General features: G+C 46.2%; 3 protein-coding genes, 3 non-coding genes and 2 pseudogenes across 11 annotated transcripts; 4 read left to right on the plus strand and 4 right to left on the minus strand.

Annotated features, from left to right (window-relative positions):
- Positions 1-10,880: 10,880 nt before the first annotated feature.
- On the plus strand, positions 10,881-20,286 carry NCL (nucleolin). Its single transcript, XM_055300048.1, has 14 exons — positions 10,881-11,057; positions 12,207-12,323; positions 13,513-13,996; positions 14,376-14,579; positions 14,793-14,879; positions 15,074-15,215; positions 15,712-15,836; positions 16,351-16,474; positions 17,158-17,315; positions 17,790-17,913; positions 18,159-18,292; positions 18,878-19,004; positions 19,394-19,617; positions 19,808-20,286. Exons 1-14 carry the CDS (start codon positions 11,040-11,042, stop codon positions 19,882-19,884), a joined length of 2,145 nt encoding a protein of 714 aa, XP_055156023.1. The 5' UTR covers positions 10,881-11,039; the 3' UTR covers positions 19,885-20,286.
- LOC129494029 (small nucleolar RNA SNORD82) lies at positions 14,928-14,993 on the plus strand. Its single transcript, XR_008661285.1, has one exon. It is a non-coding gene; the product is annotated as a small nucleolar RNA SNORD82 (small nucleolar RNA).
- LOC129494030 (small nucleolar RNA SNORD20) lies at positions 18,423-18,501 on the plus strand. Its single transcript, XR_008661286.1, has one exon. It is a non-coding gene; the product is annotated as a small nucleolar RNA SNORD20 (small nucleolar RNA).
- LOC129494024 (small nucleolar RNA SNORA75) lies at positions 19,079-19,213 on the plus strand. Its single transcript, XR_008661281.1, has one exon. It is a non-coding gene; the product is annotated as a small nucleolar RNA SNORA75 (small nucleolar RNA).
- Positions 20,287-32,339: 12,053 nt separating the features above from the next.
- On the minus strand, positions 32,340-33,150 carry LOC129523185 (protein SET-like; annotated as a pseudogene).
- Positions 33,151-37,685: 4,535 nt separating this feature from the next.
- On the minus strand, positions 37,686-39,000 carry LOC129493868 (26S proteasome regulatory subunit 4-like; annotated as a pseudogene).
- A 17,017-nt stretch (positions 39,001-56,017) lies between these two features.
- B3GNT7 (UDP-GlcNAc:betaGal beta-1,3-N-acetylglucosaminyltransferase 7) lies at positions 56,018-60,800 on the minus strand. The gene is made up of 2 exons (XM_055300111.1): positions 60,710-60,800; positions 56,018-58,473 (listed from the first exon to the last, which is right to left on the minus strand). The coding sequence occupies exons 1-2, from the start codon at positions 60,718-60,720 to the stop codon at positions 57,279-57,281; spliced, it is 1,206 nt and encodes a 401-aa protein (XP_055156086.1). The 5' UTR covers positions 60,721-60,800; the 3' UTR covers positions 56,018-57,278.
- Positions 60,801-79,754: 18,954 nt separating this feature from the next.
- Positions 79,755-236,370, minus strand: ARMC9 (armadillo repeat containing 9). 6 transcript variants are annotated; one of them, XR_008661216.1, is made up of 25 exons: positions 236,305-236,370; positions 229,011-229,096; positions 227,441-227,566; positions 220,211-220,381; positions 218,474-218,629; positions 210,881-210,973; positions 209,117-209,141; positions 201,014-201,171; positions 196,969-197,067; positions 184,882-184,916; positions 180,629-180,740; positions 177,830-177,922; positions 173,267-173,357; positions 171,301-171,424; positions 168,082-168,221; positions 166,338-166,414; positions 163,604-163,678; positions 159,317-159,407; positions 154,659-154,714; positions 115,059-115,163; positions 104,113-104,222; positions 98,390-98,526; positions 93,301-93,412; positions 83,642-86,031; positions 79,755-83,025 (listed from the first exon to the last, which is right to left on the minus strand). XR_008661216.1 is itself a non-coding variant. In XM_055300400.1 (25 exons), the coding sequence occupies exons 2-25, from the start codon at positions 229,059-229,061 to the stop codon at positions 84,571-84,573; spliced, it is 2,433 nt and encodes an 810-aa protein (XP_055156375.1). In that variant the 5' UTR covers positions 229,062-229,096; positions 236,305-236,370; the 3' UTR covers positions 79,755-84,570. The 6 variants fall into 6 exon arrangements, 4 of the variants coding, with proteins under 4 accessions (XP_055156375.1, XP_055156373.1, XP_055156372.1 ...); XR_008661217.1 differs by having other exon boundaries at positions 83,626-86,031; XM_055300400.1 differs by having other exon boundaries at positions 79,755-84,593; positions 85,859-86,031.
- Between the last annotated feature and the right edge of the window lie 19,498 nt (positions 236,371-255,868).

Consider the following 255,868-nt stretch of genomic DNA (forward strand, 5'->3'; position numbering starts at 1 on the left):
GTTAAGCATCTGCTTTTGGGTCAGGTCGTGATCCCAGGGTCCTAGGATCAAGTCCCACATTGGGCTCCCCACAGGGAGCCTGCTTCTCCCTCTGTCTGTGTCTCTGCCTCTCTCTCTCTGTGTGTCTCTCATGAATAAATAAATAAAATATTTTAAAAAAGAAGCTCATTGCTGAGTAGGGAGACAGACATGTAAGCATACTCACCCATATGTGTTGTGGCAGCTGGTATTTTAGGGGCAAAGAGGAGTAATCAACCCAATCCAGGGATAACAGGAGGACTCCTAGAAGAGATGGTTGAGTCCTGAGGATTGACCAGGAGGCCAGGGATGGGGGAGGTCATCTCAGGCTGGGGGCCTACTGAGAAAAGGTCAGCAGTTCAATTGGCTGAATCCTGGAGGTCATAGCAGGGTACAGGACCATGACTAGGATGAGGGCAAATGAGGCAGTTCGGTGCAAAATTTAAGACTGAAACCATAGTAATCAACATGATATTTTAATGCAAGATTTAAAAATAAAAATTAATGCAAGAAAATACATGAACAAAATATTTTTATTTATTTTATTTTTTTTTAAAGATTTTATTTATTCATGATAGTTACACACACACAGAGAGAGAGAGAGAGAGAGAGAGAGAGAGAGAGAGAGAGGCAGAGACACAGGCAGAGGGAGAAGCAGGCTCCATGCACTGGGAGCCCGACGTGGGACTCGATCCCAGGTCTCCAGGATCGCGCCCCGGGCCAAAGGCAGGCGCCAAACCGCTGCGCCACCCAGGGATCCCCAAAATATTTTTATTTTTAAAAAATTTTAAAAGTAGGCTCCACGCCCACCATGGAGCCCAATGTGGGGCTTGAACTGACAACCCTCAAGACCTGAGCTGAGATCAAGAGTCAGATGCTTAACCAACTGAGCCACCCAGGAACCTCCAAAATATCAAATTTTAAATGAAGATGGGATCACTTACAGTGCTGTACCAACCATAGTGGAGCCTAGGGCAAAAGTAGTATCAGTATTACCCAACCTGTTTTCAGTGGTGGGGCTAAGGTACTGGATTTTATCCTGCCTACTCTGAGAAGTCATTGGAATCTTTTAATTAGAATGTATTTTTTATCTATTGATTAAAAGACCAACATGGCTACTGTGTAAGTAGATCAAGATACAGGGCAAGACTGGTGTCAGGGAGGTGTTCATCCAGGCAGAATGCGATGGGACTTGAAGAGAGGAGAGCTATGGGAAGAGTGTGGATTGATTCCAAAGCGACCTGAAGGCCAGGGAAGCATCAGCTGGAGCTGAGGGAGAGGGTCAGGCCGACAACCTGTCTGGCTCCTGGCTGGGAGTGTCTCATTTCCTGAGGTATGAAAGATGGCAGTTCAGCACAGAGGAGGAAGCCAAGTTCAGTTTGTGGTGATTTGCATTTGAAGATTTATAGGACACTGAAGGGAGATATCTAGCAGGCCAAAGGATTAACGAGTCTGGAGCCCAGGAGGAAGTTGCTCCTGGAGAGACCCCAGTTTGGACACCATCAGGTGGCAGTCATCCACTGGGAGGTGGAACCATGATGGCAGAGCTGCCGCTGCCACCAGAGAAGGTGCCCCAAGCAGAGGGGCCAGAGGATGGGCTAGACACAGAAGGAAGCTGGGGCCATGGTGGGGACATGGAGGTGATCCCAGGAGAGGATGGAAGGGAGGAGGAAGGAGGCAGGGGAGAAGGTGTGGTCAGGAAAAAGAACCTGTGGAGTGGTCCAGAAAGATAAGATCTAAAGTGTCCTTTGGGAGGTGCCTGGGTGGCTCAGCGGTTGAGCATCTGCCTTCAGCTCAGGGTGTGATCCTGGAGTCCCAGGATCGAGTTCCACATTATACTCCCTGCGGGGAGCCTGCTTCTCCCTCTGCCTGTGTCTCTGCCTTCCCTCTGTGTCTCTCATGACTAGATAAATAAATAAATCTTTAAATGAATGAATGAATGAATAAATAAATTGTCCTGTGGACCAGCTACCAAGAGGGTGTGTACCCCCAGTGCGTGGGGCTGCAGGGCCTGAGGGGGACTGATGCATCTTTTCTCCAGGATTCCAAAAGCTTGCTCCGGTGAAGGGTAATAGAAGAGAGGAGGTATTGAAATGGGAGGTGTAGCAGAGGGAGATCATTGCAGTGGGCCCCCAGGAGAGCCGGGAGGGCTCTGGTGAAAGGGTGTTATTTTAGAAAAGATTCCAGCTTCCCTGGAGCCTTGAAGGGGAACTTGGGACTTGGCTGGATGTAAATCAGGCTGGGGGAGGGCCCTGGGGAGGTCTGTTTTCCTCCGTGAAGTAGCGGGTAGGATGACAGTCCAGAGGGAGAGGAGGGGGAAGGGAGGAGTCCCTGGAGAGAAGAGGCTAGTCGGTGCTAGGGAGGTGGGAATGAGAACCCTGGGAGCTCGGAAGATTTTCTGGGAGCAGGATGATTGTCATACAGGATTTTTCTCCTGGGGAGCAGGCCTGGCTACTGGTGCTGTGGGGAGCTGAGGGCTGGCTCTGGACTATGAGAGAAGACAAAGGCTAGGTGGCTTCCCTGCTCTGGTCGCCTCACACATGGGAACACTGGCCTAAACACCAGGTGAAGCCTGGCGAGGGAGGAAGAGTTCTGGACAGCATCTGAAGGCCCATGGAAGAGAAAAAGAAGCAGGGAAGTTGGCTCTGCCCATCTTCACCGCCTCACAGCAGACACCCCAGGCCTCTGGGCTCAGGCAAGCTCGGTGCCCTGGAGTTGAGGCTGGGAATTCCTCTCAAGGCCAGTGGGGTGCCCATTGCTGCCTTGCATCTCTCCTTCCCCTGCCCCTGCCCAGAGTGCTGACCCTCTGCTTGGGGCAGCTGCCCTGGAAGCAATACTAGTCCCTCCACCGTGGCCTTACCTTCAGTGGAGCAGCCTTCCACGGGACCCTGGTCTGAGAGGGGCAGCAGCTTCCTGCTGGTGCCTTAGGCCCCATTTGGCTTCTCAGCAATTCTGTCCAGTTCTATCAACCAATTCCCTGCTTTAAACTCCGTTTTAAATACTCAGGCAATTTTTCTCTGCTGGTTGCAGCCTAACTGAGGTGTTGGGTTCCTAGAGGCCTGGGAATTGGAGCTTGCCCTTTTGAAGATGCACAGACTTCCTCCAGGGGGCCATGGGGACCGCCCCCCCCCAAAGCTGACGTGAGGCCCATTGTGGCTGACTGGGTCTCGGGGGTAGAGGTGCCCTCAGATGCCCAGAGTGGGCACCTCAGCACAGACAGGTGCAGTGGGTAGTGGGGGCTGGCAATGGGGCTGTGCCAGGCAGTGGGGAAGAAGAGGTAGGCAGTGGTCATTCAAAGAGGCTTGGGCTGGTGCCAGAAGCTGCTCAGACTCCCAGCATGAAAATTCAAGGAAAACTATTAGAGTGATACCCCTGTGGGTGTGGCAATGTCACACCTCTCCCCCATCCCATCCCTTCTCTGCCAAAATGTTCAGCGCTGTCTCAGTCCTGGAGCTCTGGGGGCAGCAGATAACCCCAGCCGGCCAGGGCAGGTGGGATCACCCTTGGCTGGATCTGCCACCAAAAACCCCAACCAAAGGCCACTCTTGGGAGAGCATCTGTTGAAATGTGAAGGACCATACCCTGTGACCCCACTGTTCTACATTTAAGTATTCTACAGATGTAACTGTATATGGACAAAATAAAGTATGTAAAAAGTGTATTTACTATGGCAGTTTGTAGTAGCAGCACATAGCAAACAAACCCAAATGTCCAGAAATAAGGACAAATAATTAAATAAAGGATCCTTCCACGTGAGGAACGCTTTGTAGCTATTAAAAAGAATGAGGCCGGGTGGCTCAGTTGGTTAAACATCTGCATCCGGCTCAGGTCGTGATCCCAGGGTTCCTGGGATTGAGCTCCCCATCGGGCTCCCTGCTCAGCAGAGTCTGCTTCTCCCTCTGCCTGCTACTCCCCCCTGCTCAGGTTATGTTTTCTGAAGTAAATAAAATCTTAAAAAAAAGAAAAAGAAAAAGAATGAGGCAGCTTTGCACGCAGTAATGTGGAGTTACAAAATAAACCTAGTTAATAAGAAAGAAGGGCGAGTTCAGGTGAGTGTATGTACATAGCATTTGTGTTCAATATAGTAAACATACACGTGGCTATTTGCAAATGCAGTGATTGAATCTGGAAGGATATGCAAGAGACTGCTGCTGGCATGGTCCTGGGACATGGTGGCCAGTGGACAGGGAGGGAGGAGGCCATTTACTGTGTCTTTTTGAACTTTTTACCATGTATGTGCTTTGCAGTACAACACATAAGTTTTCATGTTTAGAAAACTGATAAAAGGGGGCACCTGGGTGACTCAGTGGCTGAGCATCTGCCTTTGGTCCAGGTCGTGATCCTGGGGTCCTGGGATATCCTGCTGGGAGCCTGCTTCTCTCTCTGCCTATATCTCTGCCTCTCTCTCTCTCTGTGTGTGTCTCTCATGAATAAATAAAATCTTAAAAAAAAAAAAAAAGATGCAGGGAGTCCGATGTGGGACTCGATACTGAGACTCTAGGACCACGCCCTAGGCCGAAGACAGGCACTAAACTGCTGAGCCATCCAGGGATCCCCAATAAATAAAATCTTAAAAAAAACTGAAAAAAAACAAAAAGGTAGCATTTGCAAACAAAAGGCCTATCTTGCTGTCACTCTACTCTGTGTAGACCCTGTGGTCCTGGTTACAGGTTAAGGATAGAGAAGAGCACTGGAATCCTGGCAGCAGAGAATACCACGGAAGGTAGCCTTAGTTAAGTTTCTGGGCCTTTGGGGAGCCACCTATGGTTTCCCTTCCAGAATCTCAGATTTAGAACCTCTGAGGATGTAGAGCTGAGCAATCTTTGCTTTACTCTTACTACGTAGCCACATGCTTGGAAAAGGGAAAAATAATTCCTACCTTCATTGACTAGATGAAAAACAGAGGCTGAAGGTCACAGACTGAAGAGGCAATATTTCCTGTTTAGCGCCCATTATATGCCAGGGCAGGTTCACACGACAATTTCCCCTCATCCAAGGCCCAGTGCCTTTGGACCTTGCCAAGGAGGTCTACCCTGAAGGGCATCATCCTGTTTAAAGCAATAATCTGGTCTTCCCTGTTCTGACTGTAAGCAATTTTTTTCATCTGGTGTTTACTCACCTTTTATTTATTTTTAGATATTCTGTGTTTTTTAAATTTCAGCTTTGAGGTGTAATGGATATTTAAAATTGTAAGATAGGGCACCTGGGTGGCTCAGTTGGTTAAGCATCTGCCTTCGGCTGGGTCATGAGCCTGGGGTCTTGGGATGGGGTCGCTTCAGGTACTCTGCTCAGCGGGGAGCCTGCTTCTCTTTCCCCCTCCGCCTGCCACTCTGCCTACTTGTGCACTCACTCTCTCGGTGTCAAATAAAAAAATAAAATCTTTAAAAAAATAAAATTTTAAGATATTTAAAGTGCACGCATTGTGGTGATTTTATATACGTAGAAAATGAAAGGATTCCCTCGTTAGTTAATTGGCACATCCATCACCTCAGATATTTATCTTTTCTGTTTTGGTGAGAACACTGAAGTTCTACTCTTAGCAAATCTCAATTAGACAATACCGTATTATCAACTGTAGTCACTATGTTTTACATTAGCTCCTCAGTCCTTATTCATCTTATAGCTCAAAGTTTGCACCCTTTTACCAACCTCTCCCTATTTCCCCAATCCCCTAACCCCTGGTAACCACTTTTCTACTCTGTTTCTAGGAGTTTGATTTTCTTTTCTTAGAATTCTACATATAAGGGATAACCTGCAGTATTTGTTTTTGTCTTGTTTATGTTACTTAGCCTAATGGCCTCAGGTCCATTCACATTGTCCCAAATGGCAGGATATCTTTTTTTTTTTTTTCTTACAGCTGGGTAATATTCCAATTGTGTGTGTGTGTGTGTGTGTGTGTGTGTACCACATCTTTACCCATTCATCCATCAACAGACACTTAGGTTGTTTCTGTATCTTGGCTATTGTGAATAATGCTGCAATGAACATGGGGATGCAGATATCTTTTCGTAAGACCCTGTTTTCATTTCCTTTGGAAATATATACCCAGAAGTGGGATTCCTGGATCATATGGTAGTTCTATGTTTAAAATTTTTTTAGAAACCTTGATATCATTTTCTATAGTGGCTGCACCAATTTACATTCCCTTGCATACCTTTTTTTTTTTTTAAGATTTTATTTTTAAGCAATCTCTATACCCAACATGGAGCTCAAGCTCACAACCCTAAGATGTATGCTTCACTGAGTCAGCCAGGTGCCCCAACCTTTGTGTGCCTTTTAATTCCATCCTTGGGCATTCAAGAAAGTGTCCCCTCCTTTTCTCCTACCACTCTGTGCTCAGTAAACTCCCATCCAGACCCCTCCCTTTCCTTCCAGAAGACAACCTCCCTTCCTCTCAACAGACTGGAGCTGCCATGTTTCTGACACCCACACTCCATTCAATGAGAGGATGCTTACTGGGCAGCCAGGGTAGCAGTGGCTCAGTGGTTTAGCGCTGCCTTCAGCCCAGGGCATGATCCTTGAGACCTGGGATCGAGTCCCACATCGGGCTCCCTGCATGGAGCCTGCTTCTCCCTCTGCCTGTGTCTCTGCCTCTTTCCTCTCTGTCTCTCATGAGTAAATAAAAAATCTTAAAAAAAAAAAAAAAGAGGATGCAAAAAAGAGGATGCTTACTAAGCACCTTTCGTGCATCAGGCACTGTCTGGGCACTTGGAGGCACTTACTGAGCCAGACTGACAGGTAAGCCTTGTTGCTGCCGCCCTGTCCCTCCACCACCCGCCCCAACCACATTCTGGCATCCATTTGCTGGTAACTACACAGGTACCCTTACCTTTAGTCTCAAATTGGCCTGGATCAAGGGGTGACCCCTATATTCAAGAATCCTTCCTTCCTTAATCTTATCCCCCCATTTCCTTTCTGACCTTCCAACTCTATCTCCACTGACTCCTTCCCCATAGGCTAAACTGTTAATCTTCCCCCTTGAGTAGCATCAGTAGAAGGAACATTCCCTCTCCTAGGGATGCTTCCTACAAGGGCACCCTGCACTCAGTATTGCCAATTTTTCACCACAGCAGTGTGGTATCTACCCCAGCATGATGAAACAAGTCTTGACAAAATCTACTTCATTTTTCAATACTGGATCTAGCAGACCCTCTCAGACCTCACCTTGTGACGTTTTTGTGGCAGTGGACACTGTTCTTTCTTCCCTTTTTCTTGAAACCCTCTTTCCTTGGCTTCTAAAACTATCCTTTCAGTGGCTTAGTCAGTTAATCATCTGACTTTGGCTCAGGTCATGATCTCAGGGTTCTGGGATCCGGCCCTGTGTGTAGCCCCACCTTAGTGGCGAATTAGCTTCTCTCTTTCCCTCTGCCCCTCCCTCCCTGCTTGTGCTCTCTCTCTCAAAGTAATAAAATCTTTTACAAAAACAAAAAATAAAACTCCCTTCTCTGGCTCTGCTTCTGCCTCTGGGCCTTCTTCTACTCCCAGCTTTTTCCTCTCCTCATTCTGGCTGCTGTTCTGGGCAGGTTCCTCATACAGCCTGTGTCTGTGGCTCTGTGACCATCTCTTGCAGAACCAACTGCCTGAAGCAATGGATATCCCTCATGTACTCAATATGTCCAACACTGAACTCATTAGCTTCCCTGAAAACCTGCAGCCCTGCTTGTGTCACTCCACTTACATACACACTCAACAGATAATGGAAATAAATTGTCCTTTCTCCCTCTCTAGCCAAGTCACCAAGACTGTCAATAGTAACACTGGATAATATTGAGGGCTTAGGGCTTATTATGTGCCCTCAAAAAACACACCCAGCATCTCTCTTAATACAATTAGTGATCCAAGAGGCTGGAACTATTATGACCTTTATTTTACTTTTTTTAAGATTTTTTTTTTTTTATTCATGAGAGACACAGGGAGAGAGAGAGAGAAAGAGATAGGCAGAGACACAGGCAGAGGGAGAAGCAGGGTCCATGCAGGGAGCCTGACGTGGGACTCATCCTGGGTCTCCAGAATCATGCCCTGGGCTGAAGGCGGCCCTAAACCGCTGAGCCACCCGGGCTGCCCAGACCCCCATTTTATTTTTTTTTTTTAATATTTTTTTTTGAATTTTTATTTATTTACGATAGGCACACAGTGAGAGAGAGAGAGGCAGAGACACAGGCAGAGGGAGAAGCAGGCTCCACGCACCGGGAGCCCGACGTGGGACTCGATCCTGGGTCTCCAGGATCGCGCCCTGGGCCAAAGGCAGGCGCCAAACCGCTGCGCCACCCAGGGATCCCCAGACCCCCATTTTAATAAAGAATCTTGGATAAGGGCACTTAGGTGGGTCAGTCTGTTAAGTGTCTGCCTTCTGCTCAGGGTCCTGGGATGGAGTCCCAAGTGGGGCTGCCTTCTCAGCGGGGAGTCTGCTTCTCCCTTTGCCCCTCCCCCCATTTGTGTGCATTCTCTCTCAAATAAATAAAATCTTAAAAAAAAAAAAAAAGAAAGAAAAGAACCTAGAATGATAGAGTAGGGTCCTAGCTCCTCCACTTACTAGGTGTGTAACACCGGACAAATTGATTTACCTCTGTATGCCCTAGTTCTGTAAAACAAAGGTAACTTTCTTGTAGAAGTAAATGAATCAATATATAAAGAACTGGAATACTGCTTGGAACTTAGTAAAGCGTTCTATAAATATTAAGCATTACTATTTTTCTATCCCAGACTAACTCCAAAGCAAGGGACTTGAACACTGAACAGTACTGGATCTTCCCACTACCTCTTTTAACTAAATCATTCATTCATTAACAAATAATTTCCACCTCTGTGGGGTCTGCCAATGCTTTAGGTGCCAGGAATACTGCAGAAAACAAAATCCATGTTCTCACGACTGGGGAGGGAGTAAACAGACAATAAACAGCCAAGGAAAATGCCAGGTAGTAATAGGTACCTGCAGATGACTCAATTAGGGTGATGTGATGGGGAGTCCCTAGGTGGCTTTTCATTTGAGGATCAAGGAAAACCTCTTAAGAGGTGACACAAACAAATCTGAACAGGGAGCCAGCCATGCCAACATTTCTAGAATATTTTCAACTGATCATGCCTACTGCTCATCTCTCCAGCCTCTTCCTACAAGTGCTCTAATCGTGCTCTGTGCCAAATTGCTTGAAAACACCAGGATCGTCTTCTTCCACCATGCCTTGGGCCCAGGCTGTTCTTTCGGTCCCCTATAACCGAGGAAGTGTCCCCTTGGACCCCATCGGAGTTCAAAATATGAACTTCCTCAAGGGGGATCTCCATACGTCGGAAAGCAGGGTGCTGGCCCCAGACTCCTCCCAAGTCAGAGCCCCCTTGGGTGGCTGTAGATTTCCTACCTGTTCAGTCCCAGGTGTATGACAGTTAAGAATTGCAAAGTAGGGGATTCCAGGGTGGCTCAGTGGTTTAGCGCCTGCCTTTGGCCCAGGGCGTGATCCTGGAGCCCTGGGATGGGTCCCGCTTAGGCTCCCGGCGTGGAGCCTGCTTCTCCCTCTGCCTGTGTCTTTGCCTCTCTTTCTCTCTATGTGAGTGTGTGTGTGTCTATCATGAATAAATAAATTTAAAAAATCTTAAAAAAAAATTGCAAAGTAACAGGATGGTTCACAAGAATACCCGTGAGCCCCTGTTAAAACACAAAATCCCCGTCCCCAACCCAAACCTCTTTAATTAGAATCTCCACGGAGGAGCCTCTAAACATCAGTTCAATTGTGGAAATATCCTGATAGCTGAAGGGATCCTGGTTTTGGAGAAACATCGTAGGTACTGGATGCCCAGGTTATGTCGCAGGCGGGCTCTGTACTGAAGGAAGTGCTCTGGGATGTTCGGCACAAACAAGTTTGCCCACAATGACCCATCAAAATAACTGGCAAAAGCAAAAGGCAAAGGCCCTTCTGTGCCTCCGCCATTGAGGGCACCTTTCCTTTGGCTCTTGGGACCGTTAGGTGACACGGAACCCTCCTCAGTCAGCACACCTTAAGGTATGCTTTAGCCCCAAAAAACAAAAAGGGAACTTGCGCGGCCAGTGGGTCGGTGCTTGGCCTGACCAACTTCCTCCCCCCGCCGCCGTTGTAACACCCGGTGACCACCAGAAAGTTATTCCTCCGGGCCTGTTCCTCGTTGGGACAAAAACCTAGCGCAGGAGGTGGCTGGACGTTACATGTGGCGTTTGCGCAGCGCTCACAGACATCCGCGACCGTCTTTATTAACAGCCCTCAGGAGGCAGCTTCGGACACGTGGCCCGAAAGAGAACCACCTGCAGACGGCGCAAGGGGGGGGGGGGCGGAGGCGGGCCTCCAACCCGCGCGCTTTGAACCTCACGGTCCCCGAATTTCCGGAGGTCTCGGGCTCATCGGCGGAGGGAGAAGCGGGCGAACACTTTCTCCTCGGCCGCCGGGCGGCTCGGCGTGGAGAGCGGGCCGGAGCCGCGCGTAGGGCCGCCTGGCATCTGCGAGGCCTCCGGAGTCAGCAGGACCCTGGACACTTTCGGGAACCGGAGACCACCAGTACCCAGCCTCCCGGGGCTCGGGAACAAGCGGCGCCAAAAACGGCCGTCTTACCGCGCAGGCGTCGCGAGCGCGGGCCGCGGAGGGGCACTTCAGGAACCGCGCGCCCACTACCCAATCAGCGCCGGCCCTGCACAAAGCGAGTCCCGCCCCCAGGGCGCCGCCACCGAATACCCTCCCCCTCCCCTGCCCGCTTCGGCCCGCCCACTCCCGCCTGCGCCCCGCCCCGCGCCGTTCTTGGGTAGAGGCTCGCGATTGGCCCACGGGATGGGCGCAGCCTCTGATTGGTCGAGACGGAGTCACGAGGGCGCCGTCGTCGCCTTTCCAGAGGCGATTACTGGGCAGGCTCAGTCTTTCGCCTCAGTCTCGAGCTCTAGCTAGCAGCCAAGCGTACGCGCTCCGGGAACCTCTCGTACCCGCGGCCGCCATCGACGTCGCTTGGATTCTTCTGGGCTCGTCTGCGCCACTCGCCCGCCACACACTCCGCCGGCATAAGCCGCCATCATGGTGAAGCTCGCAAAGGTAAGAAGACGGCTTGCGCAAGCATGGACGTCGAGGCCTGCTTTCTGAGGAGCGCGCGCGCGGCGCCGCGAGAAGGAGGGCCTGCGCGCCGTCCCGGGCGCGTTCGAGGGCGCCATGCTGCGGGAAATCTCGCGCGATCGGCGGGGAGGTCTCGCGGCTTTTGGCTATTTGGTAGCGTGGTGAAGAGCTTCGGCAGGTTCCGCGGGTGGTTGGTGCGGCGCCGAAAGACTTAGGGACTGAGTGGGGAGGGGGCGCTGGGCCTCGGGGTGGAGGGATGATGCCGAACTCCTGCGACGGGCCCAAGCGGGGCCCCGCCTCCTGACGCACGTGCCTCAGCGCGCTGCCCGCCACGTGGGCCGCGCCGCGTGTGTCCCGGCGTCTGCGGAGGGGACTTGGAGGGGAGGCGGGGAGCTGCGGGATGGTTTTAGATGGAGGCCCCGTGGCCTGTGGGCCCCGGCCAGACCAGCGGGCGCGAGGTGGGCTTCAGGAGGAGGCCTTGCCTCGTGCTTTCTGCGCCGTGCTGCGCGCACATGGTGACCTACGGGGTATCCCCACGTGGCTCTGCCGGGTCTGGAAGGGGCGGGGTTTTTTTTTCCACGGGAAAGAACTTAATGGGCAGACCAAAGGTAGTAAGATTAAGGTCTGATTTTCTTTTATAAAAGTCTTGAAGATCCTGCCCCCAAATTTGGATTCAGGCGACTGTGTAAGATCTGGTGCTAGAATTTACCAAAAGCTTTTTTTTTCCCCCCCCAGGTGTGGTTCTCCGCCCCCGGTGAAAGGCTATGAATTGTTGGCCGTTAAAATTGGCCAGTTGTAGTCCATTAAAATCATGCGTGATGTAATGGTCGATTTTGGAAGTATGGTTTTAAAAACGGATGTGCTTAACGAAGGGAAAAGGAGGAGGGAGATAATATTGTGTAGTTGCATTTTTATCCTTGGGTTTTTGTAAAACCTGACAGGAGTAATGGGGTGGGGGTTGACAGTTGCTTTTTTGACGTTGGCTTCGATAGTGTCCATGTTAATTTTTATATCTAGCATTAGGAAATGTGGACTTTATGTAGGGAGACGGCTGCTTTTTACTCTTAAGAATGATGGCATAATATGAACGGTCAGATGTTGTAGGTGTAATGTGCGAAATGTCTGTTTTAGGCTGGTAAAAATCAAAGTGACCCCAAGAAAATGGCTCCTCCCCCAAAGGAGGTAGAAGAAGACAGTGAAGATGAGGAAATGTCAGAAGATGAAGATGATGACAGCAGCGGAGAAGAGGTAATTATATACAATTTTATGGAGACGTGTGTTAAACTGAAATGGAGAGCTGAAATAGCTGATACTGGATGTATGAAAATATTGGCAAAAATAAGATTATATTCATTGAGTATGGCCTGCTGAGATTGTTTTCCAAGCTCTTCATTAACATGTTGATATAGGTAAGTATTTGAATTTGAGAGAAAAAATTGGGAGTCCTCTTTTCATGTGCATTTTTTGTAGGGCTTGGCGTTATACTTGTGTTCAGCCGTGACATTTTTCTAGTTTGAGTATGTTAACCCACCCTACTAGATAAATAAACAGCCTGGACTATTAACTGTTAAGTAAATGGCATTGCTGTGCATTTATTCAGGTCTGAGGTTAGCTTTACCAGATTCCTTTCCTAGCCTCCAAGCAGGATTGATTTGTCTCATTGTATAAGAGCATTGTGATACTGGTTACTGAACATCTTGGTGTGGGTTGAGCGTTGCCACCTCACTTTGTGTTAACCTATTACTGTTCTTGGTTATTGTTTGCTTACTGTAAAGACAACTGTTGTATTTGTGTTCAGATTTCTTGTTTAGGATGTAATCAATATTTTACTGATGATATGGTACCCAGTAAAACTAGGAGTGAGCAAAAAAAAGTATAATTTTAATGTAGATGAAGGATGGTTTTTATCAGCTTTAAGGTGCTTACTCTTTACTAAACTTAAGAAGAGTTAACTATCCAGTGTATTTGATACTCCTTTACTGGTCTTAAGAACAAGCCTTCAATGAACTACTGCCCACTGTAGGACCTCTGAATGATTCAGTAGCATCTAACAAGTAGAGCTTTCTATGTGCAAGACTTTTAATTACATATATATGTCAACTCCTAATCTAACAATATGTAAGGTTGGTGCTGTTATCCCTTACAGAGGAGAAAAAAAGTCGAGGTTTAAAATTTTCTTAAAGCCTGCTTTAAAGTTGCGGTTATAGTGTGTGAGGTATTTTAGCTGTTAAAAACGGGCTCCATATGCTTGAGTATTTTACCTGAAGATGAAGGCTGTGATTTCTGGCACATGGTTCTGTAGTTTAGCATGCTAACATAACATCCAGTGCATGTGGGTCTGAAACCAGAACAGTGTTAGAATTTAGTCTCATTGATGGGACCAAGGCTGTCTTTGGGTTTGGAAGAAGACTTACATTTGGTTTTATTTGTTCTTTAGGTTGTTATTCCTCAGAAAAAAGGAAAAAAGGCTACCACAACTCCAGCAAAGAAGGTAATGGTTTCCCCAACAAAAAAAGTCGCAGTTGCCACACCGGCCAAGAAAGCAGTTGTCACCCCTGGCAAAAAGGCAGCAGCTACACCAGCCAAAAAGGCGGTTGCACCAGCCAAAGCAGTAGCAACACCTGGCAAGAAGGGAGCCACACCAGGCAAGGCATTGGTAGCAACCCCTGGTAAGAAAGGAGCAGCCACCCCAGCCAAGGGAGCAAAGAACGGTAAGAATGCTAAGAAGGAAGACAGTGATGAGGAAGATGATGATGACAGTGAAGAGGAGGATGAGGAAGATGAGGATGAAGATGAGGATGAATTCGAGCCAACAGTGATGAAAGCAGCTGCTGCCGCTCCTGCCTCAGATGAAGAGGAGGATGAGGAGGAGGACGATGATGAAGACGACGACGAGGAGGATGAGGATGAGGATGAAGATGGTGAGGAGTTCTTTGGCTAGTTTCTAGGCTACTGTTGTAAGATACCTCAGGGTAAGGTTTTGGCAGTAATTATACGTATACCATGACAATCTGGGAGTTAGATGAACATTTTTCCAGGGATTTTCCTGAGGTGTTCATGGTACACTAAACTCAGGTTATCTAAAATGTTTGCCTGCCCCTGAGAAAATACTTTTAGTGAGTGTTTTTCATAATGGCGGATTTTGCTTCCAGCTGATCTGTTTGTTAATCCCTTCCATAACTGCTAAGCACAGTGGCATTGATAGGAGTCTATTTCCTTTAGATTTTCCTGGAACTAATGTTGGTTTTTGGGAGGATTCTCTTGAGTTTTTGACTTTTCAAACTCAGACTTCATTTTCAGACTCTGAAGAAGAAGCTATGGAGACTACACCAGCCAAAGGGAAGAAAGCCCCTGTGAAAGCTGTTCCTGTGAAGGCCAAGAGCACAGCTGAAGATGAAGATGAAGAGGAGGAGGATGAGGATGAGGAAGATGACGACGACGAGGAGGACGAGGATGATGATGAGGAGGAAGATGAGGAGGAGGAGGAGGAAGAAGAAGAAGAAGGTAATCAAGTTTTCATCTGAAGTACGCTGTAAAAGTATTATTTAAAGGAGGCACTTGAAGGGGCATCTCTGGATCCGTTGGCAGAGCATGCGACTCGATCTTGGAGTAATTAGAGCTGCATGTTGGGCATAGTTGAGTTTAAAACAAAACAAAAAGGCACTTCAGTGTGTGTGGCTACTCACTGGTAACCAGATTGTTTGAAATCTTGTTCAGAGCCTGTTAAAGAAGCACCTGGAAAACGAAAGAAGGAAATGGCCAAACAGAAAGCAGCTCCTGAAGCCAAGAAACAGAAAGTAGAAGGTAACTTGGAGAATGAGGGATTGGGGAGACAATGTAATGACACCTCACTGCACAAGTGATGAACAACAAAGGGACTTAATACTGAGACATGATGTAATACGATGTCTGATGTGCTCTGTGTAGTAATGACGTATTGGAAGTTGAAGTTCATACCATACTTTACAAATAGACTAATTTGAGTTTGTTTTATGTAGCTACAGAACCAACTACGTCATTCAATCTTTTTGTTGGAAACCTGAACTTCAGCAAATCTGCTCCTGAATTAAAAACGGGCATCAGTGACCTTTTCGCTAAAAATGATCTTGCTGTTGTGGATGTCAGAATTGGTGTGTCTAGGTGAGTATGAGGGAGTTCTGCACATTACTGCTGGGTTTGGAAGTCTTCAAATATTAGACATTAATGTATTCAGTAATGAGATTTGGTGCTTATGTTCCTAGAAAGATCTAAAATTGTTGGAATTGAAGAGCTATAATAGTGAATGATTTTATTAGGTTTTTTTCTTGGTGCTTATAAACAGGTTCTTTTGTTGGTTAATATTGATGGTTACAAAAAAAATAAAAATTAAAAAAAATATCGATGATTACAAACAGTATGGCTAATAAGACCTCAAAGGTGAACTCAGCATCATTTCCCCGTACTTAGACCTTGCTCTGTAGCAACAGTTTACAGAGCCTTGACTTCTTTTAATACTATAGGTGCATTTTTATTTAATCCTTGTTTGCATCCTGACATTAGTGTAACTGCTCGCCCAGTATGTGTTCTCTAGCTTATATTTTTGTGGGTTTTTTCCCCCTAGTCATAATTTTGCCTTTTTCATCTTCTCACTCTATAGGAAGTTTGGCTATGTGGATTTTGAATCTGCTGAAGACCTGGAAAAAGCTTTGGAACTCACTGGTTTAAAAGTCTTCGGCAATGAAATTAAATTAGAAAAACCAAAGGGAAAAGACAGTAAGAAAGGTATGTAAGACTAGGGTAATTTTGATACTACTCTCTTACTTGTTAGTAGATATGTATCTAGTTGGGAGCTAGGTGGCTAGTGTAAATAAATAATTTAACTTTTTATCCTTGGTTTCCTTACAATTTGAGAATTGAATGAGTTCAACTGTTAAATCCACAGCTTGCTGGTGTTATAAATTCCTGAGTTAGGTAAGCAAGAATAGACCCTTTTAAAAAATAATTGGTTAATATAGAGGGAGCTTTTCCTTGCTGGAACTGGGTTAGATCCCAATTGCACTTTTTGTATCCTTTACCTTCTCTGTATTCACTTGCCATATTCAAAAATGTTCATATGTTTAATTGATTTCAGTTACAGTAACTTGTGTTTTTGCCGTTGTTACATGTCCATACTAGCAGAGTGCCTTGTATATTGTAGGATCTCCAATTATTTGTTGAACAAAACTTTTCCATTAGTTGATTTTTATGGGGAAGTGTCTTTTAAGCCATACATTTCCTATTTTGTCTGTTTATCTAGATCGAGATGCAAGAACACTTCTGGCAAAAAATCTGCCTTACAAAGTTACTCAGGATGAATTAAAAGAAGTATTTGAAGACGCTGTGGAGATCAGATTAGTCAGCAAGGATGGAAAGAGTAAAGGGTATGTTTTGTCTATGGATTGTTGAGTTTTATTAAAACCAATGCATTTCCTTGATTTTGTAAAAAATTTTGATCTCACTTTCCAAAGTGTGTGATTTTGGCCAAATTCATCTTCAACCAGTGCCTCAATTTCCTGTCTGCACAGTGGAGCTAGCATACTTAAATCCATAGGGTGATTTTAAAAGACAAGCTAACATGTATAAAGTGCTGTGAAATGTGCCTAGCTTTGTAAATAATAGCAGTTACGCAGTGAAGTGGGGTCACTAGAAACAGTTTTTCAAGGTGTACTTGGCAATCTTGGGTAGTACAGGAGCAAAGTTTTAATTGGAACACAGAACATAGCAGAAAACCAGAACATTTCAGTTTATTTGAAACAACTTTTTTATTGTACTCTTTGAAATAAGGTTCTGTTGCTGAGATTAAAACATTTGTTAAAAGACTATGGTTTTTAAAAATGAGTTCTCGGGACCCCTGGGTGGTTCAGCAGTTAAGCGTCTGCCTTCAGCTCAGGGCATGATCTGGAGACCCTGGATCGAGTCCCACGTTGGGTTCCCTGCGTGGAGCCTGCTTCTCCCTCTGCCTGTGTCTCTGCTTCTCTGTCTCTCATGAACAAATAAAATCTTTTTAAAAAATAAATAAATAAAAATAAAAATGGTTGTTGTGCCCCCCCCCCCTTTTTTGCAGGATTGCTTATATTGAATTTAAGACCGAAGCTGATGCAGAGAAAACCTTCGAAGAAAAGCAGGGAACAGAGATAGATGGGCGGTCTATTTCCCTGTACTATACTGGAGAGAAGGGGCAAAATCAAGATTACAGAGGTGGAAAGAATAGCACTTGGAGTGGTAAGAATTTATAGAATTCCAGGATTGACAGAGGGAAATCTTTGCATCTTTGAACTTTCCTAAGTTAACTAATAAATTAGATGTATGTAGGTATCAAACAAGTTATACCTCTGTAGTGATGATCATTCAGTTGAGTAAAAGCTATACAAAATCATTTTGTTTTAGAACACAGACAAATCTAGCTTTTGTGTGTTTTTTACTTTAGCTTAGATGGTGTGCATTTTTAAATTATAATCTAGATATTCTAGGAGCTTGTAGACCAATATTTTTTTACATCTCTAGGTAACGGAGGAAACCGTGCATGACAAATACTTAGTAACAAATACTTAGTAACAGGTGGAAGTCCACCTGCATCGACATTGTCATGTTAATAACTCTTTGCAAGTGTAGAAGTTCTTGAATAAGGTATTATAGCCGTGTCTAAACTTTAGGACCATTGTTTCAGTCTTCATTTGGCATTTTTTTTCTTTGTAGGTGAATCAAAAACACTGGTTTTAAGCAATCTGTCCTACAGTGCCACAGAAGAAACCCTTCAGGAAGTATTTGAGAAGGCAACTTTTATTAAAGTGCCCCAGAACCAAAATGGCAAATCAAAAGGGTAAAATAATTACATCTTTAGGTTATCAACTATGGCCTCTAAGAATGTTTTGCATAGATCTAAAGAAGGGGGGAAGGTAAATTTTTTCCTGGATGTTACTGGAAGCTGAATCCTATAAGCCTCCACAAGTTGGTTTAAAGAGTATCATTTAGGTATATTCTTGAGGTAAAAGGCTTGGTGGCATTAGATAATATAGGAGCCGTGTGCTTGGTAACTTGCTCTGAGTATTGATTATTCTTCCTCAGGTATGCATTTATAGAATTTGCTTCATTTGAAGATGCTAAAGAAGCTTTAAATTCCTGTAATAAAAGGGAAATTGAAGGCAGAGCAATCAGACTGGAGTTGCAAGGACCCAGAGGATCACCTAATGCAAGAAGCCGTAAGTTATATTTATTAGGGTGTGGTGGTGTGGGTCGGCACTCCTTAGTGTGCTATGCTGCATTGGTTGTTTTTTGTCCAATTTAGAGCTGGACATTTGTGTTTTCCTCTTGTTGCTGAGTGAAGGATACTGGATATGATGACTGATTATCTGAGAAAATAATTGATGAGATCAAGAAAATTCCTCTAGATAGTCAAGTTCTGATCCAGCTATGTCTTCTCTGAGCAGCACATCTGCCTCTGGTTACTGCCTTGTGCGGTGATCATAAAAGCTGTCTGCTTAGAGATTGCCGCTTATTTGCATTGCTGCTCCTGCTTTCCATAAAGGATCTGAGACCGGATCTCTGCTGTTTTGGTAATCATTGTAAGCTTAAGATAGTGGTGATCTATGACTTCTATTTTAATTAAGCACTAGTTTGCTAAGTTTCTTTTACCTGTTTTTGTTTCCAAACAGCTTTTGAGTGAAAAGCAAGCTTCTGCTAAGATGAGCATTCTTGGCCTGTAGTTCCATACTGGACATTGTTGAAAGCCAGCATCCAGTTAAGAATTGTGGCTTTAGGTAAAATGTACAATTTTTCTTCCGTAGAGCCGTCCAAAACTCTGTTTGTCAAAGGTCTGTCTGAGGATACCACAGAAGAGACATTAAAGGAATCATTTGACGGCTCTGTTCGGGCAAGGATAGTCACCGACCGGGAGACTGGGTCCTCCAAAGGGTAAGATGATCAGGGAATGAATGTTCAGTGTCTGCCTAAGTAGAGACTGCCCCCCCGCCCCCGCAATCTAGTGTATCTTCTCATTGAGCTCCTTTCTGTCAATTGGTGGCAGTTTATGGATTCGCACGAGAAGAAGAGACAATTCACAGTTAGCATTATTTTACCTTCTGTCTTCACAGAGGTATATGTTGCTGTTTTGTGAGACATCTCTGAGGTTCAAGCAGTCAATAAAACCAGTTTTGAGCTTCTGTGGGGAGCTACTATTATTACTTGTGTCTTAGTGTTGAGCAAGTTTACTTCCTATGGGATCACTGTTCAACATGTGAGGTTAATCTTGGCACTTGTTTTGGTATGTGTTGTATAACGGGCAATTTCATTTTGCATTTTAGGTTTGGCTTTGTAGACTTCAACAGTGAGGAAGATGCCAAAGCTGCCAAGGAGGCCATGGAAGATGGTGAAATAGATGGAAACAAAGTTACTTTGGACTGGGCCAAACCTAAGGGTGAAGGTGGCTTTGGAGGCCGTGGTGGAGGCCGGGGTGGCTTTGGAGGCCGAGGTGGTGGCAGAGGAGGCCGAGGTGGATTTGGTGGCAGAGGCCGGGGAGGCTTTGGAGGTAAGGAGGCTGCGGGAGGGACTTCCTTGTAATATGCATTGAACATTGTGTGGCATATGCACTTCAGAATGTGCTCAGAACTCCGGGTTCCCTGGATCAATCTCTCAAGTTCTCATATGATCACTCTGGGGAGGGGAGGACTCCTGGCAGCTTTGTACTCATTCTTTAATGATGTTTTGCTTTCCTATAGGGCGAGGAGGCTTCCGAGGAGGCAGAGGAGGAGGGGGAGACCACAAGCCACAAGGAAAGAAGACGAAGTTTGAATAGTTTCTTCCATCCCTCTGTCTATCCCTCTTCTGTTTGAAAGAAAAGGACTCTGGGGTTTTTACTCTGTTACCTGATCAATGACAGAGCCTTCTGAGGACATTCCAAGACAGTATGCAGTCCTGTGGTCTACTTGGAAATTCGTATAGATAACATTTCAAGGGAGATACCCTGTTGGTTTTGACTGGATATTCATATAAACTTTTTAAAGAGATGAGTGATAGAGCTAATCCTTATCTGTAAGTTTTGAATTTATATTGTTTCTTCCCATGTACAAAACCATTTTTTTCCTACAAATAGTTTTTGTTTTTTTTTTTTGCGTTGGGGGGTGTAAAGGAAAGCAGAATGTTTTATCATGATTTTTGCTTCAGCAACTTTGGGACAAATTAAAAGTCCTAAACTCTGGTGCCAGACTTGTACTTCCTCCTGGACTGTCCCTGAAGGTGGAGCATGGCAAAGCCAGCTCTGCCACTCCAGATCCAGCCCACCACCCATGCTGGAAATACTTAGTTGGTTTCAAGCATCCTGGCTACAAGTTTTGGTGAAATGCCTGGTAAGGTGACATGAAAGGCTTGTATTTTTTGTAAGTCCTCCAACAACTTCAGGTTAAACTAACGAGAAGGGTCTTAGGTATTACACTATGTTCAGTACTCTCTCATTTAAGTACTCCTTGTTCCCTCTGCCTCTACTAATAAAAGTTAAGGGCCACATGAAAAGTCTTTGCCAAGGGATTAACAGGATTACTAAACAGTGCCCCAGATGCTACAGAGCAGAGATTTTTTTTTTTTTTAAGATTTTTATTTATTCAGAGAGACCTAGGCAGAGAGAGTAGCAGGCTCCATGCAGGGAGCCCAATGTGGGACTCGATCTGGGGTCTCCAGGATCACACCCCAGGTCGCAGGTGGCACCAAACTGCTGCACCACCAGGGCTGCCCTCAGAGCAGAGATCTTAAACCTAAGCTATCCAAATCCAAAAGCCGGTGGATTATAGCCACCTGTTTTAGAATCCGACTATTCCGTGCCAAATCAAGTTGTAGAAGGGGCACCTGGCCAGTACAGCGTGCAACCCTTGGTTTCAGGGTTGTGAGCTTGAGCCCCACATTGGATATAGAGGTTACTTAAAAAAACTTGAAAACACACACTCTACACTAGGAGGGATTTGTTCAGCTTAGAAGGCAGTCTAAAGCAAATAAATGGACAGTTGATTTTTGTCCTGATTTTCACTATGGGGTGAGGAAATCTAAGCTCCGCATACCTGTGACTCAAACCAGTCCTGTTGGAAGTACTGTGGGGGTAGACAGATGGCCTGCTTGGAGGGTGAGAGTGCCAGTGGAACTTTGCTGCTGGGAAGAAAGGTCAAACTAGCAGGAGGGTATTCTCTGAGCAGTCAAACCTAGGAAAACCTTGGCATCGTGTTTCTCCAGATTCAGATGTTTGAATTGGAGCATATCAAGGATACTGTAAGTCTGTTAGCTCTTACATGATAGCAAAGCTGAATGGAATTCTGACTGCCATAATGACAAAATAATGTCCTACAGCTGAACTTATTGGAAGGCCTGTGAGGTTGGTGCTAGGATCTCACACCCAGGAAAGGATGACTGTAGGGCTTTCGTGACCCTATAGTCTTTTCTCACATGGGTACTTGCCCCGATAAGCTTGCAGGTTTAAGTAAACCTGAAAATAAGGTTATTTGGCCAATTAGGAACATGAATTAGGGTTGCCATTACTCCAGGCCCAGCACAGCCAGTGCTCAGGTCTCAAATGCTGTTTGCATAGAATTTGACCACCCAGAGGTGGGGTTTTTGTGGGTTCCTTGCTAGAGGGAAGGGAAATATACTCCATTCCATTAAACTTGCTCCCATACCTTTTTCCTTAATGCGAGAGCACGGAGAGGGAGCAGCAGAATGCCGTGTGGGGCTCAGTCTCAGGACCCTGAGATCATGACCAGAGTAGAAGAGAAATGGTTAACTGAGCCACCCAGGTTCCTCTGTGAATACTTAAAAAAAAAAAAAGATTTTGAGGAAAATGAGAGCATGAGCCAGGGGGAGAGGGAGAAACAGGCTCTTCTCTACTGAGTAGGAAGCCAGACATTGGTCTCCATCCCAGGATCCCGGGATCATGACCTGAGCCAAAGGTGCTTAACTGACAGCCGCCCAGGTGCCCCTGTATTTTAATATAAAAGAGCTAATGTGCCTGGGCTATGCCAGGCATTTACCTCATCCCCTCTGTAAACCTATGGACAAGACATTTAAGGTATATTTTCACTTTCACACTATGTGATTTATCACCATTAAAGAAGGGTGACAGTCAAGCCCTGTTCTTACAGGTTGTTCCAGAGGTGGTACCCTGACTTGTGTGGAATGGAGAGGAATTTGGAGGGTTGTTGGTAGCCCCAGAAGGCCAAAGGGGAACATTCAGGCTTTTATTTAGGGACTGGGATCCTGCAAATTTCTTAATCCTAGGCCTCCCTGATGGGTGGCTTGCTGTTGTGGATTTGGTGGGTTGGGTGAAGATGTTGCAGCCATTTTAGAAAAGTTCTCTACCAAATGGTTGTCCCCACTTCTGTCATTCTTCCAGCAGGTGGCAGCACATCCACAAGGATGTGGAAATCTGAGGCTTCGTTTTAGGCCAATGTGTCTAACTTCAAGCTTAGCCTCAGATTAAGTGCTGGGGTTTGGGAATCTGTAGAAGCCCACTCAGCACATTTTGGAGAGATTCTGTAGAATCCATGGAGAACTCCATTGTATTGAATGCTTGTCTTGTGCCCTTTCTCAGTTACCCCTTTTTCTGTGGTTAGTTCACTAATAATCTCTTGTATCTCAGTGTCTGTCCCCCTCAGCCTAAACAAGTGCCAAAGCTTTTCTCATTAAAAAAATTGTCCCCTGACCCGACCTCTCCTCTCAGCTGTTGCATTTCCCTTCATTTCCAAACTTTGAGAAGGATCACCATCTGCTTCACTGCAGCATCTAATAGATGATCCCTCCTTCCAGTCTGAAACTCCCTTTAGAAGATGGGCACCACAGATGGTGGCTTTGTGACACTGGGCTGAGGTGAAGAGGGAAAGAAGAGGACAGCTCTGGGATTAGATCTTTTCAACATGCTCATTCAGGTCAGGTAACACAAGTCACTTAGGGTAAAGGCCTGGAGAGTTCCTTTTGCTGGCCTTCCCATGGAAACGTGAACACACATGTCCCTGCCAAGCTCTTAAGTAGAGGGGCTTGGTTTTGTTCATTGTTCTGTCTTTGTGGACCCAAGACAATCAATGCCTGATGTATAGTACTTGGTTAAGCGATGAATGAAGAAACTGGGGAAACTCCTTCCCTTAAATGTAAGGAAAGCTGTGCTAGCAGGAGAGATCTGGGCGCAGAGTTCTTAACATTTGTGTGGAGGGGATTCTGGTAAAGCCTTTGGATCTCAGAATAATGTTCTCAAAATTATTTATTTAAAAGGATTACAGGGGTGCCTGGCTGAGCAGGTGACTCAATCTCAGGGTTGTGAGTTGAACCATGTTGGGTGTAGAGATTACTTAAAATCTTGTAAGGGAGACCAATTATATTAAAGTTAGTTTTTATTAAAAAATTTAAGCACAGTATTTGCAATAGAATTCTGTGTCCACTATGCAATAGATAAAATGTATTTGCATTTAAAATAGGGAGTTTGCGGCAGCCCCGGTGGCGCAGCGGTTTGGCGCTGCCCACAGCCTGGGGTGTGATCCTGGAGACTCAGGATCAAGTCCCACATCGGGCTCCCTGCATGGAGCCTGCTTCTCCCTCTGTCTGTGTCTCTGCCCCCACCCCCCCCCATGAATAAATAAATCTTTAAAAATAAAATAGGGAGGGGATCCCTGGGTGGCGCAGCAGTTTGGCGCCTGCCTTTGCCCCAGGGCGCGATCCTGGAGACCCGGGATCGAGTCCCATGTCGGGCTCCTGGTGCATGGAGCCTGCTTCTCCCTCTGCCTGGGTCTCTGCCTCTCTCTCTGTGTGTGTGTGACTATCATAAATAAATTTAAAAAAAAATTAAAAATAAAATAGGGAGTTTGGTTCCAGTAATGATGAATTGGCTTAAAACAGACTAACCCTCCTGTTGATCACAACTAAACTGTACAAAATATAAATCAACTTTAAAGGCGTTGGACAAATAGTACCAGTTAGAAAGTGGAACAGATGTCTGTCATCCTTCAAAGGAGTACTGTGTGAGATCCATCTTTAACCAGCTTTTCCTCTGGAGGTATTCCCCAGTTAGTATGAATCCTCAGAGTTTAAGCAGAAGGGGGTGGCGTGTGTCTTACCCCACTGAGGAGTCAGTTTGGAGTTTGAGTCTGGAAATTTTCCTAAAAATACAGGAGATACAGAGCCATAAAATCTGCACACTTAATTGCCTTAAAATTCTGGGCCAAGTCCTAAGTTATGTATAGGGCAAGTTTCTAATGAGCCCAGGGGAAAACAGTGGAAAGGTGAAAGCTGGCTACAGATGCCAGCAGTTGACTGGTGCTAGGGAGACATTTGGAATTCAACTTCTGTCCAGTTAGAGGGTTTTGTTGTTTTTTACTTAAGATTTTATTCATGAGAGACAGGCTCTCCATGGGGAGTCCAATGCAGGACTCCGACTCCATCCCTGGAATCCCAACCTGAGCCAAAGGCAGATGCTCCACCACTGAGCCACCCAGGTGCCCCAGTTAGAGTGTTTTGATACGCACTTCAAGCTTTTCTTTGAAACTTAGAAGGGTTATTCTGTAGAAAGAAAACCACGTTCCAGGCATTAGGACTAAGGGCGAAATCAAAATAAGCCCGCCCTAACAAAGCCTAAAGCTTGAAATTGAGCCCCGACATGGTCATGGTGATCTGTGGGGAATTTAGTTGCCTACCAGTACAAAATTGTTCAGAGGAGAATAGAATTCAAACTCTACAGGGCAATAAATGCCATGGCCAGGAAGCAAAAAATTACTAGGGGTGCCTGGCTGGCTTGGTCTGTAGAGCATGTGACTTTTCATCTTGGGGCCATGAGTATGAGCCCTATGTTGGCATATTTTTTTAAAATAACTAAGCATGCAATAAAGTATGAAAATGTAGTCCACAATCAAGACAAAAGGCCAATAAATGCATAACTCACATGTTGAAATTTGTAGGGAAGGACTTCGTTACAAGTAGTTAAAGATAGGGATGCCTGGGTGGCCCTGTGGGTGAAGCATCTGCCTTTGGCTCAGGTCAGGATCCCAGTGTCCTGGGATGGAGCCCCTAGTCATTGTGAGCCCTGCTCAGCGGGGAGTCTCCTCCTTCTGCCCCTGTCCCCCCGCTTGTGCTCTCTTTCTCTCAAATGAATAAAATCTTTTAAAAAACCAAACATTGTTAAATAATTTTCAGGAAGGGACACCTGAGTGGCTCAGCAGTTGAGAGCATCTGCCTTTGGCTCGGCGTGATCCTGGAGTGCCAGGATTGTATCCTGCATCGGGTTCCCCGCAGGGAGCCGGCTTCTCTGCCTATGTCTCTGCCTCTCTCATGAATAAATAAAATCTTTTAAAAAATAATTTTCAGGGAAAGATGAATACATTTAATAAAGAAATGGTGAATTTCTGGAGAGAGATGGAAACTCAACCAAATGGAAAGCCTAGAATTGAAAAAATATCTGAAAAAATTTCAAAAGGGCTTAACCACAGAAGAAGGGATCAGTTAACTAGAAGACAGATCAATAGAAAATATTGGCAGAGTTCAGGACATGCTACCTCAAAACATAGCATCTTGGCATATTGAATATTTCAAGCTGAAGGAATTTGAGAAGCAGATGTAGGACTCTGACCTTCCTGAAGCAGCTCATAGACCTTCAAGTGCGAGGTGCCCTCCCTATACCCAGAGGAAAGGAGCACCCTTATTTCTGAAGATGAACACTGAGGAATTTGAGGAACAAGCCTCGCTGTCCTCCTGTTTAATGAACTTAGCTCATACCTATGATCTGTTCCCACAATCCTCCACTCTTCTACAAACCTAACAAAGACCCTCAGGTGACACTTTTCCCCCTATGTTATCCAAACTGAAGCTCAAAAAAGATCGAAGAACAAATGAAAAAGCCTCAGTGACAATAGTGAATTGTCTTAATGTGTAATTGAGTCCATGAAGGAGAGGAGAGAATAAATGGGGCTGAAAAATAATCCTTGAAAATTTCTAAATTTGGGGATCCCTGGGTGGCTCAGCGATTTAGCACCTGCCTTTGGCCCAGGGCGCAATCCTGGAGTCCTGGGATCGAGTCCCACATCAGGCTTCCTGCATGGAGCCTGCTTCTCCCTCTGCCTGTGTTGTGTCTCTGCCTCCCTCTCTATGTCTATCATAAATAAATAAATCTTTAAAAAAAAAAAAGAAAATGTCTAAATTTGATGAGAATCCACAGAGCTAAAGAAGAAAGCCAGATTTCTGCACATATTTCATCATAATAGTTGAAAAAAAATACAGCCAAAAAAAAAAAAAAAAAAACCAACCCTGTTACATGCAAAGGAACATCTGTAAGAATGATGGCTAAATTGTTATCAGGAAAAACGTAAGACAATGAATGATTATATATATAATATATATATATATATCTTTAAAATTTATTTTAGCATGAGTGAGGGGATGGGCAACAGGAGAGAATCTAAGCAGATTCCCTGGTGAGCACGGAGCCTAGAGCCCGATGCCCGGCTCAATGCCATGACCCATAAGATCATGACCTGAATCAAAACCAAGAGTTGGAAGCTTAACTGAGCTACCCAGGCACCCAACAGTGGACAATACCTATAAAATGCTAAATGAAAAGCAATCCAGAATTCTATGTCTACAAAAGTATTCTTAAAAAGCAAAGGAGAAGTAAGTCACTTTCAAATAAGTGAAGATGAGAGAATTCATTAGCACACTTAAAATTCAAAAAAATACTAAAGAAAAATTTTAGCTGAAGGGAAATGAAGGGAAATGACTGAAGGGAAATGATGTCAGATGGAAAGCTAGATCTACAGGAAGAACTAAAGAGCACTAGAAGTGGTAAATAATACTCTCTTTGAAAGGCTACTGTCTAAAACAAAAGCAATACACATATTATGGGGTTTCGAATATATGTAAAAGTGAAATATATGACAATAGCACAAACTAAGTGAAATCATATGGTTTTGAGATTCTTGTATTACACTTAAACTAGTATAATGTTAATTCACAGTAAACTGTGATAAGTTAAAGATGCATATTGTAATCCTTAGAGCAGTCATTAAATAATACAAGGAAGAATAGCTGAAAAGCCAGTAGAGGACATGGAATACTAACTTCAGAAAGAGGAAATATTAAAAAAAAAAATCAAAATAAGGCAGGATAGAAGAACAAAGATTAGGTGAAATACTAGAAAACAATAAGATGATAGACTTAAACTCAACCATGTAAATAATTACAATAAGTGAAAATGGACTAAGCAATTGAAAGGCAGAGATAATCAAACTGGATGGAAACAACAAGAGCTACACTATAGGTTATTTACAAGAGATGCCTATTAAATAGAAAAAGGCAGAAGTAAAAGGATGGAAAAGCATATACCATGCAAACACTAGACATAAGAAATCTGTTGTGGCTATTTTTTATAAGATTTATTATTTATTTACTATTTATTATTTTCTCTATTATTTATTTATGAGAGACAGGGAGAGCATGAGCAGAGAGAGGGAGAATTAGGCTCCCTGCTCAGCAGGGATATGGGGCTCGATACCAGGACCCTGGGGTCATGACCTGAGGCGAAGGCAGACACTTAACCAACTGAGCCACCCAAGTGCGTGTGTGCATGTGTGCGTGCTTATGTATCTATCTATCTATCTATCTATCTATCTATCTATCATCTATCATCTATCTATCATCTCTACATCCAACAGGGGGCTTGAACTCATGACTCTGAGATCAAGAGTCACACATTCCTCTGAGCCAGCCAGGTGCCCCTGTTATGGCTATTTTTAATATCAGAGTGATTTCAAGATGAGGGGTATAACCAAAGATAAGGACATTTCATAAAGAAGAAAAAAAATCAGTTTCAGATAGACATAGCAATCCTAAGCATGTATCCTCCTAATAAAAAAGTTTTATAATATGCAAAACAAAAATTGACAGAACCAAAAATAGAAATAGATACATTGGGCAGCCCCGGTGGCACAGCGGTTTAGCGCTGCCTGCAGCTTGGGGTGTGATCCTGGAGTCCTGGGATCGAGTCTCATGTGAGGCTCCCTACGTGGAGCCTGCTTCTCCCTCTGCCTGTGTCTCTGCCTCTCTCTCTCTCTGAATAAATAAATCTTTTTTTTAAAAAAAAGAAATAGATACATTCACAGAGTTGGAGATTTTAACATCATTTAATAATAGATAAAGTAAGTACACAAATATCAGTAATGATAAAGAAGGACTGAATGTTGCTGGCCAATTAGACCTAACAGCTGAAAAATACACATCCAAGTGCACATGGAATATTCACCAAAATATTCTAGGCCACAAAACAAATCTCAAGAAATTTTAAAGATTGAAAAACATGCATAGTATATTCTCATGTTGAAATGAAAAAAATAAATTAGAAATCAATAACCATAAGATACCTAAAAAAAAAAATCCCTAACAGGGTGCCTGGGTGATTTGGTTAAGGTCCTGACTTTTGGTTTGGGCTTAGGCCATGGGATCCAGCCCATATCTGGCTCTGAGCTCAACTCAGCAGGGAGTCTGCTTAAGATTCTCTCTCTTCCTCCCCCCCTCCCCACTGTACTCTCTCTTTCCTTCTTTTTTTTTTTGTACCCTCTCTTTCAAATAAATAAATCTTTAAAAAAAACTCTAAATATTTGGATATTAAGTACACTTCTGAAAAAAACATTCTGACTGAGTTAAAGTAGAAACCCCAAGGGAAATTAGATAATATTGCAAAGGGAATGATAAAACATTTTGTGATGCAGCTAAAGCAGTGTGTAGATGGAAATTTATAAATTTCAATGCTTTATAAAGGAATGGAAAAAAGCTTTAAAATTAGCTAAGTTTTTAGCTTAAGAAGGTAAAAATGGAAGAGGAAATTATGCTCAAAATTTGCAGAAAAAGGAAATAATAAAAATAATGAAAATTGCTAATATAGGAAAATCAAGGTAAATGTTAATTCATTGGAAAGACTAAAAGGATGAGTATAATTGATAGCAAGACTGATGAGAAAAAAGAACTGAGGCGCTCCTGGGTGGCTCAGTTGGTTAAGCATCTGCCTTTGGCTTAGGTCATGATCCCAGAGGCCTGGGATTGAGACCCAGTCAGGCTCTCTGCTCAGCAAGGAGCCTACTTCTCCCTCTCCCTCTGTCTGCTGATCCACCTGCTTTTGTGCTATCTCTGTCGAAAAAAAAAAAGCATCCGTCTTCAGCTTAAGTCATGATCCTGGAGTCCCAGGATCCAGCCCCATGTTGGTCTCTCTGCTAGGTGGGGAGTCTGCTTCTCCCTCTCCCTCTGCCCCTCCCCCTGCTCCTTCTCTTTCTCTCAAATAGATAAATAAAATCTTAAAAAACAAAAAAAAAGGGAAAAGATCTGAAAACACAAATAGCCAATAATAGGAATGAAAGAGGAAATATCACCACAGATTTTACAAATATTAAATATAAGGAGGGATAGTATGGACAGCTCTATTCCAATATGTTTAACAGTTTAGCCAAAATGAGCAAATTCTTTGACAACAAAACTTTGCAAAACTGACACAAGAAGAAATGGAAAATCTGAATAGCTAGCCCTGCAACTATGAAGACATTGAACTTATCATTTAAAACACTCCCACAGGGATCCCTGGGTGGCGCAGCGGTTTGGCGCCTGCCTTTGGCCCAGGGCGCGATCCTGGAGACCCGGGATCGGATCCCACGTCGGACTCCCGGTGCATGGAGCCTGCTTCTCCCTCTGCCTGTGTCTCTGCCTCTCTCTCTCTCTGTATGACTATCGTAAATAAATAAAAAAAAAAAAATTTAAAAAAAAAAAAAATAAATAAAAAAAAAAAAAAAAAATAAAACACTCCCACAAAGAAAACTCCAGGTTCGGACAGCTTTTAAGTCAATTCTGTCAAATGTTTAAGGAAGAAATAACACCAATCTTACACAAACTACTTCAGAAAATAGAAAAGGGAATGCTTTCCAATCTGTTTTATGAGCACTGGTTTATGATATGACGAGGACTTTACAAGGAAAAAAAAAACAATATCCCTCATTAGCATAAACAAAAAATTCTTTAGAAATATTAGCAAACTAAATCTATCAATGCGTAAAAATGATAATACATCATGACTAAGTGGGGTTTATCCTCAATTCAAATTTGATTAATATTTAAAAATTGGTATAATTCACATTATAGAATGAAGGAAAAAACACAAATGTCCAAATGAAAGTAGAAAAAGCACCTGTCAACATTCAATGATCAATATTCATAATAAACAAAACTCAACAAACTGATGAACACCTATGAAAAACGCACAGCTTGTATCATACTTCACAGTGAAATGTTGAATGTTTTCCCCCTAAGAGAATGAACACAAAATGGATATCTGCTCTCACTATTTCTACTTAATACTGTATTGGAAGTCCAGTGCAATAATAAGCCAAGGAAAAGAAATTAAAAATCATAAAGATGAGAAGGAAGAGCTAAAACTTTTTATTCACACATGATATGCTCTGTCTACGTAGCAAAATCCTAAGGAATCTATCAAAATAAGTACTATCGCTAAGAAGCAGAATTATAATGGTTACAAGGATGTAAGATCAACATAAAAATCAGTTCTATTGGGATCCCTGGGTGGCGCAGCGGTTTGGCGCCTGCCTTTGGCCCGGGGCGCGATCCTGGAGACCCAGGATCGAATCCCACGTCGGGCTCCCGGTGCATGGAGCCTGCTTCTCCCTCTGCCTATGTCTCTGCGCCTCTCTCTCTCTCTCTCTCTCTCTCTCTCTGTGACTATCATAAATAAATAAAAATTTAAAAAAAAATCAGTTCTATTTATGTACAAAGCACCAAGCAATTGAAAAATACAAATTAGCATTTATAACTGCATTAAGAAAAAATACAAAAAAAAATCAAAAAAAAAAAAAAAAGAAAAAAGAAAAAATACAGACAGCCCTGATGGCCCAGTGGTTTAGCACCGCCTTCTGCCCAGGTATGATCCTGGAGACCCGGGATCAGGTCCCGCATCAGGCTCCCTGATAGAGCCTGTTTCTCCTTCTGCCTGTGTCTCTGCCTCTCTCTCTGTGTCTCTCATGAATAAATAAATAAATAAAATCTTTAAAAAGAAAAAGAAAAAATACTTAGCAATAAGCTTTTTTGTGTATATATGTACACACATTTAGTTTTATTCTAACAAAGAGACTTGTATAATTTTTTTATAAAGTGGGGCTTGAACTCAGATCCTGAGATCAAGACCTGAGCTAAGATGAAATGTTGGATGTTTAACTGATCAAGCCACCCAAGCCCCCTGCAACACTTGTACAACTTTAACTTGTAAAACTGAGCAGCCTCTTTCCAGAGCAACAAAAATTTTAAATAAATAGGAACAAAATTACGATTGAGAATGTCAATTCCAAATCCTACAGGTTCTTCTGTTTATTTTACCAAATGACAGTGCTCAAGTGATCATCTGGAGAAAATTTTGTTTTGAAAGTGTCATTTTAAACTGCAAAGACATCCATTAAACATCACCATTAAACGTGCCAAAGGAGAAGCCAAACGTCAAAATGCCCACTTAGCCCACCCAAACATCTCAAACCCATCCTTTGCTAAACTTTCATAGCCCCATTTTTTAAAGTTAAAATTTTTTTAAACTAAAGAAAGATACACGTTGGTAAGATGCCAACTGTCCATATTCACATGGAGATAGAGTGTAATCTCTCAACGCATATACAGACACAGGAGGGGAAAAAGCTAGAATTCTATGCACTGCTGCACAGGGACCCAGCACCTTCCAGCCTCCAGGGAGCTAAGGGAGCAGAAGGGCAGGTTTGTTTTGCATCCCCCCCTACAGACAACAATGGTGTTCTTTCTATAAAGTTTTTGTTGAGATAGGAAGGGATGGAAATGGATTTGGATCAGAAAGGAGCAGAGATTCCCCCCTCCCCCAATTATTCTGCTTAAGATTTTTTCCTCTCAAGGTAGTTGAGAACCTTTACTGGTGTTAAAGAGTAAAAAGAGGGTGCCTGGGTGGCTCAGTTAGTTAAGTGTCTGCCTTCAGCTTAGGTCACCATCCCAGAGTCCTGAGTTCGAGCCCCACATTGGGCTCCCTGCTCTGCAGAGAGTCTGCTTCTCCCTCTGCTGCTCCCCCTGCTTGTGCTTTCTCTCTCTGCCAAATAAATAAATCCTTAAAAAAAAAAGTGTGAAAAGACACCTCAAAAAACAGGGCGACAGAACACAAGAGGGGGGGGGGAAAGACTGCAACCTGCTCCCAGGAACTGGAGAAAATTTAGAAAGGAAGGCTGGAATCCATGTATTCCATTACGCAGCTTCTTCTTCATCCTCTTCTTCTTTCTCCTCCCCTACATCTTCTTCATCTTCATCCTCATCCCCGTCTTCATCAATATCTTCCAATTCTTCATCATCATCACCTTCTTCTCCTTCCTCTTCTTCACCACCCACGTGGGGAGCCGTGCCGTCATGGATTGGCCACAGACCATCTCGGACAACCTCTCCTCACTCACCTGCCCCTGCGTCTGAGTGGTCAGTAAACAAGGCAAAGATGCTCTCTGGCTCCCCACGCTGTGTCCTCCTGCTGGCTTTATTCTTTATTCTGACTTGAACTTTTTGTCAAATCCTTTCCAGATTTCCACTTGACTTCAGTGGACTTTGAGGATGGATCAACACTCAGATAAAATTCTTGGGAAGGCACTTTATTTTCAAAGTAAGAGTTTTCACCAAACTAAAAATCTATTCTGTAACCTGATTTAATATCTTCAAATTTCTGTCACTTCTACTCTTGGCAAACAATGCAGTGCCTCTTCATCATCCTCCCTAAGCAATGCAGACACTTGTGGATGGCCGTCAAATGTTGTTACCCCCAAAAGGTGGGATTTGGGCCATTGTTTTGAATCTCTTCAGAGAAAATGGTTGGTAGAGTTTGTAATATTTCTATTCTCCTTTCAAAGTCTCCTCACTGGCTTGTCCATTAAGTCTGTCTATCGCATTTTGTGCTTTATCGATATCGATATGTTCAGTTGTCTCTTGCTCTTCTTTTTCTGAGGCACACCCCAGGTTTGTGGATGTTAAGATGTCATCCTCTCCAAATTTATAGACTCAAACCAATCATCATATCGTCAGCGAACTTTTTAGTAGAATTGACAAGATGGTTTAAAAACTTATATGGAAATGCAAGCCGAATAGCCAAAACAATCTTGAAAAATAAATGATTTCAAGATTTATTACAAAGCTGCAGGAATCAAGGCTGTTTGCTCTTGTAAGGATAACTATATAGATCAATGAAACAGAGGAGGCATTCTGGGAGTAATTCCTTATATACATAGTTAATTGATTGGTTTATAATGGTAGTAAGGCATTCAATGGGGAAAAGACAATCTTCTCAACAAATAATGTTTAGAATCTAGGTATTCAATGTTTTTTTTAAAAAAATGAACCTTGGGGTGCCTGAGTGGCTCAGTAGGTTAAGAGACTGATTCTTGATTTCGGCTCAGGTCATGATCTCACAGTGGTGAGATCCAGCCACTTGGAGGGCTCCGTGCTGGGTGTGGAATCTGCTTAAGGTTCTCTCTCTCTCTCTTTCTCCATTTGCCACTCCCCACTCTCATGTGTGCATGCTATCTCTCTCGTTCTTAAAAAAAAAAAAACTTCAACTTTTACTTCACACTACATACAAAAATTAATTCAAGATGGATCACAGATCTAAATACAACATGTAAAACTTCTGGAAGAAGCTAGAAAAAGTTTCTAGTAAAAGCTTCCAGAAGAAGATGAAGGAGAATATCTGTATGACTTAAGGGTAGGGAAAGATTTCTTAGGATTCACAGGACATTAAGTATAAACGGAAGGGAAAAAAATGCTAAGTTGGACTTCATCAAAATTAAAATGTCTGCTCAGAAGACACTGTTAAGAAAATGAAAAGACAAGCCACAGGTTGGGAAAAAATATTCACAAAATGTATTTCCAATAAAGGATTTGCACTCATAAGATATAAAGGATAAATCCATAAGAAAAAAAACAACCCAATATAAAGTCTAGTGTTAAACAGACCCTTTATAAAAAAAAGAAGGTATCTAGATTCGGAGAAAAAGCACACACGAAAAAGTGCTCAACATTAGTCAGCAGAGGAATACAAATCAAAACCACAAGAAGATACTACATACCCACCAGGGTGGCTACAATGAAAACTACTGACAGTGCAAATGTCAAGGCTGTAGAACTAGACCTTTTATTTATTACTCGTAGAATTCAAAATGGTAGGCCATTTTGGAAAATGGCCATCTGTTATATAAAGTTCAATATACAGCTATACCAACAGTTTATAACACTGTAAAGTCAAACATATGCCTACCCTCTGACTCCAATTCCACTCCTAAGTATTTATTCAGGAGAAATTAAAACATAAAATGTCCACACACACAAAGATATATGAAATATATGAAATATGAAAATATGTCTAGCAGCTTTTTTTGTGGTGTAAATCCTGAAAATCTTGATCTGTGTAGATACATATCTCAACACCCAGGGCTTGCTTTACTAGATGAAGACATGGTTTTCTCAAAGAATACTAGAATTCTTCAAAGCTCCTTTAGTTAAATTCTACTTGTAAAAAGTAATTTTGTCCTAAGAACAATGAGCTCATCCTTAGCTGGGTCACAACTCAGAAATACATTATCTCAGAGAGGAAAGAATTGTGGATTTATGGTCCAATTTTGATGCCCTAAAGATTGAAATAACTTTTGATAGAGTTATGAAGTATTTCCAGTTGTTAGCAAATGGCTCTCTGCAAAGAAATTGCTAGAGCATTTTGTGTCTGCACTCTGTCTTGCTAAAACTCTTCCCCAGCTTTTGATCATTTGCAAGGATATTGCTGGCTCCATTATCTTCTGTATTGGCAGCGACCAAGAAAGCTTGTAAATTTTCTGGGAGCATCACAAATGGTCATTTCAGGACTTTGGATAGGAGGACATCTTCATAAGGTTAAAGATAGCTTCTGAGTAAACCAACCCAAGGATAAAATCTTTTCCTTCAAAGAGTTTCCAGAAGTGGGCTTGCTTTCTCTCATTCAGAAATAGTAAGACTTCTGCAGTTAGTTTGAAGAAATGGTCTAGGAATTGTCCTTTGAAAGCCAGTGAGAAGCGCTTCATATACTGCTTTCCCATTTCCAGGTAAACTCTTTCAAATGCAGTGATGGAGAGGCCTGCTTCTGATAAAGTTAGTGACTTTTATGAATGTTGACAAAACATCTTTTAGGAATGTGGGGCAAGTATTGTCTGCCTGCCTATGTAAAAAGCATTGAACGATGATGACAAAACGGAGAGCTTTCTCTGCCACTTAAGTTTGCAAAATCAGCTTTGCAGGAGGTCCATCCGGGCAGAGAATGAAGCGTTTCTTTCCAGGCAAAATTTATTTGCGCAAAGGCCTTTTTACCACTCCCAGAATACTGACAGGCTTTGTGGTTTGCAGGGGCGACTCACAAAGTAAGAAGTGTCAGCACGCCCATAGCGACCCCAAGCAACTCCCTTGAGAGGCGTCTGTGGTTTCATCCAGAATGCAAGTCTGCTGTTTCCTCAACGACCAGCTCCCAATGTTAAAAGAGATGGCAACTATTCTAGAACATAACACACCATTTGACAAAGGAACTGCATCCACTGTTTTCCTCTGATCGAATCCAGAAAGTAGCTCAATCATTTCTGTGTACAAGTCTTTGCCTTCTAAATGTCTAACAGTGTGGGAAATTCCTCTTTGGCTAAGCAATTTCAGAGTGCGCTTCAATAAAAGCTTGTTGTGAAATAGGCCAATCCAAGTGTTGGGACTGTTCCAGCTTGTTTGAATTGAGCTTTCCTTAAACAAAACCTCCTGCATCTTTAAATGCATTTGCAGGAGGGACAGACGTGCTACGCCCTTTCAGTTTTGCTGGTTTCATTGTTCCTTTCACTGGCAAGAATTTTCCAGCACAAAAACACTGGCTCTTGCGTTGTCCTGTTCATTATTAAAAGTGAAACTGGATAATACATAGTTTTTATCACACTTCTCTGTCTTCAATGTTACAACTGTGGCGTGATTTCGTCCAGTGACTTTTGATGTGTCCACCTGGCTAAGCTACAGACCTCTGTTTTTTTCAAATGCTACCCTAGGTGTTGCCCGGACGATGTTTTGTGGAATGATGCAAATTCACAGGCAATTGATTTTAAATAAAGGAGATTATCCTACATAATCCGAGCCGACCTAATTCAAAGAGTTGAAAGGCTTTAAAGAGCAGGGTGGAGGATTCTGTGAAGGATCCCCCAGAGAAAAATTCTGCCTGGGTACTTCAGCTCGGGTCTGTGGAGAGTTCCAGCTCGCCCCTCCTGACTGGCTGCCCTTGGGGATTCTGGGCTTACCAGCCCCACAATCGAGAAAGTCAGTTCTTGATGATACATCTCAATCTATACAGCGATCCTCATTATTGTTGGATTTCATATTTGCAAATTCAGGTATTTGCTAAACTTTAGTATATCCATACAATGAATAGGAAACGAAAAGGAGCTACAGAGTGTGCCAGGCTGGCTCAGTGGAGAGGGCATGTGACTCTTGCTATCCAGGTTGTGAGTTCAAGTTCCGCGTTCAGCCTAGAGCTTATTAAGGGGGGAAAAAGATGGAAAAGGAGCTATTGATGAAAGGAAGCAGATCAGTGGTTGCCTGAAGAGCAGGGAAGGAGGGGAGAGAGGCAAAGAACGAAGGAAGGGAGAGATTAGATGGGGGTATGAGTGATGGATAAGTCACTCTCCTGATTGTGGTCATGGTTTGACATGAGCGTGCATGTCACCTTTACGACATTATACACTTTCAACATGTGAAATTTATCATATGTTAATATATTTCAATAATGATGTAAAAGACCCTCCCCTCATCTTGGTTAGAATTGTATTAAGGGGCTCCTGGCTGGCCCAGTCGGTAAAGTGTGTGACTCGTGATCTCGGGGTAGTGGGTGTGAGTCCCATATTGGGTGTGGAGATCACTTAAAAAAAAAAAAAAGAGTTGCATTAAAACCTGTACATTAGCCTGGAAAGACCAACATGGTTACAATACTTAGTGTTCTACCCTGGAATGCATGTTTCACACCCACTTAGAGAAAGAAAGACATTTACGGGGGCTCCTGAGTGGCTCAGGGGTTGAGTGTCTGCCTTTGGCTCAGATCATGATCCCAGGGTCCTGGGATTGAGTTCCCCCATGGGGAGCCTGCTTCTCCCTTTGCCTGTGTCTCTGCCTCTCTCTGTGTGTCTCTCATGAATACATAAATAAAATCTTTAAAAAAAAAAAGAAAAACATTTACATTTTTCAAACATCTCTTGCATTTATTATTAAGGCTCCTTCTAGCAGTTTTTTGTTTTTTACCCCTTTTTTTCTTTAGTATTTTCCCTCAATTTTTATTTATTTATATATTTTTTTGGAGAGGGAGCACGCTTTATTGGGGACAGAGCACTGCACATGACCCACAGATGAAGGCAGGCCAGGGGGTGTCCTACACATCACAAGCAAAAAGGCACATGGGAGGTTTTGCTAAGAAAGATCGACTGGAACATGGTTTCCTCCGGGAGCTTCCCCCACCTCCTCCCTCGGAGGGGTGGGGATATGCCCAACCATCTCCTTGAAGGCAGCTCTGGTCAGCTAGAGATACAGTCCCTCGGGGGTGCCCTCTTGTTTTTTATAAAGAACATTTTCTTTAGATTTCTTGAAGTCTTCATTTGTTACTTTCATCTGATGCTCTCTCAAGGGCATCAGGCCAGCCTCTGTGCAGATGGCCTTGATGTCGGCACCAGAGAGGTCATCCTTAGCCATGATCAAGTCCAGGGTCACATCATCGGCAAACGTCATCCTGCTTGTGTGGATCTGAAAGATGCGCTTCTTAGTCTTTTCGTCGGGCAGGGGAGCTCAGTCTTCCTGTCAGTGCGGCCTGGTGTGATAGTAGCTGGATCCAAGGTTTCTATCCGGTTTGTGACCATGATGACCTTCACATCCCCCCCTTGAATCAAATCCATCCAGCTGGTTCAACAGTTCCAACATCGTTCGTTGAATTTCCCTCTCCCCACCGGAATTTGAGTCATATCTTTTTGTTCCAAAGGCATCAATTTCATCAATAAACACGATGGGTGGTGCTTGTTCTTCCGCAACTCGAAACAATTCCCGAATGAGTTTGGGCCCATCTGAATAAGTTCTTCTGAATAAGTTCAGAGCCAACCACTCTCAAGAAAGTGGCTGAGGTTCGGTTTGCTACTGCTTTGGCTAATAAGGTTTAACCTGTGCCAGGTGGACCAGAGAGAATGATCCCCTTTGGGGGCTCTATACCCATCTCTTCATAATATTCAGGATGAGTGAGAGGAAGCTCCATGGATTCCTTAATTTCCTGGATTTGGTTGTCCAACCCCCGGATATCAGCATAGGTTTCCTGGGGGGCCTTTCTACCTTCATTACTGTGACCAAGGATCTGTGTCATCCATGAGCACCACTATGACAACATGCACCTTGTGGTTGAGCAGGATGGAGCAGGCTGGTTCCAGGAGATCCTTGTCTACAAAGGAAAGAATGCTGACGTAGTGTTCTGAGCCCACAGATGTAGACACAATGACATGATTGCCATCAACGATCTCTTCCAAGGTTACTACTGACATTGGGGTCCCCCTCAGTTCATCCACCTTAGATCTTTTCTCCTCTTGCTTTTCTTCTAAAGGCTTCATTTGTTCCTGATTTCTAATGAATTCTTCCTCCATGAGAAGATAGTCTTTAATTCTAACTTCAATAATTTTAACGAGCATTGAGTGTGAGGTGTCACCAGTGGAAGCTTGCTCACAGCATCTGGTCCCTTTGCTTTCTTCTTCTTTTTCTCCACTCTAGTTGATACAGGAGGTTCGTATTTCTTTTTCTTGTCCTTGTCATCCTTGTTACCACCTCCAGGGCCATGACCACCACTCTGACTTTGACCCATCTTGCTTCGGCTGCTCGAACCACCCCCCCACAAATTTTTTTTTTTTTTAAAGGTGATTTTATTTTATTTTATTTTTTTAATTTATTTTTTTTTATTTATGAGAGAGAGAGAGAGAGAGAGAGAGAGAGAGAGAGGCAGAGACACAGGCAGAGGGAGAAGCAGGCTCCATGCACCGGGAGCCCGACGTGGGATTCGATCCCGGGTCTCCAGGATCGCACCCTGGGCCAAAGGCAGGCGCCAAACCGCTGCGCCACCCAGGGATCCCCCCCTACAAATTTTTATTTAAATTCTAGTTAGTTAGGGGCACCTGAGTGTCTCATCAGTTGAGCATCCAATTCTTTTTTTTTTAAGATTTTATTTTTTATTTATTCATAAGAGACACAGAGAGAAAGGCAGAGGGAGAAGTAGGGTCCTGTGGAGAGCCCGATGTGAGACTTAATCCCAGGATCCTGGGATCATGCCCTGAGCCAAAAGCAGACACTCAACCACTGAGCCACCCAGGTGCCCCAAGCATCCAATTCTTGGTTTTGGCTCAGGTCATGATCTCAGAGCTGTGGGATCAGGCCTCTGTCAGGCTCCAAACTCAGCAGGGGGTCTGTTGGAGATTCTCTCTCTCCCTCTGTCCCTCCTCCTCTCCCTCTCAAATAAATATATAAATCTTTTTTTAAAAAAGAATTTTTAAATGTATTTATGAGAGACAGAGAGAGAGAGAGAGAGAGAGAGAGAGAGAGAGATGCAGAGACACAGACAGAGGGAGAAGCAGGCTCCCTGTGGGGAGCCTGATGCAGGACTCGACCCTGGGACTGTAGAATCTCGCCCTGAGCCAAAGGCAGACACTCAACCGCTGAGCCACCCAGGCATCCCTAAATATATAAATCTTAAAAAAAATTTTAAATTCTAGCTAGCTAACATTTTTTTTTACTCCTAATAATTTTTTTCTGGTTATTTTAATAGGATCTTTCCCATCATTCTATAATTTAATTGATTATTAACATATAAGAAAGCATGTCTGTTCTTCCTAATGAGTGCGAGTCTTGCATTCAATCTCTTTGCTACACTGCCATAAATTTGAAATATTGCAGTTGGTTTGGGTTTTTTGGAGTAGTCAGCTCTATAATCTGCAAATCAAATAACATCCTCTTCACTAGTCATACTTCTCATGTCTGTTTACTGTTCTGTGTCTTTTTGTATCATGACCTTCCAGCCCTAGTTAGCACATGATTGTGGGTGTGCATGCATGTTTTGCCTTTGATCATGATAAGAACCACCCTAGTGTTTTATTATTACATAGGATACCTACTTTTAGGTTGAAATGGATATATTTTAAAAGTCTGGTATTAGGGACATTGTCATGTATATATTAAAGTAGAAAGATCAGAATAATGAACCTGCTAGCGTATGGCCCCCAGTTTTGTCCACCTTTGTTTCATTTGTCCCTCATCCTTCCCCCAACCCTTGGAAAATTTTGAAATATTCCAATTTTCTATTATCTCATCCATATTTCCAATATTCCCAATATTTTGCCCATATATTTCCACCATTATATTAATTTTTTTGAGATATTTCAATATGTATCTTTAAAGGGTAATGATTGTTGGGCACCTGGGTGGCTCAGTCAGTTAAGCATCTGCCTTCAGCTCAGGTCATGATCTCAGGGTCCTGGGATTGGGCCCTGCATCGTAGGGCTCCCTGCTCAGCGGGGAGTCTGCATCTCTCTCTCCCTCTGCCCCTCTCCCTGCCACTACTTGCTTGTGCTCTCTTCTCACTTTCAAATAAATAAGTAAATAAATAAATAAAGATTTTTTAAAAAATTTAATGATTATTTTTTTTTCCTAATTGAGTTTTCGTTAGTTGTTCTAAGAGTCAGTACAGACATTTTAATTTGTACACAATTCTTAAGGTGCATACTGAAAAATCTAAAAAATCAAGTAGTTGTGATTCTTTTCTAAATGTCATTCCCATGACCTTCCAGCTTAAAATTTGGGGGCAAATTTTCCTTAACAGTATATCAAGTACCAATATCTTCAAATGTTGGTATGCTGTTAACTTTGTCAAGTCTCATTAATTCATAGTTTAATGTAATATACACTACACACTAAAACTAGACCATTACCAAGATGTTATAGAGTGCACAAGAATTCTGACATGGAGAGCCAAGATCTAGGAGTGGTTTTTCTTTCCTTTCCTTTCCTTTCCTTTCCTTTCCTTTCCTTTCCTTTCCTTTCCTTTCCTTTCCTTTCCTTCCTTTCCTCTCCTCTCCTCTCCTCTCCTCTCCTCTCCTCTCCTCTCCTCTCCTCTCCTCTCCTCTCCTCTCCTCTCCTTTCCCTTTCTTTCTTTCTTTCTTTCTTTCTTTCTTTCTTTCTTTCTTTCTTTCTTTTTCTTTCTTTCTTTTCCTTTCTTTCTATATTTTATTTATTTATTTGACAGAGAGTGCGCACAAGCAGGGGGCATGGCAGGCAGAGAGAAAGGGAGAAGTAGACTCCCCACTGAGCAGGGAGCCCGATGTGGGGCTCCACCAGGACCCCAAGATCATGACCAGAGTGGAAGGCAGATGCTTAACTGACTGAGCCACCCAGGTACCCCCAGGAGTGGTTTTATTTAGGAAACAATTCTACCAAAACCAACATGGAGATAGAAGTAATTTAAAATGTTCAAGATATATTAAATACATGACTGACTCCAAATTGTCATTTAGTATGGTTTGTTATTACAGGATATAAAAATTACCCCATCTATGGAATGTTGAGCTGATGCCCAAGACAATCAAAGCCTCCCAAACTCAATATCCCACTATATTCTGGTTGTATCAAAAATAAACGACTGGCAAATGATTTCACCTCTTTATTTTTTTAGGATTTTATTTATTTATTCATGAGAGACACACACACACAGAGAGGCAGAGACACAGGCAGAGGGAGATTGATTCAGGACTCGATCCTGGGACTCCGGATCACGCCCTGGCTGGAAGGCAGGTGCTAAACCACTGAGCCACCCAGGGATCCCCTGATTTCACCTCTTAAAAAAAAGCATTTACACTTTAAAAAATGGGCTGAGGTAGGATTCCCTCCTTCTTAAAAATGTTTCTAGAGGGGCACCTGGGTGGCTCAGTTGGTTAAACGTCTGCCTTTGGCTTAGGTCATGATCCCAGGGTCCTGGGATGGAGCCCCTGCTCAGCGGGGAGCCAGCTTCTCCCTCTCCCACTCCCCCTGCTTGTGCTTGCGCTCTCTTCCTTTCTGTCAAATAAATAAATAAATAAATAAATAAATAAATAAATAAATAAATAAATAAAATTAAATTTTTAAAATGTTGCTAGAGCTACTAAAAACTTGCATTTACAAAATAGTTGATAAAAATATTCCTCTGGATTGTACAAGAAGGGAGACAGGGACTACTGTTAAGACAAGGTATATGATAATAATCAGACTTGGCTTCTTTCTCTCCTGCTTCATCCAGGGCTGGACTCTCCTTATTTTTAGTTTTCCATTTTCTGCAGGTAAGTTTTCTTCTATTTCTTGGTTAGCCACTTCAGGGTATTTTCCCTTGGCTTCCCCTTTTCCCCTTTGCACTTTTTGTCTGAAGATTTATCCTCTCCTGCTGCCTTTTTTGGGGTTCGTTTCCACTTTTGCAGGAGCAGGTGTAGCTGACAACCCCCACCCCGACCTCCTCTTGGGCTCCTTCACTGCCCCCTCGAGGGAGCTGACCTTCCCCTTGTGCATCGTGGTAGCGTGGTAGCGAGGTGGGGATGTGTCAGGTGCTTTCTGGGTGTGTGGGGGGAGCAGTGCACCAGAACTTTCCCGAAGCTGGGCTGCCTGGCTGCTGCTGTTCCATGTTAATGATTCTTTAGGGATCCCTGGGTGGCGCAGCGGTTTGACGCCTGCCTTTGGCCCAGGGCGCGATCCTGGAGACCCGGGATCGAATCCCACATCGGGCTCCCGGTGCGTGGAGCCTGCTTCTCCCTCTGCCTATGTCTCTGCCTCTCTCTCTTTCTCTGTGACTATCATAAATAAATAAAAAAAGTAATGCTGTTATCATATCTTACAAATTAAACATTAACCCCTTCATATCATCAAATATTCAGTGTTCAGCTTCTCTTGATTATGCCCTCTTTTTTTTTTTTCCTGACTTGGCTTATCAAATTTGCATTCAGAGGAGCCACACACGGCTTTGGAGTCTCTTTCAATCTGTGAATTTTCCTTCTCACTTTTCATTTTTCTTGCTGTTTGTTCCTAGAAGACTCAAGTAATTTGCCCTGCAGCATGAACATCTTGGTTTTGCTGATGACATCCCTGTGGTGGTGTTTACCGTGTTCCTCTGCCCCCTAGTATTTCTAGAGAACAGATCAGATTGAGGTTCAGGTTTTGGGGCAAGTATAGGTGGTGTCACAGGACAGGCAGCCAGGACCCAGCCTCTGGGAGGGAGATTTGCAGAAGGAGGTTTACTGGGCAGGGCTCTCAGGCTCAGAGCCTCTATGGAAGTAGGGGGACGTGGGAGGGGACAAAGGAGCATCTGGACAGGGATGAGCTGAGACAGAGGTCTCAGCACCCTTGGGAGCTCTGGAGCTGGGACAACCCCCACATTGTTCCCGATGGAGGCGATGAGTGAGGCTTTTGTACCCTCTCATTGGCCTGTCTCTGGGGGTGGGAGTACAACCTGTGGACACCCCCAGGGAGGGACCCAGGTATGACAGCTGGGGGAGTGCCTGCTGCAGTCCTAAAGGCAGAACCTGAGCAGGGCTTCGATGGATACTTCTAGGGCATCACATGGGGAAACACTCTGTCTGGTTGTCTCTCTTATGTTAAGATTGATCAGGGGGTGTCTGCTGCCAGCCAGCCTGTTCTACCCATTATAGGCTCCCCCATCAGCTTTTCCTTTTTTTTTTTTTTTCAGCTTTTCCATAGTAGTTGAAACAGTCACTGATGATGATCATATTCGGTCGTTTATTTTTCATGAGTTACAAAATAATGATATTCTGATTCTCCTATTCATTCCTCTTTAATCAGCTGGAAGTCTATAAAGAGTTTTTTCTCCTAAACTCTGGTTATCCTGAGGTACAGTTCATACAGAATGGTCAGAATAAGTGCTTGATTCTTTCCCTTGATTTTCCAATTAAAATGTATCTAGTGACGGTGAGACTGCTGATCTGTGGACCACACTTTGATGAGCAGGTCAGTATTGCTAGAGATTTTGTTAGAACTGCTGACTCTCTCGGACTCCTGGGTGGCTCAGTTGGTTAAGCATCTGCCTTCAGCTCAGCTCATGATCCCAGGGTCTTGGGATGGAGTCCCACATAGGGCTCTCTGCTCAGTGGGGAGTCTGTTTCTTCCACCCCTTCCTCTGCTTGTGCTTGCTCCCTCTCTCTCTGGTTCACTCTCTCTTTCTCTCTCAAATAAGTGAATAAAATTAAAACAAAATAAATCATGTGATTAAAAAAAGCAAAAAACAACTGCAGACTCTCAGGCCTATACCAGGGTCTCATTCCACAAAATCCCCCGTTATTTGTGTATTTCTATCAAAGGTGGAAAAAGACTGGAATATTTTGCCTTACATAAAGTAATAAATTACTTAACTCAGTACTGGGTATTAAATTTTGCCAAACGCTTTTTCATTACAAAATCCAGATGATCACTATTGTCTGCTCAGTGTTAAACTATATACACATTTAATTGTTCTGTGCCTTGGTAGCCTTTTTTTTTATCTCTGGGCACTATATCATGGCATGGATATTCCACACTTTATTTATCCATGGATCTGTTGATCGACACCTGTGTTGTTTCCAGTTTTTGACCACTGCAAGTAAAGCTCCATGAGCAAGTGTGTATAAGTTTTGGGTGGACACATGTTTTCATTTTTCTTGGGTAAGTACTGAGAAGTTGAATGAGTGTGTGTCATGGGTGTATTTTTTTATTTCTTTTTAAAAAAGATTTTATTTATTTATTCATAAGAGACACAGACGAGAGGCAGAGACATACGCAGAGGGAGAGGCAGGCTCCCCACAGGGAGCCCAATGCAGGACTCGATCCCAAGACCCTGGGATCACTACCTGAGCCAAGGCAGACACTCAACTGCTGAGCCACCAAGGCTATGTTTAATTTCAAAAGAAACTCTCAATATATTTTTTCAAATTGACCCTCAGAAAATATTGTTCACATATTCCACCAGCACTGTATAATGGCGCCCATTTCACTACACTATTGTCAACACTGAGAATGATTTCTTTTAAAAATTGACAATCTAGGGACACCTGAGTGGCTCAGTGGTTGAGCACCTGCCTTTTGTTCAGGGAGTGATCCTGGAGTCTCAGGCTCCCTGAATGGAGCCTGCTTCTCTCTCTGCCTGTGTCTCTGCCTCTCTCTCTGTCTCTCTCATGAATAAATAAAATCTTTAAAAAAATCGATAAGCTGTCTATCACCTATTTATCTCTCATCTATCTATTATTGTGGTAAAATATGCATTTCACCAAATGTATCATTTTTTCCTTTTTAAAATGTACAGTCTGGTGGCACTAAATGCATTTACAATATTGTGTGACCATCACCACCATCCATCGCCAGAACTTTTTCATCATTCCTGACATAAATTCTGTGCCCATTAAACACTCTCTCTGTCCTCTCCTCACCCCCATGGTAACCTCTGATCTACTCTGTCTCTATGAATTTGGCTACTCTCGGTACCTCATATAATTGGAATCATACAATATTTGTTCATGTCTGTTTTCTTTCACTTGGCATAATATTTTCAAGGTTCATCCATGTTGCAGTGTGTACCGTGTTATAACAATTCCATTCCTTTATTTGACTGTATGGATAGATCACACTTTATCAGTTCATGTACTGATGGACATTTGGGCTGCTTCCACCTTTTGGTTATTATGAATAATTCTTCATGAACACTCATGTATAAATATCTGTTTGAGTCCCTGCTCTCAGTTCTTTTGGGTATATATCTAGAATTAAAATTGTTGGATCAAATGGTTTCTGAGAAGGACGCCTGGGTGGCTCAGCGGTTGAACGTCTGCCTTTGACTCAGGGCGTGATCCCAGGGTCTGGGATCAAATCCCACATCGGGCTCCTGCGGAAAGCCTGCTTCTCCCTCTGCCTGTGTCTCTGGCTCTTTCTCTTTCTGTCTCTCATGAAGAAATAAATAAAATCTTTTAAAAAAACGGTTTCTGAGAAACCACCAGACTCTTTTCCATAGTAGCTACATCGTTTTACCTTCCCACCAATGGATGAGAGTTCCAATTGCTCCATATCCTTATCAACACTTATTATTTTCCTTTTTTAAAAAAGTAGGCCCCATGCCCAATGTGGGGCTTGAATTCACGACCCTGAGATCAAGAGTTGGACGTTCTACCAACTGAGCCAGCCAGGCACCCCTTACCCCTCTCTTTTTTCCCTTCCTTCCTTCTTTCCTTCCTTCCTTTCTTCCTTTCTCTTTAGAGAGAGAATCTTTTTTTAAAAAGATTTTATTTATTTATTTGACAGGGGTGGGGGAGAGCATGAGAAGGGGAGCTGCAGGCAGAGAGAGAGGGACAAGCAGACTCCCCACTGAACAGGGAGCCTGATGCAGAACCCTGGGATCATGACCTGAGCCAAAAAGGCAGACACCCAACTGACTGAGCCACCCAGGAACCCCCCCTTCTTTTTTTTTAATAGCCATCCTGATGGATAATAGCCATCTTAATGAGATACCTAAGTGATATCTCATTGTGGTTTTAATTTGCATTTCCATAATGACTAGTGATGTTAGACATTTTTTCATGTGCTTATTTTGTTTATCTTCTTTGGAGAAATATCTATTCAAACCCTTTGCCCGCTGAACTATATATATATTTTTAAAGATTTTATTTATTTATTCATGAGAGACACACACAGAGAAAGGCAGAGACACAGGCAGAGGGAGAAGCAGGCTCCATGCAGGGAGCCCGACATGGGACTCGACTCTGGGTCTCCAGGATCAGGCCCTGGGCGGAAGGCAGGCGCTAAACCGCTGAGCCACCCAGGGATCCCTGAACTATATTTTTAATGTGCTACTAAACTGTATTGCTGGGATGCCTCAGTGGCTCAGTGGCTGAGTGTCTGCCTTTGGCTCAGGGTGTGATCCCGGGGTCCTTGGATCGAGTCCTGCATCAGGCGGCTTCATGGAGCCTGCTTCTCCCTCTGCCGGTGTCTCTGCCTCTCTCTCTGTGTCTCCCATGAATCAATAAATAAAATCTTAAAAAAATAAACTGTATTACCTAATATTTCATTTAAGACTTTTGTGTCCAGTGGACCCAATAATCTACTCCCAAATTCCTGAGGTATTTTTTGTTGTTCTGGGTTGTTAAGGTTTGATATAATTCACTATGTAGCAATTGGTCACTGCACAGGTTCAGTTCTGGAAAGCAGGCCCCCTTCTTGTGCAAAGATAATGGAAATTCCTGCTTCCTTTTATCTGCCCTGGGTTCCTCTTTCCTTCACTCCAAATCTGGGGTCCAAGCCACAATTCCAGATTTGCACAGACCCAAAAGCCCCAGGGGAAGTTCTGGGAACTCTATTTAAATTGGGGATCAGCCACAAATAATCCCGATGGATTTTGGTGGGTAGAAAATGGAATCCAGACTGCTTGCAAGAAGGATCAGTAGTGCCCAAGGGAGGGATGCCTGGTTGGCTCAGGTGGTAGAGCACACAATTCTTGATCCCAGGGTCATGAGTTCAAGCCCCATGTTGGACACAGAGATTACTTTTTTTAAAATGCCTGAAAGAAGAACAATCTCATGAGGAAGGGGTTTGGTGGAGGGCCCAGGCTCATCTTGGGGCCAAGGATGGGAAGCATCAGACCCTGAGCAGAGTGTGAGGGTCAACTTTAATCTGTCCCAGCCTAGGGCTCTGTAGGCTGAGTCTATCATTTTTGTCTTCTCATAACCCCTTCCTTTGGGAGTCCATCCTTCCTTGATGGCCCCTTTCCATTGTAATCCTCTTTAGGCCATGGATCAAGTAGGAATAACCCTTCCCCCACCCCTTGTGATGTCCTGATGAGCGGACTCCATTCTCCTTGCCATAAACACTGCTTCGGGCTTAGACATATGATACATGCGAGCCTAATGGACTTTCTCCTTGAGTTTTTGCCAGAAATATCAGAAAGATACTCATTTTGTAACTGAACGGTGAACTCACTCTTCACTGAGGTACAGAGGGACGACACTAGGTGGAGCTGTCCCACAGAAAGGAACATCTATTTGCAGCAAATAAGGAGATGATGGGGGTAACTTCCTGGCCGAGACTCTCTGAGCAGGGGTGAGTGCATTTCTTTTATTTAGGGTTAGGATGAACATTTAGAAAGGGGAGCGCTGTCATCGTGTGTGGAGGCGGGCACAAGGGCGTGCATGCATCTTAAGGAAACGTGCCCATACACGATGTGTTATGTTAATGAGGTACGTGTACCTTCTTGGGGGGAACTTGTACATTATAAGGAGGCACAGTTGGATAAGAAGAAGGGGCTGTGGGCACGTTCCAAGATGCAATATCTGGAATAATCTGGATGGGGTCTCGGGGTCCTTAAAGATAAGGACCCCCAAGAGGGTAAGGAATGCAGGGCCTTGCCTACCTTTGAAACAGGACTGGGAGTTTTGCCTCTGATGTATTGTCTCTGGTATGGTTAGGCTATTGCTCAGCCTGGTAGAGACTGTTAGTTGTTTGCATTCCCTTTAAATCCTTAACTACTGAGGTTTTCGCTTTAAAAAAATTTTATTTATTTATTCATTTATTTATTTTAGGTTTTTCATTTCTTGCAATTCTGACACCTCCTAGGAAAATGGGTTTGGGCGAGGAGGGCATAAATCTCAGAAAATATCAGGGAATCTAAAATGACTTATCTTGTGTCATGAAAGCTGTATCTCCTCTTTCTTTTTTGGAGACCCCTACCTCTTTCTGCTGACTTTTTTCTTTTTTTCCCCCCCTTTTGGAAAAAGATCTCCTGAGTCTGTTGCTGCCTGCTAGAGAATCAAATCAACTCAGAGAAAAGAAAAGCTAACAGGTAAAAGACAATCATTGAAGCATCTGGACCCAGCCATGCCTCAAGGCCCAGAGATTTGTTACATCCAGTAAAAGTTCTTTTTCTCTTGATCTAGTTGGGAGTTGAGTTTCTGTCAGTTACCAGTGACTGCAACCAGAATAGGGGAAACCTTTGGGGCAAAACGGAATGAAACATATTCCCCCAGGGACTTGAGCGAGCTTACTGTGGGACCCACTCCCCTGGTAAGAGAACAAGATGTGAGAAGGGGAGATGTGTCTCAGTTAGGTGCAGATATGGAGGTGCTGGTGAAAAGCTGCGGAGTGGAGAGAGAGGTGGGGGGAGCAGCAACGTCTCCCTAAGGGGAAGGATGGACACTGTCTAGTCCAATCTCTCTAGCAGAGACCTAACAGAGGCAGCCCTAGCTTGCAAAAGGTCCTGAAGGGGGTCTTCCGGTCCACAGCTGAGCAGTAATGCCCATGGGTTGCTAGAGAGTCCGAGGCACTCAGGGGCAGTGTGGGCACGGGTGGGTGAATAGTTAAGCCGTGTCTAAGTCAGTAAGAGTGATGAGGAAGGCAGCAAACAAAACCCAGCCTTGGGGGCACTTGGGTGGCTCAGTCAGTTGGGTGGCTGCCTTCAGCTCAGGGGGAGATCCCAGAGTCCTGGGACAGAGCCCCTTGTGAGGCTCTCCGCTCAGCGAGGAGTCTGCTTCTCCCTCTCCCTTTGCTCATTGCTGCCCCCTTCTCTGCTCATGCTCCCTCTCTCTCAAATAAATAGAATCTTTTTTTTAATATTTCACTTATTTATTTGAGAGAGAGTGAGAAAAAAGAGAGCACACAAGCAAGAGGAGGGCTGAGAGAGAAGCAGACTCCCTGCTGCATAGGCAGCCCGATTTAAGACAGATCTCCATCCTGGGACTCTGGGATCATCGCAGATGCCTAACCAAATGAGCCACCCAGGTGCCCCTAAATAAAATCTTAAAAAAACACAACACAACACAACACAACAAAACCCCAGCTTTGGTGAGAATTACCCAGAACACAAGCTCCTTGTGGGTCCTGGAGATAGGGTGAAGGCTGGGTCTGCCCTGGACAAAGGGGACTATTGATCAGTGGGATTTAGGGACATATGGGCGAGCAAGTACCTGGTTGCTCAAGGCCTGGAGCTGGGAGGGGGTTCTGGCTGTGTGCAGCCTGCAGGAGTCCTGGGCCATGCGGCGTGCTCTCTCTGCCGGGTTGGGCACCCAGTTTATATTTATTTCATACAAGGAGCTGGAGAGTTTGTCTCTCTTGTTCACATCAGCAACAGCTTATATTGATTGCAGCGAGTTGTTTCTTTGGAGGTTGAAAGATCTTAACTGCCCAAAGGATCTCCAGAGACTATAGGAAGATGATTCTTTGATAATACTTTCAAATTCTGGGATCCCTGGGTGGCGCAGCGGTTTAGCGCCTGCCTTTGGCCCAGGGCGCGATCCTGGAGACCCGGGATCGAGTCCCACGTCGGGCTTCCTGCGTGGAGCCTGCTTCTCCCTCTGCCTGTGTCTCTGCCTCTCTCTCTCTTTCTCTCTAAGCCTCTCATGAATAAATAAAATAAATAGGATACAAATGTCGATACAGAGATAAACAAGCCAATAAACAGAAGAGAAAGCTTTTAAAAAAAAAAAAAAACCCAGCTCAGAGCCTCCCTCCCCTCCCGTGGTCACGATACCCCACGTGGTCAGTAGGGGGCGCTCCCCGCCCTCTCCCGCGATCGAGCAGGAGCTGGGGCCCCGCCGCTGCGGAGCCGGCCGCCGCCAGCAGGTGCGCCCCGCGGGAAACCGGGGTTCGCCGCGTTGCACCCCCATCACCGCCCTGCTCTCCGCGCCCTGCCTGCCCGACGGCGACCTGTGACCGTCCCCACTAGAGCCCGCGGCGGTTCCGGGATGGCCCGTGGGTGGCCGCCCTCGGAGCCCCGCGCCCTCCAGCACCTCCTTTCGGCCCCGCGATTACGAGCCCCCGGGGGGCAGCCGCCGAGCCTCGGGGGGCGGCGAGAATTCCGGGCATTCCTGTTAGATTGGGCCGCAGCGGATTAAAACATAGCCCGAGGAGGTTCCTAATAGGTCGCCTGCTGCGCTGCAGGGTCAGTAAATCCCGGCCGGGGCCCCAGGTCCCCGCCTTGGCGCCCGTCCCAGTCGCCGGGGCCGCGGTTTGAGACCCCAGGACTCGCGGCCGCTCCCGAGCTTCGCGAGGGACCCGCCTGGGTTGGGGCCCGGGCGCGAGCACCTGTCAACGCTCCCCGGGGGGCTTTGCACACCAGCTGCGGGGCTGAGCTCCGGGCCCCGGCTCACCTGGAAGGGGTGAAATGTGGTCCAAGATGCGAGTTTTGTATTAGAAGTACATGCAAAAGTTGCATTCCGCTCCATAATATGTGTTCCTTTTTTTTTTTAAGATTTTATTTATTTATTCATGAGAGACACACACAGAGAGAGAGAGAGAGAGAGAGAGAGAGAGAGAGAGGCAGAAGCAGGCTCCATGCAGGGAGCCCGACGTGGGACTCGACCCCGGGACTCCAGGATCACGCCCTGGGCCAAAGGCAGGCGCTAAACCGCTGAGCCCCCCGGGGATCCCCTGTGTTCGTTTTAATATAAAAGCAATTGTTAAAAGAATTCTCAGAAAGAGGAACGTTTATAATTCGTACAGATAGAAGAGTGACCTTGAGGTATAAAGATTTATTTTATTCGCCTGAGGGCAAGCAGATGCTACAGCCGGTTCCCAGGAGACGTTAAAAAGCACAAAATTATCTGGAGTGAAGGAATTGAATTGCAAACGGAGGCCAAACTGGTTTTTCCACACGGGGGGAGAGAGAGGAGTCAATGGAAGCTCCGGGGGACGCCTGCTTCCAGGAGCCATCAGTACCTGCAATTAAAAAAAAAAAGGTACAAAATAGCTCAAGGACCATGACCTGGGCTAGGAGCGCACAGCTTGGGGGTTGTGCTTTAAAGCTTAGTGTAGTTTTGAAACACGTTTTTCTTCACAATATTTGAAGTTAACTATCTGAAAAAAAAAATTTTTTTTCCCCTCACAGTGCTAATACTGCTGTGCTCCCCCCCTACCCCCCGACACCAAAAATATCCGATTTCAAATCACTCCTTGGATGTGACATTTTTCTACTCTTTGGGCTTTGGGGAAAAAAAAATCCACAAATATACCCGGAGGTGACTACTAAGGGAAAAAGGAGGGATTGAAGGTCTTGGGAGACAGTAGGTTGAGGAGTTAAGGAGCACAGACCAAAAAAGTTCCAGTCGCACCCTGTCACACAGTAGCTGTGAGAACCTTTCCCTGGGAACCTGTTTCTTCACATGACGCTGGTATAATGGGGTTCCAGAAGCTTCCCTGCCCACTCCTTCTCAGCCTAAGTGGACAGAGCAAGTCACTGGGGAACAGGCTTTCTTTGTTCAGGCTAGGGTTCTTTGAGTGGTCTCATAGTTATGGAAACGAGGCCCAGTGGGTGCCCATGGCTCCCCCTTCTCAAGCCTCCGGGGAAGGCAGAGCTGGCGGCCAGGGATGAGGGGAAGCGTGTTGTACTGGAAGCTCAGAGCCTTTGTAGGAGGAAAGGCTTTGAGACCCTTCTCTGCAGCCTGCTCCCCAGGATCAGGGGAGGACAAACACTTCTGTCAGGAGAGGCCTGGAAGTTTGCCTGCCCGGGACAGAGCCTGAGAGCAGACTGGGTACGTGACTGGGAGCCACAGGACTCAGCACCCAACTTGCTACCACTCTTTGGGGAAGGATGGCTGCGCTGGTGACGGGGGGTAAGGGTGTGCAGCCCGGGGTCCCCCCACAGCTCGCGCGGGGAAGGCAGCGTCTACGCGGGGGCCTGACCCTGCAGGCTCCCGTTCCACAGCGCCGCCGCGTTGAGGGACAGGCACCAGTGGCAGAGGCCGGCTCCAACTTTCCAGACTCGCTGGACATTTGGACTTTGGACTCAGGAGGTCCTTGAAGTTCTGGACAACCTGGGAGTGAGTGGGCTCCAAAAGAGGGAGAAAAAATAATTTTTCTGAGATGCCCCTGGGATAAAAGACAGAAAACAAACAGAAGTTTAGTGGCATGTGTACCTCCTGTGTGCATGGGAGATCCCCAGGACCACGGAGTCACACTCTACGAAATGACCAGAGCCATGGCCCTAAATACCATCTTCAGCGGAAGTTTAAAGAAAGAGGGCACCTGGGTGGCTCAGTGGTTGAGCGCCTGCCTTTGGCTCAGGGCCCCGGGATCGAGTCCCGCATTGGGCTCCCCGCAGGGAGCCTGCTTCTCCCTCTGCCTGTGTCCCTGCCTCTCTCTGTGTGTCTCATGAATAAATAAAATCTAAAAAAAAGAAAGAAAGATTAAAGGAGGATGTTGGAGCGAGTTGCCTGTGTGTGTGTGTGTGTGTGTGTGTGTGTGGGTGTGGGTGTGATGGGGGGGTGGTAGTGACTTATGGGAGGTCACCAGGAAAAGCACAGCAAACAAGTGTAAGGCCCTGCCTTCTGCACTGATGCTCCTTGTGACTTAGAGCTATCTTCCTCTTCTTGGTAGAGGGAGACCCCAAATGGAGATTTCTTTTACAGCTTTGAATGTCCCTTACAAAAGGGTAACCTCTAACTCAGGTTTCAGAGCTTCTCCTGTGTCTGCTGTTCCTTAAAAATAATCAGCTCAAGATAATTCTTATGCGAAAGAGGCATATTTTGGAATGTCATATTCCACTTCAGTCTTCTGCCAGTAAGGGGTACAGGAGGGACTCAGACTCCATCACCCAATGAGAAACATGAAAAAATATCTGTGCTTGTGCCGTGAGTGACATACATGTGAAACGTCAGGCAGACTGAATAGGCTCCATAAAGTGGTCATTGCCGTCACTGTTAGCGGGAAGCAAGATCGTCAGACTTAAAGGCCTTTGTGTCTGTTTCCCAAAATGGTCAGTAACAGACCTTGGAAGGGCCAAGGTCAACACTCCTTGGAGGCAGCCAGGTCACACTCCCAGGCGGATGGAGGAAACCAGGGCCGGCTGAGCAGAAGGGCCAGAGCCAGGCCAGGAGCTGGTGGAGGGCAGGTCAGCTGGGCCGTTCTTCTCGAAGCTGGCTGAGGGCGGGCAGGGTCTCAGCAATTTTCCCAGTCACCAGCCCCTTCTTTGGTGAAGTCCTGTTCCTGCTGAGGGGACAGGGGAGCCAGGGACAGGCCTTGGGGCCATGTTTCATGTTTCCAGCCTGATATTCTTGGAGTCTGGGACTGGCTGCCTCCCCATGTGCCCCACAAGGGGGACTGGGTCAAGGACATGTTGCTAGGGTTCCCATCTGATGTTGCTTGTTCCTGGCTCTGGAAGCCGTGCGCAGTCCTCAGTGCCGGCAGAAAGCGTCCTCACCCTTAGCCAGGCAAGTCTCTTTACCAGGACACCCCCGGTCCCTCCCAGCTCCAGCCCTGTCCGCACCAGGGACCTGGCCGCTCCCCCATGCCCCGCTGTTTGGCGCTTCTGGGCAGTTGCACATGCTCCCACCCGGGGCTGACCTTCCTTCCCCTTCTACCACAGGAATGCCACTCCTCCTTTAAGACACAAGTGGAGCGTCAGGCCCAGGGCTGGAGCCTGCTCCCCACCCTTTGGGGGGGGGTCTATTACACTGTTCCCCTTCAGCGGGCTCGCCGACCTTCCTCCTTTCCCGCTGCGGTGTGAATGCCGGCTCTGGCAGCCCAGGCCGGGGCCCCTGAGCTCTGAAATGGGATCGGGCCGTCCGTGGGGCCCACGGAGGAGGAAGTTCCCATGCCAGGAATGTGCAGTCTCCACTGAGAGCTCCCAGTGCGCGGGGCCCAGCTGGAGACACCAGTGAACCCAGAGGAAGGGCTGCACACCCAGGTCCCCTGCTCCTTGCCTCTTGGCTCTCTCAGGATCAAGCCTGAACACATTCCTGAAACCCAGAAGGCTGAACAGGCCTTGCCTGCCTCCCTCACGGGGAGGCAGTCCCTTCTCTCACCCGGCCCTCGCACCCTGTCTCCCGCCCCCCGCCAGGGAGGCCCTCTTTTCTGCTTCTGGTTAGACGGGAGGCCCCACTGCCCTACTCTGCTTTCTGGAGTCCCTGGCTTCCCAGCGTGAGAGGAACAAACAGGGCTGACAGCTTGGGTCTGGGACCTGTGCTCAGAGGACCGTGTGCTTGGCTGAATTCTCTGTGGGGACAGTCCTGAAATTCTTAACTTTCTAAACCCAGGGGCCCTGCGTTTTCATTTTGCACTGGGCCCTTCAAAGCCCGCAGCTGGTGCACAGAGAGGGAGACACGGGGCAATCCGTGCTGAGGGGGAAGAGCAGCAAGGTGCCTTTTTCTTCTGAGGGCTTGGACCCGGGCAGCCGGGGCCACGAGGGACACCCATGCAGTCTCGTGCCCCCTTGTGCCCTCTCAGATGTTGCATTATAGGAGGACCCAGCCATTCCTTTCACTTCCCTGGAGGAGAGGCCCAGGGTGGACATGTGGGGGCCTCTGACCTACTCCGTGATGCCTCGAGCTGGGCGCAGGGGGAGCCGCTGGCTTGCTCACTATATGGCCCCCGTGACCCTTCTGGGGCTCGACAGCTCAGTTCTCCCCACCCTGAGGTCAGCCACTTAGGCCGAGGTTCCCCGTGCACTACATCCCCCGGGCCCCCAAGGCTGCCCCCCCAAGCCACTGTTTCAGGGCTTCTTGTCAACCCTATCAGTGCTTCACAGATGACTGGAGGGACGTCAGGGAACATCCCCCAAAACCCTTCACACCGCCCGACCCTACCCACTGTAATGTCAGGCGGTCCCCACGGGAACACACCATTAGTGGGCACATTTCTCCCCCGTACCGCCTCTTCTGGGGGGCAGCTGTCTGGACTCTGGCCCTTGTGGCCTCTGCTTTGATCCTGGCACCCGCATCCCCTTGAAGTTGTGCACCCACCAGCCAAGAGCAAGGAACAAGCAGTGTCTTCAGAAATCTGGCAACCCTGGCCCCAGACTCTCTCTGATGGACATGGTGACAGGAAGTTCCACACCAGAAAAAAACAGCCCCCTTTTATTGAGAAAACAGAGTTGGTCCCTCCATCTTTTCCCGGGTGACTCCACCTGGATACGAGGTGGCATCCTTCTGCACCCATCCCCAAGGACGCCTGAGCCCGGGTGAGGTGGCACACAAGGTTCACTTCATCGCTTCACCGGGGCAAATGCTGGTCTGCTCAGGCCCTGGAGAAGCGGGCAGGCAGGTAGGGCAGGGTTCCAGAGGGGGCCATGACAGGCATGGGGGTGCCCCGGGAGGGGGGTGAGTGGCTGAGGGAGGTGGTCTCTTGCTGGAATGAGGGTAGGGAAAGGAGAACACCACCAATCTCCCGAGGCCTGGCACTCCCTCCCTCCATAAATAAAAACTTCACAGTAATAGAGGAATGTCCATCTCCAGGGCCAAACCGGCTGGTTTCCGGCCGGGGAGCCAGGCCTCGGTGGGGCTGCGTGAGGGCCCTCGGCGGGTCGGGCAGCACCATGACTGCGTGGGGCTGAGCACTGCTCTCTGGCCCTGTGTCGGGGGAGTGGGGTGGGGAGGGGGCGCAGCCCATCCAGAGGTTCTGAGGATTGCTGAGGTAGTCAGGGCGGCCAGCCGCGCTTCCAGACAGGGGTGGATGGAGCATCGTAGGGACACAGCCAGGAGGGAAGCCACCTGGTTGCAGAGACTGAGCAGCAACTCTAGGCAGGTATGGGGGTGAGGATGGTGCTGAGGGCCCTCTGAGGTTCCATCTCCTGGAGACCCAGGGGCAAGGGCTGCAGGGGGTGGGGCCTGTGAGCCCGCACAGGGTTGAGCTTCTCCTGAAAGGGCTGCCTGGGCCCGTGGGGGGAGACTGAGGCATTTCATGGGGGAAGGAGAATCTTGTCTGTGAAGACAAGAGGGCCGCCACGGACCCATCCAGGGCCAGGCCTAAGCCGGGTACCTGAGTACAGAGTTCCTTCAGAGATCACCAGGGCCTCCCCCCAGGTCACCGGGAGTCAAGCAGGGAACCCAGGTTAGGAGGGCTACCAGTGGCCAACGGCCCCGCTCCCAAGACGACCTTCAGCAGTCAGGGCAGTTGCAAACGTTCCTGGGCCTCAGCTCCACTTCCTGGGGGATGTGTACACCGGGAGGCCCCCTTCCGGCTAACTGCGCCCCATCACAGCCCAGGGCACGGAAAGCCCAAACCCCCTCCACCTCCCTGCGCGGGGGGACCACGGTCCATGTCCTGGCATTGCCGCTCCAGCCCCCTGACTCCCGGGGCTCAAGGACACGTGCCCTAGCCTCTCGGGCGGCCTGGCCGGGGTCAGAGCAGCTGCAGCTTGCGGGAGCAGGTGAGGTTGCCGTGCACCAGCCCCCACATGGCCAGCAGCTCGGCGGGCAGCAGCTTGTGCACGACGAGCATGGAGCGGAAGAAGCACGGCTCCTTGTTCATGCGGCTGTTGCGGTTGCGGGAGATGCCGAAAGTCTTGAAGCCCTCGTGGGCCGTGGGCTGCACGCCCAGCACCTCCAGGCACATGCCCAGGAAGACGTCGTCGATGGGGTACAGCTCCAGGGTGTCGCAGGCGTGGTGCAGGCGCCGGGCCAGGCCGCCGGCCATGAGGAAGCCGCCGCCGCCCGCGTACGGGGGGTAGCTGGCCTTGCTGTACAGGACCCCCGGGATGTAGTACTTGTTGTCCTTCTTGCGGATGGGCCGGGCGTGCTGCAGGACGTCGCCCACGAACAGGTCTTCCCGCGGCTGCCAGTCAGCCAGAAACTCGAGCAGGTTGGTGGGGTTGACAAAGACGTCGTCGTCGCCCTTGAAGATGAACTGCACGTGGGGGCAGTAGATGTCAAACCACTTGAGGAAGTGGATCTCCTTGAGGGTCAGGTTGAAGAAGCTGTCGAGAAAGTCCCACTGCAGGATGTCGCCGTAGAGACGGTCCTCGTAGGCCAGCAGCTGCTGGTAGTGGGTCCGCTCCTCCTGCTTGGAGGCCGTGCCCAGCAGGAAGAGGGTGCGGATGGCGCCGCGGCCGCCGCTCACCGACTCCTGCTCGCGGCCCCAGGTCTGGCGGATGGCCTCGCGGCGGTCGTGCTGCGTGATGATCGACTTGACCACCACCAGCAGGTAGACGTGGCCGCCGCACTTCTCGGGGTGGTTCAGCAGCATGGGGAAGTACCGGCAGTGACGGTAGGTCAGGAACTGCCGGAAGTGGGGCTCCAGGCCCTGGAACCAGGGCTGGTGGGTCAGGTTGACGTTGGCCGAGCAGTTAGTGGTGCTGACGTCCCAAGTCTGGGGCCCTTGCGGGGCCGCGGGCGTGGGGGCAACCACATCCTTCGGGTTCTTCCAGAAGCTGTTGGGGTTCACCAGGTGTCCACTTGATTTCTGGGCCTTTTGCGGCTCTGGAGTGGGTGGCGGGGGCTCTTGCAGGAACTGGTTGGGGGTCAGGCTACGCTGGAATACTGTTACGGCCACAAGCAGGGCCAGAGACAGGCACACGCTCTTGTAGACGGTTTTCTTCCTGGGGGTGAGGGGATGGAGGGTGGTAGAGAGCGGGGAGGAAAGGATGAGTCGTCCGTGATTCTCGAAGTCGCCTTATTCCGAGCCGCGGCCCCAGATGGGCGAGTGGGGCCTGGGCACGGACGCAAGTCCCGGGGTCCCCCCACCCCGAGTGGTTAGAGCTGGGTCCTGCTTCCTCTCCGACCCTGACCTCTCTCTTCCAGGACCAGGGGACCCACACGGCACAAAGTTCAAGGACAAGCACTGCAGAGTCAGGCTGCCGGGGGTTTAAATCTGGACTCTGCCACTTACAAGTGCAATGACTCTCTAAGTGGGTCCCCCTTAACGTCTCCAAACTGTGACTTCTTTTTCCCCCTCAATGAGGATAACGAGGTATCGGAGCGCCCACTATGCAGTCAGGGGGAATGCCAAGAGTCTATAAGGACGACCTCTGGTGGAGATTTCTGCTGGTTTCCCAACCCCCCAGCAAGCCACCCCATTTGCTTTCATTTCCCTGTGCAAACCTGGGGAACCACTGGGGTGAACTGTTGTGGGGGGCAGAGATAGCACTTGCTCTACAGCCTGGGGGCTCAATCGCCTGTGGGGGATATTGGGGAGAGGCTCTAACGTGGGACCTGAAGAAGTCTGTCCCTTCCCCTCCTACCTCATCCATCTGACCCAATGCAAAACTGCCCACATGGCTGGTGGAGGCCCGAGAATGGGGCAGGGATCTCCTAGCATGACCGCTGCCCTCCAGCCATTCCCAGGGACCCTCCTTGCCAGAGAGTCTCTAACACACCCATTTATGAAGCAGAAATTAAAGCCTTTTGCAGGAGGTGCTCGCAGGCCTGGGGCTGGGTGTGTACGTGTGTCTGTCCCAGGACCCTCTCTCCTTAGCTCCCCCTCTGGAGGTGGCCAGGCCTCCTGCCCTGGTCTCTCTTGAGGAGACACAGGGGCCGAGGGCTCTTGGGGGAACACGCAGCTAGAAGTGTGGCCTCATAGGGCCGGGCCAAGAGGGAGCCAGCCCGGACCTCAGGAGCAAGCTGCAGGGTCAGGAGGAATGGAAGAAACAGACTAAAGTGTACCCCACTGGGACCCTGGGGACCCTGGAGAAGCCCCGGGGTGGCCCTCAAGACTGGCTGGTTGAAGGTTCAGGCACCCAGGGCAAGTGGATGTTGAGCCCCCCGAAGCACATTTTTCCCATGGGGGTCCCAGGGTTTCCTGTGTTTAGGGTCGGAGGAAGACTGGGTCAGCCCAGGTGCTGGAGTGTATGTGTGTGGGGGGTGACTCCAGAGTTGACCCTCCCGAGGGAACAGCAGAATGTTCCAGATCAGGGTCTCCTGCCCTAGGGGATTCAACGAAGCACCCCTTCCCCTCCCAGCTCGGCAGGTGGGTCCTAGAGGAAGTTCTGCGGGGGTCACCCCAGGGGAGGGGGATGCGTTGGGGTGGGGTGGGGGCCCCAGGCGGGTCCACTTGCACCGACCCACTCCACTTGTAGGCCAAAAGTCCCACAGGGGAGGAAGGAGAGGGGTGAGAGGGAGAGGTGGGGGGCTCGAGCTCCCCTGGAGGGAGGAGAGCCCCTCGGGGGCGGGGGTGGAGGATGGGGGTTGCCCTGGACGCAAGAGGCCCTCGGAATGGGCGATGGGACCCAGCTGCCCGGAGAGCCCTGGAGTCCCCAGAGCCAGGGGTCCCGGGGTGGGGTCAGGGTGCCTGGCAGCCGGGGCCCAGGGCCCCCTGCGGTCCTGCCCCGACCGGGCTCGGGGCGCTGCACCCGCCGGGCATGCCGCCGCCGAGCCCGTCCGTCCCGGGAAACTGAGGCCAGCCCCCGGGCGCCCCAGCCCCCGGCACCCCAGCCCCCGGCACTCCAGCCCCGGGCACCCCAGCCCCTGGCACCCCAGCCCCCGGCACTCCAGCCCCGGGCACCCCAGCTCCCGGCACCCCAGCCCGGGCGCCCCAGCCCCCGGCACCCAGCCCCCGGCACTCCAGCCCCGGGCGCCCCAGCCCCCGGCACCCCAGCCCCCGGCACCCCAGCCCCTGCACCCCAGCCCCGGGCGCCCCAGCCCCCGGCACCCCAGCCCCCGGCACCCCAGCCCCTACACCCCAACCCCCCGGCACCCAGCCCCGGCACCCAGCCCGGGCGCCCAGCGCGGCATCCTGCTCGCATCCCGGGAGCCGCCCGCCCCCGCGCGCCCCGCGACCTCGGGGCACCGGCCGGGTCCCCGCGCGCCCGCCCCCCGGCCCGGCCGGACCCCACTCACCACAGAGACATGGCGGCCCGGGCCGGGCGGCGGCGGAGCGGGGCGCGCGGGTCGCAGCTCTGGGCGCCGCGGCTGGGGACGGCGGGCGGGGACGCGGACGGGGCGGGCGGGAGCGGAGGCCGGGCCGCGCCCCCGCCGCGACTTTCCTCTTCCCCGCCGCCGGAGGAGGGGCCGGGAGGGGCGGCGGCGGCCCAGGTGCGTTAACCCCTTCGGGCCCGCCCGCCGCCCGCCGCCCGCGCCGCCCGCCCATTTCGCGGAGGCGGACCCCGAGGCCGAGGACGCGCCCTGGCCCGGCCGCCGCAGCCCGCGAGGGTCGCTCCCGGTGCCCGCGGACTCGGCTTCCCCCGCGGGGCTTCCCTGGGGCCGTGGCCCCTCTGCGCGCGCCCCGGGCCGCCACCCGCCACCCACCGGGGCGCCCCCGGGTCCCCACCGTCTCCCGCTGGCCCCATTCGCGACTTTTCGAGGGTGGAGGCGGCAGATGAGCACAGGGCTTCGCTTGCCCCCTTTCCCACCTCCCGGGCAGGCCTCCCTGCTCCTCCCCTCTGGGCCAGCTACCTAGGGCCGGTCTGCAGAGAGGAGGGAGCCTCTGGGGGAGCAAGGGCCCTGGGATAAGCGCCCCCCCTCCCCCCCCCCCCCCCGCCCCAGGAGGCTGGGCTGCCTGTGTCCGGGGTCACAGCTCTGGAAGCCTCTGTGCCCCAGAGTGAGGCCCTCACTACTGAGGGAAGGCCTATTTGCAGGGCCGCCCACCTCCTCCTTTTCAGACATCGACAACTATTTCACTCCAGACCCTTTTTGTCCTCAATCTTTATTAATCTGTGTGTGTGCGCCAGACCCAGCGGTTCCTGGGGAGTGGGCTTGAGCAGACGGAGGACATTCCTGGCCCAGCGGGGGGCTGGGGTGGTAGATGACTTCCAGAACCCTCTACCTGGTAAAAAAAAAAAAAAAATCTCTGCCCGTCTGGCTGTTGTCCACGTGTCTGTTCCAGTCTGGTTCCATGTTGAGGTCCCATGGCCGAACTGACAGTAGGACCCCAAAATGCCCAGAGAATTGAAATGGAAGCATTTCACGGTCCAATAAATCCCAGCTAACATTCACCAAGAGGCTACAATATGCCAAGCAAGATTCCAGGCTCACACTTGAATCACTTAATCTTGGAGGCATGTGCCATTATTATTCCCACCTTACAAAGGAGGAAACAGAGGGGGAAGGCCCAGTGGGTGAGGACTCATAGTTGGTAAACAAAGCCAGAAGGCCTGCCTGGCTCCAGAAGGCAGGCCCTGAGCCCTTGGAGGACGGCAGTGACCCGAGTTATTTTCCTGCCAAGTGGTCCCTGGGGAGGCCAAGAGGTCCCTGAGGGCAGAGGCTGGTGGTAGGAAGTCTAATGAGGCTGCTCCTGCTGAGCTGGACCCCAGAACACTGAACCTGAGGTGAGGAGCTTCTTTCAACTCTTTCTCTAAGGCTCAGGGGCCCCTTGGGAAGGAGGAAGAACCCAAGGTATAATAAATAGAATTTGCTAGGATACTATAAGCTCTAATCAGGGAAAGTCAAAATTCTCCCAAGCAGAATTCCAGAGAAGAAGCCTCGAGTCAGGCTCTTTCTAATGGTCCTTCCCAAGCACCAGAGCAGGAGGAGGGTCTGACTGGCAGCTCAAAGTCCCCCCTCGGCTTGGCTGCCTGCCCCCAAGGGCCCCCTGCAGCCCCACTGGCCACCTGTCCCGCAAGGGACCCGGCACTTCACTCCACTGCCCAGGCTGCTAGGTTCTCCTACTTCCCCCTAAAAGTCTGGCCTGGAAAGAGGGCTGGGCTGTCTGGCTGAGGACATCCCACCAGGCCTCAGCTCTGACCCCTCTCCAGGAAGCTGTGGGGTTTCCTCAGGTGCCTGGGAGGGGCGCCTGGGAAGGGGGGAAGGAGCCCAGGTTGGAGACTATAGAGGGATGGGGGCTAGCTCAGGCCTCTGCCCTTCCGGGCTGTCAGTAGGGGCAGGTGGCTTATCCCCTTGAGACCTCAATTTCCTGCCAGTGCAGGGTTACGTGGGATGACGCATGCAAAGTGCGTAGACTAGTGTGTCCCACACGGTGGCATTATGACACGTTGGCTACTGTGGATATTATTATTGTTATTTGACCTAACCCAAAGGCCCCAGAACCTACCGGGGCTGGGGGAGGTGGCAATGGGGGAAGCTGCTAAAGCGCCAACTGAGTGTTTGCCAGTGGAATCTGGTCGATCAAGAGGAACAGTTTGTCATCATGGATTCATTTGATCTGTGCCTCGGTGGACAGGGGACAGAGGAAATGGATGAAAATTAAATACTCGGTCCCTGGCTGGGGGGTGGAGGTGGGGGATGTGGGAGCTAGGGCAGCCCCTGCTCAGTTCTCACGGTCACTCCGGTCACTCCGGTCACTTGGACAGGCTCCCCTGCAGGTGGCTTGGGCCAGGCCCTATCAGGAAGCACTCTGAGGCTCCTGGAGTCTGGCCCCTTCCACTTGTCCCAGCGCCTGAGGCCCGATTCCTGCTCCTTATCTCAACCACAGCCAGGGTGGTTGAGCAAGGCCCCGAGGAGGGGGAGGTTAGCCTGCAGATGGAATCTGCCCTCCACGGAGGCACCCCGGAGCTACAGGACCTCAGATCCCCGGGGGTGGGGGTGGGGGCAGGGTGGGGGTGTGGGTGGGGGCGGTCTGTCTCCTAGCCTGGAGGGAGGGCGGAAGATTGGGAAGCGCAGTTGGGTAGGTCACGGGTGTCCCAAGCAGTGGTGGTTTAGCAGTCCCTGTCACCAGGTAGCCCCTCTTCCCCTGAGGCGGATGTGCTGCCCTGGATGAGGGAGCCCAGGTGTGGGCTCAGGTGTGCCTTCTCCACACCTCCTTGGCACCTTTCCTCCTCCTTCCCATCCCTGCTCCCTCGTTCGTCTCCCCTTTCCCTCTCTCCATCCCTGTTCCCACTTTCTTTCCTATCTGCCCCACCAACCCTCTAGAACTGGTTGGAATCCAGAGGCTGCTGGGTTGCTGCAAGCGCGGTGTGGCCTTGCCCTGGGCCAGCCTCCCACCTGGGCCCCAGCGCACCTGAAGGCGGGTGTGAGGAGCCCCTGGTGCTGGGAGCGGGGCCACCGCCACCGGGTGGAGAGTCGCCCTGGCTGTAACGACCTCAGTGCAGCAGCGCAGTGTTTGAGAGCGTGGGATGGAATTCATGTTAAAGACCCTGAGGAGAAGCCTACACCCCGGGGCCGCTACACAACTCTGGCAGCTGTGGCCAGTGCTCCTGGTGTGGCCGTCTACACCTGCAGAGGACTTGTTAATTGGCCATGGGGTGTCAGAAGTCCCTCTTTAGTGAAAAGAGCATCCCTGCAGATAGGTGTGTGCCTGGCAAGAGATGCTGCACAGTCCCCTCTCCCCGCGTCTGGAAAGTCCAGCAACCCAACAGAGCAGTACCCTGTATCTAGAACTTTCTCTAATTGGTCCTGGATGCCCTACACAATGATCAGACTGGAGGGTTAGCCGGTCTTTGGCCACCCCATCCTTGAATCCACCCAGAGAGAAGCCTTCCTGCACAGGATGGAGAGTGGGGCTCCCCCAGGCTCTTGGGCAGTGGTGGGAGATCTGTTTTGTGCCTCTTGGAAGTAGTTGCTTTAAGTGGGGCAGCACTGATTGCACTGTAACGTACCACCTGGGGGGGAGGTGTGGGGTGAGGCCTGCCGTCTTCACCTACCTCTGGTCCTCGGCGGCCACCCACATCCACCGCAGTGAATGACCCGCCCTGCAGGGCACCCTGGGAAGAACTGCCCGGTCAGGAGGACATGGTGCAAAGAAAGAAGGAAAGAGACCAAGAAGCTAGCAGAGAGGTGCGGGGCTGCAGGAAGGGAGGAGGAGTTCAGCGGGGTAGGGAGGGCAAGGTTTGCAAAGCATGACTGGTCCAGTCTGGAGTCTGGAGGTCCCCTCACCCAAGGGAAGGTTGGGCCAAAGAGGAGCTCAGATCACTAGGGGGTTCAGATGAAGATGGAGGTAGGTCTTCAGAGAAGACCTTGCAAGGTCCCCATATAAGCAACACAACAAACATCCTGTTGAGGGGAACCCCGAGATGTCCTTCTGGGGCCAAATGCTGACTAAGCCAAGACTGTCCCAACAACTGAGAGGGCAATGTTGCCAAAACCAGGGAAGGTGTGTTAAAATGATGATTTTAGGGCCTGCCCGTAGAGGATCTGATGGAACCTGGGAAATTTTCTATTTCCAGTTTCCCAGACGATTCTGAGGTACGGGCAGGTTTGGGGTCCACTGGCGCCAAGCTCTCCAGTTCCAGCGATCTGGGTCAGCTGTGGGCAAGGGGGCAGAGGAGGGACACGGAAGGAAGACAGGATGGGGAGGCAGCTCTGGAGGAAAGTCAGGGCAGAGCGGGTGACAGCTGACGGATTCACTTTACCCAGCCAAGCAGGTGGCAGTTGAGGAAGCATAGGTGGGTTTATGAGTTTGACAAGAGTAGGAAAGGGTGGCCGCGGCCTGTGTGTGGAATCTGAGGGAGCCAGGGAGAGACTTCGAGGAGTGTTCAGTGCCAGGCGAGGGCGTTCCTGGGCACCCATGGCTGAGGCAATGATTATCTAGGGCTCTTCTGGGTGTGAGTGACAGAAGCCCAACTCACAGCAGCTCAAGCAAAGGGAATGTATTTGCTCCTATGACAGGAAACCCCTCTCTCTTGTTCTCTCCCCACAGCCCACTGCTCCTGGACGGTCGGCCTATCTCTTGGCTCTTCTACATCCGCAGGCTCCTTCCACGAAGAGTAGGAGAAAAGCAGGTGTGCAGATGGCCTCTGGCATTTATCACTCTATCTTGAGGATCCCAGAGGAAAGGGTTATTCCCCCCCCTCCCAACTTCCCAAATTCCAGGGAAAGGACTCTTATTGGTCTTGCCTCAGTCACATGGCCAAACCCGGGCCAGTGCTCAGGTCTGAGGGCCTGGGTACTATGACTGGCTAGGCCTGGGTGTCCCTTGTGGTGGTTGGGACAGGGCCCTGGGACTCGCAGCCCTACAGGAACACCCCAGAGGGGGGTGGATCTACTATTTTCAAAAAAGCACAGGAAGGGCTGCTGGATCCTCCCACTCGTGTTAAATCCCCTCGGTCCTCCAAATTGCCCTCCAAAACAAACCCCTAAGACTCAGAGCCCCAGAACGAAGAAGGAAGGGGTGGGTGGCCCTGTGGGAAATGTTCCCACATAGTTTCTCGACAAATCCTTCTCTCCTGGATAGGAGGAGCCCCCAGGCTGGCCAGTGGAGGTGGACACAGCTCCTTTGAGGCCTGGCCACTCTCTGGCTCCTTTTCTTCGCTTGGGCCCCTGCTGGCTGGTCCGGGGGCAGCTGTGGGGTGTGGGAGCCAGTCAGGTGAGGGTGGAGCCGGGCTGGAAAAAGCAGCCAGAGTTTAGAAATGCCCAGGAACAGGATCTGGGCAGGCTTGGGAGCAGTGGGGTGAAGAGGCCCTAGACCAGCTGGGCTGCACCCCAGGCTCCTGTCAGCAGGGTGTGGTGGGTACATGCACCTAGACACACGTTCTCTCTCTCTTTCTCTCTCTCACACACACAGACAAGTGAGACAAATGCTCCTAGCAGAGCAACACAGGCATACAGACGACACGCACCCAGGAACTCACATACACACATGGACGTGCATCTAGATACACACACACAGAGCACTGATACACACAGACCAGACGTACACACACACTCACCCAGAAGCATGCACGTTCAGACACACTCACACAGCGCTCACATCCGCAGACACACGAGATATATGTACACCCAGTAAAAAAGATACATAGACACACAGACACCTGGCCCTGCAGAGATACACATTTCTAGAGAGGTGCGTGTGTGCTCACACACCTAGACATACCCATAGACACACATACACAGGTACTCATCACACACAGAGACACACCTGGAGAGACACATACCTTCACACACATACACACACAGGCCCTGGGGTTTCTCCCAGGCGGGAGGGGCCTCCCCTAACCACCTCATCTGCTACCACTGAAACCCTACCTGGCAGGCCCCACAGGAACCGGCTCAGGACCAGGCAGGTCCCCTACTCCATCCATGACCGGCCTCTTTTGATCTGCCCCCAGGTCCTCGAGTCTGTGCCCATCCCTACCTCCAGGAGCCTCTGGGCACCGCCCACAGGCCCCAATATGATCCGCATCTACCCCCAACACCTATTCCAGCCATCCCGGCCTTCTCCCATGTACCACGATCCCAGCCCATTTTCTGCTCAAATGCATCTCCCACCCCCACTCCCTCGCCTCCTGAATCGAGTGAATTCCTGTTCATCTTTCAAAACCCAGCTCAAATATCCCCTCCCTTGGGCTGGATGCTCCCTCCCTTGGCTGGCATCACATCTGTCTGTCTCTCCTCCATCTGTCCCACCAAACTGGATACAACGAAGCGCAGGGCACGGGCCTGTTTTCCCGGCAGCACAGGGAGGGCCCTGGCGCCTCTCGGGTGAACAGCCCAGGGAACGAATGGCCAGCGTTGGCCACCTGGAGGAGACCCTGGCAGGGACGCCGTCTGGCCTTGGTCATATTCAGGGGATGAGAGGGTGTGCCCGCCCCGGGCAGGCTTGGGCATCCCGGACAGTTTTTGCAAGGCCTCAGCCCCGCCCCCAGCGCACACGTTAGAATTCACACTGACACGCATTCACACGCGGGTGGGCACTGCGCCCCCTTGTCCTGGGCAGCTGGGCTGCCGCTCCCCCCGGCCACCGATGACTCACGTCCCCACCCGCCAGGCGGTCGGCTTGGGCACACACAGCCTCCTTTCAGCCCCTCGGCCTCGAACACTAGCTCAGTCTTCCCTCCGGCGCCGCCCCTTCCCCAGAGCCCGCCTGCCCTCCCAGCCTGGCAGCTCGGCCCCACGGGGAGGCCACGCAGAGGCCTCCTTCCTCTCCGGAGCACAGGGCTCCCTGTCTCTCGTCACCCGGCTCCTGTCCAAGCCAGCCTTGAATGGCTGCCTTTTCATGGCCCAGAGCCTGGCCAGGTGCATTCTGGGCAGCTCTGCTCCCGCCAGTGTCTGCCAGGAAGCTGTAGGGCCTGCTGTGGCTACCACTGAGGCGCGAGAGCCAGAGGGGGCCGGTGAGGCTCCGCTTCGGAAATCTCTCCCAGGCTCCGGGCAACGGCCTCCTCACACCTACAAAGACTCTTCACACACCCTCCCATCTGCCTCTTCAGCTGCCCGGGACTAAGTAGTCCCGCCAGGCACAGCTTACTCTCATTCCCATTCTACTGAGGGAAGAGCTGAGGCCCAGAGAGAGAGGTCAGCCTGCTGGTGAATGGTGGGGCTGGAACCCCGTCTTGGTGAAGAGGGGAGACTAACACAATGTACCTCATGGGATTGCACTGGACATGATGAGGCAGCCGAGCCAGCACCCTGAGGGGTTCCTCCTATCAGCACCACATGAGGACGGTCACAGAAGTGGTTCTGGGTTTTATACCCAGCACACTTCCTTTCATTTGGTAACGGACATCCCCTCTTTAGTTTTGGGGTGGGTTCTCAACCAGGCTGGGCCAGTCCCAGTCCCCGATGCGTCCTATTGCGCCAAGAGTGGGCTCAGTCCAAGGGATAGGCCCATGACCTGCATTGGGTCAACTAGGGCTTTTCCCTGGGGAGTTTCAAAGTGGAACTAGGAGAGGGACACACTTTTCCCCTCTGACCATGGGGATTTTGAGGGTGCAACTCATCATATTGGGCATATGTGTCACATGTGCCCCATGCCCCTTCACTCTGCAGTGGGAGAGAATGAAACAACACACAGAGCAAAACAGAAACAGAGTCTGAATGGGGCCAGAGTCATCAGAAGCCTTGTGGTCAGCAAAATAGACCCCCCCCCAAAGATATCCATGCCCTAATCCCCAGAACTTGTGACTATGGTAGGTTACAGGAAAAAGGATACAGATGTAACTAAGGTTAGAGACCTTGAACTAGGATGGCTAGCCTGGATTACCCAGGTGGGCCCAATCTAATCACAAGAGCCCTTGAACACAGAGAACCTTCTTTAGCCGAAAGCAGAAGAGATAGAGCAGAAAGGAAAGTCGGGGAGATTCCAGGCTCAAGAGGGATTTGGCATGCCTTCACTGGCTCTGAAATCTAGGGAGCCATTTGTACCCCAGAGACCAGAGCAAGGTCTCCGGGAGCCAAGGGCAGCCTCCCGCGGACAGCCAGCAAGGATGTGAGGATCTCAGTCCCGCAAACACAAGGAACTACATTCTGCCCCCAGTCGGAATGAGCTTAGAAGCAGATTTTCCCCCAGAAGCACCCAGTAAGAGCCCAACTGGCCAGCACCTTGATTTTGACCTTGTAAGATTCTGAGCAGTGAAATTAGCTGAGCCAACCCAGGCTTCTGATCTCCAGAGAATAAATCTAAGTTGTTTCAAGCCACTAAGTTGGTGGTCATTTTGTTAGAGCATAGGGAAGGTAAGGTGGGACCTAAGAACTAGTGTGACACCACCTCCCCTGATTTGGTTACAGGTGCCAATAATTTTTTGTTGGTGTTTTTTGTCTCCAACTAACTAATGCCATTACTGTTAAACTACTCCTTCACTGTTTCTCCCAATAGCCTGTCCTCAAGGCGGGTAGGAGGCATCACCTAGGACTTGAGATCGCCGCCACAGCAAAGGCTTGAGGACAGCAAAGAGGGTGGGAGGGACAGGTCCTCTTGGACCTCACATACTGTACAGGCTTGAGGGAGTTCTTCTAGAAGGGTGGCCTGGCTCTGCCCCTTCCTCTTCCTTACCAAGCTGGATCCCTCCCTTCCCCACAGCAGAGCTGAGGTCAACGAAGAGAAAACCAATGCGTAGGAGCCAGGGAGAAATGACTTGTTTGAATACTTTCTACATGGCTTGGTCAAAGCTTGTAAAGGCTGTCAGGGTCAAAAGACACAGAGGTGGTTCTGGTCCAAGATGGCAACATAAGAGACTCCTGAACTCACCTTCTCCATGGATGAACTGACTCTCCAGCTACACACAAGCAATCTTCTCTGAAGGAAGTTGAGAAACTAGCTGAGCAATTACCTACACGTCAGGAGAATAACAAAATATCTACATTGGAAAGGTAAGAAGGTCTGAGACACACTCTCATCATATACCTGGCCCCCAACGCAATGACATGCAATTAAGAAGGAACTCACATCTCCAACTCCTCCCTGAGGAGCCAAGTGGTTTGACCCAATATCTAGCACCCAGCTTTTAAGACTTCTACTTGAAGGATGGAAATACCTAGTTCTGAAAGCCTATAGGACTTGTGTTCCTGAGACCCACCAGGCCATAGCAAACAAAGAAAGAGTTCTTTAGAGACACAGGCAGAGGGAGAAGCAGGCTCCATGCACCGGGAGCCCGATGTGGGATTCGATCCCGGGTCTCCAGGATTGTGCCCTGGGCCAAAGGCAGTTGCTAACCCGCTGCACCACCCAGGGACCCCAAAGAAAGAGTTCTTAACTGGCTATCCTCCCGGCCCCCACTCTAAGGGCTCTACTATCAAAATTCCAATGATGTTTTTCACAGAAATAGGAAAAATAACACCAAAATTTGTATGGAACTATAAAAGACCCTGAAATGCCAAAGCAATCTTGAGAAAGAAGGTCAAAGCTGAAGGCATCACCCTTCCTGATTTCAAACTACACCACAAAGTGATAGTAATCAAAAAAGCATGGTACTGGCATAAAAACAGACACCCAGCTCAATGGAACAAAACAGAGTCTGGAAATAAACCCACATACATATGGTCAATTACTTTATAATAAAAGAACCAAGAATATACAACGAGGAAAGGATAATCTCTTCAATAAATGGTGTTGGGGAAGACGAACATCCATATGCAAAAGAATGAAACTGGACCCTCATCTTACACTATATCCAAAGTCAACTCAAAATGGATTAAAAGGGCAGCCCACGGGGCTCAGTGGTTTAGCGCCACCTTCCGCCCAGGGCCTGATCCTGGAGACCCGGGATCGAGTCCAACGTTGGGCTCCCTGGGTAGAGCCTGCTTCTCCCTCTGCCTGTGTCTCTGCCTCTCTCTCTCTCTCTCTCTCTCTCTCTCTCTCTGTGTGTGTGTGTGTTTCTCATGAATAAATAAATAAAATCTTAAAGAAAAACCCACCCAAAATGGATTAAATACTTGAATGAATTATAACCTGCAATCATAAAACTTCCAGAAGAAAATGTAGGGGGTAACCTTCTCAACATTAGTCTGGGAAATTTTGGGGATTTTGGGGGGACTTAACTCCAAAGAAAAGGCAACAAAAGAAAATTAAACAAAAAAGGACTACATCTACTGAAGAGCTTCTACACAGCAAAGGAAACCATCAAACATTTAACAGGCAACCTACAGAATAGGGGAAAATATTTGCAAATTATATATCTGATAATAGGTTAATATCCAAAATATATAAAGAACTCATACAACTCAATAGCAAATAATCTGATTAAAAATTGGGCAAAGGAACTGAATAGACATTTCCCTAATGAAGACATCCAAATGTCCAACAGGTACATGAAAAGGTGGTCAACATCACTAGTCATCAGGGAAGGGAAAATCAAAACCACCTCATACCTGTTAGAATGGCTATCATCAAAAGCAAGAGATAACAAGTACTGGTGAGGATTTGAAGAAAAGGAAACCCTTGTGCAGTTGGGTAGGGATGTAAATTGGCATAGCTACTACGAAAATAATATGGGGGCTCCTGGCTGGCTCAGTAGGTGGAGCATGTGACTCTTGATCTTGGGATCATGAGTTTGAGCCCCATGTAGGGCACAGAGATTAATAAATAAATAAATAAATAAATAAATAAATAAATAAATAAATAAATAAATAAAATAGAAGGTTAAAAAAATTAAACATGGAACTATGATGTGATTCAGCAATCCCACTTCTGGTTATATATTCAAAGGAAATAAAAATAGGATATCAAAGAGAGAGATGCATGCCCATGTTCATTACAGCATTATGTACAATAGCTAAGATATGGAAACAACCTAAGTGTCCATCAGCTGATAAGCGGATAAAGAAGATGTTGTATATGTATACAATGGAATATTATTCAGCCATGTTGAAGTAGGACATCCTGCCATTTGTGACAACATGGGTGGAATTTGAGGGTATTGCACTAAGTGAAATAAGCCAGACAGAGAAAGACAAATACTGTATGGTGTCACTTAATAGGTGAATTCTTAAAAAAAAAAAAAAAAAAAAAAAAGTCAAACTCAGAAACAGAAAAGTTTCCAAGGCCTGGGGAGTGGAGGAAACAGGCAGAGGTTGGTAAAGGGGTACAAACTTTGAGCTATAAGATGAATAAGGTCTGAGGATCTAATGTATGACATGGTGATGATTGTAGGTAACACTGTAGTGTGTACTTGAAATTTGCTAAGATAGTAGAATCTAAACATTCTCACCAAAAGAAAGATAAATGTGTGAGCTGATGGATGTGTTAACTCACTAGATGGAGGGGAAGCCTTTCACAATGTCTATCTATATGAAATCACCATTATTTATTATTAATTAATTAGTTTATTGTAAGATTTTATTTATTCATGAGAGACACACACAGAGAGAGGCAGAGACACAGACAGAGGGAGAAGCAGGCTCCATGCAGGGAGCCCAAAGCGGGACTCGATCCCCAGACCCGGGATCACACCAGCTCAACCACTGAGCCAGTCTATTTATTTTTTATTTAGAGAGAGAGAATGTGAGCTGGGAGGAGGGGTGGGGGCAGAGGGAGAGAGAGACTCTTAAGCAGGCTCTACGCTCAGCATGGAGCCCAATGCGAGGCTTGATCTTATGATCCTGAGATCATGACTTGAGCTGAAACCAAGAGTTGGATTGCTTAACTGACTGAGCCACCCAGGCACCCCAATGATGTACATTTTAAATATCTTATAATTTTACCATGGTCAATTATATCTCAATAAAGCTGAGGGGGAAAACATAGGCAATCATGATTCAGAGGAAGATTTGTAGCAACAGGACAGAAAGGCTGGTGTTTTATTGCATGCAGAGATTACCCAGATAGAAAAAACAGGAAGGCCCAAGGAAAGAAATGAGGCAAAGGAAATATGCAAGGAGTTCTCAACGGTGATGTAAAGCTAACTCACAGACAGATGAGAAAGAAACAAAGAGGAGGCAGAAGGAAGTAGGAAGGAGGAAAGGGAAGGAGTGGAAGAAGGAAAGGAGGCAGGGAAGGAAGGAAGGAGTGAGGGTTTTCACTGAATGGTGGGGGGCATTGGCATCTGAGCCTCTAAGTTGCCAGCTTCTCTGCCCCAGGCTGCCCTCCTTTGGCGGCACGTTGCTCCCTCTCAGTTCCTTCTAGAAAAATCTCAAGGCACCATCAACATTTTTTGTTGTTCCCAGTGGGTCCTTAGCAGCTCTCTGGAACCACATTTTCTGGAATCTACCTCTAGGTAGAGGTTCCTCAGCCTGCCGTCCTTTCCCCTTCCTGGCTCTGCTTTTCACGAGCACTGATTGAGCAACAAGGGCATACGGGCTGGCTGCCAGGTGCTGGAATGGGAATGAACATTTCTTAGCTGCACCACCAAAAGCAGGGTCCATAAAAGGAAAAAATTGATAAGTTGACGTCATCAAACTTAACTTCTGCTCTTTGAAAGACATTTGGAAAAGAATTGAACAGACAAGCCATAGACTGGAAGCAACTTTTTGCAAAGCTGGTTTCTGACAAAGAGCTTGCATGTCGAGCACAGAGAGAGAACTCTGCAATGTGATTATTAGAAAACAGAGGACTCGGAATCAAAAATGAGCAAAAGATTGGAATGGACTTCTCGCCAGGGGAGGTCTACAGGTGGCAAGCGATCACATGAAAGAAGTTCAACACCATCAGTCATTCGGGAGCTATGAACGAGGGTCATGGAGAGACACATTGAATAGGTTGTCTGAATTAGCAAGACTGGCTGTATCGAGTGTTGCGGAGGACGTGAAGCAGCTAGAACTCCTGTACCACGGTGGTGGGAGTGTATGTGGGGGCGCCAACTTTGAACAACAGTTGGACAGTTTCTTTTCTCCCCCCCCCCTTTTTTTTAAATGGGCTCTGTGCCTAGCGTAGAGCCCAATGCAGAGCATGGAGCTCAGTGTGGATCTTGAATTCCTGATTGTGAGATCAAGACCTGAGCTGAGGGGATCCCTGGGTGGCACAGCGGTTTGGCGCCTGCCTTTGGCCCAGGGCGCGATCCTGGAGACCCGGGATCGAATTCCACGTCGGGCTCCCAGTGCATGGAGCCTGCTTCTCCCTCTGCCTGTGTCTCTGCCTCTCTTTCTCTCTCTCTGTGTGTGTGTGACTATCATAAATAAATAAAAATTAAAAAAAAAAAGACCTGAGTTGAGATCAGGAGTCAGATGCTTAATCGACTGAGCCAGCCAGCCCCCCGCCCCAGTTGGACAGTTGCTTAATAAGTTAAACATATACCTACACGTGACCCCGCTGTTCCATTCTCAAGTATTTCCCAAAGAGAGATACATCCGTGTGAACACTTACACGTGAAAGTTTACAGCATTTATTTGTAGGAGACACCAGGGGTGGCCTATCTATCCAATGCAATTCTACTCAGTAATAAAAAGGGCTAAGTTACTAGCTGTTACACAGAGATAATCTCAAACTAATCACACTGAGTGAAAGAAGCCAGACAAAAAGGGATACGTACTGTGGGATTATATTATATATATATAAAACTCTAGAAATGCAAACAGATCTGCAATGACAGAAACGTAAGTTGCCTGACGAGGCACAGGGGGGAGATTACAAGAGGGCACGGAGATTGTTGGAGGTGCTGGGTTGCTTACTCTGTTGCCTGTGTTGGTTTTATGGGTGCTCACATCTATCAAAGCTTATCGCCTTGTACCTTTTAGTGATACCTCAGTAAATAGTGCTATCTCAGGAAAGCTGCTGTTTTTTGATTGCTTTTTTTTTTTTAAGTAGGCTCCATGCCCAACCTGGAGCTTGGAGTCACAGCCCTGAGATGGAGAGTTGCACGCTATATCGACTGAGCCAGCCAGGCGCCCCGAGTGATACCTCAGGAAAGCTGTTGGAAGGAATGAGAAATCAGGTTTGCACAGGCTCCCCGAGGGAATCTGTGGCTTGCAGGAAGGCAGTGGACACCCAGCAGTGGCTGCAGCCAGGAGTTGGGGGCGGTGCTCAGGACAGAGGCCTGAATTGAGACCCAAAGCTCTGGTACCCAGGTGACGCCCACACTGGCCGGGACAGGACATTGTGGGGAGCAGCCCCGGCCCTCCCTACCCTCTTGGAGCTCACGGCCAAGGACCCCAGAGTGTGCCTGTGCTGTGACGGGATGCTGAAGGATCTTGGGAAGCAGGGACAGAGGGGGGACAGGAAAATTGTCCTGGGAGTTAATGTCTCAGCAGGGGTCCAAGGAGGAATGGGCGTGGGGGTGGGGAAGGGCAGGTAAGGGGGCCTAGGCAGGTAAGGGCCACCGCAGCAGGAGCTGCAGCCATGAGGAACCTGACTGTGTGTTTCCTGGGGGCCACCCTGACGCCCCAGGGGCCTGCAGAGCCTTCCCTGAAGATGTGGGGCCTCTCCGATCTCAGCCTGGGGTCCACTCGGTCCCCACATCCCCCATCCCCTCCATCGCCTGGCTGCTGGTCTTGCTTCCCTCTCCCCCCTCCCCAAGGCAGCATCTCAGAAACCAGAACTCTGCCCAGAAAGTGGTCACCCAGATGCAGGGGGATACAGGCCCCGCTGGGGACCCCAGGCTGCTCCGGTCACTGTGGAAGGCCATCCCCGGGCCAGGGATAAGGAACCATACGATCCTGTCTGGTGCTGAGAGGTGAGAAGTAGACAGAGTTCAAGGCACCAGGTGAGGCAGTTGAGGGAAGAAGAGTGGGCGAGACGGGCCCTGGGGTGCCTCTCCACCACTCCACCACTCCGGCATTGCCAAGGGAGCTGGGTGCAGACACAGGGGCACCTGCAACCGAAAAGGTGTCTGGGCTGTGGGCAGCTGTCCACCTGCGGAGCCTCCTGGCTGTCGTCAGGGTGCGAGCTTTGGATTTTGGAAGGGATGAGGCCAGGCCGTGTGCAGTCTCTGGACGGGGCAAACCAGGAGTGTGGCGCTGCCTTCCCTGCCCCCTCTGACGTGAGCCTGCTTGGGCAGGTGACATCCCCACATCCAGGCCTGCCTGACCAAGGAAGCTTTCAGTGGGACAGGGAGAGCTGGCCTTGGGCCCCCTTTCCACCCTATTCCGCATGGGCGGACATCTGTCTGAACAGCCTTGGGCTCCCTGTGGGTCCACTTCCAGAGGAGTCTCAGGGCCACGGGAGGCCACATCCTCATCCTCCTACCCCGTCCTGCTCTTCCCATCAAAATGGGGAAAGGATACCCCAATGGAATAATTTTTCCTTTGCCTGGAAGCTTCCCTCTGGGTTTATGTCAAGGCACTTTTGCCCCATCGTGGGCTAGCGTTCTGAAGCACAGTGGTCCCAGTCTGAGGCTGCCCTTACACAGGATGACGTCTCTCTTCCAAGATTTAATGGAGCCAGAGGCACCCAGAGAGGAGGAGAACACAGGCTAGGAGGCCCCCCTCCTCTCTACTTAGACCCTCTTGTCTATCTGTGCAGTCCCTGGGGCCCTCCCTTCAAGAACTGTCATCTGATTGGGGACTGGAGGGGAGCCCTGGGTAGATGGGAGCAGAGGGGCTAGAAGGAAGCAGGTCAGTGAGCGGATGGGGTGAGGGGCAAGGAGCAGAGAGCCAGGGGACCCAGGATTCTGGAGACTGGGACCCAGGATCTTTCCTTAACCCGGTCACTTCAGGTGGGGAGTCCCTGGTTAGAGGCGTTAGAGAACCAACAAAGGGAGGGGGGGCGTGTCTGGGTGGCTCAGTCGGTTAAGCGTCTGCCTTCGGCTCAGGTCATGATCACGGGGTCCCGGATTGTGTCCCGCATCGGGCGCCCTGCTCCACGGGGGGCCTGCTTCTCCCTCTGCCTCTGCCTGTGGCTCTGCCTGCTAGTGCACGCGCTCTCTCTGTCAAATAAATAGATAAGTAAATAAATAAGTAAATTGTTGAGAGAGAGAGAGAGAGAGAGAGAGAGAGAGAGAGAGAGAACCAACAAAGGAGAAAAGAAAACCCAGTCCTGGATCTGATGGCGCAGTAGCTGACCGAACAGGGCTTGAACGAGGGCAGGGGGTGTAGGGGCGCGGGGCACCCGCTCCAGGGTGCCGGGGGAGAAGCCAGAGCTGTTCCAGGAGGGGCGGATTGCAGCACCTGCTGGCCCCCACTTAGTCAGCAGGCAGGGGGGCTCCCATTCTGGCCCTAAGATTTTTTTTTTTATCGGTCTCACCACTGTGTAGGGAAGAGATGGTGGTATAGTTGGTGCCTGGGCCAGTTTCTGAGAGGTTGTATTTAACTGTGAACCATGACCTTGAACTTCTTGGTCTCATCTGTTTGGCCGGCAGGTGCTCCTGCCTCTTGGTGACCTCAGAATCCTGGCAGGGACCCCGACTCTCATGACACAGGCTGTGGGGGGAGCCAGGGCCCCCAGCAGAGCCCAGGGCGGATCTGACCACCTGCAGGCACTGCAGCAGCGCCCATGCCCACGTATCCCGCCTCTACTGCCACTGCTCACTCCCCCGCACCCCGACCCGATCTCGAGGTCACCTCCCTTGTCCCCTCTAAGCCTTATTTCACACGCATCACAGAGGGGCCCCTCAGCATTTTGCAATAACAACCAAGGTGGAAAGTTGTTCTCTCCAAGAGAGGAGGAGGGACGGGTCTGGAACTTCGTGAGGCTCGTGGCTCAAGAATCCGAAGGGATCCAGGGACACAGGGTTCCCGGGAAGGACCAGAGGAGGAGCCGCTGCGCTGACGCTTCCTGCTGGCAGGGGGGACTGGGGAGCACGTGGGGGTGGGAGGGGGGATTGCACCGCACACAGGTTCGGAGCTGGAGCTACGCTTGTGCTCAGCCGCTGGTTCAAGGGGGCTTTGGAAGGAATATCGGCCCGTGTGGCCCACAACCCGAAAGGGAAGCGACGGCCACTGTTTCACCCTCGAATCTTTTGGTGGCTACTGACCTCTAACTTCAAAAGTCACTAGGGGGAGGGGGGAAGGTGGGGATTTATTGGTTCAGATAAGCAGAAAAGGTGAGGGTGTGGCTGGAGAGAAGTGTAACCCCGGACGCCGCCCGGCCAGCGTCGCCTCTGCTCCTTCCTGGGTGGCACCTCATTCTCTGCAGATGGGGACGTGGCCGCTGGCACCAAAATTTCAGCTTCGCCAGCAAGAAGGAAGGGGCTCCTGTTTCAGGCTGGAGGCTCAAGTCCGCCTCCTGCCCTGCCAGACCCGGGTGGCCAGGGAGGCGGTGCGGGCCGCGGATGGGACTTTATGCTCCCCTCGGAGGGAGGTCAGCTCGGGCTCCCAGGGCAGCACCCTGGGGTCTGATTGCCGCGGAGTCCTAGGCCCTGCACAGTGGTCCCCACGGATGGGGCCCGCAGGGTGCGGTGGCGCCTTAAAGCCCACCTCCGGGTGGCAGGGCGGCGGGCGTCCTAGGACGTGGCCTCTGCAGCCTCGGGGCCGGGCCCTCCGACCTGCTGCAGCTCCACACTTTTCCTAGTAGTAGATTGTCCCTGAAGTTGGGGTGATGAAAGCACCATCCCACCACTCACCCCCTCCCCTGCAGCCACCTGACAACACCCAGTCATCTGGTCGCCCAGGTGCTGTCTCAGAGGAGGGGCTGGCCCAGCCTCCTGTGAAGGGGGAGCTCGTGTCCTTGGGGTTCCAGGACAGGCCAGCGACAGCCGGGTCCCCGCCTCCCTCACTGTTTCCAGGTGTTCCCTTGGGACGGTCCCACAGAAGCTCAGAAACCCACTCCTCTTTTGCCTGGCTTTTGTGTTTTTCCACCTGCTGGCCACTCCATGCCGTTCGCAGAAGGAGGCCTGTGGCCACTGATTCCCTGTCCAGGGTTTGTCCCCACTGTCCCCTGAGCCCATTGCTAGTACTCCCCTCGCCTCTGGCCCCTCTGCCTTGGGCCACCCGGAAGCCTGTTAGTGATGCTCTGGGCACAGAAGCAGGCTTCCCCCTGAAGTGACCCACCAGGAGGCCCCCAATGCCAGCTCCAGCTGGGACCCCCATACCAGGCCATGAATGGATCCTCAGGCCACAGGGCCCGGGAGCTCCTCTGAGGCCCTGCAAGCCCTATGATCACGGTGCTCTCCTGGTGGGCCCCCCGAAGACTGGCTTTTGGGAATGGTGCTGGTGCCCCTCACCTCACACCCCAGCCACTGTTGCCTTTGTTCTTCCTGCCTTAGACTCAGGCACTGAATCCAGGCTCGATGCCCTGCCTTCTGCTCATAAGCCCAGTGTTCCCAATAAACCCAAGGCTCTGCCCTTCTGGACCTATTAAGTTGCTGGGGCTCTCTGCCTGGCTTTTCCCTAGAAAAGCCTGAGTTCAAGGCCAGCCCGGGCCCAGCCCGGGCCCTGCCCGGGGACCTGCCAGTGTGAGGAGGGTCCCCCGCTTATCTCTTTTCCGCGTTGTCAGTGCTCCCACCCTGACCAGAACACAAAGTTCTAGGAGTCTAGCTGTCTCCTCGGTGAGGTCTCACTCCCAGGGAGTGGTGACGGCCACTGGTGGCTGGTAGACAGAGCCCCGCCGTGTCTAAGCAGGTGGGTGGGCTCACTTCTGGGTAACGCAGGTAGTGGAAGTGTGAGTGGCAGCAGGATACCGAGCGGCACACCCCAGGGTAACCAGATGCCACCCTCACTGATCACCTCACCCAGGAGCAGGCTCTGTCCAGGCTGCTTCAGGTGAGGTGAGGGCCTGGAAGTGAAGTGATGCACGTTGGGCCAACACCAGGGATCCCAGGCTGTCGAAACAGGTGTGGACGGAGGCTTCTGGAGCAGCTGCCACTTGCCCCACACACATGCCACCCTTTGGGGGCACCCCCTACCCTGTTGTTTCCCAGTCACCTGTACAGTCGTAGGTCCATCCAACATTCTTTTTTTTTTTTCTAAGATTTTATTTATTTATTCATGAGAGACACAGAGAGAGAGAGGCAGAGACACAGGCAGAGGGGGACGCAGGGAGCCCGGTGTGGGACTCAGTCCTGAGACTCCAGGATCACGTCTTGGGCCAAAGGCAGATGCTCAACCGCTGAGCCACCCAGGCGTCCCTCCATCCAACATTCGGCCTCAGGCTGCACTTTTCTGCACGCTCCTGCCATTGGTGTGCTGGCAAATGCTTAACCACCAGCATTCTGGGTAGGGGGAGGGGAGAAGCCCTGGGAGGCGCTGTTTCTGGTTTCTGGGGTGTAGATATTCCCAGCACGGCCAGTCCCCAGCGACCAGAATGATATCACTGAAGATAGAGTTGGGAAGAGAGGCCCAGGAGCCACGATTATGTCCTATTTCCCCCACCGAGCTACAACATGTAAATAACCTCCACGACATAGGCAATAGTCAACGCAGTAAAATAACTCAGAAGGGATGTTTTGAGTATTTATTACCCTTTAAAAATAGAATTTATTTAATTGTAAGTTTATATATAAATTTAAGGTTTGTTAATGGTTATGTTTAACTTAGGGATCAGCTCTTGTGAGTGGGCACACGCTGGCTCGGGGACACCGCCGCCTCCTGCCCAGAGGAACCCCTGCTCCCCAGCACCCCTCAAGATCGCTGCCCCGTGGCCTTGGCGGCGGCCTCCCCTCTGGGAGCTTGGGCTGTCATCTTGCCCCCACTTCCCCCTCCAGGTTGTTCCCCACGGACCCCCGGGGTCTTCACGGCCTCTCCCGGCACCAGACTGACCTCCAATCCTCACCTGCGGGGTACAGCTCTCTGGACGGTGGCCTCAGCAGCCAGCCTCTCCCCCGTGTCCTCCAGCTCTGACAGCAGTGACTGCCCGCACGCCCTCCTTTCCTCCCTGGGTCCTGGAGCGTGTGTCGCCTGTCCTCCTCCCAGAGGGTCCCCTGCACCAGCCCCTCTTCTTTCTCTCACCCCTCGATCTGCCCACAGGTTCTTACTTCTCAAGTCCTCTCCTCTGAGATCCCAGCCAGACCCTTGGTCCTCACTGTCGCCTTCACCAGGGGCCACTCTATGTGGGTTGTGTGAGGCCTGACTTCCTCTCGACCTCACGACCTTCCTCCTGGACGTCTGCCCCTCGCTTCACTCGGGCACCTGGAACGGCCCTTAGAGAAGACCCCTGTTCACCTCCCGGAGCTCACTGCCCCCTCCCTGCCCCCTGCTCTTTTTGGTTTGGACTGACCAGCCCGGCCTTCACCCAGGGACCCTAGAAACACTCCACCCACCAGCCCTACCAAAGGCAGACGGCCCGGGAGCTGCTCACACGCCGCCTGCCGTGGCTCCCCTTGCGGCCTCTCGAGGCGTGAGGGCCCGTGAGTGACGGTCTTCCCTACTTCACCTGCTCCGCTGTGGGAGGCCCCCCCGGAACAAATGTAAATTCAACAGAATCACAACACCCCACATCCCAACACAGAGCAGCCCCACAGGATGTTTGCCGAACTGAATCAAAATGGAAAAAACAGCCCCGGAAGATCTGGGCCCGAGCCGCGAGGTAAGTTCTGGATGCCTCCTACGTGGCACGTCGTCTGGGTCGTGCCCCGGGTTGGTTGGGTTTCCCTGCTGCCTCACCTCTGCACGCAGACTTTGGCTTTGGTGGTGTGACCTGCTTTGGCTGATGGGAGAAGAGGAAACACGGTGCAGGTAGAAACTCGAGCAGCGCCTGGGCTTCGTGTCTCTTAGAGAAGTTGGGGCGCCGAGACCACCGGGGAAGGAGCCCAGGTGAGCTTGGTGCAGGATGAGAGGCCTCCAGAACTTGGACCCAGGCCCTTACTGCCCTCTGACTGCAGACACGCATCCGGGTCCAGCCAAACCCAACAGAACTGCCTGTCTGAGCCCCGCCCCATCGCCGACCCACTAACTGTAAAGCTAATAAATATTTGTTCCAAGTCGCTACGTTTGGGGGTAGTTTGTTATGTGCAAAGTGAACCACCCCTTAGCCCAACGCACCACGCAAAGTATCTGGAGAGATGAAGGTGGTCCAGCGGGCAGGAAGGCCCGCCGTCCAGCCACGAGGCTGTGCTACCGGCACCGGGGAGGGCCCAGGAGGATGCCCCAGGTCCCGGCAGGGATAAGGGTAAGGCAAGTGAGGCGTTCACCTTGCACACAAAGCGTAAGGTGGCACCCCAAAACTCAGCAACCAAGATAAACAATATTTTAATGCAATATTAAAAAAAATCAGAAAACTATGGCTTATGAGCTGGCTGCCCTTTTCCGTAAAAAAAAAAAAAAAAAAAAGTTTTGTTGGAATTGGGGCTGGGATCAGGATGTAGCAAGCAAGGGTATGATCATAGAACCCCAGGGTCAGAGCTTGTTTTTATTAAGAAGTCTGATTTTTTTGTCACGGAATTTTTGCATTAATCTTATTTGTGCATTTGTTTTTTATTTTAGTGCTTTTGATGTGGGCTAAATCCTTCCCAAACTACTGAGTGATTGAGCCCCGGTATCTGATTAGATCCCAAACCTCTATGTGTCTATTATATTCCCACCAAGGGTCATGATTTAAGCTGTTGTCAGACATTTACACCGTACTGCGAATGAACCGGAACAAGATCCAGTATGACTCAGGAGAAATTAGGGGGCCGGGCAGCCGGAGCGCTGGGGTCAGCTTCCGTGGGAAGAAGGAATCTTCCTGAAGGCCTACCAGCCTCAGGATGTCCTCAGCGTCTCCACCGTGGCTCCCTGGGGGGTTTCATGGGCACATCCCAGGAGCCAGTTGTGTGACCACATGTCCAGGTGACCTTTGAGACCGTCTGGCTTTATTCGTGTCCTGGATTCTTTCCCTCACAGGTCGTGTTCGAGTCCGACCCCAGCCACCCGGGGGAGGCCGGCGGACGGCTGGGATATCTGTGAAGTTGTTGGGATCTCACCAGGGCTCCTGCCAGCCAGCAGCTCGGGTTGTGGACGGGTGTGGGGGTGAGAGGAGTCTCCCAGGGCGTGGTGCCCAGGCCCGACGGTGTTTACTTTCCCCAGAGACCCGCCCTGGCTGCACCTGCTGACTCCAGTGCAGTTTCTCCCGGATTTGGATACAGGCCAAATCTCTCAAAGACTGTCTTTTCTTTTCCCAAATTGTCAGACGTTTACAAACCAGACTTTAGCTCATCTGTGGGTCTGAGGGAGAAACAGCAGTTGCCTTTACACCGTGGAGAAGGCCGGGGGAGGGGGATCCCGATGACTCTTCTGGATTTCTGGAGACGGGGCTGCTCCCACACCAAGGCAGGGGGAAGGCCGTGCCAGTCAGCGGCATCTGAGGAATCTGAAGGGGAGTGGATTTCCTGGGGAGAACGGGAGAGATTTTTCCATTACGCTGCCCACCGTTCATCCGCAGCCACTTTCCGAGGTCTCACCGCAGTGACCCCATTTCAGGGACCCAGGCTCTGCTTTCGTGTCTGTCCTTATCTATAGTACTCGTGACTGACGGCGGTGTTTCCTCTTAATGCCTCCACGTGGGGAGCTGGACAGTCCCTGAGGTGGACATTCCCAGGAGGCGGGCGAGCCTTGCCCTCCACAGCCTTCTCCCGAGCAGCGCCGGGGCGCGCACAGCACCAGAGTCTGGATGCGGCCTCTGGGCCAGTCACGCAGTCGCAGAGTTCTAACGTGCCCGGGCTCGAGCCACTGCCAAGAACTCGCAAAATGAAGGCAGGACCCCAGCCGGTGACGAGTTTACGGGGAACTCGGGGATAACCTGGGACTTGCCTGCTCTGACCTTCTGTTTGCCTCCTCTGCTCGCTCTCTTGAGGAGTGAGGAGGCCGATGCTTATCCTCTGTGTAGGCCAAGCGGGACCCCAGAAACGTCTTCACTAAGGGCATCGCCAGGGCGGATGGAGTGCGTGCCTGGGGTATACTGCGCGATTTTATACCCCCCCCCAACGTACTATCTATATTGATTACTTTGGGCAGCCCGAGTCGCTCAGCGGTTTAGCGCCGCCTTCAGTCCAGAGCCTGATCCTGGAGTCCTGGGATCGAGTCCCACGTCGGGCTCCCTGCATGGAGCCTGCTTCTCTGTCTGTGTCTCTGCCTCCCTCTCTCTCTGTCTCTCATGAATAAATACATAAATAAAAATTTAAAAAAATTGATTACTTTTATTTCCACAGTCATATTTTAGGAGAGGTCAGATCTTGCTCCTAGCTTGGGTGACATTTGCTGGCTCGGCAGGCAAAGTTCTCACCTTTGTCCTAAGACATGGGCTCTGGTGTCACCCCTCCACAAGGGGCCAGCACAGTCCTCCCCGGCAGGGTCCAGTCATTTTGCCAGGGGAACCATTGTGGGTATAGTCTAAAGGCGGGGGGCGGGGGGCGGGGGGTGTTACACTGGTCAACGCTATGAGGTTTTAAAGAAAACACGTGTGCAGAAGATTAGGAACGGCTGTATGTTCCAGGCTATATACGGGACTATATCATATTCTTACCAGATTTCAAAAGAGGACAAAATTATCAAATTTGTTGCTCGGGAATATGGCTGGAGAATGAGTCTCCCTTGCTATTCTAAATCCCTTCAGTCTTCTCCTAGCTGGACGGAGACGAGCGCTGGTTTCCAGCGAGGCCAGGGCCCCCGCCCCTCCGCACGGGCTCCCGAGACGAGGGGCCGCTGCCTGGGCTCGCCCCGGCCACCCGGCTGCGGTCCCCTGTGCGAGGCGCAGGGCCGGAGGCGCAGGGACAGGGGCCTGCATCGCGGGGGCCTCGCCTCGGTTCCTGAAGCCACTTGGCGGCTCGCAGACCACGTCTTTCCACATCTGTCACCTGCAGCCGCCGGCGGGCCGAGACGGGGAAGCTGGCGGGTCCTCGGGCAACGGGATGGGGACACTGGCGACGAAGCCACCCTCACTTTCTGTGAGACTGGCTGCCTGGAGAAGAAAAAGCCAGAGCGCGCGGCCAGCCCCGCGGCAGCGCCGCACAGAGTCCCCTCTGTCCCATACAAGCCCTTCTTTCAATTGGCTCCGTGCGAACAGAACACAGAGGACCGTCCCTCCCGGGTCACCTGCTCCGGGCCGGGGCACGGCTCACGTGGCCATGCTCTTCCCTCACAGGAAGCAGGCCGCTCGGCGTGCGGCCCTCCGTGAGCTTTGCTGGCAACAGCTTTGTTGTTTGTCGAGGCCCCAGGACACGAGGCTGCTGCAGGCTGAGCTCTCCCCGCGCGGGGCTGCCCCCCTCTCCTCGGCCAGGCCTTCCCGGGGTTAGCAGGGGTTTCCTGTGGGCCCGGCTGAGGAAGCTGCTAGACCTGCGCTGCTGGGGGGACACGGGGCTGGGGCTCCGCACCCGGCAGATGGGCCCTGGAGGTGACGGGGCCCGGCGCGCCTTCCAGCCTCGGCCCATTAACCACATGCCAGCCCCGGGGCCTTGGCTGGCCGGAGCGCCCAGGGCTCTGGCAGGAAGCGAGGGGGCAGGAGTCGCAGAAACGCAGACATCCTGGTAGGGGACGGGTTTTCTATTGCTTGACATTCTTTTGTTCTGCTTCCCTTTATTTTTTGTTTATTTATTTTTAAAGATCTTATTTTTTAAGCAATCTCTGCACCCAACATGGGGCTCCCACCTACAGCCTTGAGATCAAGAGTCGCGGGCTCCACTGACTTTGCCAGCCAGGTGTCCCTCCCTTAGTTTTAGTTAAGCCGCCTTAGAAAGGTCCAGGCTCAGCTGGGGAGGGGCGGGGCGTGGTCAACTGGCCAAGCCTAGCAGGGGATAGAGGGAGGAAGTGGTCTTTACAGTGACCACAATGGCAGAGGGGGGCACCTTGGGCCCACCCCAGCCTCGTCCCTCTAGTGACACCCCCTCCAAGGCATGTGCTTCAGCTTGATTTCCAGGCTGCCTGCATCGCTGCCTCCCACCAGGAGCCAGGGCCAGGTTTCAGGGCCCACCACACAAGTCCCACAGAAGTGGGGGGATCTTAACTCTGAGCACTGCCTGGCTGGTCTGTCTGCCAGGTTGTGCCTGAGCCCCTGAGGCCCATGGCAGTTGCATAGATAGAAAGATTAGTGAAGAACTGGTCTCTAGGGCAGAAGGGGACACCGGCCGCGGCTCTGGTCCTGCAGGGAGGGGACGCGGCCTTTTCCCTATTTCCCTGCAGCCCGCTGGGCGCAGAGAGCACGATGTTCTTCCCTCTGGTCTGACTTACTCTGTGGGCCCCTCGTGGAGGACATCATGGAGCTGGGGCGGCTGGCCTGCTGGGGGCCGCATGAAGAGAGCTGAGGGGTCAGGGCTGATGCCCTGGCCTTGGGAAGGTTCAGGTCCAGGATCTCCGGGGTGCTGGGGGTCCGGGCCTTGCAGGTGAAGGCGGATGTAAATTCCCTGGAACAAGACGTGCAACCTAGGGTCACAGCTACTGCATGGTTAGGAGTTGCAGGAGGAAGGAAAGAATTTCCCCTCTGGGCAGGCACTGTCCTTCCTGGGCTCGGGTGGGGCTGGGGTAGAGCCGGGCACCTGGAGGCATACATCCTTGCCCCCACGGAGCTCACACTCCAGGGGAGGAGGTAGAGAATAAAAAAGAAATAAATGCTAAGGAGGAGCTGAAGCGAAGGGAGACAGGGAGCTTGGGGGAATATCGAAGTGTTAGGATGGCCCAGGGAGGTGTGGCTGGCAGAGGAATGGTTCCCCCCCCATTCTGTCCACATCCTACTCCCTGGCACCTTTTATTTTTGTAAAAGATCTTATTTATTTATTTGAGAGAGAGTGAGTGAGCAAGAGAGAGAGAGAGCGAGCATGACTAGATGGAGGGCAGAGGGAGAAGCAGGCTCTCCACTGAGCAGGGAGCCCGACGAGGGGATTGATCCCGGGACCCTGGGACTGCAGCCTGGTGAGAGCTGTGTGGGACTTCTAACCTACAGGACCATAAGGTTCTAACACATCTGTGGTGTTCGGGTCACTCCATGTGCAGTAATCTGTTGCAGCAGCGAGAGGACACTAGTTTTAGGTGCGGTGGCCAGGGAAGGCCCAGAGAGTCTGGCAGGCATCACAACCCCATTTCTCAGATGTAGAAACTGAGGCCCCAAGTTTGTGAACTTTGCCACGCTCACAAACATGACAAACAAGTTGTGAGGCCAAGATTAGAGCCCAGGGGAATCTTACAGCCAGACATCCTCCAGATGCCATCTGGACCACAGCCCCAGGGAGCAGCCTCACAGAGAGGTGGTGGAGGAGTCCCGGAGCCAGCACCCTCAGCTCGGGGCTGTTGGACAAGAAGTCCTGGGAGTGGGGGGCACCTGAGTGGCTCAGTTGAGTATCTGCCTTCTGCTCAGGGCGTGATCCCGGGGTCCTGGGATGGAGTCCTGCATCGGGCTCCCCGCAGGCAGCCTGCTTCTCCCTCTGCCTATGACTCTGCCTCTCTCTCCATGTCTCTCATGAATAAATAAATTAACTCTTAAAAAAAAAATCCTGGGAGGGGGCCAGGCTCTGTGACCTCCCAGCCACCCTGCTGGGTTTGGGGATCCCCCCGTAAACCACCCAGCTCTTTGCTCTCTGGCTATCATAGAGCTGTGTACACGTACACACCTTGCTCCTACCTTGACTTCTGGGGTCCTTGCTACCTGTGTACCCATTTTCCTGACCATAACTCTGAAGACCAGAGTCCCAGGCTGTCATCATCACTGAATGAGCTAACATACAGATCAGCTCAGCTACCTGCCTGGCACATGCTCTGTACGTGGCAGATCTGTCTTCCCTTTCCTGAGTGGGTGTCTTGGCCTGTGGGCTTCACATGGTCGGTGCACAGCAAACACTATGTGAGCTTGGAAAGTGAGGCTCCCCTTGATGAACAATGGGGAGAGTGTGCATGTACCTGTGCACACGGGGGTGGGAGCATAGGCAGGTAGGGGTTGGGGAGGCCAGGGGGGTATGCTCCCTGGAAGGGCCCAGACCCTCCGTCCTGCTCTGCTGCAGGTGATTGAAGGTAAGCAAGTTTGCTGACAATGGAGAAACCTCAGTTTCCCCACCTGTAAAATATCTACAGGACAGCTGTGATGATTCTGCAAGGGAGGCTGTGCCCTGAGGTCAATTGTGGGCCCCATAAATGGGGGTTCTGGTTCTGGGGAGTGGGACTTGGGAGGAAACTAGAATTTATTTGATTCACTTCTATATTCCCATAGGCCCCTCTTTCTTTTTCTTTCTTTTTTTTACAGTGAGAATACTTTAATCTTTAGAAAAATAAAAAACACCGGAAAAATTTTCAAATTCAAATTTAAGAGAAGACTGGCATAAAAACTACCCATACTTTAGGCAAGAAATCTTTGATGGATTGATTGATTATTGTTATAGCATTGATTATTTTTAAATTGTGGTAAAATAGATATAAAAATGACCATCTGTGATATATATATATATATATATATATATATATACACACACCCACATAATGGAATACCACTTAGCATCAAAAAATGAAGTCTTGCCATTTGCAATGACGTGGATGGAACTAGAGGGTATTATGCTAAGTGAAATGAGTTAGAGGAAGACAATTATCATATGATCTCACTCATATGTGGAATTTATGAGACAAAACAGAGGAACCTAGGGAAGGGAGGGAGAAATAAAACAAGAGAAAATCAGAGATGGAGACAAACCACAAGAGACTCTTAACCATAGAAAATGAACTGAGGGTCACTGGAGGGGAGGTGGGTGGGGCGATGGGATTACTGGGGGATGGACATAAAGGAGGGCACGCGATGCCATGAGCACTGGGTGTTATATAAGACTGATGAACCACTGACCTCTACCTCTGAAACTAATAACACATTGTATGTTAATTAATTGAATTTAAATTTTAAAAAGTAATTCCAAGAGAAAAAAAATTATCATCTTGACCATTTAAAATGTAGCCCTACTACATTTTAAGAAGGCACAACCAAGAGAAACTAGTGCAAACTACTCGGAGAACACGGGCAGGTCTTCCTGGGTTACCCGGGGATGTCCATCACGCGGTCGCAGGACAGGGAGGCCAGGATGGCAGGCCTGCTTTGCTGAAGGGGACCTTAAAGCCAAAGCAGCAAGATGAGGTTTTGGGGATCGGGGACGCTGAGCTGAGTTGGCGAGGAGTGAAGGGAGAAAAGGTCTGGGTCCCAGGGCCAGGAATCTGTAATCCCCCAACCCCAGTGCAACCAGAAAAGGGCCCCGTCCTTTTGGAGAGCAATTTGTTAATGGGTATGAAAACTCTTAGGTGTGTGTTCATTTTATGTATCTTTACTGGATGCCTAAATATTTGGTCAAACATTATTCTGGATATTTCTGTGGTGTTTTTTTTTTGGATGAGATTAACACTTAAATAGGTGGATTTTGAGCAAAGTAGATTGCCCTCTATAGCCTGGGTGGGCCTCGTCCAGTCAGTTGAAGGCACAAGCAGACAAAGATTGATCTCTGAGCAGGAAGGAACTGTGCCAGCAGACGGCCTTTGGACTCCAACCGCAACTCTCCCCTGGGGCTCTGGCCTGCTGGGCTACCCTGTAGGGGTACCCTCACCCAGCCTCTGCAATCACGTGAGCCAAATCCTTAAAATAACCCCTCCTGCCCATCCCCACCTCCCCTCCCGTTGGTTCTCTTTCTCTGGAGAACCCTAACAGGCCTTACACTAGCCTCCTCTTTGCCCCAGGGCACGAGGCCAAAGGGCACTTGTTTGCCCACAGCAGTGTGGTTGCTGGTGAGAAGAGCATCCTCAGACAAGGGGGCCCCTCCGGCCCCTCCTCCGGCACTGGAGAAGGCCGCCCTTGGCAGGGCACCAAAGAGCCATCGCTTGGCTTGGCCGGGCCCCAACCACACTGGGCGCTGCTGCGGGAGGTGGTGGTGTTGACTGAGGATGCTGGCCGCTGTCACTGACCTCTGCGAGGGGGATGGCTTCAAGGCCCTGCGGGGGAGGGACACCGTGGGAGGCAGAGGTGGAGGCTCAGCGCGGCCTCCAGGACCCTCGAGTGGGGAGCCCAGCAGTCTGAGCAGCGGGGAGCCGGGGCCAAGAAATGGTGATGAGGCCAGATTAGGGCAGGGCAGGAGAAGTGCGTGGGCAGGAGAGTCAGGACGCAGCGACCTGTGACTGCGGGAGCGTAAACCGCCACGGGCAGCGTGGTGCCGAGCCCTGGGCAAACTTCACTACGTGGAGAGTGGGGGGTGGCCCGCGAGATGGACAATTATCCATTCCCGGGGCCTGCCCACGGAGGTGATCCGGGCTCATCAATGGGAGCATTGTGCGGGAGGGGAGAGCCAGCAAAGGCTCCTGGCGATATTTAATCTTTGCTCGTGTTTGGAATGCTGCTGAGTCATAATCTCACAGCGGCGCCTTCCCGGGGGCCGAGGACCCCGCGTCGCTGTGGGCACGAAGGTCCGATCCCCCTCAGCGGTCTCCGCTCCTCAGGGCCCGCCACGGGCTCTCGGGCACCACCACGGAGGTTGCACCTGCGCCCTAACAGTGCAGAGGGGGCGAGGCGTGGGGTGACCACACACGGGACGCAGGCAAATGCACAGATTGTCAACCGTGCACGCGAGTGTGTGTGTGTGTGCGTGTGCTCGTGCGCACAGGGACACGCAGGGCTCCTGGCCTCATTCCCCTGACGTCCTTGTTCTTAGTGTCTAGTTACTTTGAGCTGGAGGCACCTATGTGTCATCAGGCGCTGTCACGTGTCCCTTGGGGACAGATGTGAGGGGGATAAAGCGCCCATGGAGACGGATGTAAACGCTCTCTCTTCTTCACTTTCTAAAAGCCATGAGACTTGCCAAAGAGTCATACCCTGTCTGCGGTGGGACAGGTGCCCCGACACTGCTTCCGATCTGATCTGGCCTGGGCCTGGCGGGTGTGCGCAGGGGCAAGGCACTGACCCCAGGAGCCCACTCCCCGGGGTCCTCGGCCCGGGGGGCACCGTCCAGCAGATGGGCCGGCGGGTTAACGGTGTGCTCCCCCCGCCCCGCCACCCCGCTCCTGAAGCCAAGGACTCTAAGGAGCAGAGAGAAAAGAGAACAGGAACACTTGGGGGTGCGGGGGGGACTTCGGGGTCTGAAGCTTTTTCTCGTGGCTTCCAGGGAGGCAGCTGCACAGCCAGGCGGCGGTTGGAAGCGGGTGCAGCTGCGCTGGAGCCTCGCTATCTTTGAGGCACCTCCTAGCTGGGGTCAAGCGATGAGAGTATCGCTGGGTCTACCGTTTCCCCAGACCCGCCGCTCCAGAGCCTTCCATGGGAAGCCAGCAGTCAGGCGGCGCCCACCCGGCAGTCTTCTGGGGCAGGGGCTGTCCTCTAGGGACGGAGACAGAGGGAGAGGGAGAGACAGGAGCTGGGGCGAGCCGAGGGACGAATGTTCCCCAGGCCTGAGTCATCGTGGAGCCACTGTCTCTCCCCTTCTCCCGGGTCATCCACCAGCGACTTCGAGAGCCTGCACGGGGCCAGGGAGGGACACGGACACCGCCGGCTGAGCCACTGGCCCTGGTCCCTCAGGACAATGGGAGCTGGGCCCAGATCCAGGGACCCCGGCGCTCTGCGCCCCCGTGCAATGGGCCCTTGGGGTGGGGGGCGGGGGAAGGGGTGCTTGGCTGAGACGTGGGGCAGCCGTGAAGAGCAGGCCGGGGGCAGGGGGACAGTGTCACTGGCAGCGGTCACACAGCCGGTGGGGGAGCCAAGAGCCGGGGGGGGGGACCAACTGTCTACTTCTCCCTCATTCCTTCCTCCTCCTCCTCAAACAGAACCCCCCCAGCCCTCGCCCCTGCTTCTCCCAGACTTAAGAGATTAATGCACGTGACTGACATTAAGGCGACAGTCCCCTGAACTTAACCCCAAGGGGACATTTGTGCCCTACAGGAGCTTGGGGGGGATCCCTGGCTCGCCCCACTTGGCGTAACCGGGGGGATGTTCCTAAGGAGAGCCAGTGGGGTCCCCTGCCTACTATGAACACACTTAATCCTGGGGAGAGACAATTGTTCCTGGTGGCAAGCCTCAGAAATGAATTCCGCCTTCCCGGGAAGGAAGAAGGAACGGTCCCAGCCCTGGAGGGCCAGTGTGGCCTGGCTGAGACGTGCACTGTGCCTGGGCCCGGCCCGGGGAGCAGCACCCCCGGATCCTGGGGCCCAGCCTTTTCATGTCGCATCCTCGCTTTAGGAGGGTGCCAAGAGCGGGGGATCCCCTGGCCCCTGGACCAGCCTGTGGGCCTCGGGCACTTCTGACCCAGGCCACATCTTCAGCCAGGAGGGGGAGGTGGGCCCCTGGGTCCCTGGCGGGTCAGGGGCTGGGCCAGAGGAGACCAGAAGCTCGGCCTCCCCACCCCAGTCCAGGCCCAAGTCCTTGGCTCGACCCCACACAGTGCCGCTGCCCCTGGGAGCCCCAAATGTCTTTTTACCCCGTGCCTGCCACAATCTCTGCCTAGCGGCGCAGGTGAGAAAGGTGGCGGGGTGCTGCCCAGTGGGGGTGGGGGGACTGCAGCACCCTCTCAGCCTTGCTGCACGCGCTGTGGGAGCCGGCTCTGCTAGGCCTTCGGCCCGTGGGGCTCAGCAGGAACTCCTGTTTCTGTGGCTTCCACCTGTGGGAGGGCAGCCCGCCCTGAGCCAGCGGAGGGGGGGCCATGGGCTGGATCCTCTGCTCCCTCTGCACCGTGAGGGGTAACGTCTGCAGGGAGGCGGAGGCTTCAGGTCTCAGGGGTCTGAATGTAGCACCCCTCCCGCCCCAGCTCTGCAAGACCCTGCTACTCAAAGAGCTCCTGAGGGGGCCAAGGTCAGCCATCCCCACGGCTGGGGTCCTGGCCTGCTCATGGCAGACACGTTGGTGGCAATACTTCCTAAGTCTATAGAAAATTCTATACACAGGTGGAGACACAGGGGGCCTGCACAGTCACCATAGCAAAATCCCTCCAGTTCAGGGACTCCAAGGGTGTGGTCACGTTAAACACGGCTCTAGGCCAGTGTGGGAGCCCAGGAGGCTGGCTTCTCCGTCTTGAAGTGACTCAGGCTGCAGGGCCCTGCGTGGTCAGGAGGAGCGGCGGCGGTGGCAGCCGGGGTGCCCCGCCGTCGGGTCGGGGCTGAGACCAGGGTTAGGCTCCTCTCCCGGAGCAGACTTCCTCGGATCTGAAAGAAGGGGCCTAGACACCCAGACTTTCTAGACTCTAAAGGACCCCGAGTGACCTATGGGAGGCCCGTCTGTACGCATTTGGTGCAGAGGAAGAGAAAGGACCTTTCTTTCTGTGCAGGATCCAGTTTCTATTTCAGGAAGGTGACATCTGAGCCAAGCCGTTCCACTCATCTCGTTCTCCATCCTTCTGCCCTCCATCCCACCTTGTCCAAAAGCAAACAGCTAAGACAGGAGACAGGAGCAGCTAAGACTGTTCACAGGTCACTCCAAACCACCCAGGCTCACAAACGTGCTCAACTCACAGTTCTCGAAATGAGTCCCCTGGGTACGTTTAGAAGTTTCTTCTCCTTCCGGTCTGACAACCGAGGGTTCCCAGGTGGCAGGTCCCTCCCCTTGGGCTCTGAGGTTAACAGGTGCCATGGCCACATTCCCCCGGGGATCTCGTGGGCTGCTTCAGGCCCAGGTGACACGCTCCTCTGCTATCACAGTCAGAGGCTGGACCGAGAGGGGCCCTCCCAGGACACCTCCCCATCCCTACCTGCCGGGCTCTCCACTGCCTGGGGCCTGGCTGGGGACCTCCGCGGAGGGCAGGCGAGCTTCTCCCTGATGTCCTGCTGGCCACCATTCTCCTGGCTTGATGTCCGCGGTGGCTGGGGAGGAGAGACAGTTCAGTCACCTCTGGCTCTGGAACCTCTCTGAGGATGCTCCTTACTGAGCTGGGCCAGAAAGCCAAGGAGAGCACAAGCCCAGGGTCACCCCCAACAGCCCCCTGGAGCCTTTGGATGAGGACCTGTTTACGTGAGCAGCCCGAGAACATTCCAGGCGGCTGCTTGGTGTACTTAGACCGCGGCCGCAGCGTGAGCACTCTGGCCAGAACACACACGGCACAGAGAAGCACAGACCTTCAGCCCTGTTGCTTCTGGCCTCCCCCTGCCTCTCAAGGAAAAGCCAGCAAATGTGGAATTGTCTCCCTGGGCCACTGCCTGGCACCACTGATCAGGAGCACGAGGCACACTGAAAAACTACTAGTTGTTCATCTGAAATTCAAATTCAGCTGGGTGTCCTGTATTTTTTAAAGAAAAAAAATTTTTAAAGTTCTATTTATTTAAGTCATTTCTATGTCCAACGTGGGGCTCGAACTCACAACCCTGAGATCAAGACCTGAGCTGAGATCAAGAGTCGATGCTTAACCGACTGAGCCACCCAGGTGCCCCTGAGTGTCCTGTATTTTTACTTGTCAAATCCAGCAACCCCAGATGTGGGGCTCTCTCCCCACTGAGCTGTCCCAGACCCTTCAGACCTGAATCTGTCAATCCACCCACGGGGGTAGCGCTGCCCTAGCTCCCAACCAGCAGTACTTGTGCTGACATCGTGGTCAAGGCCCAGGACACCTGTGTCATCCCGAGGACCTTCAAAGAGAAGTGACAGTTCCAATGACACTGCCAGCGAGCTCTCCTGACAGCCTATTCTGTGCTTCAAATGACATGGCCCCCTCCTTCTCTGACCCCACTTCTCTTCCTCTTCTACAGCCAAGAGGTCCATGCCACCGTCAGAGCAATCCTGTGACAGAGTCAGGATCTGCTGCTTTCTTAAGCCAAGCTCCTTCCAGCTCTTTTTTTCTTTAAGATTTTATTTATTTATTCCTGAGAGACACAGAGAGAGAGGCAGAGACACAGGCAGAGGGAGAAGCAGGCTCCATGCAGGGAGCCCAACATGGGACTTGATCCCGGGACCCCAGGATCACACCCTGGGCCAAAGGCAGACGCCCAACCACCCAGGCGCCCCTCCTTCCAGCAACATTTAAAAACCTCCCTGGTGCCTTTGCAACGTGCCCTCTGCTTTATCTTAAATATAAACGTTCTTCTTTGCCCGTGTCTTCAAACCCACAGCGAGGGCTGCAGCTTTGACTTCCTCTGACTTCTTTTGACCCAAACAGGGAATCTGTTTCTGGCATGGAACCCAACGGATGCCTTTATTTATGGTCCACACCAGATGCTCTCCATGTGGTGCTGGGACTAGACCTGGAAATTCAGTCTCCTCTGACCCGTTCTCGGTGGACGACTGGCCTGCTTGTCTGTGCTCTCCGCTCAACGGGCTTCTCGTAAGGCCCAGGAGATAGAATGTGGGTGCATGACGGAAATAACAGTTGTGTGCTGGGCTACACACAGAGAAAGCCCCATTCCGGTGAATGGTGCCCAGGGGAAGGCAATCCTTCCAGATCAGGAGCTTCCTCGGGGGTGGGGGGGATGGCGGGACAGGTCAGGGGTGGTGGGAAAGCCCCCTGGCCGGAGGGGAGGAACTCTGCTGTGCTCTCCTGAGACCCTCTGAGGCTTTCTGGTCCTGTCACCAAGTAGCAGCCCCCTCCCCATGCCCCTTCCCACTTCCTCCGCTGAACGTCACGGTGTAGGTTTTCTGAGCTCCCACCACAGAAAGACAGGCCCACTGAAAGCTGAGAACAGTGCACACTCCAGGTGCTCCCTGAGCCCAAGGACTGTTTCCTTGCTTGTGGATCCATTTCGTTTTTTTTTTTTTTTAAAGATTTTATTTATTTACTCATGAGACACACAGAGAGAGAGGCAGAGACACAGGCAGAGGGAGAAGCAGGCTCCATGCAGGGAGCCCGATGCGGGATTTGATCCCGGGACCCCAGGATCGTGACCTGAGCAGACGCCTAACCTCTGAGCCACCCAGGTGCCCTTGTGGATCCATTTCTGACAGGACCAGGCATTTGCACTCCAGGCCACTGACAAAGTACATGACTTTGATGTCCGAGATAGCCCTGGTTTGATGGGGGAATGGGAATAACTTTCCTTAGGCCCATGTCTTACAAAATTCTAAGGCACATTCTTGGCTTTTTCCTTCGGGAACTATTTCCTTTTGGCTCTGTGGGGCCCAGGCCCTCTGCTTAAGAAGAATGTACCATCTGGGCCTGCGGTCAACTGATCAAGCAGTTGGAGGATCCCAGCTTCCTCACCACAAGATTTCCCCTTTGCTCTTGACCGAATGCAGAGGTGTGAAGAGCTTTCTGAGCAAAGACGCTGGGGTTGCAGTGGTGGGTTCCCACTGGGTCTGTAGTGGGCATGAGTTCCCGGCATGAGTGAGGCCAGGGGGCCAGACTCAGCCGAAAATCATGCATGAGGGGCCTCAGAGGAGTAGCTTCGTGAGGCCGGCCTGGGATGGGGGCCAGGTGGGCAGGAGCACAGAGGCAGGAGAGGGGGCTGCAGAAGCAGGACTGTACGGACAGAGGGGTCCAGAGGAAGTCAGGTCAGGCTTCTGGAAGGGAAGGAATAAGACCATGAGGCCAGGTGCCTGGGTGGCTCAGTTGGTTAAGTATCTGCCTTCGACTCAGGTCAGGATCCCAGGAGCCCCACATTGGGCTCCCTGCTCAGCAGGGAGCTTGCTTCTCCCTCTTCCTCTGCTGCTCCCCCCTTCTTGTGTGCGCTCTTTGTCAAGTAAATAAATCAAATCTTAAAAAAAAAAAAAAAAAAGAAGACAAGGAGACTGACTACCTGGCCCACCACTGTCCTCTTCCTCTCGGGCCCTCTTATACCTGCCAAACCCAGATGCAGCCTCAGAACTAGCCTCAATACTGGTTATGTGCATTCTGAGCACATAAGCCCAAGCCTACTTGCTATCCATCCTCACGCAGAGGCTGGGTCAGAAGAGGGATTGATGGCGGCGATGAGACCAGCTGGGGGAGCTGACACTGGTCCAGGGACATGGGTCCTGGGGTGGCTGCAGCTGGGCAAGCCTAAAAGAGGGTAGAAGGAAGAACAGAATCTGTACCAGGAATGTTACCTACAGTCTCCCTGAGTGATGGAGGGGGAGCCACTAACCCAGAGGGTTGGCTTCTCCAATAGGAGGCCCTTAGTCAAGGATTATAAGGGAGAAGTAGGAGTGCTGCCCTGAGGCTGAGAGCAGGCTGGGCAGGGCAGGGCAGGGGAGAGTAGTTCCTATGGCTGGTTTCTGGCCTGTGGAGTGAGAGCAGTTAGTTCTGGAGCCCAATGAGGCAGATGGGGAGTTGATGGGCCAGGTGGGGGTCCTGGGCTCCAGGCAGGCCTAAGCTGAGACGTGCAGGTCAGAGGAGGGGACAAGTGGAACATGGTCTCAGTGTTGAGGGCTAAAGGGGTATACCTGGCAGTATGGCCTAGGCCAAGTGGCTGCCCTGGCTCCAGGGACTGCATTTAGGGACTCCTACTGCTCACCCACCCTGGGTCCCCTGGTGGCTGCCCGCTGTTGTCATGCGAGGAGCCAGGATTTGCCAGGGCCTCGACTTTGTTCTCAAAAATCACAGGGACATCAACATCTCTAGGAATATCAGCTGCATGCAGCTACTCCATCAATAGCAACCTCAAATGCCTCCATCCTAGAGGTGACACATGCTAAATCTTTCCAAACTAGAGGAGGACCGTACTGATAACCAGCACAAGACAGAGGGCCACCCTGGTGGGCACTTTGGCCAAGCAAGGTTGTTCCTGATAAATAAATTACCCTAAATGCCACGTTTTGGAAGTCCAGACCTCTAGAGCTTGAAATAATTTTTAACTCAATGGCATTAGGTCAAATTGGCAAAACTGGTCAGACCACCTACAACCTCCACCCTGGCAGCAAAAGAACAAAATTTCCTACTTTTTCATGATAAACACTGGTTTTTTTAATCAAGAAAAGAAAGGTTGAAAATAAAATGACAGTCACCCTGCACAACTCCGGGTTGTGCCTGGACAAATGCTGGAGCTAATCACCTTTTAGTGAAGGCATATTCATGTTTACAGCTCCAATAACACATGTAAAATAACACACGATCCCAGCTGGCAGGACCCCTAAAGCTGTGCATCACCAGGAGACCCTCCCCCAGACTCTCAAACAACCTGGCTTTCCTCTGGCTCCGTGACCAGCCTACTGCTTTGAAACCGGGGCTTGGAAACATTGGCATCCAATTGTGAACAGATTATAAAAGTTCTCAGATGTTTCTCATACTGGAATCTGACCTGCTCCTCTGTTGTTTTTCTTCTCTGAATGGATATTACAGTCTTATCTGGCTTGCTCATATCCTTTTAATTTCCTCTTGCAAATTAAAAAAAAGAAAACAACTTTGGACATTTCTGATTCAAAGCATATATATTTTTTTTCTGGCATCTAAAAAATCCTTTTCTCCCCCGTCCGTCTCCGGTGAACCCGACTAGATGTTTCTGAATGCCTTGGCTCTGGTGGCCCTTTCTGCTTCTATCGGCACATTTCTGGCTCAGACCAGCCTTCGAACAGGTGGTTGACCGCCTCGGCACCAGAGTTTGGGGCGCCAAAGTCTTGGTCATAAATTTACATCCTTCTGAGACGACTACTTTGAAATTGCCCAATAAACGCAGATTCCTGCCAGCAGAAATCTTGCCCGACTGGCTTGTGGACGTGAGCGGTGCACGCAGTGCTCTGGGAGGAGCCTTAGAGGAGAAGCCTGTGCTCAGGTGGTGCGGCCCTGTGGCTGCAGGCCTGTGCGCCCCCGTGACGCAGGGCCATGGTGGGGCTCAGGGGTGAGGCCGAGGCCTTTCTGGGGCTCTCATGCTGTGGCTTCCTTAGATTCTAGGCATCGCCAGCCCCAGGGCCTCCGGCCCCCGTGCGGCCAGCCTTCTTACCTGAACAGGAGGCGCAAGGCTCTGAGGCGCTGGGCTCCCCGCCCTTGTACCCGGGAGGGTGGGTGCTCATCAGCGACGGGACGCTGCCCTTCCTGGCATGTTGGGCCATCTGGGGAGAGATGGGGTGGTCTTCCAGGCTGGAGGAAAAAACCCAAAACAGCAATAAATGCAGATGGCCAGGAGGTATTTGCTGACTACCACGTAGCATCACAAATATGGGAAGTGGAAGTACCTGAAATTCTTTTGTTAAGCTGGTATTTGCAGATATTAAACCTTTTTAAGGGTGTTGGCAGAAACTAGAACGTACTCTGTTAGCTGCTACAGATTCACAGTGATACATGGCTTCGCAGCCTTCTAACACACAGTGATGTCTTCTGGGCCTCGGGGGACAGGGAAGCATGACATTTCAACCAAATGTTAAATTTAAGGGACCCATCTCCTGGCCTTCCCCTCAGAGGGTGGAGCAGATTAACGAAGGGGTGAATGCAGTCGTGCCATCAGGGCGGTGGCAAGAGCCGGCCGGGTGTGGGCCGAGGAGGGGCTGGTGGGCCCCAATGGCCCAGCAGACTCGCACTGGGCACCCCAAGGTGTCAGAGCCCCGGGCAGGTGCCGGACACAGGGGCTCCGGGCAGCAAGGCACCGGGAGGAGGCCGGATGGAGGCGGTTCAGGCCGGACGACAGCCCCGAGGAAGGGTCTCCAGGTGGCCCGGCAACACAGCACTTGCTTCCCTTCGCCAAGGAGACCTGCTGCCTGCCCAGCAAGGGCTTGGTGGGACACGCCACGCAAGGATGTGGCGCTCGCGGGGGCCTGTGAGATGGCTGTTCTTGAGGGTTGGGCCCAGGGGCAAAGACAGAGACACTGAGCCTCCCTGAAGGGCCGGGAAGGCTGTGTGTGTGTGTGGTGGGGGGGGCATCCGGCTAGTCCTGAACCCTGAACTAGGCCTGCCTGGGCCAAAGAGGGAGAATTTTCCAACAGAGGTAACAGCAAGGCAGATGGAGAGGCAAAAGGGGGAAAAAAAGGTATATACTTATGTTGCATGCATCACAGAAGGATTTAAGGCGTCACAAAAATTGTGGACTGGAAGGGAAGGGGACAGGGTGTCCAGGGGAGCTTTGAGACTCGAGGTGGTGGTGGTGGGCGGTCCACTGAGAAGGACCTTGTCAGCCAGGGTTTGATTAGATTTGACCCCTAAGGGAAATAGCTGCAGAAATGACATTCCGTGATGATGTGCTAGAAACATCCTTCTAGGGTGGTAGAGGGTGGACTGTGGCAGGGGGACAGTGGGGAGAAGAGATGGCTCGGGGGGCAGAGGGCAGGGCCCGGGGTGGGGAGAGCAGAGGGAGGAGGGGGCTCGGCCACGAGTTGGGATTCTGGCTCGAGCCTTGGGGGGTGTAAATGCCACTCCCCAAGGCCGGGGGCTTGGGAGACACTGGTGCTCACCTAGGAAGTGCTGACACGGGGTGCTGTGGGGAGCCCCTCATGCTCAGGGCTGAGATTTGGGCGTCTGCAGTGTGTAGGGAAGCCCGAGGACATGCAGGATGGGGGGGACCAGAGATGGGGGCATTTGAGAAGAGGGGCGAGTTGGGGACCAAGCCCACACGGCAGCAGGACGTGGGGGCGGGGTGACCAGGAGGGTGGTTAGCAGGGGCAACCAGACGCTGAGGGTGCTCTAGGGTTGGAAACTGCGAGGTCATGGGTGACCTGAAGTCACGGCTGGACCACGGGGGTCGCAGAGGACGGGGCCGGGGCCGGGCAGCCGGGGAGACGGCCTGGGGATCTGGGGGTCTGTCAGGAGGCCCGGGAAAGGAGAGAAGTGGAGTCAGGGTGGGTGGTGGTGGCGAAGGTGGAACACGACGGGGTAAAGGGGTGTTAAATGATGGTGCCAAGTGCGGCCAGTGAGTGCAGGGGAAGGATCCAGAAGCCACAGAGGGGTGAGGCTGGGAAGGATGCGGAGGAAACAGGCCGAGGGAGGGCTGGGGTGACGGAGGGCACAACCCGGAGTTGTGCAGGGTGACTGTCATTTTATTTTCAACCTTTCTTTTCTTGATTAAAAAAACCAGTGTTTATCATGAAAAAGTAGGAAAATACAGACTATAAAGGATGTCCTGCCCTCCCAATGCCTAGATACGATGACTATCATTAACATCTGATATCTTTTCACTTTTGAAAAATGCAAATATATACTTTAAAAAATAAACTTGGGGGCAGCCCGGGTGGCTTAGCGGTTTAGCATCTGCCTTCAGCCCAGGGTGTGATCCCGGGGTCCCAGGATCGAGTCCCATGTCGGGCTCCCTCTATGGAGCCTGCTTCTCCCTCTGCCTGTGTCTCTGCCTCTCTCTCTCTCTCTCTCTGAGATTTATTCATCTCTCATGAATAAATAAATAAAATCTTTAAAAAATAAATAAATAAACTTGGGATCACTGTGAGTGGCCAGCAGGCTAGATCTATCCTGTTTTATAATTTGCTTTTTCACTTAATATATAGAGGTTCTCCCCTAGTCTTATATATATTCTAAAACATCACTTTCAGTACTGTTTTGTGTGAATGTATAATTATGTAAACAGTCTCCTACTTTGGGTAGATTCTTTCTTTTTTTAAATGAATAACTTTTTCTTTATTTTTTGAGAGAGGGGCAGAGGGAAAGAGAGAGAAAGAGAATGTAAAGCAGACTCCTTGCTAAGTGCAGAGCCTGACACAGGACTCGATCTCACGACCCTGAGATCATGACCTACACTGAAATCAAGAGTAAGATGCTTAACCAACTGAGTCACCCAGGTGCCCCCATTTAGATTATTTCTAATGAATACTGCAATAAATACCCTTGTACATGTATCTGTGAATATCTGATTACTTCTCGGCATATAACCCCAGAAATGTGATTACTGACTCCAGGAGTACTGGTACCTCGAACGCGTGCAGTGCATACTGTCAGTGTCTCCAAGATCACCGGGATTCTTGATTCGCACTCCTGGTGACGCTAGGTTATCAGCGCCAGTTGGCTTCATGGTGTCACAGAAACTTTTTAAAGAGGCTAAATAAAGATCCTTGAAAGTTACCTTTCTGCCAACCATGGGGAGCACGCTGCGTCCACCACAGTCCATTGACCACAGTCCATCAATCATTTCTCTCCCCCGCAAGGCGGCTGGGGACAGGAATCACATCTCATTTATTCTGGTTTCCCTGGCAATTAGCACACCATCTGGCACCCAGGAGTGATATGTTTGTAGAATTGGCCCAGGGGAGGCAGTTGGTGATGAGCAATTGTTTCACCAGTGTGGGACGGTCCATAGTCAGGGCAGTGAAATCCTCTCACTCCTTGCAGGGGCTGGTCCCACGAGTCAGGGGACCATCACCATGCTCCCCAGGCATGGAAAGATGTCCTCTTCTTCCTCTCCACAAGGTAGAACACCTGACCCCAGAATTAATGGAGCCAAGTGGTTAGATCTTATATTTATTAGATTCCTTTTATCCAGGGCAGCCCGGGTGGCTCAGCGGTTTTAGCACCGTCTTTGGCCCAGGGCGTAATCCTGGAGACCCGGGATCAAGTCCCACGTCAGGCTCCCTGCATGGAGCCTGCTTCTCTGCCTCTCTCTGTATCTCTCATGAGTAAATAAATAAATCTTAAAAAAATATATAATTAAAAAAAAGATTCCTTTTATTATTTCTAACTAAATATCCTTATGCCATTGTTGCCTCTCTGGGTTTCAATAACTTTAAAAGATAATCTTGTTTTTTAAACATTTTATTTATTTATTTATTAGAGAGAGAGAGAGAGAGAGAGAGAGAGAGAGAGAGAGAGAGAGAGAGAGAAGCAGGGCCCCTGCTGAGCAGAGAGCCTGATGCAGGACTCCATCTCAGGACCCCTAGATCATGAGCTGAGCCAGAAGCAGACGCTCAACTGACTGAGCCACCCAGGTGCCCCTAAAAAGATGTATTTATAAACTAGAATTACTAGTAGTTAACACTTGGCTATATTCTAGATCAAACAAGTAAACACAAAACCTGATATAAATGACATTTTGGGGGCAATTATGGGAATACTGATATACTTTATAATATTACGAGAATGTTAACTTTCTGAGGTGTGATAATGTGGTTAAGTACAGGATGTTCTTACGCAGGGGATACCTGTTGCAAGCCTGCAACCTTCTTTCAAACAGTCCAACAAAGAAAGTAAATGTGTGTAAATCATATATTATGCACATAGAAGGAGACCGAGAGAGGAGGCAAAGGTGGCAAAATGTTAATAGCTGGAAGCTAAGTTAAAAGTACTGGTAGTGAGGGGCATCTGGGTGGCCCAGTGGTTGGCGTCTGTCTTTGGCTCTGGTAGTGATCCTGGGATCCTAGGATTGAGTCCGGCATCAGGGTCCCCGCAGGGAACCTGCTTCTCTCTCTGCCTATGTCTCTGCCTCTCTCTGTGTCTTTCACAAACAAATAAATAAATAAAATCTTTACAAAAAAATACCAGTAGTGAGTTTAAGCAATAAATGCTTATTGGTGGGACGTCTGGGTGGCTCAGCCATTGAGCATCTGCCTTTGGCTCAGGGCGTGATCCCAGAGTTCTGGGATCAAGTCCCACACTGGGCTCCCTGCATGGAGCCTGCTTCTCCCTCTGCCTGTGTCTCTGCCTCTCTCTCTGTGTCTCTCATGAAAAAATAAATAAAATCTTTTTAAAAATGCGTATTGGTATTTTAAATTAAGAACCTTGAAATATGAAGCACGTGGTATCTCATTTTGAAATAAAATCTAAGAGAGCACCAATCCATGGTGTGGACCTGGAAATCCTCATAGGTCAAGTCCCATGTGGGCAAGAGCACTTGGCAGGATCTGGGTGCCAAGTGCTGGCTCAGCATCCCCAACAGTCACACATGGAGCAACGCGAGGGCAGGCGTTTCCGTGTTTGGTTTATGGCTGTATCCCAGGCACCTGGTTATTCATTACAAATTGCTATAGAGTAAAACTGGAAACAAGCGAACTGCTCAGCTATGTGGGTTAACTAAATAAAATACGTCCCGCTCATTTCAAGTATTTTATGGCCAATATTTGTTGAATGAATAAACATAGGTTTTTCTCCTGCTTTCTATAAACCTCTGGCTCGTACCTGTTTCTCTCTGCAATTTTCTCTTGACAGCTGGGCTGCCTGGCCTGGGGCCCCTGAGAGTCCACAGGGGCATAGGCCGCCAGCCCCCCAGGTCGATCAGAGGTTCTGGGTAACCACAGTAAAGTTTTGTTCCTGTAAGTGGGGTAGGAGTAAGGCTATGAAGAAAGCTAGGCTGCTAAACATGCACAGACTTGCTTTTAAAAGTAAGTTGATTTGGTGCCTTGACCTGTGACCCCCCCACTCCAACATAAGTCCTGGTACAATGGTGGGGGTGGGTAGGGGCACAGAACAAAAGCAACCAGAGTCCTGTCTGAGTGGACACACTGCTCTTTCTGGTCCTTTCCTTTGAAATTACATTGGCCAATAGTTGGCTTCTTCTGGGCGAAGGCTGGAAGTGCCTGGAGATCCTGAAGGCCAACCACTTCTTTTTTTTGGAAGAAAGCCAGGATGAAGAAGACAACTTCTTTCCCGGCAAAAAAATCCCCAAGAGATAAACAATGAAGAGGTAAATGCTTTTCAGTGTGAACGTTTTATTTTGAGTTTTTAAATACACACATCTTATACTGCAGTTAAAACAAAGCTTAAGCATAGATATCCCCACCTCCGTTAGCCCGGACTTACACTGCGGTCCTGTGGCCGCCGGGGGTGACGGGCCGGCGCAGGGGCTCGTGGGCACTCTGCTGCACACCGACCAGGCCCTTCCGCCTCGTCTTTCCCGTGTTCGTCATAATCTGGTGGAAAGAAAGAGGAGAAAGGGCTGGAGACACTGTGTACTTGTGAGCTGATCTAGAAGTAGAAGTTCCTGCGTGTAATAAATTAATCTGTCATAATCAAAGGCTTTGCAAATAAATGAGTAAGGATCATGACACAGATTATTCAGATAAAAAGAAATTGGGGGAAAATTTCCCATGGGCTTGCATATTATACCACTTGACAGTATAAAGTAAAAAAATAAATCAGACCATGGAAAAGAGAAGAAAACAGTTGAATACAGTATTAATCACATCTCTGGGAAGACTGAGTTTTGAAAGTGAGAAGGAAAAAAAATTAGCAGATTTGGTTTCATAAAAAAGTAACATTTCCACTTATATATTAGAGACAAACCCAAACTACAGGTAAACAACAAGCCGGGAAGAAATATTTGCACATATTTAACAGATGAAATGTTGAGGTTTTCATTAGATAAGCAGCTCTTACAAATCAAAAAGTAAAACAGTACATTGTGTTGAGCAAAGAAATCAAATAGCTAAGTCATAAACAGAAAAGATCACCAGTTCATAAATGATGAAAAAAATGATCAACTTTACAAGTTATTGGAAACTACAACTTCACAAAACAGATATCATCTTTCAACTATTACATGACCATTAAAGCAATGATCCACCCACTGCCAGCAGGAGTCAAAAATGTTAGTGCCACAGGAAGCCAAGTCATTTCTAATTACTCTGGGAAGTAATCTGGTGTTTTATATCAGGAGTCATAAAAATGTTCACATCCTTGGGTGTAAATCCTAGTGAAAGTACTCCAAATATGGAAAATATTATATAAACAAAGTTGTTTGTTACAAAATTGTTATACAGTAAAACTGGAATAATCTGAGTGTCTGGTAATAGAGGAATAATTAAGTGAGATATGGCATGTTCATTTGAAATATTAACTGGTCATTTACAATGATAAAGACTTGGGTTATGAAGAAAAATGCTTCTTTAAAACATTTAATAAAAGGTTCTAATACTACATATAAATGATGCTTTCCATTACGCTAAAAGTACACAAAAGACCAGAAGGAAATGAACACTAAAATGCATACAGTGGTAAGCAGTATAGTAGAACCAAGGGGGATTTTTTCTCCCCTTTATTTTCCAAGTGTTCTGTAATATGGTTAGATTATGTTACCAATTAAGAAAAACAGTTTAAAAAATAAATTACTGTAAAACTGGTGCAATCTGAATGGAGTTTGGATTGTGTCAGGACAGACTGCCCATATGACAGGACACTGCAATCATTTGAAACAGGGCTATTACGGAGACTGGGGGAAGGGTGCACAGGACCTCTCTAGGCTACTCTTCCAAACTCCTATGAATCTAGAGTTATTTGGAAATAAAAATAAAAAAAATTGGCATGTTATTTGGAAAAAAAAAAACTAGAAATTTTTTAAAAATTGGAATTACATCTTTGATTTCTTGATTTTTGCTGAGAGGTTATTTGGGTTTATCTAACGTTTGAGGTAGGGAAAAGAAAAAAGGGGCCCCATTGTGTTGTGGGGACAGCTGCCAGCTGGGTGAGTGGACAGGGTGGGCCCAAACCCAGGCTGGTAAAGGTAGGGGTAGAGGGGAGGCAGTGTGAAGGGGAGCAGGGCGGGAGGAGAAAGAAGGTGTGAGGCCTTCAGTATGGGGAGGAAATGGCACAAACTTCTAGGTAAGAACTAAAATGCAGTTCCAACTCCCTTTATATCTCTTGTGTGATGTGCAAAAAAGGGCTATTTTAACTGCAGTCAATTCTCACACCTGCTGCTTTTACTAGGACTCCCCTGTGGTCACATTGCCCCGTCCAGTCCAGTATCGAGACTCAAATTTATTGGCTGTGCTACTCATCAGGGGAGCAGGCCCTTTTACCCACCCCAGGAACACCCATGCTGCTCTTTCTCCCTCCATTATTCCAGACAGAACACCTGAGTCTTGCCAAAAAAGGCCTAGAAGGTGGGGTCTTAAGGTACTAGAAAAGGAGAGAAGGTGAATATATGGCTTCTTGCCTCCTCCTCCTCCACTCACCCTCCCAACTCCTTCCTAGAAGACAGAGAACACTTCACTTACATGTGAGAGTGTTTCAGATTTTGGAAAACCCTGTCAACCATACCATTTCCCTTTTATCCCCCCAAAAAGATTTTAAGTAATCTCTACGACCAACATGGGGCTCGAACTTACAACCCTGAGATCAAGAGTTGCACATTCTACCAACTGAGCCAGCCAGGCGCCCCTGCCGTACCATCTTCTTAAAACCTTATAGACTTAAGAAATAACTTAAGGTGGGTGGTATTCATCCTCTCCAGTGGATGAAGAAACGGAGTCTGGCCTGCGGGCTGGAAGTGTCTGGTCTGTTACCCAAAGGCCTGAGGAAAGGTCCTTGGTGGTGGGAAAGTGCAGGACCCAGCACTGTTGTGGGTACACCCAGCGTCTCAGAGCAGCCGTTTTCCCTAGGGCCCACTTCCTGCTCGCCTTACAACCTGCTGTGCTTGTGGGTGAGCCACATGGGAGTCCATGAGGTCTCCAGGCTCCTCTCTGGGCCCCTCAGTTTCAAAGCAGCCTTTTTGGGCTAGAAAGATCTGAAAGGTTATCTAGTCCTGCTGACTATACTGAGTTCCACAGAAATGCCTCAGGGGCTACTGGGAGAGAGCAGAGAAAGGGTTCCTGGCAGCCACCTTACTCAACCAGAGGGACTCAGCCTTCATCTGTGTGACAGATGGGGGTTTGGTTTGAAAGAAGGTTCTGCTACTTAAAAAATGCAGTGGATGATTTAGCAGAATATAATTTATTCAGTAGTAAAAGATGGTCAACACATGTCAATTTAGGTAAAAAAAAAATGTTATTTCCCATTGACTAGTTTTCAAGGACTGGTGAATCACATAAGGAAATTATGACATGTTAATAAAGCAGTATGAGTTTTTATAAGAAAATATAGGTATTCTTACTATTTATCTTCTATCGGTCCACCCGTTTATCTACCCATCTATCCATCCATCTACCAACTCACCCATCCACCTACCCATCCATCGATCCATTGATCCATCCATCTAGCTACTCATCCATCCATCCATCCATCCATCCATATATAAAATTACATGCAAGCTAGAGCAGACACTGTTTGCTGGTTACCCAATATTCATTCTCTCTTGACCAATGGTGCTCTAATTTTGTTGGCATGTAAATGTTTCTACTTCGGGACCCCTAGGTGGCTCAGCGGTTGAGTGTCCACCTTTGGCTCAGGGCATGATCCTGGGGTCCTGGGATGGAGTCCCATATTGGGTTCCCTGCATGGAGCCTGCTTCTCCCTCTGCCTATGTCTCTGCCTCTTTCTCTCTGTGTCTCACATGAATAAATAAAATCTTAAAAAAGAAAGAAAGAAAGAAAGAAATGTTTCTACTTAAAAATACTTCCTTTCCCAGATTCCCTTGCAGCTAGTAGTTCTGTGACCTGGTCCTGACCAGTAAGAATGGAGTGGAGGTCGCTAGCTGGAGCTTTGGGGAAAAGCACTGTAGACAGGTAGATTTGGCTGTTCTGCCAATTTGGCCTTCTTCCTGACTTTAACGTGGATTTGTGCCAGGAGCTGCATGGGTCACCTCATTACCACGAGGCAACATGCCTGGGAATGAAGGAGTGATGTATGGAGGCAGGACTACCATTGAGCTGACGAAACCGGAGCTTCAAGGCCCCAGAAGGGGCCCAAGCAATGTGTTCATGTGGGCATATTTTTTGTAACATTTGCAAAAGTAAGATATTTTAATTGCAAGCACTTTATACTGCTGTTTCTTTCCACTCTGACTTCCCTTCTGCTGTTTCTTCCTACTCTGACTTCCCTTGTCACACTTTCCTTCATGCTGGTGACATGATGCTGGAACAGCCAAAGGCAATTTGGGATTTAGGTAAGGGGATGCTGAGTCCAGGTGACATTTAATTTGTGTTTCCTGGGATGTATTCATATGATTCCCAATCACCTGGGTGCACAGCCAAACAATGGCTGGCCATTCTGGGGCAGGAACGGCTTCTAGGAATTCCCTATGTTGTTGGAGTATTTATGAATAATCCATATGCAAGAAAACTTGAAATATCCCCAAATTTTGCAGCTTATTTGTGGAAGAAACTTGAGGAAGGTGTTCTCAAATTTAGTACTATCCTAAAAATGTAGCCAGCATCACCAAAAACTAAATGTGAGGCCAAAAAGTTTTCTAATCTTGATCAAATCTGATTAAATTTGATCAAATATGTTAGAAGGACTAATTTCCATTTCTCTCTGTAGAAAATATTAGGAACTCATTGTCATATATGTAGAGGCAATCAAAGGCATGAAACAAAAGTAGACAAAAAAGCCCCCATGGGGTGTGCAAAGCAGCTAACTAATAAAAACATTATTTTTCTCTTTGTGATATCTGTCAATTCTTTTTTTTAAAAGATTTTATTTATTTATTCATGAAACACACACACACACACACACACAGAGGCAGAGACACAGGCAGAGGGAGAAGCAGCCTCCAAGCAGGGAGCCCGACGTGGGACTCGATCCCGGGACTCCAGGATCACCCCGGGCCGAAGGCAGGTGTTAAACCACTGAGCCACCCAGGGATTCCCTTGAGCCACCTAGGGATTCGCTGTCAATTCTTAAAATGTGAATTTCACTGTGATTTCTCATTCTCATTTAAATCAGGTGTTCACTTCCATAACTAACTTTGTATTCCTTTATTTAAAGACCTCCTAAACCCCATAAGCCAGAGGACCCATGCAACCTGGGTCTTTCCTTTGTATTGACAGGCAGAGTGTGGAAAGACATGGACAAAAAAAAAAAAAAATGGACAGAGCCTGGGGTCTGATGTCCCACAGCATCATCAGCAGGACTGATAAGTCAGGACTCTCCGCTATTAGCCGTTAATAAAGCAAAGACACGACGCAGAGATAAATGGAAGGGAGACAGAGGGTACGGTGGTTATTATGGTTGTTTGTGCTGTTTTCTTTTGACTTTCGAGTAATACACATGCATTTCTTTTGTAATTAGGAAGAAGAATACACGCGGTGCCTCACTGACTCAGTCGGTAGAGTGTGTAATGCTTGATCTCGGGATTGTGAGTTCGAGTACCAAGTCTGGTGTAGACATTACTTAAAAACAAATACACATTAAAAAAAAAGAATACAAGAAACAAATTGAAAAAGAAATGCATTTGGAGGGACACCTGGGTAGCTCAGCAGTTAAACGTCTGCCTGGCCCAGGGAGTGATCCTGGAGTCCTGGGATCAAGTCCCACATTGGGTTCCTTGCATGGAGCCTGCTTCTCCCTCTGCCTGTGTCTCTGCCTCTCTCTCTGGGTCTCTCATGAATAAATAAATAAAATCTTTGAAAAAAAAAAAAAGAAAAAGCATTTGGAATATTTAGGAGTCTGGGATTCCCACTCCCCCTGCTTGTTCAGTTGTTTTCACACAAGGATATGGATTTTTAACTCCAACCCAATTCCTCACTCTGTAGAAGGCACTGAGCCTTCAACCATTAGGCAGAGCAGGGATAACTGGTTGAAAAGTGATTATAAAAAGGTCCAAAGTGGAGACACATTAGAAAAAAAATTTAAAGCAAAAATTGTATACCAAGGCTCTTCCTTCTCTGATTTTGGTTTTTGCTGCAAGTAAAGCACAGCCAGCTGCAAGCGCCTCATACTCCCACCAGGGCAGTGGGATGGTGGGGGCCCAGAGCCCTGTCTTTCTCCAAGGGGCTCAGCCTGGCACCCTGGCCAGCTGTGCCCACCACCCAAGTGGCAAAGTTTCCATGGTCCAGACTCTGGTTTCAGGACCACAGGGCGTGTGTGTGTGTGTGTGTGTGTGTGTGTGTGTGTGTAATAAAGATGCAGATCCCCCCTTGCACCTCCATACACACATTCTCTGGAGGCAGGGCTGACCAGTCCTTCAGGCGATCTCCGGAAAACTGAGTGAATTTGGGTCTTTGTCGGACAGGGGGAATAAAGTGTGGAAAGTGAGTAATTAGTTTTTACAATCAGCCTCCCCCCTGCCCCCCAAACGGAGTCTGTGCTTAACACAGACCATATGGAAATTGTGAATATGCCACTCAGTGGGACTTCTCTCAATTTGCAAATACAGCATGCAATTCACTGGAAAATTGACAGCTTTTCCAGAAGGTGGCACAGCTTAGTGGGAAAGAACAAAGGCAAGCAGGCTCAAATACACTTGAGAATATTCCTTACCTTCCTTAGTCTCAGCTCTCCTGTCTAGAAAATGCTATACTCAGAATTTCCCCCATAGCTTGTTGGGAGGACCAAATTTACTGGAGTCAGGTGTGTGAAGCCCTCAGCACAAAGCTTGGCCCGTGACATGTGCTGAACTCATTTAAGACGTGCCTCTTGCTGTTGTTGAGGGTAACTAATGATACACTTAAACTGTGAAATAAAAACAAAAAACTGAGATCCTATGGTAAATATCTATACCCCTTTAACCAAGGTGACAAAGCTATTTAGATCTGGGCATTTTTTTTTTTAGGAAGAATTAAGTGATTATTCAGCATAGTACGGATGACACAAATTCAGAAATAACCAAGCAAGGAGAAGTTGGCAAATCATCCGTCTTGACCTGCTGACGGTCACAGCCTAAGGAAGAAACGAAGCATGCTGCTTTCCACCAGAATTACGAGTAAGCAACACATTTCATGTGACCACTGCCACTCTCATGCAAGCTAGGAAAAGTGACTTGTTCTCTTGTCACCAGCTTTCTGAGTTCTCTGTGGTCTGCAGCATTTCTTGTGGCCAGGGCTCTGCAGTGCACAGGGTCTGTATGCTTGCAGTTGGGAGGAAGAGGACCAGCAAGGGGGCCTCGTGTAGGTGTGGCTACAAATGCCCAGCTGGAGGCGAGCTTGTGGGGGGGTGTCCTATGTGTCCAGGAATCCTGGTAATGGCTTCCTTCCATCCCCGAACACCTTGGTGGGCTGCCCCTACTGTACCTCCACCCTCACCCCAAGCCAGTAGTTTCCAGATCATTGGTGTGTACAAGAACCGATTCCTTAAAAAAAAAAAAAAAAAAAAAAAAAAAAAAAAAGAACCGATTCCTGGGATTATGGTAAGGAGGTCTGGCGTGGGTCCCAGATTCTGTCTTTAAGCCACATTCCATGTTCTAGGGCTTTGAGAGACCCTGAGCAGCTCTGTTTGCAGGATGTGCAGGACAGTCTCTGCCAACCCACTCACCACCCCTCGCTGTTATCTGCAGCCCTCACCAATGACACACTTTTGTCTGCTCTGTGTCTTCTTTTGTAAACTTCTCGAAGGTGACAGCTAGGTCTTAAACTTTTTGGCATTCTGCTATGTGTTAGGCAAATGCCCCAAGTTCAAGAAAAGCATTTTGTATGATCTAATCCAATGTTACAAAAAGTCAGTATCTTCAAGAGATTTTGAAAAACCTACAACCTATGTAGGATGTCAGAATAGGATGTAGGAATCCTTACTTTTGGGCACATACTCCCCAGTGAGAAAAATCTTCTACCTGTAGCAGGTTCCCTCGTCTGCCATAAACTGTTGCGACAATGTGAACTGAAAGCCCCTACTCGCACTGGAGCCAAAGCACAGCAAGTAAGACTCCTTGTTGAAGTCAATGACCCTGACACAGAGGCTGGCTGGCTGTCAACTTCAAATCAAGACCAGGGGATGGAGGGCAGCTTTAGCATGGGTGACGGACAAAGACAGGAATGCTGGGAGTGTGCACACCACCTCAGTGACTACTGCTCCACATACCGTTTTCTAGTGAGACTGTAAAATCCTTTCTATTATGAGATCCTACAGTGACCTGTTGCAGTGGGCTGAGGGGCAGTGGGCTGAGGGGCAGTGGCCCCAGATAGACATGTCCATGTTCTAACCCCAAGAACCTGTGAATGTGACATTTGGAAAAGCAGTCTTTGCAAATGTGACTAAGTTATGGATCCTGAGATGAAAGATCATTCTAGATTATCTTAGATCCAATGATAAGTGTCCTTATATGAGACGAAAGAAAGAAAAGGGGGAGAAGACCCCATGGAGATGGAGGCAGAGTTCAGGAGGGACGCAGCCACAAGCTGAGGAACACATGGAACCATCAGAAGCTGGGGAGCATGAAAGCTTCCCCTGCAGGGCCTTTGGAGGGGACGTGGCTGTGTGGACATCTTGATGTTGGACCTCTGGCCTCCAGAACTGTGAGAGAATTAATTTCTGGTGTTTTAAGCCATTTGGTTTATGCTCATTTATTACTCTGGCCCTAGGAAGCTAATACGCTTGGTTGGTCTTCACATTTATATAATGAATTCTTTCTGGATGTCATTTGTATTACTCATGTCTCCACCAACGACACAAGCAAACGTGCAGGAACTTTCCTGTTGGATTCAAAATCTCTCCTAGTACGTAGGATAGTATGTACATCCTAGGATAGTACATACACATTCAGGAGATTTAGAACTGCATGCTATGAGAAAATGACACCATTTCCAGATGCCATGACACTGGGCGACCCGTCGATCTGCAAGCTCTGCCATTTTGTGCCTCAGTGAAGCTGCATGAGGAAGCTGGGAGTCCCAGATGTTCTGCATCTGGGACTTTTTTTTGGTGTTGTTAGAAATCTTCACCACTATCAACATAAGATCTCACCCACACCATTGGACTGTGTCGTGGTACCGCAAGTCATTCAGCTGGGGGCTGCATTTAGGTTTCTTATTCACTAAGCTGCGTGATATCCTTGCTGACCCTCACGTGCCTGCATGGTTGTGTCTGTGGGCTGTGTGCCCGATGGCTGGTGCTTCCATCCTCCAAAGTAGCCCCACCGACTGCCTCTTCTGTCCTCCTCATCTCCTACCCCTGAAGCAGGAGAGTCTTGCTTTTAAACAATGCACAGCCTATCAAATGGAGCCCTGTCCTTCCCTGACAAAGCCAGCACTCTTCCAAAGGGAAACAGAGCCTCGTCAGGGCTCCAGATTCCCATCAACAACTTGGAACCTGGCTCCCTCACTTCCAACCTTACTTGACCTAATATAAACAGAGCCTCCACAGTCAGACTCCTTTGATCCTTGAGACATTCTAAGGACCGTGGCAGGTTATTGGCCTTGATGGTGGCCAGATGCAAGGGGGGGGGAGGGTGTAAAGGTGGCACCCTGGCCCAGCCTCCTTGGGTCATCTGCCTTCTGTCACTTTTCCTCCTTACAGTCTATTCTCCATTATGCAGCCAGAGTGAAAATAGAAGGTCGTATATTAAAACAAGTCAAGGGATGCCCGGGTGGCTCAGTGGTTGAGCATCTGCCTTTGGCTCAGGGCATGACCCCGATCTGGGGATCGAGTCCCAGGTCAGGCCTGCTTCTCTCACTGCCTGTGTCTCTGCCTCTCTCTCTGTGTCTCTCATGAATAAATAAATAAAATCTTTTAAAAATAATAAATTAAAACAAGTCAAACGGAGTCACTCCCCAACTCCAAGATGCTCCCAGCTCATGTAGGATAAAATCCCAAACCCTTGCCTAGGAAGCTCCCACAGCTGGCTGCCTCTAACCTCAAGTTCCACCAGCAGATTCTATACTCTGGCCTGGGGCCCTGGAAATTCCTCAAAAAGTGAGGATGACCAGGGCAGGTGACTGGGGAGACCAGTACCCAGGATGAGATGAGAAGGGCCGGGATGGGGGTGGCGCTGGAAAGGCACTTTCTGCTTCTAGCCACTCCTACAAGGCTCATGTCACCTGCATCCACATCCTTCTCCTTCTGAAGTCACTGTCCCTGCTGGCCGACTGTTGAGAGACTGGCTCCCGGCTTTCTGCTCCAACAATAACCTGACTCATTCGAGGAGAGGTCAGACTCTGTGTGACCGACTCAGTCAACCACCAGCTTCAAAATTCCAGGAGCTCCTCTTGATGCCATGGCCATTGCTGCTGTGCACTCTGCTGTCCGTCTTGGAGCTCCAGTCCCCACTGGCTCCCAAACCCTTGCAGTTGCTCCTCCCTTTGGAAACCTCACATTCCACCACTCCACCTGTCCACTGACGTGCCTTCTGCTCATGGTTTCATGAGAAACCTGTGGGTCCGTGGCACTGCCACCCTCTCCTGGCCAATCGGCAGCTCCCTCCTGGCTAATACCCTTCCCTGTTTAGCTAGAGGAGCTAAGCATGGGCGCCCAGAGCTGGCCGGGCATCAGAGTCAGCAGGGAGTTTTTAGGGCTTAGATTATGGCCTGATCTAGGACGTGTGACTCCACAGGCCTCTTGGATGCTTGGACTGACCACTCAGTCCATTCTGAACCACTCTTCCCTTCAGTTCGTCAGCATGCTACATTCTCCTGGTTCTCTGCAATCCTGATTGTCCACTTTTCTGCCTTTCTCAGAGGCTCCTCTTCTTGCTTCCCGTCCTGACACATCTGGTCTTCCCCTCTGGCCTCAGCCCCTCACCCTCTCCCCCCGGCCCTCCACTTCAGTGAGCAATCACACCTGCTTTGATGGTTTCAGCCATCACCTGTGTGCTAGTGACTGCCCTTTTCCCCTCTACTAGATAAGGATGCACAAAAATTCAGAAGCTGTGCATGTAGATGATTACTACTAAAGATGGACACAACGTTAGACATTAGGAAGGTTCCTGGCATGTGCCCTTTGGTTATATTCTAATCTTTTCCTGTTCACCCACAGCCCTGGGGCAGGTAGCTGGGACCACAGTGCACTTCAGGGCCATTGCAGGCAAACAGGCCAGCAAAGAGCTTCTCACAAACACGGTATTGTAGCAGACCAAACCAAACCATTATGTGTTACTGCAAAGGCTCAATGCATCAATGGCCCATCTCTCCTTTCCCCTTTTCCCCGCACCCTCATGTGGTACTTACTCCCAAGTACTCCGTGGTCAGAAGCTTCTCGCCTGAGAGCTCTCCAAGCTGGGGCTGGATCAGCTCATCTTTGTCCAGATCAGCTTCCATAGTGTCATGGTCCTCCTGTTTCAAAGGACACATGGGATGAGTGCTGTGAACCCCCAGCCATGCATTCTCAAAGAGGCTGCTGTTCCCTAAGTGGGCACCTACCATATAATGACAAGGTCTGTGCCCAACCCTGACAACTGGTGGGTTTTCATGTCAAAGGGCTTTGGGGGCAGTCTGTCCTCTGCTTATAACCTCTGCATGAAGATGGAAGGGAAGATGCCAGCCTCCTCTTTTGGAAGCTGGGCACCTAGGGAGCATTTCCACGGCCACAGAGTGAAGAGGTTCAACAGGACACCCAGCAGTCTCTCTTAGTCAGTTCTCTGAATTTCCCTCTGTGAGTTCCAGGTGCCATGTGAACAGCCAAGTCAGTCTACCAACAACTATTAAGCATCTTCATATGCACATATGCCTTCCAGGGCACACAAAACTTGTTCTCTCTAGTAGTTTACAGCCAGTAAGTTAAGGAGACTCCTCAAAAAGAGAAGAGCTGTTTTGCTTTTGGGAAGATGGAGTAGATATAATTTTCACTATTCCTCCCACTAAATACAACCCAAACACTGGATGTTATGTATAAAATAAACATAAGAGACCCTGAAAGATGGAGAGAAGGAGGCAGACTGGCTAGGTCTCTGAAGATGCAAGGAATGAAAGGTGCTGAGTTCCCTGGGTTTCCTTTGTTCTTATAGATTCCACACTTGGAGCAGAAGAAGCCAGCAACCTGGCAATGTGAATGGTGAAGGCAAAAAATCCCCCCCAAAGCCTCTAGCCAAAGGACCAGGAAAGGGATAGCCTAGCATGACAGAAGTTTTAGAAAATAACCAAACACTACAGAAAATATCATGGCCCTGTCCCAACCACACCAGCAAGGGCCTCAGGGAGGGGGCCAGACTTCTACTCATTAGGTATCATCAGGCACCCCTACATCCCCAGCTGGGGTGCATGAGAAAAGAGCAAGTAGAGAGGGGGAGCTTCATCCCTGCTGGGAAGTAATGAGGTCCTCATCCCCAGGTGAGAGTGGAGACCATGTGGAGAGCCTAGCCTCCACTTGGCAGTAATAAGATATCCCCCCTCCATGATCTGAGGGTGTCAGAGGAGCCTGGTAGAGAGAGAATCAAGGGCTTCACCACTACCCACCATGTCCCTGTGGCATCAGGGGAGGCAATGTGGGCAACACTAACGAGGTGCTCCTACCTGTTCTGGTTAGGGAGATACTAGTGGAGGCCTAGAAGGTATCTGGGGAATTCCCATCCCAGCCCTGCAGTAACAAGGAGTCTCCTCCTCCTCAACCCCCACCAGTAGGTGTCAACAGAGGCTGAGTGTAAATCCTGAACTTTTATTCACACCTGGCAGTAATAAGGAGGAGCCCCTGCTCCCTCAGCCAGAGCAGGGTCAGGAGCAGCTGGCTAAAACAGGTTTAAATTAGATCAAAAGTCTTATAATACTCAAAATATCTTGGTTTAAATAAAAAAAAATCACTCATCAGGGGCACCTGGGTGGCTCAGTCGGTTAAGCGTCTGCCTTTGGCTCAGGTTGTGATCCCAGGGTCCTGAAATGGAGCCCGCGTTGGGCTCTCTACTCAGCAAGGAACCCGCTTCTCCCTCTCCCTCTGTTTGCTGCTCTGCCTACTTGTATGCTCTCTCTCTGTGTCAAATAAACAAAATCTTTTTTTTTTAAGATTAAATTTTTTTTTATTTTTTATTTTTATTTTTAATTCATGAGAGACACACACACACAGAGGCAGAGACATAGGTAGAGAGAAAAGCAGGCTCCATGTAAGGAGCCCAATGTGGGACTCAATCCCAGGACTCCAGGATCACACCCTGAGCCAAAGCCAGATGTTCAACCACTGAGCCACCCAGGCGTCCCAATAAATAAAATCTTTTAAAAAAATCACTCATCATACCAGGAGTCAGGGAGCTCTCAAACTGAATAAAAAGAGACAATCAGTAGATGCCAATATCAAGATAACAGAGTTGCTAGAATTATCTGCCATTGATTTCTAAAGCAGTCATCACAAAAAGGCTTCCATGAGCCATGCACATTCTTGAAACAAATGAAAAAAAAAAAAAAAAAAAAAAAGAAAGTCTCCAGAACACAAAAGAAGACTAGACAAACCGAAAGCAAGCAAAAGGAAGGAAATAATAAAGAGCAGATATCAATGAAAAGGAAAGTAGAAAACAGTAGAGAAAATTAGTCAAACAAAAAGCTGATTCTTTGAAAAGATTAATAAAAATGCCAAGTCTCAAGCAAGACCAACAAAGAAAAAGGTAGAAGACAGAAATTACCAATGTTGGGAATGAAACAGAAGATATTACTACAGATCCTACAGATAAAAAAAGATAAGGGATTATCATGAATAACTCTACACATATAGGTTTGACAACTTAGATAAAAACACAAATCATGGGGTGCCTGGGTGGTTCAATTGGCTAAGTGTCTGCGTTCAGTTCAGGTTATGATTCTGGGGTCCTGGGACTGAGCTTTGTATTGGGCTCCTTGCTCACTGGGGGGCCTGCTTCTCCTCCCTCTGCCTGCTGCTCCCCTTGCTTGAGCTCTCTCTCTGTTAAATAAATAAAATCTTAAAAAAACCCACAAATCATCACAAGCCTGTCAATATGAAACTGTGATATAAGACTATTCAAGTAACCTTAGAATTATGACTATGAGGGAAATTGCTTCATAATTTATTTTATTTTTTAAAGATTTATTTATTTATTCATGATAGACATAGAGAGAGAGAGAGAGAGAGAGAGACAGAGACACAGGCAGAGGGAGAAGCAGGCTCCATGCTGGGAGCCCGACGGGGGACTCGATGCCAGGACTCCAGGATCGCCAAAGACAGGCACTAAACCGCTGAGCCACCCAGGGATCCCCTGCTTCATAATTTAAAAGTTCCCCGAAAAGAAATCTTCAGGCCTACATGGTCTCCCTGAAGATTTCTATCAGGCTTTTAAAAAAGTAACACCAATTCTGTCTTCAAGAAAACAAAACAGGGGATGCCTGTGTGGCTCAGTGGTTAAGCACCTGCCTTTGGCCCAGGGCATGATCCTGGGAGTCCCAGGATAGAGTCCCACGTCAGGCTCCCTACATGGAGTCTGCTTCTCCCTCTGCCTGTGTCTCTGCCTCTCTCTCTCTCTGTGTCTTTCATGAATAAATAAATGAAATCTTCAAAAAAAAGAAAGAAAGAAAGAAAACAAAACAGGAAGGAACACTTCTTAATTCATTTTATAAAGCTTTTATGTTACCAAAACCAGATAAAGACAGTACCACAAAAAAAAAAAACAAAAAACAAAACAAAGACAAATGTCCTTCATGAATAAAGATGCAAAAATCCTTAACAATCAAGTCAAAAGAAATGGGAAAAAAAATCCTTAACAAAATCTTAACAAATAGAATAGAGCAATAGATCAATATGTTAAAAGAATTATATGCCATGGCAAGTGGGTTTGTTCTGTCAATGCAAGTCTGGTTCAATATCTAAAATTTAAACATTGTAGTCTACAAGATTAACAGGTTTGTGAAGAAAAAAGTCACATGATCATATAAATGGATGAAAAAAAAGGATCAAACTCAACAACATTCATGATAAAAACTCTAAAAAAAAAAAAAAAAGGACAGAGGGGTACTTGATAAAGAACCAATAGCTAATATTGCACTTAATGATGAAAGACTGGATGCTTTCCCCCTAAGACTGGGAACAAGGCAAGGATTCCTGCTTTCACCATTCTTTTCAACATAGTGCTAGAAATTCTAGGCAGAGCAATAAAGAGGAAAAAAAAAAGGAAGTAAAAAGCATATAGATCAGAGAGGAAGAAATAGAACTATCTCTGTTTGCAGATGCTGTGATTGTCTATATAGAAAATCCCAAGGAATCAACCCCTCGAAAATCCTAGAACTAAGAGAGTTCAGAGAGTACATGAGATACAAGATAAATTCATGAAAATCAATTTCTATATACTAGTGATGAGCTTAAATTAAGACACTGAAATAAAATAAGACATCATTTATAATTGGTCAGAAAAAATAAAAATGAAAAATACTTAGGTGTCAACCTAGGAAGACATGTATGGGACTTGCATGCTGAGAGCTATGAAATGCTAATGAAAGAAACTGAAGATCATATAAATGGAAAGATATATATTGTTCATGAATTGGAAGACTCAACATAGTTAAGATGTCAATTCTATTCAAATTGCTAGATGAATTTAATGTAATTTCTATCAAATACCAGCAAGATTTTTCTGTAAATACATACAAGATTATTCTAAAATGTAGAAAGGGCAAAGGGACTAGAAGAGCTAAGAATATTTTGAAAAAGAATATGGTGGGAAGAATTAATACACCCAATTTCAGGAATTACTATATAGCAACAGGTTTCAAGACTGGGTAGGATTTCAGAGGCCCAGAGTTGAGAACCTCAAAACAGATGTACACAGAGTAACTGGATCACTCCCACACTGAGAACACAAAACTGGTACAGCCCCTGTGGAAAACAGTCTGGCAGTTTCTTCAAAAGCTAAACCTACAACTACATGTGGCTCAGCGATTACACTCTTGGGCATTTATCCCAGAGAGAGGGAAACTTATCGTCATATAAAAATCTGTACATGAATGCTTACAGCAGCTTTACTTGTCACAACTCAACACCGGGAATGCCGGCTGTCCTTCCACAGGGGAACCATTCAACAAACCATGGTACATCCATACCAGGAACTACTGCTACACAAACCTGGATGACTCTCCAGTGAATTATGCTGTGCAAAACAAGTTATTTCTCATGGTTATAAACTGTACAATTCTATTTACATGACATTCTTGAAGTGACAAAATGGTGGAAATGGAGAACAGATTAGTGGTTGCCAGGGGTTATGGAGGAAATGGGGGGGAGGGGAAGTGGGTGTGGCTATTAAAGATATCCCAGTGGTAATGGAAATCCTCAATGTTAATATCCTGACTGTGATATTATACTATAGTTTTGCAAGATGTCATCACTGGATGGAACTGGGTAATGGCGGGGGGTGGGGGGTGTCCTGCAGTACTCTTTCCCACTCTCTGCCAAGACTTCAGAGATCATGTTGTCCTTTGCGGTTTAAATTATAAAGATAACACCCAAACAGAGCAGACCTTCACCTGACAGGTACTAAGGAAAGACTGTGTCTATGATGGGAGCTGGCTGGCTATGGGAGTGAGAAAGGGGGAGGACAGGGGCCTGAGGAAGCTGGCAGTTCAAGTGCTGGTCCAGCCCTCAGGGTGTAGGGGTGCCTCAGGCCTGGTGACAATGGTCCCTGAGATCACCTAACCAATCCTTCCCCTGATTCCTTGCCCACTCAACAACCTGTCATTTGGCTCCTCTAAACCTCCCAACAGGAAGAGAAGCCCTATTCTGCAAATAGGTGTTCCCTGCCCCTATTCATTCTGGGTGCCCCAGTCTTCTGTGAATTTGATTTATGAGTCAGTGTCCAAGGGATCTGAGGGCTCACATTCCTGTGGGGCCCGCGTCTGGGCAGGGCTGTTTCAGGGAGGACAGGCCGTCTAAGCTCTCTTTAGCACACAGATAGGTAATGCCATCTGCCATCACTAGACAGTGCCACCCAGGACGGGATGTCTTAAGGGGGTGTGATTTACCTGTCTTAAGGTGGTCTCCAAAGGCAGAATAAGAGGCAGGTCCCAGACCAGCACAGAGCCTTCTCTAACCATCAGGACTGTCTTCTTCGGGGCACGGGCAGCTGAGCAGATCCTCCTCTGCCAGCTTACATGTAAGAGCATCACATGGTGCCTTCTGATCACAGGATCACTGAGGAACCCACCTTACGTGGATTTCCATGGCACTTTGTGTCTTAGCTGGGGGTTCCCTTTACTTTACCTATTGTGTCTGGTGTGGACTGAGCCCGAGAGAAGTGGCCAGCCCACAGTGACAGGTGGGTCTGGAGGCCAGGAGTCCAGACTTAAAGCTGGAAGCAGCCCTCTTCTGCCCAAATCTTTGTGATTCAGCCACTTGGGACCTGCATAGAACTTATTTCTGAGGAGGCTGGGGCTGAACTGACTGTCTTCGAGGTCCAAGGACCCCCACATCTGGCTGAGGTAGAGCTCAACAGGCCAGAGAGGGAAGAGCAGGGCTGCAGCGGCATTCCAGAACTCTCCGTCTCATCTTTCTCCTTCCCGTCCCATCTAATTCCAAACAGAGGATCCACTCTTGTGCTGCTGCTGCACCAGGTTCAAAGGCAATCTAACCCCCAGTCCTGACTCATCGCCACAGTCAGGGCAGTTGCCTTCTCCTGCTGTTCACCAGAGGCTGTAGCTCAGCTGGCCAAGGGCTAGTGTACCCACCATCCTGAAATTTCACTCGGGGCTCCTTAAAGGTAATGCTATCTGCGAGGCCCTACCTGAGGTCAGCTACCTGAGGTCAGCTCTGGGACAGCTAGGAGGAGTTACAGTGCCACCATGGCTTAGAGTTTAGTTTACTTAAAGCCCAACATCTTAGTGATCAAGTATAGTGTGTACATTATGGATTATTTTAGGAAAACAACTGTTCCGTGAACAAAAACAGCAGGCTCTGTGGTAAGAGTGAGTGGCAGGGAGCTCTGGGCAACGGGGTAGTATTTCAACTCTTTTCCAGGGGCCGAAGCCTTGGAGGCACGGGCAGGAAATGGGCTTATGAATCACAGTTTCACGGAGGAATTGGTGATACACCACGTCCCTGCCAGGGTGGAATATAAAACGTTAAGAAACTAAACAAACGTCCACATTCCATTTCGATGAAAAATAAATGGTCCATGGCTAACCTCAGCCAGTGCTAGCCAGAGTATTTCTTTACCCTGGACAACAAGCACCTCTGTAAGACACTCACAAATCAACCTGTACACACGCTAGCAAATACTTTTCATTGCAAGTTAAAGCTTGATTTAACTTGTTCCAAAACTAGTAAGGGATTCACTGAAATATTTACCCAATATTCTTTTTTAGTTAAAACAAGTTGAAGATTTTTTTTTTCCTTTTTATTACAACTACTTTATAGTTAAATTCGTTGGTAATGGATAGGCCCTCCCTAACCTCCAAAAACACAGGACACTTCCTGCATTTGGTCTCTAACATATACAACTGTTAATGAAAGATAACTTGAATTGCAGTGTAGTATGGGAATGTGGGGCCAGAGAAAGAACCAGGGAACTATGCCCCATCTACCCACCACCTGGAGAATTTGCTTCCTCTGTCATTGCTTCTCTACTGGCAGCATGTGGACAGACACTCTCGGTGCTTTCAGGATATTATGTTAGTGTAAATGCACAAAGGCAGGAAAATGGACGTGAAAAATCATTATTAAATTGATAGTTCTTGGTTAAGCAAGTTTTAAACTGAGGCTGTAATTTGGAAAAACAGGACTCTTGCCAGTAGGTCTCAGTTTCTCCAGCCAGCAGACGGGATCCTCTTGCTTCCTCATTGGAAATCATGACTTACCGACACAGGAAATTTCTTAAGTTCTCTGATTTTGAAAAGCCATATGCTGGAGAGACATAGACAAGTCATAGTCATGGTTTTCCTAAGAAACACTAGTATCAGTGGAAAGGAAATGGAGGCATGTTGGGACTTCTGAAATGTAAAGAGCAAAAGTAAAATGAGCTCTACTAGTTGAGTTGGAAAATGCAATGTAACAAAGGGAGCGAGAGCTTAATTCAATACTATTCAATCCGCTTCCAGCAGCACTTGGGAAACTATGTGCAGAGAGAGGACTGGGAAGGCAGAGGAAAGCACTAGATGCGGTGGGAAATGTAAGCAGAGAGCCTACCAGAAATGATGTTGCTGATAGCGGGGCACTTGCTCTACTTTTTCAGTTGGGGCCAAGTGGATTAAAACAACTGAGGACGTATAAGAACTTTCTGAAATGGATGAATGTGGGAGGCATTCCGCGACAATCAGAGTTGATGCCATCGATTGGGGAGAGAGGCATCTACTTTTCCTTACTTTCCCCCAGTTTAGATGGGAAGAATTTTACTTGCCCCGCTCAAGTGCAAGTGGCTGAGCACAGTGGCGCCCTGGGGCCAGAAGGCACCGTGTGAAAACAGCACCAGCCACCCTGCTAACTTTCCCCAGCTGCTTCTGAATTCCAAATGAAACATATTTTGAAATCTACTTTGTGAAGCAAGGAGGTGATGGATAAGAAAATGGTTCAACAATAAATGCCTCATAAGGGTGGGTTTTAAATACCATTGTTGGGAGGAATTTTACTAAAATTACTGGTCTTTATGTGCTTGAGCAGAATGTATCAAATTACTAAAGGAACAGCTCGGTGATAACTGATTACTTCCAGAAATTAAGAATGCCTCCTAAAAAAGGCACTTGAGCTGAGATGAATTTAGATGTTCTAGTACGAAGCTTCCCCACAGCAGCTCGGTGATCTTATGACACTACAAGATTCTTAACTGGAGGCTTTAGATACATAATACTCCAGACAAACCAGATTCGAAGCAATTGGCCTGAAAACAAAACTAAGGTTGACCACTAAATGCATTTGAAAACTCAGATTCTTCCAGATATAATGTGGAGAGCAGAATGTATTCGAGTGGTTTTACATACGACAAGTGAAAGTATCAAATGTGTTTTCCACTTGAAATAATTACAAGACTTCTACCAGCAGTTTAAATTTGAGACACATTCTCAGAACACTGAATTGTAAAACTCACTCTTTGTAAAAATAAGGGAAAAACACTCCACATGGGAGAGAAAGGGTGGACCGAGGTGACCAGGCAGGCAGTATAATCAACAGATTTCCCGCTAGTAGAATGGATCCTTTCCACTTCTGTAGCTCTGAGTGTGTGCCCAGGACTGTGGATGCAGACAGGTCCTAGATCCTGGAGGATTCATCGTGATGCTGAGTTGTTCTAGACAGCAACTTCCTCATTCACAGAATGCATCCGGGGTAATGACAGCTGGTCTAACCAACCCGGTTCATAACTAACCACATGATAGAAACCAGAAAAAACTCTTATAACCTTTACTTCCTCTATTCTTTTAATTCATTGCTTTAGTTACTCAACCTGTTTGCTTCAACTTTTTCTGACATCTAAGTGAATATGGAGACGGTGGCACAGTTGCTCTGTCGAAAGTGAGCTTACTACAACATGGAATACATAGCACCAGAAGAGACTTGGAGGCTTTATAGGACCAGAAGTCAAAGACAGTAGCCAACAGCACAGCAGGGTCCAGAGACCATGCCTTACACAGACAAGAGGACTCTGGTAACCCAAATCGTGGTTCCTTCTAAACAGGGGTTCCTATGAGTATGCTCAGGAGACAGCGGGGGGGGGTGGGGGGCTCAGGGGACCAGACTGACCCTGGGACCAAACCTGGATGTGATGCTCAACCGGGAATGAGCAGAATTAGGGCTAGCTAACAAGAAACCACCACCTGAGAAGTGGGAGCCATGCCCCTGATGTAATGAAGGTATTTTCTTACGTGTCAGCAAGAATATCATAAGGGAAAACTATTATTCAATAAAGCACAAATGCTCTAAACACTTAGAGGAACCTCAATGTTCTCACAGAATCTAGATAAAGATTTGAAAAGTAAGACTTTGGGCACCTGGGTGGCTCAGCTGGTTAAGTGTCTGCCTTTGGCTTGGGTTGTGATCCCAGGGTCTTGGGATTGAGCCCCGCATTGGGCTATCTGCTCAGCAGGGAGCCTGCTTTTCCCTCTCCTCCCCACTTGTTGCCTCTCTCTCTCTTGAATAAATAAATAAATCTTAAAAGAAAAAAAAAGACAAACAAAACTCTGTGTTTCTCAAGTCCCCAGGGTAGGGTAGGGATGGAGGGCAGGAATCTGAATTCATTGGGTTTTTCAGGGAAACTCTCATAGGCCTGTTGTTACTGGAATTTGCACTGGCAATAGCTTCCTTCCCTTCCTTTACCCCTTTACCCGCTAAGGGTGTCCAACTTCTCTTCTCCTTGCTCTCTACCCCCAACCCCACCCTGGCCACCCACTTACTGGCCTCAGTTCTAGCTCTAGCCAGACAACATGGGATGTACCTCTACTCTAGAAGACTCTGGATTGCTCCAGTCTAGGCTGACTCTGGATTACGATGATATTAAAACCAGCTAACATGCAGGTGCCTGGGTGACTCAGTCAGTTAAGTGTCTGCCTTCAGCTCGGGTCATGATCTCAGGGTCCTGGGATTGAGCCCCATGTTGGGATCCCTGCTCAGTGGAGAGTTTACTCCACCCTCTCCCTGTGCCTCTCCCTATTGCTCGTGAATGCTTGTGTGTGCATGGGCCTGTGCACACACTCTCTCTCTCCCAAATAAATAAATAAAACCTTATACAAAACAAAACAACCCCTCCTCCCAATGCAGCTAACATGTATTGAATCTGTGCTAGCATTTTATAGGCATTATGTCATTCGATCCTTGCAACCACCTGATGAAATGGGTATATTCTTACTTTTTTTTAAGATAAGGACACTGAGGCCTAGAGAGGTTAACCAACTTAGCCAAGGCCACACAGCTGGTTAAGTGTGGGGCAGGACTCAAACCCAAGCAGTCTGATTCCTAACTCCTTTCTTGGGGTTTAGGTTCAGCCAATCACTATCCAATAATCAGCAGGTGTTGTCAATTCTCAGGGCCTCTGCAGGAGTAGAGAGAGGCTTCTGTGCTTAACCCCATGTCACCTTGGGCTTGGAATGAGGATATGGGCAGCACACATGACATGAGACAAGAATTTGATCCAAGACCCCAATGAGATGCAACAATAAACCGACTTGCCAAGAAGATGTCTATTGGGGAGCAAGACAGCATCCTAGCCTTGGCTTTAACACCCAACCCTTCCCCAGCATTTCTAGATTAGATTTACTCTACATGCATCCTTCTTTAGAAGGAGGAGCAAGCAGATACTAACTGGACAAAAGGAAGAAAAGGAATGATCATTTTTGTGTGTGTCCATTATGTGCCATAGATTGACTCCCTAATCTCATAATGGTTCCGTAATGATAATTTGTCCTTATTTTTATGGATGAAGAAATAAAGCTAACAATGTGAGCTCAAACCCTTGGTTTCGATTCAGGTTGTGACCTTGCCATTGTGAAATTGAGCCCTGGGTCAGCCTCCATGCTCAGCACAGAGTCTGTTTCAGATTCTCTCTCCCTCTGTCCCTTCCCTCACTTACACACATTCTCCCTCTCAAATACATAAGTAAATAAAATCTTAAAAAAAAGATAAAGGTAGATTGGGGTCTCACTGAGTGGGGATTTGAATGTCATTAATCACTTAATTTTATTAGGTGATGGAAAGCATAGCAATGTTTTTTTAAAGGGAAAGTGTATGAGAATCCTTGGGTGGCTCAACGGTTTAGCGCCTGCCTTTGGCCCAGGGCATGATCCTGGAGTCCCGGGATCAAGTCCTGCGTCGGGCTCCTGGCATGGAGCCTGCTTCTCCCTCTGTCTGTGTCCCTCTCTCTCTCTCTCTCTCTCTATGTCTATCATGAATTTTAAAAAATTAAAAAATAAAAGGGAAACTGTAAATTAATCCAGCCACTCTGAAGAGCAGCAGGACAGGATCTAGAGTAAGGATAAGACCCTTCTGTGCACTCTGTGACACAGCAAGCCCAGGTCTAGGTGTGTACCTGAATCATTTACACATGTGAGGAAGTTCCTCCCTGCAATGTGGAAAATATAGGACCAACTTGCTGTCCCTTGAGTGAGAATGGATAACAGCACACAGTGGAATGCCATATAGCAGTTAAATGGATGAGCTAGGGCAGCATGCACTGGTGTGAATAAACCTCTTAACACATAATGTTAAATGGAAAAAGCAAGTTGGTAAATGATTCAGAGAGTGCTATGCCATTTAAATAAAATTAAAAGCTGTAAAACAATCGTGTATTTGTTTATGGAAACATAATGGTATTATAAAAGTATAGAATCTTCCATGAAACTTTACACACCAGCTACAGGACAGCGGTTGATTCTAAGGAGGAAGTGGGGAGGGACGGAGGCTGAAGGGATGGAGCCACAGCTGTTATATTATTTTCTGTACTTTCTGGAAAGATTAAAATGTTCCCCAATTTGAAATTAAGTGCTCATGTCCCTGCGTGCCCCAAGCCCTGCTGGGGGAGGATGGTCTGGTGGCCACATGCAAGACAGGCTGGGAAGGAAAGAGACCGGGCAATCGGCAGGGCATGGAGACAAGCCTTAAGTGAGGATGTGGAGCAGAAAAGGAAATGAACAGGAAGATGAAAGTGACTTTCAGAAGGATGAGCCACAGTTTCTGGAAGATGATGACAAAGTATGAGTGGTAAGGAATGATCACAGGTCACTTAGCAGTTTAAAGAGCACGGGGTGGGGGAAAGGGGGTGCCTGGACAAGCAGGCACTTTGCAAACCTCACTGTTTGTTGGTGCCCATATGCGACTCAGATCTACTTACTATGTATCACATGAGTGAGACACTGGGTTGAGTACTGCTCTCATTCAGGGCACTTAGCAATTGGCCCATTTAGAGAAACCGACTCTTGTATGCGGCACAGTCAGGACCCCAACAAGGGCCCCTGGTTCTAAGCTGGGTGATGGTTTTTTAAGGCCAAATGCCTCCCAGCCCAGAATCCATGAGGCCCACGGACTATCTGGTCTTAATTCAAGTACAGGAATGTCAAGCCCCATCAATGACTGACTGAATTCCCGGGGCAGTTTTCTTTCTCATTGGGAAGCTGTAAGTGGGCACTCTTTGCACTTAATGCAAGAGGAGTGATAGTGTCCCTTCTCATAAAATCCCTTCTGACAGCTTCCTTTTTTTCCCAGAATAAAAGCTAATGTTCTTCTCAAAGCCCTGGGTGATCTGAACATCCCTCCCCATTTCTCCTTGCTCCCAGAACACCCAAGTATGCTTTTACCTCAGGGACGAGACATCTGCTGTCCCCACTGTCATGGGGCTCGCTCCCTTGCGCTTGTCCCATTTGCCTGCTCTTCAAGGCACTCACCATCATTTGACATATTATAGTTCAAGTTGCTTATTTGTTTAAGCTCTGATTTCTCCCAATACAGTGTCTATTTTACTTACTGTTCTACCCCCAAGGCCTAGAATAGTGCCTGGTGATGTCTGGTAATAGGAACACAAGTTAGTCAGGCAATTCCCTTCTATAAAAATCAAGTACAAAATGTGACACATTTATTAAAAACAATCATTTCAGAACACTGGAGAGTGACCAAAGGCAGGCAGCAACTCGAGAAGTGTTTGCTCACTGGGGAGGCCCTCCTGCAGCTGGCCAAGAATGGTACATTTATGGTCCACTTGCCTGGGGGAGTTCCCATCTATTTTCAGGTAGTGAAAACCCACAGCTTTACCAGCTAAAGGTGGACCTGGTAGCACACAGGAGAGCAGCCAGGAGTGGAAGGGGGGATATCGGGAAATAAGGGAGCCACAAAAAGACTGAGGTAATAGAATCTCCATGCATCCCTGACCGCCTGCTAAACTGTAGATCCAGGCAGAAAACCCCAGGGGGCCCAGAGAAAATGGAAAGTTTGAGGTGGAACTTGCACATTTTTTTATACTTTTAAATGTATTTCTCAACCTACACACGGTTCAAGTGGCAGCAGGTGGAAATCTTACTGAACTGAGGCATGTAAACATAATCTCTGACTGGCAGTCAAACTATGCAGGGAGGCCTCTAGAAGGGGTAATAATAAGCAGAGGCACCACTGGCTGTGTACCACAGGAGAGAGAGATTGTATAGCCAGAGACCAGGTAGGTTAACTGTTTACTAAGACAAACAAAACAACAACAATCAGGAGAACAAAACATAATCCAGAATCACCGCAACATACTACATACAATTCATAGTTTTCAACCAAAGGTATTACTAGACATGGCAAATAAAGAGAAAAGCCTGGCCAGTACTCAGGAAAAATAAAGTCACCAGCAGAAGGATCTTTGAGTAGGCTCAGATGTTGGACTTAGCAGACAAAGAACCCAAAGTGGCTCTTATAAAAATGCTTAAAGAGTTAAAGAAAAGCATGGTTAAGAGTTAAAGGCAAAATGAGTTTAAAAACCCAGGAAATTTGGGAAAGGAAATGGGCATTATAAAAAAGAAACAAATGGAATTCTAGAACTGAAAAGCATAATAACTGAAATGGAAAACAGTGCAAGGCCTCAAGATCAGATACAAGATGGCAGAAGAATCACTTAACTAGAAAATGGAGCAACAGAGACATCTGGCTCAAAGAGAGGAAATAAGAACAATGAAGAAGAATGAGGAAAGCCTTAGACATCTGTCAGATAATATTAAGAATTCCTAAACAGGGGATCCCTGGGTGGCGCAGCAGTTTGGCGCCTGCCTTTGGCCCAGGGCGTGATCCTGGAGACCCCGGATCGGATCCCACGTCGGGCTCCCGGTGCATGGAGCCTGCTTCTCCCTCTGCCTATGTCTCTGCCTCTCTCTTTCTATGTGACTATCATAAATAAATAAAAATTAAAAAAAAAAAGAATTCCTAAACATGTGTCATTGGATTTCTAGGAGGGGAGGAGAGAAAGGGGCAGAGAATACTTGAATAAATAATGGCTGAACACTCCCCAAATTTGGTGAAAAACTGTAACTTATAGACCCAAGAAACCCAATGGACCCTAACAAAGAGACACACAAAGAAAATCACACCCAGACACATCACAATCAAATTGCTTACAGCCAAAATCAAAGAGAAAATCTCAAGTAGCAAGGGAAGAAGAACCCCTCAGGATAGGGAAACCATGATCAATAAAACAATCAAGAGCTGGTTTTTCATCAGAAACCATGGAAGCCAGAAGACAAAGAATGACGAATTCAAAGTGATAGAGAAAAGCCTGCTGGCCAAGACATGGGCATCCAATGAAAGGAGCCTTTAGAATGAAGGTGAAAAAAAGGCAATTCCAGGTATTAAAAACAGAGAGAATTTGTTAATAGACCTGAACTACCAGAAATGCTAAAGGCAGAGCCTCAGATGAAAGGGAACCTGTTAGATGGTAACTTCACCAGCAGGAAGGAATGAAGAGCTCTGGAAATGGTAAACATGTGGGTGGAGACACAGATAGATTCTTTCCCGGAATTTCTTTCAAAGATGTGTGACTATTTAAAGCAAAGAGTTACACCATTGTGTTGATAATAAATATAGATGTAGTATATATGGCAACAGAGCACAAAAGAGGAACAGAAATGGAGCCATACTGGTGCAAAGTTCTCCTATTTTACCAGAAACAGACCTGTATTGACCAGAAGTAGATTGTGTTAAGTAAAACATGCATATTGTAATCCCTAGAACCAACTTAAAAGGAAAAAGGCAATTACAGCAAAAAAGCTAATAGTCACTAAGACGGTACACTAAAAATTACTTTAATACAAGGGGCAACACACATAAAGAGGGTGAGGAGAACAGAGGAATAAAAACATGATGTAAACAGAAAACAGCAAGTAGCAGAATTAAACCCAAGTAGATTGGTAATTACATTAAATGTGAATGAATATTAAACACATTAAAAAACTTTTGAAAAAGAGCAAAGCTGGAGGACTCCCATTTCAAAATCTACTGTAGAACCACAGTAACTAAAATCATGTGGTGTCGGCACAAAGACAGACAGACATCAAGTGAACAGAAATGAGAGTCCAGAAATAAATGCCCATGTTTAGGTCAATTGATTTTTTTTTTTTTTTCTTAACAGAGGTACAATTTGATAAAGTAATTCAATGGGTCAAAGCATCATCTTTTCAACAAATGATACTGGGCCAACTGGATATTCATATGCAAAACCATAAATTTAGATCTTTATCTCATACCAAACATAAAAATGAACTAAAAATGGTCCTAGATCTAAGTGTAAGAGCTAAAGTTAGAAAACTCATAGAGGGAAACACGGGAGAAAATCTTTGCAATGTTGGTTTGGGCCACTGGTTTTCAACCATGGTCATTTTGTCCCCTCCCAGGGGACATTTAGCAATGTTTGGAAACATTTTTAGTTGTGACAACTCTGGAGTGGGGTAGATACTATTAGCATCTAAGGAACAGAGGCCAAGGATGCTGTTCAACATCTCGTAACACATAGTACAGTCCCACAACAAAGTGTTAGCTTTCCCAAAATGTCTACAGGGCCAAAGTTGATAAACTCTGAGTAGGGCCAAGACTCTTTAGGGGCAACAATAAAAACACAGACAAAAAAAAAAAAAAAAAAAAAGGCAGGGTGCCTGGGTGGCTCAGTGAAGTGACTGTCTTTGGCTCAGGTCATGATCCCAGGGTCTTAGGATGGATCCCCTGTTCAGTGGGGAGTCCGCTTCTCCCTCTCCTTCTGCCCCTCACCCCTGCTTGTGTTCTCTTTCTCAAATAAGTAGACAAAATCTTTTAAAAAAAGAAAGGTAAATTTGACCTTATCAGGGTAATTCTGTGCTTCTAAAGATGACATTAAGGAAAGGAAAAGACAGGACACCTGAAACTAATTTAACACTGTATGTTAACAATACTGGAATTAAAATAAAAAAATAAAATAAAAATAAAATGAAAAGAGAAGCCACACATTGGGAGAAGATACTTGCAAATCATGTATTAAAAAAAGGATTTGTATCCAGAATATATAAAGAATTCTCAGAACTCAGTAATAAGAGAAACAATCGGGTTTTAAAAATGGGCAAAATGTTTCAACAGATATCTCACCAAGGATCACATACGAATGGCTAGTGTTATGGGCTGAATTGTGTATCTCTAAAAGATATGTGGTGGTCCTAACCCCTAATACCCCACTGTGATGAGAAAAACGTTTGTTTTTCTGAATTGCTGCCTACGCATCTTATAGTATAATAGCCCTACTCACACCCAGAGTGTGGAGATTTAGATAAGGACGCAAGTTTAGGACTACTGCAATAAATTCCTGCTTTGCTTTTCCTAGACACCTTTAAAAATAACCACTTAGAATTAAGTCTGAGAAAAGTTAGTGACCTCTGCTCCAATTACCTTACAAGTAATAGGTGTTTATCACCCTGCCCTCTACCCCTGCCCTCTCATGACCTGGGACATAGAACTACCCTTCCCCAGCTCACTGTCCAACCTAACCCCACCCTCTCACCTCTCCCCCCTCAACAATGTCTGGAATCTGTAAGCAGTAAATCTTGTGACTCTACTTCCTTGGTATGTGTGCCTTAAAACAGTGCCTTCAATCAAAACAACCTTGTGGGTTTCGCCTCCCCAAAGTGGGAGTTTGTATGCTGAGGGAGCTGCCTGTGTGCGGCTCGTGTCCCTTCATTCAGCAGGCTATAATATGCATATTCTTCATTCAAGACACCAGTTCCAGCTTCTCACCACATTCAGAGGGTGACCTTCATTTGAAATAGGGTGGTTGTAGATTTCATTAGTTAAGATGAGGTCATCCTGGAGCAGGATGGGGCCCTTGACTCAATATGACCGGTGTTCTTTTAAGAGGACGATGTGGAGATAGGGTAGGTGTGAGTACCATAGGACAGGGGAGGCAGAGACTGGAGGCACGCAGCTACAAGCCAAGGACTGCCCAGGACTTCCAGCCAAACCAGGAACTGAGAGAAAGGCCTGGAATAGATTCTCCCCTAGAGCCCTGGGGGAGTACAGCCCTGCTGACCCCTTAGCTCTGGACTCCTAGCCTCCAGAACTGTGAGACAACACATTTCTGTTGTTTGAAGCCACCTAGTTTGTGGCTTAACAGAGGTACAATTTGATAAAGTAATTCAGTGTGGTTTGATAAAGTAATTCAATGTAGTTTGTGGTACTTTTGTCACAGCAGCCTTGGCCGGCTGATACAGCTGGCAGGGACATGAAAAGATGCTCAACATCATTACTTATTTGGAAAATACAAATTAAAAAACACAGTGTAGGGGATCCCTGGGTGGCGTAGTGGTTTAGCGCCTGCCTTTGGCCCAGGGTGCGATCCTGTAGATCCAGGATCGAATCCCACATTGGGCTCCCGGTGCATGGAGCCTGCTTCTCCCTCTGCCTGTGTCTCTGCATCTCTCTCTCTCTTTCTGTGACTATCATACATAAATAAATAAAAATTAAAAAAAAAATAAAAATAAAAATAAAAAAATAAAAAACACAGTGTAGTATCAGTTCACAGCCACTAGTGTGGCTCTAAGTAAAATAACAGACGATAACAAATACTGGGGCTGATGTGGAGAAATCGAACACTTGTACGCTGCTGGTGGGAATATGAACATGGGCACAGCCACTAGGTGTTGAAGAAGCTTGTTCAGTCCATCAAAAGGTCAACATAGGGCAGCCCGGGTGGCTCAGCGGTTTAGCACTGCCTTCAGCTCAGGGCCTGATCCTGGAGTCCCGGGATCGAGTCCCACGTCAGGCTCCCTGCATGAAGCCTGCTTCTCCCTCTGCCTGTGTCTCTGCCTCTCTTTTTTCTCTGTGTATCTCATGAATAAATAAAATCTTTAAAAAAAATCAACATAAATTTGTCAGATGACCCAGGAAACATTAAGACAACACAAAGACTTGTTCACAAATGTTCATAGCAGCTATGAACATTTATTTATAATAGCTTAAAAAAATGGAAACAAAACATCTAGCAAAGCAACCAGTGAACAGGCTAAAAAGAAGTATTTCTATACAGCTCAATACTAGTCAGCCACAGAAAGGAATGAATTACTGCTGCCTTCTGTAATAGGGTTAAACCTCAGAAGCATACTAAATGAAAGCCACCAGATGCAAGACTATATACCATAAGAAACATCCAGGGGCGCCTGGGTGGCTCAAATGGTTAAGCATCCAACTCTTGATTTTGGCTCAGATCATGATCTCAGGGTCATGAGATCAAGCCTGCTGGGTGTGGAGCCTGCTTGAGATTCTCTTTCCCTCACCCTCTGCCTCTCCCTTCAGCTCTCTCTCTCTAAAAAACAAACAAAAAACCTACTACTACTACTACTACTACTAATAATAATAATAATTAGGAGAGAAAGAAAGGGAAAGATCCAAAAAGGCAAATCTATAAACACAGGAAGACTTGGTAGTTGCTTTGGGCTAGGGAGGAGGAGGAAGGTGGAGAGAAATTCTACATTTGGGGATGATGGAAATGTTCTAAAACTGAATTGTGGGGATAGTAGTGAAACTCTGTAAATTTATTAAAAATCATTGAGTTGCACACTTAGAAAAGATGAATTTTATGATTTGTAAATTATACCTCAATAAAACTGTTCAAGTGTTTAAGGATGCAACAATCTAATCAAAGGCAGAGATTGTCAGACTGGATAAAGAAGCAGAATCCAGCTCTTTCCTGTCTACAGAGAAGTATTTTATTATTAGTTTTAAATTTTATTTATTTGACACAGAGAGAGACTGCATGCACAAGCAGGGGGAGGAGCAGAAGAGCAGAGGGAGAGGGAGAAGCAGGCTCCCCACTGAGCAAAGAGCTCAGTGTGGGGCTCAATCCCAGGACCCTGGGACATGATCTGAGCCTAAGGCAGATGCTTAACTGATGGAGCCACCCAGGCACCCTGAGAAGTCCTTTATTATCAAAAAAAGTTTTTCTTAAGGTTATTTAAGTAATCTCTATATCTAACATGGAGCTCAAACTCACAACCTCGAGATCAAGAGCTGCCTGCTAGTCAGGCACTCCTAAAAAAATTTTTCTGATTGAAGTATAGTTGACATAGAATGTCATATTAGTTTCAGGTGTACAACACAGTGATTCAACAATTAGACACCTTATGAAATGCCCACCATGATAACTATATTACAGTATTAGTGACTGCATTCCATATGCTGTACTTTTCATCCCTGTGACCTATGAGAAGCCCTTTAAGTTCAAAGACACAGCTAGGTTGCAGTAGAAGAATGGAAAAAGCTATATACCAGTAAACCATGCATAAGAGAACTGGAGTGGCTACATTAATATTAGACAAAACAGTTTAGGGATGCTAAGAGAGATAAGGAGGATATTTCATAATGATAAAAGGGTTAAGGCTATGGGATGATACAACAGGTACACATAAATATGCTTAAAACAAAAGATCTCAGATAGATGACAATGAGTGGCTCAGTCGGTTGGGTATCTGCCTTGCTGAGTCCGTCTCTGTGTGGTTTCCAGAGCATGAACAACTGGGATGACGCAGGAGAAAACAGAAGAGCTACCACTCCCTGACCACAGACGGTATGGGCCAGGCACTTGGCTCAGACTACACACAGATACTCATTTACTCCTCATGGCACTGCTCTCTGGTTGTTAGAAAAAAATTAAGTTTCTGAAATTAAAAGCCGAAGGTGAACCCCAGCAAGACTGGAAAAGTGTGAGATTCAGACTGTCACAGGCGGCTGGATTTTCCCATGTGGGGTTAAGGTTTCAATGGTAATAAATGTCAATTTATTTTGTTAAAACTCTTAACCTCATCTGGAAAGAACTTGGTTTATTGTCTTTTGTTTTAGGGTTGTTTTGTGAAACCACAAAAGGTTATTTCGTTTAGTACACAAAGGCTATCTTAAAATGCTTTGTTCTGAGATGAATCTCACTATGGTGGATTGTTCAACACACAGAAGCTCTCCCCTCCAGCAAGCACCCCTTTGCAACATGCTTTGCGAACCCTGCCTCTTGCAGGTGGAGTGTGTGTCTCTGGTGGCGTCTGCCTTCGACCTCTGGGAATTTGGCAACAGCAGGCTGGGAAGATGCCGGGCAGGCTCACTGGATGCGAGGCCACATGGTGAAGGACAGGCCCCTCTGCCAGCGCCAACTGTCAGACTGTGGGACTACCTCCAGCCAGACTCATGGGAGTGAGCCCAAGTGAAACCAGCTGAGGACCTGCCCAGCCAACAAAGTATTATGAGCAAAAGACTGTGGCTTCTTTAGGCCACTCAGGTTTGGGGTGCTTTGTATCAGGTAGCAAAGCCTAACTGGTGCACCCACACATATAACATTGAGCAAAGGAGCCAGACTCAGTGTGTGTCATACTGTATGATTCCATTTAGATAGATTTCAAAAATCGAGCCAGATGCTGAGGGGGCCTATGGGATGTGGGTTCTAATGAGCTGGGTGGTTCTGACAGGCTTGTGTACTCTGTGAAAATTCTCCAGGGCCTGGAGCAGGTGCCTGGTTACATTCCTCTGGAGGATCCTCTGCAGCCAGAGACTATCTGCACTCTTGCACAATTATCTCTGCTGTGAGCACTTACTCACTCAGTGAATCTCTGTCCAGGAACCTGCATGTGCCATGTATTGTGGTAAGGGGTGGGGGGTGTCCTGAGAACCAAGCTGACACCGTCCCTGCCCTGGTAGCACTTACAGTTTATTACCAGAGAATAAAAGGCAGTGCAAATAAATAGCAGTTAAAAAAAGATGATTAAAAAAAAAAAAGATGACTTAAGCACGAAAGATATCAAAATAAATGCCAAAAAATAGCACACAGGGGCGCCTGGCTAGCTCAGTCAATGGAGCATGTGACGCTTGATCTCAGGGTTGTGAGTCTGAGCCCCATGTCAGGTGTAAGATTTCTTAAAAATCTTAAAAAAGAAAAAGTAGCACACGGTTGGCTGCTAAATGAACTGCATAACTAATTCTCTGTAGTGTGGCTTCCACAGAACAAAGACTTTCACTTTGTTTCTGTTTTTTTTCTATTGCAGGTGAACTTGCCTGCCTTTTCCTTTTAAAGATTTGACTGACATCTGCTTGACTCCTCTTAGCAGCACATCATTAATACACCATGCCCAGCAACCACATAATGACTGTCAGTTCTGTAACTCTTGTCATTCTACAAAATTGAGTATGGTGCACTGCTCATTTTACTCACTATACCATAAAATTGCCTCTATGTTTTACAGAGCAACCATTGTCAATATTTTATGTAACATTTGTGGTACATAGCATAGAATTTAGATACCAACTGACTCAACTGGAATCAAACAGATCCTGAGCCCTTACAACTAAGCCACAGTGATGCAAGCAGAGGCCTCAATTACCACTTGGGCCACAGATGCCTAGAATTGTGAAGCTAGAAGCAATGGCAGGGTCAGCCACTATTTCTTCTTTGGTCACATTCCCAGACCTAAAACACTTGTGTTTCTTGAATGTCGAGTGATAGTGATTTGACGGGGTAAGTAGAAACAAGTTCATTTACTGAATAAAAATCATAAAATGGAATAATGTTGAGCAGTATTTCAGCACAAGGATTTATCCAATAGGTCATGATTAGAGATACACAGGCCTCATTATGGATAATGTACTGCTATTCCAAAACTCTGTGATAATAGGAAAAAGCCATGCACGGGTTTCATTATTTGAAAAAAAATTAGATAAGAGGAGGAAAAAGTCTATTGTGGAGCACTGGTTGATCTTCTCTGCATCTGTTTCCATGGAAACAGCATTGGACAAATAGGGTTTGTGAAAGCCCAAGAATCATGAGGTGTCTCCGAGCCCTCACCTTGTTTTGAGCCTTCTGATGTCTATTTCCATAGAAACCAGAGTGGAAATGAGGGCAGGAGCCATGAGTCAGCCTGTTGGGTGGTTCATCCTGGCCAAAGTCTGAGCACACAGGAGGCGTGGTATAGAAATAAACGAATTTAGAACCAGAAAAAAGCAAAATCCTTAATTGGGAAACACTGGTTTCTTTCTTGACTTGGTTAAATAATGGAAAGACCCTGCCACTAATACAGACATAGACATTTCTCTGCTAATTAGGTAACAAGGAATTAAAAGCATATCTGCACCATGCCCAGCAAACTGACCACAGCGGGTGAGCCATCAGAGGTGATTTGTGGAGAGTGGCTTGCTCTTGGCTATTTGGATGCATACGGCTTCAGTTGGGTTGGCCATCTCACATATTATATATGAAGGCGGCAGAAGAGAAAGGAGGTCATGGCCCAAGCACTCAACAGTATGCCTTTGTCTGTGGAATACAAGGTCACTTGAGGGAAACCTGTGTAGAAATTGAGTGGTTCTAGGTCCCATCACTTTCTATTGTAGCTACATCATGGTATGTACCTCTCCGTTTGAAGTCAAGTTTTACCCTGCATTGATATGCCTCCCCAAGCCTGTGTGCCCCATTTTTGTTAAAGGCATCACCATCCTCCCAAAGTCACCTCAGTCTTCAGTTCCTGATGACACACCCTGGTAGTGAGCTCCACTCAGAAGATACTGCCTGTTAAGTAATTCTAAGCTTTCTGGATCTTCTGTTAACTTGAACACTGAGGCCAGATGAATCTTCTTGGAGCACAGCTCTGTTCATACCCCTCCTGGGCATATGACAATTCAGTGGTCCTCCATTTCCCATAGCCTGGCCACAGAGCACCACTGCAGCTTAGTCTCCCACGCTCCTGCTTGCACTGCCCATACCAACCCAAAGTGACCCATCCTTGGCTGGGTCAGGCCTGGGTTCTGGGCTTACACCACTCCTCAGCCTGATGTCCACATCTCTGCAAGGAGCTCTGCACCCTAACGGCTCTAATACCTCTCTTATTTGCTAAGTTTCTTCCTCTGGTTTTAAATAAAAGTTCTTTTTGAAAGACTCTGGCCTTTATCAGTTGGGGTGAATACTAAGAGGGTCAGTGTGAATCTGACAACCAGATATGATGATGGTGGTAACTGTCCCAAGCCTGGAACCTGGGTGGCGGCAATGGTGGGTTGATGGAAGTGGGAAAGGTTAAGGGGTAAGGTTTGAGACCATGTTAGGTCCCTGGAGCTCCTGTACTTAAAGAACCCATTTCAGGGAGAACAGGGAGATGGGGCCAGAAGTTCAGAGGAGCCGGCCTGTGGAAGCCTTCTGTATCAACCACATCTCCTGGTTTCTCTATCGCATGCTCTGACATCTGGGGCCTTGCTGGCCCTCGGAGGACTGCCTCTCCCAGGGCTAGCCAATTCCTAGAGACAGTGAACAACTCCCTTACGAGCATACCTTTCAAAGGCAAGCTAACCAATCCAGAGCCCACACCCCCAACCACCTCCTGTATCAGACTGTCATGCTCAGGGCCATAATCCACCTACCCTCATCACCCCAGGACCAGGTGCCAGACAACCAGGCAACCAGGGACAGCCCCTAGGCCCCAGAGCCCAGTGAAACTATTCAAACCAGCCAATCCTAAACCTGCTTACCCTGCCTCACTGGATCCTTCCTGCGGAAACCACAATAAATGTTCTTGGCCACATTTCCTTTCTCTTCCTCTGCCTCCCGACTGACTCTGGTGCTCCCTGTATAGCTCCCCAGGTTGCAGCTGCCCTTGCCTCTTGGGAACTGTGAGTAACTTTGTTAAAGTTAACTTTCTTTTTTTTTTTAATTTAGTTTTTTAAAATTTAAATTCAATTAACATATAGTGTATTATTAGTTCCAGAGGCAGAGTTGAGTGATTGATCATCACGCGCCCTCCTTAATGCCAATCACCCAGTTATTCCATCCCGCATCCCCCTCCTATCCATCAACCATGTTTCCTATAGAGTCTCTTATGGTTTGTCTCCCTCTGATTTTGTCTTGTTTTTCCCTCCCTTCCCCTATGATCCTCTGCTTTGTTTTGTAAATTCCACATATGAATGAGATCATATGATAATTCTTTCTGATTGACTTATTTTGCTTAGCATAATATCCTCTAGTTTTATCCATGTCATTGCAAATGGCAAGATTTCATTTTTGATAGCTGAATAGTATTCCTGTGTGTGTGTGTGTGTGTGTGTGTGTGTGTGTGTGTGTACCGCATCTTTTTTTATCCATTCTTCTATCAATGGACATCTGGGCTCCTTCCATAGTTTGGCTATTGTGGACATTACAAGCTATCTTTTCAAAGACACCTGTCTTCTGTTAGCCTTACTGAACCTCAAAATTTCTACTAATACACTATATTTTAAAACACCCGAGACTAGGGGCACCTGGGTTGCTCAGTGGTTGAGCGTCTGCCTTTGACTCAGGGCATGATCCTGGGGTCCCATTATCGGGCTCCCCGCAGGAAGCCTCCTGTCTCCTTCTGCCTGTGTCTCTGCCTCTCTCTATGGGTCTCTCATGAATAAATAAAAACTAAAATCTTTAAAAACAAACAAAAAAATAAAACACCTGAAGCTATATCCTTATCTAGGATTCCTCTATGGCATCCATCTGCCACCAGAGTCAGAGACGGAATGCCAGGTGCAGAAATACCAATATAGGGCAGCCTGGGTGGCTCAGCGGTTTAGCACCGCCTTCAGGCCAGGGCGCAATCCTGGAGACCTGGGATTGAGTCCCACGTCAGGCTCTCTGCATGGGCCTGCTTCTCCTTCTGCCTGTGTTTCTGCCTCTCTCTCTCTCTCTCATGAATAAAAAAATAAAATATTAAAAAAAAATAAATACCAGTATATGTGGTTCTCTGTAGCCAGGTATGGTGGGCCCTGGGGTTATGCTGAGGGCTGAGATGATATTGATGTTGTTGATCATAATTATCAAGCCAATAATAATGAGAGCTAACATTCACCAAACGCGTAGAATGTTGCAGAAACTGTGAAAAGTGATTTGATGTTAATTATTCCCTAGTGATGCCAGAACATACAGGGATGTCATAAAAGCTACTGATTCCGTTTTACTGCCTGCCACCTTTCTTTGGATACTCATGTTTCTACCCAGGGCCTTGTTTTGGTAAAATGCATCTAAAGAGAGTATGATATTGAGGTCTATGTTGAAAATTATATGAATTTTTATTTTAAAGGAACAAGACCCGATTTTCTGCTTTCTGCATTGATGCTGCAGAAATATGGTTTCAAAAACAGAAAAAGAAAAAAAAAACAACAACAGAAAAAGTCTAGCTCTTCTGTGTCACAGTCAACCACATGAGATGGTCACTGGGTCTGAGTTGACTGCAGCTATCTGGGGGTGGGAGAGGTCAACCGCAGACCCGCCCACCAGCCATCTTCCTTCCTGTACCTGACCAGCTTCATTTCCTCAGAAGAGTATGTGCATATGTCACTGGGCCACAAGGAATGTGTTGGGGCAGAAGAACTGATAAGATAAAATAAAACAGAATTAACTCCAGTCCTTAGGAAAAGATGAAAAAACCCTCTTACTGATTTTATGAAGTCAGAGTAAATTGTAATACTTAAAGTCATAAAGACTGTACAAAACCTGTAAACCAGTGGTTCTCAAAGTGTAATCTGGGGAAACTTTGAAAGCCTTAAGACCTCAGAGGGTCTATTAAGTCTAAACCATATTCACAACTACAATATACTTCTACATCAAAATACATAAAATATAAATAATATATAATTATTTTAATAGTAATAATACTTGCCTTTTTTACTCTCATTCTCTTATGATAAAGCGAAGCTTTCTAGAGGCCACATGATATGCGATGGCATCACTGATAGCTAATATAATGTATATTTGAGTATTCTTGGATTTTCTAGAAACTTCTAAGGCTTAGGGTATAAATATGTGTTCTCTGTTCTCTTGTGCTTTTGCTAGCTGTCTTAGTTGCATCTACTATAATTGATATAACTTCATTATCACTCAATATATCATTATTTTGAAATCAGATCTTTCCTTGCTCCTATGTGGAAACAGTCTATGAGTACACTTACTGTTTTATTTTGGAATAGTATTTTTATAATTTTTCAAGAACTTTTCTAAGATTTTCTCTAAAATTGTTACCTTAGGGGTGTCTGGGTGGCTCAGTCAGTTGAATGTCTGCCTTTGGTTCAGGTCATGATCCCAGGGTCCTGGGATCAAGCCCTTCATCGAGCTCCCTGTTTAGTGGAGAGCCTGCTTCTGTCTCTGCCCCTCCTCCTTGTTTGTGCACTCTCTCAAATAAATAAAAATCACTTATTCTAAAATAAAAGATAACTTGTTTATAGTATTTTTTTCTTATATTTGTAAGGATGGATGATTGGCTTAAAAAGGGAGATCAGAGGATCCCCTTTCTCAGCTCAAAGCTGTACCATTTAGATGAAAAGATGCTGAGAAAAATGAAACTGACTTATCAGGAAGTTCTCTGACTCATGGAAGGGAAGGATGTATTCCAAAAAAGCTGAGCAGACTGCAAATAAACGGAATTACACAGAAGCTATCTTTCCCACAGTTTTATAGATGTCAACAGTTTGCCTTATTGTATTTTATGGAACAAAACTTTTTTGGATAATATTATTATGCCACTTAAGCTATAATTTTGAGACTAATCAATGAGAATTGAAAAAGGATTTGAAAATTTTAAACATAGATGCGATGAGTTGTTTTTTAAGATTTTATTTATTTGAGAGAAAGAGAATGAGTGGTGGGGACGGGCAGAGGGAGAGGGAGAGAGGGAGAGGGAGAGAGAGAGAGAGAGAGAGAGAGAGAGAGAGAGAGAGAGAAGCAGACTCCCTGTTGAGTAGGAAGCCTGATGTAGGGCTCAATCCCAGGACCTGGAGATTATTACCTGAACCAAAGGCAGATGCTTAACCGCCTGAGCCACCCAGGCACCCTGCTATGATTCTTTAAAAGTCAAAAATTGAACATTTGTTTTGACTTTTTTTTCAAACTAGAATTAAAAAGCCTCTGCAGCTGTGTGATGAATATATGGGAACTCTGTATTATTTTTTTCTGTAAGTCTAAAATTATCTCCCCACCCAAATTATTAAGAAAAACAGAGCCACTGAGGAACCCTGAAGGGTAATTATTGTCTTGGTTGAAGAAACATACACAATAGCCTTGTAGAGGTTACACTGCTGAATGCCTGCTGAATGGAAAGTTAACAAAAGAAATTATAGCATGCTACATTTCAATGAAACAGTAGCTTGTTGAAGCAAAGATTAAGTTGCAAACATGAAGCCTGAATTAATTAATATCTCATCTGCAGAAGTATACCTGGACTTGCTATTTGACTTGTATTCATCCAGTATCAACAGTTAACTACTCATCAAAGATTGTTTGCATAGAGATCTTTTTTGTTGCTTGGCAACAAAACATATAAGTGCTGCTATATGAAATATTAATGTATTGACTTTCATGGTTTGTCCTGTGATAACTATACTGATATTTACACTGATGGTACAGATGCAACAGAGGGTAAAACCACTGGTGTTCTAGTGTCAATTAGGCAGTGCTAACAAACATAAGTAGCAGTCATTGTATTCTCCATTGCCACTACAGGTAGACAGATAGGTAGATGGGTGGAGGCAGATGGTAAATAGATGGACAGACAAAAAAAAAAATGACAGATAAATCAATGATAGAAAGATGCTGCATAGACTTTCATTTAAGAATGTCTTTGATGGGGATCCCTGGGTGGCGCAGCGGTTTGGCGCCTGCCTTTGGCCCAGGGCGGGATCCTGGGGACCCGGGATCGAGTCCCACGTCAGGCTCCCAGTGCTTGGAGCCTGCTCCTCCCTCTGCCTGTGTCTGCCTCTCTCTCTCTCTCTCTCTCTCTGTGACTATCATAAATAAATAAAAATTAAAAAAAAAAAGAATGTCTTTGATGATGACCACCTTGAATGGATTAGTAAGCTAAGCATCCAACTCTTGACTTCAGCTCAGGTCATGATCTCAGGGTTGTGGAACTGAGCCTCGTGTTGAGCTCTGTGCCGAGCATGGAGCCTGCTTAAGATTCTCTCCCTCTCCCTCTGTCCCCCCACCCCATCCCCAGCTCATGTATGCATGTGCTCTATCTAAAGAAAAAAAAATGTCCTGCTGAAGCAGGAGGAATTTGATTAAGTCTTGACTCTTGTGGTCTGCCTTTTTACCATTCTGTGTAACAAAGTGGGATATACATGATGATCATCTTGAAAAACATTTGTGAGATAATCTGAGTTGCAAGTCTAAGTAGGTAATTTTTTCAAGGAGCACCATTTTTAATTGAAAGAATGATAAACTATGGTTTTTCAGACTTGGGTGTTTAGTAGGTATTTTCTCAAAAATTAATGAGGTGAGCTTGTCATGTCAAAGAAAACAACTGATAGTATCTATTATCAATAATAAAATTTGAACTCTCAAGAGAAAACAAAAATTAAAAAAAAAATTTGTTCCTGCCACTGTGAGCTTAATAGCTTTCCAATACTTAAATACTTAAAGACTTTTCTGATGAGATCAGTGGGGATATTAACTAATGCAATATTTGGATATTTTATAATGAACTATGGCAATACATGGAAGAACTGCAAAGCTGAAAAACCATTATTTCTCAAATGATTTATGTACGAAAATACAAAATCATGCATGGGTAAAAGAGCTACTGAAAATATAAAATAGAAAAAAAAGTATAAAATAGGATGTCAGCAAGAATAGTGAAGTGACTTCTGAAAATCCATTCCTCCATAAAAGCAAGGAAAATACTGGCAAAAATTGTCCAAATCTAATTTTCCAGAACTCTGGAAATTAACCAATGGCCTGTGACAATTTGAAGGGTACTTATTCAAGAAAAAAAAAAAGGCTAATTGTCAGTATGAACAGCAAATGTTGTGGCATTTAAACTTCCCTATTCCTCTCTGTCCCTAGCTCATTGAAAATTACCAGCCCTGCAATCAAAGTGAAAACCAGCAGCCAAGCGGTCACTGAAGGGAGCAGATGGGCTTTGAGCTCTCCCCAAACCCCATTCCGAGAGAACTCTCATTATTTAACCTATCTGTCAAGACCCTGGGATACACCCCTCTTACAGGGCTTCTATTTATTTGATCTGAGAGCTTGCTCAGTTGTCAACAGCCTTGTCCTCAAAGGCTTATTGAAAGCACACACATAATAAGCCAATGGGCTAAAGAAGAAATCACAAAAAAATGCAGAAAATATTTTGAGATAAATGAAAATTAAAACGCAACTTTCCAAAACCTATGGGATACTGCAAAATCACAACTCCGAGGGAAATTTATAGGGTTGGTTGAGGCTATGACAGTCCATGTTAGGTGAGCCTGGCACACACCTCTGTCAGATAGGTCTCCTTTTGTTTTTATTTAAATTCCAGTTAGTTAACATACACTGTAATATTAGTTTCAGGTGTACAATATATTGATTCAACAATTCCATATATAACCCAGTGCTCATCACAGCAAGTGCACTCAATTCCCATCACCTGTGTCCCCCATCCCACCCCCCCCCCTTCTAATAATCATCACTTTGTTCTCTCTAGTTAAGAGTCTGGGGGATCCCTGGGTGGCTCAATGGTTGACTGTCTGCCTTTGGCTCAGGCTGTGATCCCGGAGTCCCAGGATTGAGTCCCACATCAGGCTTCCTGCATGGAGCCTGCTTCTCCCTCTGTGTCTCTGCCCCTCTGTCTCTCTCATGAATAAATGGGTTAAATCCTAAAAAAAAAAAAAAAAAGAGTCTGTTTCTTGGTTTATCTTTTCTTTTTTCTTCTTTGCTCATTTGTTTTGTTTCTTCAATCCCAAATAATGAGTGAAATCATAAGGTATTTGTCTTTGGCTTATTTCACTTAGTATGACATTTTCTAGCTCCATCCATGTCATTGTAAATGGCAAGATTCCATTCTTTTTTATGGCTGAGTAATATTTCATTATCTTCTTTATCCGTTCATCAATTGATGGACAGTTGGGCTGCTTCCATATCTTGGCTATTGTGAATAATGCAATAAACATAGGAGTGCATATATCCCTTCAAATTAGTGTTTCTATATTCTTTGGGTAAATAACCAGTACTGTGATTACTGGATCATATGGTAGTTCTATTTTTAAGATTTTGAGGAACCTCCATACTGTTCTCCACACTGGTTGCACCATGTTGCATTCCCACCAACAGTGCAAACCTACCACATCCTTGCCCACTATAGTATATATATTTAATGCATGTATTTAATGCCTACATTAGAAAAATAGAAGGCGTTCAAGGCAATAACCTAACTTTACACCTTAAGGAACCAGGAAAAGAAAAGCAAAAGGAAGGAAATAATAAAGATTAGAGCAGAGAATAGAAAAGCAACAGAGAAAATCAAAACAACAATATGAAAAGTTGGTTCTTGTAAAGATCAACAAAATTGATAAACCTTCAGCCAGACTGGCTGTCTTAGTCAGGTTGGGCTGCAATAACAAAATACCACAGATTGAGTGGCTTAACCAATAGCAATGTATTTCTCACAGCTCTGGAGGCTGGGAAGTTCAAGATCAGAGTGTGGGCTGTTTTGCTTCTTGATAAGAGCAGAACTCTCTTCCTGGCTTGCAGACAGCCATGTTCTCTGTGTTCTCACATAGTGGTGAAAATGTTCTGTTGTGTCTCTTCTCATAAGGGAACTATTCCCATCTGATCAGAGGCCCACCCCTATGGCTTCCTTTAATCTGAAGTACTTCCTTAGAGGCCCTGTTTCCAAATTCACCCACACTGCAGGTAAGGGCTTTAGTATAAGAATATGAGAGGACACCATTCAGTCCACAGAGCTGACCAAGCAAAAGAGACAAGACTCAAATTACTAAAATCAGGAATGAAAGGCAGAATGCTTCTGATCTTACAGAAAGAAAAAGGACCATAAGGTAATACTATGAACAACTGTATACAAATCAACAAATTAGATGTCTTGGATAGAATGGACAAAGTTCCAGAAAGACACAGATTATAGAAACTGACCCAAGAAGAAATTTTAAAAATTTGGATAGACTTATAACAAGTGAAGAGATCAAGTCAGTAATTTAAAAAACTTCCTGCAAAGAGAAGCCCAGGTCCAGAAGGTTGTACTGGTGAAGTCTAACATATGTTTAAAGAAGAATTAACATAAATCCTTCACAAACTCTTCCAAAAAATAGGAGAACACGTTCTAACTCACATTATAAGGACAGTATTATACTGATATAGAACTAGAGCAGGAGATGTATATAATTGTTGATCACTATGCTATACACCTAAAACTAATATAATACTGTATGTCAACTATATTTCAAGTGAAAATAAAAAAAACTAAAGATATCATAAGAGAAGTCACACTGCAGTCTGATATCTATTATGAGTACACACACAAAAATTCTCAACAAAATACTAGCAAATCAAATCCAGTAACATATAAAATTATAAATCATGATAAAGCAAGATTTTTCTCAGAAACTCAAGGGTGGTTTAAAATATGAAAATCAATGTCATACACTTTATTAACAGAATGAAAGTAAAAAAATCTCATACGATCATCGCAACTAATGTGGAAAAACGTCTGGAAAAATCCAATACTTAAACTCTGAAAGAATGGCAGTGTCTCAGCCTGATAATGAGCCTCTGAGGAACCCACAGCTAACATCACAGTGGATGGTAAAAGACAGAAATCTTTCCCCCTACAATCAGGAAAATGACAAAGGTGTTCACTCTTAAACACTTGTATTCAACACTGTACTAGAAATTGTAGCCAGAGTAATTAAGCAAGAAAAGGATATAAAAGACATCTAGATTGGAAAGGAAGAAATAAAATTATCTGTATTCACAGATAACATGGCATTGTGTACAGAAAATCCTAAGGAACCCATTACAAAACAAAAGAAACAAAAACTCTCCAGAGTTAATAAATGAGTTCAGTAAGGGTTTGGGATACAAGATTGAAATACTAAAATCAATTGTATTTCTATACAGTAGCAATGAACAATCAGAAAATATGATTAACAAAATACAAAAGAGACTAACATATTTTAACAGAATAAAAAAAGATTTGTTGGTATGGTGTTTATGTTGCAACTAACCTTTAATAAATGATCACTTGTCCAATTTTGAAGTAGTATCAAAGAAAAAAAATCTCTATCCAAAAAGGCTATTAAAATACTCCACCCCTTTCAACTACAATGTATTACAACAGATGGAATCCAGAAGAAGATTTGAGAATCCAACTATTTTCTAATTCAGACATAAAAGAGATCTGCAAATAAAAAATACAATGCTATACTCTTCTTAACACTTTTTTTAGGAAAGTAATTTTTTTTTATAAAAAATATCTTGTATTAACAAATAATGGGTTGCTTATGGTCTTTTAAAAAGTAATAAATACATTTCATCAGTTTTGTTCTTTCTAATTTAGTAAATGTTGATAGGCAAAATACACATAAGCAAAAGCTCTTTAGAATCTTCAGTAATTTTTAAGAGTGTAAAAAATGTTCTGAAACCAAGTTAACTTCAAACCTTATGTAAATATTATATATATTTTTCTATGTATAAAATATTTAATAATTGGCTCAGAGGGGCATGAAACTCTTGATCTCAGTGTCATGAGTTTGAGCCCTACAATGGAAGTATAGTTAGTTTACTTAAAAACAAAACAGGACATGAAGACTCCTAACTCTGGGAAACGAACTAGGGGTGGTGGAAGGGGAGAAGGGCGGGGGGTGGGGGTAACTGGGTGGCAGAAACTGAGGGCTCAGGGCACTTGATGGGATGAGCACTGGGTGTTATTCTGTATGTTGGCAAATTGAACACCAATAAAAAATAAATTTATTATTAAAAAAAAAAAAGAAAAACAAAACAAAACAAAACAGGGCAGTCCCGGTGGCTCAGGGGTTTAGCGCCACCTTCAGCCCAGGGCACAATCCCGGAGACCTGGGACTGAGTCCCATGTCGGGCTCCCTGCATGGAGCCTGCTTCTCCCTCTGCCTGTGCCTCTGCCTCTCTCTCTCTCTCTCTCTCTGTGTGTGTGTGTGTGTGTCTCTCATGACTAAATAAATAAAATCTTTAAGAAAAAAACAAAAAACAAAAAAACAACAACAGGGGGGCAGTTGGCTAAGCATCTGACCCTTGCTTGATCTTGGCTCAGGTCATGATCTCAGGATCATGGGATGGAGCCCTGTGCTGTTGTCAGGCTCTGCGCTCAGTGAAGAGTCTTCTGGAGACTGGAGACTCTCTCTCTCTCTCTCTCTCTCTCTCTCTCTCTCTCTCTCCCTCCAATCCTCCCCCTGCTTGCTCTCTCTCTCTCTAAATAAAATCTTTTAAAAAACCAAACCAAAACAAAAAAAATATATTTAATAATTAAAATTTAAATGAAAAAATAAAGTCTTAGGAGTAACTCTAGGAGACTACACGTCAAATTTAATGTTCAGGGAAACCTTAATCAGGATAGAAACCCAGAAACTGTAAATGAGTCAATTTGTTTAGTTTTTAAAAAATGTTTAGGATTTTTGGCAAAAGATATGAAAATAAGTCAATGAATAAAAGACATCTTTCAGTTTTTTGCAATGAAGGTGAAAAATGGTCTATATCTGTACAGAGAATTCACATGAAGTGACATGGAAAGACAAACAATTTTAAAAATGGGGAAAGGCCATGAATAGGAAATTACAACATTTCAAATTCAAATATCCAATAAAATAAACATAAAAGACACTCATACTACGCAATGGAGATGAAAATTATAACAGAGATAGCACTTTATCAAGAGATTGGCAAAAACAAAGAGTGATTGCACCTATGGCTGTGGAGATGGAGGGAAAAGTTTCCTCCCCTGCTCTGCTAGTGTAATCTGAATTGTACAGCCTTTTTGAAGAGCAATCTGGAAAAACCTATTACAATTAAAAATACACATACACTTTTCTTGCAACCAAGCAACAAAAGGCCATTAAATAAAAGTACCAGTAAATAAGGATCTATTTACAAACATATTTACTGCAGCATTGTTTGACAAAGCAAAAATCTGGAAAACTGTACATCTATGTATGGCATTAAAAAAGAATCAATTTGGCCCCTGGCTGACCTAGAGGGCTTTCCAGAAATTAACAAGAAAAAAAAGGCAACAATGTATATGTGTATGTCTATATCTATATCTATGCTATCTCATTTTGTAAAGCCAGTATTGATGAAAACATACGTGGATATGTGTACATATATGTGTATTGTGTGTATGTATCTTAACAAGAAAAATATGAAAGCACATACACATACTGATGTGGGTCAGGGGAGCAGCAAAGGATAAGCTTATAAGCTTATGCTCTCTCCCCTGGAAGACATCTCTCCTGCTTTCCTGACCACACCTTTCTTTTCATCAAGCCAGTCCTCTTACCTTTCGCCTAGGCTAGGGAAGTCCTGTCAAGACAGGTATGTTCCAATATTCTTGCTGTACTTGGAATTTGTATAGCACTTGCCGTTTCTATCATACCCATGAATCTATAATCATATATTTGTTTTCTATTATTGGTTAACTGTATGTTTGTCTACATCTGTCTCATGAGAGACAAAATCATGCAGTGGTTAATGGCGTGGATTGGGGAATCAGACCACTGGGTTTGATTCCAAGGTTACTTCTTACTTACCACTTACTTAGTTCTTAGCTATGTGAACTCAGCAAGTGCTGTATTTTCTCTGTTACCCCATCTGTGAAATAGGACTAATAACAGTACCTTTCACAGGCCTGGTATGAGCAAATGAGTGAGCACATGTACGGCACCTAGAACACTAGAACAGTGCCTGGCACGTGGTGGTGCTACAACCGGGAGCCACTGTTATCAGAATCACAATTATCTCACCTATCCAAATTTTAAACTCTGGGAGGTATCTTAAGCCACAGAAACTCTTTTAGGTTTCTTTTGTATCCCTTCATCATTATTTCCTAGAATAAATGTTATTTCAAAGCGCTCAAATATTTGTTGAATAAATAAATGAAGGACTCATATTTGAGAAATCTCTAGAGAAGGAAATTGCTGAGCATCTGATTGTCACTTACATGGCAACCAGCAAGTAAATGTCTGTGGCTGATCTCACCTAGCACTTAAGTCTGTTTTGTTAAGAGGAGAGAATATTTGTCTTCAAATCCATCTTCCCAAACAGCACAGGAAGGCCATTCTTCTCCACTTACAAGCTGCACACCTCACCTTAAACTGTCATAAGGAAACAAACCATTTGCGGTAGAAACCCAGGCCTCAGGGTTTCCTGGGGCCTGTGATTTACTGGCAGCTCTTTGGGAACATATGACATATGCTTAATACAAAAATAAATTGTATTAGATGATACGTTTGTTTCAAGTCCCTGGTGGGATGCATTCAAATGCTTACATTGCAGTGGTCATCTCCCTGTTCTTGTGTCTGTACTGGCCAAGCTTATCTAATGATGCTTGTATGTCTTTGGAGGTTTAAATGGGTCTAAGGGCTTGTGGGCCAGGAGAGCAGAGGAAGCAATTGGGAAAATAATGAAAATGTTGGTCCTTATGATGCCGCCCTTTCTCTCTGCCTCTCAGCCGGATTCTTCCCAGCAATATTGTAACATGCTTAGGCTTCTCCCCCATCAGAACACAGGAGAACGAGAATGCCCTGCTTAGCTGCTATCTATCTGCACTCTTGCTCTTGCTCACATCAGATTTGTAGGAAGAGCTGCATATACTTGCCAGCTCCATTATCCCACTTCCCACCTGCTCCCCAACTACTCAGTTTGGCTTTCGCCCCATTAGTCTTCAGAAGGGCTCAGCACCTGCCCTCCGCCCAGCACCCTCTCACTTCTCATTTCACGGGCCACTCTGCAGCTCTCTACGGCTGACCAAGGCCTCTCCACGGCACCCCCACCCCACTTCCTCCCCCTGACCTCCAGGTAGCTTTTAATGTCAAAAAAGAGGGCATAACTTTCCATGCCTTTCTGCTACCTGTACATAGAAGCATATACATTATTCATCAGGATGCGTATTTATGTTTGTTTTTTTCTGAAATTGAATTGTAGTGTTCACAGAACTTTGCGAGTTCCTTTTCCTATTTGACTTTGTACCCTAGACAGTCTTGGAAGTCAAAAAAGCAATTTTTAAATTTTTGTAGGTAAATGTATATATGTCACACACGTCCAGCACATCAGGACAAGTTGTCATACTTTTAGAAATTAGAAAAATAAGATTTTGCATCTGGAAGTTCTCTTGAGTTTCCAGGGGACTAGGACCAGAGGCCACAATCACAAATGCACAGATATTAACTTGATTTAGGGCAAAATGAACATAATTTCCCTTGGCTTCTGGCCACACCCTGATAGAGCCATTTTATCTTTAGAAGAACGGAGCAGGTCACTGAAAACACTGGCTCTGTCACCTGTGTTTTGGGTTTAAATATTAAATTAAGAAAATATTTTACATTGCTAAGCAAAATGACATATGATCATTTTATATGATCATATAAAATAATTTTACCTGGGAGGTGGTAGCCACATTCCAACATCTTGGATGGACTTGCTCAGATGATCTCTGGAAGTTTCTTTTAGTCCAAGTCTAGGCATCTTTCACTTTCCTTTTTCTTTCCAATTTAAAAAGTCATATCTGCCCTTGGAGAAGGGTGAGTATAACACAGACAGCTTAGCCTTTCCCATGTTGCCCTTGCTAACAGTGTGGTAGGCCATCAGGGTCACAAGGGAGGGAGGGTCCAGGACCTGCTCACCAAAGTTCAGCCCAAAAAGTCCTGTTCTGGCCCCAAATGCCGGGTCCTTTCCTTACAATTTCCCAATTAAACGCCATCTAAGAATCCTCTGAAAATTCTAATGATCACAACCAATATCTTCAAACACTACCCTTTTAAAATAAAAATCTGCACAAGATAGCCAAAAGTCCAGAAAATTAAAAGATCTTTATAGGGGCGCCTGGCTGGCTCAGCTAGTGGAGCGTGTCACTCTTGATCTCTGGGTTGTGAGTTTGAGCTCCACACTGGGTATAGAGACTACTTAAAAATAAAATCTTAAAGTACATAGATAAATAAAAGATCTTGATCGTCCTTCATTTTTAGTAGACTATAATTGCTTCCACAGGTATAGTTCACAAAGTTGGAATTCCCATCGTTAACAGAACAGTTGAATCAAATGAATTTCCCTCTGTGATACAAAGGGGTTGGCAGCAACAGAACAAAACAAAAAATCCAAAGCAAACAAAAGGCCAAAGAGGTAACACACAAGGGGAGGAAAGATAGATCTCAAGAGGGGAACTTGTGGACATGATGACAAAAACTCACTGGAATCAAATAAGATATTAACTTAAAATATAATTTAAAACAGAACTGAAGGACCAGGCACAGAGCAGGTGTCTTACCACAGTCCTGAGAAGACAGACTCAGGGAGCTGGGTTCCCTCTGGCAGCTGGCAAATAACGGCCCAGAGGCCAAGATGCTTGATTTTGAAAGGCCAGCAAGCTGAGAGTAAGTTTTACATCTTTAAACATTTGAAAAAAAAAAGTTTAGTGACCCACAGAAATCAAATGAAATTCAAATTTTAGTGTTCATAAATAAATTTTACAAGAACACAGCCACATTCATCCATTTACGTATTGCTGGCAGCTCCTTTGCGTTTTAGTGGCAGATCTGAGTGGCTGAAACAGAGATGGGGTGGCCTACAATATTTACTACTTTCCTCTTTACAGAAAAGTCTGCCAATCTCTGTTCTAAAGCAGATTTTACTGCCATCGACTTTGTGTGACCTTAGGCTGGTTTCCTCCCCTCTCTGGACCCACTTTCCCAAAGGAAGGGGCCTAGAGAAGGTGCTGGCCAGGCTCCCCAGCAGAGGTCCAGAACTGCACTTGCCCAAGAAGGTGGACGCAGCAAGAGCACCCGCTGGTGCCACCTACAGCTCAGGAAGAAGGTGGCAGGTGGAAGGCTGTCCGTGGGAGGGACAGTCACAGGCAGACCTCAGGGCTATGGGTGGGTGGGGGCAGGGGTAGAGGGGGAGGCTTCGGTAGAGGGCTCATGAATGACCTATCTCCCCCAACTGGTGCCATCAGTGGACAAGATCCTGACTTCTACACACCTTTGAAACCCAGAGGCCACAGCTCCAAGTGGAAACCTATCCTCCACATTCATTTCGGGAGTCACTGCTCCCCACAACCCAGAAGGCACGCAAACCAATTATTACTACAGAGAACTGAAGAGGGTAATGTGTATGTTTTTTCTAGGTCTGAAGGAAAAACAAGGAAAAAGCTTATCACCTGAGAAATCCCTCTACAGCCAGTGAGTCACCATTCTCTATACTACTTCATAGGACTCACCCACATTCATTCTGAACCTTCACGCTTTAAAAAAACCAGGTAAGCAGATTTTTCACAACTGAGGAAACCCGTATGAAAACAATGCAAATAAAGGAGTCAAGCAGTTGCTTCTGTCTGCCCTGAAGCAAGCCTTTCACTTTAGAGATTCTCACAGGGAGCCTTGGTGCCCAATCTTCCCAACCACGGGAGGCTCGTGCCCCTTCAAAGCAGAAGATTCATGTTGAAGAACTGCTGTCTTTGAACCTCCCATAAAATCCAGGTGCTGTGAAACGTGGCACCTGTGTGCTGGCTGTAGCAAATCCACCCATGGTGTGGCTGGTGGTCTTCAGAGGTGGCCACCCACAAGTCCTCCCACCTGGAGCCCTCCTGTTGATGGAGTCTAGGCTAGTCTTGTGATGTGCACTGAGCAGAACCCAGCAGAAGACATGCTCTGATACTTCTGAGACTGGAAAAGAAGACTGGAAGCTTTGCCACCAACTGGTAAGGAAGTGTAGGCTAGATGGCTGAGGGATTAGAGGCCACATGGAGAGGCCATGGAGGATGTGAGGCCAACTTGGACACAGAAGGCAGCCACATGACATCCCATGTGAGACCAGCAGATACCCACCCAGCTGAGCTCTAGCCAACTCTCAGAACTGTGTGAAATAAGGCAGCAGGGATTGAAATCTCCATTTCTGGACTACCTCTTCAAGGCAGGGAAGAGACGCAATAGTTTCACACAAGTTTTTTATGTGGTGTCAAGAGCCTCCAACTTACTTCATCATCTTCATCTTCATCATCATCAGACTCAAGAACACCATCCAGTAGCTCTTCTATAAAGAAAAAAATAAATGAATAACTGCGAATACAGCAGGGAACCTTGGCCAACAAAATCCTTCAGCTGCTGCAGAGACATGTGAACAGGCTAATGAGGATTAGGTGGCACCAGAACATTCAGGTTTCTGGTGCCCGTGCAGCCACAGACTGAGATCATCCTAAGCAGTTTAAACCTCTTTCCCTGTTTTTACCAGAATGCAGTGTTAGTGGCATGGGAAAAGTTAAAAGTCACCATACAATTTGAGAGGAATTTAGAGGAAAGAAAGTAAGTGAGTATTGCTGGGCACCATGATGAATACTGTCCCACATGTTATTTATTTATTCCTTACCACGATTTTGTTGACTCTTAATCCCCATTCTATAGCAAATAGCAAATGGAGGCATAAGGGACTTGTTTATGGTCGTACTCCCATAAGTGACAGAGTTGAGATTCAACTCAAGTCTATTTCTAAATCTCATGATTTTTCCACAGAGACTGAGGTAGGGGCCATGGCAGGTTGGGTTCCTGAAGGCTCCTGTGGTGCACCGTTAGACTGTAAAAGAGTTCATAAAGGAGGGATAATAGCAAAATGGAATCAGAGAAAGAATGAGCCTCTGTTTCTTCATCAGTGAAAGGGGTATCAGAGCATCTACTTCCTAGGGTGGTTGAGGGGATTTTTACAACACACCAAAACTAAACCACATGGCCCAGAGCCAGGGACATAGCAGGTTTACTTTCTCCTCTATGAAGCCTTCCCTGATCCCTTACTGAACAGTTACCTCTCTCTCCACTGAACATACTCAGCATTTTCTCTAGTTAGCACTGTACTAGAGTAGTACTAGACAGCACTGTAGTAGATAATAGTACTAGACAGGCACTACGGTAGATAGTAGTACTAGATAGTACTATAGACAGAGGTACTAGATAGCACTGTAGTAAATAGAAACCCCAGGACACCCATCATCCTTGACACGACTGTCATTTTAAAGGAAAGGACTCCATTGACTTGGCTGGATCAAGGCCAGTAGGACACCACCATCTGGCCCCACCTCAGAGGGGCCTGCACGCTTCCGTGCACATCATGGCCCCACTGCTGTCAAGAAAACTACACTGCAGGCAGGGGGAAATGATGTCATCCTGCATTTGAGCTGAAGCTCCGTTACCTGGCTTCTATCGCTTCCTGGCACACGAGAAGCACTACTCCATGCCACCTGCAGCAAATGCTTATCAAACAAGTGGCTTTCAGAATGAGGTAGCTGCTATATTCATCAATTACAAGCATTTCTTTTTCAAATATGGAATGCCCCCTCTCACTTTTTTAAAAAAAAATCTTATATGTTTTGTGAGGCCCCAGGCTGGTCCAGCCACATCCTTTCCCCCGAGCCCACTGGCTTGGATTCATCCTCTTCCCCGAAAAATCCAGTCCTGTGAACTGACGTACCTTATAAACCTCAGCTCCAAACAAAAACAAAAACCAAACCCCTAAACAAACCAAAACAAAAAAACCTCAGCTTCTCCTCTAGAGCATGATGGGGCCATCAGCTCTGTTTCCCATAGATCCCTGGGTTGCAGCACAACCAGCCACCCTCACTCCAGTAACTGACAGCACCTAGCGCTAGAGCTGCCAGTACCCTTCCTTCCCTGAGGACCCAGCTGGTGAAGCTGGCTCTGCCCTGCTCCTATCCTCTCTTCAGTGCCTGGCTAGGATCTGCTGGTCCCCCCTCGCTGGGGGCCACCATCATGGACATACCTCCCTATTGTTGCCGGTCGTCTCTGCTCGTTATGTCACCAGCTTTCCCTTAAGTTTCCCAGAGTAGTTCTTCCCCACCTGTGGGGTTAGGTTCCCAAAATACTAGAATTTTTCCATTTGGAAACCTTAAAACTTTATAAGAAAAATAGTGCTAGAGAACTGATATGTTTGAATGTATGGAAACCCATATACATGTTTTAAGTGTATACTAAAACAAGAAAGTCAATCAATAAAGATTGTGGCAATGCCATTTTTGTCTCTTCAACCAGTAAACTGCTACTAATTCAGACTCCCCTGTTAATATCCATTTGAGGATGAAGCCTGGACTGGGTGGAAACTCCAGCTCTCTCCTCTCTGGCTTTCATCACCATGCTGGTACATTCATTCATTCTGAGTCCATGCTCATGACACATATTCTTAGGTATTTGTGTGTGTATGTCTGGTCCTCCATCCAAACATTCAATGACTTTCTAATTTTGTTTCAAAGTAGCAGACCCCTAAGGAATCGGTTCTGGGGACCTGCCACTTTCCCATGGATCCAGAATGACTTAAGTGCTTGAGATGAAAAAAGAAATGCTTTTGACACTATTTATTTAAACAGGAACGTACTGAGAGAGGCAGGTATATATGAAGCCTTTCCTGGATACACAAGGTTATAAAGCTTGAGCTCTGCCCATGATAACTTCTTGGCAAGCATATCCCTCACGTAAATGTCAACTGACCCTCCCTCTTCACATTCTTCAGCATGCTGGCTCAAGGACCAGTTTTAAATAAGAGAAAGATGGTTTTGGACAGAATGCAAGACGGAACCTCCCTCTGTGTCTTGGCTCCCAGAAAGGAGGGAAGACTGACAAGGAAATGGAGGTGGGTGTGTCTCAATAGACTGAAACACAGAGTTAGCTCTGAAGAAGATTCACAGCCCAAATGTATCCTTGAAGCTGCAGAGGACCCCTGGCCTGAGAGGGAGGTCTCAGCATGGCTGATGAGCATGGAGCAGATAGGGACCAATGGTCCTGCATTCCCCCTCTTCCCAAACTGTTGCCTACTCTAAAAAGGTTAAGGAGCAAGCTCAGCCCCAACTGAGGCTAAGTATTTATTTAGTGTTATTTTGTAAATATGCTTGCCCAGCAGAATTGCTGGGCAATTGGGTTCAAAGTCAGAAATGAAGCTGTTGCAGGGGCACCTGGGTGGCTGTCAGTCAAGCGTCTGCCTTGGGCCCAGATCATGACCCCAGAGTTGGGCCCAGGTCATGACCCCAGGGTTCTAGGACCAAGCCCTGTGGGTCTAGAACCTCCCCACTTCTCCCTCTGCCTCTGCACCCCCCCAACTCCTGCTCTTTCTCTCTACTGCATGCATGCTGTCTAAATAAATAAATAAATAAATAAATAAATAAATAAATAAATAAATAAAATCTATAAAGAAAATAAAAAAGAAATGAAGCTGTTGCATAGACTCAGTCAGTTAAGCATCTGTCCCTTGATCTCAGCTCAGGTCACGATCTTGGGGTCCTGGGATGGAGCCCTGTGTCAGGCTCTGTGTTCAGTGGAAGGGTGGGGTCTATTTGAGATTCTCTCTCTCTCTCTCTCCCTCCCTCCACTCATGTGCTTTCTCTCTTGCTCTCTCTCTCAAATAAATAAATCTTTAAAAAGAAAGAAAGAAATGAAGATGTTGCAGAAAATAAAGTTCTATTCCTTGCTTCCCTGAGTTTGGGATGAATCATTTCTGCTCTGTAAGAGCCAAGGGAGAAGATGCTCATACGGAAACTGGCCCCAGGCTGAAGGAAGCCGGGTTTCCCACCTCACTGGCTGCTCTCCCAGCTGCTTCCAGTCGATCAGGAACCTCTGATGTCCTCTCTCTGCCTCTCCATTTCTGCGCAGGTCAGAGGCAGGGATATGCCACTTTGCCTGCATGTGGGGATTATCTGGGAGTTTTAAACACTATTCACACCTGGAGTTCCCCCAGGGAATCCAGTTTTACTAGCATTGGGTGCTGCCCTGGGGATTTAAAAATCTCCTCAGGTGACTGCTACATGTGGCTCAGGCTTCTTTGAGTGAATGGCTTCTGGCCACTACCTATTTCTTGGCCTTGCTCAAGCTGCTGACTTGGGAGTAGAGATCAGGAGATTCATTTTTCACCTTTGCTCATGTGCTGAGTGGGACCTGTGCACCTGGACTTATAGTGATGTGGACTGCAGAATGTCGGGAAAGGGCATGTAGAAAGACAGAAGTGACAACCTTAGCCCCAGATGCTGGCAGTGCTCATGCCTCTGACATGTGTATGAATCAGGACCAAAATGTCAGGAGTCCACATAAGAGCCAGACCTCCCTGTCCATCCTGGTCCCATCCAAGGTTTCCTGCACCTTCTTTTCCTGCTTACTATGGGATGTAGATTACCAATGTGATGGACAAAGCCAGAGAGAAAGAGGATCATATTCTCCCGTGGAGCCAGTAGGCAATATAAATTTTTCTTGAAGGAATGAACACATGCAGGAGAATGATGTTTTATGTAGTGGTACTAGGGAGACTGGCACTTGTTTTCCTTATCCAACCCTAGTACCCCAGGGAAGCCTTACGAGGTGAGGAAAGAATTAGGAAGGGGAGGCCCACATAAAGAGAATATAAGGTTAGAGCAGGGTGTTTGTGATTGTTTTTGAATTATTTTTGTTGACTATAAGCCTAATGTGTGATGAGAGATAGCTGGTCTTGGGACAGACTGGTCTTGACTACCTGGTCAAACTTTTGTTGGTGGGTTCACTTGGATCTCCCGCCTCCCTTAAAACCTCTTGAATGAATTCCAAGGCATGACAAGCCCATGTATCTTTCTGGCACGTGTGAAAGATGCAAAAGATAGATTATAGATGAACGAACCTGAATTAAGTTGCTTGATGATAAATTCAATCTGGCGGACCATTTCAGCATTGCCTTCTTTGATGAAGCAGCGAAGGATGTCCTCCATTCCCTAGGGGCATTGAAGAGAGTAAAAGTCAATATTTCAGGGTTATTTTGTTTGTTTGTTTACAAGAGAAATTAGTTTCCAGTGGAATGAATACTCTCACTGAAACAACACAAAAAACCCTTTTTTGGGGGAGAAGGGGGGACATACACAATAAAAATTCCTCTGCTCAGTTCTAAATGGTTTTTAAAAATTCATTCATTTATTTATTTATTTATTTATTCATTCATTCATTCATGAATGAAAGACAGAGAGAGAGAGGCAGAGACACAGGCAGAGGGGGAAGCAGGCTCCCTGTGGGGAGCCCAATGTGGAACTTGATCCCGGGACCCCAGGATCATGACCTGAGTCAAAGGCAGATGCTCAACCACTGCGCCACCCAGGCATCCCAGTGCTAAATATTCTGTTTGTTCTTTTTACAATTAACAGTTAAATTATTTTACTCTTGGTTGACTATCTGACCTAATTATAAAACATTTAGCAAACAAAAAACCTATTGTACAGAGAACTGGGGATTGCCAGAGGGTGGAAGAGGGGGGATGGGTGAAATAGGTGAAGGGAAATTAAGGGGCATGAACTTCCAGTTAGAAAATAAATAAGCAGCATGGAGATAAAAAGTACAGCATTGGGAATATAGTCAATAATGCTGTGATAATGTTGTATGGTGACAGATGGTGACTGTACTCATCTTGATGAGCACTGGCTACTGTACAGATTTGCTGAATCACTATATTGTACATCTGAAACTAACACAACACTGTATGTCAACTACACTCTGATAATAAGTGAAAAAGAAACTATTGTAAAATTTTACTCCATGCGTAAGTATTCCGGTAGTATGTTGTTTTGGGAGGTAGCTTCTTTCTTGTGATTTCTTTATACTCTTCCTTCTGGATTTAAGCACAAAATGAAGAGTGAAACCACATCTGTAGAGAAGTTAGTAAGTGGAACCTCTTTTTAAACAGCTATCATTCTTTTTTTTAATATTTATTTATTCATAGAGAGAGAGAGAGAGGCAGAGACACAGACAGGCAGAGGGAGAAGCAGGCTCCATGCGGGGAGCCCGACATGGGACTTGATCCCGGGTCTCCAGGATCATACCCCTGGCTGCAGGCGGCACTAAACCACTGCGCCACTGGGGCTGCCCTATCATTCTTTTTCTATCAAAAGAATTACAAAGTTTCTACACTGTGCATTATTTATTTTGTTACAAACCACTAGCAACAGAACTTTCGGTACTAACAGAAGGACAAGGAAATGTAGAGGTAAGATACTGACTCAAGCACAGATGTCTGTTTCCCCTCTTCCCTCTTCCTCTTCCCTCTTTCCCAGAGAGAGATGTGGATGAGCATGGATGGCAGGAGCTGATGATGCTTCTTGCCAGCACAATGAATCCAAAACAGAGGAAGCAGAGAGAAATGGATCTGGTGACATGTGAACCCTGATCGAGCTCTGCCTGAATCTTATGCCTGAACTTTTCAGTGGAATAAGCCAATATTTCCCTCTTTTAATGTAGGCCTGTTTGGAATCAATAGCGGAATTTGAATCAAAGACAGGCCAAGTGCAGTTTTGAACATGGTGAATTCCTATCGTCTAGAACAGAGCATTACCTCCTAGAGAGTTAAGTTTGGATTGTATCTGAACTCCCTCAGGAAACTGTGTGACCTTGGTCAAACTGCTTAGTTCCTCCCAGCCTGTGACTTCAACTCTAAAATAAGGATGGCAACTCGAGTTAACAGGAAATTTTTAAAAGATAAAGAATGTAAATTGGGTACCGGTTATGTTGATGCATGTTTGTTAGATGCACTGAATTGTATACGTAAGGCCTGTGCATTTCACTGCTCATAAATTATACCTAAAAAAGTCCTATCTAGTCCAGCTGCTGGCACATAACACATGCTCAAAAAATGGTTAAGATTGTGCTTGCTATTCTCAGAAGAATTTGGTGGCTTAGAAGAGAGATCTGGTAGCTGAAGCCGAGGGAGTAAACAACATTCAGAAGAGTGAGAGGCTTAGGACGGCATCTTGGAGAAAAGGAGCATTAACTGATAGGCAGAGCTAGGTAAGTGCACAGAGAACCTGAAGGACAGCTCTGGATGGTCCTTGGATCAAGGAAGAGGGTGCCAAGAGGGCCGCAGTCTGCTCTAGCTCAGGGCAGAGTGTTTGGCTGGGGTTTAAATTTTAAGAAAGAGCTTTGTGGCTGACAACTGCTCCAGCCCTAGATGCAGGAGGCTTTGGAGGAGGCCTGAGGGCAGCCCTACTGACCGAACTGCTCCCCTGCCCCAGACCTTGGCAGTCTCTTCAAGTTCAAATGAGGCTCAGTGCACTCATTTATTATTTCCTCCACTTTGGGAACTATTATTTAAGACCACCACAATAGCATTCGGTACTGATATAATTTTTATGTATTCTTTGTCATCTTCCACAAGCACAGAAATGTTTCACACAGTTGCAAACACAGAGTTCTTATTATGCCATATTCTCCTTTCCTTGGACTCCAGGTACATAAGTGTGAGACCTCTGGGTATCGTTCCCCCAGGTCTCTGAGGCACAGTCCCTTTCCTCCATATTTTTTCTCTATGACCTGGATGATCTCTAAGGGTCACACTCTCACATCCTACAACCGTGAGTCTTTCCTCCCCACCCACGCCCTGTCCCTTTACTGCTGTTCCCTCCTCTCTTCTCCACCCCTCGCCCTGGGTGTCCTTCCTCCATGCTGCCTTTCATGCTACTTGATCCATACCACCTCTGCTCATTCTTTCTCTTCAGCCTACATGTCTTTTTCCTTGTTTCTGCTTTGGTTGACAATTCCTCTCACTGGAATGACCATAATGCAGAGGTTAATCAAGTTTAGTTCCTCCATTCTGTATTAAAATAGCAGATTTTATTTTATTTTTTAAAGAAATAGGCAATTAAGTTCCATTGTTTACTATGACCACACAGAGTGGCTCCTAATTAAGTTTTTATCTCTGGCATAACTGCTGATACAATTTTAGATGATTAATTAGGAGATTTAGCAATTCTTCTAAGGAAGCAAAATTAAGTGGAGAAACATGTTTCATTGGTCTCAAACTGAACTTGGCCAGTTTTTGACTGGAAATATTTAATCTCTTCATCATAGCATTTAATATGTACACTGTTAACCTAGTTTCATGTTACAGGAAAAAGGACAAAACTTCAGTGCTTTTGCTGATTAGATCTAGAAACACTTGTTGTCTCAAAAGATGCTAATCACCTGGAGCTTGTTTTACACTCCCGATACAAACACTAAACACATTAAATATTGCATTTACTCTTTGCCAGCCAAACCAGGTACCAGTTTTGTCATCTTTATGAGGGTTTCTGCCTCCTTTGGCTGCTGAGCACCTGCAGGCTGTGTCTGGTCTGCATCAGTTCTCACTGTACCACAGGCCCTCTGGGAATCCTGGGAGTGCATTTCAGTGGTGGCTTTTTCCATTTCACCATTTAAGCTCCCCCTACTATGAAATCCATAGGCTTTCCCAAAAGATTCCAAATTAAAATAAGCCATTAAAAAAATGTCTCTAGGGGATCCCTGGGTGTCTAAGTGGTTTAGCTCCTGCCTTCGGCCCAGGGCATGATCCTGGAGTCCTGGTATGGAGTTCCACATTGGGCTCCCTGCATGGAGCCTGCTCCTCCCTCTGCCTGTGTCTCTGCCTCTCTCTGTCTCTGTCTCTCATAAATAAATAAAATCCTAAAAAATAAAAAAATAAAAAATATCTCTAACTTTCTAAAAATAAGCTTGCTGGGAACTTTCTAACATTAGTTTTTTTCTTTTTGTTGTTAGAGAGAGAGAGAGAGCATGAGCGAAGGGGAGAGGGGAGAGAGAATCCCCACACCCAGCGTGGAGCCCAATGTGGAGCGCAGTCTCACAACCCTGAGATCATGACCTGAGCCGACATCAAGAGTCAGACGCTCAACTGCCTGAGCCACTCGGGTATCCCTCTAACACTGAAGTTCTTAAGATTTAGGAGTTAGGGATCCTTTGAGAATCTGATAAAAGCTACAGATTCTCTCCCCAGAAAACTGCAAATGTGTGCTTGGCATACAATTTCAGGGAGTTCACATGTGCAAGCCACGGAGCCCAAGGTGCACGGAGCACAGTCTGAGAGCTCCTTGCTCTAATAGCTTCTGAACCGTGGCACTGACGGAAGCTTATAAATTTCTCAAGCACATTTTCTTACCATTGCTCTTGCTTCCTCACGAATGGATGGAATAGAGAGGATGCTGTACAGAGCTCCATTCACATACGGCTGTATCTTTAAGGGGAGAAAGAACAGTCATGTGCAAGTTCTCAAATACTGTACAACTCAACGATCAAACACCCTACTCAAGAATAACCTGGCTACCGAGGAGAATGAGTGCCATCTTCCTGAGCTCCAGGATGCGTGTTTCCAAATCACAGATATTTCCATTCACATGTCCTAGTGACAGCTACAACTAAGTTCAAAGCCGAGTTCATTATTGGCTCCTAAAGCTCACTCCTGTGTTTCACTGCTTAACTAATGTCGTGCTGATCATCAGACTAGAACCACTGGAGTCGTTATTGAATGCTCTTGCTTTTGCTTTCCAGTGATGAGCTACTAAGCTGCTTTTGATAGGAACTCTTCTTTTCCACACACACCGTCACTGTCCTTGTTCAGATATGGTCTGTGACCTGGGTGACACTGAATCTCCAAAAGGGTCTCTGTCTTTGATGTTCACTCTTTAGTTCAATAATTATATCATTGCCAAAATTCTGCAACATGGGCCAAATCATCCCTCTTCCTACCTTGGAAATCTTCTCTAGAGCCTACCTGGAAAGTCCTAACTCCTTGGAACAGCACACATGGCCCTTCAAGGTTTGGCCTCACTATCATGTCCCCCTGCTCCTTCCTGCCTGCCACCATGTAGGCTACACTGTACAGATCAATCCCACAGTACTTACGGGGCCCCTCGCCACACACCACACTCTGCTCTGCTCCCTGTAGATCCCTCCACTACCACACTGGATTCAGTATATATTTTTTATTTATACTTAAGCCTCCCCTGTTGTGAGCTCTTCAAGAACTGGGCCCATGTTTTATGTACATAGGTAACCCCAACATCAAGCCACCCAGGACATGGTATATGGCAGGTACTTGATAAATGAGAGCTCCTTTTGGAGCACACTTTATGCTCCACTTTCCATGGCAATGGAGGAGGGCCCATTCCCACCGTTCTTTCCCAGCACTGGACTTTATTACCCTTTAATTTTTGCCAATCTGATGGGTAAAGAAAAAGTCATCTTATTGTTGTTCTTACTTTAATTTTCTGGACTACTGGCAAAACTAAACATCTTGCCTTTGTCTACAGGTCATCAGGATTTACTGTTCTGTAAACTGCCCACGTGTACTTTATCCTTTTCTTCTTTCACTTATTAATTAATAGGAGCTCTTCATATATAAAGAGTATTACACCTTTATCCTGTGATGCAAATTTTTTCTCAGGGTATCATTTGTCCACTCTTATTCCTCTTTCTACATAAAAAGAAATTTAATGTTCACAGAGTCAAATATGTGCATCTTTCCGTTTATGGCTCCTGGGTTTCATCCTTCAAGATCATGATTATCTCACACAAGACTGATGTATGTAGCATTTATTTATGTAGTGAATGCATTTCTAGGTTCTAACATGTGTACAGGTAGATTTTCTAGCTCACCTTCAAGGCAAATATATTTGTAACAATTATAACAAGATTTAAGTCCTCTGGTCTAGTCTGTAACATACTGGTTCCAACACTTGAAACCAACATTTACTATTAGAGACAAAATATATTTCCCACAGGCTTCAACTGCCTTAATTGAATAAAATGGAGAACAGAGTCTAGAAGTTAAGAGCTCTTGATTTTAAAATATAAAAAGCATGGCACACACTGTACTAACCACCAACTCTTCACTTGCTGAAGCAGCCCGGGGCACTCAGCTGGTGGGGCCAGATGGATGGAAGATGTGAGAGAAATGAACAGAAGGGGAGCTGCTTGAAATGGGACCGGATGCAGGAATACTAAGTGCCTCACTCTGACCCAGCAGTACTCAGTCCTGTCCTGCTAAGATACCCCTGCACCTGATCTGGCTAACGAGATCAGGTTTTGGTTGGGGCTTTGGCTTCAGGTGCAAAGTGATGCCATGGTTTCTGTGTAAGCATCTGTAGAAAACCGGTGAAAGGATACTCACACTGTTTAGAAGTTTCTGTTAGTTTATCAAGATCTCTACTTTATTTTAAAAGGGCTTGCAGCCCATAGGTTAGAGGACAGAAAATCACACCAGTGTTGGGGAGGCCACGGAGGAGAGTAGGAGCTGGTACAGCCATGCTGTAGGACAGAGTGGCAGGACTCCGACCTGAGACTGAAACACGGGGTGAGCCAGCAGTGATGAGTATGTCTGTACACCAGGGACTATTAGGGGGCCAGTATGGTGGTGTCCTGAGGCCTGCTGTGGCGACTGAGAGCTGGAGGCACTGAGGTGGACAGGCCTGGGGATCTGGGTGGGAGGGCTGCAAACATGGGCTGTTCTGCAGTAGCGAGAGTTAAGGAATGAGATGTATACAAAGCAACACAGAAAAGTTCTAAAAGGATAGTGAAAAGGCAAGAAAAGAATGAGATCTAGAGTGCAATACAATTTACACGATTATACATGCAACACAAAATTTTAACTAAATTTTCAGGCCACATACCACCATGGTGAGAGTGGACGTGGGGGAAGAATGAAGAAGGGTGGGTGACAAGGAGGAGAAGGCCTGGGAGGCAGCTGGCACAGACCCGTGGAGGCAGGGCAGTAGGAAATGAGGAGTCGGGGATCAACTCCAGCTTCCCAGTTCCAGTATTTGGAGGAGTGAACTTCACTCACTAGCTGCACCAGCCCTCCCCCAAGCCCAAGGCTAGCAGCACTGGCCCAGTACCTCATGGTTCTCATGGCCAAGTAGGTCCGAAAGAACTTTCAACACCAGGCCTGCCACCTTGGCACACATGTTCTTCCCTTGAGAAAAAACAACGAAACAAAATGTGACATGTTTAAACTCCGAAGCACACAGTTTCAAGTCGGGCAGACCTGAATGCAAATCTTGGGTCCTCTGCTTATGAATTGCGTGACCCTGGGTGAGTCACTTAACCAATCTGGGCCCCAGTTTCCTCCTCCTGGGGTTCCTTAAGGACTATTAATACCTATTTCAAAAGGTGATGCAGAATGAAGAAACTCAGTATAGGTTGTACACTCCAGGTACTCAGTAAATGATGGTGCAGAGAACAGAGAGCTATTCATGACAGCAAAAACACAATAGATTAGAGAGCTATGTTCTGCCTCCCAGGTGTGCAGACCATCATCATAAAAATCATACAGATGTTTTCGCCAATCCAAACATCATAACAATCACAGCAAATACATTGATGATATTAAGAAAAGCTGATTAGAATCTGATAAATGTTTTAAAGTTAGGATATTTGCTTTGCATATGCTGTTTTTTAAGAGAAGACTGGAATCACATTTGCTCAGTAAACAGCACATGAGTGGTTCAGATTACAAAGCATCCAAGGGCAAAAAAGCTTTAACATATACCCCTGAGCTATTTATTCATATAACCTTCTCCCAAAACTGGGGCTGCTCAGACTGGTATCAGCCACAGGCACTTGGCACCTCTTCTAAAGACACTTCTTGGGCAGCCCTGGTGGCTCAAGTGGTTTAGCACCACCTTTGGCCCAGGGCCTGATCCTAGAGACCCGGGATCGAGTCCCACGTCAGGCTCCTTGCATGGCGCCTGCTTCTCCCTCTGCCTGTCTCTCTCCTCTCTGTGTATTCTCAGAAATAAATAAATAAAAAATCTTAAAAAAATAAATAAAATAAAGACACTTCTTCCAGTCTAGGTAACAGATCATTTAAATGGGATGAAATCTGTAGAAAAGCTGCTATCACTACCTTTATTGATCAAATGAGATGTGCACATGAGTATCTCATCTCCCCGGAGTTAAGTGGGAGAGACTGCTGTGGTTAGGAGAAGGGAGCACAGTCTAACATCCTTGCTCTGCCACCAACTTACTTATCCCTGTAGAATTTTGGAAACATATTTCTCTGTCTTTGGACAGAATGGATCATAATTCTTCCTAACTTCAAAGATGAAGATGAAGAAAAATGTAAACTGTTTTAATTTCCTCTTAATTCAGACACTGCATACATATAAAATGCTCTTTCCAAGGCCAGAATGGTATCTGGCTTCAGGGATTCAACAACTGTATTACTAGTTGGAAATGTTTTACTCTCTACTTCTGTTTCAGTTTCCTTCCTTCCTTCCTTTCTTTCTTTCTTTCTTTCTTTCTTTCTTTCTTTCTTTCTTTCTTTCTTTCTTTCTTTCGTTAAAGATTTTATTTATTTATTCATAGAGACACACACAGAGAGAGAGAGGCAGAGAGAGAAGCAGGCTCCACGCAGGGAGCCCGACGTGGGACTCGACCCCAGGTCTCCAGGACCACACCCCGGGCTGCAGGCAGTGCCAAACCGCTATGCCACAGGGGCTGCCCCTGTTTCAGTTTTCTATAAGAAAGACTAAAGGCAAACCATGTAAGGCTGGGTGGTCATCAAGGCTTGAGGACCAGGCCTCTCTTCCCCTCCCCCACACCAAAGCCTGAGGGCACGGGGACAGGGGATTCTGAGACCTGCGCTCCTGAGGCAGAGGTTCATGAGCAAAGCCACCGAGTACTCCAGCGTATAGTCTGACAGGCAGTCAGGGTCCTTCAGAATATCAATCAGCCAGAAGATGAGGCCGTCTCGAATCATTGCCGTCTGCAGCGGGCGCCTAGGAAGCAAAAGCCTACAGGTTAACAAATCTGGCAAGAAACCTTCCCTGTAAGAGTACATGGTGATGTGCATGCTGATCAGAAAAGACAAATTGATGGGGTGCTTGGGTGGCTCAGTCGGATGAGCATACAACTCTTGGGTTTAGGCTTAGACCATGATCTCAGAGTCCTGGGATCGAGCACCCCCATCAGGCTCTGTGCTCCGTGAGGAGTCTGCTTGAGGACTCTCTCCCTCTCCTTCTGCTCTCTCTCAAATAAATAAATAAATCTTGGGATCCCTGGGTGGCGCAGCGGTTTGGCGCCTGCCTTTGGCCCAGGGCGCGATCCTGGAGACCCGGGATCGAATCCCACGTCGGGCTCCCGGTGCATGGAGCCTGCTTCTCCCTCTGCCTGTGTCTCTGCCTCTCTCTCTCTCTCTGTGGCTATCATAAAAAATAAATAAATAATTAATTAATTAATCTTAAGAAAAAAAGACAAGACAAACTGTGCAGAAGGTACAGACTCTGAAGAATATTTTGTTGTTAGACTCCCACAATTGAAATAACAAATTCTTTACCTTTTGCGGGTATCCCTAAGGATTTAGAGGGAGATAAGGCAGTCAGGAGGCCTTCTCCTTTGAAAGTTTCTTTTTCAATATTTAAAGTTAGCAGAGAATTACTTCAAATATTTAATAAATATTTACTGATAGCTTCACCCAGGAGACAGCCATAGAAATAGTTCATCGACAAATAGATTTTTAGTAAACTCTAGTCTGGCTAGGCACTTTTGAGCTGTGTAAAAACGAAGAAAAGCCAAAAACCAGCTCAATTTCATTTTGATTCAGGTCTCTGTAAAGTATGGATAGTTTAATGATGTGGGCAATACAATTTATACAGAATTATATTCCATCAAAGTCCAGGTATAATTCTTACAAAATCTAACACTCATCAAAATGTGTTATGGTGAATGTCTTCATGCCAGCTTTAAGAATTGATGAGATTAGGGGCATTTGGGTGGCTCAGTTCAGTGCAGCGTCTGACTCTTGATTTCAGCTCAGGTCATGATCTCGGGATTGTGAGATCAAGCCTCATGTCTGGCTCTACACACAGCGTGGAGTCTATTTAAGATTCTCTCTCCTTCTCTATCTGCTCCTCCCTGCCCTGCAAGAATTGATAAGATTAGGCATGATGATATCACCAGAGAAGAATTCTTTGAACATCAAAACACCATGGGGGAACCATCACTCACATCTAATCAACAGGTTATGGTAGGACTCCCACCCAGGACAGTATCTGTTTATGATATATATATATATATGTTTTAAGATTTTATATTTTTAAGTAATCTCTACACACATCATGGGGCTCAGACTCACACAACCTGAGATCAAGAATCATATGCTCCACCCACCGAGCCAGCCAGGTGCTAGTTTGTGCTTTTCTGAAACACCACACTCACCTCATCAGTTAAATTTACTAGAATACAATGAAGGCTACATTCTCTTGGTAATCCTAACTATTTTCTACATTCATTGCACAAACCCTAGCAAATGGCGAAAACATTAAGCATATTTCCAGAACAGAATAACTTATTACTATTTGAAGCACAGAAAAAACTGGCAGTAAATATCTGTATTACCAGGAGGAAGCATGTCTTCATTATATCTTACTATAGTTACCAAGTTTCCAAAAATTTTCCAAATATGGTCAACATCAAGGTAAATTATAAACAGAAACCAAGTGTTCATATGATCTGAGGAAAAATAACTCTGGAATTTACTATTTACAGTTCACATAGTTAGAACAAGAACTTTTCATTGGCAGGGACTCAGCAAAAAACAGGAACCAAACACCTACCACTTTCCTTCACTAAAAGTGCACACTTAGAGTAAGTCACTTTGCAGGCTTTGGGTTATCGAGAGTCAATCGAATGTTAACAACATTGGACAGGAAGAAAAGTATGTCCAGAAGAGGACTGATGGTCAGAAAAAGCTGAGGACTCAAGGTACTAAAATTCTTATTAAGGCAAAGAGAAAGTGAGGTGCTCCAGAAGGAACCCACATGCTGGAAGAATGTCATATGACTCAGCTATTCTACTCCTAGACACGGACCGACTCCAGGTCCACACAAAGACTTGTAGGCAAATGTTCAGAACACAATTATCTGTGATAGCCCCAAAGTAGAAACAATCCAGATGTCCATCAACTGATGAACAGATAAACCAAACATGGTCTATCCATAGAACGGTGCATTCTTCAGCATTACGAAGGAACAAAGTCCTGACACAGGCTACAACTTGAATGAACCTCAAAAACACTATGCTAGGCGAGAGAAGCCAGTCACAACAGAACACATATTATATGACTGCATTTATCTAAAAATGTCCATTATGGGTAACACTACGAAAAGCAAATCCGTGGTTACTTGGGACTGGAATGAGGACAGGAAATGGGCATGAGGCTTCTTTGTGTGGGGATGGAAATGTTCTAAAATTAGCTTGTGGTGATGGTTGTACAACTCTGTAAATCTACTAAAAAAATCACTGAACGGCACACTTGAAAGGGGTGCATTTTGTGCTATGAGCGTACACTTCAATAAAGCTATTAATGAAAACAAAGCTCTAGGTGGATACAAGATCCAAGTCCTGACATGGTCCAGATGGAGACCACGAACCACAGGGTGGACAAAGAAGCAGGAGTCCCCCACCCTGTTTTCCACAGAGCTACCCACCACACCCACTGTGGCCATTTATTTACAGGCAGTGAGCCAATTGCAGGCAGTGAGCTCTATCAGGTTTTATTCACGCGCTCGTCTCTATACCATGCACGTGGCCTGAAACACAATCCAGCCTCTGGCCAGCACCAGCTGTGTTCATGAGAAGACCATGACAGAGCTTCCTCCTTCCGCAGCAGCTGGAGCAGGAGGGTGTCGAGGATTCAAGATAAGCTTTCTAGTTCTATCTTGGAAAATCACCCAACCTCTCCTAAACATTAACAGAAAATGTCATCTGGATCTTGGACTGCCACAGGGACTAAGCGGTTCTCACAGAAGCCCTATTTTGTTTCACAGGAGCCACTGTGACCTCCTGCCTGGTCAGCACCTGAGGCTGAACTTCTGCAAGGCCCCGAGAACGTTCTCACGGGTGACGATGTCCTCATCCTCCTCCTTCAGCCTTTCCTCCAGCATCCGCAGCACCTTTGTGCTCTGGGCCAGGTAGAGGCGACCTAGTAATATAAGTGCACAAGTGAAAGAGATGCACAAGTGAAAGATGCACAAGTGAAAGAATTTATCTTAAGTGTATGTTCCAAAACCACTTTCTTTTTTTTTTTTTAATATTTTATTTATTTATTCATGAGAGACACAGAGAGAAAGAGAGGCAGAGACACAGAGGGAGAAGCAGGCTCCATGAAAGGAGCCCGACATGGGACTCGATCCCGGGTCTCCAGAATCACGCCTTGGGCTGAAGGCGGCGCTAAACTGCTGAGCCACCCGGGCTGCCCCAAAACCACTTTCTAGGAAAACTTTGCATGTAACACATGTAGAGCTTGGGTAATTTTAGGTTCTAAAAAACTTAAAACAGGGATCCCTGGGTGGCGCAGCGGTTTAGCACCCAGGGCGCGATCCTGGAGACCCGGGATCGAGTCCCGCGTCGGGCTCTCGGTGCATGGAGCCTGCTTCTCCCTCTGCCTGTGTCTCTGCCTCTCTCTCTCTCTCACTGTGTGCCTATCATAAATAAATAAAATTAAAAAAAAAACTTAAAACATATTTCTTCTGCAAAGTTGGTTTTATTCAATTAACTATCTAATGAAGAGAAAACCACTCTACTTATAATAAAAACATAATTCATCATGGGGCACCGGGGTGGCTCAGCTGGTTACGTCTCCGGCTCTTGATTTCAGTGCAGGTCATGATCTCAAAGTTGTGAGATCGAGCCCAGAGTTGGGCTCTGCACTTAGGAGAGAGTCTGCTTCTCTCTCTCTCGCCCTATGCCCCATCCCTGCTCACATATATACACACTTGCTCTAAAATAAATAAACAAAAAATATTTAAACATAATTCATCACTATGCTTTTGGGGGGAGCCTTGCCAGATCTACCAGGAGAAAGAGAATAAGGAATCTCTAATGTTTTGGGTCCCTTAGTCTTTATAATAGAGGCAGCCAAGCAGTAGTGCTTTCTGGCCACACTCCTTGCTCCTTCTAGACACACCCTGTGGCTTGGAGGAGTTGGGAACCATAGCTGCGACCCTACAAGAAGCCCTGAGTTATCACTAGCCTGTTGTGGACATGTGTCTTGATAATGTTAATGCATGCACCCTCACTCATAATAAATGTCTGCTAAATGGATGGAAGAATAAGCACATGAATGAGTGAACCAACTTTTGGAGTATCGTATATTCATAATTTGAAAACTCCCTTTATTTACATTTAAAAAGCTGAAACAAAGTAGAACTTATAGAAGATAATGATACTCCATAAAATCATTTTGAATTCAGCTTTGGTATGTATTATCTTTGGAATTCAGATCTGCTTGGTTATCTACTTTTTTTTTGTTTGAGATTTTATTTTTAAGTAATTTCTATACCCACTGTGGGGCTTAAACTCACAATCCCAAGAGATCAAGAGTCACACATTCCACCGACCTGGCCAGCCAAGTGTCCCAAGAGGTTGTACTCTTTTGAAGGAAATGGTGTAGTGCTTTGGGGGATCAGCTTTGATTATTTCACTAACCTTATTTTGCCTTAAGCAAAAAATTATAGAAAATGCATCACCTGTTATATACTTGAAGACAATCTAACTAGTACTGTTAACAAAACCAGGAAGCTTTAAAATAAAATAAGAAGGCTTATGGAATAAACTCTAAAACCATCAAAATTTGCTCTGACATAAACTAAGCAATATGACAACAACCAATTTGCAAAAGACCCCTTCGATGCACTGCACAGGGATCTCTTGAGGAAATATACAGTGTCTTTAAGAAACCTGAAGAAGAATGTCTGCTTTCAGAGGAACAAAATGCCTTAAATAAGACCTAGCTGTTCTCTTTGAAGAAAAGCTAATGATTTACCTCCTGCCAGGGATGCAAAAGCATTGATGAGCCGGGCCATGTACTGCCGTACTACCTCGCTCTTTGAATGCAGCAGCTGGAGCACAGTCCTCTGGGGAGACACATCCAAAGAGGAAAATGATGAGGTTAAAGAAAACAGCCAAACATACATCTCCTCTATGGGTCTGCTGTTCTCTGCCTCTGTGCGAATTTATTAGAGGTGAAATAAACAGACTAAAGTCAACACTTCATTTGGAAGTCTCAATTTCCAACGGATTTTTTATGAGAGTTGACAAAAATCAGTTATTCAGACTTCTAAACTGAAAGGCTGAATTATACTGAGCACCTAGCCAGTGGCTGGCACAAGGGAGGCAATGCTGTTTGCTATTATTGTTGCTCATGTTTTTCCAGGTTAATGATAGGTCCAATAGACGCATCTAATTTTGCTCCCTGCAAACCACAGTAAAACTACAGTGAATGGATTAAAAAAAAAAAAAGATTTAAATTCTGAAGGACAGAGAGACAGCAGAAGAAATGTAACAACATAATTTTGGAATCAGGAATATAGGGTGGTAAAAGACTTAGCAGAACCAAGAATGCCAAGTCTCGAAGGCAACAGGCAATGAGGAATTACCCAATTTGCGGCACTTAATCCTCAATAGGAAAAAAAAAATAAAGAATGAATACAAGCTGTTAAAGCAGCAGCTGGATTCCACTCTTGTTGTTCCTCCACAACTGTCCTCCTGTGTATTCCCACCATCGGTCTGGGGGTGTTTCCTTGCGAGGGTAACACAAAAGGTCTCTGGATGTGTTAGCAGTTGGACAGGTAGGTGGTCAGGGCCAGGGTCCCCAACAAGAAAATATGGAAGCAGGATGGCTAAAACAGCACTAACATCCTGTTTTACAGCTTAGATAGGACCACACTTGCATTCTGTTTTGCAGCCTTTGCAAAAATGACTTCTGCAAAATGTCCTAAAATAAGATGATTAACCACAAACCATTTGTCTCTATCCTGGGCAAGGGGCAGTGAAGACATAAGCCCCCAAGAGTCAGCAAAAAAAAGACCATCAGCACAGAGGCATTAACCCTAATTGGCAGACAGATACATGATCAAACTCTGACTGGTGTGACTCAGCACACCCTGATTGCTTAAGAGAGTTCTGTAAAAGAGCTCATAAAACCTTCTAAACTTAGACACTCTGGGGGCAACCCACTTGGGCTCCCCTCCCCTCTCTGGGAGGTTTATACTCCTGCTCAATAGACTTTGCTGCCCACTACACTTGGTCTGATCTACCTCTTCATTCTTCGAAGTGGCGTGACCAAGAACCACGGGCGCTAAGGGGACACAGATCCTGTAACAGAGGGGATACCTGGCACAAGTGAGCAGGGCTTCCACGCCCAAATGGGGAAAGGGAGCAGTGCCTGAAGGTAGAATGAATGCTACACAGAGAGTACCCCCTCCTCTTCTCCTACTTGGCTCCCAGATCCTCATCCTCTAGGGAGGAGATAAGACTCTTCTCAGAGGAAAATGACCAACCCAGGAGAAAAGAACCAGAGTCCTCCACATCAGAGGTTCCTACTAAAGAGCCTACTTGGATCACCCTCAGTGGAGCTCTGCGTGGACAGGCCCTACCCTCATACTCAGAATTTCTAACTAGCTTTCATTCCCGCCCCCTCAGAACATTATGAGATAACCATGGTCTACCGGAAACCTGAGGCAAGTTCCCAATATGGGAGATAAGTTCAAAACAAATGTGGGGGAGGGAGGGCAACCTGAAGGAAACGGGCCTGTGCAGGGAGCAGATAAGCAAAAACGTGTCATTCATAGCAGCTCAGAGACTCAAGAGGCTGTACTGTATCCATGAAATACCAGGTTACCATAAAAAGGGGGAGTGAAAAACTGGACAGGAAGGTTGGAAAATAAAGATAAGGAGAGTCCCAGAAAGTAGAGCAAGAAGAAAAATATGGAAAATATGAGAGAAAAGACAGAATTGGAGAACCAGTTCAAGAGGTCCAACATTCAGAGAAACGAGAACACAGAGAGGAAATTATCAACAAAATAAAATCAAGGAAAGTTCCCAGAACTGCACTTGTCAGATGGAAAGGGCTCACAATGCACTCAAAATGGTGAATCAAGGGGCACCCAGGTCGATCAGTGGGTTAGGAGCCTGCCCTCAGCTCATGTCGTGATTTCGAGGTCCTGGGATGGAGCTCCAAAGTCAGGCTGCTCAGTGGGGAGTCAGCTTCTCTCTCTCCCTATCCCCCTCCCCCTGCTTGTGCATGCTCTTTCTCTCAAATAAATAAATAAAATATTAAAAAAAAAGAAAAGAAAAGAGAAGACTCAACAGGCTTCTAGGGAAAGAACACCAGGCCATATACAAAAGATCAGGAATTAGAATGGGTTTGGACTTCTCAACAGCAACTCTGGAACCTAAAAGGCAATGGAGCAAGGTCTTCCAAATAATAAAGGAAAATTATGTACAACCCAGAATTCTGTACAAAAAATAAAGACATTTTCAGACATACATAATTTCAAAAAATCTACTTCTCACCCATCCTTTCTCTGAAAGCTATTAACTACAAGACATGTTCCACCAACAAGAGAAGGAAAAACAGTAATGCTCAAAAGTGTGGTTCTGGACCACCAGCAGTAGCATCACATAAAAACTTGTTGCAAATGCAAATTCTCAGGCCCCATTCCAGATTTACTAAACAGAAAGCACAAGGGCCCAGTAATCTGTGTTTTAATGAGCTTTCCAAGTGATAAGACTGTTGCACGCTAAACTCTGAGAACAGCTCAGCTAGGAGAACTCACTAAACAACCAGTCCAATTTCTTGGCTGAAAGAGCCATTTTATCTTGGTGTCATGGTGACAGGGCATCCATGTTGGACGAGGAGATTTCCTGCTCTGCAGGTTCTCTGACCTTTTTTTTTTTTTTAAAAGATTTAATTTATTTATTCATAAGAGACATAGAGAGAGAGGCAGAGACACAGGCAGAGGGAGAAGCAGACTCCCCACGGGGAGCCTGATGCAGGACTCGATCCAGGACCCCAGGATCACACCCTGAGCCCAAGGCAGACACTCAACCACTGAGCCACCCAGGAGTCTCAGATTCTCTGACATCTTAAGATAGCTCCAGCTCATTCCTTACTTAAAATAAATCACAGCAATTAAATATAATGACATGGGGAAGAAATAACATGTCTTCAGTGGCTACAGAGATCACAGTATTGTGACAAATCAGAAAACCGAAGATGTCTTTCATTAGAGGACACGTTATTTTTTATATATACAACCAAGAAAGAAAAGAAGCCAAATAAACTACAACAGGCCATCAACTATTACATATGCTCCAATTTCCCAGAATCCTAAAATAGGGGAGAAAAATGCATCTCAGATGAAATGAAATAAGATAGTTTCAGAAAGATTCAATATAGAATTTACTCTGAATTTGAGTTTGTAAAGTCACAATATATTTTTCAGCTGCTTCATGCCTGATAAGTCGGTTTCTGTGCCATGACAAATATAAGCAGAAACAAAAGTAAAAGGAAATAAGTAAAAAATTTGAGAGACCATTTTGCAAACTTAACACACAACTGTCTCATGGGGACAGTAAGACTACTTTCAAAGAATAAACTGGCAACCCCAAATTCTTGAACGTTACTGCTTATGTGCATGATAGGTTAACATGTGATTAGTCACTGCTGGGTGCTGTTTCATCAGCGATCCTAAGGGGTATTGATATTTCACCCGATGTACACACTGTGAAGCTTAAGAATAGGGAAGCAAATGATCTAAATAAGATCATTTTAGATAAATATTGAGTGGAGATAATGAAATGCAGTGTCTATATATATGCCACGTTCAAGATCTTGCTCCTCCTCCTGTCCAGCAAAGCCTGGTACTGATAACAGGTAAGGCGGGGGAGGAGTGAGGAGGGGAATCACCAGGTATTGGCTACTCTGTGCTGGGCACTGGGTTAAGTACTTCCCACATGTGACCAAACACAATCATCCCCACAACCTCAGGAGGTACGTAATGGCTCCTTCTCAGAGATGGGAAGCACCCTGAGACCCAGTAACTTACTTAAGGTTATCTGGCTCATAGGCAGTAGCGTTGAGTTTTGAAAACTATTAATCTCATTCCAAATCTCATACTTTTCCCACTGCATCATCAGACCTATCTGGTCCAAAGCTGTATATAAACATAGTGTTAACATATCTTAATTCAGATGAAAAATAGAGCCAAGATGAAAAATAATTGAATTAGCTCACCTGCTTTGCCTGTCATAAGTTATGCTGAACTTATAGGACTCATGGTTAAGCAGTGGAGTGAGGGAAAGAGTTGGGATTTGGGGGAAAGGAAAGATGACAGCAAAGAGCGCCAGAGTTCAATCAAGCAGTTCTAATCTGTTTAGGACTCTATTAGAGGTGAAAAGGGGGCCAATGTCTGGGGCAAATAGCAGATCTCACCAGCTAACAGAAGGTCAAGGCTGATATACGGTTGCTAGGCTGAAAATACCATATAAGATCATCCCCTTGAAATGAAGGCCGTGGCTGGGCTCTGGCCCATTTCTCACGGACCTGGCTGTGGCTGTGACAATCCAGGAGGTCGTTGCCAATGTAGGCTTCCAGAACGGTCTCCCTTTGCTCTCCAGGATGGGATGTGGTCAAGCGCTAAAACGAAGAAAAAGAAAAGTAATAGACCCACGTCTTAATATGGAGAAAAATGTTCATATAGCACTATCTTTTAAATGACAGTAGCAGTAACTACACATTTAACCAAAGTAAATAATATACCGTTGGGCGGTGGGGGGTTGGGAGGAAATGGTTACCCAGGCAACCAGTCAACTAACAAAGAGTTACGATGTCATACTGCCTAATGGGTGATGTAGGAGTCAACTTACACACATGAAATCTCCAGAGAAGTGGTAAAATGCCCGACTGTAAGTGTACAGATAAGGGAGAGGCCGGTCACCAACATCTAGTGAGGTTTTCTCACAGGAAAGGGCTCAAGAGCTGGCCCCTGAAGGATGAGCAGACTATTAACCAGCATAGGGGAATATGAGCATAGTGGGGAGTGGGGGGTGGGGGGGCGGGAGCAGCAGTGTGTTATGGGTCAGGAAGGCATGAAAATACATGGTGCATGTGGTGGAGCTCAATGGGGCGTGGACACAAGGCAGGTTGTGGAAGACTTCGAGCAAATGCACTGCCAATAAATTAGACTTTATACGACAGGGCCTGATGCAGCAATACTGTGTGTGTGTGTGTGTGTGTGTGTATGTGTAAGGAGTAGGTGAAGTTGTATTTTATAGATTTTGAAAGTCCTAAGTCTCTTGTGTTAAGGAAGAATTTACTTAATGTCCCTAGAGCTAGAAAAAAAATTTTGTATGGGGAGTGTGTAAAATGTGTGTGTGCATATGAGTGTGCACAGGTATGAATTATGAAAAAGTGACATAACTAAAGTGAGCAAATGTCCTTGCTTTTCCAGGAAAATCCTACTAACGATGCCTGAGATGGCAGGCCCCGCTTCTGGCCGAGGAGGAGCTGGAGGTGTAAAGAACAACATGGCAAGAAGACAAGAGCAGCAGACCACCCCGAGTGAAAGGTGGTGGCCTCCAGAGGCGGGGTGTCGCTGACAGACTGGATCCCCAGCGGCCAAGCCGGGAGCCCTGAGGGGAGAGGGTGTGTCAAGAGTGCCACATGTGGGGGCTGCCGCCCTTCTGTCCAGTTCACTGAAGCTGGGGCCTGGATGCTGGAATGAGGTGGAGGCAGAGAAGATGGAGGGGGACACAGACAAGATCTTTGGACACCTGTTTACTTTTTCTGGTGATTCTGTGACATCATCATTCAGTCAGCAAAGGAATAGCCTGTCTCACCAAGATGCTCAGTAGCACGGGCTGAGAGGAAGTGCTGGGTGGACAAACTGGGAGCCAGAGAATGAGTCGGCTAACCTGAGCAGAGACAGGCCAGGTGCGGGGCTGGGATGGTCCCCCGAGATGACTCATGCTGCCCACCCAGCCTAGTTAACTGAGGCAGGCATCACCAACTGACCCCAGGACTCTTTCTGCTGATGTGAGACGCATCCCCAGGGTATTCCTTGGGACCATATTCCAGGAAGCCTATCAACCATCAGAAATGCAAGCAAGGAGACCTTTTTCTACAGAGATGGGGAAATTGCTCAAAGGCATTTTGACGCCAACATACCCTGAAATTCAGGGATCCATGAAGGGCTCTGACACTATTACAAGCTACGTTGGAATGGATCATCCAGTAAAAGAGCCAACTAGTGATGGCCTAGCCCTGCAGGTCACAAAGTGTAGTCTGGGGAATTCTAGGGGTCCCCAACTCCTTTTCAGGGAGTCTGCAAGATCATGATTATTTTCATAATAATACTAAGATATGATTTATCTTGTTTTTTAAGATTTTATTTTTTTTAAGTAATCTCTATGCCCAGCATGGGGTTCAAGCTCATGACCCTGAGATCAAGAGTTGTATGCTCCATCGATTGAGTCAGCCAGGAGGCCCTGATTTATCTTTTCCATGGTCAACTTCCCTGAGGCTATACAAAGTGTTACACTGTGACAAATCAAATGGGGAAGCAGATATGAGAATCCAGCTGTCCTCCATCAGGCCAGACATTAAAGAAATTTGCCAATATGTAAAACAATGTTGCTTTTCTTACTAAGTTTGTTTGGAAAATAGTTATTTTTTATATCTTAAAAAATATATATTTATGGTATGTATGTTCTAGCTTCATGACTATTTATCTCACATGAATTAATATTTAAAATGTTCTCAGTTTTCATTTCTAATACTGGTAGATAAATATTGGTAGATAAAATTCACATAAACTAAAGCCTCTATGGTTCTCAGTAATTTCTGAGTGTAAACAGGTCTGAGAACTAAAAATCTTGAGAACCACTGGCTTAACTGGAACCAGTCTGAAGAGTTGGAAGAAAAGCAATAATTCAGATGAGGTTTGATTTCCCTCAAAGACTGGTTTGTCATGCCCACCCTTGCTATCTGCTCAAGTGGCCCCATGGTCACACCTGAATGCAGATGTCTTCATGAAGCTGTCATGTGGGGATGACTCTGGGCTATCACACACCAGCCCTGCTGGCTGGGAGTGTGGCTCACAACTGACCACAGGGATGGGCTTGAAATGGCACAATATCAAACGACCAAGGGAAGGCAGTGGCAACACAGGGGTTTTTATAAAGAGGCCAGGGCTGTCTTTAGAAGCTTTTTTTTAACTTTAGCTCTTGGTGTTGGCAGGCAGCACGAAGAAGGATTTTGTAGATAGGTTACAAGCAAGGTAGCCAGCCAAAAAGACCAACATGGCCTTTTTTCCCCCCTTAACTTCAAGGGAAAGGTACGTACCCAGCGCAGAGCCTGCAACAAGAAGGCTTTCAAGCGGTCACTCCCCAAAATCAAATCCTTCTTCAGCTTCTCATAATCCAAGGAAGGCAGCAATGGGACATCCTTCAGTTTCCTATTCAGCAACACAAGTTCAAGAGAGAGAAAGGGCAAAAGGGCACGTCCATTAGACCTCCTGAGTCCTGGGACACCAGCAGCAGCTCCGCTGTTTTCTCTACTCCTAGAACTAAGTACAGGCTTCCACAGAGAGGGCTTTCCAGGCTGCCCACCCCCTAGTGTTAGTGAGCTCCGCTGTGCCTTTCCTGCGGAGGTACTGGGATTTTGTTTAACACCTTTCCCAAAATCAGGAGCCCATGCCTAACCAGGTTTAGAAAGCGCTGTGCTCACATTGGGCCAGGGCTCCATCCAATGGGAATGGAATCACCTTGGAGGCACCAGAACTTGCCACATGGCCAAAGTCCTATTTAGAACCTGGAGCAAAGCCCGAAGACCAGCAGTAGCAGCAGGCAGCAAGAGTTCTTCCCCAAAACCTGAAGCTGCTGGCCCTCTTAAGTCCGAGGGACCAACTGAGGGGATGCTAAGGGCAGACCAGGGTTAGGAAACCATGAAGAGGAGGTGCACAGTTGATCCCCCCCAGGGCAGTAAAGGATGTATCAGGAAGTAGGGAGGGTTCAAACTCTGGAGAGAGTAGCAAGAAGAAAATTTTCAAACACTCCTCAAGAGGGGAATCCCTGGGTGGCTCAGCGGTTTAGTGCCTTCAGCTCAGGATGTCATCCTGGAGACCCGGGATCGAGTCCCACATCGGGCTCCCTGCATGGAGCCTGCTTCTCCCTCTGCCTATGTCTCTGCCTCTCTCTTTCTCTCTGTATCTCTCATGAATAAATAAATAAAAACTTAAAAAAAAACAAACCCTCCTCAAGAGGACTTGAGTGGAGCCCTCCAGGGATGCCTTACATAACTCGTAACTCACACACACACACACACACACACACACACAGCCTCACATATATACCTCACATCACACACACACATACCACACTCATGCATCTATCCCACACATGTATTCCCACAACTGTGGTGTGGTGTATGTGTTTGGGATATGGTTATGATTAGTGACTGAGGACCTGCTTTCATGTTTGGAATTGCAGGTTTGTGGACTGGACTGCTCCCTCATGGGGCAGCACTGAACTACCTGGTCTTCACAGTTTGTTTTGTTCAACAGGAGGGAACTGGAGTGCACGGGAGAATCAATGAAAAGGGAGCAAGGCCTGTGGTCTAGTTAACAGCACTGTCCCCATGTTAACTTCATCATGGAAGATGTCACCGCTGATGTGCTGGGGGTTTAACTTCCTGTGAATCTATAGTCATTTCAGCATAAAACAAGTGAAAAACAAAAGCAAAACAACAATCTGGTTTTTTTGACCCTCTGCAGGGAATATTAATGTTAAGATCAATACTCCTGGCACAATACTAAATAGGGGCTCACGAGGACATGGGTGAAACGATGCAAGATAAAGGGTTCCTGGGGCACCCAGGTGGCTCAGTGGGTAGAGCATTTGACTCTTGATCTCAGGGTTCTGAGTTCGAGGCCCATATTGGAGGTACAGATTACCTTAAAAAATAAAATCTTAAAAAAAATGATGAAAGGTTCTTTTGTTTTTCATTGACATGTAACTGAGATATATTACATTAGTCACAGGTGTACAGCATAATGACTTGACACCTGTATGCAGTGCGAAGTGGTCACTGCACTGAGTCTCTTTACCCTGTCACCATACAAAGTTTCCACGTTTTCTTTCTTGGGAGGACAATTTAAGATTTACTTTCCCAGCAACTTTTAAATTTGTAATACAGTGCTATTGACTATAGCTCCCATGCTGTCCACTGCATCCCAGGAGTTTTTATTTTACAAGTGGAAATTTCTACCTCCCAGTCTCCTTCACTCATTTCACTTATGTCATTCGTTTTAAAGGGTGGAAGAGAGATGGAGGTGAGACCTCTGGGGGGCAGCAGTGAGGATACTGAAAATTTTCTTCGTATGTGCCTATAGCGCTCAACTTTTCTGTAATAAGCATGTTTTACATTATAAAGAAATACTACATGCATGCTAGTTTTCTTAATGTTAGTTTTTAAAAGACAAAATGAGATCTTCTCAGAAGGCCCAGGAAAAAAGGCTAGAGATAGGGCATCAGATGAGATCTCAGTAAACACTACTGGGAGGCGGTTCACCTGTTCTGTACGTTAAACAGCAGCACCTCAAACATGTGCACACTGATTATTTTGACACTTATTTCCCTGAGGTAGATACTACTGTTTTTGAAAACGAACACAGATACCTTAAAAATTCCAATTCCAAATAACTGGCCAATATTCTTCAAAAGCATCAAGGCCATGAAAGACAGAGACTGAAGAATGATTTCACATAAAAGGAAACATAGACACGACAACCATGTCAACATGTGATCCTGCACTGAATGCTGGACCAGATAAAGGACACAATGGAACAACAGGGAAAATGTGAGGAAGGCCTGTACATTATGTGATATGATATCAGCACTGATTTTCTGATTTTGATAACTGTACCAGGCTTACACAAAATATCAACACCAGGCATCTGGGTGAAGGGCATAGGGGAATCCTGTGTACAATATTTGCAGCTCTGAAATTATTTCAACGAAAAAAAGGATTTTTCAATTTAAAATTTAATAATCTATTTTTTTAAGATTTTATTTATTCATGAGAGACAAAGAGACAGAGAGAGAGAGATAGAGAGAGGCAGAGACACAGGCAGAGGAAGAAGCAGGCTCCATGCAGGGAGCCCAATGTGGGACTCGATCCCAGAACCCCGGGATCACATCCCGGGCTGAAGGTGGTGCTAAACCGCTGAGCCATGCGGGCTGCCCGATAGATAATCTATTTCAATTTAAAATTTAAACCAGGTCTTATTCTAGATAAGAAAGTTCTGGGACGCCTGGGTGGCTCAGTGGTTTGGCGCCTGCCTTTGGGCCAGGGCATGATCCTGGAGTCCTGGGATCGAGTCCCACATTGGGCTCCCTGCATGGAGCCTGCTTCTCCCTCTGCCTGTGCCTCTGCCTCTCTCTCTGGGTCTCTCATGAATAAATAAATAAAATCTTTAAAAAAAAAAAAGAGCTCCATTTGGAAAGCCAAGTCTGAAATTGTTCTATAGCTGGGATGCTTCTTCTGGAGGAAAGAAAAGCTATCAAACGTGGGCCATACTTTCTTGTCCATAATGGCAACATGAGCAGCTAACCTTACTGCCAGCTGAGTTGCTGAGCAGCCCCACGTTTCTGTGGCCCAGCCACTCTCCCATTTTCCAAAAAGACTGAGCCATACCTTCTCCTTTGTCCTCTGAAGCCCCTTCACTGACTACCCACCCCCTCACTCTTGGCAGGGGACCTTGCCTCTTATACCCCTGGGAATAACATTAGCAAACACTCCGAGAGTTTATCAAGTCCCCAGCACTGCCCTAAGTGCTTTGGACACATTAACTCATTTTTAATCCTCAAAACAATCCTATAAGAAAGTTATTATTGTCTTTATAAGTGAAGGAGCTGAGACAGAGAAGTTACATAAGTGGCCCAGGTCACAGAGCTGGCAGCAGAGGTGGGATTTTAACCCAGGCAGTCTGTGCTCATGGGTCAGTGTCAGACTCAGGCAGGAGTGGGGAAGGAAGTAGGCCGTGAGTAATCTAACAGCATCCAGTGAACCCCACAGAGGGTCACCAGAATGCACCCTGTCCTCATGCCTCTGCCGAAGGTCCTCAGCTTCCTTGTTATTGTAACATATTCACCTGATGAAGTTCCTGAACATCAGACATCCACAAAGGTGACAACCTCATTGATTAGGATAGGAATGCTCAGGCATGCACAAAGCTACCCTGTGGCCCTGCTCACATGTGAGCCAGCAAAGAACATAACATTTAGACACTGCAACACTCTGTTGACTGCCCTACGATGGAAGATTAATCTCTAGAGAATAGAACACACAGGTACAATTTAACATTTTTTTCCTTTTGATGCTATCTCTCCAAAATAAATAGAATTAATACTAAAAGATACTTCTAGTTTAACAGTGTCACTTATAATGACTGGTCTTTCCTTTAATATCCACGTGGAGCTCCAGTAAATCAAAGGTACTACTCTAAGTTAGGCTGTTAAGTGTTTATGAAAGTTACTTTGAATTCTAGTTTTACCTAGAGCTGTTCTCCATAACAAATCCTAAGAGCAAGTACTTACCCAGGTGCCAAGGAGGCTCTTAACATGGTTGAAGCCTGGAGATGGAGGAGGGGAACAGAAGAAGAGACACCGCGTTGAACAGTGAAAGCAGTGCATTAATCTTAAATCATTGTACTCACACAAAATCAACAGATTTGTAAAGTTTTTTATCCAGCAGTATTCTCTTATCATAATCATATATGATTTAAAAATTAGTTCAAACAGGGGTGCCTGGGTGGCTCAGTCAGTTAAGCATCTACTTTCAGCTCAGGTCATGATCCTGAGTCCTGGTATCGAGCCCATCAGGCTCCCTGTCCCTCTCCCTCTTACCCCTCTTCCCATTCATGCTCTCTCTCAAATAAATAAAATTTAAAAAATAAAAATTAAAAAATTAAAATAAATAAATAAGTAAAAATTAGCCCAAATAGGGGTACCTGCATGGCTCAGTTGGTTAAGCATCCAACTCTTGATTTTAGCTCAGTCCCTGATCTCAGGGTCCTGAGATGAGCCCTGTGCTGGGCTCTGTGTGAAGTCTGCTTGTCCCCTCTGCTCTACCCTCTCCCCACCCCAGGCTCAAAGGCACACACTCTCTAAAACAAATAAATAAATAAAATTTAAAATAAAATAAAATTAAAAAATAAAATAAAATAAAAAGTTAGCCCAAACTGAAGTTAAGCAACACACTACTCAAGTATTTTCCAAGCTGCCCACCACCCTTCTTGGTTCATTGCAACTCTGCTCCAAGGAATACTCCATGAAAAAATGAGTGGGCTCTCCCCAAACTCCCAGGGGCGCTTAAAGCTGCCTAGTTAGATGTTACAGAGAACAAAAGCAATGAAAATCACTTTAATATCCTGATTTTTTTCTTTATTAAGATTTTCTCTTTGAATATAAAAATAATATGCACTTTGTACCAAGCCAAACACTATAGAGGTGTTTATAGAAAAATCCCCCTCCAATCCCACTCTCTTTTAATCTCACTTAGAGTCTTTTAATCCTACTTACAGGTCAAATCACTGCCAACTTTATGGATATTCAATGTCCCACTTATTGTTTGTTTTGTTTTTGTCACTACAAACAATGCCATATTAAACATATATTAAAATAGACTTGAGAAACAAAAAACCAAATGCTGTAACACTTGGTTAGACCAACTCAAACCAACTGTAAAAAATATCTTGAGAAGATAAGCAAAATCTAAGTATGGACGGCACTGGTACTATATGATACTAAGAATCTGTGTCACATGTATTTGGCATTGTGGTTATGTTTGGTTACTGTTCTGTAAAGCCTTTATCTGTTAGATAAATATAGTGAATTACTTACAGGTAAAGTGATATGTTTGGGATAGGTTTTAAGGAACTCCAGGAAAATAAAGTAAGGAGAGGAGAAGGAAGAGATCTCAGCCCTCTGTGGAACCCTTCCTGGAGGGGCAGGCAGTGGTTCTCAGTCTGCTGTGTGTCACCACAGCTCTTGAATGGTCATTATCCACACATTGATTGCTATTATCCACACATTATCACATTGATCGTGATTATTTTGCAATTATTTCTGCGCCTTTCTCCTTCAGCAGACATTGAGTTCCATAATGAGTGGAGACGTAGTACCCTCAATATATGCACCCAGCACCTGGTACAGTGCCTGGGCAGAGACATGTGATCAACACTTAATGAATGAATGAATGAATGAATGAATGAGGATTGACTTCCCAAGATGGGCTCTCCAGAATCCTTGACTGATCCTAGTTGATGATTCCATTCTCTACTGCTTCCATCTGCAGTATTTATGGGTCACACAGATTCCCACCTTGGAGACAACAAACCATACTTTTAAATGGCTCATGATCATGCGTGTTCTTATATTTTTTAATCCTTGACTTTTTTTTTTTTTAAATTAGAGGAAATGCCTATTCCTGTTATTGGCTTAAATGGCAAGAAGTTCAAAAAATAAATTTGAAATGTATCTAAATTACTCATCTAACACATTAAGAAGGCCAAGATAGTAAGTCAAATGAGTCAAATAAGGGTATTAGTCATATTGAAATATTAGCCTAATATAAACATAAAATAAAAATATTTTTAAATTAGTGTTATTGGCTAATTCATATATCCACAAATAAAATTCATCAACACCTTCCTTTTTTTTCAATTAAAAAAACATTTCCTATCATTTACTTATTTTTAAAATTTTATTTATTTTTAAGATATCTTTTTTAAAAAGGTTTATTTATTTTAGAGCATGGGGGTTGGGGGGGGGGGCAGATGGAGAGAGAGAATCACAAGCTGACTTCCGGCTCAGCTCAGAGCTCAATGCAGGGCTGGATCCCAAGACCCTGAATAATCTCTACACCCAACGTGGAGCTCAAACTTACAATCCCGAGACCAAAAGTCCACGCTCCACCAACTGAGCCAGCCAGATGCCCCTTTCGATCTTTTAAAACACTGCCTCTGTTTTGCTAAACTTTATATCATTCTATCTACTCTATCATTCTATCTATTCTATCTACTCTTAATTAAGAAATTAATTAAAAAACACTGATAACTAACCCTTTTATAAGAAGAGGCAGCATATTAAACATTACTGAGCTTTTATTATCCAATCAAGTAAAAAAAAAACAAAACAGAACACTAGAGCTGAGCTGTGGGAAGAATGGGACAGCATGCTCAAAAGAGAGGACCGTGTGCTATTTCATTCCTTCAGTACGTACCTACTGATTGTCTCCTATCTGCCAGGTCTCTGTGAAGCACAGTGATACCAGAGTGACCAATGCAAAGCCCCTTTCTCAAATGCTTACAACTCAGTGGGGGAGAATCAGTAATCAGATAACTCTCTGTGCCTCATCTGCAAATGGTGGCAATAGCAGTACCAGGGGTGTGGACCCCTCTGAGAGCACCCAGAAAGTCAGCACGCTTCCCCTTCTTTTCTGCCTATCCACGCTGAGCTCCCCTCCCCTGATGGGGCTGCTGGAGCTGAAAAGTCCCAAGCTCCATTCTAAGTTATGAATTTGATGTTGACTTTAACCCTGATACTTGAGTATAAATCTGCTCAGAGAATAGAGAACTCACAACAGGCACTTCCTACCCACTGCTTGAAGGCAGTTAATAGTAGTCAAACTAATAGTCAAACGTTAATAGTAACATTTGAACACTCGGGGCTGCTCCGATGTTTTGGCCAAACTTTACTTTGGACTAGATTTCTTTTCTTTTTTTTTTTTTTTTAAGATTTTATTTGAAAAAGAGTGAGAAAGCACAAACAGGGAGCAGCAGAGGGAGAGGGAGGAGCAGGCTTCCCACTGAGCAGGGAACAGGACAAGGGGCTTAATCCCAGGATCTCAAGACCACAGCCTGAGCCCAAGGCAGACACTCAACCGACTAAGTCACCCAGCCATCCAACTTTGGACTAGACTTCTAAAGGTCATTGCTACCAGCTGCAGGTGCTGTTCTGTGTATGGGCAAGTGGACAGAGCTACAACATGCTGGCAAAGAGTAACTCAAGAGGAGAAAGATGGGAGAAGTTCCAAAATCATCAGTCACAGTCAGAATAATAATTCCCCTGCAAAAATAAATAAATAAATAAATAAATAAATAAATAAATAAATATAAATAAATAAATAAATAATAAATTTATTTCTCTCATGAGCTAATAATGAATTTTGAACATGAATGGACCAGCCCCAGACTGGATCCCCTTGCTAAGGAGCCGCCAAAGAGGCCCTGACTACGGCCCCATAGAGCACTGAGTGATTCCCAGATTTTATGCTGGGAGCTCAGCCAAAGGTCTCCATGGAAGCCATGTGCTTCACTGTGGATATGTAAATGGACAAGTGCTTTCCTGAGAGGCACAGTGAACGCAGGGCAATCTTTCAAAGTGCCAGTAGAAGACAGAACAATGAACATAGTGACCCATCAATTATTCATTGAGCACCTACACGGTGCTGGGCTCAGGGCAAGGCTCTCTGGACCGCTTGGATACCGAGAAGTGAATTTCTACCTGAGCAGAGAGTGAAATGGAAGCATAATGCCTCCATCACTGCTCAGCTACAGGCAAGAAAGCTGAGCTTGGCCCTCGGCTGTTACTGCTCTCCAAAGCCAGTAGTCATGGGGTGGGGACAAGGATGAACAGGGTCCACATGAGTGGGCCAACAGCGAAATGAGGAGCTTTGCCTATGATATGTGAAACATCAGAAAGTGTTTTAAGAAATTGGTTTAAGGTGTCACGTGATAAAGTATCCCTGACCAAAAGCATCTGCAGATGTACCGGGTTGGACTCTTCATGAGTCTTTAGCACTGCTGAGTGTTGTGAATCTCAGAATATGACATGTCTCAAACTTCATACATCAGCGGTTGGTTTGGGGGATGGGGAACCCCTCTAGGATTAGTGTCCGTAGGTACTAGGTTTGGAAAAAGCTGCTGTACAGGAAGGCAGCAGGTGTGTGCAGCCCAGGAGGGTCAGAGAACAGCAGCTGTCACGTCCTGAGGTAGTGGAAGGCGCTGTTTGGGGCTGGAAACCTAGGACCAGGCCTACTTGTTATCAGCCTCCCTCCCTGGCCTTGGGACTAATGCTGAACCTCTGTGGCCACCTGTGCTGTGTAGGAGAAGAGATGAACAGTGAAGGCAGGCCCCTTGGCAAGCGAGCTCAAGGGGAGAGATGACCTAGAAGAGGTTAAATAACCACAGTGGGAGGAAATGTGCCTTAGCCATGGGACAGAAGAGGCCACAGCAACTGGGAACCAGAGGAACAGCCCCACCACATAGAGATGGGACGTTGCTACAGCCAAGTCTGTAACAGGGAGGGGTAGTTGCATAGCACAGACTGCAGGAGTAAATGCAGGAGGGGAGGGTGGAAATAGAACCCTGTGCACATTGGCATTTGGAACTGAAGCTAAGTTAAGTGGAGGGGGAATACTGAGTTCCTGCCTGAATGTGCTTCTCGGGCTTCCTGGGCCACCAAGGGCACCACTCGTGGCCCTGCCTCCACCCTGTAGCCTGTGGGCACGTGAGAGCCTGGGGCTTGGCAAGGTACACAACAACATGGCCACCTGAGGAAGTGCTGAGGCCTCCTGGGCTTTCTGTGACCAGAGCTGAGCGTAGAGAGACAGATGGGCATTAGATCACAAAAGGCTTCTGTTAAAAAAAAAAAAGAAAAAAAATATAGAAAATTTAGATGGACACTTGTATCTAATAAATACTCTGTTAAAAAAAAAAGAAAAAAAAATATAGAAAATTTAGATGGACACTTGTATCTAATAAATACTCTGTTAAAAAAAAAGAAAAAAAATATAGAAAATTTAGATGGACACTTGTATCTAATAAATACTCTGTTAAAAAAAAAGAAAAAAAATATAGAAAATTTAGATGGACACTTGTATCTAATAAATACTCTGTTAAAAAAAAAAGAAAAAAATATAGAAAATTTAGATGGACACTTGTATCTAATAAATACTCTGTTAAAAAAAAAAAGAAAAAAATATAGAAAATTTAGATGGACACTTGTATCTAATAAATACTCTGTTAAAAAAAAAAGAAAAAAAATATAGAAAATTTAGATGGACACTTGTATCTAATAAATACTCTGTTAAAAAAAAAAAGAAAAAAAATATAGATCACAAAAGGCTGTGGACTTCAAGCTGAGTACTCCAGACCTAGAGTAATGACAGGTATTAAGCAAGACAGTAATGTAGCCGATGCCTGTATGTACCTCCATCCCTCCCCAAACTCGAGGGCATAAATGAACATGACCCAACCAGAAAAGTCACCACTGCTCCCATGTGCATGAAAAATCAGACAGGTAAGAGCTTTGAGACTGAGATCAATTAGAAAATGTTGCTTTAGCCAGGACAGAAAGAGGAAGAGCCTGAACAAACACAAAGGAACAAAGACGTGGGGCAAGAGGGAGGAAGCCACTCAGATCCCTAGGGCTGCCTGAATGTAGGGCCCCAAAGAGGGAAGAGGCTCAAATGACTTGCAGGTGTTCTCTGGAGGATCATTCACCAAGACAGGAAGTACAGGATGGGAGACCACCTGTTTGGAGGAGGAGAGTAGCCTGTTTTGGGACATAGAAATGATGTGTGTATCAGACATTCACAGGGAGAAGGCTTATAAGTCTGGGTCTGGAAGTCAGCAGAGAAATCTGAACTAATGGTACAGTCACTCTCTGCCAGTCATGGTCTCACCAACTGGTTGAGATCAAAGGTAGTCAAGCCTCAAATCTCAGTGTAAGTTCAGGTATATGATGGGTGCGGGGGTAGCAGGCGTAACAGGGAGAGACAAGCTAGGTGTGCAACTCCTCCTCAGTACATGGAGCATGAGGCCCAAAAAGGCTGCCTTGAGATGTAGTGGCAAGGCAGACAAAGAGCAGGCCTCTTGCCAAGACTTAAGAAAGTGACATAACGGACAATGTAAGGACTGAAGGCATTGAACTTCAAGCCAGAGCCATGGTCCACACAACAGCAAGCTCTAGGAAGAATCCTCCTTAGCAGAACAATGCCACGGCAGTAGTCTCTTGAGCAACTGCATGAAGCCATCCCGAGAAAGGGCTGCCACCATCAGCCCCAGCCCACTGCAGGTTTTTACTGCTAAGAACGATGGCTGATTTTGAAGTAAATGCTTTCTAAGGTTCACATGTTCTGAGCCTTAAATATATATAATGCAATCACACCTGGCAGTATTTTAACTTATTCCCAATGGGGTCTACTTGGGAGTTGCTGAAAAGAGTTAATTCCCAAATGGATCATTTTCCCACATGAGGATGCATTTAAATGGAAACTTCCCCAGCCAATGAACCCCCAAACCACAGGTATCACTAGGTGGGACTTGGGAATCACCTAAGGAGCTATGTTTGGGTTTCCACTTTTAGAGTCAGCACTGGACTCTGTTTTTTTGTTTTTAAGGTTTTATTTATTAAGTTTTTTCTTGAGAGACAGGCAGAGACACAAGCAGAGCAAGAAGCAGGCTCCCTGTGGTGAGCCCGAAGCAGGACTCAATCCCAGGACTCCAGGATCATGACCTGAGCCAAAAGCAGATGCTCAACCACTGAGCCACCCAGGTGTCCCAGCACTGGACTTTGTATCACAGTCAGCCCACCTCCTCCCCACTCCTGCCCTAGGATGGACGCTCTCCATGGGTAAAAATGGTCACTCTCCTCCATCAGGCTCTCCTTTCCTGGGGTTTTTCTGCATTTGTGCTTGCCCAGTACAAACAGAGAGCTAAGAAGACAGACAGACCATGGTGCTTTCACATGCTATCTGCAGCATACAAATATGTGTGCTGCATGATTATTAGAAACAGCAAAATACTGAAAAGCAACCTAAAGGTTTGCTAGAGGAATGGTTAAATGTACCATACTGCTCTTAACTTAAAATTCTAAAAGATAGGGCAGCCCGATGGCTCAGTGGTTTAGCACCGCCTTCGGCCCAGAGTGTGATCCTGGGGACCCGGGATGGAGTCCCACGTCGGACTCCCTACACAGAGCCTGCTTCTCCCTCTGCCTGTGTCTCTGCCTCTCTGTGTCTCTCATGAATAAATAAATAAAATCTTTTAAAAAATTCTAAAAGATAAGGAAAATATGAATAAATCCAGAAGGACACAGAAAACTCTTTAAAATGTACTAAGTTCAAAGAGACAGTTGCAGGGTGAAGTGTATAATAAAAACCTTAATTCTACCTGATCTTTAAAGTCTGGAGGGATGAATGTGAAATAGTCAACAGGGTTACCTTTGGAGGGAGAGGAGATGGGGTAAATGTGAGGGAGAGAAGGGATTTGTTTTACCATTAGTCTCTTACATATTTTCCAGTGAGAAAATATTTGTGTATTACTTGTACAATCTGAGAAAACAAAAAAAAATCCCCACCTCTTCTGCCCTGAGGGAGAAGCCTCTCTTCTTACAATTATCAGATTGCCAATAATATAAAATCAGATTTATCTTGTATCCCAGTAGATACTAAATCCCATGGTTTGGAACTTGAGTTGGTAAGCACTAAAGAATGACAAACCAGGGGTTAGGGTGGCAACAGGCAATCAAACTGTAAGAGGCTACCTGAAAGAGTTCTCTTTTCAAACAAATCAATCCCATCACCATTAATCCTTCTGGGAACATCCAAATTTGACCATCAGCTCTGCTAAGGGGAATGGAGTTTTGGACACAGTTACCTGGGAATGAACTAGGCCCCACTCATGGCATCTCTTCTGCAGGGCCCTGTACCAGCATAATTCCCCTGCTCCAGATAGTAAATTCCTGAATTTGTAGGTTTGGGAGAGATCTGGACACACATAGCCCTGCTCCCTGTTTCCTGGGAGGGAACGAGTGCTCTCAGGGAGCAGAATCAGTCCTGCATGCAGCCCTTCATCCCTGGCTACTAGTGGTGCTGGTCAGGGGAGGGGTTTGGCCAGAGCTGACCACCAGTGGCCACATTTCTTTAATCCCAGGATTTAAATGTAGGAAACCCACTCGTCTACAAATGAAATCCATACCTCAATATAAGTTTCAACAGAGTTGATGGCAATATTGGCAGCTCCTTTTTCCTTTATTCTTTTGTCCTATTTTTCAATTGACTCAGAACTCAGAAGTGTGTTACTTACTGAGTTCTTCTGAACTTTCAACAGTGAGGGTGCAGAAGGCCAGATTCTTCTTATCAGCCAGTTTTAAAAACCAGTATCAAACATACAAACTTTATGGATACCAGCAGCATTTTGATGGGCCCGGCCCAGCTCCTTTATAGGGTACAATGAATGGAAACACTCAAGGTCAACCAAATAGAAAGTTGCTGATCAAAGGATCACACTGAAAAGGAAACTGGTCTATGCCCATTTTTTTATCTTGAAACTGATGGCATTCTCTTTGGACCTAGCATTAACTTTAAACTCCTGGCAAATAGGAAAGCAGCCCTCCTCTCCTTCTAAATCCTAAATCCTACTGTTCAACCACTAGATATCCCAACTAAATTATACCCTGATTTCCTCTTCACACATCATAAATCCGATGTCATACACTGACCGTAGGCATGCCCAATCAACTACGTTCTGTTATAGTTTTACAAGGGTGTTACAGTGACTCATATCCACTTTTTATCATCTTACAGAGAAATCTATGGGACTAATGCAGCTTTTATTGCATGTTCCTAAGTCAGTGACTCACAAGAAAAAAAAATGGTTAGGAACTAAGATAAACAGAGCTCATCCTCTCTCCTCTGGTTTCTAAGGCCTAGAATATGTACCTTAATGCCACCATAATAGGGAAAGATGGTAGCACTAGCCTCTTAACAAAAAACATTAATGTCTAATGGGACAAAATACCAGATATGTTGTGCCCCCCTCCCTTTTAAACTGCTCCTTATTAACATGATATCCATTGTAAATAAGCTGGATGCATCACTCTGCCAATAGAAAGTGGAAATGTAAGGATGCTTATATATGCAATATAGGATGGGGTTTTATAATACAGACCTTAAAAAACACTAAGTATTTGCTGAACTAATAAATAAGTGGAAGGGAGGAAGGGAGTGTCCTATTAGACATAGATCCAGCAACGCTAATTACTGCTAGAAAGCCATCATTTTTGGTAAACACTCCTTAACAGACTTCTAGCTAAGGGTACAGTGTACACAGAGGATCAACTCAGCCAGTCCTCAGGGATGTGGCTTGAAGCCCCTCATCCTGGAGGGCCCATGAGGAAGTTAATTTTCTGAAACTCAGATGTCTCTGTGTGCTTTCCTGACATTTCAAAATGGCTGATTCCCTAAGATTTCTGCACGCTAAAACTACGGTGGCCACATTCTAAAGCACAGACCCTACAGCTTCTATTATCCACATGTCCATGTGCGGCAAGGCCACCACCACCAACAGCTCTATAATGCTTCTGCGAGCAGCTGGGTGATGGGGTCAAGGACATTTGCTTTCCGTCACATTGCTATGTCCTTTCTTTGGATCCACAAAAGAAACTGGAAGTCTAAAGGGCCCAAAGAGAGTGTCCGTGGCCCAGGAATGGTCTGTCTGGGGAATGTGTGGTGGGCACCGGGGCATTTATCTCACTGCTGTGCTTCCTAGGCTGTGTGTGTAGCATGATGTTTCAGACAGATGCAGCAAAACTTAGATAATAAACATTATGTAACCATCTCTCTTTCCCTGGAAGCAATTCATGCACCTGCTCACTTGTCCCTGTAGCATAGGCTGTAATGAAGATCAGAACCGGGTCCCTGCCTCCTTCTGTAGGTGTATGTACAGCAGCTCTGACATGCATGTTTGGTACTAGCTTAGCCATGGCTTCCTAGTATTGTCCTACCTTCATTTTCCTTTAACTACAATTTCTTCCCCTCTCCCCAGCATTACTGAGATGTACTTGACACAGGACACTGTGTACATTTAAGGTGTATGAAGTGCTGCATTAACACACGTATATATTGTGAAATGATCATCGCCTAATAAGGTTAGTTAACACGTCCATCACCTAACAGTTCCTTTGGGGGGTAGGTGAGAGCATTTAAGATCTGAGTAACCTTCAAGTATATAATATTGTTAACATTAGCCACCACACTATGCCTTAGATCCCCAGAACTTATTTATCTTATAACCAGAAATTACACCCTTTCACCAACATCTTCACTTCCCCCACCTCCCAGCCCCAGGGAACCAACACTCTACTTTCTGTTTCTATGAGTTCTAACCACAATTTTGTTCTTTCCATTTTCTATTTTTATCTCATATTTTGTGTTTTCTCATAAGCTGCTTCAAACCTACTTGAGAATGAAGTAGGGTATAAATTTTTGAATATTAAAAAAGGCCTCTGTTGATGAAGATCCTAATATTAATGTGCAGACCCTCCCCCTTAAAAAAGCCATGGCTCTGACCTATGGGGGTACCTCAGGATCCCCTGGTGCTTCCTTCTGAGCTGAACATGCTTGGCTCTACCATTTAGCCTGTCGCCCAGGTGGTACATTGGGGTGAGCTCCAGGGACATGGGTTCAAGAACTTTGAAAATGTCCTTAGGAGACACTGGTGTATTTGCTCCCCTGGTTAAGAACCCCAACTCAGGGGCACCTGGGTGGCTCAATGACTGAGTGTCTGCTTTCAGCTCAGGGCATGATCCCGGGGTCCTGGGATCAAGTCCTGCATCGGGCTCCCCCACACGGAGTCTGCTTCTCCCTCTGCCTATGTCTCTGCCTCTCTCTGTGTGTCTTTCATGAACAAATAAATAAAATCTTTTTTATTTATTTAGTTATTTATTTTTTAAATAAATAAAATCTTAAAAAAAAAAGAACCCCAACTCCCACATCCCTTTGGATGAGCTATCCTTAGAAGGACGCAGTATCACCTACATAATATTTTGCCCTGAGATGCAAACCCTGAATCTAATCATGAGAACGTAAGAAAGACAAACAGAGAAATGCTGTTTTTTTTAAATGAGGGAACAACTATAAAGGACATGGCTCAACTGACAAATTGGAAAATGCCCAGATTAGATAAGAATATCATAAAGATATTAAACTTACTGAAGTTGATCACTGTATGGTTACATAAGAGAATACTCCTATTAAGAAATGAACTCTACACGGGAATAAAAGGCCATAACATATGTAATTTCTTCTCAAATGGCTCAGAAAACAGACGTGTATGTGTGTGGGTGTGTGTCTGTGTGTGTGTAGAGAAAGTAAACACATGAGTAAAATGCCAATAGTCACTGAATCTGGATAAAGGGTATACAAGTGTCCTTTGTGCTATTTTTACGATTTCTTTGTAAGTTTGCAATTATTCTGAGTAAAAAGTTAAAAAAAGAAAAAAGAGAGCACCTGCCTTTGACTGTACAGCTTCCAATATGGCAGTTATTTTAAAGAAGAGAATGAAGTTTCCTTCCTTTCCTACTGATTTGCTAATTGTTACCAGCTCTTGGCACCAAACAGCTCCAACTGGCGCCTCTCTCCCCCCACCCCCAGGACGCCAGCTCCCAGCTGCTCACTGTTCAAAAACAGCTTTCTTTTCCTTCTGGGACTTTACAGACTTCTGAAGCCAGCTGAAATGCAGACTCCTGAATGTTATTTGCCCATGCTCTTTTATTTTTTTTAGTTAGGCTACTTTTAAATTTGGGGGGCAGCCCCAGCCCTAGGGCACAGAGCCTCACCGTCCCAGGTCTCGTGAAGTCCACACTGTGCGCCAGGCTCTGTCGCATCTGGTCACTGAAGAGGCGGACACACACGCTCTGGAGGTACTCCGGGGTGATCTGCAAAGAGGACACGAGGATGGCTGGTGCAAGGCACAAAATGCCCCCTGTGACATTAGGGCCCCAGAAATTATCAGAGCTCTCACCAGTTTTTCTGGGAGGTATGCAGATGGAATTTTGCTTTAACATAGGACCTTTGGGAGCTAAATCACTGACTCTGACAGAAAAAAAAACTGCTAACATACTGCAGGTATGATAGTGGGGAATCATGTTTTAAATTATGTAATTCCACTAGATATACTCCCAGTCATATAAAATAAACTGATTTTAAACCATTTGTGTTGTGTGTGTGTGTGCGTGTGTGAATTCAAGCAATAAAGTCAATTGGGTAGCCAATGTGTGGTGGAAAGAATAGGGGGCTTAAAATCTGAAAATCTAACCTCAAGCCCTGGACTCAAGAAAACCAACAGCTTTGCCCCTTGCCTTCTGACCTGCTGAATGAAATGAACAATGTCTGCCTCTGTGGTTCACAGTGACAGAGTGAATGAGATCACACATATGCCTGGCACAGGCCAGCTCATTACGGAATGAATGATGGAGGCATTTTGTATTGCATGCCTGCCAGTGTGAGGCTGCATTGCTGTGCCCACCAAAGCTGTTCAATTCTTGCCTTTTTTTAGTGCCTTCTCACCCTCTTGTTAAGCAACTGTAACTCAGGACTGGTATATAGCATCTCAGGTGGTAACCTCTGAATGTTGTCTTTTCATTTTACATCTTTTCTTTTTATACAAAGAATGAACATTTAAATTTTACAAGTGCCCCAACCTCTCTCCAGTCCCATACTTTCCCATACATCAATCTCTGGAGGTAACTATTAACCATTCTTCACCCACCCAACCTTTTTTTTTTTTTCTATGCCTGATTGCTGGAGGAGAACCTCCCTTTCCCCAGCCTCATGATTCCATGTGGTGAACTCCCACATGGTCATATAACCAGCCCCTCTCCATATCCTTACTCAGTTGTCCCCATGCGAAGACTACTCAACTGATTCATAAGTTAGAAAGAGATGTACCATCTCCTCTCCTTGGAGGACTCCATCAACCCACTGGAAATTTCTGGTCTGCTTTAGACATGTGAAAGGCTGTGCATCGATGGCAGATGTCTGTGCTCATCCCTTGACACTCAGCTCTATGTGAAGTGACTCAGACAAAGAAGTGCCCCATCTCAGGGCTGCACTTCCCACATGATTCTGCATCCGCTTCCTCTGAATTGTGATAGTATCAAAATGTAAACATTCCTTTCTCATCCTGTATTTTTAACCTTTCTTTACATCTTTTCATTGTCTATAACATAAAAACACAATTATAGTTCGTATTAAAAAAGCACCTTCCCCTTCCTCTATCCTAGGTCCTCACCTTTCGACCACCCACTCAGGATTCTTCTGTCACAGCCAAAGTCCTTGAGAGAACTGCCTCCGTTTGCTGTCTCACCTCTCCTGGATCTCTCTACCTGCTACAGTTAAGCTTCCAGCTGCATCACTCCATAGTTCCCATGGCAAAGGCCACCACCACTGACCTCAATGTCAAAAATCATTGGACACTGTTCAGTTCTAGCATTTTAAAGTTTTCTGTGGCTTCTGAGACTCTACATCAACCTCTTACTCCTCAAACTGTTTCCTCCTTTGACTTCTGGAACTGCTACCAGAACCATATCTTTAACAAGCATATTTGATTGTGTCACTTTCTTGCTTAAAACAGGTGAATGAGAAAAAAAAAAACAAAAAAACAAAACAAAAAAAAACAGGTGAATGAGGAAAGGACACACATAATCATTAGACTAAAAAGCAAAATATAAATGGCCAACAAACATGAAAACATATTCAGCCTCATACATAATTAAAGAAATGCAAATTGAAACATTTAGAACACCAAGTTTTACTTACCAAGCCAGGAAAGGGTTCAAAGTATAATTAGTTCAAAATATAATAGTGTCTGATGTTGGCAAGTGTGTGGAGAAATAAACACCTTGATATGGGTAAACTCCTGGGGGGGTTTGGAAAAACAATTTTGAAATCTTGGGAGAAATTATTTGTCAACATCTATCAAAATGTTAATGCCTATAACCTCTGACCTAGCAAGTCCACTCTTAGGATCTTACCTTACTTGTTTTCAAAAGTATACACTATATACAAGAATGTTCATTGCAACATTTTTTTTGTTCTAGCAAACAAAAAATCTAAATGTTCACCATCAGAGATCTAAAAAATTATGGTTCACCCTTAGAATGGCATAATGTATAAGCCTAGAAAAGAACGAGGGTAGTATAGTCATGTGGAAAGATTTCCAAGATATACTGAGAGTAAAATAGCAAGTTTCAGAAGAATAGTGGGTCATAGGATCCCAAGTATATGTAGGCTGCATGCAGACACATGCATATGCATAGAAATGTTTGGAAATAATATGCAAGAAAAGTTAATCTTGAATGCTATTAAAGAAGGGACACTAACAAACTGTACGGGAAGGGGCTTTTGCTCTTCACTATACATTACTCAGACTTGTTCTAATTTGTTACCACAAATATGTAATTTTTTACATTAAAAATAAGCCAGTTAGGGGCACCTAGGTGGCTCAGTGGCTGAGTGTCTTCGGCTCAGGTTGTGATTCTGGAGTCCTGGGATCGAGTCCTGTATCAGGCTCCCTGAGAGGAGCTGCTTCTCCCTCTGCCTGTGTGTATGTGTGTGTGTCTCTCTCTCTGTCTCTCATGAATAAATAAACAAAATCTTAAAAAAAAAAAAAACACGATTCAGTATCAAGGGAAAAAATTAGAAAATTTTGGGTGAAATAGAGTCAATTTTTGTAAAACAGGTATATTCAAGCACTGAAAAAAACACAGAATGTTAACAAGTGTTACTACTAGGTAACACAATTACAGGTAATTTTATTTTTGCATAGTTCTCTATTTCTAAAATTTTCTATAATACATATTATTTCATAATCATATTTTAAGTCAGTTAAAAAATTATTTTATTTAAGTGATCTCTATGCCAAACATGAGGCTCAAACCCACGACCCTGAGATCAAGAGTCACATACTCTACCCCATGAGCCAGCTAGGAACCCCACTAAAAACAATTTTAAATACACTACCTCTCATTTGTGATAATATAATACATGAGTAAAGAACTGGAGAAATCAGAATAAGATCAATAGACTGGGTCAATGTCAATGTTCTGGTTGTGTGATATTGTACTATATAGTTATGCAAAATGTTACTATTCGGGGAAACTGTGCAAGGTGTGCAAAGACTGCATTATTTCTTAGAATTGCATGTCAACCTATAATTATTCCATTTTTAAAGAAAATGTATATTTCCACAGAGAAATTTTATTATAATTTCTAATTTTTTAGTAAGTGAAACACTAGAGTCATTCTCATTAAAGTCAGGAATAAGTCAAGGAGGCCCATGACCATATTTTTCAACAATGTTCCACAGTCTTAGCCAGTATGCTAAGAAAAAAAGAAAAATCATTATAAATAATGAAACAAAACAAAAATATCATTATTTGAGGATATTATGACTGCCAATCTAGAATACAGGAGAATCAATCAAAAGAATCTATCAGATTAAGAGTTCAGAAGAATAGTTGTATCAATATGTGAAAATCTATAACTTCCTTTATACCAGTAGCTTATTTCCCCCTCATTTTTATGCCACTCCATATTATTTTTTCCTGTTGCCAGAAAATTTATTCTTCGCTAATGTTAAGAATAAGGTAGAGAAATAAAGATGTGGTCAACAGTATGTCAGGAAAAATGGATAAAATACTGTAAGCAGCACCATAACTGGGGTGGAATGTCAGTGTGGTCTTCTTTCTGCACTTGGCTTTGTGAAGTACAGGGGCAGGTGTCACTGGCTGGGAGCAGCCAGGAATCCCATTATAAACACACCCCATGCTCTTAACACTACTTTAGCTCCAGACACACGGGCAACTGGGGAATCTTCCTTACCATCTTGCCACTGACTGTGGCCTCCAGAGAATCCACCAGCTCTGCTGTGACCCCAATGAGATTGTGGTAGTCCGCCTGGATCTTATTGTACCGCTTCAGGTATGTCATTGACCTTCGCTCGGCTTCTACCAGCTGCTGGTGGAGCTGCTGTGACGTTTCTAGGAAGACAATTTATATTAAAACAAAACAACAGTAAGAAAACCCCATAAAAAAATAATGATGTTCTTCCCAAGCAAGGATCATTGTCTCCTTTCAGAAGATTTTGCTATGACGATGAACTTGACATTATTTGTGTTTAACACTTGGCTGCTATTTCTTGACACATTTAATTTTTTAAATATATATATATATAGAAGTTTGATTTGCAACATATAGCATAACACCCAGTGCTCATCCTATCAAGTGCCTCCCTCAGTGCCTGTCACCCAGTCACCCCATCCCCCCCACCTCCCCTTTCACTACCCCTTGTTCGTTTCCCAGAATTAGGAGTCTTGTGTAATAAATGGTGCTGGGAAAATTGGACAGCCACATGCAGAAGAATGAAACTAGACCACTCTCTTGCACCATACACAAAGATAAATTCAAAATGGATGAAAGATCTAAATGTGAGATAAGAATCAATCAAAATCCTAGAGGAGAACACAGGCAACACCCTTTTTGAACTTGACACATTTAATTACCAAGTGCTTAATGACCACTGATTTTCAATTTCTTGTCTCTGGTAGTTCAACTGAACCATCATTGGTTTTCCTCAATCTATTTTCTTGACTGAGTTCCACACAATTTCTTTCAGTTTGTTCTATGTACAACAAACAAACTCAGTGTTTCTACAGTCAGCCCACAGACTGGATGAACCACACCTGCATCTTTTCCTGTTTTTTTTGTTTGTTTGTTTGTTTGTTTGTTTGCCCTGTGAAGTTATCTGGGGAACTGTAAGTACCTGCAGGACAGTTCCTCATGAAGATCATGCACAAATTAGATTTCAAAACCTCTGTTTCATGATTATGTGTAGAAAAGTAAAATATTTTAATTATTAAGACCCCAAATATCACATAATAATGAACTAATATTATTGGTTAGCATCCTTCAAATTTCAGTATTGAAAGTTAACTTTAAAAACTCTTCTGGCATGGGGGCAGCTTGGGTGGCTCAGTGGTTTGGCACCGCCTTCGGCCCAGAGCGTGATCCTGGAGTCCCAGGATTGAGTCCCACATCGGGCTCCCTGCATGGAGCCTGCTTCTCCCTCTGCCTGTGTCTCTGTCTCTCTCTGTGTGTGTCTCTCATGAATAAATAAATAATCTTTTAAAAAAAATAAAAATAAAAAAATAAAATAAAAACTCTTCTGGCATGAACTTATATCCAGTACTTAAAGCTTTGGAGAACATCTCTGGAAATCGTTTATTGAATTTTTTCTTAAATATTATTAGAGAGAAGGAGTCACTACCATATTCCTATGTTAAATATTATTTTTTTAAGATTTTATTTATTTATTATCCATGAGAGCCACAGAGAAACAGGCAGAGGCATAGGCATAGGCAGAAGCAGGGAGGTCAATGCAGGACTCCATCCCAGAACCCTGGGATCATGACCTGAGTCAAAGGCAGAAGCTCAACCACTGAGCCCCATAGGGTGCTCCCCATGCTAAATATTAAAGCTTTTTATATGTACAAAACTCTAAATTATATAACTAGAACTTCCAATGATGAAAATTCTACAGGATGGTTCATAATTTCATTTTGTGGTAATGAATATTAAAGAGCATCTGTATGAACTTTCTCAATGTGTATCGAGTGCCAGATGATGAATGAAGTACCGAAACCCATTAACTGGGGCAAATGACCTCAGAAATCATCAATATAAAAGTCACCAAAGTAGTCCCTCTTGAAAGGAGACTGCACCAAGGAACATATCCCCTCAGAAACTCACTGTACAATTAACTAAATGTAAGGGACTACTGGCGGCACCTCGGCCTCAGGAACCCAGAATTGGAATTTATGACAATTTCAAAGTATGGTACACCTGAGGGAAAAGAGGCCTCATTGCCAGCAGCCACAGGAAGGAGAGAAGTGGGCAGTTGGGGTGGAATACTTGCCACCAGTTCAAATACACCATTTAGCAGAACAGCCTGCTGCATAAAGACATATCACCTTATAAACACCTTAGCTGGCTACAAACAGGACTTGACCATTACTGGAAGCTTTTGGGGTCTCAGCTCCAAGATCTCAACTTTATTTCTGAGCGTTAAAAAGGATTTTGACTCTTCTTTCCTTCTCAAACATTTTATGAGACAAGGACAACTGAGCCAAAATCCCTTGCTGTGCAAGAGCTCAACCTTTCTTTCCTTATATTTTTAAAAGATTTTATTTATTTATTTGAGAGCATGGGGAGGGGCAGAAGCAGAGGGAGAAGTAGACTCCCTGCTGAGCAGAGAGCCCCATCCCAGGACCCTGGGATCATGACGTGAGCGGAAGGCAGACGCTTAATCTTAATTGACTGAACCACCCAGGCCCCCTAAGAGCTCAACTTTTAGTGGAGAGGTCTCATTAGAAATTCCATGTTATATTAATGAAACTGTCTTAGTCATGCTGGGGACATGACATGATTTATTGAGACTCTTCATATGTCAAAACTGATATAATTTATACCAAAATCCAAAGAACTACATCTCAAGTTTGTTTGTTTGTTTTTAAAGATTTTATTTATTTATTCCTGAGAGACACAGAAGCAGAGACATAGACAGAGGGAGAAGCAGGCTCCGTGCAGTGAGCCCAATGTGGGACTCGATCCCAGGACTACAGGATCATGCCCTGAGTCAAAGGCAGACACTCAACCGCAGAGCCACCCAGGCATCCCAACATCCCAAGTTTTAGACAAAGAGATATATACAACTAAAAGAATGTCAGTGAAGGTCACAGAAAGTTTGCCCATCACTCCAGCATACACTGAAACAGTAACAAAAGTGATAGAGATCTCCCTGTGGCCAAGCCCGCAAGCTTTCTCTTAACATTTCTACCTTAAGTATGTTGCTTTTTTTTTTTAAGTAGATGAGATTTAATTTTAGAGACCCCTTTGTTGCTCAAGACAAAATGATAGATTTTAGGGATCCCTGGGTGGCGCAGCGGTTTGGCGCCTGCTTTTGGCCCAGGGCGTGATTCTGGAGACCCCGGATCGAATCCCACGTCGGGCTCCCGGTGCATGGAGCCTGCTTCTCCCTCTGTTCTCCCTCTGCCTGTGTCTCTGCCTCTTTCTCTCTCTCTCTCTCTCTCTCTGTGACTATCATAAATAAATAAAAAAATTAAAAAAAATGATAGATTTTAAAATACAAAACTCTTTTTCCAACATCTAAAAATCTAAAATCAAGCTCTTTAACTTTACAATATAATATACTTTCTTCTTTGTATTCAGATATAAATCAGCTCTTTGCTATTTTGCTAATCCACAAGCACTGGATGAAGAAAGTTACGATGCATAACTACGAATATAAGTCATCATTTAAAAAAATACCATTTAGCTGGGCAGCCCCGGTGGCGCAGCGGTTTGGCGCCGCCTGCAGCCTGGGGTGTGATCCTGGAGACCTGGGATCGAGTCCCACATCAGGCTCCCTGCATGGAGCCTGCTTCTCCCTCTGCCTGTGTCTCTGACTCTCTCTCTCTCTGTGTCTATGAATAAATAAATAAAATCGGGATCCCTGGGTGGCGCAGCGGTTTGGCACCTGCCTTTGGCCCAGGGCGCGATCCTGGAGACCCGGGATCGAATCCCACATCGGGCTCCTGGTGCATGGAGCCTGCTTCTCCCTCTGCCTATGTCTCTGCGCCTCTCTCTCTCCCTCTGTGACTATCATAAATAAATAAATAAATAAAAATTAAAAAATAAATAAATAAATAAAATCTTTTAAAATAAAATAAAATAAAATAAAAAATACCATTTAGGGCTTTAAATTCTAGAAAAACGGTCAGTTGCTTTTTCTGAAGGAGTCAAATCAAATTAATGACAGAGATGCTAAAAGATACTATCTCTACACCATTTTTAGATGACTAGGTAAAATAATAACATACTGTATTTTCAACCTGAAATTTTCTTCTAAACTCCATTTTAAAATATAATTCCTTTTGAGAGAATTTTTTACTCCAGTCACTTTTCTTGCCTTCTTCAAAAGCTCACAGAAATCTTAGCTTATCCATGAAATCTTCCTATCAAGATACACAGAATAACGATTTGCCCAAACATTCAATGTACAAAACAACACCTAAGTCTAGAATCAAATTAAATTGGGGGTGTGTCTGTGCTTTGTAATCACTGCAGCCATAAGTGTGGGAGGAGGGGACAAAGTGGTGACATCGGGCTGTCAGGACAGGGGGCCTGGGCCCAAGCCCTTGGTACCAGTGTGCCCCGCGGTGCTAATCTCTGGTCTCCATGGCAATTCTGCATTGCTGGGGGCGGGGGGAGGGTTGTTTATTCAGCCACAGACACATGCTGTGCCTGCCAGCCTCAGTTCCACAGACATTCTGCTTGGCTTCCTCAGAAAACTCAATTAAAATCAAACCTAAAGAAGGCTCAAACACGGTGGTCTCCTTGGTCTCCTTGGTGAAGTCCAAAGGAAAGATACATAAAAAAACACAGGCTCTTCCCTTTGTACTACCCCTCCTAGATTTATTTTATCTGTAAAGTTGGGCCACTTCTCAGAGACATGACTGGATCCTAGCAGAAAGTTATCCTTAAAAGCCACAGGGTATGTTGGGGTGACAAGGGCTGGCTGAGACTCAAGAATCAGAGAGGTTTCCACCACTTTCTCTCTGCTAGCACCAAGTTCAAAGAGCAAATCTGAACAGGGACTACACAGATTCAGTCAAAAACTAAGGTGATTTTCTGAGACTCAAAGGATGCGGGTGGGGCAGTGGTTTTAAAATGACTGCCACGTCATTGACACTCCTTCCTATCAAGAGGTAGAAGGTCACTCTCCTTCCGTTGAATGTAAGTTGGCCTTAGGAATCACTTCTAATGAAGACAATGTAGCAAAAATGACACTGAGTTACTTAAGAGGCTGGCTTAGGAAAGGTGACACAGCTTCCACTGGCTCTATGTGCGGACATTCACCCTTGGAACCCAGCCATGAGGAAGCCCAGGCTACATAAGTGTTCCTGTCAAGGGCCTCAGCACTGGCCACCAAACCTGTGCAGGTGGGCAAGGAAGCCTTGAAGATGGCTCCACCAGGCTCCATGTGCCTCCACGAGACACGGAGGGAGAACTGCCTGAGCACCTGATCCCCACACCATGCAAGATGATGGCAAGAATAATAAGTGGACATTGTTGCTTTATGCCACTGAGCTGAGACACTAGACTACGTTGTAAAAGAAATAGAAATAGTGGCACAAAGGTGCATTTCCAGGAGTTGCAGTGCAGGACCCAAATGCCTAGCACAATTTATGAATTCCCATTGGGGAATTCTGGAGTGCCTGGGTGGCTCAGTCGGGCAAGCGATGACTCTTGGTTTCAGCTCAGGTCATGATCTCAGGGGGCTGGGATTAAGCCCCATGTTGGGCTGGGTGCTTAGTGCAGGGCCTGCTTGAGGATTCTCTCCCTCTGCCTCTATCCTTCCCCCTGCTGTGCTCTTTCTCTCTCAAAATGGATAAATAAATTGCTTTAAAAAAAAAAAAAAGAATTGCCACTGTCCTGAATATGAGAACACTGGCACAGGACCTACCCCAGCCAAGGCCCAAGAATTATACTTGAGGAGCAGAAGAAATCTGCTCAGACTTATCCTCAGACATAACTATAGTGGGGGCAGAGCAGCCTCAGCAAGCTCCAAGGCTATAGCCTGGTGACCCTTGGAGCATTCCACGTGGACCCCATGAAACCACATCTATGGCCCAGCTCCTCCACGTTCAGGCAAGGACTGATGCTTCCCCATGAAGGCTCAGTGGGGCCGGTCCCTCTGAGCTACGGGGGTGGGACAGCCAGCAGAGCCATTCACACACTTAGAACTGCCGGGCTGGGAAAATGCAAGGTTATACAAGGCAGAAACATTCAGACTTTCTGCATCTGAAGCTGTTGCCTCTGTCCTTGCATGTCAAATCTAAAGCATCGCTCCTCTGGCAACATCCTGGAAAGCAAAGAGCTAAAGAATTTACTAACGCTTCCATTCTTTACAAAACTTTAACTCTCTTTAAAAAAAAAAAAAACAAACACCCCCAAAAAACAGGGGATCCCTGGGTGGCTCAGTGGTTTAGCGCCTGCCTTCGGCCCAGGGCATGATCCTGGAGTCCCGTGAAAAAAACAAACACCCCCAAAAAACAGGGGATCCCTGGGTGGCTCAGCGGTTTAGCGCCTGCCTTCGGCCCAGGGTGTGATCCCCGAGTCCCGCGTCCGGTTCCCTGCATGGAGCCTGCTTCTCCCTCTGCCTGTGTCTCTGCCTCTCTCTCTCTCTGTGTCTCTCATGAATAAATAAATAAATCCTAAAAAAAAAAAGAAAAAGAAAAACAATGGCAGGAACTTTTGAGATCTTCTCTAACATTACTCTGCCGTGGGAAGGGCAAATGTGCTGTTTCATGTGATAAAACTCCACCTGCTGGGGACTGAGGATTACGCCACCAGGATCTACAGAAGGCTAACACTTCAGAGGTTTCATAATAGAGCATCAAAGCCAAAACTCAGACAAAGAATCACAATTGACTTGACGGTAACTAAAGTTTTTCTCACCTGACTGAAAAATGAACAGTTCTGGTAGAAAATGGTTAATAATGGAAAACCATAATTTTATTCTAAAAACTTAATGTTGGAATCCCTGCTTTGAATGCAAAAAACCAGAAATGCTTCTAAGATGGGTGCTCCATATTGCTACGGAAATTAGACCGCCCTAGACTAGTGCGGGGTAAAAGTGAAAGATACTAAAATGCTTCTTGCCCCACCCACCCTGACGGTGTCCCCTGGCTGTGCTGCTGCAGTAACATCCCCTTGGGACATGGCTTCGATTCCCATCATCGCTCCACAGGCTGGTTACCTGATCTGCAAGACGAAGCTAACACCAGCCCTTCTGCAGGGTGGGCCTCAAGGAGTCACAAATCTGATTGCAAAGTGCTTCATAAATACTTCTTTTGGTTTTTAATTTTTGAAAAAAACATTTAGACTTTTAGAGCCTTCGTTCACCAAGTGCACCAATTCTCTCCATATGTTTCTGCTTCTTTTTCTTTTTTTTTTTAAGATTTTATTTATTTATTCATGAGAGACACAGAGAGAGAGAGAGAGGCAGAGACACAGGCAGAGGGAGAAGCAGGCTCCATGAAGGGAGCCCAACGTGAGACTCGATCCCGGGACTCTAGGATCACGCCCTGGGCCGAAGGCAGGTGCTAAACCACTGAGCCACCCAGGCATCCCCTCCATCTCTGTTTCTATCTCACTACTCAAAACTTGAGTTGGCAAAATTGTTCTTTAAAAAATGTTAATCTAGGGATGCCTGAGTGGCTCAGTGGTTGAGCGTCTGCCTTTGGCTCAGGGCATGATCCCGGGGTCCTGGGATTGAGTCCCACATCGGGCTCCCTGGGTGGAGCCTGCTTCTCCCTCTGCCTGTGTCTCTGCCTCTCTCTTCATGTCTCTCATGAATAAACAAATATGACCTTTTAAAAAATAAATAAATAAATAATAAATAAATAAAAAATGTTAATTTAGGGCAGCCTGGGTGGCTTGGCGGTTTAGTGCCGCCTTCAGCCCAGGGCGTGATCCTGGAGACCAGCGATCAAGTCCCACTTCAGGTTCCCAGCATGGAGCCTGCTTCTGTCTCTGCCTGTGTCTCTGCCTCTCTCTCTCTGTCTCTCATGAAGAAATAAATAAAATCTTTAAAAAAAAATGTTAATCTAGGGGTGCCTGGGTGGCGTAGTCGGTTAAATGACTGACTCTTGGTTTCGGCTCAGGTTGTGATCTCAGGGTCTATGAGATTGAGCCTCACATCAAGCTCCATGCTTAGCTCGTCGGAATCTGCTTGGAGATTTTCTCTCTCTCCCTCTCCTTCTGTCCTTCCCACCTGCTTGCTCTCTCCTCCTCCTAGTCCCACTGAAATAAATAAATCCTTTTTTTTTTAAATAAAAAAATATCTTAATCTGGATGATTTACCTTTGTTACTTTGTCCATTCTCCTTCTGGGATGAGAAAGAAGTTGAGGAAAACAGGCATTGAGGATAAAGCCCTCAGGGTCCCTCACATTGCGGGACCAATCTGAGAAAGGTACAAAAGAGACTTCTCAGGGCAATAAAAGCCTCTTCTTAATGTTGCTATCAAGAGCTGAGACTATTACTGACTTCTCAGTAGTTGGATGGTTCACTCTCAAGTGAATTCTCTCCTCTTTAGCTCAATTATTGCGGCATGTGTGCAACTCTTACACTATTTCAACAGGCCTCTATGTGGCCTCCTGACCCCCTTCCAAAGACCTTCTCCACTGCTGCCAAATGTTCTACTAAAAATGCAAACTGAACTCATACCTTTCATTGAAGGTATTCATTGAAGTGAATTGTCACCTCAATTTTAAAGCTCTATCCTAAGGAAATTGAGGTTGGAATGGTGACAGCAAAGCACAGTAGCTCAGACCATAGACTCTGGAGCCAGACTGCCTGAGTTTAAATCTCAGCTCCTACACATCTGGCCACATGACTAAAGGCAAAATACTTAACTTGGTTGATTTGGGTTTTCTTAATTTTTTTTTTTTTTTTTTTTGGTAACAGCCTTACTGAGATATAATTCACATATAACTCACTCATCTCAATCTTATATTTCAGTGGTTTTCAGTATATTCAGAGTCGTGCAACCATCACTACAATCAATTCTAGAACATTCTTATCACCCCAAAAAAGAAACTCTATACCCATTAGGAGTCATCCTCATTTTCCCTACCCTCCCTGGGCCTAGGCAACAACTAATCCACTGATTAGTGTCTACTGATTTGCCCATTCTAGACCTTTCATTCAAATAAAATGATATCATAAGCAGCCTGTCATGTCTGGCTTCTTTCACTCAGCATGACATCTTCAACATTCATCCACGTTGCAGCATGTGTTAGGACTTCATTCCTTTACATGCCCAAGTAATATCCTATTTTATGGATATGCTGCATCCTATCTCTCCATTCATCCCTTGGTGGACATTTGGATTGTTTTCACTTTCTGGATGTTTTGAATAATGCTGTTGTGAATGTTCACGTACAAGTTGTTGTGTGGACATATGGTTCCAGTTCCCTTGGGTATATAGCTAGGAGTGGAATCCTGGGTCATATGGTAACTCTATGTTTAAACTTTTGAGTTCAAAAAATTGTTTTTGAAGCATATTTAATGGTATGGGAAATGCTCCCTCCATTTGATAAAAAATATTTAAAAATACACAATGTACAGGTATCTGTTTAAACATTACATACTTTTGGGTGTATGTAAGTATACATACACAGAAAGTGCATTTCTGTGCTTTCCAAATTTTCTATGAGGAATATGATCAATTTTAAAATCACAAATAAAAAGGAGTGATTTTTTTTTAATGTAAAGAGCACGGTATTAAAATGCTTAAAATGTGCTTAAAATGTGTCACAGGCTGCTCCTGACTTACAAGACCTCACGCAAACCTTTTTGTCCAGGCCTTGCCTAGTCTCTGACTCTCTCTATTCTTCTGTTCCAGCAATATTGAATTCCCACATATACTGTCTCAGTCCTTTTGCATGACCTGTCCCCTCTACCTGGAATTCTCTTTTTGGACCTTGACACACCCTCCTATTAATGCTTAACTTATCTCATCAATATGAAGGCAACACTAACAATCATCCTCTATCCATGAGGCAGCCCAAGCCAGGGTGCTACTCCAGCACCACAGGTGGTCTCCATCTGCTTCAAAAGGATACGTATAATGTTAAAAGCTTTGGCGTGTTACTAGCTTTAAAAATTAAAGCCAGAAACTTTTCCAACTTCAACTTTAGTTCTGGAGTCCAAGATTCCTGAAATAAAAAAAGAAAAGTAATAAAAGCCCTAGATCATTAAATGCCAACAGCATTGTCAAATTGTGGTCTTTGGTTTAAATAACCCTAACACAGTTATTGAAATCAAAAGCAAGATGCCTTGCCTGTGGTGTGATGCTGTGAAAAATAGGTTTTAGGACATCTGACCAATTCATTTATAAAAGATTCAAATAACCACAGCAGGAGGAAAGAACAGAGTTCTTTCATAAACAAGGAAAAAAGAATCTTGTACATGATTTGAATATTTCATGTGATTTAAACACAAGCATAACAAATAACCTTATTAGGTTGAATGCCAAAAAGAATTCAGCAGCGTTGAAGCATACATGGTACTGGCAGGCATACATAGTTATCACTAAGTTACTGAAAGTTTCCCAAAGAGAAAGACTCATTTCCATAATCCTCATCTAGATAAGAAAAAAAAAAAAAAGACAGAAGCTGTTATCTGCTTTAAAAACTCCATCATGTCAAGAATTATGATATACTTTCAGTTTGATTTGTCCCTTAATAAAACATTACTTATCTCAAATAATGCTTATTGAAAGGAAAAAATAAGACTTAAGTAGTAAAAAAAAAAAAAGTAACAAGCAATTATCTTTCACAGGACAATTTTCCTCACAGACTCCATATAAAAATATCTACCACCCAAACCAAGCAGTTTCTCAACAAGATCAGCAAGATCTCTAATATTCCTGCCTACTTACCTCTTAGGTCCTGCCCCACCCCAACAGGCCCCCATCCTTCCCCTGTTCTTCCCTGATTCCCCTCCCCAGTTCTGTGTCCTTATCCACACCTCCCACTCCACCCATTCTATTCAGTGCATCATCTGGCTTTTGAAAAAAATACTGTCTTATATTTTTAAAATATTGTGTAATTCCCTGACATGGTATGACAGCTTTAGTTATAATGTGTGTGTTATGGGTTGAATTGTGTCCCCTAAAAAGATATGCTTAAGTCCTAGCCTCCTTGAAATGTGAGGTCATCGGAACAGGGTTGCTATAGATGTAATTAGTTAAGATGAGGTCATACTGGAGAAAGGCAGATCGTTAACCAACATGACTGGTGTCCTTACAAGAAACAAAATTTAGACACAGACACAGAGAGAAGGTGGGCCTGTAAAGACGGGGAATTAGAGTGATGCTGCCACAAGCCAAGGTACACCTGAGGCTACCAGAAGCCAGAAGAGGCAAGGAAGGATCCTCCCCTAGAGGCTTGGCAGGAAGCATGGCCCTGCCAACACCTTGATTTCAGACCTCTGGGCTCATGAGCTAAACGAGACAGTAAGTTCCTCTTATTTAAGCCACCTGGTCTGTGGCCCTTTGTTAACAGCAGCCCTGGGAGACACTACAGCTCAAGGATTCTACGCTCAGCCATATTAAAAAAAAAAAAATTGCAGGGAAGGACTACTATGTTGGCCAATATAAAGGAAGACATCTTAAAAAACAAACCAAAATATTTGGGACATGTAGACTTCCAGTTAAATTGCTGTTGCTGATTATTATTTTGTATAACCAGCAAGTATTTATTTTTCAATTTAACTGTTTACCTTATGATGTTCTGCTAATAACAAGAATAAGACTGGGATAAAACCTCTCTGGGCAATGAATCCCTTATATTTTTCTTGACTGCTCTTATTTTTCTGTGCTTTCAGCTTTAGAAGAAGAACATTTCCCAAGTCTGAAAGACACATGACTGCCCAGATCCCATGGGATAAGGGAAGCACTGGGCTGGTCCTGCTGTACTGCCTGCATGAAGTCACTCACCCTCTTTATATCATAGTCTCTCCACTTGTGGAACATGGACTTTCCATGAGTGATTGTCTGACTTTTTTTTCCAACAGCAAAACCTTGCCCAGAACCCTAATACATGAAATGAATAAAAGCAGGGTATTCTTGTTATGTGGTATATATGTATGTATACACAGCGATAACATTTAGTAAATGGTGCTGCTATACAGAATATAATCATTTTTGTGTATTGAGTTGGTATCTGGAAACTTTTGTTAAGTTCATAATCATTAAAAATGTAGTGGTTAGGCATCTGTCTTTGGCTCAGGTCAAGTCCCAGGGTCCTGGGATTGAGTCCTGTATTAGCCTGCTTCTCCCTCTACCTATGTCTCTGCCTCTCTCTCTCTGTGTTTCTCATGAATAAATAAAATCTTTTAAAAATGAAAAAAAAAAAAGGCAGGGTATTCTTGTGGAGGAAGGGGAGAGCTCCATGCTTGACTCCCCTGCCTCCTCTCTCTCTCTTGCAGAGCCCACGAGAATTCCTTCTTTCAATTTTCACTAATTAAGCTTGGCTTGGTCCTTGGCACCTAAGAACCCAAAAGTTTTTCTGGAAGTAATCAACTAGAGAAGTATCTAAACATTTCTGCGAAAAGATATTCACTGACAAACACTTTGCTGAAAAGAGCTCATTACTATCTCTACAAAGAAATTTCCTTTCCTGACACCTCAGCAGAAAAGATAACCTGAAAGAGCAATGAAAACAACTAAAAAAGCTGGATCAGTTAACCATCTTTTAAAACACATCCCCAAGAAAGGAAAAGCAGAGACTAAAAATGACAGTTTTTCCTCTAAGGACAAGTTGAGACTAGAAGACCTCACACCTCCTAAGCCCTAAGAGTTGTTGTGGTGCAGACGACAGAAGGCAACAGGATCTACTCAGTGAACAGTCTAATAGGAGACCTTAGCACAGAACTGGGAGCCCTAAGGGCTATACTATCAGGAAAAAGTCAAAGACAAACCAATTCACTGCCTAGAAGGTGACAGCAAGGAAATTGACCTGTCTTGACCTTAACATTAGGTAGAGGAGAGGAAAAACCTCATTTAAAACTTCATAACTGGGATCCCTGGGTGGCTCAGCAGTTTAGTGCCTGCCTTTGGCCCAGGGCGCGATCCTGGAGACCCGGGATCGAATCCCACGTCGGGCTCCTGGTACATGGAGCCTACTTCTCCCTCTGCCTGTGTCTCTGCCTCTCTCTCTCTGTGTGTGACTATCATAAATAAATAAAAATTAAAACAAAAACAAAAAAAACCTTCATAACCCGGGGATCCCAGGCTGGCTCAGTGTATTTAGCACCTGCCTTCAGTCCAAGGCGTGATACTGGAGTCCCGGGATCGAGTCTCACGTTGGGCTCCCTGCATGGAGCCTGCTTCTCCCTCTGCCTGTGTCTCTGCCTCTCTCTGTCTCATGAATAAATAAATAAAATCATAAAAAAAAAACTTCATAACCCAAACTAGTCCCATTAAAGACTGTAGCTGAAACTGACACTATCTGTGTGCTTACCAAAGCCTTGAGCAAAGATATTTAATTTAAAATTATCGTGGGCTGGTAATGCCCTAGAGAGATGCAAATGCAGATCTTCTCTGAAAGAACCAAACTCCACTCGGGCCTCAAAAAACTCTCACAAATCCCAAGTAAAATAAACTCATTGTCAAAATTCAAAGTAACAAATTAAAAAAAAGATATAAGGCACCGTGAATGAGAACCAGCAGAAGTAAAACACAGCAGGATCAAATCTACAAAGGCCCTGATATTAAAATTAATAGATAAAGAATATAACACAAATGTTTAATATGGTAAAGAAATTTTAAAAGGGGCTTGAAAATATGAGCAAAGAATAAGAGACTATAAAAATGACCCAGTAAATTTGTTTTTGTTTTTTTTTTTTTTAAAGATTTTATTTCTTTATTCATGAGGGACACACAGAGAGAGAGAGAGAGGCAGAGACACAGCCAGAGGGAAAAGCAGGCTCCATGCAGGGAGCCCAACATGGGACTCGATCCCGGGTCTCCAGGTCATGCCCTGGGCTGAAGGCAGCGCTAAACCACTGAGCCACCCAGGGATCCCCCTGACCCAGTAAATTTGAATGAAAAAACAAAAAGAACTTCCCTTAACAAAAGCTAATAAATGAAATTATAAATTCAATGAGGAGATTAAAGAACAGATTAGACATAGTTTGACAGGTGAACTTAAGAACTAGAAAATAAGTATGAATAAATCACTCAGAATACAGCTGAGGCAGAGATCACAAGATGGAAAATACAGGATGGCAAGAGACATGGAGGGCACAACACTGTGAACATTCCTGACTCTACCGAACTGTATAGTTCATGATGGTTAAGATGGTAAATTTTATTTTATCACAAATTTTTTAAATTAAAACAAAAAAGGACAGGATAGAAGAAACAAATCTAATGTAGATTTAATCAGATATGTAGATTAAATGTAGATTTAATCAGACATTTAGAAAAAGATAATAAAGAGGATGGGGGAGAGGCAATATATGAAGAGAAAACAGAATCTTCCAGAGTTGTTGAAAGACACAAGAAGTCACAGTCAGAAGCCCAACAAATCTCTAGTAAAAACAGAAATCTAGGGGCACCTGGGTGGCTCAGTGGTTGAACATCTGCCTTTGACTCAGGTTGTGATCCCAGGGTCCTGGATTGAGTCCTTATCAGGCTCCCTGCAGGGAGCTGCTTCTCCCTCTGTCTATGTCTCTGCCTCTCTGTGTCGCTCATGAATAAATAAATCAAATATTTTTTAAAAAGAAAAGGAAAGAAATCTATCCCTAGACACACCAGAGTGAAATGACACAACCTCAAAGGTCAGAGAAACAAGACAGATCACCTACATGGGAACAGTGATTAGACTCATGGCTGACCTCCAACAATAACAATGGGAGTAAGGTGATAACATCACCTTCAATGTCATAAAACAAAATAGCTGTCTGGGACGCCTGGACAGCTCAGTTGGTTGAGCGTTCAAAACTTGGTTTCAGCTCAGGGCAGGATCTCAGGGTTGTGAGATCCAGCCCATATTGTGGGGTCCGAGCTCAAAATGGAGTCTCCTTGAGATGCTCTCTCTCTCCCTGTCCTCTGCCCCTTCCCACACATGCATGTATGCTCGATCGCACTCTCAAAATAAATAAATAAATCTTTAAAAAGAAAGAAGGAAAGAGAAAGAAAGAAAGAAAGAAAGAAAGAAAGAAAGAAAAGAAAGAGAGAGAGAGAAAGAAAGAAAGAAAGAAAGAAAGAAAGAAAGAAAGAAAGAAAATGGGTATAAATCTATCACTTTGGACCCGTCTGAGAAAGCGACAGACACATTTCAGATGGGTGAGGACAGAAAGAAGAGATCTTCAGCTACAGGAGGCTCTAAAGGATGTATGTGAAGCAGAGGAGAAAATGATTACAGATGGAAGGTCCTTAATGCAAGATAGAACAGCAAGCACAGTTATGGGTACATAGAACAGTAAATCCATACATACACAGATTGCATAAAATAGTAAGAATCTGTAACATGTGGGGTTAAAGTATATAACTGAATACTTGACAAGAACAGCAGGTGAGCTGGGAAGGGGATGAAGGAGGTAAATGCATTCTATGGTCCTTGTGATGGTCAGGAAGAGGAGGAAGACACGAACTTTAGATCTTATTTTGCACACATACTCAAGTATCTATCATGTCCACTGAAAGGACATAATGTAGAGTAGCAAAAAGGGGGAAAAAGGACTCCCCATGAATACTGAGCTCTGCAGACTTAGAATGCCAAGCCAGAGCAGGCGAGTCGCCTGCTGCAACCTGGGTCGGACCGTCCCTGGCACCTGCACCCCACCTGACCTCAGCTACAGCCACACTGCTGTGCCATCATCTTCATAAACAGAAGCCATCACAATGAGAAAATCCAACATTTCTTTTCAAGTTTCACCGCCTTCCTTAACCATGATGTATTTTCAACCTTCTCAGAGAGGAAGGGAGCAAAACTAAATTTGGATGGACAAAAAAAATCAAGCATAGAATTCAACTTAGGCGGGACACCTGGGTGGCTCAGTGGTTGAGCGTCTGCCTTTGGCCCAGGGCATGATCCTGGAGACCCAGGATCGAGTCTCATGTCGGGCTCCCTGCATGGAGCCTGCTTCTCCCTCTGCCTGTGTCTCTGCCTCTCTCTCTCTCTGTGTCTCTCATGAATAAATAAATAAAATCTTCAAAAAAAAAAAAAAAAAGAATTCAACTTAGGCTAATCTACAACAAACCTGCTGTGATGAAATCAGCCAACTCCCTGGACTTCAATTTAGTGGCTACTATTCAGGAGTGCTGACAGGTGTTTGACTAAATTATAATGGAATAGGAGACAGAGATATACCGGGTCTGGAAAGAGAAGTGCATCTGTTGTTCAGTGGCACAGGAGTACTCTCCAAACATGCTCGGAAACAGTGTGAGATCTTTCTTTAGAAAAAGCCACTGCATCACAATTACTTCAGTCTCTTAAACACATTTTCATAAACTTCTCAGGGGACATCTTAATTTTATTAAGTCCACAAAAATTACCAGAATGGATAAACACTGATAACAAATAGTATGCTGAAATGTCAATGATGGTGAAATGTAACAATTAAAGGAGCTCCAGGCAAGCAGTCTGAAGGAAGTAATAATAGTACACAACCAGATCATCAGACATATGCCAAGTGAGATTCTGAATACAAATTAAAATGTGCATGGCCAGCAAGTCTGTAAAATAATCTAGTTTTTTTTCAGGCTACCAATTTTCTTCCCTTTTTTTTTGTTTTTAAGATTTTATTTATTTATTTATTTATTTGAGAGAGAGAGAGAGAGAAAGCGCACATGAGTGGGAGGCAGAGGGAGAAGCAAGGCTTCCTGCTGATCAGGGAACCCAACGCAGGCTTGATCCTAGGACCCCAAGATCATGACCTGAGCCAAAGGTAGATGCCTATAACCAACTGAGCCACCCAGGTGCCCCCAGGCTACCAATTTTCAATGAAACTGAATAAAAATTATCCTTTCGATAATGAAAAAGTATGCATGGAATGGTTTTAAGAAGTAAGGACATTTAGGGATCCCTGGGTGGCGCAGCGGTTTGGCGCCTGCCTTTGGCCCAGGGCGCGATCCTGGAGACCCGGGATCGAATCCCACGTCGGGCTCCCGGTGCATGGAGCCTGCTTCTCCCTCTGCCTGTGTCTCTGCGCCTCTCTCTCTCTCTCTCTCTGTGACTATCATAAATAAATAAAAATTTAAAAAAAATTTATAAAAAAAAAAGAAGGACATTTAAAAATAGTTACATTAGTCTGGATTAAGAAGTCTTTTTTTTTTTTAAAGACTTTATTTATTTATTCATGAGAGACAGAGAGAGAGAGAGGCAGAGACACAGAGAGAGGGAGAAGCAGGCTCCATGCAGGGAGCCTGATGCGGGATTTGATCCCAGGACCCCAGGATCATGACCTGAGCCAAAGATAGATGCTCAACCACTGAGCCACCCAGGTGCCCCTGGATTAACAAGTCTTAATACAACCCCAAAAAATCATATTTTATGGCACAAGCAAAGTTAGTCAAAGAAAATTATCTGAAAACAGAAGCAATTTTTCATTTTTTTCACAGCATCGTTCAGAAACGACTAGCATTGACAAGGTGAAACCGCAATGCCACCCAGGGTCCAATCCAAGATTCAGAGGCCATCACTCACCTGGAAGAGCTCTTTAAATGAGGGGTGTACCATGGGATTGGGAACAAAAGGCAGAGCATAGAAAGGGAGAAACTCTGTGGTCTGGCTCAACGCTGCCCCTTTGGTCTCCAGGTAGGTTCTGAAATAAGAAATCCTCTCATCCAGTTCCTCTTTGTCCTGCAAAGAAGGAAAGATGCTCACTTGGGGTCTCCTGCTGGATGCCCAGTCCCCCGTCTATCCACCCTCTCTCCGAGGCTCCTTCAGTTCCAACCACGTGCCTGGTATCCTCCCCACCTGGCTGAGCAAGCGCGCTATCTCCAGTCATTCTAACACCGCCCCTGATTTCACCCCAAATTTTGTCAGGAATTTCAGAGAACTAGATAAATTGTTCGATCTGTGTCCTTTTACTTTATAATTGGCATGGCCTCGTGTCCTTAAAGTTCTTCATAAACATCATTTCTACTGGCAGGACAAAATCTCACCTTGTGGGTCTATCACAATTCACTTAACCAATTCCCCCAGTACTAGACATGTACATTGTTTCCACTTGGCACAGATCATGAACATGAGCCTGCATTCCCAGGACTCCCTCAGGAGAAGTGTCTACAGGTGAACAGGTGGACCTTTATAGTTTTTTGAAACAGAAGCTTCCATAGCATTCCTCCTTTCCTTTGCAAAGCTAACTAAGGATTGATCTTGCAGGCTTCACTGGTTCCACGTGTGATCTGAGGCCACTCAACCCCTCCCAGGTTTTGATTGCCTCCTGTGCCTCAGTGAGGTCGGAGGACTTGAGCTGCTCAGCCTGGAATCAGGCACTCTCCCTCCTTGACTACCTGGCCGCACCAGATATGGGCACCCTGTGTATGTATGCTCTTCTAATCAACACATCTCACCCCGTCTACAATGTGAAGCCCTCTTCTGGACACCAGGCTTAAAAAAATACATGATGTTCATTGACTTTTTTTAATCTTACATCAAAATAAAATAATTAGAAAACAGAAATAAATAAAAAGAAAGTGAAAATCCCCCATGATCTCACTCCTCATGACCGCTGTCTTGAAGAACAGGAATGGCTACCATGACATACTGTGAAGCTGCTCTGTCCACCATTGACCTATTCTGAGGCACCACCCCCCAACATCTTACTAAGTGAAAACAGGTGCTTGGGGGCAGTAGCTAATGCCAGTAGAAGCCACTAAAGAAATGTACGTGGTCAAATGTCAACATGGCCCTGTTCCTTTCTCTCATTTGCTCTGCACCTGGAGGCTCAGCGGCCACAGCAGCAGGTGCTCTCAGCCGTGCCTGCTGCACCTCTATGGAAGGACTGCAGAGGCTACGTTCAGCCCACCGTCAGGCAGACCTTCACAAACAGGCACATCTCCACAGCTTAAGCCTACACTTCTCTTCTAACAGACTAATATGTGGTCTCAGTGGGTGTTCTCTTAGACATGTATTTATGTTAATACATGTACATGTATTTATGTTAAGTTGCCAAATAAGGAAACTATTTTGCTGGGTTTTCAAAAATTTGAGGCATTGAGGAAAACCATATAGCTTTCAGTACAGAAATTATTAACTTTCCATATAAATGAGAAACTTCTGGGAATGAGACAGAAAATCATGCACAGAACACAAGACTCCTTGGATACAATATGATAAAATGGCCACAAAACTAAATTAATGCTCATTTACAAAACAAAGCTAACATTCCCCTTGAACACACCACTCAGACCCACCCAAATCACAAAGGGAACCTACAGGTCTCCCTATGGAGTGTTTCAGAAGATAGATGGCAAAATGGATATGAAGATAGAATTCCAACTTCTGGGCAAGGGAGTCATGATCTCGGATGGAACTGGGAACGTGCTCCTCCCACAAACTGAAGAACACCTTCTGGTCTCCATTGTCAAATGCAGTAACGAGGTTCTTCTGTGGAGAAGATATCAGCCTGAGCCCCAGTCATAATAGATGCCCGTTCTCCCAACACCCCAAATTCTCACAGTCTACCCAATACCCTGCATACCCCACACACTCCATGCATGGTTCCGGTGTGATGAAAACTCAGTCTCCTTCTCAAGACAAGAGACAGAAAAACATAGAGCTCAATGGCTTCAAGTATCTTAGCTGAGATTCCCACAAACCAACCCTGGTGGCAAAAACAAGTCTTGGCTTTACAAGGAAGAGATAAAACATTTAAGTCTCTGAAGTGGAAGGCGCCAGGCATAGGCCAAGGACTTGAGGCCAGAAAACTCAAAGGCACATAAACACACTGAAGTCCCCCTGTAGACTTGCTGATCCACAGCCTGTGATTGATAAAAACCAGGCCAGACCCAAAGCACAGCCAGGCCTCAGCAGAACTCACCTCACATACAGAAGCTTGCTGACGCCCAGCTGAGTCCTGGAGTGACAGCTCCAGTCAATCCCAGGCCTGTGTGGTGGGTGCTGCCATTTGCTCCCTGTCGTTAAAGCATGTCCCATCAAGATGGCACTTGGGAAATGACTACAGATCCCAACACACCCATACAGGACTGTCTACGTCCACCAATTACAGAAACAGGGACACATAGGCTGGAGATGGAGGAAGGAGCAAAGGCCTGGTACTCTTTCAACCTCAGGGCTCTGTGAGCCTGACTATGCAGGGCAGTTTCCAAACCTACTATGCAAACGCTGAAATAGAGAATTCTGGGGAAAGGAGGGGGCAACTGTCATGCCACCAGCCTCACAACAAGAATGATAAGTGACCCACTGAAAATACCTGCTGCAAAATTTTGCAGATTTAGGTGTTAAGGCAAAATGGACAGAACATCCTAACAATCCCAAACCATGTGATCCATATTATTTTCCTTACTGTATCATATGCTTAAGATACTAAGACCTACATTTTGTGCTCATTTGCAAAAGCTTTTCTTGGACTGGATTTTCTGTAGAACCTCCAATCCACACCCCCCCACACACACACACAACGCCATTATGCATCACCACTAATTGGTCATTGTTCTTTTATACTTTTTTTAGATGTCTTTATAGTTTTCCTCCTTTTTTTAGGTTATTTAGAAATAAGCTTGTTAATATAAAATGGGAACGTACTGCACAAAGTTGTAGGGTCTGGTTATGCTTAAAGACATTCATTAATAAAGAATCTTCAGGGGAACGCCTGGGTGGCTCAGCAGCTGAGCGTCTGCCTTCAACTCAGGTCGTGATTCCGGGGTGCCAGAATCAAGTCCCACATCAGGCTTCCTGTATGGAGACTGCTTCCTCCTCTGCCTCTGTCTCTGCCTCTCTCTCTCTCTCTCTCTCTCTCTCTGTGTCTCTCATGAATAAATACATAAAATCTTAAAAAAAAAAAAAAAACTTCAAGGTGCCTGGGTGGCACAGTCAGTTGTCGACCAACTCTTGGTTTTGGCTTGGGTCATGATCTCGGAGTCAAGAATCTTTAACTGTGATTATTACAGAAATGTTTTCTACCATGTGACCAAGAACAACTAAATATTACCCTACTCTGGAAGGTCTTGGCTCCTCAGCCTTGGAAGAAGTAAAGGACAGCCTGTCAACAACCATGGGAAGGGAGGTGCCCAAATAAAGTACAAACAGTCAAGCACTGCCACCTCTGGAAGAACTAGGAGAAACCCCATTACTGACTGATACAAAGGTGAAGGGGATCTTCCCAAGTGGCAGTGCTGCTGGGGCCTGACCCCACTCCAGGCTCACCTCTGCTGAACTCTAAGCAAACCCTGCCATCTCTGTAAGCCACTCTCCCCAGAGCGGGCTAGTGACCAAGAGCTCTTTGTGTGAGTGAGTTGAGTGCAGAGTCTTAAGTATTTTAAGGCTTTGAGTCAAGGTATTTTCTTATGTGGCTTGGCAAAGTCCACATGTTCAAATGGACCATGTAGAGTTTGTTCTGAATTCTTCATTTGTAGACCTGGGACCACAAACCTTCCCTGTATCATTATAATCACATCTAAAAGCCATCCTACGGGCAGCCCGGGTGGCTCAGCGTTTTAGTGCCGCCTGCAGCCCAGGGCATGATCCTGGAGACCCAGGATCGAGTCCCACGTCAGGCTCCCTGCATGGAGCCTGCTTCTCCCTCTGCCTGTGTCTCTGCATCTCTCTCTCTCTCTCTCTCTCTCTCTCTCTCTCTCTGTGTGTGTCTCTCATGAATAAATAAAATCTTTTTTAAAAATTAAAAATTAGGGCAGCCCCGGTGGCTCAGCGGTTTAAGCGCCCCCTTCAGTCCAGGGTGTGATACTGAAGACCCGGGATCGAGTCCCGCATCAGGCTCCCTGCGTGGAGCCTGCTTCTCCCTCTGCCTGTGTCTCTGCCTCTCTCTCTCTCTGTCTCTCATGAATAAATAAATAAAATCTTAAAAAAAATTAAAAATTAAAAAATAAAAGTCATCTTAACTTATGATTCATATTCTGTACCTGAAAACAGTCACTGCATTTAAAATAATATCGACATACAAAGCAATCCAGTGTTATAACTCATATAGTCAGAAATATTAGTGATCTTCTCTAATATAAGCCATGGTCCCAGCCAGAGTCACCAAGATTAGAATATTTACACACTATCAAAAATAACTTATAAACACACACACACACACATCTTACAGAACTGTGCTTAGGGAAATTCTCCATTTGTTGAGTGCCACTGACATGATATTTTGCTAAGCTGCTGTTTCAGGTATTTTTGTTCAGAAGAGCTATCATAGTAGGCACAGCTACTTATTGAATGAGCAGAAAACATATGCTTGTGGCAATCAGAAAGTTTCGAGGTCTTTCAAGTTATAGAAAAACAGACCTGAATACATCTGAGAAATGCAAACCCAAGCCACAAGATATCACTTCACATCCATTAGGATGACTACTATCAAAACAAAACAAAACAGAAAACAACAAGTATTGGTAAGGATGTGGAGAACTTATAATCCCTGTGCATTGTTGAAGGAAATGTAAAATGCAATCACTGTGGAAAATAGTATGAAGTTTCCTCAGAAAATTAAAAATAGAAGTACCATATGATCCAGTAATACACTTCTGAATATATATCCAAAATAACTGAAAGCAGAATCTCAGAGAGGCATTTGTACACCTACATTCACAGCAGCACTATTCATAATAGCCAAGAGGTGGAAGCAACTCAAATGTCCATTGGTGGAGGAATGGATAAACATAATGTGGTATAGACAGATAATGAAATATCCTTCAGCTTTAAAAAGAAACACTGTCACATGCAACAACATGGATAAACCTTGAGGACATTATGTTAAATAAAATAAGCCAGTCACAAAAAGAAAAATACTGTATGATCCCACTTAATATGAAGTATCTTAAGTAGTCAAATTCATAGAAACAGAGGTAGAATGATGATCATTAAGAGTTAGGGTTGAGGGCAGCCCGGGTGGCTTAGTGGTTTAGTGCCGCCTTTGGCTCAGGGCATGATCCCGGAGTCCCCAGGATCAAGTCCTGTATCAGGCTCCCTGCATGGAGCCTGCTTCTCCCTCTCCCTGTGTCTCTGCCTCTCTCTGTGTGTCTCTCATGAATAAATAAATTTAAAAAAAAAAAGAGCTAGGGTTGAGGGGATACGGGGGTAGTATTGTTGAATGGGTATAGTTTCAGATTTGCAAGATGAAAAAGTTCTGGAGATCTGTTTCATAACAACATAAATATATTTAGCACTACTGAATTGCACATTTAAATAGAGTTAAGATGGTAAATTTATGTTATGTGTTTTTTAGTTTTTAGTTTTTTTAAGATTTTATTTATTTACTTATTTATTTGAGAGAGAGAGAGAGAACACAAGCAGGGGGAGTGGCAGAGGGAGAGGGAGAAACAGGCTCCCTGCTGAGCAGGGAGCCCATTCCAGGACTCAATCCCAGGACCCTGAGATCATGACATGAGCTGAAGACAGATGTTTAACCGACTGGGCCACCGAAGCATCCCTGTTACATGCTTTTTAAATCACTATTTTTTAAAAGATTTCATTTATTTATTTAGAAAGAGAGAGTTCAAGCAAGGGGAGGGATAGAGAGAGAGGGAGTGAGAGAATCTCAAGCAGACTCCATGCTGAGCACATAGCCCATCACAGGGCTTGATCCCACGACCCCAAAACCATGACCTGGACTGAAATCAGGAGTTGGTACTTAAAAAAAAAAAAAAAAAAAGGAGTTGGTACTTAACAGACTGAGCCATCCAGGTGCCCCTAAATCATAATTTAAAAAAAAAAAAAAAAAGGACCCAAAGAGGCATTTAAGTATTCTCACATTCAGCTGGGGCTGAAATGTAGTTAAACCTGCTGCAAAAAGTATACAGCAGCCACTTCTGGAGGTGACAGCTACACAAAGAAGTTTCAGGATACAGAACTTATCCTGGTTATGTGGAAGTTTCATGGAAGATTCTATTTTGCTAGTTAGCTATTGAGAATTTGCTAGATCCCTCTCAATGTTACCTTTAATTAAGAGATGCTCACCTATTCTTCCACCTTGCAGGGTAAAGGCGGGTGGCCCTCCTTCATTTTGAAGGAGAAACTAGGTGCTGAGTGCCCAGGAGCAAGGCTGAGATGCTGAAGAACAAGCATTACTCTGATTAAGAGCAGCTCTGTGTCCATGTCTAATAATGGCTATATTCTGGTTTCATGTTCTAAAAAATTTGCTCTGGGGTCGGGAGGTGCCCTGTCAGGCTGCCCACTGCTGCATCCACAGAGGAGTCTGTGTCTGATGCAGTGGCAGCTCAGTGTCCAGGTGCCCAAGGCCTGGATGGAAACTGGGCAGAGATGCAGCCCCAAGGGCCACTCTAACAGTGCTCCACTCAATGGTGCCCCATGTCAGGGGAGCTGGGGACCAGGAAGAAATGGATGGTGGCTGCAGCCTGACCCCCAGCTCATCAATAGGACTCTCAAAGCAAGTGTCAAATTTTTCTTGGAAGTAGAGATATTGAAACTAATAAAGTTATTAAAATAACAAAATCAAGCAAAGCTGAACTACGCTGCCTCAGGAAGCAGTATGCTCTCTTGTCACTGAAGGAGTTGAGCTCAGTCAGTCATTTACATGGAATGTTACAAATGAGATGGAGGCATCAAACAATGCACAGAATGAGGACTTTTAAGGTCCTTTCTAATCCTGAAAGTTGAAGACTGTATAATGCCTGTCCTCTGCAGCCCCTGGCATTCCTGGAGCTGCTCAGGCTCTCTCTTCTGGAAACTGCCTTGTCAGTAAGATTCTAGCTCCCTGTCCCCTCCAGCCTCCCCCAACTAGAATGCAAGTGCCTAGAGGGGTGAGCTTTGGTTTGGTTCACCACCGTGTCCCCAGTGCCTAGAATTCATAACCTAAAACTCCTCAGGAAGGAAATCACATTTTTTTTCAGTTCCTAAGCATTGCATGATTTCCTCTTTTTCTTCTTTCCAAGAAATGACCTTAAGGAGGGCACTTGATGTAATGAGCCCTGGGTGTTATATGCAGAGTATATACATTTGAAACTAATAATACACTATATGCTAACTAAATTGAATTTAAATAAAAATTTTTAAAATAAATAAAATAGGGACGCCTGGATGGCTCAATTGGTTAAGCATCTGCCTTTGGCTCAGGTCGTGATCCTGGAGTCCCAGGATCAAGTCCTGTATCAGGCTCCCTACAGGGAGTCTACTTCTCCCTCTGCCTATGTCTCTGCCTCTCTCTGTGTGTCTCTCATGAATAAATAAATAAAATCTTGGGCAGCCCGGGTGGCTCAGTGGTTTAGCGCCACCTTCAGTCCAGGGCCTGATCCTAGAGACCTGAGATGGAGTCCCAGGTCAAGCTCCCTGCATAGAGCCTGCTTCTCCCTCTGCCTGTGTCTCTGCCTCGCTCTCTCTCTCTGTGTCTCTCATAAATAAATAAGTAAAATATTTAAAAATAAATAAATAAATAAATAAATAAATAAATAAAATCTTGAAAAATAAATAAATAAAATAAAAAATTAAAATAAGTAAAATAAACAGAAATGCATGTATGTTAAAGATACTATGTCACAACACATTTCCTAGGGAAGGTACTCAGATTAAAGATGACATTACTGGGGCACCTAGGTGGTTCAGTTGGTTGAATCTCTCTCTTTTTTTTTAGTATTTTATTTATTTATTCATAGAGACAGAGAGAGAGAGAGAGAGAGAGAGGCAGAAACACAGGCAGAGGGAGAAGCAGGCGGCATACAGAGAGCCCGACATGGGACCCGATCCAGAGTCTCCATGATCATACCCTGGGCTGCAGGCAGCACTAAACCTCTGCGCCACGGGGGCTGCCCTGAATCTGACTCTTGATTCAACTCAGGCCATGGTCTCAGGCTCGTGAGATAGAGCCCCTGGGCAGGCTCCTTGGTCAGTAGGGAGTCTGCCTCTCCCTCTTCCTCTGCCCCTCCCCCTGCTTGCACACTCTCCCTCTCTCTAATGTAAATAAATAAATCTTAAAAAAAAAAAAAAAGGATGACATTACCAATTCATACAAAAACACCTGAGTATCTAAAAGTCACTCTGGGGGGGGCCTGGGAGGGTGCCTGGTTGGCTCACAGTTGGTAGAGCATGTGACTCTTGACTTGATCTCAGAGTTGTGAGTTCTAGCCCCACATTGGGCATAGAGCTTACTTTTTTTTTTTTTAGAGCTTACTTTAAAAATAAATCAATTAATAAAACAAATAAGGGCAGCCCAGGTGGCTCAGCGGTTTGGCGCCGCCTGTAGCCCAGGGTGTGATCCTGGAGATCCGGAATCGAGTCCCACGTCGGGCTCCCTGCATGGAGCCTGCTTCTCCCTCTGCCTGTGTCTCTGCCTCTCTCTCTGTCTCTCTCTCTGTGTTGCACATGAATAAATAAATAAAATCTTTTTTAAAAAAATAAATAAAACAAATAAAATAAAAGTCACTCTGACCAAGTTGCCAGAAACAATTCCAATATTCTGTAATAGCATTTCTTACAAGTTGGGAACATCTCGATTATTGACAGAGATCAAAAAAAGCAAAATGTTACCTGGATGATCAATGATTTGGAGTCCTTTAAAGAGCCACCTGCTGTTTTAGATAATGGCTTTCCTTTCATTTTGCATTCTTTTGAAAATGTTTTCAAGGTGTCTTCAAATTCGGCAAAATCTAAGTACTATAAAAAAGAACATAAATTTATATACATTTCTCTATTTTAACATCAACAAAGCAACTGTCTTTGATGTAATTGTACAGGCTCAGTGTTATCACCGATTTATAATGGGGTTAATGAACTGTCATCTTTAGGAGAACTTGGGATCCAGCTTATAATTTACTTAATTGACACACATACCAAAAGCCTAGAAAGGCAATCACAGAAAATGCTTATTTACAGAAAATAAATTTGTTTTCAGAAAGAAAATGTGAAAAAAAAAAGGAAAGAAAATGTGGAAAAAAAAAGAAAAGAAAAGAAAGAAAATGTGAGTTGCATGACTCGTTATCAATAGAAATAAACTGATGTCTTCAGCAGTCTGGAAAAGGCAGAAGTGATCCTCAGAAGGCCGGCTTTGGGTCTGCTAGGTCTCTGGGAATTTGCTGCTGAAACAGGCACTGGAAAGAATTCCTGTCCTTAAGGACAGAAGCCACGCCACATTAAGAGACAGGTACCATCATTGGCGATCCTTAAGCACAGCACTCATGCTCACCACCTGTCCCGGGATGACCCTCTCCCTGGCTTTCCCTACCACGCACTCTACTTAAGCTCTCCATGCTCTCCCACCCTCCTTCTGTTTGTGGTAGGCCCATCTTTTGGTTTCCACCTCCTCCGAGTGGCCTATGTCCCCAGGCCCTGTCCCCAACCCTTTGCAGTGATGGCTTTAAGGATTTATTCACGATCACACCAATGAACTCCAAAGCTGCGTTTCCAGGGTAGATGCCTCACTCCACTGCCACGGCTCGCAGTGCCTCATGAATGGTCTAGTCACAGACTAAAAAACAGCAGCAGCAGTTCCTTTAGCACCAACTATGTGCTAAAAACTACGTAGAGAATATAAACAAGCATAGGTTGTGGGTCCCGTCCTTTAAAAGCTTTCGGCGTAGGAAACCTAAATGTCCACCAGGCAACAAGTTAAGTAGATACGGCCACTCAATGAAAATTCTAAAGCATTGAAGAGTATGAGGCAGATCACAGGAAGATATTCACACTATACTATTGATAGAGAAAAGCCAAGTTTTGGCAATGTGTGCAGCATTGTTCCATTTTGTAAAACAAACTATAGATGTGTAAATATATTTTAAATATTCATGGGAAAAAAAGTCTGGAAAAACAGATTAACCCACTAGTGGTGGTCACTGCAGGAGTGGAACAGGGAAATGAACTTTTCATACTTCCACACTGTTTGAATCTTTACCATGAGCATATGTTACTATTACAATTTTCTTTAAAGAAATTTTTACAAGGGGCTTTAAGATTTCAATTGAGTTAAGAAAATTTTTTAAAAAGTATCATGCTATATGATAAGGATAGAAAACACGTTATAAGGCACTATAAAATTTGTTGTATTTTAAAACACAAGCTTTCAAGATCTCTTTTTCTGCAACCTGTGTTTTGTGGAACATACCTCTTTCACAAGTCCAAGTAATTCTGATTCATGAGCCAGGATATCCCCCATATTGAACTGTTACTGTTAATTCTCACAGCAGAAATCTGAACAAGGCAAAAGTATAAGAGAAAAGCTTTCATTTCAACCATCTGTGAAATCATAAAAAGGTGGCTGTGGTGGGCTGAATGGCCGCCATCCTAATCCCCAGAACCTGTGAATATGTTACATTGAATGGCAAGAGGAGATTAATGTTGCACGTGGAATTAAGGTTGCTAATCAGCTGACCTTAAAATAGGGAGAGTGAGTATCTAGGATTATCTGGTGGACCCAGCATAATCACGGGGATCCTTATAAGGAGGCGAGAGGGTCACTATCTGAGTGGATGCACTGCTTGCCCTAAAGGTAGAGGAAGGGTCCCAAGCCAAGAAATGAATGCAGACAGCCTCTAGAAGCTCAGAAAGACAAGGAACAGATTCTCCACTGGAGCCTTCCCAAATGAACAAGCCCTGTGAACACCTTGATTTTTAGCTCAGAAAGACCCATTTTGGACTTCTGACCTCCAGAACTATAAGATAATAAATCTGTGTTGTTTTGGGGCACCTGGGTGGCTCAGTGGTTGAGCTTCTGCCTTTGGCTCAGGGCGTGATCCCGGGATCCTGGGCTCAAGTCCTGCATCAGGCTCCCCAGAGGGAGCTGGTTCTCCCTCTGCCTATGTCTCTGCCTCTCTCTCCGTGTCTCTCATGAATAAATAGATAAAAATCTTAAAAAAAAAAATCTGTGTTGTTTTAGGTCACTTATCTGATGGTAATTTATCACAGCAGCACTAGGAAAGATGGAGGCTAATGTCCGAAGGCTAATTCCTTCTTCCTTGACAACTACTTAAAATGAATATGAAAAAAAATGAATATGAACAAGGCTAGAAGGTGGTGTCAATGAGAATCGAGGATTGTAGTGAGACTGGGAAAGATTATTCTTCTTATTTGGTTTTCTAATGTGCCATAACATGTTATGCGTAATTCAAACAGTCAAGACCACAAAGTGCATTTTAGAACAAAACAGAATTTGATAGGGTTCAATCGTTTACCTTAAAGAAGGATATGCATTAAAATTAATCTGATAGAAATGAACAGAACCTCCAAGTAAAAAAATAATAACCATTCACAAAAAGATATGAGATACTACTTTTTTGCAAGAAATCTTTAATGTTTTCCAAAGACCACAATCATTTACCCTTACAATAATGGGGGAGGAAGTGGTGTCCATTTACACAGGTGTTAACATACATACAGTCATGCAACAGAGAATGCATTATGTCAGTTTTTGTTTTTTGTTTAGAGAGAGAGCGCGTGCACACAAGCTGGGGGGGAGGGGCGGAGGGAGGGCAGTGGGGGAGGGTAGGGGGACAGAGAGAATCTCAAGCAGGCTCCACACTGGGCATTCAATCTCATGACCCTGAGACCATGACCCGACCGAAAACTTAGAGTCGGATGCTTAATTGACTGAGCCACCCAGGAGCCCCACAGTCAGGTTTTTTAAAGTTATATTTATGGATGGACAACATCTATATACATTTCCAAACATTTAAATAGATAAAATACCACGAACCAGAGATCCCCAGGTGGCTCAGCAGTTTAGCGCCTGCCTTCGGCCCAGGGCATGGTCCTGGGATCCCGGGATGGAGTCCCACGTTGGGCTCCCTGCAGGAGCCCGCTTCTCCCTCTGCCTGTGTCTCTGCCCCTCTCTCTGTGTCTCTCATGAATAAATAAATAAAATCTTAAAAAAATATATCGCGAACCTTTTTATTTTTTATTTTTATTTTTAATTTATTCATGATAGACATAGAGAGAGAGAGGCAGAGACACAGGAGGAGGGAGAAGCAGGCTCCATGCAGGGAGCCCGACGTGGGACTCGATCCTGGGACTCCAGGATCGTGCCCTGGGCCAAAGGCAGGCGCTAAACCGCTGAGCCACCCAGTGATCCCTCGCAAACCTTTTTAAAAAGCACTTTTTACTTTTTCTGTCCCCAGGTGTGCCTAAAGCAGTTACTCCCGGTGCCCCACTCCCAGGCTCTTCACCCACACTGGCTGCCCATCACACCAGAGGAATGAAAAGGTCTGAGCACTAATACTAACCTTCCCATTCACTGGCACCTGGTCTGGGGCAAGTCACTAAAACTCAGGGCCTCTTTCACATGCAAAAAGTGGAGAATTATCAGATCTCTTATGGTTACAGGAACATGATTCTGTAACATTACATTTGATCTGCCCATTAGAGTCCATTGACTTATTTGAGCACAAGTCAGGGAGATTAAACGTAGTAATTTCCTCCTTTTCATTCTCTTTGTCTCACTATCATTTGTGGCTTCATCTCCCACAAGGTACAGGGACACAGTCTTCCATCCCTTCTGTCTCCACTTGAATTTCTATCCTATTACCAAGTGATCCTTCCCTTCCACACTTTCTCCTCTGCTCTGTTAACTTGAGCCACAGCAGCTGCCATGTGGCTGCACTCACTGGATGTCCACAGCACATGCCTGTCCTCTCTCTCTTGAGGACTTTGCACTTACTGCAGACACCCTCCTGACACCCTCATCTCATTCAGGTCACTTAAATGTCACCTCCTCAGAGAGACTTGCCCTGACTACCCTTTTTAAGGGGTCAGCCCCATCACCTTCTAGTCTTTTGTCCAGCATTATTTTTCTCAACAGCACTAACCACTACTTGACTGAACATCCCTACATTAAGTAGTACTCCCTGTGGATTTAGGAGGAACCTCCATTTCCCTGGCATGGCCAGTGCCTGGCATGCTATAGTTGCTCAAAAATACTTACTGGAAAAAAAAAAACTCACTGGATGGACGTAATATCAGATACAGGGAAAATAAAGCAAGGAAGGGGACAGTTTGGAGAAGAATGGCATAGGGTCACTTTAGATGACGTGGGTGAAGGCCTCGAGACCACATGGGCAGAGACATGAGGACCTGAGCACTTCTGGGTCTGGGGGAGAGGGAGCTGCAAGTACTCAGGTGGTGGAGTGCTGAGGGACAGAGGTGTGGTGAGGGAAGCCAGGCATGGAGGCTATGAGGGCCCAGAGCAGGTCAGACAGGCCTTTTGTGAGCTAGCAGCTTCAGTGTGACAGGAAGCCTGGAGAGGGGACTGGGAGGGGCCTGCCACCATCGGATCTACAGTTCTTTTTTTTTTTCGGATCTACAGTTCTTAACAGCAGGGTCCGCTTCATGGGGGAGCCTGAGGGGACACGGTGGTAGGGAGGCCACTGCAAAGCCCAAGCTGGTGATGAGGGAAGTTCGGACGAGCAACAGGAACTCTGTGAAGGGTCAGGGTTCCAAATGCAAAAGGGAGGTGGTGTGACCCACTGATGGACCAGAGGTGGATGATGTGAGGGGGAAAAGTGAAGGGCGAAGCTAGGGCTGAGACAGATGCCATTTGCTGAAGTGGGAAAAATGGGGGGGGGGGTGCATCCGAGAGCCCAGCGCAAGAGTGCTGGGCTAGTCACAAGTGTCCCAGGCCCATGAGGCATCTGAGCTGGGTACTGAGAAGGTCGGGGCATGTGAGTCCAGAGTAAAGGGAAAGGCAGGAGGAAAGGCTGGAGGCAAGCATTTGGGAACTGTCAGCATAAAGATGGCATTTCAGGAGACAAGGATCCCAAACAGGACTCCTAAGGAGAAGGCCTGGGCCTGAGCATTGGACCATTCAGGGACTGAAGAGAAGCAGCCAGCAAGAGACAAAGCAAGAGCAGTGACCTGTTGGTGGGACACAACCAGGAGACTGTAGCACCTGGAAGCCAAAGAAAGTGGTCCCCACATCAACTGCGACTACTTGTGGTCAAGTAACAGGAAGGCAGAAGACTGAAGCCCTGGATTTGGCAACACAGAGGTATGAGCAGTGATGAGAGGTGCCTGCCTCGAAAGGACTAAAGAGAGCAAGAGAAGTAACAAAGGACAGACAGGGAGATCTGTCACAAAAAGGAGAGGAAAGCAGGGGGAGTGGTGGCTGGAAAGAGATGGGAGTTTTTTTAAGGTGGAGGATGGTACAGCAGCAGGTTTGTAAAGTGATGGGAATGACCCAGTTAGAGAAGGACAAATTGAGGCAGAGGAGGAGAGATGGGTAAGGAAGCTAGGTCCTTGCCGCATCCAGTGTCCCACTGGAGGGCCAGGCCCTAGATAGGGCAGGGATGGTCCACCCCCCAAATACAGAGGGAGGGCAGAGGACATGGGTACTGACCAAAGAAACAGACAACTCAGTGATGAGGAAAACAAGAAACAATGTCATGAGCTGACAGTCAGAAGCATGTGACAGCCGAAAAAGAAGAGAAGGCGGGAACCAAAGTGCCTACGGACAAGTGGCAGGATTTCTGGTATTGAGAGTCTGCTTAAGACTCATGGACTAAAATCCAAAACGGAACCAGTCTGCATGATTTTGTAGTCTCTCTCCAGCCACTCTCAGCTGTCTGAGTTAGGCTAGCCAGGGTGAGGTTTTTCCAGAAGACAGGGGAAAGAGAAGACAAGTACAACAGTTATAGAGCAGCAAAGGGAGAGGAGGGGAAGCACATGGGGGGTTGTTGGGCAGTGAAAAAGCAACAGGGTCAAACTCCTGCCTAAGAGGGCACTGGGCCTAAGATCTGCTTCAGAGGCACATCCACAGGCGCTTGAAAGATAAAAAGCATGATCAGAGTGGAATGGGTGCTTGATTTAGGGGGTGATCCAGTAATAAAGCATTCATGATCGTGGGAGTGAGTAAAGAGAATGGGACAAAAAAAAATGCCTAAAAGATGAAGAAACTGGAGCGAGCAGCCAGGATGGTGAAATCCCTAAAAATGAAGTAGAGGAGGTGGAGAGGTAGACAGCAAGCCAGGCAGCCAGGCGCTACAGCCTTCGCGGGGTGACAACTGCACTCCCAGGAGGTGTCGGCCTCAAGGTGGGGCAGCAAGTGGTCAAGACTGGGGTATGCACTTCAATGGAGCTGGGAGTTTTGAAGAAGGAAGGCAGTGATCTGCAAGTAGCAGGGAGGACACCTACCCTTCTGGCACCTGCAGACCTGCCAGATACAGAAGGAGAAAGGCCGCCTGCTGTTAAGGACCACCATCTCTGCAGCCCTTCTCTGGATCCACACCACCCCTGCCCCTCTCACTGCTGCCCCTACCCCTTCCACACATGAGGCCCACCAGTGGTAAACCCCCAGCATTCCTCTGTACCTCATGCTCTTTCACAAATCCCAAAACTTCTGTTTGATGTACTCGCCCCACCACAAACTTCACTCATTGTGCTAACTTAACCCAGAACTGACCTCCTTCAGGTCTTCCGCGAACTCCTTCCCTTCCTTCCCTATCAAGGCAATTCTCCTCCTCCTCTCTGAACTCTACATTTACTTCTACTGCTACACTTATTACCCTGTTTACAAACGCAGGGAGGTAGATTTAAATTTGACCCTCCAGGGGTACCTGAGTGGCTCAGTTGATTAAGCCGACGTGATTTTGGCTCAGGTCATGATATGAGGGTCGTGAAACTGAGCCCTTCCTCGGGCTCCACACTGGGTGTGGCATGTGCTTAAGATTCTGACTCTCCCTCTCCCCCTTCCCCTCCCCAAGCAACCCCCTACTCATGCACTCTCTCTCTCTAAAATAAATACAATTAAATAAATAAGTAAATTTATTTAACTAACCACCTGGAAGGCATGATAGACACCCAAGATATTTACAAATAGATCAAGTCCAAGCAGAAAGAACAGCATTTCTGAAGACCTAGAACAAGAAAACTTTGTTGTTTTTTGAGAACTCAAGCTCCTTCCTACCTCAGGGCCTTTGCACATACTCTTCTCTCTGCTTGCACCATTTTCCTCCTCTTTTTTTCACGTGGCTAACCCTGGTGCTTAATAAACATCACTTCCTCAGAGAAGTTCTTCAAGACCTTCATGTGATTAAGAGTCTGCCCTTATCAGTGAATGTGAGCCACTGTTGGGTATTCCATTACTCTGACATTCTCAGAAATCAGAATTCTCTCTAAACCTTTATATCATAAAAGTTCATCTATTAAGATTTTTTAAAGATTTTATTTATTTATTTATTCATGAGAGATGGGGGCGGGGGGCAGAGACACAGGCAGAGGGAGAAGCGGGCTCCACCCAGGGAGCCCAACGGGAGACTCGGGAGACTCGATCCCAGGTCTCCAGGGTCACACCCTGGGCTGAAGGCGGCCCTAAACCACTGAGCCACTCGGGCTGCCCCCTTTATTAAGAATTTATTGTATGCCAGGCAACGTGCAAAATGCTTCACATTTAATTTTCACAATAAACCTGAGAGGTGAATATGATTTATATTCTTTTATAGATGAGGTAACTGAGGCTCAAGAAGACGTTGGTGCTCCCAATAATCCAGCCAGTAAGGGGCAAAAGCCGGAATTTAAATCCAGACCGCTATTAACCACTACACACCATTACTCCAAATGGGGGCACCACCTCAATCGGAATCACTCGGGATGCTTGTGCAAATGAAATTCCTAGAACCACCGTGATCTTACTCAACACCAGGGTGGCATGATGCCCAGAAACTTTTAAACAAGCTGCTCGGCTGATTTTTTTTTTTTTAAGATAATACTTCTTTATTCATGAGAGAGAGAGGCAGAGACACAGGCAGAGGGAGAAGCAGGCTCCATGCGGGGAGCCCGACGTGGGATTCGATCCCAGGACCCCGGGGGTCACGACCTGGGCCAAAGGTAGATGCTCAAGCACTGAGCCACCCAGGTGCCCCCCAGGGGATGATTTCTAGGCACACTCAAGTTTGCGAAGCGCTGCTCTACTACTTGATGCAGGAACTAGAGAAAACTTCAGCCACTCTTGGGGGTTGCAGTGTGGCGGCTTCGTTTCTACATGAGGGGCTCTAGGACCGACGAGCTGGCGGGGAAGGGGAAGGCTATGGGATTTGCCTGGAGGACGGGCCTGCATGGCTGGCATCCTACTTTTGCTCAGGTGGGATGAAGTCTGGGGAGGCGGCGCTGATGCGGGTAACGGAGGCCACCCGCTCACCCCGCGGGGAGACGCGGCCCCTCACGTTTGGCCCACTGAGGCACAGATCAGGGTCCGCTTGCGGGAAGCCGCGGGCCGCTCCTCCGTCGGTCCAGGAGGCGGCCTCGGGCCCAGGGCGGCGGACCAGACGCGGGGGTGTGGGGGGGTGTGGGGGGGTGTGGGGGGGCGGCTGCCAAGCTGGCTTTCCTGCGGCCCTGGGCCCCCCCCCCCCACTGCTGCTTCCCGCCCGGAGCTGCGGATTCTGAGGCCACCGGACCGCTTCTGCGGCCGCGCTTACCTGCTGCACCGCCGCGGGCATCCGCGCCGAACCCGCTCGGCCGCCACCTCTCGGGCCGTCGCCCCGGCAACCGCCGCCGCCGCCGGCTCAGCGTCACGTGGGGGCGGCGCAGCCAATCGCGGGACGCGCCGGCGCGGAGCATGCTGGGAGGAAAGGCGGGCGCTCCGGGCGCTGGGGCCGCGGCGCTTCCTGGGCGCGGAAGTGAAGCTGCGGTTTGCGGTTCGGTGGCCGCTGCGGGCCGCGAGCTGGGCGGGGGAGGCGACCCTGGCTTCCTCACCGCGACTTCCCACTCGTTCATTCCCCGAACGACGCGCCTGGCGCCGTGCCCGGCTCTGGGGATGAGCCGAGGGCGGCAAGAGACCAGCGTACAGGCTGGTGGTCGTGGAAACACGCCTAGCTGCTGTTATTCTCGGTTCGTTATTTTTATTTACTTATTTTTTTTTTAATTTTTTTGTTATTCTCATTTTACAGAGCGACCCAGGGCTGCCTCAGAACGAGCGCTGTCGCCCAGGATCTGCCCGAAGGCCTCAGACGTCCACCCTGGTGCAGCTAGGCAGTTTCCTGGAATTTTACAGAAATTTCGTTCTCCGAAACACCCGAGATTTTGGTTTTCAAAAATAATTCAGGAATGCAGATCCTCCCTCTCCTTGCACGCGGTGCTTGGGAGCTCAAGTCAAACGGCACTGAAAGAGCACTTGCCAGTCCTCCCCCCAACTCAGCGGGAGGTCGGGGAGGTGGTTAGAGACCACACCTTCCCTCGAGGCGGTACCTTAGGGACCGAGGCTCTTGAGTGGCAATCTCTGTGTTTCCACCTCGTGCTTCCAAAAAGATGACCCGAGGCCAGAGTCAGGGAAGAGGGCATGGAGAAAGTAGGTGAGCATTACCCTGAAGAAGCCCTAAGATGGTCTGTGGCCACCATCTCCCTAGCTCCCAGCCCTGCCAGTACTCTTCTGGGACTTGAGATTGTCTTCAAAAAAAGAAAACAAACAAACAAAAAAACCCTGCCATTTAGCAGGAAGAGAAATGCTGTCTTTGTGACATATATATTGAAAATGAAAAAAAAAAAAAAGAAAATGAAGCTCCCTGATTCCAATAAGTTAACATTTGTGACCTCACTGTGTGCCCAAAGTTGCCAGACAAAATATAGAACGTTTAAATTTGTGTGTGTGTTTTTTTTTTTACTTTTTCTTTTTTAAGATTTTATTTATTCATGAGAGGCACAGAGAGAGAGAGACAGGCAGAGACATAGGCAGAGGGAGAAGCAGGCTCCATGCAGGGAGCCCGACATGGGACTCGATTCCAGAACTCTGAGATGATACCCTGACCTGAAAGCAGATGCTCAGCTGCTGAGCCACCCAGGCATCCCTAGAATATTTAAATTTGAATTTCACATAAGTTTTTAATATAAGGACATCCCAAATATTGCCTTATTGTATGGCGAATACAGAACATTATATTGTCCTGTATTTTTATTTGCTGAATATGACAACCCTGTATGTGCCTAGCACTGTGCTAAGTGATTACATAGATTATTTAACTCACATCACATCTATGAGATGGGTATTTTCAGCATTTTATAGATTAACAATGTTGTGCTTTACCTGAGGTAATGTACACGTTGATGTCTGATCTGGGATGCTCTCCCTATTGCTGTAACCTGAATGAAATCAATCTCCTTACCTGTCCAGGTTTTGTCTTTGACAAGGTAAATAATATGAAGTACAGCAAGGTTAAGAACTCAGAGTTCACACAGCTGGGGAGTGGTCATGGCACCAGATTTGAATCTAGGCCCTTGTGCCTTTGGGCCCTGGGCTCTTAGCTATGATAAAAACCACAACCGGGGCACCTGGGTGGCTCAGTCGTTTAAGCATCAGACTCTTGGTCTCAGCTTAGGTCATGCATGATCTCAAGGTGGTGATATTAAGTCCCACATTGGGCTCCACACTCAGCACAGTGCTTGAGATTCTCTCTCCCTCTTCCCCCTTCCTCTGCCCCTCCCAGTTGTTCTGTCTCTCTAAAAAAAAAAAAAAAAAAAACCATTCCTGCTCTGCTTTGCCTTCTGAGGGCATTTGCCTGACTGCCAGGATTATGGTCATTGTGCTGGTGATTATCTTTGCCCATCACCTCTCTCCCTCCTGGTGATTACCTGACCACAGGGCTAGGCACCCAGCCCAGAATGGACTAATCTTACCCTATCTCTCTCACCACAGTGATTGGCCCAGGATGGGCATGTGATTCAGGCTGAGCCAGTGAGTCTTACCTTGGGATTGTTCTGTTGAAGTATGTTCAGATTATTGTAAAATGAAACTCCAGGGCAGCCTTGTAACCATGTCCTTTATCACCTAAAAAAAAAGCCTAAGAAAATGAAGCTGTCACTCAGAGAGACGCAAAGAGAGCCTGTTAGGGGTATCAAATCCTTGGGCCCAGATTCTGAATTCCATGGAGCTGCTCTCATTTCTGCAGCAGCTCTGTCCTTTGTGTAAACCATATCTCCCTCCAATCAACCACCTTTTTTTATCTAAGTTGATTCACGTTGGGTTTCTGTCACTTGTACCCCAGAGAATTATTATTGCAGACATAATTTCTATATATGTCATATCAACTAAAAGTAGCTTCAACAATGGAGTTTAGGGCAGCCCGGGTGGCTCAGCAGTTGAGTGCCTGCCTTCAGCACAGGGCATGATCCTGGAGTCCTGGGATTGAGTCCCACATCGGGCTCCCTGCATGGAGCCTGCTTCTCTCTCTGTCTGTGTCTCTGCCTCTCTGTGTGTGTCTCATGAATAAATAAACAAAACCTTTTTTTAAAATGGAGTTTATTATTAATTTAAAATGTTAGGTTAATTTTATAATCCAGAGGTAGCTTCTTACCAGTACTTTAAGTTGTCACACACTTAGGTTGGTTTCTGACATGTAACATCTTTGTGGTTGTGGCTGATGTTGGGATAAGTAGATATTTCTTGATAAAGTTAGTAAATAAACTGCCATCATTCTTTAGTTATAGTGTAAAAATTCCTTCAAATCCTTGAACATTTGTGGGATACAAGCATTAAACTGGAAAAAAAATCTCTATATCAGATTCAGTATATTTAACCCATTTGATATGTCATGATAGGTACAAAGATTACTTTTGTCACAAACACAAACTGCTTCTATCTGAAGCTTCATCTTGGCCCTACCTAGCTGACTCTGCTCTGTAGATTCATAAGTTCAGAGCAGCAAACTGAACCAACTGCCTCGCCTTCCCATCTCTTAGGCTTACCAAAGCACCCCATTGGTTTTTGCTTGGCAAGTCCAGTTTTCCCAGAGACAGACCCAAAATGACTTTCTAAAACGTTTAAGCATGAAAATTTCAAACACAAATCTCCATAAACCCATCACTCAGATTTTAGGATTATGAAAATCTTGCTGCTGGGGAAAACTCAACCTCAAATTCAATTTTTGGAATATGCACAATACTTCAGAGGATCTAACCAGGCTTTCCCTGGAAATAAAAGGGACTGGCTGAGTTCCAGGTTCAAGGGACAAATCTGAATCTTATGAAGTCAACAGCCCTCTCTGGGCCTCAGTCCTTGAGCACCTTGGTGGTGGGAGGCCATGCATCTCTGTAGCATGCTATGTAGTTCTCTCTCTCTTTTTTTTTTTCAGTTTCAAACATTTTATTTTTATTGATTTATAATTGATATACAAGATAGTGATTTGATATTTTTATACATTACAAAATGCTCACCACAGTAAGTCTAGTTACTCATACAAAGTTATTACATTATACTTTTTTTTTTAATTTTAAGTACGATTGAGTCCCACATCAGGGTCCCCTTAGGGAGCCTGCTTCTCCCTCTGCCTGTGTCTCTGCCTTTCTCTCTGTGTCTCTCATGAGCAAATAAATAAAATCTAAAAATAAAACTAACTAAATAAATAAATAATTTTAAGTAATCTCTACACCCAATGTGTTCAAACTCATGACCCTGAGATCAAGAGTCACATGCCCTACTGACTGAGCCAGCCAGCAGCCCCAAAGTTACTACAATATTATTGACTATATTCTTTGTGCTATACATTATATCCCTCTTACTTACTTCATAACTGGAATTTTGTGCCTCTTAATGCTTCACCTGTTTGGCCCATCTCCCCACCTGCCTCCCCTCTGGCCACCACCAGTCCAGTTTGTTCTCTGTATCTATGAGCCTGTTTCTGTTTTGTTTTGTTTCTTCATTTATTTTGTTTTTTAGACTCCACATATGAGTGAAATCATAAATCATGAATATTTGTCTTTCTCTGAGTTATTTATTTTGCATAATACCCACCAGGTCCATCAATGTTGTCACAAATGGCAAGATTTCATTCTTTTTATGGCTGAGTAATATTCCATTTTATGTATATATAAACTTCCTTATATATATAACTTATATATGTTATATATATATATATATATATATATATATATATATATATACAACTTCCTTATCACTTCCTTATCCTTTCATCTGTCAATGAAAACTTAGTTTGCTTCTATAAAAAATGCTGTAATAAACATAGGGGTACATATGTCTTTTTAAATTAGTGTTTGCATTTTCTTCAGATAAATACGCAGAAGTAGACTTGCTGGGTCATATGACAGTTCTTTTTTCAATTTTGGAGGGAACCTCCAACATAGAGTTTTCCACAGTGACTTCACTAACTTACATTCCCACCAATGATGCACCTGGGTTCCCTTTTCTCCCTGCCAATACTTGATATTTCTTGTTTTTTTTTTTTACAATAACCATTTTGACATATGAGGCAGTATCTCATCTCATCATAACTTTGATTTGCATTTCCCTGATGATGAGTGATGTTGAACATCTTTTCCTGTGCCTATTAACCATCTGTATGTCTTCTTTGGAAAAATCCTATTCAGGTCCTCTGCCCATTTTTTAAAAATATTTTTTAAATTTATTTATTTGAGAGAGAGAGCATGAGTGGGGGCAGGAGGTGGAGGCAGAGGGAGACAGAGAGAGAGAGAACCTCAAGCAGATTCTGCTGAGAGTGGAGCCTGACATGGGCCTGATCTCACCACTCTGAGATCATGACCTGAGCCGAAATCAAGAGTCATATACTTAACCGACTGAGTAACCCACGGACCTCTCTGCCTATTTTTTAATAGGGTTGTTTGCCTTTTTGTTATTGATTTGTAAAAGTCCTTTATATATTTTGGATATCCACCGCTTGTCAAGTTTGTAAGTATCTTCTCCCATTCCATAGATTGCCATTTTGTCTTGTTAATAGTTTCCTTTGCTGTGCAGAAGCTTTTTAGTTTTACACAGTCCCATCTGTTTATTCTTGCTTTTGTTGCCCTTGCCTGGGGAAACAGATCCAAAAGGGAAACAGCTCTCAAATGAAGTCATCCTTGCCACCGTAGCAGGCAACTGTCTGGCCACTATCTCTACTGAAGGACAAAGAGCTGAGACCACACAGAGAGAACACTGTAAAAATCCCGCAGAAGAATGAGTTGGATGAGAGGGTAAAGCCCTTAAGGCCGACCCACTCAGACAAAGCTGGCAGCCAGCTGGACTGAGCTTATCGCTAGAGCTCCTACAGGAGTTCAGACCAAGAGCGTGTCTCTGAGGAAGCACAGGGCCTGGATCTAATCAGCAGGTAGGAGGAGGAACATACTGGAATACTAGGCACAAATCAAAAGAAGGACTGCTGCAAGACGCTGCCTAGACAAAAAAAAAAAAAAAAAAGTCCTACCAGGAAAGTTGGGTTCTTGTCACTGTCCAAATCCCATGTTGTGTGAGGGATTCAGATCCATCTGTTTTCCCAATTCAGAGTCCATGCAGAGGTGAAAGCACTGGATTTTGGTCTCCCAGGGGCTGCTTGATTTCATGAAAAGAGAGCATACCTGGGTGGGAAGACACATCCCCCAGGGGAGCTATCATTGAGCAGGAAAGCAGGGGAGGCCTAAAAATGGGGGAGGCCAGAGTCTCCGAGTCCATCTTGGCCTCAAGGGCCATCCTTCTTTACCTTATCCTGGAGATGTGAGTCACATCACAGCCCCCAATTGTTCTGTGGCCTGGATGAAGTTGCCAAAAAGATCCAGGCCTTAAAATGGACTTCCAGAAGAGCACATTTGGAACTAAAAATCTTTTTTTTTTTTAATTAGGTTCTGTACCCAACATGAGGCTTGAATTCACAACCCCAAGATCAAAATTCATGTACTCTACCAACTGAGCCAGCCAGGTGCTTCATGGAACTAAGATCTTTCCAAACCAAGTATACTTCTGCAAGAGACTGGTGGGACTCTCCACCGGTCATGTTCATAGATACAGAGATACAGACACTTAAGGTTTTTAGTGAGGAATATCACCAGCTTCTAAGCAAGCTTAAAAATGCATTGAGGGGATCCCTGGGTGGCTCAGTGGCTTAGTGCCTGCCTTCGGCCCAGGGTGTGATCCTGGAGTCCCGGGATCGAGTCCCACGTCAGGCTCCCGGCATGGGGCTTGCTTCTCCCTCTGCCTGTGTCTCTGCACCCACCCCCCCCGCTTTCTCTCTCTCTGTCTCTCATGAATAAATAAATAAAATCTTTAAAAAAAAATAAAAATATAATTGAGGGATGCCTGGGTGGCTCAGTGGTTAAGCGTCTGCCTTCGGCTCAGGGTGTGATCCTAGAGTCCCAGGATCGAGTCCCGCATCAGGCTCCCTGCATGGAGCCTGCTTCTCCCTCTGCCTGTGTCTCTGCCTCTCTCTCTCTCTCTCTCTCTGTATATCTCATGAATAAGTAAATAAAATTAAAAAAAAAAGAAATGCACATTTTCAGACCCCCCCTCCCCCCACTTGCTGAATGTGCTGCGGGTAGGGGGCGGCGCGAGGTCCTGCCCTGCGGAACTGGGGCGGGGGGCGCCCCGGGGTGGCCAGCAGGGGGCGCAGGGGGCGGGGCGGAGCGAAGAGCGCCCGGGGGTGCGGGGGGGGGACATGCGGGGTGCAGCCGTCCCCTCCACCCCCCGACCTGCGCCGGGCGGGGCGGAAAGTTGGCTCCCGCCGGGCCGCCGCCGCCCCGCCCGCGGGCGGTCACTTCCAGGCCCCCGGAGTCCGGCGGTGCCAGCGCCGCGGAGGTTCCCAGAAATCGCCCGCGCTCGGGGGGGTGGGGGGGGCGCACCCCCGCCCGCGCAGCCCGGGAAGGAGTGGGGCAAAGCTGGAACTGCCTCTGCACCGCGCCAGGCCGGCCTCGCTGCGAGCTGCCCGGCTCCCCTTGCTCCCCTTGCAAACTTTTTCCCTCCTGCCTCGGCTCCCCCCCCCAAAGTCAGGCGGGGCCCCGCTTCAAATCCGGTGCCGGGAACCTCTCTCGGAATAGCCTCTCTGGGTCCTGAGTTTGAGCCCCACATAGGGTGGAGCGTTTACTCAAAATAAATAAGTGAAATATTAAACAGTTTAAGGCAAAGGGACTTCGCTGGCTCACATCACAGGTTAAGGCAGAGGCGGCCTGGCTTCGCCCAGAGCTGCCGGACTCCAGCGATGAAAACCTTCAGCTCCGCACTTGGGGCTCTTTTCCTCTGGGCTCTGCCTGTGGCTCTGAGTGGGAGCGACTGGAAGTCAGTTCCCTCAGTGGCCAGGCCTGGAATGGGTGGCCTGCAGAGGGCCAAGCCCCAGGGCAGGGTGCCCCCTGAGGGTCTGATTCCAGTCCTCCCAGGGTGGCTACACGCTGCCCTGGGCTTTCTAAAATACCTCTGCGAGTATAGAGTAAAGGCCCCTTCTTTGCTGAGCATGTGCACGCTGGTCGCTTTACTAGCATGGAAGAGTCTGGGCTCACACAGGCTCCCTGGGCAGTGAGCGGAGGCTCAATCCCAGGCCTCCCGGCCAGCCCGTGAGAGAGAACTCTCCTGCAAGGAGGAGAGGTGGAGGGGCACAGATACGTGCCCCAGCTTCAGGCTCTGTGACCCCCCTCTTCCCGCGTTCAGCATGTCAGGGGAATGGCCTGGGTCTCTGACTCCCTGGGCCAGGTCCCAGGAGGGCCTGCCAAGATCCTGGGGGGAGGTGTCAAAGTAGGCAGAGAGGTGGAGTATGGTGCAGTGTGTACATATCTTGTCTGGGCTCAGAAGTTTCTGGTAAATAGAGTTAAGTCACCCCTCCCCCTGAGTATTTGCAGTGCCTAGGGGCTGAAAAGCTGTCCAGGAAAAGTGACATGAACCTTGTCCATCCCCTGGACTCAGGCAAATATGGCCCAAACAAGGAGTCAGGGCAGAGCTGGCAGCGGTAGCTGCAGGAAGCTGAGGCCAGGACACTGGGTGCACACAGTAGGGGCCTGGACAGCTGCTCTCTGGAGCTGCTCCCCTCCGTATCCCAGCAGCCGAGACTAACACGTCAAGATTGTGCTCTCCACTTTGCAGGTGACACTTGGCAACCTACAGAATACAGCAGGCCCCAGCTCCGAGAGGGGCTTTTAACGGCAGAGTCCCAGAGTCTTGGAGCCAGAGCTCTCCAGGACTGCTGAGTAGGGGCTCGGGAGTCAACGAAACCACATGAAAAACACATGGAGAGTGAGAGGGGGACCTCCTGCTGCCAAGGGACCCTTCAATCCACCTCCTCTGGACACCAGGCCTATTGGCTAGTGGCCTGGAGGGGTAGATGTTCTGAATTTGGAGGTTTTCCACCTGGGCCATGTGTGGTGACATCCAAAGAACCACAGCCAGGCTGGAAAGATGACACAGTCTCCTTTGTATGGAGACGAAGGAAATTTCTTTCTGTAGGTTTTCTGGTAGGCTGAGCACTGGACTGGTTTGGAAGAAATACTTGTATAAGTCCTTCAGCACACTGGTGGGGTGAGGAGCAGACAGGAGCCCCCGGTCTCAGTGTTCACCTTCCCAGGAATCTGGGGGCTGGCCCCAGGGCCTTTGCGTCTGAGCACCGAGGTGGGTGTGGGCTGTGCCGTTCAAGGGGGAGCTGCGGCTGACCTGAAGTGCCCTGGCAGAGAAGGGCATTTGGAGCCGGGGAGGAAGGGAGCCAGCAGGGCAGGGTGCTGCTCCGGGAAAGGACGGTGGTCTGGCTTCATCAACAGGGCATCTGGGGGCCAGAAACATGTAATGGAGGCAAAGGGAGGCAGATTGTTGTGGAATGAGCAGTATTGTGCCCGATTAGCCTTCTCGTCTTTTCCCACAGCAATAAAAGCATTTTTAGCTGGCCGCATGCTCCTCGGTATTTCAGCTACAGCCCAAGGGGATGAGGGCAGAAACGATGGCCCGACATCTGGGATGTGTCAGTCAGGGGAAAGTTGTGTCTTTGTTTTCTTCTTCCTTCCTCCTTCTTTGTGGCTGGAATGCAGATGGATCGTCTGAAGCGCAGGCACCACGTGAGACCCGGAGGTGACCTTGGGAAAGGAGTCCAGCCATCGAAGCCGTATTAGTTTGGTGGAGCCACCATAACACATTATCACGCACTGGACAGCTTAACACAACAGAAACGTATTCTCTCTCTCAGAAGCGCATTCTTTCAGGAAGTTCCGGAAGCCAGAAGTCTGACTGGTTCCTTCTGGAACCTTCCTCCTAGCTTCTGGTGGTTGCCGGCCATCCCTGGTACGCCTCAGCTTGTAGAAGCTTCCCTCACTCCACCTCTGCCTCCATCATCACATGGTCTTCCCTCTGTGGCTGTGTCTCTGTGTGCCCTCTCCTCCTCTTATAAGGACACCGCTGGGTTTGAGGCCTCCCAATACTCCACTTTGATCTTGTCTTAACTAGTTACATCTGCAAGGATCTTATTTCCAAATAAGGTTACATTCTGAGGTTCTGGGTGGGCGTGAATGTTGTGGGGACACCCTTCAGCCCAATACAGGGCGCAACAAGATAGAAGGAGCACGGGGCCCTGATGGCGCGGTGTCCCAGGCCGGCCCTGCACTAACTGGCTACAGACATGGTGAACTGAGGGAAAGAGGCTTCTCTCTTATTGAAGCCACTGTCACTTTGATCATTCAGAGATCTGTGGTCAAATCTAATTCATGCTAATTCAAATCTAATTCCCTCTAATTCTGAGGGAGCCCCTCAGAACCCCTTGTGCCATCTACACATCTCTCTGAGGGGGGATCCACATGGGTGGGGCACTTGAAGGGACGTTGAGTTCTTACAATCAGGGACAAGGTGAAAAACTGAGAGAGCCTGGTTGCTGGAGCCTGAGGAGGAGGAGCGCTGACACTTGCCTGGATGACCTATGTGCTAAGCAGCACTTCCTGTGCTGAGCGCTCTGGTGTGAGAGGACTAGCAAAGGAGTCAAGCATCCAGGGGGTGAGTGCCAGGGGTGGCATCTGGGCAGGGGTTGTCCTGGGAGCTGGGAGCATCAGGAGGCTGGCGCTGCTCAGGGACCTGGCTGCCCTGGAGATGGTGGGGCTCTGGGGTCTCTTAGCTCTGTCTCTGCTGCTCACTCCAGTCCACATGGCCCCACAATGTTCTTTGACCTTCTCCATGCATGACCCTGGGGGAGACATAGGTTCAAGGTCTCTGTCCTCATCCCAGGCTCTCAGGGAGCCCAGTGGGCAGCAGCGTGTGCCCTGCCTGTCTAGTCACACAGACCAGCTCACCTAGAGGTGAGTGGGCCCACACAGCCTGTCCACTGCACTCTACCTACAGCAGGTGCCAGAGCGTTGTCCGGGGGGCAGCTCTGCATCTGAGCTGTAAGGATGGAATTGGAAGTCTGACCTTGCCTGTCCTGTCAGTCTTGACCAAGGTCAAGGCATATCCAGAGGTGGTCCAGCAAAGACTCCTAGATCCCTAGTTCTCTGGTGGCTGCAAGAGCAGCATCTTCAGAGGTGCTTAGCAAGGGGTGGAGAGTGAGCAGGGCCCAACTGACTTCTGGAAGTGAGGCTCACTTTGACATGATCTGGACCTGGGCTTCCACACATGGTCGGACTGGGTAAGGAGGTGCAGGATGACCTGTGACGAATCACCACCCTGTCCTGTGCCTCTATTTCCCCTTTAGCCTGCCCATGAAGACCCCTCCTTCGAGGAACTACCAAAAGGCTGGGAAATAAGCATTTTTGGTTCTGAGAACAGCTGGAGAAAAAGGTGCAGGGGCAGCTCCTTCTCAGCCTTCTCTGGAGCTAGCCCAGAAGTGCCCCAATAGAATGCTGGGGCCTGGGGAGTGGCCTCCCTCTGGGAAGGTAGGGGTGCTGGGTAACCCACCACTGAATCCAGGGGTACTCCCGGATGATGGTGCACTATGGCAGCCCTGCTCTGCAGTGTGCCTTTGTCTGGACCCCAAAACCCCTCGAGCCTAAGCTGTTCAGGTCTTTGGAAGGCCAGGTCTCAGGCCAGGCCAGCTGCGGCCACACAACTTCCTAAGCAGGACTTTTGCATGTCCACCATGGCACCAAACCCAAAACACAGGTCTTGGGAAGGAGCCAAGACAGGGATAGACTTCCCTCCTTGCCCCAACCCCCCACCCCATTCTTGGCCCCAAGAGCCCTTAGGGCTCTGGCCTGTCCTAACTCATATTTCCTAGAACCATCTGTGTCCTGGAAATGTGTGTGCATCTGTCTGGAGGTAACAGGGGCTGTAGACACGCAATGTTCTTTACTTGCACTTGAAGTCTGGTTTGCTCTGGATCCTCTAATTAGAGGCTCCCAGAGCCAGGGGCACAGTGGAGCCCAAGCTCTGGGAGGGGCCTTCTCTTGGGAGGCTGCATGGCCCCTCAACCTCCATAACCCCCACTCCCTCCTTCTGGGAAGCTGTGAGAGCAGCAGGTGCCAGCCAGAAGGGCCCATTCATTTTCTCTGCCTGCTCAGCCCTCACATGTCCTTATAGGGTAGAGGCTGCAGCCAATGCAGCCAGCGCCAGAGGCCAGGCTGCTGGGAGTAACAGACAGGGAGGCCTCAGAGGGGCTCCCTGCTGAGGGTGCCCAGCTGCCCTGGGTGATGAGTCTCCATCTTCCCAGACTCCCTCTTTAATCACATGTTTTGTAATACCTTTTTTCCTTTTTTTTTTTTTAATACTTTCTTTTCTATCCTAAAATGAAATTTCCAGATAATATAACCTACTTACCCACGTGATTTTAAAATAATCATTATAATGCCCTAACTGTAATAAAAAGAAGAGATCAAAGTGAAGGAATTCATAAAAAAATAAATCTATTTCCATATGTAAGCACTTGGGTTGGCTACACCGGGAGACATTAAAAGTTGGATGGGTGTGGCCTTAAGGCAGCCACTGTGACTGGCCCAGGTGTGCCACGCTAGCAACTTAGTTTTGCTGGTGGTGGTGGGGCCATCTCTGATGTGAGTTTTCAAAATGATGAGCAGTTCTTGGTCAAGTTCTGAACTGGACCAAGACCAGTCTTATCCCAGACACACTGCAGGACATCCAGTGTGGCATGGTCCCACCAGGAATGCCTCTTGGGTTCCCCAACCATTATGGAAACCCCAGATGCCCCCACCAATGTGTGAAATTGCCTCCTTCCTTGGGGCAATTGTGCCCCTACTCTGAAAACCATGGCTCTAGGCCATGGAAGTAGATAGCATATGAATGTGAATTGACCAAGTCCAGTCCCAGGAGCTAAAAGCTGGTGTGACAAGAACATATCTCCTCTTGAAGTACTCTTTTGGTGTCATATGCCCCAAATTCAACTCCAAGTGGCTTGCTTTTTGCTTACACACAAGAAGAAAACCTGTGCTCATGGAACTTCAAAGTCTGGAGTCGCCTCTTAGCTTGGCTTTCTCTGGGTTGACATCATCTTCAGGCCACATGAGGAGTGGAGGCAAGAGCAGTTCCCAGTAGCTGGAGCAAATGTCCCGGAACTGGGTCTTATTGGCTGGGATTTGCCTGATGTGAGTCATGGCTTTTTCCCTGACCCAGTCACCATGGCCATGGGTGGAGGGTGCTGCCTGGTGTCTAGGCTGAGCCCTAGCCTCAAGGAGAAATGAAGACAAAGGCACCAGTTACCAGAAGGAATGCAAGTGGTGGCTGGGCTGCAAAGTTTATAGAAGTTCTCTAGAGGATGGGTGATAAATGAGTGAATGGGCTTCTCCGATCTTCTCTCATGTGGTGTAGAAGTATGAGCTAAATCTGGTCATTTACAGATTTAATTTCCACAGTTTGGTTTGGTCACACTGGCCTCCTCTCAAATGCAGTGCTTTTCTGTATTCCTTATTAGTATCAGCTCCACCACTAGAGCATGACAATTTTGAAGCAGAGACTTGAGAATATGAAGGGACCAAGCACAAAGTACATGCTCCCATTTGGGCCTGAATTAGACCTTTACAGACTCCAAGCACTAAAAATGTTGTGATGCTTCCACCCACCACTTTCCTTGCCCTCATTAAAAATAAAAAAACATTTCTAAGCCACAAAATAAATGGAAGGAAGTTTAACAACTTACTAATTTTTCCCGTGAGACTGCTTCAACTACATGTTGATCGAATTATTTTAAGAAAAATGGAATTATTTTGTCCTGGGCCTCTGCTAGGCTGGCTCTAGCATGTGATGGGAAATCTGGTGCTGCCGGCCTCCCCTGACCCTGGAGCATGATCCTCTTGCTTTCCCCCCGGCCACTGGTTGAGGTGCTAGAGCACTGAATGACCACAGGGCCCCTGAGAGCACTCGAGAGAGGAGAGGCTGGGGTACCTGTGTTCAGGCCACTGTGGGTCCAGCCTGCAGCCTGGAGAATCCAGGGTCAGGATCGCCTGGATGGCATCTACTCATAGGCACTGTCTGTTCAGGTACTGTCAGGTCATGCGATGTCACCACAAGCCACTGTCTCAGGCTGGGGTCCACAGTGGGGTATTTCCCAGGGCAAGTGGCCTCTTGGCTCCTCAATATGCTCATCTCAAAAATCTCTAGGAAAGAGAGCAGGAAGCATCTCATAAAAATGGACTACTGCCAGTTAGACAAATCCCAAGTCGTTTTTGATGGTGAATAGCAATTGCAATAGTGCATGTAGGAGAGCTGGAGATAGGAAGCCAGTGGGCCTGGTACTATATAGCACTTGTACTACAAAGAGAGACCCATCCAAGGGACCATTGCAGGACAGCATTACTGCTTTCTGCCACTTGGTCCATTGGTTTGGTTTCTGAGGACTTTTCCTTTGGGGAGTACATTCTGTCTCTAGGTATATTCACACTCTATCAATAACAAGGTCCTGCATTACCCTTGGAGACTTCCATCTCCTCAGGATGGCTTTTGCTGATGGCTATGCTGCTGGGAGGGGTCCTCACTATCCCCGTATCCAAACTCCTTTGAAATGGCAAGGGGATGCTGGTCTTCCCCTTGGGGGGCAGCTTTGTACAGGACAATGTTTCTCAATGTGGTCCCATATCCACCTGTATCACAGTCATCTGAGTTTGAGCTAAACTTGCTGGATTCTAAGTTGGACTCCAGATCTACTGAATCATTGCCATAGTGATGAAAATATAAGCAAAAGCAAAAGCAAAACAAAAGACAAACTCTGTTGTCATCCAGATCTGGGTTTGAGTTCCATCTCATAACGTATGATGTATCCTTATCCTCTCTAGGCCCCATTCCCTGGGGATAGTAATATATTTACCTCATAATATAGCAGTGAGGATTAAAAAATGGCAAGGTGAATAAAGTGCTAAATATAATGCCTCGCCCATAGGAGAAAAATACAGGTTTGCCACCATCTGTCCGTCTATCCAATCATCCAATACTTACGGAGTGCTTTCAATGAACTAGGAACTGCTCTCGGCAGCAAGAATACAGCAATCAGAAAAAATAAGCTCCTTGTCCTCATCAAGTTTACATGCTAATCGTGTAAGTGCCATGGAGAAAAATTAGAATCACCAGACTCCCCAAGCTAAAGCAATTATAATTGAAGAATTATTATTTTTAAAGATTTTATTTATTCATGAGAGACACAGAGACATGGGCGGAGGGAGAAGCAGGCTCCCTGTAGGGAACCCAATGCAGAACTCGATCCAGGACCCCAGGATCACGACCTGAGTCAAAGGCAGATGCTCAACCACTGAGCCACCCAGGCGCCCTATGATGATAGAATTATTCAATCAGAAACAAATACGCTTTATTTATCAAACACTGTAACAGGGACTTTGGGAGATACTTTGAGGCTTGCCCTTAAGGGGCTTATTTATAGACTGGCTGGGAAACAAACATCCTATAAACCACTGAAAAACAAATCGCCTTGCTAACCCTGTGGTGTACATGCTCGAGAGCTGACTGGAAGAGAGTGATTACTGGGACTGGCAGTGAGGTGTAAGTGAATAACCTCTCCTCCCACCCCACAATCTTCTAATCCAAGAACGAAGGAAGGACTTTGCTTAGGGATGCATCAGCAGCCCTTATTTCGGACAGGCTGGTTTATACTCAACATAAGCAGAAAGCTTTTGATGCTTGTAAACCTCTTAAATCTTTAGAACATGAATTAGGGCTTCCGAGAGAATGGCACAAGAGTCAGAGACTGCTCACTCCAGGTCATGGGAATGTGACTTGATGGGAAACTATCTCTGTTCAACTTTTGGCCAAGTCCCAGCTCTATGTTAATGCCTGAGATCTTTGAAGGTAATTATCTCCTGGATGAAATTTTATTGTAAATACATAGCCTACTGATTTGGAAAACACTGAATGCATGCACCAAAGCTGCTGCCTGGATCCAAGCAAATGGATGGGAAATGTCCATCAATAGTGGGCTGTGTTGTAGAGTCTCTGGGTATTAGAAAATACTGCTTTTGGAAGACATCCAAATGGCCAACAGACACATGAAAAATGCTTAACATCACTCATCATCAGGGAAAAAGAAATAAAAACTACAATGAATTATCACCTCCCACTTATCAGAATAGCTAAAATTAATAACACAGGAAACAACAAATGTTGGTGAGGATGTGGAGAAAGAAGAACCCTCTAGCACTGTTTGTGGGACTGCAAACTGGTGCAGCCACTCTGGAAAACAGTATGGAGTTTCCTCAAAAAGTTAAAAACAGAAGTATCTTATGACCCAGAAATTGCACTGCTAGGTATATAACCAGAGAAATGAAGACATGAATTCAAAGGTATACCAGCACCTTGATGTTCATACATTGTAGCACTATCTACAACAAATTATGGAAGCCCAAGTGTCCATCAACTGATGAATGCATAAAGTAGATGTGGTGTATACACACAATAGAATATTACTTAGCCATAAAAAACAAAATCTTGCTATTTGCACTGACATGGATGGAGCTACAGTATTATGCTAAGTGAGATAAGTCAGAGAAAGACGAATACTATATGATCTCACTTATATGTGGATTTTAAGAGACAAAACAAATGAACAAAGGGAGAAAAAAGAAAGACAAACCAAGAAACCGGCTCTTAGTTATAGAGAACAATCTGATGGTTACCAGGGGGGAATTGGGTGGGGAAATGGGGGGGGAAAGAGGTGATCGGATTTAAAAATGATCTTGTGTTGATAACTGGGTGTTGTATGGAAATGCTGAATCACTATATTATACACATAAAACTAATATTACACTATATGTTAACTGGCACTTAAATAAAAACTTAAAAGAAGAAAATATTGCTTTTGTTGACAAAAGTACACCAGCCAGTAAAACAACCTTTCTGAAAAGGTGTACTAGCTTAAGAATGTGGAGGACACAAACTAGGAACAGAATCTGAGTATAGGATAGGCAGAAAAAAAAAAAGGCTTTTTGCCATCTGTCTGTTGCCCCTTTGGATCAAATAAGGTAAGGCCAGAAAATTAATAGGCTGGAGACTAGCTTAGTGGAAAGGCGAACTGGAGACATAGCTATACAAATGGGTCTTGATGATGAACAGGTCATGTCACTGTTACAAGTGTCCTCATGTATGAAATGAAGGGTTAGGCCATACTGTTCTAATTCAACTAAAATTTAGTTAAGGCCTACTTAAGTAGGCTTTGGGGGATCCCTGGGTGGCTCAGCAGTTTAGCGCCTGCCTTCGGCCCAGGACGTGATCCTGGAGTCCGAGGATCGAGTCTCACATCAGGCTCCCTGCATGGAGCCTGCTTCTCCCTCTGCTTGTATCTCTGCCTCTCTCTCTCTCTCTCATGAATAAATCAAATCTTAAAAAAAAAAGTGCTAGGCTCTTTAATATAGATCTACATTTAAGATCTATGTTTAATATAGATAATAGCATCTATCTCCGAGGGTGGTGGTGAGGAATGAGTAATGAATACTTGTGATTTTTAGCAGTGTCTGGTGCCTAGTAAGGATGTAATAGTTAGCCATTATCATTTAATCCCTGTAACAACCTTGAGGTGAACGTTATTTCTTCTGTACAGATAAGAAAACCACTAAGGGATAAGATCAGGATACGAACCAGTCTGAAGCCAGAGCCCAAGATCTTCCTGTTACGCAGTTTGGCTTGGAAGGGCCCCTATGGCTTTTAATTGTAACAAAGGAGAGAATAGAAAAGGAATTTGAACTTTAGAAAATATCATGCTAAGCACCTTCTAAAGAATTTTCTGTGGACAGTGGAAGTGTTGTCTCATTTATGATAAAGATAAGGAGGTTGGGGAGTGGTTTGGGACAAAGCTACAAAAGCTTCTTTGCCCTGGCTCAGGAGTCCAGGCTCACTTCTTTTTTCTTTTCTTTTTTTTTTTTTTAAGATTTATTTATCCATTTATTCAGAGAGAGCGAAGAGAGAGGCAGAGACACAGGCAGAGGGAGAAGCAGGCTCCATGCAGGAAGCCCAATGTGGGACTCAATCCTGGGTCTCCAGGATTAGGCCCTGGGCTGAAGGTAGAGCTAAACCGCTGCACCACTGGGGCTGCCCGCCCAGGCTCATTTCTTCTTGTCTCATGGCAATGATAGATTTCAGACACGATCTTCCCTACACACCCAAAGAAAAGCCTGGGTTTTCCAAGAATAAAACAATTGAAAAATGGTCCTTAGTAGAAATGCTTTGTCACTGCAGAAGAGGAATGAGAAGAGACAATTATAGATCCCCGGAGAAAGCAGCTCTGAGACAGATAATCCCCAATCACTCCAATGAATTAATCACCTCTGATGTGCTCATGGACTCTGTCCCAATTGCTGTTAGTGCTCAGTTGTGGCTCTCACCATTCCCAACACAGGCAGTCAATGAATCTATGATCATGCTGTATGTGCTAAGGTTATAAAGGTAAGCAGTACGAACGAGGGGGAAAATAAGTCAACTCGGCAGTGTATGATTAGTGTGAGGAGGACAGCAGGGGGCAACGCAGGGCACTGGGGAAGCAGAAGGAACCAGTCCGGTTCGGGTAAGGGAGGGTAGATGAACTGGAGATACTTGAGGCTAAACATCCAGTCAAGGGTGAAGCGTGAGTTTCTGGTGTAAATAATCAGACGGAGGCGTTGTCATTAGCTCCAAGTAGAGGAGGCTGGATGTATGTTGGATATACTGCTTCAAGCACCTGTGAGGCACCCGAATGGGGATGCCCAGGGAGTGGCTGGATGTGCCTGCCTGCCAGGAGCTCAGATGAAAGGATGTGGATCAGGGAGTCGCGTGCATCAAGTGGATGAAGGTGTGGGATGGATAGGGCTGCTTGAAGAGTGAGTGTGCTGACTGAGAAGACCAGAGACCCAATTCTGAGGAAGGCTGAAGCTCCAAAGCAGTCAGAGGGAGTGGGACCTGCCAAAAACCCAAGAATCCCTGCATGGAGAAATGCTCAAATTAACTATTTTTTCAATTTATGGTCTCATCATAATCTGATCCAAGTGGCCATTTTACTTCATAGCTTACATTTTTTTTAGAGTTATAACCTCAGTATTTCAGACCCATTTACAAATCCTAAATTGCACTGCTTACCAGGAACTAGGGCCGACTGCTCCCTGAAGTTCAATCTGCTAGTTTGGAAGGAATTTAACCACTTTGGCCAGAGGCCAGTGAATGTACCACCTCTCCTGAACTGCTCAATTTTGGACAGTGACATCATTGAGAGACTTCTGTTTTATCAACATTTCATATATTAAGGGAAATGTTAGAGATAACTGTCTGAAATGTAAGCAATGTTAAGAGCTTGAACAGGAAGGACATAGCTAATGAGAAGCTAGGAAATGAGATAATCTCTTTTATAGAATCATCTGATACTGAGGAAACAGGAATTTGCAAAGGAGGGGATACAATGAAATTAACCAATGAATGGAACCATCTTTTGGGATCAGTAACCTTTGGACCTGAACCTAGCAAAAAAGTTGTGGTGGATGATTATAGTAGGGCTAATCTATCTGGGCGCTGGTTTCCTTTAACGATAGTTCTTCCCCCACAGACTCAGAAGGCTATAGCCTAAATTAAAAAGTATAAGAATTAAGGCTAGAGCAAAAAACCATTCATGTATAAATGCTGTAAATAACCTACCTTTATTTTACATGAAGACCAAAACACACACAAAAAAACCCCCAAACTCCTCAAATTTAGCTCTTATTGCTATGTCCTAGTACATGAGAGATCTACTTTCATATGCCAAGAACAAGAGATGGGGTGGTTGTCAGAATAATGACCTGGTCTGCTTATTTCAAAAGCCCAACATTTAAGTAAGGGCTAATAATACAGAAATCAAAATTGTATTTGTCAAAACTCGTCAAATTGTATACACTTCAAGCCTCTGCATTATTATATTTAAGTTATAACTC

This window comes from Nyctereutes procyonoides, unplaced genomic scaffold, assembly GCF_905146905.1.
Source record: "Nyctereutes procyonoides isolate TBG_1078 unplaced genomic scaffold, NYPRO_anot_genome, whole genome shotgun sequence".
In the NCBI taxonomy this organism is placed as follows: Eukaryota; Metazoa; Chordata; class Mammalia; order Carnivora; family Canidae; genus Nyctereutes; species Nyctereutes procyonoides.

What these genes read in the sequence shown, in the direction of transcription:
- NCL (XM_055300048.1), top strand. An exon ending in GTCAGAATTGGTGTGTCTAG is followed by an intron (nt 15,216 to 15,711) that starts GTGAGTATGAGG and finishes CTCACTCTATAG; the next exon opens with GAAGTTTGGCTATGTGGATT. An exon ending in GGGAAAAGACAGTAAGAAAG is followed by an intron (nt 15,837 to 16,350) that starts GTATGTAAGACT and finishes CTGTTTATCTAG; the next exon opens with ATCGAGATGCAAGAACACTT.
- ARMC9 (XM_055300397.1), bottom strand. Translation starts at nt 229,061, where the DNA reads ATGGGGGATATCCTGGCTCATGAATCAGAATTACTTGGACTTGTGAAA. An exon ending in TACTTGGACTTGTGAAAGAG is followed by an intron (nt 227,567 to 229,010) that starts GTATGTTCCACA and finishes TCTTTTTTATAG; the next exon opens with TACTTAGATTTTGCCGAATT. An exon ending in TTTTGCATCCCTGGCAGGAG is followed by an intron (nt 171,425 to 173,266) that starts GTAAATCATTAG and finishes TTATATTACTAG; the next exon opens with GTCGCCTCTACCTGGCCCAG.